At 44.8% G+C, this 278,744-nt stretch overlaps 1 protein-coding gene across 5 annotated transcripts; it reads left to right on the forward strand.

Annotated features, from left to right (window-relative positions):
• Nucleotides 1-31,360: 31,360 nt before the first annotated feature.
• On the forward strand, nt 31,361-238,716 carry LOC124300045 (zinc finger homeobox protein 3). Of its 5 annotated transcripts, XM_046753667.1 has the most exons (9): nt 70,249-70,948; nt 89,413-89,458; nt 113,573-113,617; nt 162,730-166,236; nt 168,148-171,062; nt 171,174-173,930; nt 174,001-174,469; nt 219,972-220,042; nt 235,503-235,609. In XM_046753667.1, exons 4-9 carry the CDS (start codon nt 163,005-163,007, stop codon nt 235,503-235,505), a joined length of 9,447 nt encoding a protein of 3,148 aa, XP_046609623.1. In that variant the 5' UTR covers nt 70,249-70,948; nt 89,413-89,458; nt 113,573-113,617; nt 162,730-163,004; the 3' UTR covers nt 235,506-235,609. The 5 variants fall into 5 exon arrangements, with proteins under 5 accessions (XP_046609622.1, XP_046609620.1, XP_046609619.1 ...); XM_046753666.1 differs by lacking the exons at nt 70,249-70,948; nt 219,972-220,042 and adding an exon at nt 31,361-31,864 and having other exon boundaries at nt 235,503-238,716; XM_046753663.1 differs by lacking the exon at nt 219,972-220,042 and having other exon boundaries at nt 70,248-70,948; nt 235,503-238,716.
• Nucleotides 238,717-278,744: the final 40,028 nt, after the last annotated feature.

Here is a 278,744-nt window from a genome sequence, read left to right on the forward strand (position 1 = left end):
GGTATTTTCAAGACTTTGATAAATACTTGACGAGGGGCAATCGCGAGCTTTGGTAATTATCAACACGGTCGTGTCTGCTCCGATCTTGCCTACCAATGCTCGTTGCTCTTTGGGGGAGCGACCGAATCCCGAGCAACAGATGGCGACGAAAGAGCTCCTCGTAAAGGGGTGAGATAATCCTACAATGATAATCACCGGCGCTCACCCTCCGCTGTTTCTGATCCGTCAACTAGCGCGTAACTAGTTGTACAATCGCACTTACATGCGGGTGCTAACAGGCCGGAAGGGTTGACATTATAGTTTCGCATCGCTAGGCTTCTGAGTATCACAATTTTCAACGGTTTTCCCTAGCCATTGGGGTGAAGTATGTTTTTGGCACACGAATCGATCGTCCGTTCTCATAACCATTCGGCAGTCGATCAAGGTCAGTTGAAGTCTAGTTCCGTTTTGGGATTGATAATCCCGGTCACGGTGGTACTTTAGGTCGACAAAAATCACTTGATCTTACGCAAGTAGGTGAAGCAATTTTTACTGGCTGTACAGCACAAGCTGTCCTCGACACTGTGTCAAGTGGAATAAACATTGTAGTCAAAAAAATGTTCTCCAATGGCATGTCACGTTATATACTTTTATTCCTTATGCACTCAATCTGATTTTCGCACAATTACTGAACTACTGCGCAGGAATTTGTGCTAGGATACCAATTTTCCAGATCCTGACGTAAGAATACACTTGAAACTAAATTCAGGTGTATAAGTTACAGAAACCACTCGTTCTTCAATTCTACAGATATTGTTGCCGATCTCGATGAAAATGAACCGCAGTATAAACAATATGCTGAACATTTCCAATACCTATGACGAATGGATCGCCAATCGCTTTCAAAAATTGGCGAAAGTCTTCACGCCGTGATGCTTGGTAAGTGGTAACTTTTTCGGGATATTGTTGCCAGTATTTGCATGATTAATATAGCGAGTTCGAGACCTCTGGGCATGACAATATCTGCTCGTGAGCGTTAACGTCTGGCGAAGGAGGATAAAGAAGGACGCAGTGATTCCGGGGCCATTTGAACTCGTTTTCCGAGGATCCAACTACGGGCTACAGAGTCCCGTGCACGTGGTGGAGTACAGCCGAGGATACGCCGTGCATGTTGGTATACCTGTAACGGCGGACGAGGAGCACAGGGTGTTATATATGGAGAACAACATAAACTCTGCTCATAACTACGCTTGCTATATAGAGATTTCTTTGCTTCGCTCTCTGGCACTCACTCCGTCTCACTTTCTCCTCTCGTCCTCCTCCACCCCGCGCGTACGGACGGGCGGACAGACGCGTGCACGAGTCTTGTTGCACCGCGGTTCCGTCGTGTCGACGAGAAGAGGACGCCGTTCGAGCATGAAAGCGAGAGACGGTAGAAAGGAAGAGAGAAGGAGAGTTGGCGAGTTTTACAGGATCCTCCGACACCTCTCGGCCGTTAAGCCGGAGCCCGTCTCTCGTCTTTCCTTTTACTCTTTTCACTGAATTTCTTTTTTGCCGTTCCTCGGGCTCGGTTAATTAGATTTTGATGGCCGGCGCAAGGATTTGCATCCTTTATTTGGTCCCGGGTCGCGGCCGTGCCGTACAAGCGTCCCGAGGTGAGGAAGCCGAGCGTTCCGCAGTCAACGTGGGCACACGTCGCTCCTCTGGATTGATCTGACGATTTAGCGCTGCAGAGGCCAGGTGTCAACGAGCCGGTCCGGCTGCCAAACGAGCATAACACGCGGCTCGTTGTAGACTCTAACCTTGCAACGACGTCGAGCGGATTGCACCGTGCATTATTACCCCCAGAGCCGAACGCCGCGGAACGACCGTTCCCGGTAGAGACAGAGATTCACGGGAAGATGCCGGGCCGCATTGCACTCAACGCGGTGTTGCACCGCGCTCGTTCATCTCGAATCTGGTAATCGGTTCTCCTCATTCGTCTGTACAAGCGGAGTGCAGCAGCCCAACGCTGAGCCGCAGAGCTCTAAACGGTTGACTGAAATTCCGTCGCGGCGGGGGCGATCGCCGATGGCGGACGGCGATGCGGAGAGTGGAAAGGGGCAGGGGGGGGGGAGGGGGGGAGGGGGGGAGGGCGGCCTGGTACCTGCGTGAGGGCAGACGTCAAAACACACTTCATCCATATTATACTTGGGCAGGTTGGTGGCCGAGGCATAGTTCGAACACCAGGACTTACGAGATGCCTACGGAGCAGGGAATGACGAGAATGACTTGCACTCGACGTCGACTGCGTTCTCTCTTCATCTCCTTCCCTCTCTCTTTCTCTCTCTCTCTCTCATTCTCTGTTGCCTCGTCTCGTCGAACGGAGGAGAGGGCAGGCTTAATTTAATTAATTCCATGCGCCATCTTGACAAGTGTATGGTATAATATATATATTTATATATGTACATATATATATACACCACGCATACGCTCAAGGGATTGGACAGAGCCGAGTGTACGTGTGTGCATTGTTAATCGTGCGGGCCACTATGCGGAATCATTTTTATAGCGATCCGAGGGATCCTGGTCAGCCGTTACGTCCACGTCTCGAGTCACAAGCTTTGGAAATGGATGCTTCACTGGAGAGTTTGCCGCAATCGGTGCCATTTCGCTTGGCATTATTTGCGAAGTGAAAATTGGTAAATGAGTTATGAGGAGGTATCGCTGGTGTAACAACTGAGCTGAGTGAATCGGTAGGTGCCGTTCGTTCCTATCGGTGCGTTCACGCACCTAGTGCATCCCCGGGGAGAGATCCTCAATCGGATAAACTAAAATCAACATGGATATTGGATACGGGGTTATGCGCATGTGATGCGTACACGGAGGATTGACGGATATAGATGTGTTTCCTCGTGTACCGCTTACAGGCATACGAGGGTTCGTGTATGTATTGTGCATTGTGTAGAGCTTGCGCCGTGCGGGACGGACGCTACTATAGGAATCCACGAAAGATTAGGATCTTTATTGGGACGTGTCGTGGCCTCGGGGGATATTTAGTCCCTAATTTCCGATCAATCAAATTTCGAAAAATAAAATAAATCAACGTCTCCCGGTACGGCGGGGCCCCGCCGCCCAAGTTTTGTGGGCGGTCAGAGCGATCCGAACCGAGGCGCGCTAACTAGGGGCACAATGCTAGCATTAGAGATTTTTTTGATTCCTTTTCTCGTTTTCCCCCTTTCTTTCTTTTTCTATTCCGCGTTCGATTTTTTCCTTCCTTATTACCTTTTTTTCTTTTCTTTTTTCCTCTCTCTCTCTCTCTTATTCAAGAATATAGCCGCAACGTCCGTCAGGGGGCGACGAGACGGGGAGGCAAAGAAGCGCAGCTAGGCTCAGGGAGACGTAATGGAGGAAGAACGGTGCGCGCACACAATCGCACACGCATATCTGTAAATCCACACGGTCGGGCGTGCGTGTAGCCGCACACGTGCGTACAATACCGAGGAGAAACGGAACGGTGAGATGAGAGATAACCTCTCTTCATTGGGAGAGAGGAGAAATAGAAAAAGAAGAATGGTCCGGGGCGTCGGCGGGGGGTGGGGAGGAGATGCCAGCCGTCGATAACTAACTCGGCGTGATCATTGAAAAATGACTGTCAAACATTCTTGTCCTTTTAACTCGCGCGAGGAGGATTTCCCCCCATCATCCCCCCCTTCCCACCCACCCGGGGACCGACTGCCCTTCTCCCCGCGGAGACTAATGGTCCAGAAACGTGTCAGCCGACTCCCGCTGAAGGGCTGGACTGCTAATTTTTCGTGCCCCGGTCTCACCGGGCCGGAAACAAGGTCTGGAAAGTGCGGGAAGATCCGCCGTTTCTTTACGCCGAATTCACCGGCTGAAAACGATTTTAGGAAATTTCGTGCCGATGAGAGGGTTGCGCGTATATTTCAACCGATGAGTGGAGGACGGGGGAATTTTTTACCCCGAAAGAGGGCGGTCCTGATACTCGAGGGTCACGAATCCCGGTTCTTCTCGGCTTCAATTGTTTTCCGCTTTCCCGTGAAACGGACTCACTCCTCTTCTCCCTCCTTCCCTCCCTCTCTCGCAAGGCAGCGGGGCGAAGTTCACGCACGTATCCACAGCAAACCCACCCCCGTTTCTCGGATAGGCGGACCGGGCGGTTGACGGAAAACGCTCCGCAGGGCTACCCACCCCCGCTAAACCCCCTTCAGTTAAAGTCAACGGCAGCCAACGGGCGGATTATGGACGAGCGAACATTAGAGGAGGAATTGCCACCGCGCGAGGCTTGCCTCGCCCGTATTTATTTACTCTCCTTTATGCTTTATTTTTATTTATTTTTCCTATTCGCTTTTTACACCGTCCTCCCTTAACGACCGATATAAATTTTCCTACGGCGCCCCTTCTTCGCCATGTCGCGCATCCCTGCCACCCCGGTTCTCCGCTCCCGGGGATCCCGCGGCCGGCCATTCAATAAACAATTTTCACTATCCAGCGAAAGACCCGCGGCGTTACACCCACTTCGGGAAGATCGACTGCCCGGGGTCGCGATATCGCATTACGGGCCTTTCGCGACGAATCAATCAACATCGGCGCGGGTGCAGCGCGCTCTGACCGTAAGGCGGGTTCGCCGCGTTCCCCGAGATGAAGCGGAACGCGATGAACTGGGAACGGGGAACGAAGAACCGGGAACGGGAGAGCGAAGAACGAGGGAGACGCGTGTTGCCCGGGGGTGCCAAGCGCAGGATAATAATTTTATAATTGGGGGAATTACTCCGGCTCGCCGGGTACAGTCTTACCCCTTGGGGAGCGTGGGAGGCCGGAACACCGTTGTCTCTGGAGCGCGGTTCTGGAGGCCGCTTTCTAACCGGTATGTACCGCCGACGAAGCCGTGGGTGAGATATGGCCGCATAATCATCGAATCATTATCTCGAATACCTCGAGTCTAACCCATACTCGCGAGCGAGACGTCGCGGGCAGACAGACAGCCAGGTAGGCGGGTAGGTGCGGGGCACGCCATGCCGAATTATGAAATTACCCGTACTCGTTAGAGCGTTATGACCACTTTATCAAAAAGTTAATACTTACTTCGGGATCTATTATATATCTACCGGCGATCTAACTCCCTCCGGGCTTTCTTCGTTCCGCGATTCACCGCCCTCGACGCAGCTTTTGGTACTATACCCTTAGATTTGCGTCACGAAGCAATCCTGATCCGATAAGATGTTACAACTGCGGCTCTTCAACCCAGGTTCGTTTTCGAAATGAAACACCAAGTACTTTCGAATGTCTTCGAAGTCATCGTAGAGTCTCAAAGTTCTACTTCGATCGGTGCATCGATGCTTGTTCTGTGTCCAAATTCGGATTTTCCCGGAATACTCACAGTCACGAAACTTGGAAACTCCGTCCTACAACTGAATACCAAAATCCAGGAATGTAACTGGTATAGAGGCTAAATTTTTTCTCGTTGCAAAAAGGGAAACTTTTCCTATCGTTGGCAAATATTCTCGAGGCAAAAGAGTACGCAGGGTTCCGACTACTGATGCAAAATGTCCTATGAACGTCGTTTTATAGCTGTGGAAATGCTGAACTAACGCAAAAAAGATATATTCCGTACGGTTTTTTTGTCCTAATCCTGCGCTTACTACTGCGTTTCCATATTTTCTACCGAACAGAGTTTGACCTAACACGGGATCGAAATTACCCGAATTCGTAAATAATTTGAAGATGAAAGTGGTTCGTATAGCGTGAATCCGTTGGCTAGTGCTGATCGTTCTTTTTTTTAAAAAACTTTCAGTTTGAAAGCAGTTTGTCGCTGCAAACGTAAAATCTACCGAAGCCCCATCACGATCAGCGATCGAGGTGGGGTGAGAATATTGAATCCTCTGAGGCAGCAGCCGTCAAAAGCCTGCGTAATTATGTTCGGAACGAGCCCTTTGGCCTGTTTGGTCCGTTGATTGGTCAGCATTTATAGTTAAAATTGCCTCTATTTCGTTTAATACTCGGGATATTTTCACGGAACGGACTATAGCAGTCGTTATCCCAAATAATTACCCGCAACCTTCGAACCTCGCGGTTGTGTCCATATATTGGAACAAAGAGCCAAAGAGACCATCGGCAGTTATTCACCTTCGAGAACTCATCCATCCTGCCTTCGCGGTAACTCTGCATCGGCTCCGCGCATTCCGGCACCCATGCAAAGCATCGAAATTCGCCGAGGTTCTCGATTCTACGGATTCAACACGATGACCGTCTAATTCCATCTAATTCTGGAAGCTCGGATGCTCGGCTGGTACTACGTGCACATTCCCCGCATGATTGCTTTCGGAGGAATATCGCGTACCTGCCTTTCCATGCCTACCTGCCCGTGGCGTTATTGTTGAAAACGCTCAATCGTCGCGGCTGATTGAATAAGATGGAAAAATTGTGAAATTTGATCGGGAATCGAATCGCATCCTCGAGTCTTCGAGAGTGCAATTAACCTCCGCGGCTACCTCAGAGTCCTCGAAACTCTCACTTGACTGCGGTCGAACGTAGCCGGTGTCAGATATTCCGCCACACAAAGGAAAACCATCTTGAAGATATTTGGAGGCCCTGGTGCAGTCGGTCCTGAGCCGCGTGTAAGCCGGCCTAAGGTCATTGGCTAGCCGGCCGTTGAAACGAAACCAACAAGGCGACGTCCGTCTCAGCGGGGCACAGTCATTGGATCACGTGCTTTTGCGGTCGCAATCATTTCCTATTATTATTGATCACTCTACCTTCCAATATTATGACTTACAATAAAGTTACACTCCGTTTCGACTAACTCCAACACTCGCTCACGTATCCGGGCACAGCACATGCGGTAAGACGTTTCATCCCTCTTCAATAATTCGTTGCAAAACAGTCAGAGTGTCGCTTAGAGCACGGAAAACCCTTCGAACCAGCACAGAGAGAAATATAGGATCGGAAAAAATGATCTACACTAAAGTACCAGGGGTGCCATAAATGGACACTGTAAAAAGTATGCATGGTGCTAAAATTGGCCGTAGTGGACTACCATAGAACAATTGTTTTGATCAATGAGGGAATTTCTCATCAAATGGCGTTGGAGTGACACTGCACAGTGTTAAATTGACGTCAGATAGTGTAGAATTGGCAGCGAATCATACTCCACATAGAAGTGAACCGCGACATGTTTCTTACGGAGTTGATTCGGGGCTGATTTTATAATTGCGAGGGTGCAGATGTAAGGTCTTCGGTATTGGAATTTGTAAATCAGTACCTCGAATCTGATCCCCGTTTTCCCGTGCTTTTGATTTCACCCCAGAACCCGGGTAAGACTACAGCAGCTTATCGTACACCGCGGAAGTTAACAAGAAAGTTTAGAAGTGCTCTTGGCCGCCCTGTTTTCGGGTTATTAGCAAAGTTGCTTTTCCCCCCGTCCAATGTTACCGCGGTATCCTCTAATTACAAGTTTCCCATCTCGTCTCTCTTGCCCGACGCATTTCCCCTCCCTCTCTCGATCCTCGTACACCATCCTCCGGCTCGACGCGCAAGATGTGCTTTTCTTACAGCCGGAGACACTCCTGCAAACCGATCCACTATCGTCTGTCCATTAGTCACTCCAGCGACCCCCCTCGATTCTCTCGTAAAGAACTTGAAAAGCAGAGCAATTTCACCGGAAGCTATCGAAACGGAAGGTGAAAGACGTGAAAGACAACAAAGGAGGAAAATTTCGACGCCAAACATCACAGAAATTTTACATTTAAGACCGATGGCGGGTGGGCGGACAATTCAATTAGTAATTTGGAATTCTCGCGAGTATCGCGATTTCTTTCCGTATCTACTTTCAACGGTCGTTAAAAATACTTGTTTGTTGATTTCACCGGACACTTTGTTCGTTGGTTCTCTCCGTATAATTTGCCCATTGACCGAGGAGCCAGGCGTAGCAAAGCCGCAACCGCAGCGCGGATCGAGCCAGCTTACGTCACCGAGGTAGAAATCGTTTGTCACCGACACGGAAAGAATCTCAGTTCTCAAGTTGACCTTTAAGACATTTTGGTCACGGTTCCGTGCCGCCCGCGTCGCGAGGATGCACACGCGCAAAGGTACGGATCCACACTTGGGCCTCTTTCTTTATCTTTAATTAATATAAATATTCATGACCAGTCGTATCGAGGAGCCGGTCGGCTTGTATCGATCAGCCGTTAGAACGTTCCATAAAATATTCGTTACATTCTTTCCTCCTGGTTACGTAATACGACTCTTTCACGTTATGACTGTTGAATTATCTTTCCGTGTCTTAAGGATCCCGACGTAAGCTCCGGACGGCTCTTGGTGATAAAATTAAATCCACAAGAAAGAAATAGAGGAAGATGAGAAGAAAAAAAGGAAAAGAAATAGACCGAAACAAAGATCCACGTGATTTGAACGTCGCACAGATAAATCAGTCAAGCGACCGCGGGGATTAGCCTCGTGAACGATTCCAGCCGAATATGTATACGGCTGTGAATCACCCGGTCGATTTCAGGCCGGCTGCTCGATCTCCTGCCGGCAGGTAGGTACCATCCGATTCTTCTTTCTTTCTTTGTGAAATTTTAATATTTCGTGCCGGACGGACGTTTCGACGGATGCTGATTCCGAATTCGACGACTTCACCATCCGCGGTACGCCCCAATTATGCGAAATATCAGCCAGCAGCGGGGCGATCATCGCATCTGCATTTTCCGTTACACGATAGGGACTAATTGCGAGCCGAGGTGGCTGGCTGCTGCGCAAAGCGCCGAAATCTCGACAGTTGTTCGAGGCCTCGGAGCAACTGGCGGGTCTGAAATCCCCGATAATCCGTCGATTCCCTTGTCATAATTAGCGTAATAAGTAGTTTTTTATTCCCTTGTATAATATAAAGCGGGGTACCTGGGCGGGTTCGCAGCCAGGCGGCGGCCTAAGTAGCGTAGGTACCGCAGCGGTGAGCACGGAGCCGAGAGATGAAAAGAAAGTGATAGTTGAAGGCAGCTAATTTCGTACCGGCTAACAAAGAACAAAGAGGGAAGAACAAAGGTACGAGGATATGCATGCGGAGAACGGCAAAGCATTGCGACGCTGCGGGCACATCCTCCCCCATTCAACTCTTTGAGCCGCGGCATTCAATGCGCGGGCACCCCTTTGCTTTGGACTTTGGAACGTTTTTGCCGGCTTTTATACGCACGTACACACCGACGCCGCACGCACAGGGCTCGATGGGTGCCCCACCGACAAAAGGGGCACCCGCCTCGACCCGGGCCCCCAGCCATCCTACTCGGCCTCATCTCAGAAACGATTTAATTACGGTGTTTAACAGGTAATTAGCTGTCCACCGGGCGCCCATTTACATGCTTACTCCGACAGGCGGTCCTTACTTCCGTGCTCGTGTTCACCTCCCTTTAAAATTTTCCCTCCCCTTTGACTCCACGGCATGTTTGTGTTTTTATTTGTATTCAGATTTCTCTATTCTCTCTTTCTCTCTCTTACTTTTTTTCTTGCGACTCGTAAGCGCGTGATTTTGTCAAAATTGCTCCCACAAACTGGTACAGAAATTACACCTCGACTCGTTTTACGTTCAGAACTTTATAGTGTCATCGTAGCGCGATTGCTGTACAAATTGCATCACTTGGTGTCAAATTTTGGTAGACCGTCGACAGATTTTTACTATCAAACGGAGCAGTCGCGGTCCTTCTTCCGAAGCTGTTGATATCAAAGTTGATAAAAATATAGCAGAAACAATTTACCATTTTAGCTATACCATTCAGGATTTCAGATAAAGCATAACGATTTGTACCGTAAAATAATACTCGGTTGTCACGGTGTCGTCGGCCGCAGTTATTATTTGACGTCTCTCTTCCGTGGTACCCGCTTTGTTAGACCGATGGCTGTACCGAAGTAATTTACCGGGTTATTCGCGTATTATTTAGGATCGTATAGAATTATTCCTCTCCAACGGTGCACGAGAGTACTTTTCCCCGATGCACATGCCGCGGCACGCCGAAGGCGTTGCCGGTTGGTCCGAAGACCAAAACGAGAATAAGACACCTCGCGTGTCCCTCGCCGTGGCAAAAGAATGAGATATGGAAAAGGGGCAACTTTAGGATACGAATCCGTCGATAATTATCCGGCATATCTCGTATGACGCGAGTGCCAGTGCGTGCGTCGATCCCGAGTTTATTTCACCGTTGCAGAACTAATCGGGCACTCTTCGCCTTCGCGTCGATATTCACGTCATACGCCCGATGATGCGGTGTGCGAGCGTGTTTCAGGTACCCCATACACGTTGCCGCGAACGACGCCGGGGTGATCGGACCCGTTGTTTCTGTCTCTCTCCCAGTCCCTCCGCCGCATCCGCGATGCAACTCGCCTGTGCGAGTGCTGCAACCCACACACGCACACAAACACACGCATCGGAGGCTGAGAGCAGCACCGTTGCGGCCGAGTTCCTCTGGCTACCCGAAGGTGCAGATGTAGTCTTTGTAATGCTAATGTATAGTTGCGTATATAGTTCGCGCAACGCGTCTCTCCGAGGGGGCGTTCGGGGGTAGAATGAATTCCTGGTGGACCCAGATGCCGCTGGTCCCGAATTTACACGCGTCGAGTTCATTCGGTCTGCACTGCAGGACACATCAGAAGTGTACCGATGTCCGGTTCCCCGAGACACACACTCTCGTGATTCCGAGTCCGGAGAACACGGTATAACACGTTGTACCCGTGGAGGAGAGCCAGGTGTGCGCGAATCAACGCCAGGGTATAACTCGCTAACGACTTCTGTGCCCGGGCTGGATGGAAAGGGGGCTGCGGCAGGGTTAAGCTCGGGCTTAAATATCAATCAGTGGTAGCGCGGGCGGCGGTGGAGTCGAGTGGAATGGTGTGGTGCAGGTTTCGCCTGGCGGGTGTTTAATTAGCAGCTCGAGAACCAGCGGACTGCTGGCACTCTGCTACTCAGAACTCAATCAGATCCCTTCATAAGAGTCGCGTACACCGCATACCTGCCTGCATCTTGGGCTTACCTGCCGGGATGTATCTGGGATGGAGTGAGAGAGAGAGAGAGAAAGCGAGGACTGGCCCGGACTCGGACCGCTCAGGGCCGAGACTGGGCCCCCGCGAATCGGGGCCCGGCCGGACTGCGAGGCATAGACCGTAAATTGGACCTCCCTGTCGGAGCTACCGGGTATACGTATGTGTAAACGGGTGAAAACGATCGCCAACGACGCTCGGGAGTAACGCCGTCATTGTCGTTGTGGTCGCCTTATTGAGAAGGCGGGGCAGGGGACGAGCAACGTTTGGTTGTTTCCACCGCAATTCGGTATGCGCGAGTGGTGTACGCCTTACTAGGGATTTCGGAATACCGAAGCAAACCGCGATACGAATAACTATCGACCAATTAAACGTCCACTCGAAGCTCTAAGGCCCAAGGCGAGATGGCGAAACGAAGAGCGAAACTACCATTGTTTTCAAGGCGAGAGATCAAATCATCGCATTGTACCCTCGCACGCGTCTTAAAAGACCTCGTTTTATTCCCGCCGATATAAACCGACAATTCGCATTGTGTTCGAACGCCTGTTTCTACCACCGACACCCTATTTCCAGCGCTGCAGACGAAAGGAACATTCGCCTCGGGTGTTCTATTTATATTTTGTTCAAGTGAATCAGTTCCTTATGACGAAACGAATACTTTTTCATATTCAGTTATCGAAATACTAAGAATATCTAACGCTCGATTCAACCTTTCCCGATTGACGATCGGTTTGCGCGATATTATTGGTTGGAAAACGTACTTGCAGAAGGATAAAATTTCTCATGCCGATTAGTTGCCTTGGGGAATAATGGCCTGGCAAAATGTACACGTATAATGGAAGACGAATTGCCGATGCGTGCCCGGATCTTCAATTACGTATACGAAAGGCACTGTAACATCGGATTGTACCAATGTATACGAGAAGCAGCGGAGCGGTTCGTTCTAAATCGTCGGGATTTGGTTAGTTCTGTTTTTTTTTCTTTTTTTTATTTTTTATCTCATTTGTTTTCTCATTTTTTATCTATTCGATGTCCCGTTCGCCGTGGTAAATATGCCGATACACCGTGAGGATGATGTTATTAGCTGAGCGTGAAGTATATCCACAGTGGATAGATGACATAAAGCGAGATAAGCAGGAAATGCAAAGGTCAATGGGAAACACTTATCAGTGAGCATTAAACAGGGTGTCCAGCTGAATCGGTTATCGAGATCGGTCGTCTCAAGACGCAATTACCATTTCAAATGCTCACCTCGGAGCCCGTGACTCCAGAGACGGGGGACCCCTTGGCCCCGTGGCGAGAGGAGAGATGAGAGGAGAAAAGAGGAGAGGAGAGGAGAGGAGAGAGTCCGGGCCGCAGTCCTCTCCACGGACTCTTTATTTCGTGCGTTCCTCCGGGTGGTCCGCACCGGTGCAGTGGGAGGGGTTATTATTTAGTTTGCCCACTTCTATCTCCCATCTCTTCTCGCCTCGTCTCCCTCCCGAGCTCTCTTTTCCTCTCCGGTTCTTCCCTGTCGGTCGCGCATGCATTCACACCCACGCCTATTCTCATTCTAATCAGCTCCACCACCTTACGGTTCTCGATCCTCGTGGAAGCATCGCGCTGCAGCGGCCCGTCGCGCCGAGAGGAAACCCCGAGGCCCCTTCTTCGAGAGGCATTATTATTTTAGTGCCCTCTTCTCGCCGGCGAGTGTATGGGGCGCGGGTCGTTTCTTAATACGCCAACCGCAGTCTATCGCCCCCGTTCGCCTCCTGCGAGAGCGTTCGTCTGGCAAAGAGGAGTAGATGAACAGAAGTAGACAAATATATGGACGTCGGGACGGGGGGAGAGGTCATGTTTATTGTACTCCGCGGCACAGCTCCAACTGGTTGTCGAGTCGAACGACGAGTATTTCGAATGAAATTCAGTATCGATATCATCATCGTTAAAGGACCGTCGATATCGTCGCGATAATCCTTCGCGACGCTTGCATCGAGGCAGACAATTCGCTTCTGCTTCTGACGCCGATGCTGCATATATGTGACAATGAACTTGCTGTTACCCACGATCGATGCCAGGCCTCAGCCTCAGCCTCATTTCCTCGCTGGCTATAGAGGCATTACCGCGTTCGATTATGGAAGCAGCGACTATAGATATAAATAATTGATTGAACTCTGCAGGCACGTCCAGGCAGCTTCTCGATGCAGATCGCAATCCGCGCCTCGACGACCGATCGACTCCCGGATAGATTCCCTCACAATTACTTTTCCGTTCGAGGCGATCATTTTCCGCCGTTTCCATCCGTCTGGCTGCGTCTATCGCATCACACCGCTGCCGATCTTCTCCATCCGTCCGCGGCGAGTGTTATTCAACAATGAAGTCGGTCTGCAGCGGTATGCGAACTATGCCGTGGCGGTTCAGCCAGACACACGTACTACCACTCGTACGAGGTGTTTATCAATTTCATTCTCGTCAATTTGTCATTCTTGCGCGTATCGCGAAGCATCGCTTGATTAGCATGCCGGCTGGCTCGATCAGATGCGCCGCAAACGGACAGCTCGCCCTCGTGCGGGGCAAATCGTGGAATCCGAGTAAGCTGCAAGGATGAAATATCAACACCCTCGACTTGCGACAGTGATTATTTTGCGAAATTCTAGCCTTGAGGCTACTCCGGGATCCGCAACTACGACGCCTCGAGATGACTGACGAGAAAACGCTCGACTCCGTTTAACCTCGGGGTGCCCTCAGCTCGGACGGAGCTTTTTCGTTCCCCAGGGTTGGCCGTGGCTTGCATCGGAGTCTTCTTTACACCTGACGTGGAAATAAACAAGGGAACGAACGGAGAGCTGCAACGGGACGGAAGATGGGGCAATAAATATGGCCGCGGTTATAGGTGGTGTGCGTGTATGGTGTGCCTTCGAGTTAATTACTCGCGTAGTAAATTATCGGTTAATGAGGTGCCGGGTGGCTTGCGTGGCCCCGGGCATCCCGGGAATCCTGGCCATCCCTGGCCTCGCAACCTAGGCACTAATAAATCCGCGAGAGAGAGGAAGAGAGAGGAGATATTGTTAGCTCCAAGGTAAATCATATAATGCGCGCTGAGCTCCTTGCGATGGCCCGGTGGAGCGAGAGGGACGGCTAAGCTCACTTTGCTGCCGCTGCTGCCTCGCCCTCCAAGTGAGACAAACGCCTCGACGACGGTGAAGGTGTTTTCGTTGGCGCAGGTTATCCTCGAGGACGTGGACGCGTGGGTCCGTCATTAGAAGCTCCGTATTTTCCCCCTCCGGGCCTCGTTTCTTCCTTATACGGGATAGTGTGCCCTCTTTGCGAGGAGAAAGAGAGAGAGAGAGAGAGAAGAGAGAAGAGAGACAGGCTCGTTTCAGATTTATGAATACATGCACGAGAGGCTCGGTTCCAACCATTCGCTATAACTTATCCCTGCATCGTACCGTCTTTCTCACCTTCGCGCCCGGCAATCGTTTCAAGATCACGAACAGAAAGATTTCCTCAATTTGAACCGCACTTTCGCTATTCTCTTTTACGAGCTTCACTCACCTCGTTCTCCGATTCCTAACAACGCAAATTTTCTCTTCCGCACACCAGCTGTACTCTTTTCACAGGGTTGTCAACACCCAGCGGTGTCTTGAACCATGTCGCATAATCAACCGCCCGCTCATAATTCACTCGCGGTTAAGTGTTCGGCCCATTTTACTCCGAAACTATCGCATCCAAAAACGAAGGTCGGAAAAACAAAATATTCGTGGATTCGAAAGATCGAGGCGTTGCCAAAGACGCAATTTGCTCGTTTTTGAGATACGATAGAAGCTACGTTCGGAATTGTATACAGACTGCACATCTAGAGTCGAGATCCATTCAGCAAACGAGACGAGTTCGGAAACTGTTTGGCTGATGATCCAAGCGTGTCTGTTTTTCAAATTCGCAAAGTGTCTCCGGTTGACAAGTTATAATTGGTTAAATCAATTCGCAGTCAACTTCACTCAAGAACAATAAATCATTTTCAAGCTACCATAATGGTGGAGTGGCTCGACGAAGAGTTTTATCGACTTTATATTGACTGGTACTCAACTCGGAGCACAATGCGTATTGTGCTGATATAGGTAGGCGCCTGTACACACTCGAAGAAGTGCTCAATACCGACTTGTACGAGTAGAGTAGTATACCCGGCACAGCTACTCGAGACAATGGAGGCAAGCGTTGTAATTGTCTCATTGTTGCGTGACAATACGGCAAAGGCGCTGCTCTACACCTATTATGCGATTGGTCGCCGTTGCGGGGCATTCCTTGGCACTGAATTTTCCGATCCTACGCTCGGATTTTTTCTCTTTTGCTATTGTAAGTCAGTCAGTCAGTCAGTCAGACGACGCTTCATTGTCAAGCTCATCAGCTGTCGATCGATAAACGAAAGGAACTTCTCTCAGGCGGCTACTTCGATTGGCCCAGAACGAAATCCTTGACCGAGTTCCCCGTGGCGTCCGTGCTACAGTTGAAACTGTTTTAAAAAACACGTGCCAGTGAGCCAAGCCTCTTCTTCGTCATCACGTAATCCTAATTAATCGTGGCTCGAAGCACGGAATTCCCATTCTCAGCGACCAAAATCGTTCATCGAGGATACTGCCGTACTTACGTAGAGAATTGGTATTCACGAAACGACGATTGGTGTAGCGAGCACGAAAAATGTATTGCGGGAAATCCAAAGAGCGGGGTGATGCATTGCGGGCGTAGCGGTAAAATTTAGAAAGCACGCAAGGTACGGTCACACCGTACTTTTCAGCCGATGATGCGGCCCTCGTTTTAAACTTGGCAAGGCTCCGCGATTATCTTTAATACCTGGCCCAATCCACCTCGGCCGAGTTCAGTCCCCCGTGAATATCTGCCTATAACGTTATGTTATAATGATTGCTAAGCTGGCAATTACCCAGGCTTTGAATGGTATCGTTGTCATTCAACACGTGTTCTTCGCTGCCCGCTGTTCGCCCGCGTCCATGACTGGAATATTGTATGATTCTTGTAATAAAACTACACCAGTCAACCAGCCACACACGCTTACCTGGCCCGGTGGGTGCCTACCTGTTTCTTGGGTGTATGCCCAACGGTCTCACGATACGGAGCCTGCCGCCTGTCGATGTCCACATCTTTTAAACGATCCCGGGGGTGTCACGGCCCTTCGGGCTCGGCGGACGTTATGATTTTCGTTTGTCATTTGAAATTTTATTTCATTATATTCTCCATTCATCCTGCTCGCAGGGACCCTGGGAATTACCGTAAAACTTGAGCCGTTCCCACCGTTGCGTTGATGGTAATCATCGGCATGGACGCTCTGCTCACTGATGGACAGAGACGCAGTCAGTCATACTGAAAAGGCGTAGGTGACTGACTGGACCCTCCATATTTTCAGTGGTTATGTTTGACAGGTTTTCCAGTTTCATGCACAACGCGTTTCACTCAATGCGGAGGGTAATCGTTATACTCCGTGGTTACGAATGGAGGCTTTGATCACTTGGAGGCATCGAATACATCAGGTATCAGGACTCGTACGCTTGATCAAGGTTCATGGCGTCTCGAGACTTTGTAAGTGGTATCAAGAAATTGTACTCCGCTTAGAGCACGCGAAGGTTTTGGAACATGATGAAATTCCGCAAAATTTTTTTAAGAACACGCTACAGTGCGAGGTTTGTCAAAAGTTGGAACGTGTTGTGGAACTTGTCTCGGTTCCGTTTAGTTCAAAGATTCCAAGAAAGGGGGTGCAAGAATTACTTTGAACCAAATTGACGACCAAGGTTGACCCGAGGTGAACCAGGACGTCGCAGTCCGCAATGGATTGACAATGACTTGTCATCGGAGTCGGAATATTGCACAATAACATCACGTAGCCACCCACAGGAAGAAGAAAGAACCCACCGCGATCCACGCGGCGTCGTAAATCGGTCGTATCTTGTTCTTGGATGGTTCGTGGCGTTGTTACCGTGAGTATCTCACCTCCTCGGAGGATAATTGCAGCCGGTAGAAAGATGATCGCAATAACCACGTCCGCGATAAAATTTGTAAAAAAATCCGGATTCCACGGTCGAAGTGGTGCTGGAGTGGAGTCCGGGTACCCGCAATAAGGGGCCGGCGAGGTCGGGGGGTCCAGGATGGCGAACCCAGTGGGTATCGCGGGACGCGGCAATATACATCCCGGTGCGTAGGCAAGGAGCTGCCGTTCGAGGCATTATCCACTTACAGGGAATTATTCGCCCGGCGTTATTCTAACGGTGGGTTTAAAAATCGCCGCGGAATGGCCGCGGAACTACGGCGGCTCTCGGCGGCACGGTATGCTGTGCCTGCTAGTGGTTGCCCGCAACGGCAACGTCCCAGAATATCCCGCCATTGTCTACTCCGCAGCCTCTCAACAAAGGGATCCAAGATTCAACGAGGTAAACGCTTCACGGCGCGGCACAAACCGCTCTGGCAACAGCTTAAACTCCGCTCTGTTTTACGGCCGAAATACCGCACCCGATACGTTTCGACCTCTCATACCGCACCGTCTTTCTCAACGCACTCCAGGCGCACCAAGATCTCGAGGATTCGTTTATTCTTCTCAGTCCAGAACGCATCTTCTTGAGAGCTGCTACCGACGCTGGGGTGGTCTGATACATACAGTCCTATATTTTCATAGACTGCATTCAAAGTGAACAGCCGTGAACTCTATTCTCGGTTCTAGAAGTGCACACTAGAGTTTCATCGCCATGCAAGTTTTCGGGTGCGAGTCAAAATTCTGAATCGTCAAAGTTCATACTGACGGTTACCATGGAGTGGTCAACCCTTTGAATGGTCAACATTTCAAATCGTCGAACATCGAATGGTCGAAACGTTAGGTGTGAAGTGTTCACCGCATATATTAATAACGTTCAGAGTTTTGACCTGCCGGAACTTGAATCTATTTGGAATTTTCACCGTTTGGGATTTCAACCATTCGGCATAACGGATTTTGTATACAGAGTAACGTGGATCAAGCCATCTATTTCGGAATATAAATTTTCTTTTGTCATACATATCGCGAGATAATCAAAGATTGATTCAATACAAGTAAAATTGAAGGATACCTACGGATAGATTTATATAAAATGAAAAAAGTACGTTCCGTACCTCACGTTACCCTCCACTTACTAATTCCGATGAAACGACCATTCGGATCTTTAACACTTCTGTATACGCAACATTCCGTAATTACATTCTATTCGGGAATTGGAAATGGAATTCGATACAGCGATCTGTCCGAACTTTGCCAATTACAAATTCTTACCCACAGCCCAGATTTCCTCAACAACCAGACGAAAACCTTCATCATCAAACCCTTCTCCGTGGTCTGGTCCACCCCAGGATGATGTACCCCGTTGATCGAGCGTAGCCGTCGCGATGCCTGAGCATGGACGTGGGTGGCTGTGTGCGGGGCAGGAAGGGAGGGGGGACCAGAGTATAAGGTATACCTAGACGGCGTGGGACACCGGGTATGCGGTACAAATGACTACACGTACTTCTGTGTAGTCTTTACCTCGGTCTCGGGGAACTCCGGGGGTATATACGCGCGCACGTTCGCGGTATACGGCTAGTCGAACGGCGGAATGACTGGATGTGCTTGTCGGTGTGCATCTATGGTCGGCATGAGCGTATGCACGCATGAGAGGTAAAGGCAGAGTACAAGCTGCGCGGATAAAGTTTATAAGTTAAGCAGTTCACGTACATCCAAGTAATTATGGATGCGTTTAAGCCGTGGCAGTTTGGGAAGCTAAATAAAATAACATACGTGCCTGGGCCTCTTTATTACCGAATTAAGTTTATTTCGACTCGACGCGGGGACATCTCACTATCCGTATCTCAATCTCAAGTACCAAAATAGCCCGCTCCGTACCACCGGGATACATGCACGCACGGGGCCGGTTGGTACACGGCGTTCTTTTTCATCACCTGTTCAGCTCGTGACAGACGCTTGATCATCTCTCGTTACTCCCGAGAAATCACTTCCATTGTTTTGACTTTTCAGTTTCGTTCTCCGGGGAATGGCTGCTCTGAACCGATCGACGCTGCAGCTGGTGGCAAGGGCCTTCTTCGTCTCGAGGCAAATCACTCGCCTGCGCAGGTCTTCGAACCGAGGTAATAACATTACCGACTTTTTCTATTCCCACTTTCAGGGGCGAGTGGAGGCCGCATACCACCGCGGAGAATTGAAAATGATGATCGACGGTGACCGGGGGATAAATAAGAAATCGAGAGAGGGGGATAAAGTGATGGAACGACGTTGCGCCGAATGGGAATAAAAAGATCAGGATCAAGGCGGAACGTTTCTGCGTGTTCCCATCCCTCCGATGTGTGCGTGGCGACGATTTTGTCCGTGCGTCCCTAGTACGAGTCCGTTCAGAGCGCGAATTAAGTCGATCGCAGTGCGTGCAACCACATCCTTCTAAAATCTCCCTCCCGCCCGCTTGCCGGTCTGCCTCCGGACTACCAACTCCTCGTGCCGCCTACTATTGCCGGCATCGTATACGTGGCAAGTGTACCGCGGCGATCCATCCGACGTTGTCGGCACACCACCGAAGCCGAGAGGACGTGCACCCTCCGTTCCTCTCTTTCACATGAGCGCAGGCGGTGCTTTCTTCTCCGTCCGTCTCGTTCCTCCCCCGCCCTTCCCGACCTGTTACACCGGCCGTTTCTTCATCATCGACACCACGGACGAGATCGCCTTTTGTTTTATGATAATTGCTGCGGTCAGGCGTCTCCTCGGCATCGGTTTTGGCGTGGCTGCCGTTGGGCTCGACGAGTCCCACAGGCCTCTCACAGCCGGCGGATCACTGTTTTGGTTGTAATTATTACCGGCTATTTTGTTACGCCGGGAACCGGGCGATCGCCCGAGCGTGGCGATACGCGAAAGAAACACAACGGTTTTAACGAGCCACACCAAATTGTCAGTCAACGGTCACTAATTCGAGCACCTTGAAGCTACGGATTAGCCATTGCGGACGGATCCGCGGTAGCCGCGTGGCCATCGGACCGTTCCGCGTCGATATCGACTGCAGTTCGACGACGAGGAGTGACGAAAAGCCTCCGCCTCCGCCTCCTCCCAGCCTCCCCCGATATCTGCATCGTCGCTACGTCACTCGGACGGTGGTTAGCGCGCTGGGCGACTCCGATCACGTACCTACACGAAGAACGTGTTTAATGTGGCCTACCTAGCCGCTCGACGGCGTGTAGGTGAAGGTGTGTATCGCGAGGAGAGAGACCGCTCTCTTCACTGGGTGTATTTACGACCGCCAAGGACAGAGACGGAAGACGATCAGTATGGACGTGGGGCCGTACGGATCCGGGCTGGGTCGTTCAACCAGAGACAAACCGCCGCCGACCTAGAACGACAGAACCAGTGCCTCCGAGCTCCTAAACACCGACTCGATTCCCGCGAACATGTGGGTGTCGGTCCGCGGAGCAGCACCCGCTTGGCTGGTAATCGTCTGCGGAAATCGACACATGTGCGAGGGTGTATCGCGGTGCACTTATTCGAGGCGTGGTTCTCGACCCCCGCCGTTCTCGTTCCGCGGGGAAATTCGAGTCTCACCCGCCTCGTCATCTTCGATATTCGCGTAATTCCGGTACCTCGATCGCAAACGTAGTCCCTGCTTCTCGTCGAGCGAACGTAGGTGGAAGGGAGAGAAAGGCCTCCCGGCATGCCGCGTTAGAGCTAAAAGTGTAACTATTTCGTGTCGTTCACCTTAACGTAACGTAACAACAGTTATTTCAACTAAGAGTATTATATCTTCAGCTATAAAAAGGTCAACCACTAAGTGTATACCTACCTACCTGCTTGCCTATCTGCCTACCCAGACGCATGCATAACTGTTCACCACCGGCACTTCGCTCTTCTTCGTGTTGTACACCATATCCCAGTCACTATCGGTATCATCGGTCTTCCGCACGTTCAAACCTTCCCCGCTGGAATACCATCCTCGAGTACATGGCCGCTATCCTCGAATGTACAAATCGTGATCTAGCAACTAGTTACGAGACCGGATATCCCTGCGCGCGGAGTCGCTTTCGTAAAGACTGTCTTGATTAAATCATCACAGACTATTGTTCTTATGATTCCTTCGTGCCCTCTTCGGACGTTTCGCTGTCAGAGCGAAGACCGCGTCGCGGTAGGAAATCATTTTTGATATCCGACAGCCTGCGAGGAGGATCATCGAGAGACGAGAGCGGCGGGATCGGACTCGTCCAATTCCTCCAGTGCCATTATTCGTTAGTGAATCGCGCGCTCCGCCGGTGCAGCCTAAGTGTCCGAGACAGCTGCACGAGAGCGTCAAGGCGACGCAAGACGCGGTCGCTCAGCTTTGTAATAGACAATAATGATCGTGATAAGTTTGTCGATCCGCCACCGTCAGCAACCCCCTCGCCGTCGCGATCACCCTTCCTCCTCTTCTCTTCCCATTCCGCACCTCTCTCTCGGTCTCTCTCGCTCGGAGTGGAACGAAATCGTGGCCCCCGGGCCCCCGGCCACCTCTTCTTCTTGTCTCACTGATTGTATAATTGGGAGGCCAGCAACGAGCTACGTGCGTCACTCCGATGATTTACCCGTCCCTCTCTCACCCGGCTTCGGTCAATCACGGCGTAATTACTTTTAATGCTGGACGACTCGACTGACTCGATATATAACCCAGCCTAACCCCGGCAGGCCTAACGCAGCGGCGATATAACGCGCGCTGGCTCAACCGGGCATCTCGCTGTAACTGCGCGCGGACGAGCCAGCCCCGCTGCATATTTCGCACGACCGAATTAATTGGTAATAGACCGCGAGGCGAGCTTACGGGGCAAATATTACAATTATTATTGATAGGGGCACTCAGCGTTCATTACCGGCGCGACGTTAGCCACGCCGATATACAAACTCAATAATATAACAAATCTCTTCTCCCCTCTCCTCGCCGCCCGTCCCTCGCTGATTAATGCCCGCGCGATCACTCGACCGCGTTACGCATCTTCATCCGTTCACGCTCTCAAATCCTTTTACAGTTTTCAAGTAAATTCGTTTCTTTCATCAAGTTTCCCTCAACTCACGATCTCGCCTGACGTGAAGGAAGAATCAATTACAATTACTGTATCTGCAAAATTGAATACGTACGAAATACGGAATTCGTAGAATAACAATTTTCAAGCGATTTCTCTGCGATAAGCACAGTGAAAAAAATCCAAAGGGGAATTCAAAAGAGGGAAAGGAAAAGCTGCTGATATTTCTTTTTTCCAACAGTGGCTGTAAATCTTCTCAAAACAATGTTAGGAAATCAGTCGTTGGATGAATTATATCTCTTTGTCTTCGACAATTAGTCGTGCACTGAATTTATTCCGAAAATTTTAACGAATCGAGGAAGCTCCGGATTTTGGCAAGAAGAATAATTGTCTCTCAGACTATCGCGTTTGCATACGAATCAATTACCCACGTCGAGTCAAATGCATTTACTTGACCCAGAGGAGGATCTACAGAGAAAATATTATTGAAGAACATCTGATTACGTTAATTTTACTTTATTCCGTCGTTCATGGACACACGCGTAATCCGAATCATCTTCTCCCCGTCCACATCTCGTGCATCGAATACTTCGACGATGACATTGGAAGCCCAATTACATCTATATCCACAAAATTATCAATTCCTCGCAACATCTGAGGCTGCATCGTATCGTGTTTGCGGCACGGTGGCGAGAGGCAAAATAATAAGGTTAACAGAGTAACCGGGGCACGTATAACGAACGAATTAGATTGTAACAGGTACGTCGGTGGATGGGAGGAGGTAGGCAAGCATACCTACATATAGGTGGGATAGGATAGGTACGGAGACAGGAAAACGAGATTTGTTTAAATTATTCAAATTAGATACGAAATTGAATGCGTGTCTGCTCGTGTGCAGGTAATGACGCCACTTGCATATAAATGGTAATTATTGTCATTATTGTCCTCGGCTCGTTGTGTGTCCTGGCTCAGGTTATACCCGGCTTTCCACGGTTTGCGTTGGTATAAGTAGGCGGGCCCAGGGTGTGGGTGCCCATGCCCATGCCCATGCCTCTTCGAATCTGTTGTGCTCGACGGGCACCTTGTGCAGCGCACCCACACGCGTATTGCCGGGGAGCGAGAGAGGGAATCGCAATCACTGTCGCGGCACTCTAATGTCGTGTGTTCCCATACACTAGTTGAGATAATTGTCAAAATTGTTTTATTGTCGGTATAATTGCGGGGGACATGCCATGTCCTCCGTTCTATCCTGCGTCGCGTCGTCTCTTTCTCGCCTTCGTAGCTCAGCTCGACGATAGCTGCTCGACTACTCGACGAATTTCAAAAGTTCCGAATTATTGGGTGGCGAAAGTTGAAGTGAAGAAATGAAACTCTGAAGAAACAACAAAAATTTGTACGGTCGGTAGCCCGATTACTCGAAGTTCCGAAATGTGAGATTTCGGAAATTCATTTCGTTTCTTCAACGAGTGGGTGTAAAAAATCAGAATAACCAGGATTCCGAACATGAAAATATCGAAAATTCGAAACCAAAAAGAATCAAAGTTGTGAAATTTCACCAAGCTAGAAATTCACCGAACTTAAAATCTTCGATCATTCGGAATTTCGATGGTTTGATTTTTTTAATTTTGCCCTTCCGGAACTTTGAGCGTCAGGTTTCGGACCATTCGAAACTTTGATGTTTCGTCAAGGTTTGATTTTTTTTTCTTTGAGCTTCGCCACAAAAAAATTCGAAATTTGGCGCTTTTGCAACTTTTCAAATTCGCAATTTCAACTCTGCCACGTAGAACTCGATTCGGGGCAGGCTCCCCGATAGTTTTGCAGAAAATTTATGAAATTCGTTGATACGCAAGCAACGCCATACAGCGAAGTAACGAAAGTGAAGTATCAAAGCAAAATTTTATGCTTTCTACCTTCACCATATATATTCTTGTATTTCCCGTAACGTACTTTATTTTTCTGCCTCTTTTCTTTCATTTCTCATTCTTCTCTTTCACCTTTTTAGTATTACGTCTCGCTTTTGTCGTTGAGAATGCGGGGGCGGAACGAAGGTTCTGCGCTCGTTAGAATTGTCGTGCGGTCATACCTTATACCGTTTCCAATTCCCTACGTTTTGCGGGAATAAAGACACCGCAAGATAATACAAGGTGCCGAAAGCCGCGATGAAAGACAGAGAGAAAGAGAAAGAAGGAGAGAGGGGGAGAGAGAGAGTAAGAAACTGAAAGAATGAGAGGGAGAAGGAGAAAGACGCGGTGAAGTAATATGAAAAGAAAAATGAAATAAAGAGAGATGAGACCGCGGGGTCGAGACTAGCTGAAGAAAGAGAGAGAGAAAGCGAGGAGGAGAGGTTTTAATTCGGCGCAAAGCTAATAATTCCCGCATTGTGCGATTCTCTTCTGGTTATTGTTTCGTTCTGGCTTCCTCCATCGCCCCGTTACTCGAATAAGTCCCTCTCTGTCGCCCTCGACACACAATGCGAAGAAAAAGATGAAGAAAAAAAGGAAAATAAAAGAAGGAGGAAACCCCTCCTTGGTCTTGCTGAAGAAAACGAGAGAAGGACTTCCACTTCTAGTCCGGTCGGTGTATTGTCACTTAATTATTGGCTTTATTATGATTTTCTCCGTCGAGCCAAGGATTGCCGCAACCTATCCGACAATGATCACTCTTCAGACGTGTCACGCTCGGTCCTATTGTCCTTTATATATTGGCTCATAGGGTCCATGCGGAGAATATTTTCAGCCGATGGAGCACGCTATTCGTGAAATCAGAAAACCAGCTGGCGTAAGGACCTTGCCTAATTCATATCTTATCTTCTATTCGCCAAGTGTCGTAGAAGCTTGAGAACCGATTCGCAAACTCGGTACAAATTATTTGTGGTCTGGCAGCACGCACGGTCAGGAAAAACTATCAAATCTTGTAACTTTCAGTAAGATCAGATTCATTGGCCGCAAGAAATCCTCGAGAAATTCCATTACTGCGGTTACGCAAAATCTTTCCTTTAACATTTTCAGGAAGAACAATGTCTCCGCGGTCAACCGAACCACCTTTAGTCGTGCGAGGAATTATTCCCACTTGTTGTAGAAAAACTGGTATTCAATGAATGTTTAATGTGAGGGTTTGGCTCGGATTAATCGTTTGAAGGACCAAACTGAGTCTGCGGGAAGAAAATAAATATTTGAAAATTAATTACCATAACTCAGGTAAGATGGGACAAGTAATTGGAATCGGACGAATAATCGTGGTGTTGTAACGTGAGTAGATGTGTATCGGAAGAATCTGAAAAGTAAACAAACAGAGTTAATTCGTTGTTGATTGAGGAGGTTTGTCCAGAGATGTAGGCACAATTTGGTTATTTTCAAACGTGAGTATACAACATATCCAGACTCAAAGGAAGCGATAAATGTAATGCGATCCGTGATTGTAAACGAACGAGTCGTTTGGATAAAATAGCGCGAACTAGGCGCTGCGGAAAATATTGGACGAACTAGGCGCAATCAAGTACAGCGCGTGAATTAAATGCTCTCAAGAAGGTTGCACGAACTCGGTGCGGTAAAGTAAACGAGGGTACTCATGGTCTACCTGTTATTCAACCAAGATACGGGGTCTTTCGATACTCGAGCCTGATGTCAACTCGGCGCTGGTCGGACTAGAAGTGAGCGTCGCTCCGCGGTGGCGCTTTCATAAGAAGTGGTTGCTCGTATCATCGGTGACGTCACTATTCTAGCAATAGCGACCGACAGATAATCTCCTCCCTTGCCGAATTACACTCTCAGGTGATCGTTCATTCGTTGTAGGCGGAAGTGAATTCGATAGCGTAAATTTGTACGTACGGAAATTTATTAATATAATCACAATAAAAGAAAACATACAACTGTAAGGTTACTAAACAACGAGACAAAAGTTTATATGCAATTATTAATGAATTGCGCAATTCAGCTGGAAAATTTATTTTTTTCTGTCAGGAAATCCGCGGGCTTAAGCTGACTTAATTACAATAAACGATCAGTGATTTTGTAAAATAATTGCTTTTTCTTTTTTTCTCATCATTTTAACTTTTTTTTTCTGCGAATACTATCTATACGATTTGCACAATTTGATAGTTAAACTCGTCATATTGCCAATTGATTGCCAATTAATTATTGCTCAAGTATCTAAAATTGTCATCAAACGAAGCGAATAAGCAAGGAGCTTTCCGGAGAAAACAAAGTTTTTACGTAATTTGAAGTATAATCCAGATCTTACCAAGAAAGAAAATACTTGTTTTCACCAACTTTACTGCCAGCTAAAATTTCGAAATTTCACCGACACGTCCCCTCCAGAAGTTACGCAAACTAATAAATAAAACAAGCCATTGTTACCGAGGGTTTGCGCACCACTGAGATGCACGGGCGAAGTTTGGATCGCGCATAAGAAGACGGGTGGTATACGCATATCGAGTGTCCGAGTTAAGTATCGCGAGGATCGCGAAATGATCTAACAACGCGGAGGGGTTGGGTAATAAATTTGAAAGGGGAACTGTTAAAAAGTCGATAAATATACCGAGTCTCTAACTCGCGGGATGCCTGGGCGGTAAAAACGCGGCGAAGGGACCGTCCTGAGGCACGCGTGATCGGCGGCCAAGCGGAGGCACCAAGGCGACGCCGGGCGTCGAAAGGCGTGTTGACGCGTCGCAATCGGTTCTTCTTCTCGCGCGTCTGCTCCTGGTAGCTCATCTCGGCTTTGAGACGGAGGCTTCTTTCCGCCGGCAGCCCGATGCCGCGGCAAAAACAGACCCATCCTCGGTTCAGAGAAACCCGAGAGTAGGGCCTCGCCGAAATTCATGCTCGAAATTCGCAAGGGGGCGAATCAGCGTTCAAATTCGCACCGGATCTCGAGCTATGCCCTGCAGGAAACGGAGGGGGGAAAAGGGACGAGAAATAAGTAAAAACGGAGGATAGAACGACCGGAATCCGGTACTTGAAAAACTTGAATGTATTACGAAATTAGTTGGGGGAGACCGTAACAAAATGGGGCAATTCAATGTTGAGAAATTATTTTCAAACTTTCCACTTTTTGAACGGTCATTGAAGAAATTTCGTGTTTCTTACCAAAGTAAGGTGGAACCCTAGGACACAACACACAAGTACCCCTGACCCCACATAATTCTTAGGTCCTGTTAAAATCATTTTTTTTACTTCGCTCAATCGAATTTTTCACCGTGAAAAATTCATATCACGCCTTTCTCGCGTATACTAATCTATTCTTCAGTGTTTCAGCTTTCGGATGAAAAAAACTAAATCCTTCTACGACAAACAGTCCGTTAGCAGCGTTGATTTGAAGTTCTGGGGCGCCCGTAAGCTCTGTGTAGGTTATATGTTTCGTACGGATAGTGCAGGGTACCAAGGATAAGCTCTTTAAAAGCGTGAAAGAGATTTTTTATCAATGCTTTGCACCCTTATTTTCGATTTTTCCTGTAAAATTAACTTATTTTCAAAGTTGAATTTACAAGTACACCGATTAGTCATTCTGTATTTCGAGTTCTTCCTCCAGTATTTAAATTCTAAAGTTTAAAAAATTAAAAAACTCCTAGTGCTGGTTATAATATCTTGTTCCGAATCGTGGTATTGTTATTTTCAAGAGGCCATTCGCTTAAAAATCGAATGTACAAGGATTTCTGTTCATCGATACAATTGATATCGTGTGATTCTTACTGATTTCCAATTCATCACGTCGTTCCCAATGATTTCCCAGTGTTCTAGATGATTCCATGTGATTTTGCGGTGAGATTAAAATCACATTAGAAAATTAAAATATGTTACTGGAAATCACTCGATAAAATGAAAAACAACGAAAGTATACAAGATCGGATATAAATCAATAGAAAATACTCGACATTGATGTTAATAAATAGGAATCATTCTGCAAATTTGCGGCAAAATTTACAACGATTTCCATGATTTCCAATACATACCATACGATTTTATGCGCTGGCCTATGATTTCAAGTAATTCGAAATGATTTCCGATATCTCGATTGATCTCTCGTGATTTCAAAGAACATTCAAGTCTTGAGTTCCATTGATCTACAATTTCATTTTCGTACCGATAAAAATTTCTACTTACGTGTGAAGAATACAACTTGAAAATGAGTTTTGTAGTTTTAATTAGAAAATTTAGTATACACGTGTGACCATGGTCACTCGGCTGAATTTTTTTGTAATTGATGTAATGTTAAGGTTTTATTAAAATAAATGAACGTAGTAAACTAAAAAACGAAAAATGTAATATCGACAACTATAATAACACTGAACAGCTGCTTGTAGCAAAATTTTTCAAATATTCAAAAGTATCATTAAAACGATACCCATTATTTTACGAGAATTTTCTATCAACTATGAGAAATGAAATTTTCGCTTCGTCAGTTCAACTGTTGAATTCATGACTTCCTTGGGTCATTCCGATTTTTATTTCTCGATAAATTCTTTCGCTCACCTATCGTCAAGCCCTTTCGATTTAGCCCACCGAAGAGAAGAAACCGAAGGCGATAGACAAAGGCGGTCGCGTATGAGGGGGGCAATTAGCCCCTCTAATGGGGCGTGAAGCAAAACAAAAGGCTGCCGTGCGAGTTCCGGTAGGAGAGGCAGACGCCCGTAGGAGCATTGTGCCGAAGTAAGTGAGTAAAGAACTGGAAACAACGACGCTGTCAGCGCCGCCTTTCCAGTAGTTGAGCTTTTCCTCTTTCCCAGCTTTTTGTCGGATCTCTATACGCGGTATCTTCGATCGGCGGAGAGCGGGATCCGTTGGAATCCGGGCAGCCAGAGCGAAACAAACGTCCCGGTTTTCGACAATTTCATATTCCATATCAGCCGAGATTTTAATTACGATCGAACAAAAACTTCGCCTTCTCATCCGAGCGCCCCGGGGCCCTGAAACGGGGACCCGCGAAGCCCGCAACACTCTCCGGGGCAACGGGCTCGATTTAATTAATGATTAGCTATTAATCGAAGGCGTCAGGAACCAGGAACAGACCACACCGAGATGGTGCAGGCCACCATCGGCGTACCGTATGCAACGTTGATACATTGATCGATCAAAAAAATTTCCCAACTAATTAATATCCAGACGAAAATAAGAAGACAGGGGAGAAGAAGCCCGGAATAAAGAGGAAGACTTGTTTATTGCTCGTTTGTTCGTACATATTTTTTCTTTATATACAACCAACGGGAATTATACGGACACGTTGCGCAAGCATTCCGTTATTTCTTACAAACTTCGTCGTCGAAAACACAAACACGATCAGACAGCTGTGCTCTGAGAGGAAAGTTTTCTATATTCAATAAAATTATTCAAAATCCAAATAACTTTTTCTGCGATATGTAATCTTCTTTGTTTAACCGAAATAAATATTTCTTTTCTTTCACGGTAGTACAATTCATTAATTATACATACATACATACATATATATACGTACATATTCTAACAAAGTCTTTGTCTTTAAGGATGATCTACTTATTGTTAGTTAAATCGAAAAAAATGTTATTTTCAATAAAATAAGCTGATTTCGTGCAATTTTCGAAATCCTAACAAAAACTTTATTTACTTTGAACACATTTTCGGCTCGGATTAAACGATGAAACGTAATGAATATTTCTTCTCTACATGTGTAAACTGTAAGCACTTGAGCAAACAGATTATTGGTCACCAAAAACGTTTCAATTGTACATGAAATTTGATTGTACCAATCGAGGTAAGGATCAGCTCCGATCACGCATGACAATCGCTCTTAAAAAAATATTGCAGAACATTGGGTCTTAGATCATGTCTACTTGGTTGTTCACCGCGTAAAGAACTCTGACTCATCGCACAGTTTGTTCGGTGTGTTGAACATACAGTCATTAAGGAAACTTTGCGAATGAATTACGAAGGTGGGTTTCTTTCTTGAAAATCGTGCAGCAACGATCCAATCCTCACAAGCGAGCAGGTGGATGGCGCGTTACGAAAGCTGGTTGAATGATCAATCGGGTACGAAGCGATACGTCGGAGAAAAGAGTCGAACAAGGGTAGTTTATAGCCGGTAGCCGAAGCGTAGCTGCAGAGGCACAGAGAGCATCGCGGCGTGTTCGCGTGTGTGTATTTCCCGTAGGAGGGGGATGTTTGTCGTGGACTTGGAATATCCCCGTCCCCCTCCCACTCCCTCGCCATCCTCGACTACGCCGGCGACGCCGACGCCGCCACCTCGACGTCCCGACGCCCGCGCGCACGTTGCACACGGACGGTCTAAAATAAGAGAACCGGCTACTAACCGACCGGGGCAACTAGCAGCTGGCGCCTCAAGTTCTTTAATTAAAACTGACCGCCGGCGCTTTTATTTTTCCTCCTGGCAATATAGAAATTTATTTCATAACACTTCGCTTCCCCTCTTCGTCGCACCGACCCCCAACATGATCTTTTCACTTCGCGCACTTCTGGGTTCAGTAATGAAGAATCGTACGGATATGGTCCGAAACTATTATCGCAGAAGTCTGTCTTGCCGAAAGCAAATTGCCAGAGAGACATGTTCGAACTCGATCAATCTACGCCCCGGGTGAAAAATCATTAAAGACGGTTTAAAAACGCTTCTGTCCTTTTCTGCTGCGGGGGTGAAGAACAGAACCGGGGTGATAATGGGCTGTTCTATAATCCTACGAAGCAGTGACAAGGAGAAACGAGGGTGAAACGGTGCGATGAAAGCCGGAGGGTGGAGCGGTGCCGCAGGTGGACGTCGAAATACGCGTAATTAAGGAAAACCTGTAAAATATGTAGAAAATATTGATCAGGGGTTTGCGCGTGCCGGGCGGGCAGCCATGTTCACCCCTGACTGACGAGAGCGTCGCGAGGCGGTAAGAGCGCAAACTAGGCCAGGGGCTCTCGTTACACCGATTCGACGCAGACGTGAAATCAGCCGAGAATCCGTCCGAGACTCTCGCATCCGCCGCGTTTCCAATGCCGAACGAGTTTCGTTTGCCGATGCACCGAGAACCGTTGGATCGGGAATCGAAACGGCCGACGACGAGGTTCGTCCGCGTCTGCGACGCGAGGCCGCTGAGAAACGGATGAGTTTTTTGAACGCAGGAAAGATTCGGGCAGGCGAAGACGAGCGTTCATTCTTCGAACGCGTTCGCGGCCGCGTTTGAATTTCGAACGCGAGTTGACGGCGGCGGTGTCAGAGCAGTCAGCTGTTCTGCGCGCAAACACGTGCGCGGGGGTAGCGTGCATGGGATGCGGGGGAGTGTGTGTTGGCGCGTGGTCGCGTGCGTGCTTCGGAAATGTGTGTGTGCGCGGTGAAACGAGGGAGGCAAGTCAGTAGTCGAGGCGCGGCGGAGTGGCGAGCAGCCATTTTCTCTTTTCCGCGTTCCCGAGGAAAACGGATTTAAGAACGCGGAGCGTCGAGGCTTCGGAAGACCGCGGGGGTTTCGTCGAGAGTGCGAGGAGTTCCGTGACCGCCGGAAGCCTAGGACCGGAAGTCGCGGGCCCGATCGTACGTCCGTGACAAAAAATAAGAAAGAAAACAAACACCGGACCACGGAGTGCGCGACGTAGTTTTGAAACGCTCGGAGTAGAATCGCGCGGCCAACTGTCAATCCCGTGTGATGCGAGCTTTTCGAAGGGCAAGCTCGCGCTGCGCTTTACGTGCGGTTTCGTCGCATGCTGTACCTACCCTCTACACGGTGTTTCGGTGCGGATAGCGCCGTGGCGCTCAACGGGTTTTACGTGTAACAAGTAAAATACCCCACGCTGCAGTGTTGTGCGCGTTGAGTCTCGCTGCGGGAAGAGGGAAAGGTGCGGGGGAGCGGAGAGGAGGATCGCAGCTCAACGAGCACGAGGTGAGGGCCGCACTCTGCGCAGGACCGCTCGAAATTCACCGCCCGCTTTGCATACCCGGCACATCCAACCCCTTGTCCAATCTCAAAATGGGTCCATCGCGCCTCCCAGAATCCAACCCCCGTCGCCGAATCGTCGCCCGGCAATTAGTCCGCGTATTTTCCTCGGGCTCGATTCGCGCCGCGGGGGAAAATCCGCGGCGCGTTTTGCGTTTGTACGCGCCGCAATGCCGCGAGGGGTCGAGTTGTTGGCTCGCAACCGGCGCATATCTTCGTTTATGACACCTAAATATAATCTTAATGACGCCCTTACGAGCGCCGGGCGCTGGTTACAAACGGATCACAAAATCCGGAGGTTACTTATATCCGTGCCGTGATGCACCTCGAGAGCCGAGGCGACCCTGCAACTCGCAGCGACTCGCAGCATCCCTTCGCGCTTTGATGTGGACCCGTTGACGCGATGTTCCAGTTTGTGTGTTTTCAGGCCATCAACCGAAACGGGTTCGACTCGAATCTGTTTCTTTTCTTTTCCCGCTGCGCCGACCGTTTGATCACGAACTTTACTAGCCGGTCGCGAGAGCCGCGACTGAGAATTGATGTATCAGAAGAATCGGAGCCGCGGAGGATCGGAGGCGTGCGGGGAGGCCGTAAAACTTATTAGCCCAACTTCCGAGGTGGTTCTAATTATTTATAGAGCTTTGTTTACAGCACGGAAAAAAAATCAAGACCGCCACCGAATTCTTTTAGGAAATAGTTACGCTCCTATCCCCGCGGTACCGGGTTGAAAAAGGAAACCCCCGAACACTCCGCGGCTATTTATATTTATGTAATACACTGGACCAGCGGCGTGGAATTCCGTTGATTTCAATTAGATACCTACACCAAGCCGCACGGCGCGTGGGATAATTTTTTTGCCAGAGAAAAATCATCTCTCCGTGAACGATCGTTGAAACGTTTCCCGATCTTTCAAGATTAACATTCGGACACTGAAATTCACCAGGAATTTTCCGGCCTGTGACGAACGCGTGCCGAGCTGCCAGATTGACGTCTCTGAATAGTCAGTCAGAGCGGATAGCGGGATGAGAGGATCCGTTTAACCTTGTAAAAACGTCAAAAGCGTCGTTGAGGGGGGGGGAGGGGGAAAAGCTTTGACGGTCCATCCACGGCACGCATGTGCGATGCGTGTCGTACGTATAGCCGTGCAGCTATTAACCCGAGATTACAAGGAATCCTCTCTCTCCTCGTAGTTTTTCGGCCCCCTTTCTCTTTCCCTTCGAGCAACATCTTCCTGGGCCAGCAACGTGCTTCGCTCGCTTGCCTCGCGAGGTGTTTGCCTCGCTGTTACACAAGAATACGGTTTTTCGGTGCCTTGCAGTGACATTTGCGTGCGGCAGACGCACGACGTGGACACGCCACACGCCACACAACAATTAACCCAACAAATCCCCCGACCCCTGCCCCTTCCCCCCCCCCCCCGTCGAAAGGTGGTCCGCGGTGGGGGGAGGGCTCCAGCCAGGGGTGTAAACCTGTCATTATCGTGATTATTATTCCTACGGCGCCTAATCACAAGCTGTCAGTCTTTTTCTCCTTTTATTATTATTTTTCTACGAATATTATCCCGCTCTCTCTCTCTCTCTCTCTCTCTCTCTCTCTCTCTCTTTATTCGTGTAAAGCTCCAGCCTTCTTTTTGTTCACCGCGACGTTGAACAAAGCGCCCAGCTTTAATCCCTCCACCCTCTCCTCTATTCCTGCACTCGTTCAGTCAAATTACACGAGGGCTCTCGATCGATCCAGGCTTCTGAATGATCGGCGAACCCGTGCAGGTGGGCGTCTATATATCATTCCCGTGTTCTCCTTCATTTCTGATCCCCGCGGACATTTTTTTTTTTTTTTTTTATTTTTCATCTTTCGTTCTCCGCTTTTCCACACCGTCAGAAAAATCTTTGCATTTCTTGTAATACAACGATTAAGTTCCGTTGCTGAAATTCTTCAGTAATTAAATGTAGCGATTTTTTTTCAGCCAAACTAGGGTCTCCTTTTTCAAGCTTACTCCCGATATCGTACCATGTGACGGTGAAAGGCGCCACAGTCATTCGATATAATTTCTCGACATATGCACGTTCACATATTCAGCGGACAGCAAGCTGACCGCAGTCCATGCTTCTTTCCGTGGTGAAATTGACGAGGGATTCGGAACAGTCTCATTGAATGTAGACGTTCGATTGAGAGTGGATTAAAACGTCTGCACTATAGATCCGTAGAGCTTGAAGGTTTACAGCCAGAGTCACAGCGAACGTTTGTAGCCGGTATAAAATCCGGACGAATGCGTACCTGTACATTTGTCATCCGACTATACCAGTCCCAAAGTTTAAAAAGAAAACGACTAATCATTGCGGTGCGGTATTATTTTAGATTCTAAAATTGAACCTACAAATCGAGTCAATCATAGAGACAGAAACACGCTTCAGCGTGGAGATAAAAACTCGTCTCGTTGAACCGAAATGAATTGTTTAAAGGAAACTATGATCTTACGGTATCTTTCCGTGCTATGTAGCGTGGATTTGTTTTTCTCCTTATTTTGACCGTATGTGATGCATATATAACGCGGCGCGTCGGGGGCGACGTGTTAGACGAGGAGGACCGAGTGTTCGGTTACAAATTGAGAGCAAAAGGGAGGAATGAAGCAGAAGCAGAAGCAGAAGGAGGGCGTGATGAGAAGGGAACGGGGGGGGTGGAGAGGTGAAATATAAAATAACGCCGTGCAGACTATATAGTCTAATTTTAGCCGATCTACACTCCGCTACCTCACATCGCTCCTTTCGCTCCCCTCGTCCAGGATTATAATTAGATACAGAAATACCCGCGGACTGGCATCCACCCACTCACGCCATCCGACTTGTAAGCTCTCTCGACCGCTCAAGAAGAGAAGAGAAGAGAAGAGAAGAGAGCGAGCCACGCAGTTAGTTAGCGCAGCAGCGCACTTTCCAGCATGCGTTATTATTCACGACTTTTCACCGACTTACGCTCCACTTTTCCTTCCACCCACGATTAATCCCTCGCTTTTACGGCGCACTCGTGTACTTTAAGGTAATTGCTTTCAGATCGGACCACGATCGTGATTTGCTTTTCTTTTGTTTTGATCGAACAATTCCCAATCATCGGTTTTTCCCCAGAAAAAAATCCTCCCGAAGCATAGGATCTTTCGCCGAAGTCTAACAGTGGCCACACCGAGTGACTTTTTTCCATTTAAACAGTACGTCATTGGGTATACTTATCCCAGTTTCTTCACGGAATTTTACAAAATAATTGCGTAGGTACTGCGATGCGTGCTTTGTTTTAATACAAATAATAATACGTTTGTTTTTGGAAACCTTGGAAGGTCAGCTTCAGGAATCCGCTGTTTTGAAAAAAAGTTACAAAAAGTCCGGATCTTGATAAGGGCTTCAGGCTGTTCGTACTCGAAAAAAAAAAATATGGCAAGATGTACAAGGTCGTACATATTCACGATTGTTTTACAAAAATTGCGCTCATTAAAATTTATCCAACCCGTTATTTGAGAGTAAAAAATTCTAGTAAACTTGAGACTTGGTGAGAATTTTTAAACGCAGCAGGACGCGTTACGTTCGGACCGTGTTCGAGATGAAAAAAGACGTTACCATGACGTGAAAAAGTCGTTTCCACATTGACTGAATCGCAGACAAGCGATGCGGCCGGCTATCGATCTACCCCGACTCCAAAAATATAATCCGACATTATTAACGGCGGCGCTGACGGTGCAGGATGAATATTTATTTCACGGCGTGGTTAAATAATTAATTAAGAAGGGCACCGCGACTGGGCAGCTGCTGCTGGCCTAGGCCGACTAGCTGGCTGGCTCGATCGCTCCCTGACGACGGGAATCGTCTAGTCTAATAGACCGGGGCGGGGTGGGGAGGAAGGGGGACCCTAATGTAGGAGAGGTAATTATTTTACGAACCCAATCGATACTTCGACGAGGAACTCGGTGGAAAAAACACACCAGAATTCTCCCCCTACCCCCGCGTGCAAACGGGGACCCACGTGTGTGGGCCCTGCACACCGGATTAGAACCGCATATTCCGTGCTCGCATAAACAGGGGGAAATTTCTCCCCTGCGTCGTTGGCGATGTTAAAAAATGTCTCCTTCGTTCCGTTCGCTTCATATATGATATTTTATCGAACGGCGAATTTTTGTCGCGAAAAATTTGACTTATTTTTAGAATTAATCGACAGAATATGCCATTGAAATAAGCATCGTTGCATCAACGGACTTGATGTTAACAATATCGTACGAAAATGTGATACGAGTTACTGTTTAAGGTAATCATAGTTGTCAATGCCATGTTTTTCCTGTCAAATAAGGACTTGACGTCAATTCATCCTCGTTCCAAAACATCGAATTATCCCAATGGTTACAATGAAATATAATGCTTGTGACTATAATCAAAAAGAATCGCAGCACGTAGGTATGAAATTTTTTGGTTACAGCTTAAAATGTCATTTTCATTTTGTATCCAGAACGATATTTTCTGTTACGATGGAAAATAACAGTATAAATTGAAGACTACTCTGCAATAACTACTGCTAAGAATTTATCTGTCTGTTCTTGGAATTAGGATTCAAAAATAGTTAACAAGGAGCTTCAAATTGGAAGGCAATGAAATATTCAAAACAGAAATATCATTGAATAAATGTTTTTCTCTTTTACGGCTGATCCGTCACAATTTCGAATCAGTCAATTTGAATATTGGTTACTTTCGTTGAATCAATCATCGTTTTTCAGTGGTGATGACTGATATTTATAAAATCATTAAATAAATTCTGTGATCGTTTTGTCTCCTCGTGTTTTTACATTGAAAGAATGTTAAATATGCAACAACCAGTCCTGGTGACTCAGGTTCTTGAAATTTCTAAGAATTTCATGCAACACCTGCTTGGCACTCGCTACTTTATCCTATTTTTCAGTGCCAGATCAGTATCGAATGAACTTTTTTTACAAACGAACACTTATTTTGTTTGTGGGCCAAGTTTTATTCTACCAAACTGTAATAAATTAGCTTTTTCTTAATAATTCAAACCATTCGATTTACCGACAATTGCCAAGTAACGCTCAAACTTGTTCGATGTAACCCGGAGGTTTGTGCTTTCGACAAGATTCATCGTTAAGAAATCATAAAATTGAATCTTTTCTGCCGTTAAGCTAAGGAGACATGGAAAAAATGTTATAAAACGTAATAATTATTCTGAATTATTGTCCGATCAAAGACCGCGTGTCTGTTTCTTGGTTTTCCCATATTTCTTGAATTATTATCGATGCTCGGCGCGTCGGGTGGTGAATTTTATAACAGCCGCCCGCGCTTTGAATTATACGGTCACGACTCATCGTCGAAGATCAGATTCGACCCGAGGCCGGAGAACAGCTTGCGAGTGGTTGCTGAGCGTGCAAACTATTAATAATAATGATAATTACGAATTATTTTTAAATGCTTCGGCTCAGGTTAAATTCGGTCTCTGACGATGAGCTCATTGCTCTTGCCACACCGCAGGCTCCTCCTCGAGGTATTATATCCGTTCCTGCCCGCTTTATAGGTGTAACGCATATTTATTTGGACGCAGTAGATTCGACATCGCGTATTTACGCTACACGCCGTACTTTGTACCTACCTAATCGGACTTGAGGTGTGAAAAATATATGGCAACCGACCGAAGTGAGGGGAGAAATAAGAAACGGAAGATCATTTTGATTATGTAATAATTTACGATCGCGATCCGATAACGGTTCACGAATCTAATTTTTTCACCTGCCAATTTTATTATTTCGATTTTAAACTTCGCATCTTGTTCGCTTGTTAATCGTTCGTTTCATTCGTCAAGTTTCATCTTGTTATTGCGTATTCAATACGGAATAGCAAGTCGAGAAGAAATTTGCAAGCATCTGACGGTGCGAGAGATAAATATAAACCAAGGTACAAAGCTTTATACTCGATCCAAAACTTATCTGTCACGAATAAGTTACAATTATTGAGACAATTTTTCTTGGATATTTGAAAAAAAATTCTCCTCGTATTCTAAATTCAAAGCCAACTAGTTCTGAAGACGATTATTGCCAGTTTAATTGAGATAACTGATCGAGAGTGCAGAATCTGAACAATGAATTATTGTTGTTAATACGTAGAATTTATCTATTCTCAAATGCTTCTGTCCGAGTATTAATAAATGATACTAGAAACATGGTTCTGAACCCACCAGCGAGAATCTAGCTACAAAGCTGTGTTACGAAATAAATTTAATCTAGGACAACGCACGATCTATAATACGGCGCTAAACTTTGATGAATAAAGAAATAGCGGGGCAAGGAAATTGGGGTAAAAGCGACTCGTAGCTTTACGCGCACGACGAATAAAGAGAAATAAAAAAAAAAAAAAAATGATCAAATAAAAAGAAAAACGTATTCGAACCGGTTCTTCAATATCCTGATAGCAAAGTACAGGTAGAGGGTATAACCGGGAAATGAATTCTCTTCCCAAAAGTCGACTCTATCCGAGATGGTACTTTGCATCCTAGGTCTTCATTTGTGAAAGTACCTACCTACGTACATACGTACGTACACCGCAGTCCCGAGAAAGAGACGCGGGGGCGAGGAGCGCAATGCGGAGCGAGAGAGAGTAAGAGAGAGAGAGAGAGAGGGAGAGGAATAGCAGCGAGCACCTTCTTCCCAGTCCCACAAGTAAGGCGAGTGATTGCCGGTTGAAAGATCAGCGAAGCGCGACGCCCGGTCTGCGGGTCTCTCGCTCCGTTCGCCCTGAAGACGGACCGGAGGAATCATGGTCTCTAATTTTTCCATGGCGCGTATATGCCTTCGCAACGTGTAGCTGGTCATTAACTTCGAGAATTAATCACAATCGTCTCTATTAACGGGGGTTAATTGCTGTTATCCGCGCGCGCGCCCGTCCAGTCGGACTGGACGAGGGAACGCGGGAACGGAACGGATGCGTCTGCAGGGGAACCCCGCATCCGGCCAAGGAAGAGAGACTGCCGGGCGTTTATCGACTGGCCGCAGCGCCGCCTCGCCGTCTTCGACGTCCCTTTCCTCCCGACTAAAGGACGACGGTTTCCTTCGCCCCGCAACGGATGGACGACGACCGGCGGCGGGCACCGGTCGGCATGGGAATTCCGGCTGAAACAAAGGGCAAAACCTGTTGTACAGCGTCGCCTCGCAAATATCGGCTCTCGCGGTCTCGCACCCCAGCGGATCCTCGTCCGCGTCCGCCCCTCGAACCCCTCGAGGACGAACAGTTGGACCGTTTTTTGCCCGTCAAACCACCCCATTGTCTGCGGGCGATCGCGCGCAGGGGATGCGAGTCGCCGATTTTGGGGCCTCTTTCACGCTTCTTCTGTCCGGGAGAGGAGGAGGACGCGGTGGATGGCAGGATACACGGGACCGCAGAGGACCGTTGGACGAGGCGTGATCAATTAATTAAGCAATTCCTCCACCGAGCCGCGACTCGGGAGGGGGACCGAGGCTGGGAACCAAATTCAGCCTCGTTTCAGGATGATTCGGCATCACCGTCCGAGTCAAAAGTTAGGAAAAGGGGGACGCAAAGTCGCCGGCAATCTTCGTCGCGCCAAGAACGGAGAACGCGAACGCGACTACATCCCTTGTACGTGACGGAAATCAGCTTGGCGATGAGCAGATTCGAATAAAAGAGGCTAAGACAATATAACAATTTTAGGTGATACTTGAGGGTAGGTAAAAATGATTAGACTCTCGTGCTTTTCATCCGATTCCGACGTTATCGAGCACGTTCTAACCACTGACCGGATTCCCACGAATTTCTTGAAATATGTTTACGGAATCTTGCATTCGTGGTACAGTTACGAGACGGAAATGCAATTGCTGACGAACATTTCTTGTACTGTATAATCTACACTAAATTATTTTTAACCCATTCTGGTGATAACTATGAGTGAAATTTTATCTTCGTGGTTATTTGCGAAAAGCTTAGAATTTGATAGTAAAAACCCTAGAGTTTAATCATTTTTAAAGTATTAACCATAAAACCTCTGCTCAAATTACTCGCGAGTAACGTCGCTCGAGATTTTCAAAACAGTTTCGTTTTTTTTTTTTTTTGAAGTTTTCATTCAGACGGTGGGACTCATTCATCTTCAAGCTTGGCGGGATCGTACAATCCAAGCCCTGCAGCGGCATCATTGACCGTGTATAATTACCTAATGAGACAATAATCGCTGTCCGTCTTGCACGACACGACGCTAGTGCACTCTGGACGCATGACGAATGGTTCCGGTTCAGAAAAAAAACGTCCTGAAGCTGATGAAGAAAACAAAAAAAAAAACTATCACAAAGCAACATCGCCCCAATTGGCAAATGCTTTCGTCCGAATACTTACAAGCCTCAATAATAATGATACTTCACAAAAGAGTTTTTTCTAACACATGCGTGGACATTTAAATGTCGAAGCCTGCGTAGCGTGCATAAATTGCCACGTTTCTGAACAGTGCGGTAATACGACTGTTGCGCATGTGCTCGGTTCAGCTTTTCAATTTTACACACTAAGGCTTTCTTGGCGCATGCGCACCTTCGATAACCTAATTTCACGCATCGCAAGTGACGTCGCTGGTCTGAGTTCAACCCGAAGCTTGCGCGTTTAGGTTAGGTTTCACAAAGCCTGTGCCTCTGTAGCTCTTGAATACCCTTGACTCTACTTCTTTCAAATTATTATCCCATATTCGCTTGCTTCTAAAATCAAACTCTCCTTCACAGATGTCGGACAATATATACCAACTCTTGCGTCTACAGCGCCCGCCTTAGCTCACGCCGCAAACTCCTCACTAGTCGGAAATCACCAACTTTCCGCACTTGTAAAACAATACAGGTGCCATTCCCCAACGAACCGCCGCAGCTTTGCAGTTCGCCACCCAAAGTCGAGGCTCTGAATAATAGAGAGATCACGCGTTTCGCAGACATGTACACTGCCTCTCGGACACTGAGACGTAGGACACAGCTGGTGCACGATTCGAAGACTGACCGCGTTGCGACGATACTCGCCACATGCATGCCGGCTTGTGGAAGAAAGTATACGCTGACATATAGCTGCGGTATCGACCGGCTAGCTGTGCAGGCTCTATGTGATTACATAGATTGGGTCACGCAATGAACGTACGCGCCTCCACCTCCACCTCCACCCCCCGCCCCCGGGCACACCGAGATCCTCCGTTCTTCTGATTATTTTACCGCCCTGATTATGTGCGTGTGTATTTTTCGGTCGGGACGCGGAGGTAAGAAGAGATTCGCCATCGCCCCCCTTTCCTGATTATAATTAAAAGGTTATCCCCGTTGTTATTACCCGCTTCCACTTATTTTCACATTCAGCCTTATCGCGGCCGACTTCTTTCCGCTGTTTTTCTCTCTCTTTTGCGTGCCGCAGATTCAACCCCCCTCCCCCTCATAACGAGGAGAGTCGGATCGCCAGAGCTAACGGAGGGGGGGAAAAAAGCTTAGAAACGAATTCAATCGAAAGCGGGAATTATAATAACGGTTGTAGTTTGGCTGTCGTGTTAGCGGTCATTTGCCCCGTTCCCCCTCGCCCCTCGCCGCTCTCCTTATACGCTGGCTCCTTCTCTCGCCCCCCAGACATATGATTACCAAACGCACAACGACAATTCATTGTGCTTCCTGACAGCGTGTAATTTACCCCCGTGACGGACGCCGGTACACGGCTTCGAATAATTCATTTTCTTTAAGAAATTATCCAATTTTGCATTCGCTGATCGTGATACCTGCTACGTCTTGCCCACCTCGCGTTGACCGAAAATGTTTTTGTTGCCTTTATAATGCGTATGTAAATCGGCTGCGGGAACCTTAACAACGAACGAGACAAAATTCGACGTTTAGATCGGTAGGGTTGTTGCAAAATTCTTCTCGTCTTGCCTATCCCTCCGAACAATTCGTTCCGCATCTTGACATTGAACACAACTCGAAATCCGCCGGCCTTGAGGGCAAAGTTTTTAATGATACGTTCGAATAAACTCGTCATGTTTCTCTTTCGACTTATTCTCCTTAGCTTGTCTCCAACTTTGAGGATGAAAAATGAAAAGGTCAAACGTGGAAACGATCAAAAGCAATGATAAGACGTTCGCAACCGAGGATCTCAAGATATTGAGAAAGTTTGCGACAATGACGAATTTCTTAAGAAACTGTAAAACGAAAGTTTGACATATTTCCGAGCTGATATAATAATCAGATACATGGACCGATCTATCAACTTTCGACCAGCCTTTTGGTGCAGAAATTTCTCGTTGGCTGCGAATTGAATTTACGTTGATGGTCTACATCATGATACGAAAATCATACAATTTTTATACCCTTTGATCTGAACGTTTGCACTAAACGCGTTAATCGATCTTAACACGCTTCTGGTTTAAACCTCTGTCTTGAAATTCTTAGGCCTTCCTGATATTAGAGTCAATAATTGCCTAATGTGTTTTTGTGTAAAAATGCCTGATCCTTCCGAATACCAAATTCTTTTTAAGATATATCCTCAAGAAAACGTTCTTTTTTTACATTTTCACTCCGGTATACGCGAAGACCAAGTAAAATTCCAAATCCCTGGAATGCTCGTACAGATTTAATTACGCTTATATTTTCATCCCTATCGCACGAAAAGCAAAAAAAGACAAATAATTTCTTGGTCTTTTGCACGTACAGAACGGCAAGTGTTGAAAGAACGTGTTTTTTTTTCGCAGTTCCTAAGATTCTACCTTAGAATGAATTTCATGTTAAGAAGTACCAAGCTCTGTTCTTTGTAAAAATTCGACTGTAGAGGTTCGATTCGAAAACGTCATCAAATTGAAGAACAAATTTTTGATAAATCGTAAGATCCAACGAACTGGAAACGAGAGGATCTTCGTATCGCAGTTCAAACTATAACAACTATCTCCAATTTCGAGTCGAATCGAAATTTGTAGCTTAAAAAATTTGCCGAAGGTTGAGGATACAATGTAATGAGAAAAAAAAAAACTTTCCAGACCGAAAGGTACAGAGGCGATGAGAGAGAGAGAGAGAGAAAGAGAGGAGGAAAGTGGATAGTAGGTACGTATCTACACATAACGAAGGACCAGGGGGGGGATAGCGAGGAGACGTGATAGTTACTCCGGCGGTCAGTGCGGAAGAAAGGAATTAGCTAGACGGAGCCCGCGTCTCATCTAGGTCACGACGACGCCGCTGGTTGTGGGGGTGTTTCATCGACGAACGCATACGCGGAACCACCCTCATTACTGGCGGCAGCCGGGCAGCGGCCGGGGGTTGAGCGGGGCTGAACGGGGGCTGCAGCAAAAGAGGCGGGCGTTAATTAAGAACAGACTCGCCACCAACGCGGCCCCGGCAGAGCCGGGCTGGTAAGGAGCACTGACCACCGTGCCCAGCCGGACCTGGAGGAGCGGGACTTTCCTCCCGAGGAGGAAGCGAGAGGGCGAACCGGGCGAGACGAGGACGCCGCCGGAATATCAGCTAAGCCCTGCGTATTATGCTATATTGGACCGGATCCCGGGATCCTTCGTCAGGGTGTCAGGGCTTGCCCTCGACGCCCGGATTTCAACGCTAAAATGACGGAAGACACCCGGATTACGTAATTGGCGCCGTACTCCCGGCGCTTTGTGTCCCAGGAACCCCTTCATCTCGGTCTTCGTCGAGGGTTGAGCGCCGCTGCTCGAACGACGGGGAGGAGATGCGGAGCCTCGGATGAATCCGCAAATTAAACAAACACCTTATTGACGCGGTGATCCCGCTTCGCGCGCCGCGACGTATCCGCCGACAAATAAGTCGGCTCCGAGACTTAACGAATATTGCCATCGATATCCGGACCCAGAAGTCACCCTTCCGAACGGGGGGGGAGGGGGAGTCCGGGATCGGGGATCTGTAATTGTGATGAAGACTCGGTCTGAAAGACGCTCTTCCTCCCACCCCCGACCCCTGCCTCTCCGACGGCCTCCAAGTTCAGAGATTTTTTACACCCGTCGATAGCATCGGTGCAAAGCGGAAAACCCGCGACGCGAAGTGTCCACAGCGGTTCTCGTCGTTGTAAGCCATCCCATGCTGCAAGCTCTGGTGGGGAATCTCTTAACCCCCAGGGGCGGCGGCGGTGGCGGCGGCGGCGGCGGTGGCCGCGGCGGAGGATGAGGCCAGACTGCAGAGGCGTACGACAGGGTAGATAAATTAGTGCGGGTAATGAAGACTGAGCTCTGCGCCTGATTAAACAAACACAGGGAAACACAAATAAGCGAGAAGGAAAGGAGGAATTGCTGGTATAACGAAACCGACGGAGAAAGAGTGCGAGGAGAGGGTGAAAGGGGGAGGGAAGGAGAGCAGTCGTCGGAAAGCGGGGGAGGCGAGGGGCACTTCGTAATTCTTCTCTGGACACACACACACACACACGCGCGCACACACACGTTCCATCCTCTCTCTGCTCTGCCTTCGTCTCTAATTAACTGAGCCAGGTTTAGTTGCACATAGACCAACGTTCCACCTTATCTCTCTCTCTCTCTCTCTCTCTTTTACTTTCTTACGTACCCCCGATCCTCCTTCCGACGATTCAAATTTTAAGTAATATTATACTCACACTCTCACTGTCGGGGAATCGTCCGCGGCTATATAATGATCTGAACTTGGAATTGAAGCTTTCGGTTTTTAAAACCAGCGTGGATCCCCGGTGACCGAAAGGGTACTTTCGAGTCTGAGAAAGCTAATGTTTGAGTCATTTTTTCACTCTCGGTGTCGAACGACGAAGAATCGTTCGCTAATTGGATGAGCTTAACTTAGACAAGCCGTTGATCGAAGTTTGATTATCGCAGTTTTCCGGTACCTTTTGATTGAACTGAATTATCTGGCTCCTCGGATCAGTGTAATACCCAGCGATCAAAGAGGTGTCGTCGAATCGAAAATCTTTGAGAAATGGTCCGACCGATCCATTTTGGTACTCCGGCTAGTGAACCCGTGCGAGATTAAGTGTATAACGTATAATAACGTAAGAGGTACAAGCGACTGAAATACCTTCGGTGTGACTTTCGATCTGGGTTAAAGGATTCTAAATACAGTAAGTGGTTACAGTTCGATGTCACTAGAGTAGCTGGTGTAAAGAGCCGACGGTGAGTCAAGGCGTTGATTCCTGCAACCGCTGGAATGCCACGGTATTATGTTCCCGTTCATCGTTGCGGTGTCTTACGCCTGCCTACAGAGATCAGGTAGAGGAACACGACTCGCGTAGGTGTGAATTAATTTCTTCTTGGCGACGAAGTGAATAGACCCGATCGTTGCATAGAGTGTACGGACCACTGTCCGGGGGCCGTGTATTTTTATTTATAAATTTGTTTTTAAGAACACGGGCTGACAATGAATTAGTAGCAGCGCACAGCGGACATCGGACGAGGTTCGGGCCGACTGTAGAGAGAGAGAAAGAGAGAGAGAGAGAGAGAAGATCGGGGGGGAGAGGGGCGATCGACTTTGCAAGGGTACGAGACCGAGTGAAAAAATACATTCGGTAATAATTATTATTGGTAAATCCTCGGACGTCTTGCCTGGTAACCCGGGGATAAAGGCGAACTTGCGTGCTCGATCACCTGCGACTTAGAACCATCCGATCGCCTCTGTATATTATAGAGATCTTCGCCGCGGCGTCGCGACGCTCGAGAGAGAGAGATAGAGAGAGAGAGAGAATTGCAACTTTCTCGTCGTTGGGCACATTACACGTATATACGTATAATCGGTCGCAGCAAGGACGCTCAAGTTTAAATAAAAATAAGAATCTTCTTATACGCGCACCATCACTAATTATAGAAACGTGGCGCAACGCGAACCCACCGTGTATTTAGGCGGAAAAGAGAGAAGGGGAGAGGCGTAATGTACGTGACTCTTACTGATCTCGCATTCGTCCGTGCATACAGTCGCAGCCGTTATTCCAATTACTCACGAAACTCGGACGCAATTACAATGTAGCTAATACGTATTCGTGTAATTGTATACCGCTGACGATCCAACGACCACCCGTACAATTAGAAAGAGAAAAATTTCTGGTTGTTGTTACTACGCGGTGTTACTTGAGTATAATCATTTTCAACCGTCGCCGAACAATGTGATTCTGGGTAAAAAATAGAAACCAGTTTTGTCACTAGATTAACCAGAAAATCTGGTTGATAGATGTGTGCGATTACACTATTCTTTTCTATTATGCTTACTTGTAGTGCATTTTACAATTTACAATTATTGCGATATTTTGCTGTCAGTAGAGCAAAATAACGATGTTGAAAAATGTAATGAATCAAACAGGTGGACTTAATGTTACAATAACCGGAAAAGGTAGGGAAGGCAACTGTAATCGCACCGAATACTTACTTTGTGCTACATTTCATCGTAATTCTAACAATATGTAAACCGTTACTGTAATTATTCCGATTTTACTAGAATTTTTTTAACAACTGTAACGAATGAAATTTTCCATTTGCTGTACAGCCTTACTCTGTCTGCTGCTTTTACACCGAGTGCCGCTGGCGAGGAGCGGGGGCGAGGGCAAGTTAATCTTGTACGAATTTTCACTTAATCTTATTCTGTTTTGTTTACTCGTTCCTTCTCCCAGACATGTAAAATTTCTGCAATATTTATTGACAGCATGAATCAACCGGTATATGTGTCAAATATAATATTACTGAAAATTCTTGATCCTCAAATGTATTGAAAAAAAAAATTTTCACAGTACGATATTTATTATTCACCGAAAAAAAAGGAGAAGTTAACACAGGTAGAGAAGGAAACTTGAAAATATTCAATTCATGTCGAACAAGGTTAATCTTTGAATCGTATACTGCTTTTGCATTTTATTTGAAAAAATATTCGCGACTCGCCCTCCAGTCTTGAACCTTTTACTTTTCAAGGAGCAGCTGACTTTGCTCAGATTTATCGCTAGACTATCTCCATGTATTGGAATTTTTGTTTTTATACATTTTTGTATCAGGCTCTCAAGTACAAAAATTCAAGCGGTCTCAGTTGCGTCTTCAAACGCTTTTCAGCGTCTGTTCGCCGAACGATTAAAAAGCAGTTTGCTCTTATTCTCGAGAATAATAATTCAGATAAAGTCCTACTTTCAGTTTTACCCATAATACATTTATTCCTTGACACGGAATCACAAGAATGACATATAATTATAGTGCAGTCAGTCGAGCAAGATTTACTTAACTTCAATCGTATAACGATTATCTGTTGCGTCGAGCTCGAATTTCCTTATAATAGCGTATACGTTGTTAGTCTGTTACACAACCACAAAGTGAAGAGAGTTGCAATCGTAATACTCAGAGTGAATGATTTTGACGACTTCATTTTTAAAGCCCGTCTATTTGTTGCCTCGCTCCGTTTCTTATCTCGATTTCACCTCACTTCACATCCCTATGAATAAAAGAATCCGTTGTAACCATAGCGTATCAAATATCAATTCTCATAAAAAGTCCGTTCAAAAACCATGCAGTGGAGGGAAACCGTCGACGAAGCAGGCATGCGTCGCCGTTGGGGGTTGGTCTCCGTCGAGATTAGCATATCGACGTAAAAGAATGATTGAAATACAAACGGGCGGGATCGGAATCAATTAATCAGCGAGAGCGGAGCGAGGAGGGGAGCACGTGGGATCGATTGAAAGGTCGACACGCGTCGCCGTCCTAGTAGAAGGTACACAGCTGGCCGAAGCCTACGGACATGATCGTGAGTAGGTACAAATCCGGAGGCAGGAAGGAAGGAAGGAAGGAAGGAAGGAAGGAAGTGACGTAACGGGTCAGCACATCAGCGGCAGCTGCGTCGCGTTCCGCGTTGCGGTGAAAACCGCGATTAGCGATTCGATTGATCGGCCGTTTGAGTCAATGCATGGTGGAATGCAGGTCGATGGGCGCCGCCGCATGCAGAGAGAGCGTAATTATTCCGCATGGGAACCGGACTAATTACCGATCACGATACACCGAGTGCATTGTCGTTCCATCGTCGCTACCTCGTCAGCGGCGTCAACGTCGATACGTACGCTGAGAAAAATTTCATTTGTTAGGGTAACTAGAAAAATTCAGTAAAACAGGTATCGTTAAAAAAAACTGTTCGAACATCGTTGGGATTGCGAAAAACGAGGTACGCGTAAACATTTTGCGCTATCGTCGATCCTTTTTTGGTTATTGCAACGCAAAATCAGTTTCTGGGGTCTACTCTACTTCTTTAGTTAAACAAGGCTTTAACGTCAATTTATTCTTGCACAAGTATTAAATTTTCGCTACAGTTGCAAGAAAATATAGCAACAGTGATCGTAATGAGAAAGAATAGTAACGGATACCAGATTTTCTAGTAACAGCTAAAAGACTAATTTTCATTTTTTACCTAGAACTATATTTTTCTATTGTGGTAAAAAATGAAAATAGTTGAGGACCGAGCGGTAACCGGAACTAAAAATTTCTATCGGTGTAGGCGCACAGTTTCTGCAGCACCTGCACACGCGTGTCGATCGACACACGCACGCTGCGGGGCAGGAGCGACGTGGGTCGTTTCGTGGGTGTTGGTACAATGGACCCGATTCCGTCCCTCTTAAATCCCGGTCGATTTCTACCGCCGCCGTAACCGGACTCTCTGCCATGCAGCCGACTTTTGTCTCGATAAATCAATTTCATCTATTTCATAACGACGCCTGCGATCGCCGTATTGCCCGCCTGTTCTCACCTATAAAACGCCCCGATCTTACACCAGATTGAATGACTTTTGGTAGAGGTAATGCGGATGAAATGAACGTGGCTCTTAGAGGATACATACGTTACGGAATTCGACACCTTGTTGAAATTTATCGGGAGATTCTTTGAAATCCAGCTTCGCTTCGGACCGTGGAAAATCGTGTACGTTGTCAGAAAAATCACTACGAAAACCGCCTGATGACAATTTAACACTATCTCGTGTCCGTCTCACTGTCATCCGATGTCAATCCAATACCATAATCTGGTACCAATCTAAGTCTACAATCGCTCTCGAATCAAGGGGTTCATAAATACCTGGAAATTAACTTTTGTAAAAAGAGAAATAATTCTTTCTACGGATTTTTACCAATTTTCATTTTGTTAAATTTCTGGTTAAATTCAACGAGGGTACGATTCCCATATACTTTGGTGCCATGTCTTTTATAACACACAGAAAAAGTTCGATTTCTTTAGCTGTAAAAATAAAATTGTGATGAAACGAATATTGTTACAATAGCCGCAAGAAAATTTAGAACAAATAGTGATCATGTTTACTGTGATTATAGTTGTCAATAAAATATTTCCTGATTATTACAGCTTTAAATAGATTCGTTTATCTACATTTGTTCGGTGAAGTAAGGCCCTAACATCAGTTTAATATTACACCAATATCAAATTATCGCAATAGTTACAAAAATATATAGTACGAGTGACCACATTCAAAATAAATGTAGTTTTACTGGATAACACAAATTATTGTTTTGACCACTACTTTGTTGAATCAAATAACATTTCCTTCGCCACAGTTTATAAATTTAAATCATTGTAAATATCCGTCTAATCACCCAGCCTCGCTAGAATTAAGGGAATACAATGTTGAAAAACAAACACAGACACACCCGAGTCGGAAGACGATAAGAACATAATATATACATTCATGCACAACACACTTTCTGAACCATAATAGTCTAGAGACCCTACGGACAAGAAAATTAAATATAAATATAAAAAAAAAAAACCAAATTTCCGAAACTACATTCTCCAGTTACGATAAAAAACGCAGATATTCAAGGACTACGTATATTAATCACAACTTGTTTAAGACAAGGGTTTGGCTCGGATTAATCGTTTGAAGGACCAAACTGAGTCTGCGGGAAGAAAATAAATATTTGAAAATTAATTACCATAACTCAGGTAAGATGGGACAAGTAATTGGAATCGGACGAATAATCGTGGTGTTGTAACGTGAGTAGTTCTGTATCGGAAGAATCTGAAAAGTAAACAAACAGTGTTAATTCGTTGTTGATTGAGGAGGTTTGTCCAGAGATGTAGGCACAATTTGGTTATTTTCAAACGTGAGTATACAACATATCCAGACTCAAAGGAAGCGGTAAATGTAATGCGATCCGTGATTGTAAACGAACGAGTCGTTTGGATAAAATAGCGCGAACTAGGCGCTGCGGAAAATATTGGACGAACCAGGCGCAATCAAGTACAGTGCGTGAATTAAATGCTCTCAAGAAGGTTGCACGAACTCGGTGCGGTAAAGTAAACAAGGGTACTCATGGTCTACCTGTTATTCAACCAAGATACGGGGGTCTTTCGATACTCGGCCTGATGTCAACTCGGCGGTGGTCGGACTAGAAGTGAGCGTCGCTCCGCGGTGGCGCTTTCATAAGAAGTGGTTGCTCGTGTTATCGGTGACGTCACTATTCTAGCAATAGCGACCGACAGATAATCTCATCCCTTGCCGAATTACACTCTCAGCTGATCGTTCATTCCTTGTAGGCGGAAGTGAATTCGATAGCGTAAATTTGTACGTACGGAAATTTATTAGTTTAATCACAATAAAAGAAAACATATAACTGTAAGGTTACTAAACAAGTTGTCAATAAAACATTTCTTGATTATCACAACCTTAAATAGATTTGTTTATCTACATTTGTTCAGTGAAGTATTAAGGCCCTAACATCAATTTAATGTTGCATCAATATCAAATTATCGCAACAGTTACAAGAATGTATAGTACGAGTGACCACATCTAAAATAATAGTCTCCCATGAAGTTTTAAAAAATTGTTAAATTTACCAAATATGGTGAAAGAAACGTTTTGTTAGTTCAAATAAATGTAGTTTCACTATATAACACAAATTATTGTGTTGACCACTAGTTTGTTGAATCAAATAATATTTCCTTGGCCATATTTTATAAATTTAAATCATTGTAAATATCCGTCTAATCACCCAGTCTCGCTAGAATTAAGGGAATACAATGTTGAAAAACAAACACAGACACACCCAAGTCGGAAGACGATAAGAACATAATATATACATTCATGCACGACACACTTTCTGAACCATAATAGCCTAGAGACCCTACGGACAAGAAAATTAAATATAAATACAAAAAAAAAAAGAAACGAAATTCCCGAAACTACATTCTCCAGTTACGATAAAAAAACGCAGGTATTCAAGGACTACGTATATTAATCACAACTGATAATTCGTCTCAGTGTATAAAAAAGCACTAGCGTGATAACGATGGCAAGGTACTTTTCATCGAGTTAAAAACATTTGCATATTATTGTTAAACTCAATCCCCGGTAAAATTCTGACTATTGCTAACACGCGGCGCGTTGCACCCACGCCGTGATCGTTTCCGTGCGCAAAATTAGTGTGAAGGCGAGGGGGGGAAATGAAACGGTGCAGAGTCCATGGCGAGGGCCCAGAGGCGACGCGAAATCACTCAGAGTCCTCGGATTTGCTTTATTTTTGCCCCGCTGGAAAGTAAGTCCCTGTCCTGGCGCGCAGCACTCTCGAGGTACTCACTGCGGGCATTTCGATGCATACTAAACGACCGTTTAAAGTTCCCTAACACTGACCGAGGAGAGCAGTGCGTATAACTTGGATGTAACAGACCTCGGGCCAGCCGAGACTCGCACCTCTGACATTGAGTTAGTTACTTTTACTTATATTTATTCATCTATTTGTTTGCTTATTTTTCGTTCAAGTCATTTACGCGTTACCTTTCCCCGTTTTCGACTTCTCCCCCCGTCTCCTTACGGGGAGTGATTAGATTCGCTGAACAAACACGCGCACGGTTGGTTCGGTATGGCTGATTCCGCAGTCGCTTCTTTGGTCGAGTTTCAATTTATCGTCGCCAATCAATGGAATTCAATTTTTCACGTTTGCCAAAAAGTCTGTCCGCAAAAATTTTTTCGATTTACGCCAGAGGAGCTTCTTTACGATTCTTGAAGGAGGTTACAGACCGAAACGATTGAGATGAGACCGACGATAATCGTGTCGAGTACTTGGCTTAACCAGTTCGTAAGAAGCGGCGCACAAAGCTTGTTGATATTAGAAAAATGAACCGAGAAGAGCGGGTATCGGGAAAGAAATGGCTGTCGAAAAAGCGTGGATATGTATATCTGCTGCAGATGTCAAACGGATGCGGCGAAAAAAGCTGGTGCTATAGCCGGTGATTAATAGTTGATACAAATACCCAGCGATTTAAATATTCTGTGTCTCTTAAATTAAACACTTTGGCTTTGATCTCCGTGTAGCCGATGCCACAGCCGCACATCTTGATTTACACGAAACTATCTCTCGTCTCGTCGGTTGTTTGTTTCTCTCAGAGCGAACGGAGCGAGATTGTTTGTTAAGCTAATGTGTAACACTTGCTCTGCAACTCACCCTGACAAATTTTTCCCCCAATTATAAAAATTGATACGCATTTCTCCATGTAAAACCGTAAATGGAAACGGTTTTAGAGGGTGGAAATTTTCGAAGGGATGCACTACCGTCAATTATCGAGGCAGTAGACCGGCCGGGGTAAAATAGAAGTGCAACGGTATCGATAATCGGAGGTTCAGGCCCATCTCGCGGTGTCAACGCGGATGCATTGATGGCTCCCGTTTATAGCGTAATTATTGGCGCATTGTCTAGGGGACAATGCATCGGGCGGAATTGGCATGCAAAAATTGTCGAGCGAAGCGAAGCGCATTCGCTACCAAAACAAGAACACCGACCGAACTCACACGCGTGTAAAATAAAATACTCACACACGGAATAAACGGCAATTCCGCCAAGACTGATACGAAAGATCTTACAATTCTGCAATTCCGATTGCAAAAATTCTCATCGGGTCTTGACGCTGAAACGGAAATTTTCGCGAGTGACGAATGGTGAAAATTATCACATATACGTATAGAATTGGTGTGAATTAGGATTTCCCAATAATTTTATTGCGATTCGCGTTGGTTGCAGTTATACTTGTATGTTTCATACAACGCTCGATTCAAAAGATACATACTTATCATGTTTTAACATGAAATTATTGTATAAACTTTGAAAAAAGTTGCGTTCCATGTTCATTTGATTGATTTGAAGAATGCGTGCGTGTAAAATTAAATCGTGTAATTGAAATGACTCTATTGAAATTACTTTTTAATTTTGACAATCTTTTGGCTTCGATTTTTAAACGAGTCGGTTCTCGAAGAACCGATCCGAGATGGGCCCAGGAATTGACTCTTTCGGAGTAATTGAACATCCCCAACCTGAAAGAGGAAGGAAATGGGACGCGGAGAGCGAAAAGTCGGGCCTAAGGACCGCAACCTATGAATTTGGGGGGTTATTAGTTATTAGATGGCGGCGCGGCTGTTTCGGACTAGGCTCGAGTCGGCCAGAGCCGAGAGTAGGTAATACACTCTATACGCTGCACCGTCTCGAGGATCCAACGAAACCTTTCCCGAGGTTTTTGTTGCCAGATTGGCGGCCATTATGACTGAAATTGGGGCTTAATTGTGCCAGCCGTAATGAGTCGGGTTGCTCTAATGCATCGCCACCACCCCTCGATCCCCGCCTCGCCCCACGCAACACACGTCACGACGTTAAGGCGGGTATATTTCCTTCCCGAAGTGCGTCGAGATGTATACCGGGTGTGTGTGTGCGTTCGTCCACCTTTTCTTACCCGCAATTTCATTTCGCGAAAGTAAACACTTTTTTTTTGCATCTACCAGCCAAGTCTGCAAAAATAATACAAGTTTCGCAAATTATTCCACCGCGAGAAGAAAGGGATCCGTTTCCACTTGTCGCGGTGATGCTCGTTTCGGCTGATCCATCGAGGAGGCTGGTTGACCAAAAATCGATACTTGAAATTATTTTTTTTTTTCGTACGTGATAGTCGTATGTTTGGTACCTGTCGAGCTAATATCTTTGTGAGCTAGGATGTTTTCTCTGAGAATATATAAATAGAAAATGTAAAGAAAAGCTTGGTGGAGATCAGAAGATTCGTTTCTTTTTTCTTTCAGTTGTTGATTCCAAAAAACCTGCCAGATTGTCGACTACTTCAAAGTAATTTTTCGAACGATTTTCATGTGAAGAATTTAATAATCCAAGAAATACACGATGCTCGATTATGTCGCAATAAAATTGATACGAATTGTCGATTTTATTGTCAGTATAACCAAGTTCCTTGTCGGAAGATAAACTTTCAATCCATGCCAGATGACCAAGATCAGAATTACAAATTATCTTGATTACAATTATTAGAATTTGCTGTCAGCGTCGATCCTCTTTATTAGCTCTAACCTAACTCAACTTCAGGAAAGTTTCCGAAGTAGGAATGAATTTTGAACCCCCTGAAAAATCCCGCGATAAAAGCTCTCCGGCGTTTGTTCATGGTTTGCAAAGTCCGGGCGCGCAAAGTTCCACCGTAACGATTTGCAGCCCACGTATAATCGATCCCGATACATTTTGCTACTTATCGGCAAGGGCGAGAAGGGAAATCGGGCCGAATCGACTGCGTGTTCGGTACATCCGCGTCTGTCGCGTCCGCCCACGCTTCAAGGAGTTTCACATATTATTTTTATCGATTCGAGCCAACGGCGACTCGTACGTTAAACGTGAATACGACTGATACACGTATACGTGTAACGCGAGCGAGCGATTGGAAATTGTTCCGAGAACATTCCAATCATCGGTTCTTTATTCCGGGGTCGCGGAGGAAAGAGGAAAGAAAAAAATAAAATAAAATACCAGGGTAAAAATAGACTCGTTCTTTGTATTCGGAACGGTTGAATGTTTCACCGACCACCCTGTACATCGGACGGTGACGACGACTAGGACGACGGTGCTGCAAGCACTCGCTACTATGTGGCGACGTTGTATTATTTAATTGCTGTTCCACAGTTGTTTTTTCGTCGCCAGATAATTTGTGTACCTGCTCTCCGGGGTCTCTAGCTTCTCTATCTCCTTTTCCCAAAGCCAGCCAGCCAGCTCTCTAGCCGCAGCTCGCCCTCTTCCTCTCTCTCTCTCTCTCTTTCTCTCCAATTTGTACCGCATACACCATATAGTTTTACTCCTTCCTAATTGCGCGTAATTACCTATGGGGGCCAATTAGCTAGGATTGGCTCCGCGAGCTGCCCGGCGGAACTTACCGAAGGAAGAGAGAAAAGAGAAGATCAAGGAGAAGAAGAGCAGCCGCGAGTTTTCGTCCCTTAATTAAGCTCTGCCTCCGTATACCTTTTTCCTTTATTTACTTATTATGGTACTTCTTCTCTATCCCATGTTCGCAGCACCGCTCGCAGTTTCCCTTCCCTCTCTCGTTTTTCACAACTTCGCAAAATTTCGCAAAATTTCGCGATATCGTCCTTACAGCGTAACGCGGCGGTGCCCGCACAGCGAAAACAGAATTAACGACGTGCGGAATTCTCGGCGCGATTTGGCGTTGAGAAAATTGTCGCTAGCCGGCAAGACGCAGCCTGTGCGCTCATGTGCCGCGCGATGTTTTTCGTGTCATCGAGGCTCGGGTGTTGTACAGGGGAGGGTGAAAAAGGAGAAGTGTGTTAAGAGTGATTAATCACTCGTTGTAATTTTTTGTGCCCGCGACGTGCCCGCCGGTCGTTTTAATATTAAAGTAGCCAGTTGCCAGGTGGATTAATTTGCTTTTTGCAACCTTCCGCCGGTGCATCAGCATCGGACGGAGCGACGCGACGGCAGCGGCGCAAACAAACGGGGCTAATTCCTTACGGAGGGCTAAAAATATGCGCGTAGGAAGGAAGGCGCAGGGTGTACTCGAGGGATTCGAGAAATATGGAGGCCTCGCTGCAGCTCGCCGCTTTTGTTGGGCTCGTTGCGGCAGCAGCTCGCAAATAACCGATTCCCGCGTGCAGATTGTACCGGCAATGCTTTCCGCGAGCGATCTCGATATCTCACTCCCACGCCGGCTGCCGAGCGAGATGGAGAGAATAAGGAGCGTTAAGGAGAGGATAAGGAGGAGGAGTGCCTTCGGCGAGAGTGAAAGAGGTCAACGAGCCCGCGGTATTCCCCACCCGAAAGAATCGCGCCTGTAATACCCGTAATGTCGGTAAGCCAAGAGTCGGGGAAAATCGGTTCGAGAACTAATTTCGCGATGCGAGGAGAACGGCCGCCTCTTATATGCATAAGTGTATGCTCAAGGTACTTTTGGCGAGAATAATGGTGTCCCTGTATGTTGTTGCTGGAGAGAAGTCCGCTTGCAATAAAGCGCAAGCGTCTTCCATTGTCCGACACCCACGATGCCTGCTGCCGGGACTCGGCCGGGATTCTACTTCGCGAGTAGGTAGACGAGGTGGTACAAGAGGCCGGGATGCAAGAGCAGAGAGGACCGAATGCCCGGAGGAGGGACAGGAGCGCGGGACTCTTACAATGTGTCCGGGAGGATCGGGACAATCCGTCATTAGTAAACAAATAGTTTAGCAACCGCCATGCCAGCGGGTCAGCCCTGTGTAAACTAAACAACAATAAACTCTGAGAAAAAGAAATACCACCCTCGGAAATACCAAAAGGCACACCTGGCCGAAAACTACACGTAGGCGAGGTATACCTGATCCTCTCTCCTGCACGCAGGCCTGACCCAACGCGAATTAGCCCCTCGACTGGTCCACGGATGCGGGGGAATGGGAAAAATTTATTTCGAAATTTCATCGTCGCCTCGACGCGCCACTCGCACAATGGAATATTAAATACGCCACGGCGTTCGAGGCTTGCGGAATTCGAGCCGAGGGACTTTGCTGCGCGTACGATTGTACGGGTGAAAAACCGAGTCCTTGAAAAACCGAGTATCTTTATTCTAGAGGCGTATCTCCGGATCGATAACAGTGGATCGGAATATTCCAGGGTAAGATTGAAAGGCTTTCACCCTCGGGTGTCACTGTCTCTGGAAATAGATACGGCCCTGCTCCGAGGGCAAGGTGGTTGAGGAAAATCGACGCTTCTCCCCGGAGCAAGGCTTCAACGACGAAGCGAGACCGGATCGGTTAAAGAATTTCTCGGATTCGTTCAGTCGGTCGGTTCAATTCGAACGCGATTCGATTCATCCGGGAGACATTCGGTTATTTGTAATTCAGCCCCGTGCAGCATGTGGACGAAGAAGAATGTAAGAAGTCGGCGAAGGAGGTGGAGAAAAGAAGGAGACCAGAGGTCCTCGTGGAGTTGGAAGAAGGCGTTAATTGTGAGAAATTTAATGGAGAAGTCTCGTCCCCGATCCATATCCTTCGGGATTTTTGATCCCCTCGTTGAAAACCGGCTTCGGGAAACACGTGGCCCCGTATCGGCCGGAACGGGGATCCGGACGAACTTTCGGTCCCATCGTCGCGGATGGGGATGAAGGGGATTCCGCGAGAGGAGAGATAACGGACGGACGGACGCAGGAACGCGTTATGAAATAAAATGGGTCCGCAACTCAAGGAGGACCGGTCCCGTTCCCCGTTCCTCGTTCCTCCCTTTGTCCCCAGGTCCGCGCGCTAGACCAGGAGGGCGAAGAAGGTCTCGGCGATATTAGCATGACAATGTACTTACCGACCACTCGTTATTACTGGCCATCCCGCGGAGCGTTGGACCCCTCGCCTCGTTCCCCCGAATACGAAGATGAAGAAGCACGGCGAAGAGATAGGTGCCATGCGTATTCCCCTGAACCGAAGCCGAGAGAGCTGCAGAGGCGAGGAGCGGCGTGTTATGGCTTTGTAAAACAGATTCCTAACCAGCAAGAAATAAGGAGAGAAGGGGGGAGAGAGAGAGAGAGAGGAATCTTTACGACTCGACGATGAACGTTGTTACATGCGGTGGCTCTCCTTTCCCGATTAAAACCACTTTTCTCTCCGCAGCGCCGTTTGCCTCGAGCGTCCTGGTGAACCTATTTGACTGTAGGACTCGCTCCCTCGGGCTCCGGGCTCATTCTTTTCGTGAATGAACGCCAAAGATGGATACCTTTTGGCATTGTCCTGTCCTCGTTCTTTGTTGGCCCCGCGTTGAGTCCTGGAATTTCTACGAATCTAACCATTTTACGAGCCCACCGGCTCACAATGGGATCACTCCGTTGCACCGGTACCAGCTTCCCGCACCCAAGGCAGTGCCGAAATCAAGCAATTCCCGAGGGAATCGGTGTTTTTCTTAAATTCGCCGCTGCTTATGGACGCCGACGGCCGCGCTCCTCTTTCGATTAATCCCCGAGGAGCGGTAACCCGGATGTGGAGGGTCAGGGAAAGGCGACACCGGCGTCGGGATCGGGAAAATGGTTCTCGCTAATCGCGGGATGACCGAAGGCCTACCTGGACTCCGCTGACCTATGGAATCCATCCGTGCACCGGCCACGCCGTGCGCTGCACCGTGAGAAACAGTATTTCACCTGGGCGCAACAACGAGTCGGATAGGACGACCATGCGACCAGCCGAATAATGGAAGGGCCCACCTTGCAACCCCCTTTTGTCTCCCCTGACGCCTGTCCATCCCTTCCCAGCAACGGTGCGGAGAGAATTAACCAGAGGTGGCCTCTGTGTGTAACGAAAAAAAGGTCTTTCTTTAGAAGAAGCAGTCGCGCATGTGACCCGAGCCCCGTTCACGTGGCGTACCTGGTGCCCGGCATCATCGGACCATTGGAACGGACCCATTGATATTATTGGTAAATGGTGCCGGGTGGGGAGGGAGCGAGGCAGCAAGTCATTAGACAAGAAAATTTCTCTGAAATCGTAAAATTTCCCTCGAGGAACGATCGCCGTACGAGGAAGTGCGTTGTAAACAGGACGCCTCGAGTGATCGTGTGAAAATCGACGCCGATCCGTCTTCGTTTCTGTTATTGAGAAAAGAAGAGAGCGAGAGAGAGGAAAAAAATTAACGATCGACACCTTTCGAAAGCTTTTCTTGGAGCAAAGAACGCATTATGCGCAAGACAAGTCAGCTCGATGCAAGCACGCATACCCGCATAGACCAAGGGAATAATGAAATCCCGCGGCAACTTTCACGCTTCGTTACAATTCTTTCCGATGATCGATATTTTTCGTACCCACACGAAATGGATCCAATCGCGTCGAGGACGGCGAATCGGGCAAAGACCTTCCGCGGCTCCGCGGTACGAGCGGCTCGGGCACAAAGCGTTGACCAATTAACACGCTCCGAGCCGAAGAAAAAGACAGACAAAACGGAACAATCACTCTTTGGTATAACTAGACGGATGGAAGCGGCCCGGCTCATCGAGCGGGATGACTAACTCGGCGGTGTCAAAGGTCGCCCGCACCGTACGGTGATCCCGACGCCGACGCGGTGAGAAATTGAAAAGAACCGCGATGCGCGAGAGTTAGCGGTAAACAAAGAGAGACGGGAGTACGCGGAGGTGAAATCGTGGGCAAAACAAAAGCCGGGCTTTGTTTTCATAATTTTCATGCCCCGAACCCGACGACCAACTCCGGGATGCGGCCAGGAACGGTCGGGGAAACAAGATATGGGAAAGGCGAAGAAGAAGTAACAGCGGCAGCACCCGCCGGTAGTATTTTCACGCTCGATTAAGCCCGTGCCTCCTTCTCATCGTCCTGCCGTCCTCTTTGTCCCGCGTTACCAAAAAGGAGAGAGGATGAGGGTAGAAAAAAAAAATAAAAAAATAAAAAGAACAACAACGCCGTCCGAAAACTGAAGAAAACAAAAGAAACCGAGGATAGAGAAGAAAACAACACGAGTAAATAAGACAACAGATCTAAGCCGAGATAAGGTTGTCAGGTACGAAATTTTCGGCGTCACGCTCCCGTATTAACAGGACGCAACCCCGTGCGCTTAATATACCCGTACACAGGCCGTGGCGCGGTGTGCAACTTCGTTCAATCCAGTTTGAAAAACGTGCAAACATTTTCTCGTCTCTCCGTTGGCACGCAATAAGCATTCAGCAGTGTCCATCGGGGACAGTCGGCAGGATCGCGAGGCTATGTACGATCCTCGCACGGCATCAAGACAAAGGATTCTGGCTTTCACACGGGGAGGCCGCCCCAGCCATCCTCGGTCCAAGGGTTCCTACCCCCCTTGGCATTATGCGATCATCACCCGACCCGACCGGTCATCACCTGGCGAAAGGAGTGCGCAAAGTTCGTTACCGAATGAATTAATTTATGCATCGACGAGCCGGGAGCGTGGCGTCCGGCGAACCTCGGCTCTGATCCTGTCGAAGAACAATCCGGAAGCCCGGGGCGCAGCTGATGCCGGATCCCCAGCCGATATCGCGATCCGGAACAGAGCGCGCCCGGGGGGAAACACTGTCGAATAAGTTTGGCTGCGCCAATTCGACTCCCCGCCTTAATTGGGCCTTCGTACTTGTCTTCCTCTAATCAGGCCTGTGCGAACGGTCCCCTGCGCACTCGGCGAGTGCAGTCAGCCGTTGCACGCGTCAAGTCCTTGAGATTTTTCCACCCCCCTGCCAACCCTCCGCGAGTCGAGGGATGCGGATGTCGCTCGGGTTTCACGGATACCGCGGGAAGATTCTCCGCTCCATCCGACCATTCATGCCGGGTGGTCGACGGGCGATGGAAAGCCACTTGCCCACGCAGCCACGAGGTTTCGTCCTCCTGGGGCAGCGAGGCTGGACGCGGGGGCGGAGAAGCCACGTGCGTGCGTGTTGGGACAGGCAATAAGGCCAGTTGTAAAACTTGGCTTAAGATCGAGCTCCGGCGTTCCGAGTCAGTGGGTCACGACGAGTCGGTTGACATTGACTTTGTTTGGTCTAATTCCTACGGATCGCGTCGGCCGAAGTATCCGTGGACGAAGCGGTCCGGCACGGGCGTACGATCGCTGAGTGGATGTGTACAGCGGTATGTGGCATCCGGCCGAGAGGCGGAAAGATAAAGGGAGGACGGGGCCGATGGAGCGGGACATTAAAAGGGACATTAAGAACGGCCACAGATCACGCGCAAGGAGATCTCGGGGCACGTATGAGCCAGTGCCGGTCGGGACCTCATAACTCCTTATAATGTCCTCTTCTGCGGGATGCCTGCCGTGCACCAGCCACCCCCGCCACCCTCCGACGAGGGGGAGGCCACGGGGTCGAAGGCGCTGCGACGCCATAATCTCGCGGTAGGGCCCGGCACGGACCCTGCAGGGCTACGGAGTTGTGTGTATATGGGACTGCCAGCCAGCGCCCTGCCCCCACCCACCCTCCCTCCATCCCACCCTTTCTCCCCCGCTCCGCATAAGAGAGTTAATCTTGATATAATGGCTGCTCGACTGTCGCAGCCCGCAAGACAATGCGCGGAGAGAAATATATCGCCGGGTACCGCCGCTCTCTGCCCTGCCTGCCAGCCTGACTACCTACCGCCATTATAAACCATCTTAAACCATTCCGAACGGCTTAAGCCGCCTCTCGAACCTTCGTCCGCAACTCGAGCAACACCTTATCCGCCCCTCTCGACACCGTGGAAACTCAACACTGTCTCTACCACGGTGTGATTCAGCCCTGTCCCCTTCACCGGCGGTCCATCCTTGGGATTTTTGCGATCTCGTTGGCGCTCCGGCTTCTCCTACCCAGCAACGTTTGTTCCTCATTTTTACAGCCAATCCTAACTTTGCCGCTTTTTATCGGCGAAAACGCAACATGGATACGACGTTGATCTGGTTTTTTATTCAAAAGAGTTGGGATTGAATTGACGAGATGATATTATTTGGAACACTGCTCACGGATCATCTGCAAGAATGACGCACAGTGGCACGGAACTCGGGACATTCTTCAGACCCTATCGACTTCTTTTGCGTTATTTGACAAAATGTTTTGTTCAGCTTCGTCAGAAATTGGCCACGACTGGGACCACAAATTTTGGTCGTACGGGTCGAGTCTTGATAAATTGACATTTCTTGGGCGACATCCAGTTCTTTATATGCTCGTGATATACTCGAAGTACTGTTTCGGCGTACTGCGAAGAAAACGAACATTTACCAGAGCAGAATTACTCGGTAATTGCGAACCTTCGAGATAATCATCGGTCGTATTTCAATTGCTTAAGGTTCCTGAATTTTCAAGTTGCACGGTAAATTACGATAAGAATTGTTTCAGCGATAATATTTCAATCAATTCAGTGGTGAAAACTTTTCCACAGAGCAACTATTTATCACGCTGGTTTGAAAATTGCAATGCACTTACTTCAAAAATCTGTTCAACTGTTTTTCCATTCGGCGAACCTCTCGGCAATCAAGTATAGTTGTTGCATATTAGGGTGTTTCAGAAAAAATAATTTACAATTTTCCTTCGTGGCACCCCCTAAGAAGTTTGTTTATGCTAAAAGAAAGATTCTATGAAAAAATAAGCGTTCTGCGTTATGAGGAAGATCACGCTCATTTGATTCTGCATTTACTTTTATTTTCTGTTTTTTGAATCTATGAAGCATTACGTTTTAGCATTTGAATTGTTATTTCTTTCCTGACATTTATATTCAACCCAAAGATCACGATTTTTCACTCTCCTAAATTATAACTGTCTTATAAGATTGAATAAATAATGAAAAAGTTGTCAGATACACTTCTCAAACATCAACCAGAGACTCAGTATTACAAGAGGTTGATCTTTTTGTGACTTAAATTGATATTATGGTCGACGTAAGCGATAAAAAAAATTTGTATCCGGAATTCTCTGTAAATTCGAACAAGTGTTCTAATAAAATTCAAAAACTTAGCCCAACCGAACCTGAACAAACTTCTCAGAGAGTGCCATTGTAAAAAATCGCTAATTAGTTCTTTCTGCAACACCCTAACGTATAAGTATAATACCGAAGAGCAGTTGTTCACGAATTTTCGCGTGACTAATATAAATATGAAGTGGTTATTGAAACCAGAATGAGTTTAAAAAGCCTGAACCTCAATCCATACCTTAATTTTTTTCAACATCCCATGCAAAAAACTGTATTCTTGTCTACATTCACCCAAATTAACGGTACATGTAACTTCATCGTAAGTATTCGTAGTTCGTGCAGCTGCAGCCGAACGACGGATCGTACAATTCGCAATTCGCGATTGCCAAATCCCGGATACCGAGGCACGACTGGTCCCAAGGCGCTCGGGGCATTTGAATCTTCACAGACTCATAATCTGATCTCATATTAACCGTCGCCCTCCCCCGCCACAATTTTTATGCAGATCAGGGTAGAGAGCCTGTAGATCAAGAGCGCCCCGGGTGGGAAGCTGGTCAGTATAAACGCATTATAATATCCTCTCGCTCCCCGCACTCTCATCCGTGCCTCACGGCTCTTCCAGCTTCGCCTTTCCTCGTCCTCTTCCTCCTCCCCACCCAAGAGCAGCTGGACCACCGATCTCAGGGTCGTCGCGCAATTCCTTCGTCCAACCACCGCCATGCGATGCAGCCTCCAATGACGATCAGGGTTGGCCTCGATCGATAATTAGCCGTTAGTGGTTACGCCGGTAACAAAATGAATAAAAAATAAATGAGTAAAGAGAGAAAAAAAAAAAAAAGAAAAACGAATACGATTCGCAAAGGTCCTGAAAGAAAACCAATTCCCGGGGTTCGTATCGCCTGCAGGGCAACATTTCAGATCAGCAATATATTCCGAACGGATTCAGTTTGAACGTTTTCGGAGCTATGCATCCGTTTTAAGACGCTCAGAATTAGAAAAAAAAGAAACGGTATATAATGCTATAAATATACTGGAGAAAAATAATTGTGTAAAAAATTTAAAATGGATAGATTGATAACAATTAATGTGACCGTGGCGATGTTTGTCAAATTTATAGCCCTACAAGAAAGTTGATATAAGATACTAAAAATAGGCAAATTACAATGAAATAGAAACAGAAAAAGCAAATGGATGTACAGAATTTTGCATGAAGAATAGATGTAGTAAATAAATGAGGTGAAATTGAAGTAAATTCCCGTGAAGCGTATAAAAAGATGAACTTGAGACTAAGGATGATATAAAATAAAATCGAGAGATTGCTCCATATACTTTTCTGGTAATGTATAATAAAAATATGCAGCTGCGTATAGAAATAATTGTGCGAGGAGTGTTATTTTTTCAATACATTTGTCCTGCTCGGAAAAAACTGATCCCTTTTGTGGAATTTTCAGGATCCAATTCCGGATATTTATTGGAAACCTTTCCAACTATTGGTTCCTTTTTAGCAACGTAGAAATAAGATTGAAGGTCCTCGTGTCTAGCAAAAAATTTCCTCCAATTCATTGGAAAACCATTTGGGACTTAAACGATATGTTACATATGCGCGAATCGAATCACTCAGAATTGAATCGGTGGGAATTAATACCAGTCGAAATCTTTAATTGCTATAGACTTCGAATTATCGGGAACTCCGATGAATCGTTCATTCGATTGATCGATTAATCGACCTTTACGATCATCTTTTTCAGATCGATCGATGAAAACTCCTCCGTGTATCTTTTGAAATCCTTGAATACTATAAAAAATTTTGAAATCCCATCTTTGCATTATTCTAAAATCTTGTGAACTCTGAAATCTGTTGAAATCCTGAAACGTTAGAATCAGGTGTACACCAAAATTGACGAGTGATTAACCTTTCTAATACAATATACAATTTTGACCATGGGGAATTTTGACGCGCACCCCCAAAGCCGCTGCTTGCTTACCCAGCTCGAACTCGACGTACACATAAAGGGGGTGAGTGGGGGATGTTTTTGCGCTCGAGCAAATGATCTCCCCGAGCGTAAAATCGAGCGATAGATTGTCGGGGGTTTGCCGGGTCTTCCCTGGCGAAGCGCGGCGCGGCGATAACGCCTGGATTCCAGGGGTCCTTCATCCCCTTTCACCCCGCGCCGAACTAGAGTAGTAAGACTATTTCACGAGGAGGAGGTATAAGAGAGTCGGGCGAGCAGCCAGCGTCTCACACACGCGAGGATACCGCTTCTCCTACGGAATCTCCAAGGGGTAGTTGCCACGGCCATTAATTCATCTGCTCGTTGATTGCCTCTCCCTCCCTCTCGCTCCTTCTCTCTCGGCACTCTCCTCTAATTAATTTCTAACTTCGATCCGCGCCACGCGAGCTTGTACGATATGAGAGTAATTCCCGCTATTTTTGTTATCCGCGGTATTTTCCACCCCGCGGATTCCGCGAGGGATTTCCAATGCACTTCCAGCAATTCGAACGCCGCCGCGCGCTTCGTAATTAGTGCGCAATAAACCCCGGGCCGGATAGCAGAGTGCCTGCGCAAACTGGAGACGGATGATCTCGACTCTGTTCCAACAAGATCGATACGAGGGATCTGGGATATCGATCTTTCGAATCGATTCTTAACTATTTCAATTTTGCATTATTTGATATTTCTTGATACCTTCTTGATTCTAACAAATTCTAAACGACTTCCAGTTCGGCAGTTCTCACTTTCTATTCGCAAACTATAAACGAGTTTGGACGCAGGAACTGAAATTTTCGCGAGTGATCCATGCTGCAAATTATTAGTTATACGTGCGTAGAATTAGTCTGCACGGTAGAATTACTGTTTGACATGCATTGGTTTTGGTACGTGTATATTTAACCTCATATACCCTGCAATTAAGAATCTATATTTCAATTGTACTTTTACACTTTAAGATGAAATTGCATATCATTAGTATTCGCAAAAACAAACGATCGTTTCATTTTTGTAGGAACTTGTAAAAAATGAAATACTCATCGTTTAAAAGAAAAAACCGTTTAAAAAATAATTCATGATTTTTCACTATTACGATTTTTCATCGACCGATTCGGAAAATCGGTTATTTTGTCAGCATCGAAATTCGGCGAAATTGCGAGTTTCAGGTACCCGCGCAGGGCACGTTCGTGTGCGCAATAATTACGCGCTTATGCGTTCGTGAACGCGACCCGAAACGGGACGGCGAATAAACGAACGAACGAACGAACGGTCGGTCGGTCGGATGGATGGATGGACGGACGGACGGACGGACATATGGTCGACTGCCTCGGCCGATTAGACACATTTGCATCACAATACTATACTCGGCCCGCCATCCACCACCACCACCACCACCACCACCGCCGCCGACCGCTTTATTGCACGTCTGTGCCGGGTATTAAACGTAGTATGCGCCTCTTATTTCGACAGTGTGGTGCCCGGTGATGATTATGATGATGGTGTACGGGAGGATCGAGCTGTGTGTTGGTTACTCCCGGCATGTACGGGGTGGCGGGTTTTATTTCCAAACACGCGATCTTTCGCCATGCGTAAAGTAGGTATATACTCCTCACGTCGATACCTCGTGAACGTTCCGAAGGTATCAATCGTCGCCCACAGCGAGTAAGCGATCCGCGAGATTCGACCGACTTGTAGAATCCATTAAGGCTGCGACCGCATCCGCGTTTATCGTAGCAAAATGAAAATTCTACTCAGATAAAACGAACTTACTCGCAGTTGGGAACATTCGGATTAAGATTCGTGGTATCTGACCTATCCTAACTCGACCCAACCCAACCTAATACAGTTGATAATATTTTAATATTTTGAGATCGATGTTGCCTCAATCATTAATATCTTCAAAACCATTTATCTGGTTGTAATGACAGAATACAAAATAATTAACATCGGTTCAGTAGTTCTTGAGTTATGAGCGAATATACGTCAGAAAGACTTTGAGTCTTACACGTGATGTATACAGTATGCAAAGATTCATGATTTATCCCAAATATCGTTATATAGTATACACTTTTGTTGGCAAATTTATAATCCATTATATCCTCTAATCGGTGTTTATCTGAAACAAATCGTTGCGTAACATATTTGCAGGAGTCAATTGTTTTCTCGGCTTATGTAGACAATTTTCGAGTACTTTATTCGACTATCGAGGAGGATTGAAAAAATATTTTCGGAAATTCCTGAATTTTCCAACTTCTTTCAGTGACCTCGAACGATTTTTTGTTTTTTTTTTTTGCTCGACAGTAATAAAAAGATCGTTAAAGTTATATCAAAATAGCCTCGAAAAGGAATAATAACCGCATAATCTTTATATTACAATTAGGCTTTACTTTTTTCACACATCTGTATTTAAATATTCGAGTGTTATTCTACAAGATTGGACTTTGATTGGATGAAAATTTGTGTGTTAGTAAAAACATGACAGACATATTTTTTCATTAATAGATGAATACGTGAGTTGCGTTTTTTCTTCATTCTCCACGCAAAACTCCGTGATCCACAACCCGTCGACGAGCAAAGGGCACGACGAAGAATTCCAACGAAAGATACCACAAATTTCCACGATAGCTGCAGATCCTTGCTTTTTGGGACACCCTGTGCATGCGTAAACGTGTGTGACCGGCATGCTCTGCGCCTAAGCCCGAGCTAACCCAACCCAGCAGAGGCTCGAACCAGGCTAAACAACACGCGAACCATATAATAGCACTTAACTCGGCAAAAAACGTCGCAGCTTTCGGAAGTGCCTTTGTTTACGCAATCCAAGTGGCGTTGCCACGTATGGTGCATGCGAACGCGTGCTCAGGGTGTTCGGAGCGAAGTAGCCGAGCCAGATTCGCCGTCACGTTCAAACCTTGCCTCGCGGTCAATGTCGGGTACACGTGGAGGAAAAGGGGCTTTTCTTCCACCTGCATCGCAATTTGCCTATTTTGGCCGAGAAACATCGAGGCTTTGCGGTCCGGGCACAGCAGTAGTGAAGCCGGTTTCTCGTCAGACTTGAGAACCGCTCTTATACTCTCTTGGAGTAGGTAATTATATCTCGCGGTTTATCAGGCTTTAGATACAGACCATTGGACTCGTTTCAATCTTCGCGGTAATTTATATACCAAAGATACAGTGGGGTAAAAAGGAGAAGAAGAAGAAGAAGAAGAAGAAGAGGAAAAATAATATGGGAAGAAAAGTTTCGCTTCGTCGAATGTATTTGAGAATTGATCAATTCTTTCTTCATCGTTGATCAATTAGTCGGATTTTCGGAAGATACGTTTGAAAGAAAGTTGTTTGGGTATAAAAGGTACAACAATGTTCCTCGATTCGCGTGTTCAAATTTCAGTCCGTTTTCATCCGAATACATATATATATATCAGACATTGCACAGTTTCGAATACTTTTTACAGCTCATAAATAGCGAATCGTAACAATTAATTACTTGTCGAGCGTAAAATAGTTTATTCCTTGTTTTTCAAAGGGCAAGCTTCGGCCGAGGTCGTCGTCCTCGATATCGGATATAATACCGCATAAAGTACAGAAAGTTATAACTATACTTGCTGACGCACACATACGCATACATACATACGTACGTATGTGCATAAGTAGAGGCAGAATCACGTATTACTTTGTTGTTCGCGCGATTGTTTGAAAATAATTATAGACCGTGTTCGGCCAACAATAATTATATTTGTCGTAAAATGAAGCCGCGCGAGTAATTGTCGAGGCTACGCGCTTTGATTGCGTCGTTGGCACACACTCGCAACAACACCCAGGTTATACCCACTACTTAGCACATATGTTACAACCATCCCGTAATAGCCACGCGGCTACAATTGCTCCGATTCAATTTTATTGTCGAAATTCAAACGCGACATGGAGGAAAAAAGTTGCAAACTCTTCGTATTTAATTTATTTTCTCGGCACGTATCAATTTTGCTTATTCTCTCACTCTTCAATTATAATAATCGATATTATATGAACGAATTTTCGGCCGCTGAGATCCACTGGACGTGTGATTAACGTTCTACGATTCTCAGATTCTTACGACAGTTCCGAAGTGTCGAAAGAAATTAGCCGTATACCAGAATACAGCAAAAGAATTTGGAATATTAAAATTCACTGATTTAGCTAAAATTGATTTGTGACTTGAGAAAAAAATGCTTATGTCAAAGAAGACAATTTTAGTTATAACAATTGTTGCCCGTTATGGCTGACATTTAGCTTCGCCAAGTCACATTTATCGGGATTGAATAAATTTGATTGAAAAATATTTTAAACGTCACGAAAACAGTGAATTTACTACTGCGGATTCATTAAATATTTTTTCTCAATTAGGTATCAATGTATTTTTCATAGAACGATATTCGTGCCGCGGGGTACTTAAATCGCGACAAATACTACGACATGCCATCGCGTCAAGCGAAGAGCGAGTGTGTCCGAATTGTTGTGGATAGAATCGAACGAGGTCGATTAGTGCTGAATTGACACCGAACAACATCGTAGTGCTTTAATTATTTCTTATTATCGTTGTTACTTATATTTCGCTTCTCCGCTCTAAGACACGTATTGAAAAAAGCGTCTAGTCAAATAAGAGATGTACATGCTGCATAAACGTAACTCAATCTATAATTTATGACGAATAACTAAAAGAAACGGTGACATTTAGCAGGCTAAACGATCGACTGCGCGTGCGCAAAATAATCGAATTCGATTGGTCGGCAAGATGCTACCGCGCAATATTTACGTCTGCAAAACAGGGTAAGTAACGTACTCGAAACTAGTCACGAGATGTCAAACTCTCTCGCGTTAAGTGGTGAATTGTAACAACGTCGCTACGATGACTCGTAGCAGTCATCGACCTTCGGTCAACCGACAATAAAGGTTTACCAAGTTCACCCAAATTGCTGCACGAATTGTTCGACATCTGTTTAGCCTAAGAAAACAAAAAATTGGCACCACCGACATAAGCTCTAAACAAGCCGCGTTTGACGGCTGAAGATTGAGGTGGCTGGCCTGCGCGAAGATCCGCCACAGCTCGCGCATGCGCAGCCGCGCACTAGATCTGTCAAGTTTCACAATTTCCTCCCGTGTAACAGTTCAAAAATCGTCGACGCCATCGCTCGACACAGAATTTCGCGAGCCTCCAAGAAACCTCCGATTCGAATTGAGGGGACCTTCCGGCCCTTAACTGGAAATACAGGTCCGCTAAGGCCCCACACAATGGGCTAACGAGGATCGGGGGCCGCGAGGTGGCAGGCAGGTACCCTCGTATGAAAATTGTACACCTCGCGAGGTGACGTCACGACTCCGAGGCGTTTGTTTAACGAGTGTGTCCAGGCGGCGGCGGGCGGCGTGTGGGGGGGGGGGGGGGGGCAGACGGCAGGCGGCGGCGGGGGAAACGGCTAGAGGGGGACAAGAGAGAGAGAGGGGGCGTAGTAGTATCGTGTCGGACGCTGGACGAGGCGCACGCTGCCCGCGCGGACCACGCGGCTAATTGCGAACGGGAATCTCCGCGATTACTCGCCCTCTTCATCCCTCCCGATCCGCCCTTCCGCCTACCCCCCCACCCACCCCCCCCCCCTGCCACGCGAGGCGAAAACCGCGAGTGACGCGCGAACACCCCTTTCAGAGAATTAGTAAGAGAGGCGGGAGGGGGAGAAGAGACTTGTGTCGAGAGGGGGAAACGGCGCGGCCACCCAACCTTGCGTCCATCCACCCGCCTACCTCCGATTCCTCGCGTTAAACGACCACGTGACGGACCCTGCTACCGGCAGTACGCCGTCGATCTTCCCTTCCTCTCGACGCGATCAGCCAGCCACGAGCATTACCCGGCAATGTCCTACGTTATCCTCGGAGTCAAGTTCAACCGGTGTATGTGCAACGACTCGTCCGACAGCGTAAAAACACAACGGGTCTAATCTCTTTGTTGCACGAGACTCGGTTCGAGAAAGGAAAAAGGGAAACGGTCGGCAATCCTTTCGAGTGAAGTTTTTTTCGGGCTCACCTCGGCCACGTGTGCCGCGTGTTTCGGGTGAGCACGTGTTCGCCGGCCTAGGCCAACGTGCCTTCCGACCTCTGACGAAGGGCTTCTGTTTACAAAGCCGAGTTTCTACTATCCTCGGAGAATCGTGCGTATGCCTGGTTTGTGCGTCGCGCAGGCTCGAAACGAGCATGATCGAATGACGATCGTACCGGTATCGAAAACCGAACGGACCCTGCAGTTTACTTCGATCTACGTACGCGGATGTTTCTACGCGCAGGTGTGAGTGGTGAGTGCAGGGCGACGTTGGAAATGTGTGAGAGTGCGTTCGAGACTATTTGCCATTTGTGCAAATACCCGGCGCAGAGTTAATCACTAGCAGTGGACGAAACGAGGTGGGTATTCGTTATTGTGAGAAGGCCGGTCGCGCTGTGCGTATATCTTGGAACGAACGGATCGAGGGACCGAATTCCTTAATTCCCGTAATTACGTCTCCGTTGTAATTAGCGCGGGGTGCAGGAGACAGCCGGATGTCTGCAAGGTGCCGGGCAACTGGCCGCGCGGCTTGGCAATTAATAATTAATAGCCGGAGGGGCGTTAATTAATCGGGCATACGCGTCGCCTCTCCGAGTTTATGCCCGAGCCGCTCTGTGCCCGTGTGTTATACCGGACGGCCGTCAAGACGACTGTTGTACTAATTACAATTTATAATTAACTAACTTTTAAACTACGCAAGGTCCCGCGGCGCTACATTGCTCGACACGCTCTTGCCTCTCACCGCGTCTTTAGTTATTCAGGGTGATTCTCTCGCAGTTTTGGCCGAAGGGGTTAATCAATCGCTTGCTCCCAAGGGAGGTCGAACTATCTTTTCAATTTTATAGGGTGCAGCTACGGTTCGAAGCAGAGTTCTTTACTTTTCGAAAATGGAAAACTTTCCTCGCATTCAAAAATTTTAGAAACATCCAATAACGACGAATTAACGGTTGGATACGATGTCTATTCAATCGTCGTAACTCGCACCGCTGAAGTTAGTAACGTCACCGTATCGAAACGTTGAAACAAGAATTACTATTTTGCACCGATAGAATAACTGTAAGAAGCTGTATTTACGAAATGTGAGTTTTTTTTCATGCTCTGTTAACGGTTTCGAAATAACGAGTTTTTCTAAAGATGGATCGTTACGGTATGGTTACAAACTTCGGATTGATAAGAATTCAACATTTCATATACTGTCGCATACCGCCTTGAGTAATCTAAAAACAATAAATTAATAGTTGGATCTAATATGCATTCAATCCTTCTAATTCACCATATTATATACTCGAATCGTGAACTTCGTTCGATTACCTTTTCGGAAAAAATCGGTATTGCACAAGCTTAAGAAAACCTAGTAGACAAGTATTCCTCTGTACAGTATCAGTTCGAATTTCGTTCGATTCCAATCTTACGATTCTGCTCGATAAGGAACGGATCGACCCGTATTCTTGATTTCTGTAAATATTTCAAAAAGAAATCTAAAGTCACCGATTCTCATTGTCAAAGGATTTGTTCGAGCCTGAATTGCCTTGTAAGTCGATCCCTTCACCTTTAGCAATCACCGAGTAATTACTTTTACGTGGGTACTTAGCAATCGTCGATCGATTATCTCTCAATTATTTTCAACTTCTTATTGCACCTAGGCGCTCATTGCCAACGCTCTAGTAAAATACAGCGGTGAAATCATCATTCTGAGACGGTGTATCGAACGTACACATCGTGAACTTGTTCAGTCGAGTACCGAGTTGCACAAAAAACTCCCGCGATTCTTCGATCTTTCAACTTTCTTCCGATACCATTTCACACGAGACTTCTACCTGATCCCAGCTTTACTCTCGGTTATAATTGTTATAAATTTGCTTTTCGTTTCAATTTTATTTTCAATCAAATTTTCACAGTGCGTGTAGCGAACTGTTCGGTCACGCGTTGGAAAAAAGTAAATAGAAAAAGAAGATTTTCACTCGACGCTCGCGTAACGAATACGTGTATCAGCCGTCGATCCATAAATTTTTAGTATGCAAGTATTACAGCTTCGTGTTCTTTGTTTTTGTTTAAAGAAAAAACCTCAGGCGTATGTACAAGATTGGTACATTATATACCCACACCTAGGTATATAATATCATCTCGAAATCGTTAAAGTTACATCAGTCTTGTGATAATTCACATGCATGATCATTACTGGGTCATTTCACCGTAGGTGAACATACCAGCCGCCGCAATGCCTTCTTCCGTCACTTTCCAGCATATCGTCATCTCCTTCTCCCCGTTTTACTCCCTCGTCGTAAGCGTATGCATGCGCACAGGCACGGTGTGAATATTACGGATATACACGCGCCTGCACTTATCCGCAGAATTATATAGTCCAGCCTATAAGCTATGCACCTGAATTAATTGCTCGTAATTGTTCAACGCGCCTTGTACCCACACACGTGTACCATTCGTATATATTTCTTAACACCGACGTGATCACGAGTCTCACATGCAACGTGATCGTAGACCCGTATATACGTATATATATATATATATATATATATGCTTGATAATTACACGTGTCAGCACTGGTTCAAATACAAATTTATGTTCTTTTTTTATCTCTTCTTGAATCTCTGCAATTGCTTTGCCGTGCAGTTTAATTAACGCTACAGGATAATTTTCTTTTATTTCGTTATTTTTTGCTCTTCTTTTTTTTTTCTTTTCGAGATTAATTTATTCGAAGCTAGCGATTCGTACAACGACAACATGAAAATAAAGGTTATGTGTATAATGGCAAAGCAGTTCCTACAGGCCGGATGACACGGGCCAGTCAATAATTGATTAGTTCCGTATCGATCGGTCTGGGATATTTGTTACAATCGGTATAAATACGGAAAAAAGATAGGACAGAGAGAGAGAGAGAGAGAGAGAGAGAGAGAGAGAGAGAGAGAGAGAGAGAGAGAGAGAAACTACCACCACCACCACCACCACCACGACTGCAGAGTGAGAGGGAATGAGGAAAAAAATATATATATATTCTATATTCCTCTGGAAATTACGGTCATTAGAAGAGGTCTATACTACCCGCAGGGACCAGACGTCGAGTAATCGAACAGAAAGGCCCGAGAGAGAGAGAGAGAGTGAGAGAGAGAGAGAGAGAGAGTTAGGGAGAGGGGGGCAAGGAGAGTGAGAAATGAAATGAAATGATAAATCGGCGCGAACTAACCCGCGCGTAAGACGTAGAAACACGCATTAGTGTGCAAATGAAGGAGTTCCACGCGCCCCGGCGAGTTCAGCCACCCTTAGCTTCGAGGGATGTCTAGCCATCGTCGGGGAAAAAAGTAATCTGCTCCTATTTTTTCCCCACCTTCTCTCCTTTCGCCGATATATCGCATATCAGAAATTGATTGTTCGATCGGTCGGATTCTCAGAGGCTGAGTTATTTAATTTTTCTGAAATTAGAAAAGAAAAAAGCAAAAAGCAAACCCATAATCGTAATTTTGAATTGTATGCAAATCTAACGAACATTTTTTTCAATGAGTTTTGATTCACGCGTTGTACCGAACTATATTCCGTAGTATGAAAATATATGGACGTAGAAGAATGAAATTCTATACACACGGTGGGAAAGGATTGTTTGAGTCAGGTGATATTCGTTTGATTCAATCAAATGCTACAGTCAAGTGCGGCGAGAGAGACGCAATACTTACTTAATTCAAAAATATGCTTTTGTTGGACGACGTATTTGTGTCAAGTTATAATGTAGAATTGAATCAAGCCGTTGAATGATCGTGCTGACTATCGATTTATTCAAGGTAATTCGGCGCGAGTTCCTTGAAGTAATTTAAATTTCGTATAATTATCAAGAAAATGTTTGATCGGAATGACTAAAAATTTGATCGAACGTACCTCGAATCATTTTCATTTAAAAATATGAATTCTTTTTATTAAAACAAATTGAGCTTGCTTTATTTCATGTTTTGTTGAGTCAAGAGTTCAATGATTGAAACAATTAATGAAAGTTGTTGCCACGAAAATCTTTTGCAATGACTCTACATCAGAGTTGTTCAAGCGCGGAAAATGTATTCTTCGAATGATATCATTTGTAATTCTAATGACTCAAACTTTGGACGGTTTTCCCCGATAATTGTTAGGTGAAACCCGAAAACTTATTGTCGCATATGTAAAAGTATAAATTGAACATGTGTCAATAGTTTTTGCTTATTTGTAGTCAATATCAATTTCTATAACTCGAAACTTGCTATTATGCTTTCTTCGTTTGCAGTAATATGTCTGATAACCAATTTATCTACCTACCTACTAGTACACTGATGTTTACGACGAATATATTCTCTAATTGTTTCCGTCGACGAATTTGCGACTTGAAGAAAGAATACTTAAAACTTCAAATGAATTGATATTTAGTCGACTCAGTTTGGAAAACGCATCAAAAAATTTCACGCGATCGCGACAAGAAAGGCTTTCGTTGAATCAAGGAATTCGCTTGACTAAATCACTTTGACAAACCAACTGAATAGAAATTGTCGAATTGACATTATCGTATTTGTAACTGATAAGGGATACTAGATCGAAGCGAATGGACTCCAACGAAATCTATACTCTTGGTACGAGAATTTCTTTCCCTCCGTGCAGCGGTCAATTGAAGACGTTCGATTATCTGTTAATAAGGGATTTCCGAATTTGGTGAATCTGCTGCGCAGCATCAAAATATAAGGTGAACGAAATAAGAAGGTGGGAAAAAAAGGCTGAAAACACGCACTGGCCAGGGGATGGAGGGTGTGAGTTGTGTGGGTGGGTATTGCGGGTGGGAAATACGTCCGTATATGTATATAGGTATACAGGTATACAGGTATATAAGTGTAACACAATACCGGGAACAGCGTAGTAGCGCAGCTTGGTGAATTCTATTTTTCTGAATCAATATCATTAATGTAATACAGCGAGGGTGCCCTGATGGAGCCCCGATTACACCCCACTGAAACCATCCCACCACCCCGGATCTCGAACACCCACGCGCTTATACTGATCAAGGAGAATATTAGGTATGAGCCGGTATATGCGAGGAAGAAGCGGGAAAAAAGCAGCTCATTTTTGCTTATCATTGTTATTATTATCATCATCATTTTTTCGATTTTTCTTTTTTTTTTTTTCGCACGAAGCCATCTCATTAGCGAAGAATACGAGGAATGGATAATTGACAAATCACCTTTGATGATTGCGCAATTACATCGGACAGTAATCGAAACGTTTATAGGAACCTTGATAAGGTTGGTTGGCCGGAAGTTGATACTCTTTAGTAATTTTATTACGAGGTAGTCGTGAATCGAGTATATATGAAATTATTGTATTCGTAAGGTGCAAAAAATCTCGGGGAAAAATGGGTGCAGAAGATACTGGAGTCGTAAATGCAAGCTTAGATATCTATGCTTTGTTTCAGATCCATAAAAAATTGTCAAACATTTAGTAAATTCTACTAATAACTGTGCAGTGGGACGGTGACAGGAATTAATTATAGCGAATAATTATTTTAACAACGTAACGGAGTATATAGAATTAACGAATTGATAACGAAATCGATTTGCGTCACACGGATTTCATGTTGATAGATGAAAAAATTGATCTCATTCATACATACGTACACACACATACGTTCATCAGAAAATAATTGGAGGTGATTTTCCAAACTTCAAAACGTTTAGATCTAGTGAAAACTCAACTTTTCATTTTTGGGGTTATTCCAATAACTTCCTTATTCCTCTGAAACCAGAGAAACGAGACGTTGATTCTAATTGGTCACATTTCAGTAGAATCGCATACCGGTCACACAGAGTAAAATTCGACCCAGCTCTAAAAAAGTGACATCCGGCTTCAACAATGATTTCTAAAAATCTAAAAAAAAACTATCTACATATTATTCAAGAATCGCCGAAAAAGCTCTCTCAATTTTCCTAACCAAAATTGATTCTTTACACATTGTAAGTCATCGTCAAAGTTGAGTCACTAATAGATACTGTACGAGGAGTTTGAAAAATTTGCGGGTTGATATTCACCCCGAGCGGGCAATTGGGGTTGAAATATTGGCCCGTGCTTTCTCACCTCCTAAATTCGAACTGCCGCAGTGCCCGGATTGTATTTCGACCTATCACGGGGGTGAAAGCTGAAGTTATACCGCGTCAGATACGCTGCACGGACAAAGGGGGGATGGAGTTAGCCCTGCACGGCCGGCCAGTGTGCTCGATGTTTTTAATAAGCGGCCTGACCTGTGGCACGTAGCAGATATTACGACGAGACCTTCCCCGACCCCTTCTAGGCGCCGTGCACTACGTATACTCGGTCTAATTAACTCACACCCCCATGTCGCGTATAAGACGGTGTCGTGTCCTCGATGGCACCGCGTAGTTCAACCCCCTCGTGCACCCCGGGGAAGCGGAGGAGGATAGGAGAGATACGAGAGCCGGTCAAGCCGGAAAAGTCAAACCCTAATAATCCGGCGAAAGAATTTCATTATCTTTACCGGAGATGATAATTTACCGACGTCATTCGTCAATGTTTGCTTTCTTTTTTTATTTATTTATTTATTTTTTTTTTCACTTCTTGACACGTTATGTTAGACTTTTTTTTAATCACTTCCGGTTTACCGCATAATCATGTCGGATTCGTACCGCGATTCATTCGTTTATTCGTATCTGAGGCCCAATGGTGAATAAAATCGTCGACAATAGGACAAGATGTGTAATAATATGTACTTGCATGGTTATTATTATTATTATTGCACAGGTGCTAATCGATATTCTTTGGTGAATGTGTTTTTGAAGTAGCGTATAAATAATTCTTGAAACGATGAGATATCTAAGGCTGTGAAATTGCACGAAACGCGTGTGAAAAGTTGTGCAGAAATCGTTTCGAATCGGTACATAGGTTATAACGTCACGATTCGGACAACTGTTTTCTTTGGAACTGCGTTTGGATACCGTGAGCTACAGAGCTGAAATTGTTTCTTTACGGACTTCTTTTCATCCATGTTGATGATAAATTTGTTGATGCGTTGCGCGGAATCTGATTCCCGAATCTTTCCAGTGACAAACGTAACATCAATTTTTTAAACACTCCCCTTCGCACGCGTATTCACTCACGTTCATTGCGGAACAGTAGGACTAAATATTGAATCTCCAATTCTATTCGAGAACAATTCGGATCGAACTTGAATTCTGGTTCAATGTCCAAACGTTACTTTCGTTTCATGAAAAAAAATAAAGTCCAGGGAAATCGAGAATTTTTCACGTGTTCGTCGAAGTGGTTTCCTGGCATGGGTTTCTCCCGAGGCCCGGCTGCGGGTGTCGAGAAAACGGTCGACAGACACGAGGGCGAGGGTGAAGACGGAGAAGAGTCACCCTAAAGACGTAGTGTCATCGGCCGCAATTAGGTCGAGCCGCAGGGACGACGTTTGGTCATTAACACGTGTATATAGCCGAGCAAAACCGCGAGCACGTAACGATGCGCCTCTTCTCCAAGATATCTACCTACACCCCCGACGCACATACCGTCCTCTCCTTATTTATTGACTCGTATTACGGTGCCGGGATATTTCCGGCCTCGTAAACTCATCGGCGGATTCGGCCTCTCCGTAAGGGTTGCGAAATATAGATCTCAACGTTTGTTTTCATCGACTACTAGCAACCCGCATCCGAGTTTAGTGTAACAAAATGATAATTTTATTTTAATAAAACAATCTAGCTTAAAGTTGAGAACATTTGAACGAAGATTGATAATCACTGACCTAACTTGTAACCTAATCTATAACCTAACCTAACCTAACCTCTACCTGTAGAAGTTTGAAATCCCGTTCCGACTCGGCTTACAAATATCGTTGTATCCCTAAAATTATAAAAACCATTGGTCTGGTTGTAACGAAATATAGCCTAAACGCGGCCGTACTTTTTAGCTGTCTGCAGAAAAATAGAGATTCCAAATCGGTTCGGTAATTCTGGAGTTTTAAGCGAACATACGAACAGGTTTCTTTGAAGTTCGATTTCTCGACGTCAAGTTTCGCCATCAAATAATTCCGAATCAAGAATTTTCGAAAATTTTCAAATTCGGAACTTCAACCCCGCCCCAAAAAGACCTACCACCATTTCCAGACAATTCAAAAATCTGCCCGATCACATATATATATACATAAAACCCTAACCATGATTATTCGAAATAACACCTCAAAGAAACCGGAATGCACGTGCCTTTTTGCACCTTTTTTACAACTAAAAAAAAGTCGCACGCCGCCGCGAGGCGCTCGTCTCGCAGATTTCAACCAAAAATCCTACACATTTACGAGAGAATTTTTTCTAGGGTAAGAAGTTACGTTCGTAGCGTCTTCGGGCATGAAAAAAGGGCAGAAATAGTGCCCTAATTTGACGGAATCTAATGTGTACTATATGTGTCAACGGTGGGGGGTGAACGCCTCGGGGGTGACGGACGGCGCCGGCGTTATGAATACATTAGAGAGGCACAGGTTAGGCGGTGTGGATGCTGGATCATGCGCGGGGCATCCGGCTCCACCCTTGTCCCCGTCCTCCGTCTCCCGGACTAATTATACATGCGCTATCGCCGCGAAACCAACCCTCTCCTCTCTCTCTCTCTCTCTCTCGTTTTCCCTCTCGCCACGGAGGAGGAGGAGCTCTTTCCATCTCGCGATTTCCCCCGCAGGCCTTCCCTCATTTTAATTACTCGTAGGCGTCAACTTGCCCGAGTCGAAACCACCCTTCCTCTGCACTCGGAAGCTGGAACGCCGGCCAATTGAAATCGACCAATCATGTGCCGCGGTCCTTCCACCCCTCACGTTTAATTTTCGACAAAAATGTCATGTTTCTACAGCACGGTAAAATTCGGAGGGCACGTAACGCTGATTTACTCGCACGAAGGCAAATGAAATTTAGATTTTACGTCTGTGTGGTGAATATGTGGACAGCACTTTTTTGGAGTCAAGACTACATCAATTTTGGTTGATCTACTCGAGCATGTTGTAACTCTTATTATAGGATTTGTAAATCTTGCTACAATTGCTGTATATTTAACTCCAATAAAATGCTGTTCATATATTCACCACCGGAGATGCAAAACCAACAATATTCTTTTTTCCGCGCACTTTTTAGCAAAATATCGTTCGCATTACAAATCAAAAGCCAGACTTCGGAAGAAAACTTCTTTCTTCCTTTTCGATTTAGTATATAGTAGATAGTTCGAAAATTTGTCGCTAATTTGTACAATACGCATGTTGCACCAAATGCACTAAATTCTTTTGATATCTCACCGTTTCGTATTATATTCGAGCGCCAAATTTCATGCAAAATTGAAACCAACGTCCCAAAAATTGCACACATGTTTGATCTCAGAAATAACGTTGCGAGCTTTTTCACCATCGGTCGATTTTTTACGTTCTATCACTTTTCTTTTTTATTGATAATAATTTATTCTCACCTTTGACTTGAGAATCGTTGATCAATGATTGATATATTGTAGGCAGAAAGCTAATCGAAAGATGAAAAATGCTTTATGAAAATATCCGGACTATCTAATAAGTTGATTTGAAAAAGATGAGATCGTACAATCTTTTTTCTCTCTATTTATCCTTGCCTTCTTCCTCACCCATAACGCGTTAATTAATCTTCGACATTTCTCCCCCTCCCCCAGAGGAAGTATTTATATAACACAACAAGTGCCAGTATTTTAACCCTCGACAAATCGAAACGCGTCTTGTACTCGATTTTACTGCCGCTGCAGGCGTCGGTGGGCGATGGGAGGTGGAAGGACGCGGGCGTCGCGAGGAGCAGAGAAGAAGGAAGAGTAAAAAAAAGCAAGAGAGAGGGTGGAAAAAAGAGAAAGAGAGAGAGAGAGAGAGGAGCGTCGCGGCGCAGGCCCTATGCAAAATAGGGAAATGGTGGGAGGCCGGCGCGGAAGAGCTTTCCGGGCTTACGGTGAAACAGCCCTCGCTTTCTGGCTCTAGTTCTGTCGTAGCGACCGCCGACGCCCCCTCCACGTCGTCCCGACGCGTTTCGTCGACGTACAAGCCCCGTCGCGTCTTTCAAGTGCAGACGACGGCCAGTGTGTGTGCCCTCAAAACTACCCCCATCCTCCACCTCCTCTTCCTCCTCCTCCACCTCCTCCTCTTCCTTCTCCATCCTTCATCCAAGCCTCGCATGCCTCGTCATACGCGTCCTCTGCGTTTGCGTTACACGTCTCCATCGTTGCGTCATAGGTAGATATTTTGATAATTATCACCCCCTCGCCGCCTCCTTCAACAATTGTAGCGCGAGAACATTCACGTCTTTCGCTTAGATGCAGACGGATGAGAATTTTTTTTTTTTTTTTTTTTCTTAAATCGTTTTGTTCGTGCAAGTGAAACATTTGATTCGTGTTATTTTTCGATGGTTATAAATTATAATCCGCTATTTTGCGGATACGATACAATTCTTGTATATAGATATTCGTTTTCAAAATGATGAAAATTTTTTTATTTTATATATACAGACACTTATATACTTGTATGTGCATGCATTAGTGTTGAATGTATTACGCAGATTTCGTTCAATTTGAAATCCGTTGTACTGGAAAGGTCAAATCTTACTCGAGCTTGGAAAAAATTTATACGAATTTTAATCTGAATAAGACAAATTTTCACCGACTACTCTACGCAATTTGATGTGAAATTTTTCACTAACTCGCGAATCAGAAAACGAGAAACAATTGCTATAATACTATATCTGTCGTGGAAATTTTCAGGAGACGAAATAAATATTGGTAAAATTTTTATCCGAAAAGCAGATTGAATACAATTTGTGTATTTTTTTCTCAATCTTTACTCCGGCTACAAATTTGTCTATTTGTGATAACGGAGGCGAAAGTTTATCGAGATTGCAAAATGTTACACGAACAGATACGATAAATTATATGTATATCAAACACGTACTCAACGCTGCGTACGAGAGAAAAAAAAAAGCGTTGTCAAAGACAAACGAAACCCATGAGTCAGTATTGTAAAAAATTCACTATTCACAAACGGGCCGGTGAATTTTTTTTTCCCAGTCGAAAAGAAGAGGAACGTGATTGTTTTGTCTAATATTAAATTTATTTTCAAATTCCTCTTCCCGTAGTTCTCTACCTCTTTTGTTTTCTATCACCAGCAAAAATTTGCATTCGTAATTATCCCTCTGGTAATGCGTTGTACGTGCGCCTCAGACGGCATATAACTATATACCTAACTATAGTGAGTCAGTCTGTTTGTTATTAATGACTAATTAACGAATAGCGCGAGATTAACGCGCCCGTCCGTGACGCAATGCAAAGACTCGCGTCCCACGATCACGTATTGCGTATATAATGCTTCTGAGCCGTGTGTGTATTCGTACGTGTACGTGTTCGACGTACCTGTACCTGACGTGTACAAAATTTCGTAGTGGCATTTTTTCGGTCAATAATTAATTATCGTTAAAAATTTCGTTCGTTGTTGTTTTTTTTTTTCTTTTCTTTTCTTTTCTTTTCTTTTTTTTTTTTCATCGCTTCTCGACAAAGTTCGTATTTTTTGTTTTCCTTGCCTCACCGAATCGGCTCATATTTAAATACGGCGATGAGATGCTGCGGCGACGTAATTAGTCGATGAGAGACCGATGTATGTTATACCTACCATTGTGAGTTTACCAATCATCCGAGTTGCGCGGTTCGTGCCTTTATTCACGTTGATTACTTTACGCAACCGTTTAATTAATAATTATACAAATCATCCTGAGCCTGACTGCAGTTCTTTGAATTTGACGTACACTGATTGAAATTAACGTGCGGATGTGTAACCCGCTGTACGTATACACATTACACATGCGCATGTACGTGATGAACGTAGAACGACAAAGCGTGATTAACGCAAAGACAAAATCAACGTGAGAAAATTATGATGTATAAATCACGCGAAGATACAATAATACGCTTATTCATAGTTATGTAAATCCTCTTTTCCTCTTTCTTACGATTAGATTCTCTTCTTCTTCCTCCACATCCTCATTGTAAGTAAGATCACAAAATTTAAGTAAACGCGCACAGCTGTACAGGATCGTAATTCCATCTGATAGGTGATATCGGCTGTCTATAATAATATAATATAACCATGGTTAAACTTACACATAAACATAAACAAATACGGCATTAAACCCACTCGTCGTGTAACGCTGCCGAATGTTTATCGCTACGTATAGTTGATGTTTTTTACGTGCCTTCAATTCTAGTGTGTGTCAAACGTGTGGTACGGTTGGTACGTGTATATTACAGATATAACACACACATGCAATAGTTATCCGTACGATTTCCTAATGACTTTGTCCCAAAGTTCCATTCGATTATATTATACGCCTACGTAAACGGCGCATGAACGCGAGTCTTCGCGGCTATAGGTTATACGTTATATATCTCTTATACCATCCTCGGATTCGAAGTGCTAATTAATTAATTGCTCGACGACTCCTTGTCAGCTCGGACTACGGAGATAGATATAATACACAGAAACTTCGAGGCCACACGTGTAATTTTTTTCGTCTCTTGTTTTCTTTCCTTCGGGTTTTTTTTTTTTCCTATTTTTTACACACATGTATTCTCATCATATTATTTCTTGAAACGCGAGCATGTGTTACGCGTTTTTCCATGCGTCTTTTCCGTGCGCAAGGTACCCGTTTCTGTGACGCTCGAGCGAGGCTGCGAATGCGCATGCGCGGTGTACTGAAAAGACCGATTTCAAGTTGCGCGCATGCGCAGTCGCGAAGAAATCTGACATTACGCGAGCCCTTAGCCTCAATTTCCTGCTTCGTGACAAAACGCGTAACTCTTGTTACGTAAGGAATCGTGTGCAACAAGGAGGCAATGGTTTTTTCGTTTCGCGTATTTGCAATATTCGTCTTTAGCTCACCTACTACTGATATTGCAAACTGTCGCTCAGTCCGAAAAGACCGAGTTTGGCTCCTTGTTACACAACATAACTATTTCTCCCCATTTTCTCACCACTCTTTCATCGTCAATATTTTGTCGACGAAACGCGCATGGAGATATTGAATCGACAAGGAATAAAGAAGGAAAAATTAAAGAAAATAACAATTGCGATAAGAAACGGAGAGGAGTGATGAGAATTTTTCGATCTTGAAATACAATTCTCTGTCACTGCAATGTACAGGTTTTTTATTTCGCAATCCTTCTTTTCCTTATTTTTCTGATTTGATTGCTCTTTTTCAAACCAAGGACGAAGAATAAAGAGAGAAACAAGGCTGCATTCGTCGAGTTTTATACAAAAGTAATTAATGCATTTACCTGTCGCTGCGATCGCGTCGAATGAAAATTTCTCCGTGACATATACACGCATATTATTATATGCATGGACGTATAATTAATCAGCGAATAATTAATTCATTGTTAGCATAACAATGCGTGCATGCATTCGTCGTGTTATATCCGTGTATGAGTAGAGGAGGGAGCGTGATACGGAGGCCTCTCGGGCCTTCATAAATTTACATCTCTTAGCCCGTGCCAGAATCATTTTCTACAACGGCTATACGGAGCGAGATAGAAATAAGACTAAATGAAATAAAAGAGACTGCAGCATGTCAAAATAAGAGAAAGAGAAAAAGTGTGCCTGTAGACCTGGAGATGCAGCTGGAGAACGAAAAGCTCGCTCAACTCGAAGCTCATTTCGTTTCACACATTTCCAATTTGGACAGGGGAAATCGGGGAAGTGTTGGGGAATTTAAATTTCATACGGTCAAAAAACTGTGCGGGTGATCGAAATATCGGTTTTCTTCTTTTCATTGCTGCGATTCCATCGATAATGATGAGGATGAAGTTAGTTACGTTGCCGTAACGAACCATTGGGGAAAAAATCACTATTTTCTTAATTCTACAATAATTTTAAAGAAACTAATATTTCGAAATCTGAGCTTGTCCTGTTTTATTACGGCTTATTGCATTTCAGACAGTTCCTCAGCATGAATCGTTTCGATAATAGATCGATATTTCCGTATTTCAGGCATATATAGACGAACGATATTGTAGATTCTCTCATAAGACTTTTTACTCTGATCCCGTAATGCTGATTCTAGTTAATCATACGAGTTTGAAGTTGACTACGTTAACGTAACGAAACATAGAAAAAAGTGACATTAAATAAGTTTATTCTTTAAAATATTGATTTAAAAGTAAAATGTTTCGCTACCACTGAATTTCGGACAGCTCTGAAGTTGCGAAATAACGATATATCCTAAAAATGCATCGTTAAATCAACGTCACGATCTTCAACCTCATTCAACTGGCTACACTCGAGTATCTGGAACTAATTACTCCAACCACTGTAAATTTTTCGCACTTTCGTTTCACCTATAACATTCCACTTCTCTGCGTCACGAGAGTCGTGAAGTAATTTTTCATGTTTTCCATCTCTTCGCGAGACAAAATTGGTGTCGAGGGTCCGAACCGGCTAAATTTCAGTAGAGGATGTTACACCTACGGAACACAATACCTGAGTATATAAACCGCGTGTGTGTTCCTGAATGCCCAAACGTGTTACAGGTAGGCGGTGCAGTTAGAAGAGGAGAGAAATATCAGAAGCATTCTTGAGAGAAAGAAAGACGGACCGAGAGAGAGAGAGAGTGGGGGAGAGAGAGAAAGAGAGGGAAAGAGAGATTGAGATTTTTCTTTTTTTCGTTTCTGTTTCTTACGGAGAAAAATAGAGAAAGAGAGAAAGTACGAAGAATGGGGAAGGAGGGGGTGGCAGCGCGTGGGCGCGGAGTAAAACCGAAGGTTCGAAGACACGGTTGTCTCTCGCGCCTCGCCTTGCCAGGAATTAATAAACAGCAACAAATGACTGCCCCCCGTCGCTGTCGTGCCTTCGGGGTCCGGGCATCCTGTCCCCGGTCTGGAAAAGACCGTAAGGCGAGGTCCCCACTTTCGTAATCCCCCCCCCCCCCCCCCCCCACTCCCCCGCCCGCCCCCTTCATCTCCCTTGGTTTAACTGATTTCGTCGCGCTGCTATTCAATTTATAACATGGAATATTTTCAATCGACCACCAACGGACGATGCGATCATGATCCGGACTTCACGCCTTCCCTCGGCATTATCCTTCTTACCTCTTTCTCTCTCTCTCTCTCTCTCTCTCTCTCTCTCTCTCTCTCTCTCTCTTCTCAAATCGGTTTGCATCGTTGGTCATACATATTTTTTTCATTGTTCTTTTCGCCCTTTTTTGTCTCGCTGCTTTTCTTGATTCTGTACTTTACTGTTCACCATACTTTGTTGTTCTACACGTCATACGGTGAAACGGTTTTTTTTTCATTCCCGGTTTTTATTATTATTATTATCATTATTATTGCAGGATAGCTGTATATATGATTAACAATTTCTTGAATTGCCAAAATGTTTATTCACTCACTGATAGTTTGATAATAATCGATTAGAATTGATTTCGAACGGTTTGAAAATTATTCCGAGTTATTTCGAACGAAGTTTAAAAAGTTTTCAATGATCTCAAGTGGTTTTAAAATGATTGAAAATGATTTGAAACTGATTTTGAAAGGTTCAAAATAGTTGCAAAATTATATTCAGTGGTTTTAAGACTTCTTCAAAATATTTTAAACAGTTTGAAATGAGTTCTAAGAGGTTTCAAGTGGTTTCAAGCAGGTCCTAAGCGATAACAAACGGTTTTGTTGAAATTAATTTCAAACAGTTTGAAACTATTCTAAAGTTGTTTTGAGCAATCCAAGCGATTTAAAACTAATTTCAACCAGTTTTTGAGCGATTGTTAACAAAATCGAATTGCGATTTCAACGAGCTCCTCGATTTGTACGTTTGCTTATTCTTGAAAAATCACTCTGTCTAAGATGGTACGAAATTTTAGCTGGTGAATTTTATCACGCGTATCGTCGTCAGAATATTTTATCAGTAAACAAGAATGAAGATTTATACATGGTTTTTTGTTAATTCATGAAAATATTGAAATCATTATACTCTGCTTTTTAATCATATCTTATCACAAAATCGACAAATTTTCGTAAAGCCGTACAGAATATCGTAAAGCAAAAATTCCTCACCGCAGTACGACATATAATGGTATTTCGATACAACAGTCACAAAATTACTTAAATACTCTCGTAACTGAGTTTAAACACTTATTAGGTACCTACAACGGATAAAAGTTCAATAACTTTAGCAGTCATACGTTTTTTACGCCGTACATTAACGTATCGGCATGAATTATTTTTCCGCCTTTGGCAAAACAGCAATAAACACGAGGCTTCTCTGCGTGCAGTATAAACGAAGGAATATTTTTCTTTCTTCCGCGCGAAGGTGCTTCTTTATTTTTCATCCTTTATTTTAACGGGAATATTTCCGAGTTGTTCTGCATATTACACGCGGATAAATTTGCGGATGTCAAAATCAGCGGATCGGTAGGTAACCAGCTAAACTCGAATCGCGGTTTATCCGTACGTGCCGAGTATCGTCACAGGTAATTATACCCGCCTTCCTATCGAGCCACCCACCCGTTGCAGTAACGGTATGAAGTAGGTAAGACGGGACCGTTCGTTCGTTCGTTCGTTCGTTCGTTCTCTGCGGCAGCAGCAAGGACCTCGCGGTGTAATATAATAGGACAATTAATCACGGCTTGTCCATCGGTCCCAAGGAAAACGAGACGAGTGACGAGAGACGAGAGACGAGAAACGAGAGAAGAGAGACGAGAGACGAGAGACGAGAGGCGAGAGACGAGGCGAGGCAAGGTCAAAGTCTGGGCACTTCGATTTGCATTTTTAACCGAGCGACGAACTCTCGAGTTGACGTTGGCTCACCGGATGAAATCTCTTCCACTGTACCTACATGCAAACATACTCTATTCGTGTAATTCTCTACTATGCTTACCCGTGTGATTCGACTGTCAATTCCCAGCCGACGCGAGCTTAGAGTCTCGACGCTGCGTCGTCGAACGGTTCTTACACGCGATTAATACAGATCTTCGTGTATTTTTGCACTCCATTAAGAGGTCGCGTGGGTTTGGAAGGCGGGAAGAGAGAGTATATTTTGTAGAATTTTTTTGTCGGTGATATGATAAAGGGATTCGTTTATTCGTACTGTTCTGCGTGTAAAAGAACAACGTTTGAACGATATTTGGTGAAATTTTCATTGAAAATTTTTGAAAATTCAGGATAGTATCCTAGCGGTGGCCACGATTACTCGTGACAGCTTCGTACGAAATGAAAAAACCAGATATTTTGTGTTGGTAGATGAGCATAGCTTGTGATTGAACGAAGGATTTTTTTTTTCAATTGAAATATGAATTTTTGGCAGAGTTGTGTACAAAAAAGTACGATTTTCGGTAAAACTTACATCACGTATTGCTTTGTAAAATAAGTTGTGATCGAGGAAAAGAAAATCCACAGTTCAATTACTAGGCAATACTATTTGGAAGGAGAGTGTAAAGTTTCAATAAGATCGGCGCGTTCGTTTTTGAGAAATCGTGACCACCCACTTCAAAGATATAGTTTTTGAAGTCGATCGAGCTTAATAAGAGGAATTTCCAAAGGCGTTCTCTCCTAGGCTTTCACTCCAATTGGTCTGAAACATTGGGAAAATATTCTTGATATCTTGTACTATTAGACGAAAAAAAATATGTAAAAATGGATTTTTGGAACTTCGAAACACACGTAATCTGAAATTTGAATCTGAACGATTTCTTTCTTTCTCGTTTCAACTTGGATCGCATCGCTAATCAGTTTTACCATGGTTAATACGAGAAGCTATCTTACTTGACTGAAGTCCTGTCTTCTTTTACGCGTCGTAAAGTTGGACATTCTAAGCAATATTTATAGTATGAACGAGGACCATCTAGATCTGAAAAATGTGTATTTAAATTCGTGCATATGTATTTCTGATTTTAGTCGATTATAGGACATTTATTATTTTCGACCATTAAATGACAGCCGATTTAAATGGTTTTTTAAACCCATCCAAATACACTGTCTGGCCCACGCAATATCAGGTTATCCTGTTAAATGATCGATTGGCCGGATAAAAACCGTAATAAAGATTCGATCAACTCAGAAAATTTAGGTCATTTGCATAATCCTGATTAGTCGTTTAGTTTGTCGAACAAAATATTTAATTAAATTAAATCTCGGTAATGCTTTGATTGAAATAAATTTATTAGACACGATAAAAAACCTGATTTCGATCAAACGAATCCTGTTTTATGCTTAATAAAATGTGGCTAATAGGTGAATCGAGTATATGGAATTTCTCGTTTTCGTGAATGAAGTTCTTATTGAATTACGTTTTTTTTTTTTATTTTATCAAAATCAGTGAGGATGTTTTTTGGTGAGTCTATAAAAAATCGGATCTTGTTTTTTCTTTTCTTTTTGCATAGTTTCATTAATCCTGTCCAAGTTAAAAAAATGTCGCACGTCAAGTATTTGTACATTCCTTCCGTTCTCCGTTTTCCCGATATTCTAATTTTTATCAATTTTTATCGTTCAAACTAAGCCTGACGAACTTTCCTCCTCGTCGCTCGTAATTACCGATAGCCGCACGCTTATTAAGATTCATTCTAGCGTGAGTAAACTAATGAATTCTCCACGACTAGTTGGACCCGTCCTGCGTTCTTGGATAAATCATTTTTCCAGTCATGAAGTATGCCCTGCCCAATTTATTCACACGCGTTCGAGCCAGTCTGTAAAAGTTTACCCATAACGAATATAGCTGTAATACAAATATAAACCTTGTCACTTGTCACACCGATTCTCGTCTCCTAAATCTTTTCGTATGTTTCAGGTCGTAGGAAAGGAGTAGACCTAGTCGTCTGCCGTTTTCCCTATCGGTGAGTAACTAAATTACATACACATCTGATATTATACGGCTGAAAATTGAGGTCTAAACATTTGTTTTTACCGTTCGAGAAATCCTCACGAATTACAGAAATATTACGTAAAGTTTAACGTATGCCTCGTTCCATGTGACTTTTTCTCATTCGGATCACATTTAAGAAATCTTATTCACTCAAGTTTCTTCGCAGAATTTTTATAAGTAATTTTAAATACGACGTCATTCGGATATAATTCTGTGGATAGTTAATTTATCTTTAAACGTAACGATTGTTTATTCTTACGACGGAGCAGCCAGAAGTGAAATATCAGGAAGAATTATAACTTTTTGTAACTTTTGAAAAAAATTACGGACTGAAATCAATCTTTCAAGATCCAAGAAATCGAACACGTTATTATTGATATTTATTGTGAAATTTCACCAAGAAATTGGACCGAGTATACTTTTTTACTCGTTATTTGAATAGTAAAGATTGACATGGAGTAATGACGCCCTTTTCTAAATTGAACCAAAACTCCAATACTTCAAGAGAATTTTTACTTGGGCGAAGAACTAACGTTTAGACTTTGACGAGAAGAAAAAAAAAAAAAAAAGGAAAAAAATATATGCTCAAATCTGAAACAGTCTAATTTATACCCAAAGTTTCTATTCTCATATCCCATACTTTTTGAATCAAGACGAGGCTGATTCTAGCGAGAATTTATTTCGTTTTCCCTGTGCAGCTGAGCTCGATCACGAGGGCTAAAAAATGAACGCCTTAATTTTTAGTTTTCTTGTTGTTGTTTGTTTTTTTCTTTCCTCAAAGTCCACTTTTTTGCTTTTCTCATTCGAGGGCCGCCGCGCCCGACCTTTAACGACGATGATCCTGATCGTTTACGACTTTAATAATTTAGGCGCGCGAGGCGGAGGCGACGCCCGGTCCGTTTCAGCTCGTAAACCGCGTGACTAAATCCGTATTTATGGGTAAAAGAAGTCAGTCCCCGTTGTCCCCGTATCTGCTTCGTATGTGGTGAATTCTCTCCACGTACGTGTACATATATATGTATATATGTATATGTATGTATATACATATATGTATATACATATGCACACCTGTACGTCATCCTTCCATGCCCTAAGAATCCTCCCCCTCCTTCCCTCGCCGCACTTCTACACCCACGCGAGGAGAGTCGCATGCTTTCCTTAATTCTTTTTCGAATCTTGAAATTAAGGACGAATGTAAAATCCGTGAAGAAAGACAGCAAAGGGAGAAGTAAAATCGAATAGGTGAACACGACAGACTCTGCCTAACTTCCTGTCTCGGAAATCCTCAAAGCGGAGGGAACTTTATCAGGAATAGAAATGTTTGAAAGAGGTTGAAAGATCGATTGATCGACTAACTGATGGGTATATATATGCCATGGTTCAAACGCAAAGAGGCAAAGGGAAAAAAGAAATGTATAGAAATGATGTAATCGTAGCAGATAAAATGTAGCACACGTTGTGATTAAGCAAATCATGATAATAAAACAAACCTTGTAATATAATTAAATCAATTCCGAACGGTAGAATGATTTAAAGTAAGGTACAAAATAATAACGAATAAAATAGAAAATTTTGAAAATAAAATATTTTGCGTAAGCCAAAGTCAGAAAATAAAATAAATGTAATTAGTTTACATCGCTATCAAGAGCAACGGGATAAGGATCTAAGCGGTTTTCAAATATTAGCAGAGTTAGTGACGAAGCGGCATGGATAAGTAGAGAACGCTAGAAATAAATATCGGAAATGGAAAACGAATGTACGACATGTTGAGGTACGATTAGAGGGAATAAAAAAGAGAAAGAGAATCGTTGAGGATTGAAATGAATTTCAAAGAACGTTATAATTAGGTGTAATTTAATCCGTTGCAAGATACAAGAAGAAGAGGAAGAATACGAACCAGAAGATAGAAAAATAAAAGTTGAAAGTTGAAATTAAACAATCACGTTCTCGTGTAACAGGATGCGCGCGATTGCAGCGGAAATGAACAAATATTGATGCGACGAATTCGGTGGCGGGAGGATAAGTTGGGGCGAGCGAAGAGCCGAGTTATGATGTACAGAATGAAGAATTAGAGACGAAGGGAAACGGAAAGAAAATAATGAACGAAACAAGAGGAGGGGGACGGGAGAAGGGCGCGAAGAAAAAAATCTTTTTCGTTTTCCACCCTTGCCTCCGCCAGCTTCTTCTTCTTCCTCTTCTTTCTTCACTCCTTCTTCTTCGCGAACAAAAAGTTTCTTCGTGGAAAGCGGAGGAGAGGAGAGGAGAGGACAGAGAGCCCAGAGCAACCGGCGACGCCGTTGCCTCGACTAATGCCACCCCTTATGCATCCCCATGCCCTATATATACATATATATGTATATGTATGTATATACACCGCATCCACCCCGCGCTTTCAGGCAGCCAGCGTCTTCTTCTCTAACTCACCCCTATGCCGATATTTCCCTATCGATTGATTCGAAACCCCTCGGGAATAGGCAAGCCCCAATCCTCTGCCCCCTTCATTCCCCTGCCTGCACCTCCGTAACGGCGTATACGTGTATGTATCCTACATCCTCGTTTCTTCGTGCTTCGGTGTGTCGGTACACCCCCTGAAAGTAAATTTCTTCTTCGTATAACGTGTGCATGTAACACATCGCTACCTGTAGACATGCCGGTATGTAACGGTTTTCCCGTACGGAGGAGGGAAAAAATAATAATTATAACAGCAAGGGGAAATATTTATTACGTACCCTGCACAATGGGAAAAATTTCATTTCTTATGGTTAAGCAGTCGGAAATTACAGTACGATATGTATTGTTACAATAACGGCTTACACACTGTTCGAATTACGAGAGAATTTACAAATATAATTATTTAGTGTGATTATGATTGTCGATACCGCGTAGTCTGAATCATTCAAAAAAATACCCTCGTTCGTTGTTTTTTTTTTTTTTAATTATTATTAACGGTGATAAAATCTACTAGTCGAAATATCGATATGGATATTTTAAACCCTGAAATTATCGCACTAAACTGTAACAGATGCCCTTATAATATGATTCATCCATCGAAACGTAAGAGAAACTCTGAAAGACAAGACGCTCGGCAAGAATAAAGAGATGAGAGGAGAATTCAAGCTGATCGATACAAGTTTGCTGCATGTAGACAAGAATCGCAGAGTATTTGAAAATTATATTAAAAGAATCATAAAAAAAAAAAGAAAAGTAACAAAACATCGTGCCTGAAACGCGATTCAAGGCAATTTGAGAACTGCAATGTCCTGCGCGGTATAATAATAGTCAGGATGCAAGCTCCTGACGAATTAATGATCGTGCAGAGAGTTTGGAAGGGAACGATTCAGGCCCTAAAGGGAAACCCGTGATTTCTTGAACTGATTTTCTATCGACTATACGTATACGTGCGAGCGGATTCAATCGAAGCACCCATACATTAATATTTTTCTTCTTTCTCGCACACCTACTATACGTGTCCTTTTTTCTTCTTGGCTTCTTTTTCTTTCCATTTAATAATATCCTCTCGTCCTCGACGCTACGCGACGGTGAGAACCTAACACCGCCCTGCAAAGGAGGAACGAAAGGTTCCTTTAACGGCTTCTCTTTTCCTCCCTCTCCCCCAATATCTCTCTTCTTCTCCTCTACATCCCAGATACATACGTAATGGAGCCTCCGTTCCTCCCTTCTTTACTTCCTTTCTTCCTTACTTACTTCTTTCCGTCGTTGAAACTTTCATACGCCTGTGTATCCCCTGTATGCATACAGACATACATATATGGATACATCTTATTTTTTACATTTCACTTCGCGCGTTGCACTTTCCACAATCGATTTTATTCACCCGCCTCAGTTCCGTGGGTGTACCTTCCACCCCTATAATATATACGCACACCTCCGTTCCATTCGCGTTTCCCCCTTGCGCTCTTTCACCTTTGACAACGTCGAGGACAAAAAGTTTTCCCAAATTTTACAAGTGCCTGGAGCAGCAGCAGCAGCGGCAGGCTCATTCTTGTACGTATATACGAGATCAGGAACTTGAAAGAAAAATTTGGGGAAAACGAACAATCTTCTTAATTTTATGAAACAGAATAAATTTATTGTTCCTTCCAATTTACCCTCTTCGTTAGACATTTCATTCGTGGTTATTACCGAACGTACGTGACAAAGAGAAAACAAAAATGTTTTCAAACTGTCAATTTTTAGAATTACGTAAATCCGTAGAATCGCTTCCTCGTTCCTCGTTCAATTCACATAAATCAGCTTTCAATTTTCACAATTCTGCGGAAAAACATTCTCCAATTTTGAAAAATCAAAGTACCGTAAGCAGTTATCCGAACAGCGACGGACTTCGAAATATCGAAGCATGGAATTTAAATAAAAATCGGGAAAAATGCAAATCCGTCTCGCGGCGAGGGTTCTTCCCGCAGGGCGTAAAGAATCACTATCGGGATCCCGAGTCTGCCGCGGGGGCGGTTTGTGCCGGCAAGAGTCGCTGGCTCGGTGTAATTATGCCGGGCTGTGATTGGCGTGGTTCGTGGAACAGAGGGTTGTAGCAAGCGGCTAAGCACGGGTGTCGGGGGTTGGGGGCCGGGGTTTTTAGCTCGAATTCATTAGAAGTAAAAATCAATAGGCGACGCTCTGTGCCACCGCACCGGCACCGCTGCCACGCCACCACCCGCCCCCTCACCCACCCCCCGGCAGCAGCCATGTATAAGATTACGAACGCGTGGCTGAGCGCACAAACACGCGCGCACACCTTCGGGGAAAAAAGAGGTAGAAGACCCGACACCGCCGCTCCGCTCCACTCCACCTTTTTTCCTCCCTCCCTCCCACCCTCAAACCACCCCACCGCCCCCCTTCTACCTACTCAACGGCATAGGTTTTACCGCCGCCGCCGGTTGTCGGTTCCCGATATCGATACACGAGGTGCACAAGACAAACGCTGTGTATCCTAATACTTCTGCTCGATCCACCACCACCACCCCGTTCGGGGTGGGGGGTTGGCTATCGATCGTTCTAATCGGTGCCTCAATCGTTTTCAGTGAATCGAAACCCGACAAGTATTGCGCAAGGGGGTTTGAAAAAAGACGCGAGGATCGAAAGAAGCTCTTGCCGACGATTAACCCTAGAACGGTATAGTTATTTTTTTGCACTTATAACGGTAACCGAGGGTGGAAACACGCCCCGATCTTGCAAATTCCATCTCTCGGGTACGTCGTATCGTTGAGGGTCATATAGGGCCTCATTTTTTTCGGCTTTTGATAAAACATCGCGTGGGTCAGAACACTTTTTACGTAAGTTTGTAAAAAAGTGGTAAAAAAATTTGCTTTTTCTCGAGTCGAAAACGTAAGTTGTTCTCTTGCGGCGTGAAATTTAAATTCACGTGGGGCATTTTTCAACCCCCCCTGAAGGGCTAACCGAAGAAGCTTTGAACGGTTTTCGTTGATGGGGTCAGGGTTGAAAAATAAAACTGCCAAATGAGGAAAGGGTTGTAAAGAAATTTATAAAAACCTGAACACCTGGTTAGCGTGAAATAAGTATATTGAAATTCTGATGATTCTATATTTTGGCTATGTAACTTTTTAGCCTTCTACATTTTGAAATCGCGTCAATTAAATTTTCTCGCCTTTGAGCATGCTATATTTTCATTTAATCCTTGTGTGGCTATTCTACCTTTCGTCTTCCACCGCTTTTTCGTGTGTTTTTCTTTTTTTATTCAAATATTCATTTTCTCATCTGAGCACCTCAATTTAGAGTCGGAGCTTGTTACTGTTTTTCACTCGTTCGGTGTAGTTCGTACATGTTGGAAAACAGATTTGTATTACCTATCGATTGCACAATAAAAGTAAAAAAAAATGAATCAAACATTGCGATAAGAGAAACGAAGGTGGAAGAATATTAACTTCTATATAATTTTTCAAGCATTCACAAAATGTAAATCAAAAAACCGACAACAAACACAAGAAATACAGAATGAAAAACTAACCAGGATGATTTAATATCCATTCATTTTAAGACCAGGATAAATAAGGCAGGTTGTACGAATAACATCCTTGAAAAGGTTTTGCAAAGAAGATACTTTTTCCCCTGTGTATAAAGCATAATACACAGACACAGATGTTCTTAGCCGGCGTGTGCTGGTACAAAATACTGAGAAATTTGCGCATCGTAGCTTTATGTGTATTCGGAAACGGTTGGAAAGAAACGCAATTGCCGGTAGAAAACCCCAAAAGAAAGGGAGTCGAGGGCGATGAGGGTCGAGGCAAATTAACGGTAATCACCCGCGGACGATCATTAGGCAAAACTTCTTTCCTTACCGGCGAAAGGAAGCAAAGCGAAGAAAAAATGGGACGTTAAAATATTGGCGGAAAAAAGTCGCACAACAATTATCGCGAATCACCGTCGAAAATACAAATTATCGCTTGATGTATGCAATACAGCGATAATTCATTAAATTTGAATTGTATACAATATACAACAGTGCAGGATTCGATGTTTTTTGTTTTTTTACGTTTCATCACCTTCGGTGGAATGAGAAAAGTATTGGTTTCGGTCGAAAATCACTTTTTCTAATTTCCACGAATCTTTACACTTTCGAATCTCTGGAATCCGGAAAACAGATTTGTAGAAAAAAAATCGGTCTGTCCGAGAAACTCTCTTGATGATCTTGGAAATGACTTGATGAAAAAATCTAAAACTTACAGGATTTTACAACGAAATGATGGGCATGAAGAATTGCCATGTCCTGTTTGATTTGAACTTCCGGTTCTACCGGAAATAAACCAGTTTCCAATGTTTTACCGACAAAATTACATATACGTTTTTCCTCCTTGTTACTTTTTCTAAATAAGCGATTATGTTTTTCCCGGTTTATACATTCGTTATTTTTTTTTTTTAAATTATAAATTTTTTATTTGTCAGAATGTTGTTTTCCAATTTTTCTCTCAAAACTTTCCATATTTCGCTGCCGATTCTTATCAGTTTCACATTTTTTCTCTCGGTCGTTTTCAAGATCATCAGAATCTTCCCTTTTCGTGCTGATGAAAAAACTGTTTTTTCGGCTTGTTCTACTTAGAGTTGAACAACGCGTTGAACGGAGCGAAAAAAATAAAGCCTTACATAAACGCGAAGAGAGGACACTTCGTAAATATTGGCGAGAATTCGCGCGTGCAAAAATACGCGTCATCTCGGCGCGTTTCTGACTCTTGCGGGTGGGCATTATATACGCGTGCATATATAATACAGCAACTTTCGTTTTAATAGCCGATTATTAATAACGGCGAGCATGCCTCTCCGCGGAGAACGAACCGAGTGTTTACTGGTAATTACGTGTTTGCGTCGAGCGAACTCGCCTGCAGATCGACCCGACCGCATGCCTGGGATAATTAGAGAGAAAGGGAAAGAGAGGGCGAAGGGATGCGGAGGGGGAGGGAGGGAGAGTCGCTTCGGTTCGCAGGCGGCGCCAGATAAAACTTATAATATTTGATCGCCGGCGGAAAAACCGCCCCCACCTCCCTTCAGCTCCCTCCGTCTTCATGCCGACTTGGTACAACGCGATGAACGCGCGATTCCTCCGCATATCGATTTTCATTCCCCAAAACATCCCCCACCCCCTGAATCGGGGGGCTGAGGTGGTGGACTCGCAATCTTCGTACCAATGCTGGGAGAAAACGAGAGAGATAAATAAATTAAGACTGCGGTGAAATTATGCATAGTTCGGTTTGGTAGAATATATTTTTATTTTTTTTGAACAACTAGATTTTTTTTTGAAACGATCGACGAGTTCAATTCAATATTTTCATGGTTTTTTAGTGACTATCCGAAATTTAGTGAAAATTTTAAAGACTTTGAATCGGTGCGAATTCTGTCGAGACGTATTATTCTATGAGGAGATTGTATATCCTTGTGAAAATCACTGGATCGCAAAACCTTGGTGAAAAGAAAATTCATAGCCTTCATTCTGACGAAGATTGATCGTAAAAATCCAAAAAGTTTTCGGAATCGGGATAGATATAAGAAAATTATTTTGAAAAATTCATGAAAAAATCATATCGCAGACTTACGGATTCATCAGGTTTGATGATGTTGACGTTGCACGAGAATAATACTTGAAACGATCCTGCAGGAGGACGGAAATTCGAAGAATGAGAAACCGAGTCCCGATACGAAGCGCGTGAATCAGCTGATAAGTATCGACGCCAACCATTCCATGCATACGTTTTTCCTTACATGCGATTCACTTGAAATTTTTCATTCATGGGTATTTGTGGTAGCTGATTACGAATCTGAATTCAAAATTTTTAAATTCAAACTAGCGGATCCAATATGACGGACGTAAATTCAAAAAATTATTTGATTTTGATAAAACTTTACGCTAAATGGTCTTTGAAGTCACTGATTATGAGTCTGAACTCGAAATTGAAAATTTTATAACGGCGGATCCAACATGATGGATCAACAACAATAAGAAGAAAAATTTCGAAAAAATTCTGTAAAACTTTTTGGTGTAAATTAAATTTGTGTGAAAATTTGCATTCGGATTTTCATGGTAGATTGGTCAAAGAGCTTTCTTCGTGGAAAAGTACAAGTTTCGATCAATTGTTTAGATGTGCGTTTTTGCAATAAATAAGTTTTATATTTTTTCTAGACTTGGAACTATTTCAGGGACCATGTGGAACCAAAAAACTCGGTAGTTGTTGTCATAAAAGTAGTTTAATAAATAAAAAGCTGCAAAAAACGGCGGAACGCTGAGCGTCCCAGCGTGAATCGAAGGATGAAGCTCTGCATTCGTTCCGCGAAGCTGGAGCCATTAACCCCTCATCGGCCATGCAAAAGTCCTCAAAGCTGAAGGAGAGTCGAGGCGGCGATTGAGCCTCGGAGAGCTCCTTGAATGTACGGGAATCGATTAAGCTCCGGTCAACTCGTGCAACTCGCGTTCCTCCCGCGAGTGTGTAATTACAAGCAGTTGGCACGCGACGGGGAAAACGCTGCGGCCTGTGAACTCCCTCCCTCGCAGACGTTCTATTAAGCCCTGGAATATTATTTTTACCAAGACGTGTTCAGGATGAATCCGTGGCTGGACTGTCCGAATGAAATTTCGGAAGAAAAAAAGCGTCCTAAAAATCACCGGCAATGTCGTTTGCGCTAATGATTACTAAACCGCTTGTGAAATTTTTTTTAAATCATCTCTAGGAAGTTTTTACGGTGAATAAAATACGCTAGAGTTTAGTCATTATCAACGTTCTTATTACAAAACCTTTTCAGAAATAGTCGATACAGCTTAGTTTGGGTTATTCTAAATCGCTCTTTTTTATTTCTATCACACAGAAAAGGGATGTTGTGAAATTTTTTTTCCACCATCACTGGAACAAATAACACAGCTGGATATTATTTGATCCGGTTTTTATCATAATTAAATACAAAGCCGGTACATTTGTGGGTGTTCCATATTTCTTAGTTGAGTAAAGTTGCACGCAAATTACAATCGAGCCCTTTTTTCGATCTTACAGTAATTTAGACCGTTCACTGTAACAGTCGATCCGAATTCTGGTCATTCTCTCCGATTTTCATCAGCACACGCGACTTTCGACGAATATGACGCAGGATCGACGAATCCAGGGGCGTGCATATGAATTTAGATCCCGTGTACGCAGGGGATTTACAGCTCGTGACGGTATCGAGAGAAAAGGAAAAGATAGAGAAGCAGAAGAGGAGCGAAGAGGGGAGGAGAGTATGTGCATCCAGACCGTGTTAGACCCGACCCGACCTGACCCCCGGGGTGTCGTGCATCCAGGTATAGCAGTTCCCCGTGCACGGCTATCGCACGGTTCTTACCTTGTAAGAAAATCGAGCCGACTCGCCTGTGTGATCATGTGCGTAACGTAAACTCGCGCAGTTATCGCGGGCTTTGAAACAAACGTCGGTTTCTTACGCTCAGTGTAAGAAAATTTAAACACATCGTTAATTCGGGGTCACGGTGTGATGTTGTTTTATACGAACACCGGCAGATTCAATGAAATGGAATGAAAATTCTAGTCGGACAAAATAATCACGGTTGCGGTTGAAAATATCCGAATAAAGATTGATAGTGTCTGACCTAACCTAACCTAACCTAACCTAATCTCTGAGGTGTAATGACCCTTACTATAAATATCGTTAAATCTCCGAAAGTATTTACCTTGTTGTGTCGGAATAAAGCTTAAAATCTGGCTAGAGCTTGTAGCTATTTAGGGAAAAATAGAGAGTCGAAATCAGTTGTGTAATTTTGGAGTTACACGCGACATACGGACGGAAAGACAGAGAGACGTTGAGTTTTATATATGTAAAAAAGAGACGGCTGAGCAATGTGGTTGTTGATATTTTTGAATAAAAAAGTACACGGTTCAGACGATGATTTACTGATTCGAAGAAACATCTCTGTTCGATGCAATGGAAATTATATGGCATTGTTTTGAAGTATAATTTCATTACCGAAGAATGCTTATAAAAATATTGCGAGCTTCTTTTCATAAAAAAAGAAAAAAAATTGCTAATCACGTGGCTCGACAGTGAAACATTCTTCTCGCGCAATCATCGAGGAAAAATAAATCAGTCGCAAAAGATTATCGCGTTCACGAACACACACAAGTCGGGTACGTACTGTAAATATGTTTAAGTACGATGTGCGGATGCATATCCTTGCGCAAAACTGTTGGACGGTGATGGAAAGAGAGACAGAGAGAGAGACGGGGAATCCGTGTGTATAATTTAAACGTGGAAGGTATTAATAACGGTGTAAATCACGCAATGAAAAACGTTAATATAGTACACTTTCACCGAGTGTGTCTATATGTGATTTACAACTTGTACGCACGCTTATACATGCCTATATAGGCACATAATATTCGTGCGTATACGGTATGTACTTATAGACGATCTGAGTCGACGGACGCACGCGATTTGTTACGCCGATGTTTCTTCGTTCGCGTTCTCATTTCTCTACTCAATATTGTCTCTGTCGCGGTGTCCGCGATATTTTTCTCCTCTAATTCGCCCAGTTTCTGCTCATTCAGTTTTTTTGGTCTAACTATTTTCTCAAACTACACTTGTACTAAATCTATCTTTGGAATTTTTTACCTTTTCGTAACAAGTTGAATGAAAAACAGTTTGATTGATCCGATTCCTGTCGCTTCAGGAAAAGTGAAACCATGCTTGGTAATGCCGTTTCAAAGGCAAAGAATATTCGGATCTTTGTGCGACTTCACGGTGATAATTTTAGTTCATCCTTTTTTTTTCGATCAATTATACATATCTAAAAAAAAAATTTCAAATTCACGATTTCTGCAACTCGGTTGTATTATACTTGTCCGAATATCGACTGTATAGATTCGCTAGGATTGAATTCTCCAGAGGATTAGGAAAGTGCGCGGTGAAGTTTGGCGGAATTCCATGCACTGAATATTCGACGAACACACATAACCGACGTTGAGTATAAGGGGCGGGTCGAATCGAAGCCCTCGAAGAAGCTGCTCAGAGCTGAATTTATACGCGCATCCTGACTCTCCGGGTCCTAAATTCTATTTGAAAAATCCAGACGCGTGCCGGTTGCCTTAATTTCCATCTGCCGGCCGGAATTTGAATATCTATTTTTTATATGAAAGGGATGATCACCGCTTGCGTTTTAAATTTGCATCCGTGCGCGCGGCACGCGCGTATGAATTTCACCTCGTTGATTCTGATTCTAATTCCAATTCTAATTCTAATTTCACCAATCTGAATATATACTCTGAAAGGTGAATCGTAACGTGTATCGTACACCGCGTATACTCGCTAAGCGTGCTGCAGGCTTGTATTACATTTGCGTGCGTGTTTGGCGCGCGACTCCATTCTTCAGGTACGAAGGCACCTTCGAATTCGGATATTGGTGCACACGTTCATCGCTTACCTCGTGCGGATATTTTATACTTGATGTCGTTACTTGAAAATTCTTTGGTAAGATGGGTTTCAATAACAGTTTAGGTAACCCTGGTCACCTACACCTATGGAAATTTCTACATTACTTACACGGGGTCACGCAGACCCCGGCCAACTTTGGAACGTTATTACATTACGTTACGCAGTTACGACTTGAACAACATTCTGAGACAAAATTTAGCAATTCAAAAATGGACATCGATGTTAGTTTTAGAAAAAAACCGACGAAAGTGAAAAAATACGTAATACATACACGGGGTTTTTCAGACCATAGAATTTTTTCAATCATCTTCATCGTACTTGCTCGAACAACCCTGATTCAAGCGCGCTGTCTTTAAAATTTTACGTTAAATGTAAGCGACTAGGGTTGAACAGCGACGATTCTGTCAAATCGATTTAACAATGCTTCTTGTTTTAATTGCAATTGTCAATTCTGAGACTGATTTGAATATTATTCAAATGCGTGCAGTATTCTCGGAATCTGAAATAATTTTCACATGGAAGGAAAGAAAAAAAAAATACTTCTCTCTCGCTGCAGAGAAATTTTCTGATAGGTCAGTACTGAACTATCTGTACGCAAACCGTTTTCGTAGATACAGATTATCCACTTGATTAAGCTGAATATTGTAAAAATCAAGTTATTGCAAAAAAGTTTCGCCGGGATTCGTAATGGATTCAAAGGTGAACCCCGTAAGAACCCCAGCAGGAGCAACAGACACGCGTCGAGATTCATCGGACGTTTACATCCGGCAGAAGTTATTCGTCCCTAAGCGAAAAACCCGGGGCCGACTAAAAAGATGCACACGCGACGCTCGCGAGCTCGTTGAATTTAAATTCGAATACAAATTTGGTTACGATTTGAATATTTATTGATGAAAAGGTGGCGATGTCGTTGGGTCGCCGGCAGACGAGCATCAGGCAGAGACACGAGCCGAGATCATTCAGAGAGTCGGTTCAGGCATCGGCGGAACATTTTCACGGGCAAAATGTATGCGTGCAGCTTATATATTTGCATATACGTCGTCGGTAAAAATCGGGTGAGTGAATGGCTGTGCACTTGTCGTTGAAAGGAGGGACGTGACTCTAGCTTACGAAGAGTTACGGTACATTCGATACACAATATTATACGGGGGGGAAAAAAACAACTAACAAGGCGTAAAAGCTGGACGGAAAATTGGTCTCGAGACGAATTTCGGAACGATATAATTTAATTACGTTCAGCTCGGGAAAAGTGATTTGAAAATTGGAGACGACGGTTGGGGTTTGTAATTTCGAGAATCGAGCGGTCTCGCAACTCGAACCAACCCCTGAGGCTCGCCGCTGCGTGCCTGCAGCCGCATTATTCGAACTGGTGTCAGACGGCGATGAGGAGAAGATCCATCCTTCTTCTGTGGGAATCGTTTCGCAGCTCTATCGCATGCCGCATGCTCCAAATATACCGAAATATGCCCGGGTTGTGTGAGTATTTTTGTTAGATTCCTTTTCCAAAATTCCCACCACCTCATGCGCTCAGCCCTAATTCCCCTCATTGTCCTCGACCGCCGAACGAGAGCCTTTGCCTATGGCTTCGTTCCTCTTTATCCCTCTCTCTCTCTCATTCTCTCTCATTCCGATCCCTCCCCGGGCGTATAAGTGTCATTTCGGCTTCTCCTTTCGCCCCCGGCACGACACGTTGTACATTATACCTGCAGGCAGATACCTGCAGCGCTACGTCGGATGGCGTATGACGAGTTTATGGGTGCGTGTGTGCGGCGGTAGTAACAATGATTATGATGATAATAATAACAATAATGACGGCAACAGAGAGAGAGGGGCAGGAGGGGTGTGAGTCTAGATCAACCCTTCGTCGTCGGTGAATGAAAGAGAGCATAAAACGCGTGCGTGTACGATCTGAAGTGTGTGTGCGTGTGTGTGTGTACGTGTATGGGTGTGGGGTATATATATTTATGAAAGGAAGCTGTTGCAAAGGGGTTAAAGGGGCCAATAATAGAAACAGTGGATACGAACCCCTTGTGCGCGACCCAAATACCCAAATGCCGAAACACCTAAGTACACGATAGAGCCCCGAGACGAGAAAGAGAGACGGAAAGTGGAGGACAATAAAGTGGTAAGGGGACACAGGGAGAAAGAGAGGTAAAAAAAAAAATACCGCTCTGATACAATTAAAATATACGTTGCGCTGGTTAGGGAAGCTTGACGATCTCTAATCTTTCGGGTTATATATAGAGAGAAGGAGAAGAACCTGGCGAAATAATGTGTATAATAAAGAAGGGGGAAAGTTGATCTTGGCGCTCCTGGGATGGTGTAGAAGAAAAAAAAAAAAAAAAGAAATAAATAAAAAATAAGAAGGGAGAATAAAAGGACGATCGATTTACGATGGGTACTAGAATCGTATCCCGCAATAGGCTAGGAGAGAAAAAGTATAGAAATAATTTTTCCAACCGCTTTATCCGCTATGCCGCTCTACTCGGAAACTCGACTTTGTAAGGCACCGGATAAGATCGCCCGGGAGGAGTAGCCACGTTGTCGGGGGTTGCTTGGCGCAGCACGCACACCAGCGCATGCCTACGTGCCTTGTAAATGCATATTTCGTTGGGGGGGCGAAGAGGGCCAGGCGATGTAATGCCAGGTATTTCGCGCGCGCGGCCCGCGCGCTTATCCTATGCGCCAGAACGGTCACGTGACGACTACCTTTTCCGGTCTATGGCTACAAGCCGAGGCTCCCGTGCTCCCACGGAATTCACGTGCAAATGCGCACTCTGTGCATGTGTTCCCTGGAGCGGCTCGCTTTCAACGCCATGTATTTATCGATTCAGAAGACACAGTAGGTCAACTGTTGCCTTTCAGCCTTTTCATCGTTACGAGTCGGACGGAGTATCCGAACGAAAACAACGCTGTAGATATCCGATATCCGTTAAAATACGAGAAATTAAATTAATCGTCGCGTCGGATATTCGCCGGTTTATACCACTCGTCTCGTAGCTCTTCGCAAGACGAATTCGACGAGCCCTAGCACGTTGATTTCGTATTATCCGATCGCGAGATATCACGGTTTGAACATCGTCGCTCGCTAACTCGCGCAGCGTCACTCGCGCGTGTCGCGGCGCTAGCGCCGCTGTAAATCGCGATATCTCGCGACTGGATTATGCGAAATCGATGATCCAAAGCTCGTTCGATTCGTCTCGATCCAATGATATTTTCAATGTTATTCAATAAATGATTGATTCCTTTTTTCGTATTTTTGTATCGCTCGAGCCGATTCCTGTTTCGTTAACGTGGTTACAATTTTCGTGAAAAACTGTGAAAAATCGTCGAAAAAATCAGGCATGTGCATCTATCGAAACAAGGCGGAAACAGCTTCGTCAAATGCTCCGTGCAGCTAGACGGTCGGTGAATAAATTCCAGATTCAAATTCATCCGGCACGATCCCTCGCCGCCTGCGAAGAAGCGTTGCTGTTCGATATCGCTAGCTAACGATCGAGGAATATCTGACCAGCCTGCATGGAGGTGCATAACCGCAGCGGGTCGCTCCATCGTTACTCGACAACTGCATCACTGCTTTTGTCAGCCAAAATCAACACCGACTGAATCGGAAATAGCTGTTTTGACACAGTTTAACGTTACTTATACGGAGCGCATGGTTGCCCGGCGCGACTTTATTCCTGTGCGCTTTATACGCAGATGAGACGATCACCGATGATACGTCTTTGTGCTCGAAGCTGAACGGTACAACTCGAGTATATACTCGCTGAGTATACGCACATTATCACGTTCTGCGGCAGATGATGAGACGGAGGAAGAGGAGGAGTGTATTTTTGCGCTGTCAGCGGCGATTTTTCTAGGTGTAGCATCCTGTGACGTCACAATTAGTGTAATTACAATTACAACACAGAGCCAAGGCAGCAGCAGCAGAAGCTTGTAACCGCGGGAGGAATTAGCTGCGGAGTGAACGGACGAACTGACAAGCGAGATAATTAGACGGGACGAGACAGGACGTGCGCATTAATTAATTAGCCCAATCTAAGCCCACTCCGCTCGTTCTAGGTACATATCATCAACGGCTACCCAACTTGGTCCGAGGCTCGCGACCTCGAAACCTCAAATCTGAATCGGAAATCGGACGATCCAACGCCTGCGAACGGCGATTATCGATTTTTCGATCTCTCAGTCCGTGAAAGAGAAGAAGAACCTTCCGGAACGATTGACTGCTGATTTATTTCATTCTTCTTGATTTGTTTGTCTCCGCTTCCGACGGTTGGAAGCAAACTTCTCGACGCAGGTCCGGATCTCGGTTCCATTCATCGCACGGAGTGTAAGTACAAGTTGAGGAAGGGACCCGTTTAGAAATAGGTTATTCGGAGCGAGCGAGGATGCACCTACTGTATCAGGTTCGCAACGGCTGGAAGAGTCCGTTGTGTTTGTACCTGATTCCGATCGAACGTCGGAGATTGGGAGACCTTCGGTGCTTCGAATGGGAGGAAGGATGAAAGTGTTGAAAAGGTACGCAGGTACCTCGAGCAGCGAGTACCTACCCAGTCGATTAAACAGAACCGAAGGCGCTCATTAAAATGCTAGACAACAAATAACCGATCGGCTCTACGTGCCCGCGCACCCGTCATATACGCGGCTGATTAATTGTCCGATTTCCTGTTCCTTTTCCCCCCTTTTTCTCTACCTTTCGATTCGATAATCAATCAGTCGCAGGCGAGGGCGACTAACGAACCCGAGTCCCGTGCAACGGAAAACGTCGCAGCTCGCCTGGATGCCCAGAGTTCGCACCATTGAGTCTCCAAGTGCCCGTAGTCACCTCGACTCCTGGTGAAGCAGGCTGGTCCTTGGCCGTCCCCCGAATCCCCGTTCTTCGCCCTCGAGTCCCTTTGTCCACTACCGCGGGACCCCGATCTCACGTGGGGGGCCCCGATGCAGGAACGCGAGTCCCAACAATGGTCCTGCTCGCCCCGAGAGCTACAGTTTCGAATATTTTAAGAGCCTTCCAGAAGGATGGCCGCGTCTTTAATTTCTTTTCTCGAGAATGAAGAGAGAGAGAGAGTGAGAGAGAGAGAGAGAGAGATAGATAAAGAAAGAATCGGGACGGTGGAGAGAGAGAAAAAAAATTAAGCCGAATTCAGAACCAGCCGTGCGAAGGTAACTCATCGACAATGCCATCCTTGGCCTCCCCCTATCCCTCCCTCCATCCCTCTTAGCTAGCATCCTAGAGCTCTGCACTCTCAAAGAACACACAACCGGGCACACACGACTACCATGAATTTTTTTATCTGTACGTGTATCTGTGTGTCCATGATAGATGAACCGGTAATTCAATCCATATGCATGCCAACGTACAACGTGCATTCGTATAATGTCGATACGTATCGATTCGAGTAACGATTTTCGGATCGTACCGAACGTTCGCGCGTAGAACACCAGATCCTTGTCTTGATCTCAGACTTGATCCGATTCTTCTCTGACCGTGGATTCGTAATTTAAATCTTGCGGGGATTTCTTTTTTAACGCATTGACTGAGTGAATTTTGGTATTAAACACGAATTTATTACAATACGCTATGTGCAATTATTACGTTCGAAGTCCAATCGTTATTTGTGACGCGAAATGAAGGATGTACCGAATAAAAGTAATCAAAATTCGTGGGAGTGGATGACTGGAGACCAAGTTTTGAGATGATTTCACGAATCAAATATAGTCGATTACAGAAAACTGTGGAAATGAATCAGCAATGGACTGATTTGAATTAGAATTTATCAGCTGCCTGTGACCATTTCTCGAACTACTTTTAACGTTTATCGTTTTCATTAGCTTGTTCATCATTCGCAGGAAACATCATCCCGTCTAACTTATTTCACAAAATTTCAATCCGCAGTTTCACCACACGTGTATATATAAAGGCTTTGCTAGCCTGCAGAAATTCAATGTCTGAACTTTTTCGATCTGGTTCCACATCCCGAATAAGGAAGCTACAATTCAAGTTCTGATCATAAAACGGTCGCTTGTCAGCTGCCGGTTCGAGATACGATTAAGCGGTTACAATTAACCACATAACGAACGCATTCAGAAAACGGTACTCACGAATTCATCCAGTAATCTTGGCCAGCCAATTGTTCCGAGAGGAACGGAGATCGTCGTCGATGCGGCAGAGCAATTAATTATCCAGATGAACGAAGGTGCGTTTTGGAGGCTGCCGGAGAACCCCCGCAGATCACGGCTGGGGTGCACAGATTTCGTGGAAGCCGATTGCCTATTAATTTCTTAACTTTATCTCGAAATTTTTTCATGTCCTTCGCCTTCCTCTGCCGTTATCAAAATCGTCGTCGTCTTCGTCATCCGTCCGACTCCCTTCTTCATCCGCTCATTTTTATTCCCTAATGTATGGAGATGCATGCGAACCGGTGTCACTCGGGCAGGAGCCGGACTCCCGGACCAGTAAATCTACACTAAATCTCCGCTATATGCGTGCCATCCTCACAGAGACAGACAGACGCTGGGTCCTCCATCCCTCTCACGGACTCTCCGCCTTACCTGAAGAATACCGGACTCCAACTGTGCCCAGGCATTTAAACAGGGTGCCTCATCGTTCTTCCGTGCGTACAAGACGAAACGCGCGTTTTCTCGCATAATTACAACGCGTCTCTACTACGGTCGAAATCAACGAACCGCGGAGTAACTTGGAAAAAAATGAAATAAAATAAAAAAATACAAGCCGAGAGAGTAAACGTGTCGAAAATCGAGCTAAAAGAAACGGATCGCACTCTGAATTATTCCATATGAGGAGAAAAAAATCGTTCGATTTATGGCTTTCCATAAGCGACCCGACGCCTGGCGCACCCTGCGTGAACGGCCACCTGGACAGTGTGAGGACCGGTCGACTGGTGTTGGTAATTTCGGTAAAGGAGCCCGAGAATCGACGGGGACACAATTTCTGTATACCTGCAGGGGGGGACGAGGCGATGATCCTGATGCAGGGCAGTCGCATCCCGAGGGAGAGGAAGGGGCCTGTTTGAGTTGACCAACGTTTTAGTGAAAATATAAAACCTCGGGATGAGTTTCTCAGCGAGAAGGGACTGCCGGTGTCCTGGTAGCCGGGACAAGACAGCCGACAACGCCTTCTATTTATGTACCCGTATCAATGCCGCAGTGCGCGCTTCGGATGTAAGATCTCGCGGTGAGCTGGTCAGTATTCCGCTGTGATTGTCCGGCCGTTGATCATAGGCTTGTGTTATTATTTTTTTCACTCCTTCTTCATCGCGCAGCGTCGATCCGGACATTCCAGGAATGTATTCTTATTCCCCACGTACATACGCTTGAATCCACAGAGATAAAACGGCTATCCGTTATCGGCTATAACCGAGAAGAGCAAACAGCCCGACTGACGGGGAGAGATATCTAGTCGGGAGCATCGAGGGCTAGTTCAAGGTGTCGCGACGTCTTCGGTGCAAAAGTACAGGGGGAAAGGTGAGAGAGAGGCGTGACAGGAATTATCTGGTGTTTAACCTCTTATCTACGGGTACGCTTATCCAGCTCATACGCGGCTCTCGATATCGTTAACCGATAATTTAAGGCCCTGCCGAGATAAGGCCCCGGTTTCCGAGAGCCCCGGAACTAACAAAGTCTCCTCTCGCGGCGTTTTGAGGAGAGAGACCGCTTGTTGGGCCGAAGCTTATTCCGAATCGCCGTGTATTAGAGACATCATCGTTCAGGTAAACGTGAGCTACGGACTCTCTGTACACGCCTTTGCCTCATCGACGTTCGTGTCTTTTGTTTGGCCAGTTGTATTTGACTAGGAAAACCTGATATCGATACTCTCTTTCTCATTCTCTTTCTTCGTTGCCTCTCGTTTGTACCGACACATCGCGCCACGATCCAATTCTTCAACGCACATGAACGACCGAATGACGTATTCTTTAACTTTAATAATTAGTTTGCCCCTTTTTTTTTAACGCGTTCCTTCCGCAGCTTTGTTATTTTCATATGAAAGAGGTCGAATTCGACTGATATCGGTACAAGATTAAAGCGACTGATCAGAATATGGGGAACGGTGTGAAGAAATGAGACAGAGATCGTGAATTAGAATTACTGTAGTATCGAGTTTTGATTATGATGCACAAATCTGAGTCATACGATTTTTTAATTTAGAGATTCTGAGAACGAAACCTAATTCTCATATCAGACAATTGGAGATAAAGAGTAGGAGAATTTTGACGTTGATGATCTAGGATCTTTGTAATATCTATCTATACTCCTGTTATAATTTAAAATGAAGCGTACGTTTGCCGAAACAATGAAAAGTAGAAAAGGTGAAAATAAAGAAAGTGGAAACGTATAGAATTTTCGACATTTCTGTATTATTCTGCACTTCTATATTTACTTCGACCTTTGTACATCATTACTAGAGCGAGTAAAATATTTATCATTTCTAAATCAATCAATTTCACTGTTCTACGTTTCGACGATTCTACACGCAGGTGTATCATACGATTTCTGAATTTTTTAATTCGTCGAACGATGCGTTCGCATTATTAAAAATTCGACTAACGATTCCACTTTTTTTCTCTCTACGAGGGTAAAAAGAGAGGATTGATGAAACTGCATGAAATATTCGATGCGCGGTCGGAAAGTTTGCCACGTGGGCGTGATCTGTTCGTGTAGCTACACACAGGGGGTGTAAGGTTCGAGGAAGTTCGAAAGGGAGCTGAGGAAAGGGCGGCTCACGTTGCGGCAACAAGTGACCAAGCAGGACGGCGACGACGTGCTGGTTTCTAGCGTGTGTCGCGCGTCTCGCAGGAGTTTCACCGCAAGAAAACTCTCAACCGCGCCCTCCGAGTCGCCTCGAGTCTCGTCGCGTCGCGACGCTTCGTCCCCCCAAAAGTCTGGTCGACGACCGCCACCCCCGGACGCCTCCCAGACCAGCCGACGACAAACAATCGATATATCGATCTCTGGTGAACCCGGAGAGCCCTCGGCGAGGCGAAAACAGCGAAGAGTCGAGCCACGCTCGCCGCCCAACCGCGTTTCTTGGGGTAGGCCATGGACATCCGCGATTCCTAGCTCGCTACACCGCGATGGGGTGAATGGGGGTGAACTGCCGGCTGGACGCTGTTCGCACGCCCGGAAAAACGTCTAGTTTAAGCTCCAGCGTCGAGGATGAATGAGCATCGCTTGTCCGAATCGAAGGTTCGGAGGAGGGAAAGTAAGGGTTGAAAATATCTTCAAAAATGTTATTTGCGACAATGACGGTGAACACTAGGATCACCGTTGTTGGACGAAAGTTAATTCGAGGAAATATGAATAACGTAAGACAAGGTATAGACTGTTTGGGGAAAAGGTTTTGTGGTTGAAACGATAAAAATTATTTCATTCCGGTGTTTCGTTTCCGATTATCATGTTTTTTCGATCAATTTTGATTACCGCTAATATATCCGGTTATCGCCGGTAAGATAAATTTACAAATTATACTCAGAATAGGAGAGGATAAAAGTTGATTTTTGACAGTTTAATTAGAGTAGAATTTCTTGAATGTTTTTCACACGATTTGTCGAAGATCAGTCAGCGAGCAAAATAAACCCAACGTCACGATAGTTCGATCTTATTAAACGTTCCAGTTATGAAACCTTTTTCAAACTGTTGGTTTGTGTTATTTGAACTTACTCAGATTCATTTCCGTTGCATAACAGGAATGTTGTTTCATTCGTATTAACTGTAATTGACGCAAATTACGTCGACGAAGAATTTTTAAACGGTTTTCCCTCTTTTCCAAACCTTTAATCTACACGATGGAGTTTAAATATCCTTAGCCATACATTCAGTTTATATAACATCACCGAAAAAAGTCTGCTTAAACGAGAGTCGTAACACTGCTGTCGATTACACTGAATTTTTATTTTTACTTTGCACGTAACTCCAACAATATCTGTTTTACAATATACAACCTCCTCGTTAAATCGTGCAAACAAAATGAAATCGTACAATTTTATTAAGGAACCGAGGGCGTTTCTTGAAATCAGTTTTCCCAATTTTGAACCGTGTTTACGGAGTTCAACACGCCCCCCTCCTCCCCCCGACAATCCTCACCGTATAAGCAAGCCGTGTTCTTGGCTGAGGGAAACTGTTTGAAAGTTATTGATCCGTGAGACGGGGGATGACGGGAGTTGGTAGTCGCGAGTCTTTGCACAGAGTACTCGAACTATGGGTATAAGTGCACTGATAAAGGCGAGCAAAGATATAATTAGAACGACAAAACAAAGACGAGAAAATGAAATGGAAATATGAAAGCCGGGTAAAAGTAAAGTGGCGAGGAAGGAGAGAGCGATGAGGACGAGGGGAGGGAGGGGGGGGGGGCTGGACTGTGGCACTTACTTGGTCGTAATCATCCCCTCCCTTCCCCCCCGGCTGATAGTGCCACCCTTTCATACAGCACCACTTCGTTTGTACTTATACCTATGGGGATAATTGTGCACATGTGTATGGATACGCAAGGGTCACCGCACACCCATCTGTTGGTACGGCTGTGTTAACTCAACGGCTTGCACCTGTTTTCGAGAATACAGGGCGTGTTATACTTGTGCAGGGAATAAGTAATTCAAGTAAATACGGAAATAGGGAGGAATAATGATACCGATGTCGATAATAGGATATGTCGAGTTTTGTTGGTAGTGATCAGTGAAAATGACGATCTGTTGTTTATGAAAGTTGTGTTTGATCTATGAATTAATAAGTTTGCAATTGAACATCGACATTTTTTCAATTCGATAGAATCAATTTTCAATGAGTAGGCGAAGCTTGAGGGGAGCGTGAAAAGTTTCTTTTACACTTTTGGAATGTTATGAAATTTAATGGGAACTGACTCTAATTCTTGACTTTCTTGTATTAAGGAGTATCGAAGTAAGAAGTTTTATTTTTCTCTGACCATATGTTGCGTACACGTAAACTCTCTTACAACGCAGTCGTGAAGTCAGTCCATAAATTTGTTTTCACTCTTAAATTGACATTTTGAACATAAATAAAGTCCGCTATCGTCTGAACGGAAGTAATCTATTCAAGTGGTGTTCATTAAAAAGAAAAATTGAATCTACCATCGGAATGCAAAAGTTTTACTGATCTGGAAGAGGAAAATAACTCAGTTAAGAGATGAGCTCGTAACGTGGCTCAAAAACTGTTCTCCTCTCCTCTGATCCTCGTAAATTAAATAAAAACTTGGCGATTGGACGAACATAGACATCTTCGGCCAGTTCGGGGAGGTAAAAAATATGACGCGAGGACGGATTCTCGATGAAGGAGCGCGTGTACACGCGAAAGGCAAAATGGAAAGGATGTCCCGAGTATCGTGTACCGTTCCTACCCTGCATGCGATAGGACGGTTGGAGGTTTCGTGGCGGAGGACGGGAAACGTGTTATTTGTGATTTTTCCCGGGGGTAATTTTCGCGGAGAAGCGAGTCCGGCATGTCAGTACATCTACCCGGGGACGATATTTGTACACCCGCAGCTTATGGCAGCGCTGGACGTGGTTGGGGGAAAAAAGCACAAGCCTCGACCATCCTACTTGCGCTCTTGCTATTGGCGACTCGACACGTATGCACAGCAATAAGCAGAATCGATACGGATGGCCCGCCAACGACACCCTTCACTCGGCGCACACAAGTCCACCCCCCCCCCCCCCCCCCTCATGCCCCCCTGAATAATTGTACCCCATTTACTGAAATTATCCGAAGAGCTTCCGCGTCCCGAGCCGGCCAAAGTAAAACATAATCATACACCACGCTGTCCTCGGCCCCGTATAACCACCGCTGGGTTTCACCTATCCACGCAACGGTTTGTACAACTCTTCTTTTCCAAACAGACATAGACGCGTGCAAACACCTCGGGGACGCAAATTTTACCCCGTATGTAACAATTGTCGTTCTGCATCGCGGTATCGCGTTGATGGAAAGCGTTTTTCGTCAGTTTACTTTGCAGACGCGAGCGATGGTGTTGCAATGGAATTTGTAGAAGTGAAGAGTTGCGTGCAACTTTTTGACGCGATTTTGTCAACCGCTGTGTTTCGATGTCGGGAAACGGGAGTCTCGGAATTGGCGCTGAATTTTCAATGTTTTATCTTAACCATTTTCTTCTCTCGATTCTTTGTTGCAGAAAGACACCAAATCGTTAATTCCTCTATGCCGGCGCTGCTCCACGGTAAGTTTACCCTCCGAGATCGGTATCTTTACTTACTTTAAGTCGACGAGCTTGGAAGAAGATTGAATATACCGTACCTGACTACCTACGCAAACACGTGCATTCCGTTATCACTTGTCCGCGATAAGAACGCGCGCCCTCCGTCCAAAGTAAACGTTTGTCGATCGGGACGTAGGAGAAAAGGTACCGTAAAATCGACCGCAGATTAACGGGAGAGAGAGAAGCTGCGTCGTATTTTTAATTTGAACCACTCACCGACGGAAATATCATCCTGGCTCGTAGACCGAATTTCATTGCAACGTTAATACGTGTTTGCACATGCATATTGTTACACGGACAGAAGCGTACAGCGACGAAGAAGAAAAGTTGACTTCGTCATGAAATTACGGCGGATCTATCATAGCGCGGGGCAATTCCGATGCATTGTTTCACTGGCGGAAGTCGCTCTCGCGTTATGAGGCATTTCCTGTTTCATCGTTAGCACGGTGCGCCGACTCACGCACTCTCACGCACGCTCGTGTATACTTGTCGGTACCGTGTACCTACCTTATACCTCAGCGATGCCATTACACGCGTAAAGCGTGACCCACACATTAGACGGAATCCAGTGTGACACGTATCTGGCTTTATTACACCAATACCGAGTCATTAGTCGACCGGCGTTAATTCGTCAACAAAAACTCATGTGTACACGTCATGTAAAACTCGTGAAACACTGTTTTCCGTGCAATGCTCACCTACCGCCAACCTCGATCGACGGCAACAACAATAGCCTGGCAATTATCCTATAATTTCACTCACCGCAAAATACTCTTCCATTATTATAATAGTATAGTTATATAAAATAGAACCCATGGCAAACGACTCTCCGATCGTCATTATCGTCTTCTGTGTCGCCATTGTCACAGTGACGTGTCATTATCACTTTCATCGTCTCCCGGTGATTGTTATTAAATACAGGTATATGAATATCGTTATTATTATTGTCGAGAAATAGCAACTGATGGAATAGATAACGAGTGGATACTTTCCGAGATACCGATGAAACAATTCGTATTATTATAGATGGGTATCCGTGTTTCAAGCGATTGGCAATGTCATCGCACGAAATTGACATACGTGTGTTATTAATTAACAGATAATTCATGAGGTAATAATCGTTATTACAACTATCACCCGCTAAAAGCTTCTGTAACCGTCATTGTTGTATGACATCGTTATCGCTTGTTACACCTAGTAATGATAATCAATCAAACATGTATCAAAACAAGCCGGGACTAATACACAGAGTATCAGAAACAAGAAGAAGAATTGGTAACGAAGACGGAGAATAATAAACGAGTATGAAGAAACGGAAGTAACGCTCCTGTGCGCCCCCGTTTTACGCGACGGATTAATCACTCCGCGTAGACAACAAATGCACTCGGTTACACTACCCGCGAGATAAAACTCGGTGAACGGGGGTTGAAGGGGTTGGAGCGAAAGAATAAAAAAAGGGGATGGGTGTGGGTTGTACTTTACCTGTTTACCTCTTCGCGAGGTATATCATCCGCGCCCGAACGGCTAACTAGACCTCGCGTTATAAGTTTTTTTAGAGGAGGGGTGTATCCGGAGAAAATTAACCCCCACCCCAAGTATATACGCGACACTTTTGGCCGCTAGATTATATCTCAGTATAGCTTTCACTCTATATAAGAGTCGAGGGCGAGCTTTTCTGTGGTTAATTAAACGCACAGATCACCGGGCTGTAATTTACCCCCTTCCCTTCCCGATCCATTTATTAACCATCCACATTTCCCCCATTTTTTGATCTCGCTTAAGAAGGGGAAAAGTTGCGCGATGGTCGGCGTGTTCTTATACGATATTTAAACGCTTTTTACATATTCCACTATCAGCTGAACTGTGGGGATGGAAAATACTGATACGAACAACACGGACAGTAGCGTGCCAAGAGATGAACGGATTGAACGCGACAATAACGGGGTGATGTTATTGATTGAAAAGTTTCAACGAGAAAAAACGACAATTGAAAAATCACTTTGTACACAACAGCCGGATTGAGCGTTGAGTACGCAGACTGGTATTTAATAAATTTGAAACCACATTGTAGTAATTGGTGTTTGGAATTGACAGATTTTTAGTGTTTCGATGTTTAATGAGTGTCTGAATTCAATTGGAAATATCATAGAAAATGTGTAAAGTATATTATTTCGTGATGTGTTTGCCGTGGATAATCGATGTCAACATGATACTAGTTTGGTTCCAACTGACTCTAGATTTTTTCAAATACGTGGCACGCAGGCCCTGCTTACGGACACAAAGAGACACGAGAGAGAGTAATTCTTACTCTTATTGGTTCGCCTTTTTTCTGGGGGAAATAAACTTATCTCCCTTGCATAAAGAGCATTCAATTTTCGTTCCTAGAAGTTTCTACCTAGCTTAGCGAGGACTGCAGAGTCCTCTTTTCTTAAACATCATAAATCGCCGATGTATGGTTCTCTGCACTGTCTCAAGTCACGCGCTTCTTTTTCCACTCAGAGGTCGAAACCTGAAGCCCTTGGGCCCTCGAGGCCCCAGTCGGTCCGAAAAAATGTCGTATAACGTTATTTCTAATATCTGTTTTTTTTTTCTTTTTTTCTGCTAGCAGGTACGTAGGTGCATGTTTTAATTGCGCAATAAGAGTGAAAAAATGTATAATTAATACAAATTTCGCGCGTACTGTTCTCGACAGAAAAGGCAAAAACCAAACCAAGGGCGGAGTTAACAAAAAAAACGAGACGAAAAAATTATAATATCGCGGGGCGGGAGGGGGGTGGAATCGTTGAATACGAGATCTCGAGACGGTCAGGTGGATGCGGCACTGCGGGAGGGCCCCAACCCCTCGAGAGAATAGCCAGCCGAGCTAAGGATATTCTTATGAATCGATGAAAGAACAGCGGGCATGCGCGCAAGAATCTTAATAACTCATGCGAAGGAGAGAAAACCCGGAGCTTCTGACTCCCCCTCACCCCCATCTACCGCTCGCCTTCTCCGGCAACCACCCAACTCCACCCCGTTATTGCTATCTTGCGGAGTGAACGTGGATAACGAATCGCTCAACGATACGCGCGATTTCGTAATTTGCACCTTTCCACCGCGTTTGCACCATCCCGAAAAGAAAGGACGAGTAAAAGGATTCACCGACTTTAGAGTAGATTTTCAGGGTAAGGATTTTTTTTTTTTTTTTTTTTTTTTAGGGGTTTAACCGACTGCAATTTGGATGCTGTGGTTATGTTGCAGTGTAGAGGTATACGAAGATTTTTGATTCAAACCTTTGCCTCCAAATTTTAATCACCTCCAATCAGCGGAGAAGATGTCTGATGTATTTTTTGTGTGAAAAAGTACGAGCTTTCAGAATATCAAATTAATTTTTAATTACGTATTCAGGGATTTAAAAAAAAAAAATATATCCTTGTCGACGTTTTTGGTACCGTTATCAAGTATATGCAAAGTATTTAACAATTGTTTTAAGTCTTGTGTGTTAAAAAGTATATATTTTCAAGCTTATCCAGAGATTTCTAGCATCGGTTGGAATTAGGTTCATAATCAATTTGGTATAAATATTTCAGAAATATCGAATTTTCGAAATATGTATTCTATATTCCTGAAATATTTAATCCGATTTAATTACGATCTTATTTTAACCCGACTCTAAACATTATGACAATGTATTTTTATATCTACGTTTTCACACGGACAAAATGAAAACAATCAATTCTCATCCCTTTCACGTCTAAAGAACCGAACGTATAGAAAAAAACGCACAAGAGTGTTATTTTCTTTTTTTTTTCCTTTTTTGCAGTTACCAAAAATTTACCCAGGAACAGATTTCACGTTCAGCCAGAGCAAACAATGTTAAAAATATCAAAGCTATTCTCGTAAACGGTAACGCACGAGGGCTTAAAAATTGGCGGAATTTAATATCTTATCGTACACTACGACGTACGCTGATCGGAGCCAAATCGAAATTTTTATTCCAAGAGGCTGGCCGAGTGCTGAAATAATCCGTGTTCACATTTTGAAAATTCTTTACGCTTTATTCGAAACTTTCCGACCGACGGAAGATCCTTGCAGGTATTTAGCAAACTTAGGCAGAGCTGTAGACATCTGCTTTCGCTGAGTGGTTTGGACCGGGGGACGGGGGAAGAGGATAAGAGGAGGGGGTGTAGTTAAGAGTCTGGTTCGACTGGTGTTAAACAGGATCGAGTATTTATACCGCGGGCAACTGACACCTTTTTCTTGTCGTCGTTGTCGCCGTGATCCCGTCCCCTCCCCGCCCTTCCCTTCCCTCCCTTTTCTCCTCCTCTTCTTCTTTCCTCGCCACTTTGGGACACGCTATCTTCTTGATTACCCAGTCCTAATTAATTCCTCCGCGTTCGCGTCGTCCTTTTTTTTTTTTTATTTTATTTCGCCTCGTCGTTATATTATCATCGCATCTTTATTTAATTCCTGTTGTTTTTCTTTTCATTTTTCTTTTTACAGCTCGTTTCCTTTTTCAACAAAACTGAGGATCGAAACGTAAAAAAGAAACCCAGAGAGCTGCAGGTCGTAGATTTATATGGTCACAATTATTGTCAGCATCGCTGAGTCTTTTCTGAAGGGATCTTCCGGATTTTCATTGTGTGCAAACTGGGCAAAAGATTGGATACAGATTCTTCTGTAAAAATGTTTTACGTAATGATACTGAAAACCGAGACGGTTGTGTTTTCAACATTATGAAAAAAAAAAAAAATTCGTACGTGGCTCAAAGCACTTTTAGAGAATAAATTTCTCGTCAAAGTTGTCTCTGACTTCGATGTTGTTTCCTTGTGAATAACTACCAGTAATATAACAACAATACGGCAAATATCCTTGATTTTTAGCAAAGACTGCAACCTCTTTAAACTTTCAACATATCTTTTCACTACATTCCAAAAAATATCCTAATTTTGAGCTTGACCCAATCGCTTTTTTCTACACTATAGCGTACGATCTTGATCTGCCATTTTTTATGATTTTCTCCATATATCACATGCGTGTCAAATAATTGCCAAGTACATGAAACAGGGGTAAAACTTTCTATTTGTTTTGTAGAATTATTCTCACATTGCGAGAAAAACGCTAATCTTGAAAAAAAAAAAACTCAACATCTTAAACATGTCCAAAAAGTGTTTCTTCAATCAAATAAAGGCATTTTGAGTAATCGTTTTCATTTTAAAGTGAACGGGTTAAGTCGTCCTCATTCTCTTATCTCACCGGAAACGCGAATTGCGGATACGTCTACGCACGAACCAACCCCATACACATTCACCACGCATTCATCCTTAAAACGGGCGATTCGTTTCACGGCGATCGTCCCTTGGAGCGAAGTAAAAAGCTCTCGTTCTCGCATAGAGCACATAGCGATGACGTCAGGCAAGAGGTAGGTCACGGTCAGACCTGAACTCGTTCTTCTCGTCGGCCACGGACGGATAGGACAGCCATCCTCCCACCCCTCCTTTCCCTCCTCCTACGGCATACGTCCTCCGGCTCCCACACACGAGGAGATCGAGCCTCTCTCTCCTCGTGCGAACGGTGCCAACGAACCCGAAAGGCTGACACGGCGACCCGAATCGAACGATTTTTGCGGCCGTGCATCGATGGTCGTTTTATTTATTTTTTTTTATTTTTGGGAGGGATGGAGCTTTTGTTTCTTTCTCTTTTTTTTAATGGCTTTTTTTTTTTAAGGAAATAAAAAATACCGCGAGGGACGCCCGGAGCTTTTCGCCAAGGGAATCTCGCGCTTCGGCCGCCGGATTTGTTCTCCTCGTTTTCTCCCTTCGTCGATTAATTGTGTCTGTTGATTCGCCCGATCGTGCCTTGGATCTCAAACACCCCGCAGGACACGGACCGACGCTTTTCACTGGTTTCTTCTATTCGCGGACAGTTGGGGGTGGGGAAAACCAACTGGCGAGAAACGGGGAGCTGTTTTACTGCTGAGGGTTGTCGCGTGCGATGCGGAATCAAGGGGGTGGTCATCCTTTTTGCGATTTTGTTTCAAGTCAGGTTGTAACAGGTGATATTCGTGCGAGACGATTCGCTAAGAAAAAACGATTGCTTCTTCGTAAGGTAGTAATTTTAGCTTCGTCTTACAAGCTTTCATGTTTTAAAAATAATCTGTAATTACTGTTTAAGTTATCACAATTTCAGCAGACATTCTCGACGAGCCTGAAATTCACGTCATTATGACCCTGTCCGTTATGTCCCTAAACATGTATTCTCACATTGAAAACATTCTTATTGTTAGCTGCCTTGGTGCTTTCTGTTTTTCAGTACGTGTTTCATGATTTTATCGAACTTCAGCATTTCTTTAATTAGGTTTTTTTTTATAACCATGATCGATTCTAATGGATACCAAATTTCCGAAGAATCTTGAAGACCATTTCAAAGTCACCGTATCGAAAGCAAATTTCAGCGATTAGAGACCACTTTTCAAATCTCAAGGCTTAAACACAAAAATTACGCTATCGTTTGTCATTTGCGAACCTTGCCAGGTGAAAAGCAGTTATTCGAAGCTAACCTAAAAAAATCAACCTGCTCTCGTAGGTGTAAAAAAGTTAGGTGCCTGCTCGTAAAAGTTTATTCATTGATTTCGAGTACTCGCCATATTCTCATACGTCAAGGTTGGGTTATCAATAAATTTCGTAGCGAAGAATTTTTAGCCGAAGAATGTGCATCGAGGATACGTTACGTTCTTTTTTCTTCACTTCACATCCCTCTCATTGCGTCGGCCGTTTTACGTCTGCAATAATTCCGCCCCTCACCGAGGGTGAATCTCTGCCCGTTCAATGCTAAACCCTTTCGTGTCAGCGCTCCCCTTCTGATAATATTTAAGGGATGTTTTAACCGTAATTAAATAGCGAGGGTCCCGGGACGTCGAACGCCCCCGTCAACGCAAATTATCGCGCTTAAGACCAGCTCCTCGTTAATTTACTTTTCATTAGCTTTCACCCCTTTTGAAGGAAAGAGAAGGAGAGGGCTGATTTTAACCTCGCATATTTATCGCGCCTGCAACCCCTTCGCTGTCGCTTTCCACAATCTACTCCTTTCGCAAACGACAATCAACAGGTCTCGACCCCTGGTCCCGATTTCTGAAATGATCCTCTCTTTATGGAATTATCGAATCTTCGATAATTTATTGCACAAATAACCGCATACCTGTATAAGACACTCGTTGAAATATTGTTGATTTTTTAAATTAAGTAATGCAGCTTGTGAAATTTTTAGCTTGTAAACGATTTATTTATTTACTGCGGAGTATATTCTTCTTTAAATAGACTATATCGCCAAAAAAAAAAATTTTCAAAGACAGGCTGATAGATTTTGAAACATAACGTCTCAATATTTTGTACAAGCAAATTGAAAATCAACCTTTTCAGAATCTTGGATCGAATTCATTTTTAATTCTAGCCCCTATGAGTAACGATCTGACAACGAATTAAAAAACTGAGTTTTTTGAATTTTGTATACGTTGATCATTTTACAGATCTCAAATTTAAAAAATTCGGAAACTGAGCTGGAACAATCGTAGAGTATACAAAACTTTGAACAGCTTTGATTAGATGTTTTGAAAATATAATAGCGATCATCGAATAATACGAGTGTCAATAAAACAGCATAAAAAATTCTAAGTGATCCGAAAGAAGCAATCAGCCGACCATCTCATCATGCAATATGCTACACTGAGAGAAATTTTTACTTCCGGTTACCGCTCAATCCTTAACTATTTTCATTCGTTACCACAATCGAAAAATATAGTTCTAGGTAGAAAATGAAAGTTACTTTTCTAGCCGTTACCAGAAAGTCTAGTACCCGTTACTATTCTTTCTCATTACGATCGCGGTTACTAGATTTTCTTGCAACTGTTGCGAAGATTTAAACTCAATTTTTCTAGTTACCGTGACAAATGAAATTTTTCTCAGCGTCGTCAAATTCTTCCGCGTTAATCGTCTATCCACCGATTCTCCTATGCCAGACGTAATTACTCATCCAGCTAGTTGTTATTCTCGATGTAATATGCATGTACGACGTGTCGAGTGGCAGGGACGGGGGCTGTACGTCCCGGGGATCGAAATAACCCTTGCTTTGCATCTCACCTGTTGCTTTCCGAGTCCCGCACCCTCGATCCCTCGCGCCGACAGCACTTGGTGGCTAATTAAAGACTGAGACAGTGGCTGGTTGGCGGTGTTTAATACCTCTTTGCCCTCGCCGACTGTTATCACCCTCCGGTAGTCACAACCAGCCAAATCCGACCCATCCTCCCCCTTCTTTCAGTTTCACAACCTCCGCCACGGAGGAATTAATTAACGGCTGCTGGCCGAGGGATCCAGCGACTCATTTAGGGGATGTTTATTTTAATTTTACTCCTCGACCCCCACGGAAGTCGGTATCTCACCTCCCTTTTCTCTCCGGTGATTTTTTATTGCTTAATTAACTTCTTCTACTTACAAGAATTCATGTAATTAGATTCTTGTTAATTTCATCCCCCCCCCCCAACGCCTCGCGGTCCGTGGCTTAATAAACCCTGCAGCGTATTATTACGACTCTCGATATCGATACACAATTTGAATTCTCTTTCTCTTTGTTGATAACCAAGCCAAATTAGAGAGAGAATCTTCTCCCCCGGCATTCAATGGGGAAGTGAGGAGGAGGAAGAGGCGGGTAAGAATAAATATAATAATTAAGATTTTTTCTCATCCGGTGTGCTGCGGGCCGACGGTTATTTTTCTTTTTCCTTTTCTCATCTCCCTTTTTGTATTTAGGATAATATTAACGCGTTAATTACGGTGGCTGAAAGTTGGTACAGCGGGCGGAGGCAGCGGCGGTTCTTTGTTGCGGATAAAATATTATTATTATTATTACTCTCATTCGGCCTTTTGCAGCGAGACGTTGAAGAGGGGTATTTCTCTGCGGTGAAAAGAGGAGCTACGTCCGCGAGATTACCCGGGGTAAAGATAATTGTTAAGAAACGAAAAGAATGAGGGTCGCCGCTGGTCCACCCCTACGTTCGAGCTCTCTCCGGCATCCGCGAAACGTCGGACAAAAGACAATGAGCAAAACGAGGGGGCCTCAATGGTTCGTTTACAAACACCCGGTTAATTGCCGGCAAATATTATCCCGCGGCATTGCAAACTCCCGCGAAACAGAGACCGAGAGAGAGAGAGAGAGAGAGAAGAGCGGTTATTATATGAAAGGGGGAAAATACAGGGAGGAACTGATCTTCAACCCTTCGTAAAGCGTACAACTGTTTGAAAAGATGATCATTTGTAAGCTTGATTATTATGCGCCAGCTGCTTCTCAGCAATCTTTCCACGCTCGCAGAACCATTTTACGATTAGCTGCCGGGGGTTAATTGTGCGAGACAATTAATGACCGAATCCTTTTAAAAACATTGCGGGGCGCGATTAATTATGCGCCTATAGATAAGCCGCTTTTGCATCATCCGTGGCTTTTTAACACTCACCCTCTCGGGTTGAGAACTTATACCTAATATTAAAGCCACATCGAAAAAGAGTTTCAATTTCTTAACGGGGGTTGATTTACGAGGTAGTGAACGTTTCTTCTTGATTTCGCGATGAGGATTCGTTAAAATTTTAATGAATGATGTGACGGTAAATTTTTTATTTCAAACTTAACACGAGTACGAAATACTTTAGCCTAAACTATTCTGCTAAACGCTGTAAGCTGTATAATCTGTTGTGGCTGTTTGGACAACTTTGATTTGCACGCAATATTCTTGTCTTAACTTCAACACCAGCGAAAGAAACGATTTTTTTTTTTTTTTTTTGCGATATTTTGACATACGTTTTTCTCAAAGACATCGATGAAATTTAATGAATTTTCGTATACTTGCTAGCCAATTGTTCTTAATGCTCTAATCAACATTTTGGAAAAGAAAAATAAGTGAAGTATATAATGTGAAGAAAGAATATTTCTACATGTTTTCTTCTTAAGGATCTATTTCTTATTTTGAACAAGCAAGCAAGAAAATTGTACTTGTATAAAACGACCACAAATATTACAATATTATCAATGATGAGGAAGTTTCATGAAGATGAAAGTTCTACGCTTCCCACGTGCGTGAAGTAAAAATCTTTAAAACAAAACAGTTCCTATTTTTCATTCCGATGAAAAACAGCGTAATTGCAAAAATTACATATGTCACAGCTTTTCACGTACAGCTTATACAAATGTACTTTGGTTTTTCCGATTTTTTACACAACTAAGCTGTGTGAGTATATTGTAATTTTCGGAATTTTGCTCTATCGTAACTTGAATTTCGCATCCTTGAGCCATCGGGTTTCGGACGATTCGAAACTTGGCTGTTTCTCAAAAATTCGATTTCTTTCCTTCAATTTTCGCCACCAAATAATTTGCAATTAGTTGTTATCGGAACTTTTCAAATTCGGAGCTTCAACACCGCCCTCAAAAATTCGTATGGAACGGCAGAAAACTTGACAGTGATTGCGGAATCTTCCGCGTGTGTTACAATGACCGAGGGGCTTACGAATGCAGACGCATAACGGAGCGAGGCGAGGTAGCCAAGCGGGCGTGACTGCGTTAAGTCAAGTTAACTTGAGGTTAACTCCTTTAATTACTCAGATTTAATCAGAGCCCGACTGCAAGCGCGCGAGTATCGCCTCGCCTCACCTCCTCCGTTATATTCTCACGTATCAGCGTCAATGTGTAATCCATGCACACTCGCGCTTAAAGCGAGACGGCCTTACCGCTTACTTACTTACTTACTTACTTAACGAAGATTAATTACGCTCAAACCAACCGCGCAGGAACACGGAGACCGCGGATCGCGCTGACTTTGGCGCGTAAACGCCGCGGTTATTTACGTACCTTGCGGTTTGCACGCGAGCGAATCTCTATCCCGAGGGTTAGCGAAACGCCCGCATGCATTAGCGAATCTACCGGCGTGCTCGTCTTCGTTTCTCGATTTACAATCAACGGGAATTGCGCGTGATAGAAAAATTATTCGGTCGACCAGAAAATTTTAGGGCTAATTAGCATCTAAACTTCGTTTTATAAAGTTAGAATTTTATTCAATAAAACGATCTTGCTCAGACTTAAGGGAGGACTCTGGTAAAATTTTGATAATATCGAGTTTTCTGTTTTTGAAACGATTGAAAACGATTTGATCAAAAATTCCTCTCAACAAAGTTTAGATTACGGTGTTACGCGTCTTGAGAAAAAACCTTAATCTTCTATGATGAAAACGTATGCGCAAGGCACCGCGCTGCAAAAAATTGAAAAATTGAAAACGAATTCAAATCTTCAAGATAAAATCTCACGTCAATCTACTCATTTTCTGGCTGGATAAATGAGCTTATTTCTGAACCACAGAGCCCCAACACTGCGAAAACAATATTTGTTAATTTTGGTCCTCGTTCGGGGCCGAAAAAAAATCGCGGATATGGGGCAAGATTCGGAGAATCGTTCCGGGAATAAGACGAATTGAGCGTATTTCACGAAGCAGCACAGCGAGACCAGCAACTCCTCAGCTATTGAAAAGTAGTCCCTCTTCCTCCCTCTCTCTCTCCCTCTCTCTTCCTCTCTCGGTCTCCCCGTTGAGGTAGGTCCATGGTCGATGGTCCGTCGGTCGGTGACTGCCTATACAGACGAGACCCACAGCTGATCTGATACACAGTGCCAAAAGACATGGTTGCGCGCAACACGTGCACGCACCACACACTCTTTTCCCCTTCTCTTTCTCTCTCTTTCTCTCTTCCTTCCTTCCCTTCTCTCTCGAGCTATCATCACCGCCGAGGTGTGTGCAACTATTCGGTGGACACGACACGGCTCGTCGATCATTCAAAATTTTAGAGAAAAAAAACGAAATGGAGAAAATTTCTCAATCATCCGTTGACGATTCAGTTCCTTTTTTTTTTTTTTTATCTAGTTTCTTTTTCGCCGATTTTTTCTCCATCATATTAGTGAGAATTTTTTAATTATACTACCGGTCTGAATTATGACATTATATATGACAATTGAACACTAACGTTGAAGGAAAACATCGATGAAGTTTTATATCCTTTTGATTTACGTGAAATTTGAACTTTCGATGCAGTATTTCAAACCAATGTATATGTTCAATTTCTGAAATATTTTAGACAATATATTCTGACGTGTTTATTATATTTTTCGTCATCATTTAATTTTTTTATTTTTTTTTTTTTTACGGCAATAAGCGGCATCATTTGTTAATTGATTATCAGACTGCAAATTAGATTCCGAATTGCGTTATTAGGAAACCTGTAGAATTTGACCAAGAGAGAAAATTTCAGCAAAAAACTTTTGTGAGGAACTTTTCGCAGAACACCAATTTAACACGTTATTTGCATCAATATCTATGAACCGACCGAACGTAATCAATCCAAACAGGCAGGAATTCCGTGATCGTCAAGAAAGTTTGGATTTTCACTGACGAGTCCCTTTAATTTAAAAACCGTCAAACAAAAAATCACCGTTGACTAGCTTCGGAACAACTTCAGAGTTAAATTTACGAAAAACGATTTAGTTAATGTTGTATGACACGGTCTGTTTGATTTTAAAAAACTAGAAGGTTGCGAATTAACTGGTTTCCCTAAAAATGCATCGTTACATAAACATTGAGAAATCCCACCTCATAAACTGTAAATTAGTCTCTAATTTTTCTCAATTATCTACGATTCTCTTTAGCAAACAAATTGAAATGTTCTAGTTTCGGAAAAGAGAAATTCATAACTAATCGCTACTAATTCCTATTGCGTATAATCGGATCATTGTTCGTTTCTACTTTCTACTATTTATTCTCAATCTTGTTGCGAAAATATCCGCTCGCCCCTTTGATCGTCCTGCAGGCGGTCGCGGTTGAGAGCGGATTGGTTCGGTTTGGGATGCTAATTGCAGGCGCGCGTGGGTGAGAATATATGGTTTATAGTTTGGTACAAAGCTGGCCCCTGGCCAGCTGAAACTGACGTCACGCTACAGAAATATCCCCAGCTAATTAGGTGCCCCCGGTGTTTTCTATGTGTCCGTGCGTATTAACAGAGTTTCAGCGCAAGTCTCCGCTGCGTTACGTAGCAAATCGCGAAAATTCACCCACTCCAGTCACATATGATCGAACTTCGCTAAACTCGGAAAAATATACTCGGTGAATTCCCCTCCTCCTATTTCCTTCGGCATTTGAGGGGAAAAATTAATGCATCGAGATGGAGATGTTGCATTTTATTTTTTCGATCGTTTTCGATGTTATTTGTCACGGCTTATTTCAGAATCAAAGATTTTAATCGTCCGCTTATGCTTGTACGTAAGAGATAATCATCCGCGATGTTTCGGAGGAAAGGAGCGAAGCTAAAAGGAAGAGACAGAAAACAGAGAAAAAATCGGCGAGAACTTAATCGTAATTTGTCACTACCAGTATTCGTTCGTGCTAATTTTGTGTTTAATGGTCAGTGTTCGTTTTTTTTTTTTTTTTTCACTTTTTGTTCTGAGAAGTCCCGCATTGACGAAACGACAAAAACCGTAAACACGTCAAGAAATGTACAGTAATTGAATAATATAATTTTTACCTTGCAGTTATTAATCACTCGAGACGAGACTAAAAAAAGAAAAAAACGTCCCTGATCATAAATTACTTAAATACCTACACGATTCAACCGCGATTCTAGTTTTCTTTCCTTTCATTTTTATTATTTTACTTACGCTTCGTTGACTAATACCGCTAATTCAGGAGGAATTCGTGCAGAGCATGTAACGTTATTATATATTCATTCCACGAAATTCTGACAATTTTGGCAGCGTGGAATCCACCAATATCTGCATCAGTCGAAGCGGAGCCAAGAAAAATGAGACACGATTTTAGTTACATGTGCCATTGAATTTGAGTTATTAATTATTATTTACCCGCGCGGACTCTCACTTCCTGCACTCTCTTGGGGAGGGTGCAATAAATACACGCACACGGACGCGTAATAATCTGCGGTGCAAGCAAATCTTCGTCAAACATCCGGCGTTAGTGGCGGGGAAAATAGCGTCCGCAATAAGGAGCTGCGGCATGCTTTTTACTTAAAAGATAAGCCTTATGTTTTAAAAGCGAACCGACGCTGCCATAGGACCATAAACTTCTCGAGGGGAATTTTAGGGCTCGAATGCTCGGAGGCGGGGGCGACAGACTGTAGGAACCGCGGAGTCTGTGCAATGCCCTGAGAAAAATTTCATTTCTTATAATTATACTGAAAAATTCTTGTAAAATCGGTGTCGTTTCGGTAGCGGTGTTTAAATGTGGTCAGGATTTGAAGAAAATTTTATACAAGCAACTGTTTTAACCGGAATTGAATATCGCTACGAATATTAATTTCATGCTAGATTTTTGGATCGTGCCTACAAAACTCGTTTTCATTTTTCACGTATAACTGTACAGTTTTTTGGTTGCCTTAAAATATTGGAACAGTATCTGGGAAGGACTGTTTACAAAGTAACCGAAGCCAAGAAATATGTCTCAGTGGTAAGCACGTGAGGAAAACTGATGAGAAAAAAAAAACCAATCAAAATTTGAAAAAATTATTTTAACAAAACGATACGGAGGAATCATTGTCGATATTTTCTGCGGTCGAAACGTGACGCGAACGTATCGCAATCCAACGTTGGCTGTTGGCTGGCTAAGGCTGGTTGGCTGGGACGGAAGTCGGTATTGATTCAGATTCAGCTAGTTAGCTATGCTCGAAGCTCAGCTCGAGCGGGGCTCTTTGTCCTCCTCGAAGAGGAGCCGGAGTTCCCGTCTTGCGAGAGAGACGAACGAGGAGGCGGAGGAACTGGAGGAAGAGGAGGAGATGACACCTTCTCTACCTTTAACCAACGTCCTATATACATACACATTTCTCCTCCTTTATATTCCCATGACAACGGAGTTCCACCATGGAGAGGAATCGTGTCTCAAACTCAACTCCGAATACCCGCCAAAAATACCGAGGAGAAAAACCACTCCGCGGTTTAAAATATACGGGAAAAATTGTCAAGGAAAACTTTTTCTCGCTGCAGGGTCAATTTGGTTGGAACGTCTGTTTTAAATCTTTCGTGAATCGAATATTTTTCTCCGTGTTTTTACCACTTAAATTTCACTTATATACGGCTTTTCATGCAACGGTTCAGTGAAAAATTTTCATCAAAATAATTGCCATGCAAGTTCGCGTGGTTTTTGCACAAGTAGCTTGATACCTGATGTGGATACGTAAAAATACCTGCAATTGATTTCATTGTGTTCATAATGACAAGAACAGAGCTATAAAAATAAATTCGCGTTTATTTACACTATGCATTACATAAGATTACAATTCAACATCATTCCAAAAAGGTTCACAGGATCGATGTTTCAAAGATGCGAAAATCCATTTCACGCAGAGTATCAGAATGTAGAAAGTCTGAGAATGGAAAAGTCATAACGTATTGAGGTAGAATATAGAATAATCGCTAAGATTGGTTGAACTTGATATATTATAAATTATTCTGATGAGTCTACATTTTGGCTTCCTATACTTGAAAATTCTAAGAATTAGGTCTTCGGTTCTTCCAAAAGTCGATACTTGACTCTTCACTCACGTGTCGATAGCAGTTTTTGATTCTCACCCGGCTGAAGTTAGTCCGGTTCCTGACCGTCTGAAACACATTTGTTCGTAGGATTACAGAAAATCTTTTATCTCACGATTTTTAGTTTCAAGAAAGTCGCATTCTGACACGATTTTGCTCGAAATTCATGTCCTCCCTATCCAATCGAGTGTCAGTGATTTTCCATGAACCAATAAAAGGGTTAATACAAAATCCAGGGAAGCGTAGGCGGGGGTTAAGTTCGAGGTTAGCAGAGGGTAACGCTGGATCGCTGGGTCGAGAAGAAGTTAGCGTTGGTCTGGTTTGACAAATCGGCGAATAAAATCCGAGGTTTATCCTACCTACGAGTGAGCCGAAGGAGCGCACGACTCGAGGCGTCGTCGTACTCTCCGACTCGGGGTGGCCGAGGCGTCGAAGCGTCGCGACGCCGAGTACCGGCCGAGCCGAGGGCGGCAGCCTGCGTCGCCGGCTCGTTTCTTTCGCGCCTTCTTGCCGCTGGCACTCGGAAATCGTGGGTGTAACGGCCAAGTCCCCATCTCGCGGATTTTTCTCAAACTAAGAGCGTCGCGACGCCGGCCGTCCGTCCGTCCGTCCGTCCACCCCCTCCTCCCCTCACCGCGCTAACAAACGCGAATTCCCGCCTCGAGTCCCCGACGCGACGCGACGCGACGTCGGATTAAATCGGGCCGGGCGCGATGACACGAAAAAACTTCTGCTTTTGAAACACTTGTGGAAACACCGAGACCCGGGAGACGGGCCCTGAGTGCCATCGGGGGTGGCATTGAATATTGACAAAATCTTATCCGCGGAAGGGAAGGAAGGCGGGGGTCGAGGTTTATTGAAACATACCGGAGTTGCGAATTTTTATTGATCTGTTGTTGCCTCTCGGCCAAATACCGCGCTGCATAACTGCCCCCCTTTCCACTCGCCGATATGTGAACAATATTATCTCTTTTCTCGTAACGCGAGGCAGATTTCAAGACGTAAAAATCCGCAGCACGCCACCGGCTGTCGCATCGAATCTACAAACCACGCTGTTCAAATCATATTCCGAGGGACCATTCGCTTGCGGATCAAGCGAGAAACAAGTTCGAACGGATTTAAAGTTACGTCGAACGGCTTCAAGCGGTTTCAAAATTATTACAAGTGGCTGGTTCAAACAATTTCAGCGTGGTTTCAAGCGATTCCAAACTGATTTGAAGAAATTTCAAGCGACTTCTAAATGGTTTTAAGTGATTTCAAGTCCTTACAAAACGATTAAAAGAAATAGTTTCAAACGATTTTGAAGTGGCTTCAACCGCTGCCAAGCATTTTGTACTTAATTTCAAGCTATTTCCAGGTGATACCAAACGATTTCATGCGATTTCTAAGCGGTAATTGTAATAAAAATTGGCTTGCCGTTTAACCGAGTACCTATCTCCGCGTCGTTTTCACTTTCCCTGGCTGTGTCGTTATGAATTCCAGATGCCTCAACTTGATTCCATCCTCATTTTGTGCCACTTATTTTGAAGCTGTAGGTCCGACGTCGCGACGGCTAATTTCGCACCTGGTCCCCGCACTGTATGGGCAACGCGGCGCCTCTGCGGACGTTATTTTCTGGCGCCGCATCAATGGGAAGAACGGTACACAACCCGCCTCCTGTAATTTTTTAATTATCGCCCGATGCCTCGGGTCTCGCTGGCTCCCGGGACCCTCGGCTCGGATCGTGAGTCGACAGAGCTACTCCTCAACCCCTCGAGTGTCGAAGCTCAGACTCCGTGACTTTGCACAAGTTTCATCCGACTATGGATTATTCGAAATAATTATACTTGACTTTCGGAAGCCATGCTTACAGGAAAAAAAAACAACAACAATTTTGAAACCGAATAATGATTTAGAAAAATTTACTCAAACCACGAAAACATGTCGACGCTGTTTACGATTGCAACTGTGCAACCCGAGTATTCGCGTATCGTTTGAAAATAGTAATTTCTGAGTCTCGAATGATTGAATAATTGAGAATGACGGTTCATTAAATAAATTGGGCCAACCGTAGCTCTATACTTGTAATTTGTATATACTGAACTTTTCCCATCTACTCCAGCCACAGACGTTGTAAATGTGAGCCGAAATTGTAAATAGATGATCGAGATTAAACGGACGGTGTGGGGGTGGGAGAGGAAAAACGGGTGGAGACAAAATTAGAGTTGAATCATTGATACGGACCTGCTTCAGCGTTAAACTGTAAGGTAAACCGGGGTTAGGGTCGAGCACTGTTTTGTAATGTACACGCGTGTGGTTATTGCCGGGGATATACCGAAAGGTTCTTTTGAAAAGACTTGCTCGTAGCCCGCGCGATTCAATTTCCTTAATTTTCATTGGCTGATATCCGTTCTCGCAGTCTAAAGCAAACCTTCACCGACAAGAACAAAGTCCCTAGAATCGATTGGCAGACAAGTGACTGATAAACCGTAACTTCCAGAGTATTAAAAATTGCCCGGTCACTCTGCCCACCATGCTAGTAACTTTTTTTTTTACCAAGTTGGTTACGCGTGTGAACTAGACGAGTTGCAATCGTCGATCAGGTCCTTTCAAGAGAGCCTCTCGTTACAAAAGCCAACGTCTCTCTATGTCTGTCTAACCGTATGTTTGGTTATAACACTAGAACTACCGAACCGATTTTTATTTTTATCTTTTCTGCATATAGCTGCAACGTCTGGTCAAATCTTAGGCTAAATTTTTATTAGTTATAGTTTTGGACGTATAAGGTATAAGGAAGAAGCCAAATCGGAACGAGATCACACACTCGAGAAAAGTTGCGTCGACGAGTTTTCAAGGTCACTATAAGTTCCGCAGAAAATTTCCCGATAACAGTTTTGCCATAAAAAAGATTTGAAAATATTCACGGGTGGAGCCGCAACGTGCTGCAATTATTTATACGATTACTATATAACAGCTTGGGTAATATAATCACACTTAATGACAGACGTGATAGTGCACGGAACCTGTAACAACAATATTGCATGAGATAGGAGAAGATAACGGTCTTGTTTTAACTCGTGTTATATCAAACGAACTCGTGCCGCCCGCAGACGGATGGCAGCGTTCATCACTGCACTTATACGTACGCGTTACACCGCAGTCCGGGGCCCGATCGGGGCCGGGGGTTCGTGATGCAGGGGTCCTTTAGCTCCTCGACGTCGCCTCTGGGGCCGACGTCGACGACGCGAGCAACGAGACAACACACAGCGTGTGTTGACGCCACCGATGCAATATGCAGCGTGGAAATCCCGCAGGTATGGAGGTATCGACCTTGCTGAAAACGTGCAGGTGACGACGAGTCGTACGCTGTCAACCGGTCGGCATGGCGTCAACGGTAATTACCTTATCGATCTAATCACCACCCACCACGACACGTGTATAACTCGGTCTATCTACGCCGATCCCGCGCTGACACGCGACTCTTATTTATTCACACACACACCCGCCCAGTCTTAATTTATTCACTCGGTTATCCGGCCACGGCGCGAGGAATCTCCGTGAGTTTTTTTTTTTCAAACACCCGTCGCGCGCAGACGATGGGGTGATTTTTGACGAGTTTTACGCTACGATAATTGCAGCTTTTCCCAAACCTCGGAATCCTTGATCGTGTGCTTCATTCGAGTTGTCGGTCATGCCATCGGCGATCGAAATCTCGCGGAAGAAGAAGTAAGCTATCGAGTTACCGCGCCTAAGTACACGCGTGTTTTTTATCTACAGTCCTATTATACCTCCGGGAATTTCATTCCGACTGCCAGAGCAGTGTGTCGATGAACTTTTGCGCATCGTGCAATACGTGGTCCAAGATCTCCTGATTCAGTGACGTCACTGGTCACGCATCCGACCTTCGTGGTTGAAATAAGGGCACACCTATCGTGTTGGTACTAATTATTCAGAGTTTCTGTGGCATTTAAATTATGTCATACGATCTGGGGTATTCGAGATGATCCGCGCTTTAATCATTCGCGCGACTTTACGCACGGGCAGCTGATATTCGTTGCTTACGATTATGGAAATTTCACTAACCGTGCCGTGTGCCGCCTGTAATGAATATGCTAATCGGATGGAGTTTTATCATCATTTCGAAGTGACTGAAACTTGACTCTTCCGAGTAACCATGTGCAGACGTTGTAGTAGGTGAAAACGTCTCGGAGGAGGATATTACAGACACTCGAGGAGTGTGTGATCTTCGGGTGTTCATTTCCCTCTCGATTCCAGTATCGGCGAAAGAAGTATACACCTAGATAACATTTTTCTCTTGTTCCATAAATTTCATTTATCATCGCCAATTTTCGTATTCTCACACTCACCTAATTTCACCTCATCGAAGACTCGTCAGCCTGACCATTTCGGGCTTCTCTCCCCCCCTCACACGTGGTTCTCGTCATTTATGGGATATACGGCAATACCGGGTGACTAACGCGTCTCAGATTTCTGGGAGTGACCGATGTACCCATCTCAGCAAGCTGGTTCGGTGAGTGCATTCCCCTCTCACTCGCTCCAAAGGTGACAATGTCCGACAGGCGGGTCCAGCGGCTGCAGGGAGGCGAGGAATGCGATTTCGAGATGCGGATTGCGCCGGGTCTGGTTTAATTGGACGTTTGTCAGTCGCGGTGCGTTCTTACACGCGGATATAACAGCGGGCTGCAGCAAATTGTAAACAAAGAGTTGTAAATAACTCTCCTGGTCTTCGACGTCATCCTGCTTACACAGTGACATAGGTAGCTCCGAAAGGGCTTGCCGTAAACGGATCGTACACAAGAACCGGCCTGCTGTTCGGGAATCGGAACGGATTACGGCGTGAAACTTGGAGGCGGAAGGGAGGCGGGAATCTGACCTTTGACACCTAGCCCACGACGGATAACAATGACCGGCTGGTGGCGGGTGTTTCATTGCCGACCTCGACCCCCATCCAACCCCCGCTGGTGCACTCGGACCCTCCGAAAAGCTGGAACCTGCTCTTGCGGCAATTGGTCAAAATCGGTGAAAGTTCATCCATCTCATCGCCAACTCGCTTCGAAAAGCATTCTTCCCGTTTCCTCACCTAACGGATATCCGGCAAGCCTCGAGCCTCGACGAGGATCGAAACGATATGATCCCTCTTCGCGTTGATCTTCGACGAATGAAAACACGCGAGCGTCGAATGCACGGCGAGTGAGGATCGAGATGATTCAAATTTTAGGAGCGAATGTGACAACGCTTCGCAGCTACCTCGCTTCTAGGTCGACGCGGTAGTGAAAAAATTGATGCGAACGTTGGATCGGGGTAATTGAATGGTACGGTTCGCGAGAGAACGCCGGTTACGACAACCAAGCCTACCATCGAGCTTGAGCTTCGCGGAGGAATCAGGCAGCGTGAGTGTATATGGGAATACTGGACGCGGTGCGGACCCGCGGGAGTATAAACCTTGTTTAAAGTCTAGACACAAAGTTTGAGACCTGGAATTATAGCGGTATAAGAATAAGAGAAGAGGACGCTGGGCCGGTAATTAACAAAATTAGCCGTAATTAGAGTGCTCTCGGTCGGCCGGTTCCAGCCGAGACGAGGCGAGGCGCGGTGTGTCCCTTCTTCGGCGATGGTCCCGACGAGGACGGAGGTCGTCGACGGGCCTGGTTCAGGGTGCGAGGAGAGGACGCCGCTAATGCGTGTGTTTACGTGTGGCGGCGGGGGCCGCCTAATCACCGACCCCGCACGGGAACTCGCGCTACGGAATTCCGTCTATACTGCCAAATACAGGATATAATATTATTATGGGCAGCGGGAATACTTTCTTGCCGCCGCTTAAGACGTGTAAATGTGTAACCGGTATCCATACCTGCGCACCTTGTAGTCGAAACCAGAAACTACGCGACGTCGATATGCCGAAGGTATCTCATTTCCGAGAAGGTATTAGCAAAACAAAGTTAAAAAGGCGGCCAAGATTTAAGGGAACCAGAAATATGCGAGAATATACCGGCATTCCACGCCCGTATATCCTCGAACTCTTCCTCAACGGAATATCAATACCTAAATCCTCCCGGTGCTCGGTATACCTTGTGTTTCGTGAAACGTGTAGCCGAAGGTAAATATCTTCGCGTTACACTCGTAGCGTTGTATGCGGAATCGTTAAAATGAACTTGTTTACGAGTATTTTATCGAACTTGAGGAAAAAACTGGGTCTTTATATTTTTTACGCTGCGAGTTACGTACTTTTTTACAATTTTTTTTATCCTAATTGTAACGGATCGAAACGATGTGAAAATATGCGGAAGAACTCGCGAAACTTTTGGTAATTTGTGGAAATATCTTGACGAGTAACCTCGTATCACGGCTTAACAACGGCTGTCGAAGAGTTCCTGAAAGAGAGAAAACAAATGAGTTTTGTTAATTAACCATAACGGGCATAGCTAGAAACGAATTCTTACATTATGGTATATCTTTTACCGAATAATCAGTTCAATCTCTATCCTAATTGGCCGGTGAGAGTCCTCGTTAATAAATAACAAACGATACGGAACATGGCATTCGCGAAAGCGTTCGACTGGTATACCGCATTCACTTTCTACACTCCTACCACATACGGCTGTTGAGGATTAAAACGGCATCGTGTAGCAGTCACGATCTTCACAGAGAATCGTGTGCGGTTTTTAACTCTGAAAAGTCTTCCAATCGGATCGACGCTCGCGATGATCTTCGACCGAAAAGGCGCGGTGCGTTTGTTTGCCTGTTGCCGAAAGTGCGTCACCGGTATTAAGGATTGTTTTCACACTGCGATCGTCGATGAAACAACCTGGACACGGACTTCACGGATGAACATCCGAGCATTCGTCAACCGGTCCAAACATCCGTTAGTTTATTTTCCCCGCCGCGCGCCGGTGTGACGATCTTCAAGTGGAACGGCTTGCCCACCCTGTGAGCCTTTGCCAGGGGGTACACAAGTGGGTTCGGGGTTGTTGTATGGATGTCGGTGTCCGTCGGGGGTAGTCGAAGGCGCCCAACTGTCTGGTCCCTCCGTCCGTGTTACAACCCGCGGTCAAGTTTGAAAGTTACGTCGTCGGCTGACCGTGTCGGCTCCCCTCGCAGCCCCCGAAAGCAGCGCTTAGCATCCCCTCGGATTCCTTTATGCCTACCTGATCGTTGAGCTCCGCCATTCACGCGTATTATTTTATTTATTTTTTATTTCCAACCCACACCGTCGCGCAACAATCCCACCGAATTTAACATCTGTACTCGCATTCCTCGACGTCCATTTTGCCACTCTCTTCCTATCGTTACAACGCAACGTATCGACCGTTCTCCGTGGTTTTATCGCCGGCTGATCATCCGGGATTAGGTCTCGATACCGTAAACGTGTTTCCCGGGCGTCTAGACATCCCGGTCAAGTCCGGGGGTGTTCGACTCGCGCTCCCGTCTCCCTCGCTTTTCAGCCTCTACCTGCCCCGCACCTTGGCCCGAACCGAAAACTCCATTCACCTGGCTGTCCGGTCGGATATTTTCACCCATTTCCCCCCTTCCCGTCCCGCCGACGTCTCTCGCCTCGTCGTTTTTTTCTCACCGAAGAACTCGCGATCCTCGTAACTCGCAGGCATTCCGAGCGTTTAGTCTGACGCGACCGTTCCGGGACCCCGTGGGGCCCGGTCACGTTTTTACGCGACTTCTTCCCCGTCTTCTTCTTCCTCGTCGTACCCAGCCAGCTTCCCGCGCGGCTACCGGATCGTCACAGTTTAACTCCCGTTTGCAATATCCCCGGATGTCCAGCGTAGTTTAACGCTGCGCACCTACTGCGGCCACTGTATTCCCAGATGGGAGCAGAGGCGGGATGCTCGAGCGTTCGAGGACATACCAATCCCACCGCTTGTGCATCCATTCGCATCTTGGATACACGTAGGTATAGACCTTATACGCCTCGCGCATACCAAGGAATCACGGAGCGTTTTGATGCCCTCGTAAAAGTGAAGCCGAGCTTCTGACGTACTTCTGCAACAGCACAGTTGCCATCCGCACATCTCCTTCTTATCCTTCACATCCTCTTTCTACTCGTCGTCGTCGTCGTCGTCGAGCTCGGCTCGCGCGCGTTTACACGCCGTACAGACCAGTTCAGGTATAACACGTACGCGGTTGTGCATCCGTGGATGCATGTGCGCGCATACACGGGAGTAGCAATTCGAACAAAGGTTTCAACTGGTACTTCGGTCGCCTGTGCCCTACCCTGGCCTCCTAGGATTTCACAAAGTTGTTTATGCACCTACAGTCCGGTACAAGGTGCTGCATTCTGCAGTATTCCCGGTTTAATGTAGGCATGCGAACAATAAGAAAAGAACAGGCCGAGAGCCCGGCCCCTGTTGTACGATATTGCCCGGTAACTGCACCCGGCAATCTTTGTTAGTACGTGATGATTGCGGGAGGCTGGACTGTCGGACTGATCAGCCGCATCTCGCCTCGTCGAGGATTATACTATCCGGGAACAATGCTGTTTCTTCAACCGATTTCACCGTATGTACACACATGCGATAGTTCGTTGCCGTTAGTTCGTCGTACAGCGTCGCGAGTCTCGTGGCACTTTCTTTGTTCAAAGGTTATCAACGAGTGTTCAAAAACTGCAATGCTACGAGATTTAAACCGATAAATCTCTGCTGAGAATACGATCGTTTCGATCGAACACAACTTGTACACTCACTAAACTAAACGGTACTCGAGCAATAATCACAGTGCGAGGATCCACAAAGTTGGTGAATCAGCGTTACAGCGAGTGAAAATTGACAATCCAGCACCCGCTTCAGGTGGTTCGAAGCGTTGGAACGGCAAAGATGCTAGACTACCCAAGTCTACGAACTCTCACAGGATAGACCCAGTCGAGTTGGTGTCTCGCTTTCTTTTTCTCTCTCTCTCTCGGTCGGTCGGGTAGCCGCCGTGGTGGCTGGGTCAGCCGCGTAAGGGTGGGCCAAGTCACGTGGTAGGTTGAGTTTGTGAATGGATAGGCCATGCAGGGAGAGGATCGTTCACTTTTCTTCCCGCTGGTGCTCGCCCTCCGCCCTCTCCTTTCCTTCTTCGCGGGACTCTTCTAGGCGGCAGAGAGAAAACAGTATAGCTCCATCCGTACGCAAGCTGCTTCACGGTCTCGACCTCCGGATAATGCTCCCTTCTCGGCGTCTTTTACACCCTCGAAATATCATCGGTTATTGTTGCCGCGTTTCGTGCGTTCTCAAAAATTCCGCCGCATCGAAGAGCGGTAGAAACTTTTTCCAGAATTGTTGGGAGCTACGTTTCGCGCTTTCGTTATTCACGCGTTCCATTTCCGCACTTGGTACAGTTGAATTCACCTTGCAACAGGCATCCCGAACAGCCCGCTGATCACAGCGTTACTCTACGCGTACCTCTAAGTAAAGGGGTAATTTCTATCCTCGTTCCGAGTCCGTTAACTCGACGATCTTGTTATGTTATTTTCGTACACGTAACCACCGGTATTACACTCGCTGTGCACCGGTATTTTTGAACACGTTCAAAAAGGCATATTTGCCTGTACGTACAACCTACCGCATTACCGGATGTCAAAATTTCATACAATTTACTCTGGGACCTAGCCTTAACACGCGTCACGACCGTTCGGAACTCATCGGTTCTCAACCCCGGTAAGAAAGATTGGACTGCTCGCGGTATTCCGCGAAACAATTATTCACCACAACTATAAACGGAGATCGTTGACTCGCAGCGATTCCGTCCCAAGTTCGCGTTGTACGTGACGTCGGGAATGATCGCGGAATCCGGAACAACGTTCATTCTCTGCCGTCATTTTCGTTTCCCTCGCTGCAATCTTCTTCGTATTTTTCATTCTCTTCCATTTTCCCACATCAAAGACGTCGAGCGAAAGTGTGTGTAACGCGTTGCCGAACTGTTGAAAATAGTCGCAAGGTGTATGAAATTGTATACGTTGCAACAGCTTAGGGCGAATGGCCGGTTTCAGGAGCGTACGTATACACGTATACCACATATGTATATATATACATATATATATTATGCGTCGGCATTTATATATTCCTGCGCAAGGGGGGTTGGTTTGAGTTTCTAGTGCGGGCTCGTTGTCGGCGGGGGTTCAAGGCAGCCTCCGAGGTCCGTGGACGATTCGGACGCGGGTAGGGGGAGCTTATTAAAAAAGGACTTAAGCCCCGGAGAACTCGCTCGTCTTTCCTCTGGAGACCGAGTGTGTCTCCTGGCCTCCCCCACACCCGCACACATACGCGTTATCCACGTCGTGTGGGGATGGGGGTGGAGTAGCGGGGGGGGGGGGCAAGGATCCCGCGCGCCTTCGAGATATTCCTCCCCCTACAGTGCTACTCAACGCTTGTTCTCTTTTTTTCCTTCATTTTTCTTTCGCTCTCTCTCTTTCTTTCTCTCTTTCTTGGAGCAGCGACGAGAAGAAGAAGACGAAGAAGAAGAAGAAGAGGCGGCGGTGGAGGAGATGGAATACGTGGGGGAGGGTGCGCGCGTTCAGTCCTCCTCCTCCTCCTCTTCCTCCCCCCGCGGCCCTTCCTCGTACTTCTTTAAGCGACAGAGGGAGAGTTACGCCGCGCGGATTCTCGTAGGTGGTTTAGACGAGGCGGTAGCGGAGGTGGCGGAGGTGGAGGTGGATGAGGAGGAGGGGTTGAACGCGGCCGCGGGCGACAGAGTTCGGTTGTGGGGGGGAGGGGGGGGGGGGAGGGAGAGGTTTCGTCCGCGGAGTTACGGATCGAGCCTCGGCGTCGTCGGCGACGCCCCGCGTCGGCGGAGCCCCGCCTCGTCCCCACTCTCGGGCCGAGCGCGGCGTAGAGCCGCAGGTTTTGTCTCGGGGTGGGGATCGCGCCGAGAACGGAGGGGAGGAAGGTACCGGCGGAGGGGCGGGGAGCGAGGCAGTTCGGCAGCGCGACCCGACCTGGGCACATCGCTGTCCGGCCTTTTCTCTTCATTAAAATAATATCACATATATTTCTCTATCCACGTAACACGACGACGGCGGCAAAAACAACAACAACGACGACAGCAACAAATATAACGGCAATTGTATAAAAGACGGAAACAAAAATTAAAAAAATATATAAAATCATACGGGCACGTACGTGTGTATATTTAAAACAAAGAACAACAACAATAAACATACAAAACACACGAGTGTATATATATATATATATATATTTGTGCACATATATATATATATACATATATATATATATATGTATATATATTCATACATACATATATACATACATACATACATATATATATATATATATATACAGACGGAGCAGTTATTAAAAACAAAGTTTGAATCGTGGTTAAAGAGGGACACCCTCGAGGTCTTGTGTATAATATGTACGGTACAACAATCGTTGTTGTCAACAATCGAGGAGAGTAAAACTAAAAGTTCGTCGTTGACGTTTGTGCTGTAATACAATCGAGACGTTTCAATCGTTCAACTCTTGACTGTAATTCAGCATTGTTGTTGTCATCGTGACGCGCCGTACGGTGTACGCGGTATACGCGGATTTGTTGTATTACGCGTGTGTGTGTGAGATAAATCTTTGGTGAACTACTGTACGTGCTGTACGCGTAACGTAGAGGAGAAAGGATAATAGTAATATCGCATCTGTTATACGGATACGTTCCGGGGTGACGGAGGAAAGGAGATTAATGGAAAGAAACTGAAAGATAAAGAAAGAAAAATATCAAATACCCAACTATCCCAACGACAAGTAATATAAAGGTACACACACGTATACCTGCATTATGTAAACAAGAGACTAACGCATACCCATATATCAATATATGCGGGAAGTGTGGACGCGGTCGTTATTTTCATTCAACGTTGTTTCGGATTCTGGTGTTTAGTTTGCACGTCTCGGATCGTTTCCCAGTTCACTTATTTCCCTCGAAAGTTCACCTTGTACAACAAACTGATCTTAACTCAATCGCGGGTGTATCTACGCCGTGTTTATGACGTGCGATACGCCTACGTGAACTTGTCCTGCTGATAAAACTTCACACCGATCGTTGAAATGTAACACGTTGTACGATATTATTAAATACACCGTGACGTTGACCAATCAATCGTTCGACAGGCAGTGGATACCATGATAAACGCGAGTGTGAGCAGCGGTATGATGTGAAAGAAGAAGACGGGGAAGATAACTTCGTTATCAAGTGCTATAAAACACGAACAGACGTTATTTTTCATCGTTTCGTTATATACCTTTTTTTCTTTTTTTTTTTTATATACAATTTCTTCTCATTCTACCTTGATTTCGGTAAATTTTTATTTATTTTTATTCTTTTTTTTTCATCCACCCATTCTTCGCCTCAGTTCTCGTTCCCTTATAGTCGGTGACGACTTTCCCGGATGTTTCTTTCTCTACATGAAACTTTCCTTCACTGATACGATAATATGTGTAACGCGGTGCGGTCTGTGAAACACCGTTTGTGAAAATAACGAATGAAATAGAAACACATGAAAAAGAAAGAAATATATAAGGCGAGAATCGGTAAAGTTCCTATACATCTACCTACTTGATTAGTTGCTGTTAAGTAGTGCCAGCGTATGTGCAGTGCGCGTGTAAAATTTGAGCAACCCGCAGACTCCTGACGAAATTCATTTTATCGAATAAATCATCGAACGTAAGCTAAATCACGACGAAAGGATTACACGAAAACTACAGCGGAAGAGTGTTTATATGATCGACGTTGTGTTCAAAAGTAAATCGGCAAAAACGAAAGGTCTGCAAAGTATCGAAATATAATAACGGAGATCGGTAGAGAAGATTTAAAAAAAAAAATAAATAAATAAAAATAAATAAAACACCAGTATCATATATATGTATGTATATATATATATATATATATTTAAAAACAAGGAGCTAAAATTAAATTTGTGAATTTATAACTGATTCCTTGCATACATGAAAAAAGTGACAGTGCGTTACTACTTCTAATCGGACGTTCTCAGGATATGAACCCAGGTATGTGCACAAGTCCAAACCCCTTGAGAGTTGTAACGAAAGCATTGCAACCCCTATGCGATTAACGATACAATATCACGAGACAAATTCGCGGGCGAATCGTTGCAACGTTGTGTATTTTCGCTTGAAATCGCGCGCTTAACGTCGAACGAAATCGAAGAAGACGCGCGTCCCACGTGCCGAAATTCGTTCAAACCCGTTGGAAAATTCGCAAAAAACCTCGATCCGCGATTGCCCGTTAAGCGTAAAGTAAAATACGGCGATTCGCTCACGTAGCGCTGCGGCATTCCGACGGACAGCGGGCGACGTGCATTAAAATCTCCGGAGTCGGACGGCGCTGATTGCCAGGCGATACAGGACGGGAAAATATTTACGGAAATTTAACGAGAGGCGAAATTCGACGAAGGCTGAGCAGGCTAGCCGTTTACGCGTACGTAACGTGATGTGCGGATCGTCGTGCACGCCTGGATGACTTCCAGTATTGTAGTCCTAGAGGAGACGAAGGTGAGAGCGGGAAATGGAAAAGGCAAGTGCGGCACGAGCGCAAACCTAATTTACATCGGATAGCCCGCCAGGCAACCGGATGCAAAATGATGTTGCGGGGTTGACGTTTAGGGACAAAAAGATTGGAACACTTGCTCGTTTCATAGGGTGGCAGTGAATTCGGTAACACAATCGCGGTTCTGGTTCAACCGTCTTGTGAGTTTCGAGACGTCTGCTCGCGGCGTTCTTCAATGCCGCATACCTAGGCCGCCTTTAAACGTGCAGCGGGAAACGAGGACCTTGCATCCCAGACACAATGAGTCGTATTATCATAATCCACTATCCTAGCTACGCGCTACCTGTCACTCACTTCTGGAATCTTAATGTTATTACACTTTGCTACAACAGGTGACCGGAGGCTCGTCTTCTCGCATTTTTCAAATCGTCCGCGTGTAAGTTTGTCCACGGAAGTATTCGTGAGACAAGCGAGGTCCGTTATTGAACGCGATTTCTCCTCCGCTATGCTTACACGTATATTATTCATCTTGTTAACCGAAACCGTCGAAAAATTTCGACAGTTTCAGACACGTAACGAGTACCGATTTGCTGTAAATACACTTAAAAAAGTGTCGAATTTACCGAAATGCGATCAGGGCTAGTTACTCGGTTCGATTCGCAGACCCTTCACTCTTGATTCCTAATTCACCGGATGAGTTTACTCGCCTCGAATCGACTTCCGGCTAGCGATGCGGGTGTCAATTCGAATCCTAGACCGGGCTAGGTTCCGGGTTTTTAACGCGAGAGTCGATCTTGCGCTTATCGCTCATTAGCCGATTACGGTTTGGTACCGATATTCGACTTTGACACTGAAAAGGAAGGCACGCGCGATATCTCGAGGCATTTGTACTTGTCCAGGGAGTGCAGATCGAGATATCACGGGCCGGTTATAATAATATCTCGATTGGAATTAACAAACGAACGTCCCACACGTACGTTGTACTTTATTATACATATTATACATCTGGAAGTAGCTTGTACTACGCTTCACTAGGTACGTATGGCTTCTCCGCGGACGAAATCCGGTTCGGATTATCTCATCACCGCTCCGGATCTGTTCTCCTCTCTTCTGCTCTCTCTTCCCTCTCGCAATCTCTCCGTCTCTCCTTGTCACGCTCTTTGTATCTATCCGTATCCCTCTGATTTAACGACGCGGGCATATCGGCCAGGGTTCGCGGCGCTTCGGGACGGATAACGCTGTCCGACACTGACTAATTATATTAAGCCCTGTGGTTCCCCGGTCGAGCGGTCTGTTACCGTGTCACAACACCGGGACACGGGATGCGAGACACACGAGACCAGAAACAGTTGTACGGACAGAAAAGTAGCCTAATATTCGGCGTCTTTTTTCACCTTGTAACTTGTTGTCCGCAGTCTTCCTCCTGTGACGTGATACTAATTTTTTGATCCACAAAATCTGTTACGAGTTTGGTTGTCCTGCGGTCTAAGGTTACCGGGAGGTGAAACAATTTGAGAGTACGCGTCGATAATTATTGGAGGATTGAAACACTAAGTGGAAAAGGTTAAACAAACTCGTTAACGATGAAATTGAAGAAAAAATCTCACGGCTAATCGCGACTCAGATTATCTTCCGACGCTTTTAATGTATGAAAATTTTTCCATTCGTAGATCCGATGTCAGGAATCCAAATTATTTCTCCAGTATTTGAAATAGGTACAGAATCCGAATCTCGTCCAAAGTGCGTCGTTTCTCATTGTCAGTTCAATCTGTGCCACGACACAATAAAATAGGTACTGTAACAAGAAGGAAAACTTCCTACGCAAATCCTTTAAGCTGCATTCAACGCGCAGTCGGACAGGGAGATATTGCAAATGGTTCGGCATGTTGGACAAACAAAAAATACGCGTGTGGCTGTAAAGTTGTAGGCGAATGGCGACCATTGACGTGGTGAAACAGTCGGAACGAAATTGTTCTAATTCATGATCGCGTTGTCTATTCTGTCGGTCAGATATCACAGCTCTGGTAATCGCGATTGCGAATATCTTCCACAATAATGCTATGTCTCTTTTAATTGAAGATTAAATCGCGGCTACACATACCAGTGTAATGATATGCCTACGTAGAAACGATATTTAACTTACATTAATCGAAAAGCCGTTCCAGTCGGATATAGTTCGTGAAACTTGGCCGGACGATATAGAAAAATTCTTTTCAAAAAATTGATCGCGCGTCCGAAATTAGGTACCCATCATCTTCAAACGACACCATTGTTCTACGCACTGATCTTCTCACGCGTTCTCCTGTATTATACTTCCGGTAATTCCTAGTCGAAATCCTTGGGAAATTTAACCGTCTGTGTCCAAGATTTCCTCCTCTTCGTTTGTTATCCGTGATCAAATCGTCTCGGAAGTTATCCTGAATTTCATATCTCTGAAGCATGCATGGTAATAACAGGGTTCGTACGCACAAAGAAAACCGGGAAAACTCAGGGAGTTTCTTACAGCAGGGAAAAGTCAGGAAATTTCGAAAATAAGACTGGAATTTTATATTTCTTGAAGAAATAAACTCCTTCTTATACGTACGTTACTCGATATCAAACCTCCTTTTGTTTTTTTTTTATTACTGAAAATCGCTGGCTGTTGTTTGTAAATTAGTAGTCGGACACTAAATTAATTACTAGGTAATATTTAAGGTATTAGTATTAACATGCAAAAAAATTGTCATTAATCAGCGGCATATTTCTTGGGAGGTTACTGAAAAAAATCCTATTTTCAGGCTGGAACACCTGGAAAAGTCAGGAAATTTCGGGTTCCAAAAAGCGTACGAACCCTGAATAAGTTTTATGCAGAGGGAATAATCTTTCAAATTTCGCCCTGTGCACGCGACGCGTTAATCCTGAATAACCAGGAACCATTATCGATACTCTGATGAATCGGGACGCCCGTTCAGTCCGCTCTTCTCCGCGGAAAGGCTCCGAGATTCGGATGGAATGAGCGGCCGGATTATGACAGAGAGATTAAAATCGCCAGTAGGGTACGTAATGATAGTTCATTGAAAAAAATTTCATTTGTTACATTAACTAGAAAAATTCAGTAAAACAGGTATTGTTAAAAAAAAACTGTCTGAATATCGTTTGGATTGCGAAAAACGAGGTACGCGTAACCATTTTGCGCTATCGTCGATCCTTCTTTGGTAATTGCAACGCAAAATCAGTTTTTTCGGTCAACTCTACTTTTTTAGTTAAACAAGGCTTTAACGTCAATTTATCGTCGCACTAGCGTTAAATTTTCGCAACAGTTGGAAGAAAATATAGCAACAGCGATCGTAATGAGAAAGAACAGTAACGGATACTAGACTTTCCGGTAACGGCTGTAAAACTAATTTTCATTTTGTACCTAGAACTATATTTTTCGATCGTGGTAAAAAATGTAAATAGTCAAGGACTGAGCGGTAACCGGAACTAAAAATTTCTCTCAGTGTAGAAATGGTGAATATCGCAGAGTGCGGTTGGCCCGATCGAGGCGAGGATCCAAGGATTCTTGGGGAGTCCGGAGCCTCCGAGACTCGGCTCGAGGGAATATTCAAATCAGTCGATTCGTTAGCTCGTCGGATTAATTTGCTCCGACACTATCGGACTGTGCCGGCGCATTCGTTAGCCGGCTTGTGTAGTCATAGCTGCGGATCCCCCGCCTCATAACGCAGCTAGCTTCTGCTCCTGAGCTGCACCTCGGAGAACCGGCGATATTAGTAGGTACCCCAAGTCCACTCATCCGCTCCAACTGCCTCACGCTCGGACTGTAACCTATAACTTCTCGGATGTCTACGGACCACACTTTTATCGGTTCGTGTGTGTGAGTGAATATAACGTGCTTCGTGCGTTGAAACGGCATTATTTTAAGCGCAACGGCTACCGTTCGCAGTTTCCGTCTCCTTTACTTATGTCAGCTAAAAATGATGAGACTCGTTACCATCTGCACGGAGTGGATACAAGAGTCAATTTTTATAAAAACTGCGGTAAAATAGGTCTTTTGGTGAAATATACTTTGTTAAATGCAGTATTTACTCTGGAAATAGTGAAAATCACTGTGGGCAAAGTAAAATCACTTACACTTATAGTCGTTAATATAGTTGATATGGGTATTTTTTTACCAAAAACATTTACGCGTGCCTCTTTTATTGCAGTTTTGAATAAGATCTTTGAGAGAATAGATGGGATATAAGTTCCGGGACGCGTTTCTTTATCGGTATCCTTAAAATCAATGACATCTTGCAGGGTGTCATTTAAGATGGACGATAAACTGGTTTACCAATGACTCAATTCGTAAATCACTTCACAGTATCTACTTCATACAATCCAAATTCTGGTTATTTCGTCGATATCCAGAAGTGGATGGAAGTTTATCGCTTGTCAAGTTCAGGATATATGAAATTCCAATTCGAAAATATATTTTGCTTCACTGTTTCTTCGTCGCAGTGGATTAAAACGATCGAGTAAGTGATCGTATTCAAACGGATGTTTAGAACGAGAAAATAAGCGATGGAATTCCCACGTTTTACCTTTAACGCGTCATGTTAAAAATCCACACATTACGCATGCAAAGTTTGTCTAGAAACAGGGAAAAGCAATTTTTTTTTCTTGCTAGCCTCCAATAATAGGGTACGTATTACAAGTTAACTTGACTTCTTGTTACTTTCCCCTCAATCTTAATTTACTTTTTTCTCTTCGTTCTCTCGTGTTTCTACCATTCCAACTGATAGCAGGGGTCGGATTGTAGTATATCGGGGAATCTAAATAACAGGAGCTAATTGACTGCGATCAGTGTATAATCTATCGAGTGTCTCTTGAGATTTGAGCATTGCGCAGAACGGAGATTGAAGGCCCTGTAACATGTAGCGTGAGACGTCGCCGAGCACGATTATCGTTGTATTATACGTACATCAAATGGGCACACATGTCGAGTGAACGAAACTCTGTGCATGTAGAGGCGCGTGTGATACCGGTATCTATTGTTACCGACGTAAAATATTGTCTGTATGCCGCTCACGCGTTACGCTTAAACGAGACACGATTAATATACTGTGACCGAAGCATGCAGGCTTCGACGACGACGACGACGACGACGATGTCGGCAACATATATCGAGGTCTATTAATAGTGGTGAATTCAAATTCTTCCACATACGTTTACATACGAACCTCGCCTCCGAAACTCTTCGATGCCCTGCAGGACCCTCGGGAGGGATTCGCTCTCGCGTCTCGTTTCATCTCATCTCATCTCGTCTCATCTCATCTCACCTTCTCCTCGATGCCGACGCCTTTATGTACCTACACATATCGTTTCCAGAATTATTCACAATTCGTAGTAAAACTCTGACCGTCGTCGTCGTCTTCCAGCGCGGCTCGTTTGAATTCCACTAATTTAGCGGAGAGAGAAAAGAACGAATGGATTCGTGGTTCGCAGATTGGGGAGAAAAGGATGGATGACCGACTCTCTGTCCTTTTCTACCGTTCTCCGGAAGGTGTAAGGACGATCGCAGCACCGGAGTGCGACTATCTGGCAGTTGGACACATCTTATCGGGGATCGTATCGCGCCCTTTTTCTACCCTTCGGGTAGGGGGGGGCATAAAAAGAACAGTACTATGCCCGCTGCGTATCAACGGGCAGGTTTAGTGTCGAAGAGAGAGAGAGAGAGAGAGAGAGAGAGAGAGAGGGAGAGAGAAACAGACAGAGAGAGAAATAGGCGGTGCAGGAAGCGGATGAGAAACAGATTCGAAAGCGAGGGTTGCCAGATTTTTTTCTTATCATGATTCTCCTTCGGTGGGGACTCAAACGCGTCGCGTCACCTGGTGGAATTTTTCTATTTGTAACAGAAACAAAAAGATCCCGATCGTATTGACGCGTAAATAATTATAGAAATTGGTACTCTAATCTGGATCATTTTTACCCGTCATCGTTGCGCGGCGTCATTGTCACTGTACATTGTTTCAGTCCGCAGTTTTATAAGTGTTCAGTCATCAGACCACCCAAGCTTGGCGTTAATTTACTCACCCGGAAAAAAAAAAAACAGAAAACCGTGTAGGTTTTTCTGGGTTTTATCGATCCCGGTTGAAAAAGTTGATCTGTTATATGCATAGTGAGTTTTTTTTTCGTTCCCCCCATTTTCTCGATTTATTTCGGCACCGATGCTTGTGGCCTTCTCTTAAAATCTTCTCCCAGCGACGCGCAATACAGTATATAAATTATACAGTACTCGGCTTGAGCGATTTTTATACAAAAAGCGATTGTGTTTTTCTGAAAAAAGTTATTATACACGTCGACATTATGATACGAGTAACGTATTGTTTTCAGTTTAATTCAGGAATTCTGATGCTGGGCTTGTGTCGTCCTCTGGTAAAAAGTGTTGTTTTTTCGGAAGCGACAAACCCAGACGCATCAGTCATATTAACATATACGTCTCTGATGTCAAGGCGACAAACAATGACAGAATTATATGCGGAAAAAAAATTGCTGAACACGTTTCGCTGTCTCTAGGTCAGAAGTATACGGACAAATGCTTCATTGCGCGATTGCAAGAACTTTGTATCGAGGAAGCTGGTTGGTACTTAATTCATCCGATCAGCATTTATTACCCACAAAAAATATTTATCAAAGTTAATATGTTTAATTTTAATAATAAAGTTAATATTTATCAAAATTAATATGTTTGTAAGCTGTGACATTTTCTCTGAAAATACGAAAATAGAAAATATCCGTGTTACAAATAGATGCTTGTTAGATATCTAGGTATGCTTTGTTTCAAGGCGCTCTAAATTTCTTGATAATCTCATAAATTCGTTTTATTTCACTCTACGGTGATTTGTTTAACTCATAATGCGTTTTTTTTTTTTTTTTTATTTTTTACAAATAAACTAAAACGCTTTTGCTTATCGTAACGGTATCGTCTTTCATCAATATTCAATCTCACAGAATTTGAGAATGACGATCCGTCGTCGCAGTGACTTTATCCCGAGTGAATTGCTAACGAATAAATTCTTGAATGCGCATTCGCTAAAATTCGCGAGCGACAGAAGTTGTTTTATCAGGGTGACCATCATTTTTGAGGTTACATACATCGCGACGACCCGTCATCTGAATTTACGAATATCGTTCGCACTGACAAAACAACCATTCTTGCTCTCAACTTTTAGCGTATGCCCATTAACGATACCTCAACTTTTTTTTTCTGTAAATCTAGCATTTTGTATTTTTTAACAGATCTTATTAAATGCCAGTCAATCCGATCGACGATCCAGATACGAATCCCGTGCAATTTTTCCTCGGCGATGTTCACGATCGTGATAACCATAGCGTACGCGTCGGGTCGGGTCGGGTCCAAGGCCCAGATGCGAGAGGAGAGCCACTCCCTCGCATATCTTAGGCGTGATGTCGTTGTTGCATAGGTTCAATACACCGAATGAATTAAAAACTCGAAACCGTGAATGGGCGCCCACGGCGTATATAACCTACGTTACCAGACCGGACTCTCTCGGACACGTTGTGTACACACACCGCGTGTGTGTGACGGGAGCGAGAAGCGGCTGTATTAACCGAGTCCCAGTGTTTTTCGGTGTTATTTATCGCCCGTTACCACCTCCGTCATATCCCATCCTTCGGCCGACCGCCTCTTCGCGCCTCTTCCTTTATTTCCTCTCAAATCTCTGCTTATTATCTCTCTTTACCTCGGTCGTATCGTGAAAATATCCAACGGACGATCGAAACGTGCATACCTGCAATACCGTATATATATATACATATATCCTGGTGGTCCTTATTCAGGGTGTTGACGAATTTTTGCCAGACCATCCCCCAAATCAACTTCAAATAATTCGAAAACAATCGCCTAATTTTTTCAGATTTTTACATCGACTCTAAGATGGTCCGCATTGTGATCGAGTTTTCTTGTGGAAATTAACATGGGTAAAGCTTTTTTTCTCAGTATATATTTTATTGCAAGAGTAATAATGTTCCGAATAATCTGTAACCGCGAGGTTTTGGTGAGAATTAGTGCTACTATCTAGGAAAAAATACACATCATCGTACCAGGCAATCTAGACGAAATGCACAAGCTAGAAACCTGACTTTTTTTTTGTATTTAGAGGAAGTGCAGTTCGTCTAGATTGCCTTGTACGATGATGTGTATTTTTTTTTCATACAGCATCACTAATGCCGACTAAAACATCGCGGTTACAGATTTTTTGGAACATTATTATTTTCACGATAAAATATGTAGTGCGAAAAAACGTTTTTCCCATGTCATTTCCATAAGAAACTTCGATCACAATGCAGGAAATCTCAGACTTGCTGTAAGAATCTGAAAAAATTTGGCGACTCTTTAAATGATTTGAAATTGATTTCAGTGATGGGGCGGCAAAAATTCCACAACACCCTAAACAAGGACCACCCTAATATACATACATATATATATATGTATTTTTGCAGGAGTCGGCCAATCGTGAACAACGAAACAAATGTCGATCGGTTTAACGTACTCTCTGTTGCCGTGACGTAAACGTAATTTCGTAAAATGTATCAGAAATTGTATAAATTCGGGCGGATATTCACGCTGTACTTATCGAATCGCGAATGTGGAAATATTTCCGCGAAATAACCTGTTGAAATTTATGTATAAATTTGTAACTAGTGTCACGCACCGCATGCAGAGGATCCACGCGTGTGTGGCCGCTGCACAGAATCGTTGGGATAGATCAATGCCTCCGCAGCATCCCCGTGTTCTCTCTCTCTCTTTGTCTCTTTCTCTCCTGTGTGCCTGTGTGTAGGTCAGGTAAATCTTTCCTCTTTTTTTTTTCCTTTTTCTTTTTCTTTTTTTTTACGACTCCTACCGTCGTTCCCTCGCCGCTTCACGGTGTCGAAACTTGCGTATGGCAGGCGTGCAGGTAGGTATAACACGCGGCACACACGGCACGGACGTATAAACCGAACCATTCGATCGTCCTTCCACCGGGTCTATATATAGGAGCGGCTAGACTAAATCGGGTTCAGTTTTTGCCGAAGCTATACACACGCACGCACACAGAGGCAAGCTTACTGCTAGTTTGTGGATTTGATTTTGTGCACATTTCCTCCTTCGACCTTGAATTTGCTAGATCAATTTTTATTTTTTCTATTCCATTCTGTTTTCTTCGATTTCTTTTTCTTTTCATCTCTTTTCGGACAACCGTATCTACCGATAACGTGTATAAGCTGAACTTGCGGCGTTGACAGGAGAGATCGTGACAACACCCCGAAGTACACCTTCTGTAGCATTTTACACAGAGAGAAACAAATTTAGGTATACGCATGATGATATATTCCGCGTCAATTCCCTGTTCGTTACCCGATCTTGGACAGATATGTTATATACATATACCTATGTATGAGACAGTTTATGACGAACTTGATTTTTCGACGACAAATTCTAGGTGATGATCGTGCGATTGATTTTGGTCCGCTAGATGTCTAACCGTTATTATTCCCATTACTATTTATTTTTGCTCTTCTCTCTAAAAACGCTTGAAGTTTATAAATTAACCTGATAAAATGTTCCTTTGATTCTTCGTAAAGATAGAAATTAAATTTCACAATTGCTTGAAGATTGACTGGCAGATTTAATTACCTTTGAAGGAAAGCTTGATTTTCGCGGCTCGTTTTACTTGAAATAAAAGGAGAAAAATACACTCTGACTAAAACGCTTGTCTGATTACTCGACTATATACGCGTATCCATAATCACGTTAATTACCGTATACGTGATCGTTATTTTATACAAAGCAGTAATTAACTAACCGAGTTAATTAGATTTGCACAAGTGAAACGAATCAACGGAATTATGCCAACGTGACTGCACAGTGATACTAGTCAAAAAATACGTTTTCATAAACCGAATCGCAACGTAGGCGATTTTATACATAATTTCCCTTTTCTTTTTTTTTTCTTTTAATACATCAAGTCTTACCTACACCTTGTATGACTGCGTATACCGCGTGTACGATATATTATTTAGGCACCCGTAAAATCGTTTCTCGCTGAAGACTAATTGCTCGGTATAGCCGATGCAGCCGGGTCTTTTACCGGCACCTACCTGACGTGGATCAAACGAAACGATCACGATCGTGTAACGCACACACAAATAATGGCTTTCACTTATTAAAGGGATACATACGCGGCACACACTCGCCGGGCATTAGATTCACAATGTGTATAGATAGAAGAAGCAAAAACAGCTGTGCATACGCACATGCCTGGAACAAATAGGGAGGAAAAATAAAAAAAAAAAAAATGGAAACAGAGAAAAGGGGGAAAAACGAGACACGTATCGTTTGACGTGGGAATATATACAATACATAAGGAAAAGGAAAATGATACACGTGCGTTAAATGAAAGACGAGGAGAGGATAAGAGAAGAAGGGTAATTTCATAGCGGACGAGGTGTAATTACCCGGAGAGCGATGGACGGCGGGGGGGGGGGGGGGGGGCAAGGGATAAAAAGCGAAAAAAAGGGATGGAAATGAGGAAAAAAGGGAAAAGGAAGTAGGACGAAAGTACGGAGCCAGCGTGACACGGAGGGCCGCTTCTTCGTGGGCAACTATCAATAACGCGATTCTCTCTATACCGCGGTAAACGATCGAAGTGACTCAGATGTTGAATGATTAATTGAATAATACTCTGACATTAGTGAGCTGCACTGAACCGCAGCGCCTACATATGTATACCTGTATTATGTAGGATACCTACACGGTATAACTACGCACGTTACGCCTGTAACCCGCAACGAAGAGGCGGCGACGCCCGTCCACAGGCTCCTTTGCTGGGGGCGATCTGTAAGACCTTTTTTTTCCCCAATCAAGCTACGCGCCACATTCGATTTTAACCGAAATCGTACGAAATCATAGCCGATCACTTGCAAATCACACGATAGCGTGGAAGAAATCGCGCGGCAAGCGTTGCTAATGGACGCGAAATGTTGTTGCGGTAATTAACGCCACGTAGTTTCAGTTCATTAACACTCTCTTACAAATAGTCTCCGTCTTGTCATGGTATGCCGTTGGTTTTCAGTTTACCAAGTCATCTTCATCGATTTTCAATTATTTCCCACCGTTCTAGATGCTTCACAGTGATTTCTTGCTGTTTCCTTTGATTCTGACCAATCTGCAAAACACTGAAAATCCCCTAGAACGCTCGGTAATCATTGTAAATTAATGGAAAACAATCAAAAATCACACAATGTGGAAGAAATCACTAAAAATCAATCTAAGTGAGTTAAAATTATTCACTTTATTTCCAGTTTACTAAGTGATTTCCATTGATTTTTTAACAATTTCGGTGTTTTTATCCAATGCGGAAATCACCGAAAATGCAATGAAAATCATTTGATACATTAGAAATTAAGGAAATTCACACGATGAGTAAGAAATCGATAGAAATAGATAAAAATCACTGGACATCAATCAAGCGAATAGGGCCCCTCGGCCACGTTTTTATCGCCCATTTTCGTTACGGGTTTTGGTGATCCAGGGAAGGCAAAGATCGGCACGACGTGTACCTTCTACCTTTTGCGACAAAAGATGCAGCGTGCCGGCATTGCAACCAATCGAAGGGAGCATAACGGGCCTCTTACCAAAGGCCCAAGTTTACTACCGAGCCGCTTAAACCAAGGACAAAGAAAAATTGCTGCGATGTACAGGGTGGTGGTAGTGTTCTTAACTCTTACAAGTTGCAGGCAAACAGCTTTTGCTAATTACGAAGACGAGGTACGCACATGTTGGGTGAAATATGAGTACGGGATTCTTCTATATGCGGCATTGTCCAAGGCAAATTACTGTTCGGTTCGGATGGATGCAAATTGACTGGGATGGGATGTAATGGCAATGCAACGCTTTCTCATATTATATACTCTTCCGAGAATTTAACTGCAATACTTGTCATAAATTTGTTTATGAATTGTCTAAGGTTCTACAGGTATCCTGGTCATCTGCCTAGTTTTCGAGTAGTTGTTCTTGAGCTGACCCAAACGGCGAAAGTAAATATTTTCAAATTATTTCGTACCCGTTACGTAACTCGACACATTGGAAATCATACTCCATTTTACTCGAATCAGACCGGAGATCGTGATAATTTATTGGGAACTGGCAGAAAGGATTGAATTTTTCTTTGCCATTCCGACTTTCTACGTTTCGAAATTCTACGAAATGCATGTCTCGCGCCTTTGAAACGTCGATATTCCGACCCATCCATCTTCCGATTTATCTACATTTTTACCCTCCACTCGATCTGACAAACTATTTTCACGAAGAACGTAGAGAAATTAGGTTTACAGGTATAACGAGATACCGGAAACAGGGAAAAAACAATCCAACTCCGATTCCCGGATTTGGGGGTAGCTGGATGCATCGTGAGGGCTGCACGGGCATACTCGGGGATAAATAAAACGTTGGCATTTCCTGTAACAGAAGTCCCTTCTCGCCTAGAGGCCGGTGGGCAGCAGGGTGGCCAAGGTCTTGTTTGACTTTATCCGAGGGCGAATCAGCCCGCCGTTTAGTATCGTTTCGACCGTCTCTATTTGCCGGGTCTCCCTTGCCGTTCCGAAAGGGCGCTAAATCGACGCTAAAATCGTTGGTGAACGACGCTTTGGGGGGTGCGAAACACTCGGGTCTGATCCATCGGTCACGAGGTGCATTGAAAGAAATTAAAAATTTGGTTGAAAAAAAAAATAAATTATATATATATACATATATATACGCGAAGAAGTCCCGGACCGGCACAAAGACCAGACTGCTGGGCACCCTTGGGATGGATGCTGCACCCAAGGTGAAGAATAGAGGAATTCCTGATCCTCCCGAGATCTCCCGCTGCCGGTAGAGGAGAGCGAGGATCCCACGCGAGAGGACAATGAGAATTATGCAGCTCTCTTTCCGGGAATCCTCTTGCAGCGGTATTGGTGCAGGTTACTAACCGACGCTTTCCGCCGTCGTCGTCGTTTGCCTCCTTATTGTCCATCGAAAAGTTGAAAAATAGCCTTTTTTTTTTCCTCTCGGCAAAGAGAAGCGCATAACGCTTATGAAAAACGGTGTTCGAGCCCGGGGTGGGGCTGGTTTTCGAAGAGGGGCCGCCGACGGGGTGGGTAGTTAGCAGAGGCGACAACAATGTGACCAGCTAAGGGTTTTATGGGGGTGATGAAGGGGAGGAAAGGGACAGGCACGAAACGTGCACCTGGACGAGGAAAAGCAGTCGAAGCATCAACGTCGACCGAAACGCGACCTGCGCCCAGGTCACCTGCTTCCAGGAAAGCCCGAAAAGCCCATTGAGGCCCAAGATCGAGCCTTTTCTTTATTCAGGATTCCTCTACGCCGGTTCGCAATTATCATTGTTGTCTCCTGATCCTCGTCGCGGTGCAGCGCTGGATAGTTTCTCATTTCTACAAAAACGGCGAACCGAAGAAAGAACCTGCACCACCACCACCACCACCACCACCACCACCTTGCCTGCAATGCGGCCCGCTACGACACTCGCCCCGAGTATTTAATGCTAATCGAATGGTGATTGCCGATTCGTATGGTGATTGCGAGGGCAAGAAGGATAAGAAACGAAACGCCTGATGCTGGATGCAGGGGGGACGCGGAGACACTTGTGCGAAAACCCATGCCGAGTGCAATTACCGCACGTCGGCCGACGGTTATTAGCGGCAATATGATCCCATGCACCGGACAATGCGCCCGCATACGTTATACCAGTCGAGTTCATAGACCGATTCCGTTTCAATCCCAATCGCCTCGTGACTAATGCATCTTTTACGTTATCCTTCTACGCAACGTACGCGTCTTCTTTTTTCACCCCAAGATTGATAACCAGTTGCGTCTCGACGATGCTGATCGTAAAACAGTCTCTTTTAAACAGTGTTAAAGTATCAACGTTCCGTCGGACTTTTTTTTCTTCCTCTTCTTCTTATTGCATCGATTAACTCGTTATCAGATTCATGCTAACTTGGACGCATACCGGACATTGATTAGCGCTGATCACGTACCGACGGAATCGTTTGGTCAGGGTGACTGTATTTCGAACGATGATTGGTCGACGTAATTAGAACGGTTAACTCACTCGGTGTAAGCGAAAGACCACTTGCAATGTAACGTCGCCGTACTCATGTTCATAAGAATTTTCGTGACTCCTATAACAAGCTAATTTTAAGAAGAAAACGTCGGTCAAGTAAAAGGATCAAGCGTCTTCCGAACACTTCGAGCTTGACCGTTGACGCGGGTTCTGAATGACATCACCATTAGTACAGAAATTAAGCCCCCCCCCCCCCCCCCCCCTCTACTTTGGTAACTGACTTATTCTGTCGAAAATTGGTTTAACCCTGTCTTGTTTCTCACTTTTGATTAATTGCCAAGCTATTAAGGGTGGGCGGAGTGGGTTTCACGCGCGTTGAAACTAGGGTCGGTATGTGACGAGACACGTACCTTGCCTAGTCTTCGGAACGTTGGCTGTCGTAAAACAAGGACTGTTTGCCAAGTATCGAGCTAATGAGCCTGTCTAACTGCACTCGCGGTGCAGAACTTGCACTCGGCGAAACGCCCTCGGCACTTACCTGCTGTCCACATCGAGTTGTTTCCTCAGGTGAACGCGACCCCGGGTATCGATCCGATTAAGAAATGTTTTTACAATAATTCTCGGCTCGGCCACCCCGTGACTTCGCCCACGCCGTATGCGCCACTCGTGGCCATCGTTGGACGGACGTTGGGGTGGAGGCGGTTAGCCGCCATTTCTAATTATGTCGCATTGATTTTGTCATTAGGTACCCTCCAACCCACTCGCTGCTAACCCCCGTGAAGCTAGAACTATCTCGAATGGTTTAGCTAGCCGCTTGGTTGGAAAAAAAAGTATAGAAGAAGGGGAAAAAAACAGGCCGAAAAAGGGACGTGAGAAAGGGGAACAACGACGTAATGGACACAAATGAAGCCCGGAGTGCCTGTTTCTTTTTTCTTTAATCCCAAACGTAAGGTGTGTGCCTCGGGACCAAATCTTTTATCACCGAATCGTGAATGATTTTTCGAAAAATTTTAGCAAGATGAAAAATTAGACGTTCGTTAGTGTTTTTTTTTTTTTGGGAGATTAATTGCGGAGACTCGGTATCCTACGAATGTGAACGACCTATCGGCGCGTTACTGGCCGCAGCGTAACGATCTTCGAACGCGAGGGCTCCTCTCCGATGGACCAAAGTAATTATTATTAATTAACGGTCGGTTAACGCGCCGCGACGAACAGGGTACATGTGTAAATCGTTAAAGGCGGTGGAAGTGAATTGGTATGAAAAAAATATATGGTACAAACAGCGGTCATTATATACCGAACGGCATGAGCGCTCCAAATTACCCGATCCCTGATTCACGGGAATGATTAAGCGCGCGACAAATCACCTCTACGATTTTTATTCATTATACCGTGCCCACTACAGTGTTGACGAAGAGAAGTGACGCGACTAACTTCGAGTAGTAAGAAAGAGAAGAAAGTTCAGGGGAAGGGAGGGAAACGCCGAATGTGTATCCTAGTCAGACTCGGAGCAAACCCGTTTTTTATGTACCTTACAACCTGCCTACGCTCTTCTTTTATACAGTTCAGAACCTCACGGGCAAGTGTTATGTATGCCGGTGAGTGAGCTTGAAGAAATGTTTAGTCACAATTATTTTGTATTGATTTAACTGAAAAGTATATACCTGGCGAGATTTGTACACACTGCGGAAAAAAAAACTCTGTGGGTTTATATTGTACTCGGTATAACAGACGGTGCGGGTAATGAGGAAGTTTTATGGAACATAAACGCATTTAGCTAATGATTCGAAACACTTGATCAGTTACGGTTACTGTCATCTATCGCTTCTATATTTATGATACAGTAGATTTTACAGCAAATAATAAGCAAAGTATCATCGAGATATATCTAGTGCAGTAGGCATTCAATTTATTACTGAAATGACAGTAAATGTAGAAACGAACGATGGTTGGGCGGTCGTACTTTGATATTACTACAATTTTAAACCGACAAAGTCCGGCTAACCTTTGCTCATTTGCGTATACTCCTCCCCCATAACTGCTTCGCGAAGAGAAATCCCAAAGCGCAGTTGACTACGGAACAACCTGCACGCGCATGCAGACATACGCGGACCGCAGCTATCAACTTTATAACTAGTATCGCGTTCACCGTATTGCCGTAGGGCGGGGTACTAAATACTTACAGCCGGTCTAGCATGTCCTCGTCATTACCGGTAAATTGCCATCCCGGGACCAATGACGAAGTACTCCGTGACTCGCGGTCACACCGCGGCGGGGACGCGGGTATTTCGACGTAGGTGGAAAGCCGACTGCGAGTATCTCTTTTGCGGGTATTCGCTTCCCTCCCTCCCTCCCGCCACCACCGTCGTCGCCCCCCTTATCATCCTTACGTACACGCACGCGGTACTCTCCGCGCAAAGTCGCTAAGTAATTAACGTAACGTGTGCTGCTGCCTCGACAAAAGGTACGAAGGCAGCCTGGCAGGTAGGCATATCCTCAAGGCGAGGCGTTTAACCCGAGAGAGCGAGTGATTACGACGTTATAGGTTCGGTGGACTTGAAGCATGGCGCTGCAGCGGCCTGCCAGAGGCTCTACGAGAGGAACTCGCCTGGCCCTCTTTGTGATATCAATTAAGTATGATTTCTGCCTCCCCCCCTCCCCCTGCCCCCCCTTTGCCCTCCGAGCCGCCGCACCTCAGAGCCGCTCCTCGCGGCGAGCATTCCCCCCCTCCCTCGCTCCTTCCCCTCCTCTTGGCTCTTCGGACCAAGTTTAACTCATTCCCTTATAATTTCATCCCAATGCACCGTGAGAAAGGCTCATCTCGCACACGCATGCCTCTCATATTTATCCCCCCGCGCATCGTTTTCTTTCTCCTTCTTCTTCTTCATCTTCTTCTATGTATCGGTATTCTTTATTCTTGACCATCCGCGCACGGTCCGTTCGTAACATGCCTACAATGTATACTAACAAATGATCCAAGGATCAATACCGCAATCTATCAAATTCACACCGTTGATCAACAATCTTCGAACCTCGAGTATATGATCGTAAAGTGGATTTATGTATACCGATCTTTAAGATATCGATATTTGATTAAAGATATCAGAATTTAAACTATCTCTCTGTCTTTACTGACGATCAGTGTAATTGATGCGATAATTGTGTGCGCTACCTAACAAATTACTGCCGTCATTGCCCGTCGAAAATTAAGAACGTCATCCGATTTCGAATACTTGTCAACGAGATAGTCTCGGTGTCTCGACGTTATTTGAGAATCCGCAAAACCTTATCGATCGATCCGTCAAATTCAAATCACCCGGGTATAAAACCCCCTTCGCGGAGTTCTAACGCAGTTGAAGGACTAATTAGTTTGACCCGCGGTGGCGGGAAGTCTGCCGCAGACCGTGCGTTAGCGCGTGTGCGCAAGTTGCCCCGGGGGGCGTGCATTGTAGGTATTATAGTAGGTTGGTAGAGTCGAAGGCTCAAAGCCGGCGTGGTTGTAACGAAGGGAACGGGCGGCGGTCAAGGTGTGGATAGCCGTGGATAGCCGTGTATATTAAGTAGAAAGCCGTCGAGAGGTGTAACGGCAACAATGATAATAACAACGGCAGCAATAACAATAATAGCCGTGCCACGTTGCGCACGAAGAGTTACGAGGCGGCAAACAAGCGCCCCGTACCGCTGGACCAACTGCGGAGCGCCGGTCTTTCACATAGCCTGACACGAGTGCAGAGATCATCGCGGCCCTTATTTCCCGCATTTCGGGATTGCGTGCGCCGAAATTTTTAACGACGAGTTCGAGTAATGGAATGGAATTTGGCCGCGTGCGAGGTGGAACATCGAAGGCGAAGAAGATCGGTTTCCGGTCAGGCTGTATGCCGCGGACAATGGGACCACGCGGAAAGAGGAGGGCCTTATTATACCCTTCGTTTCGTTACTTTTCGTTTTTCTCAACCCATTCGAGAGTGGATGTAATCACTCGTTGCGCCAATGCGCGCCGGAACATCTCCCTTTATTTCCGAACTTCCGCGTAACGTCAAACACCTGCGTATTTTACAGGCTCGCGTCGCACTTTCGATACTTTTCGTTACAACGCTGCGTTGCATTGTTGTCGTCGGATCGGTACTTCCTTTTGGGCGCAAGTGAAAGCTCGAATTGTGCTCTGTGTACGCAGTACGTGTACGATATATTCCTTCCGAGTTGTTGGAAATCCCTTTTTTGCAAAGAATTTTACCTTCGCCAAGTCGGCGTGGTGGCAGCTGTTACCTCCGGCTGATCACGGCTGCGTCAGAAACGCAAACATCAAATTGGAACGCCGCGGTCTAGCAATTAAGATCTTATCTCTTAATTGCCGTCCCTCACACCTCCGCAGCCTTTCCAAGTTGCGGGTGTAAGTCTAGGCGTAATGAAATATCAAGATCCATTGAAACGCTCTTACGGACGTACATCGCACGCGAATCGAGAAAGAAAACGTTTTCAACACTCGTCAGTGCGGATCACAGAGATCCAGGTATAATAAATTGTTGCCAGAAATGCGAAAGCCGAGACTTTTCGATGCAGCTTCGTCGTCTCGTCGGCCAGGTGGGCCTTCGCTCCGAGGCCCGTAGGGCCCCGGGTGGTCGGGTCCAGGGATACTCGGCAGATGTCCCGCTCGTAGCGTCGTTCGACGCCCAGACAAACATCGAAAATACGCCTGCAGCCCCGCGTATTATTATAACACGGTGTTCCAACGAAACCCGGGTATCGCAATATACCGAGATTTTTCAGGATTTTCTTTGTGTCCGCGTTTCGGCCAAGTCCGTCCGCAGTTTTCGTCTTGATCGTCTTCGTCGTTGTTGCGACGCCTACGGTTGTTACGAGGAATTAGCATGCGAAACGTCAGTTTTGCGGAGAATAAGGAGCCGAGGAGCTCGGCTCTGTTCGCTCGCTTCGTTGAAACGGGGCATTATAAAGTGGGTATAATCTGGCGTAGATGGAGGTAGGATAGCTCGGGGTCCGGATTACGGGGACCGGCCGCGTAGGGATAGGCAGAGATAGCGGAGCGCACAAGCTATAAACCGCGGAGAATCTCTCTCGAGGCAGTTCTAGGGTCTCCTCGGTTGGCGGGCGGTAATGCACTCGGTTGCACGACGGTGCAGGAGGGATACCTACATCGGGACGGGGTGGAGCGGGAAACGGGGCCCGGGCCCCGGGCCGTCACGGCGTCGTCCTCCCCCATGTATTTATCCCCGCACGCCCGTTAGATTCCTCGCGTTCCTCGGGCCCCGGGATCGCGGTTAATGCACGTCCCGGGAAACGTACCGGGCAGCGTGCATAATTGAGAGAAGGCGGGCAATTATGAAATCATCGCGGATCGACGCGGACTGGAATCCCCCCGGGACCCGGCGTCAAATTGAAAATCGAATCGGGATACATACGCGGTTTCCGATCGGACGGAGAACAGGACGCGCATTGTGGAGTTGCCACAACCGCGCGTTTCGTGTACACGTGGATTCGTAATGGTTTAGTATCGCCTCTATTTTGCTTTCGCGCCGACACGAGGAGGATACAGCCAATCGATAGATAAGTCTGGTTGATGGGCCGCAAACAGAGCCGGGTGCTCGCCTGGCTCGGGTTGTAACGGCTTTTCGTAACCCGGGTGCCCGGGACAGTGGAAACCTTGTTCCTCTTCGATCGCGACGACGACGACGTCGGGTCACCGCGTGAGTGTACGCAGCTTGCGGTCTCTTGGCGTTATCTCTATTTGCCCCAGATTACAAACCCTTTTGATCCTTGTTCCCGCGTCCCGATGACGAATTTTCGTATCGTTACTCGTTCCGTATTAACGGCGTGTAGAGGAGACAGGTGGCCGGCAGGAGGATCTAGAATCAGTAAGGAATCGGTGTTTTTCGACTGTTTCAGGTGAGACCTGGGGTTGTGTCGGGGTAGCAGCAGTCGCAGCAACAGAAGCAGCGTCGTCGAGCGAAGGCGGGGGCAGGACGAGAATTAGAGGCGACGAGGAGGCGAGGAGGACCGCCGGGGAAGAGGACGGGCGTCGGACGAGTGGAAGCGCAGGCGGCGGTCGCAGCGGCGCTAACGAATCGAGAGTAGTGATACCCTGCGAAGGATCTACGCCGAGGAGGGCGCAGGCGCAGAGGCCGCGGGTGATGTGAGGCTGGCGCGCGCCGCTCGGGGTGATGCCCTCCAGTGAGCCCCATCCTCCCCAGTACCACCTTCAACACCACAACATTCCTCCCTCCCAGCTCCAGCAACAGCAGCCGCAGCCGCACTCCTCCTCGCCCGGCGTTATCGGCCAGCATCAGCAGCTCTACCAGCAGCTGGTTGCAGCCCAGCATCAGCACCACTTGCAGGGGGTGACCGGCGCCGGTGGCGCCTTTCAAAATTCCTCCTACGCGCAGGAGAAGCCGGAGATGAGCCCTGAGGAGGAGGGCGGCCGTGGGGGCGGGTCCCCTCCGGCGGCGGGGGCCGCTCTCCACCAGCCCCACCACCCCAGGACGGCGAGTCCGCCGTCGGGGACGGAGCCCTGCAACCGCGACGCGATACCGACGCCGACGCCGATCGTCGTTGACACGAGCGCCACGAGCGCGATGACGACGACCGCGATCACCGGCCAGCAGCAGCAGCAGCAACAACAACAACAACAGCAATCGCAGTCGCAGCAGGGCCCCAGTCCCAGTCCAAGTCCGACGGGGGGTGACGTAGAAAAGTTTGACGGTAAAATCGTCTACAACCCCGACGGATCGGCCTACATTATCGAGGGTGAGAGCGAGCTCAGCGAGGATGACTCGCATTCTCTACCCGACGGTTGCATAGTCGACGGACGCGGTGTGTCGGTGCCGCATTCCCTGGTATTTCCGCAGATAGCCAGCGCCTACTACGTGTCCCGACTTTACGCGCACCAGGCCTACCAGCAGCAGCAACATCAGCAGCAGCAGCAACAGCAGCGATCATCGTCGCTGCAACAGCAGCAGAACCCCGATCTCCCGGTCATGCACAGCTACAGGGTAATCAGCTACCGGAGCGCCGAGGGCGGCAAGCAACCTCCGCCCCCAATCGCGGCGCCCCCTTCTCCCGCCGCTTCGGTCCCCGTCAAGCCGATCCTCATGTGTTTCATCTGCAAGCTCAGCTTCGGATACGCGAAGAGCTTCGTCGCGCACGCTCAGGGCGAGCATCAGCTAACTCTGATGGAGGACGAGCGGCAGGTGCTTTCGCACTCGACGGCCTCGGCCATCATCCAAGGGGTCGGTCGCGGCAAGCAGCCGCTCGTCAGCTTCCTCGAGCCCGTAACGAACTCCACGTGCTCGTCTCAGTCGTCGCCCAATCAGTCTCAGGGCCAGCAGCAGCCGCGCGTCGACTCGGCGAACGAGCACGAACCACCGACGACGACCAGCACGCCAGCCACCACGCCCGGGGTGCCCAGCAGCCCCCAGCAACCCCAGCAGCAGAGGCCGTCGCCGAGTACCCCCACGACACCTACCTCCCACACGAGTCACCCCCTCGTCTACAACCATCAGCAAAGTCAGCAGCAGACCTCACAGACCCAGGGCCAGCACCCCCAGTGGAGCGGAGCCCAGGTGAGCGCGGCTGCGTGGGCGAAGAACGCCGATCCGACGAACGCCCTCCATTACGCGTCGCCCCCGCCGAGTACGAAGGGCTCGCCGTCGTCGTACGCGGCCCTGACCCAGCAGCCCCCGAACTTTCTTACCGGAACGACGATCGGCGTATGTCCGGAGCACATGCAGGGACGACCGAGCGGCGTTGAGTGCCCGAAATGTGAGCTTATTTTAGCAAGTAGTCGCCTGGCCGGACCCGGCGGTCCCCTCGCTGGAATTCACAGTCGTAATTCGTGCAAGACGCTGAAATGCCCGAAGTGCAATTGGCACTACAAGTACCAGGAGACGCTCGAGATTCACATGAAGGAGAAACACCCGGAGAGCGAGACCTCCTGCATATACTGCATCGCCGGCCAGCCTCATCCACGGTTAGCACGCGGTGAGACCTACACCTGCGGCTACAAGCCGTACAGGTGCGAGGTGTGCAACTATTCGACGACGACGAAGGGAAATCTGAGCATTCACATGCAGAGCGACAAACACCTCAACAATATGCAGGAGCTTCAGCAGGGCGGCGGTGGATCTAGCACCAGCAACCCTTCGTCCTCTCAGGATGCACCGATGCCCACGCGGAGTCCCCATCATCAGCAAAATCACAGTCCTCACCTAACAAGCCAGACCAGTCAGCAGGGAAAGCCTAAGCCGACCTTTCGCTGCGACGTTTGCAATTACGAGACAAACGTAGCAAGGAATCTCCGGATACACATGACGAGCGAAAAGCACACGCACAACATGCTGGTACTGCAGCAAAACGTTAAGCACATGCAAACCCTGTCGGCGCTTCAGTCGCACCATCAGCAACAAGCACAGCAGCACCACCATCAGCAGCAACAACAGCAACACCAGCAGCAGCTCGAGCAGCTTCTGCATCTCGGGGGACTCGACAAACCCCAACATGCCGAGGCGGCTCTGGCTGACATGGCCTACAACCAGGCTCTTCTTATACAGATGATGACCGGGGGCCAACTTCCGCCCCAGCTTCCGCCCGACCTCATGGGTGGTATGACCGGGATGGGAGCGATGGGCAACTTGGCCAGTGACGTCGGCCTCTCACCAGACAGCATGGAGCCGCCGCCGGAGCCCGCAGACCCCGACCCGGCCCACCTCTACCACTGTTGCGTCTGTAACAGCTTCGCAACCGACTCGCTCGAGGCCCTGGGTCATCACCTTGCCGCTGACAGAACGCGGACCAGAGAGGGCGAGATCCTGGCATTGGTAGCCGGGCATTTCGTCTGCAAACTATGTTCCTACAAGACAAATCTCAAAGCGAACTTCCAGCTGCACTGCAAGACCGACAAGCATCTTCAGCGGCTGCAGCACGTGAACCACGTGAAAGAGGGCGGACCCAGAAACGAGTGGAAACTGAAGTACGGAATGGCTTCGCCGACCGGTGCTGCTCAGCTCCGGTGTCACGCCTGCGATTATTACACGAACAGTGCCCACAAACTCGCCCTTCACGCCGCGTCTCCGAGGCACGAGGCAGCGGTTCTTCTTCTTCGACACCTCATTGACGCCAGCGCCAACACCCCGTCACCCGGTAAGCTGTATCACTGCGCTCTCTGCGGGTTCAGCGCCAGGCATCGACTGCCGCTTCTTCAGCACGTCAGGTCGCTCAGGCATCTTCAGATGGAACAGCTCCACCAGCTTCACAGGAGGAGCGGCGTTCAGGGATCCGAAGCACCGCACACCGACATCGGCGACGTATTCCAGGTCGTGCCTGACCCGGATGTACCCCCGGCACAACAGCCCAGTCCCACCGCACCGTCGACACCGACAGCTCCAAACGCTACTAACGGTGAGTCCTTGTAAATGATGAGAAAATACACTTCCGTCAATCATGAGGAGCTTACGAACGAACGGGCGAAAAAAAACTCTCTTGTCCGAAGAATTAAATTCGACTTCGAAAAAAATCCGCCTCTTTCGACGATTACAATCCCTGTATTTATTCATCTAGGGAATAACCAGCTTTTGCATACGTGGCATATCATGCGCTAACTTTGCCGTATGCCTATAGTATGTGTATATATATTCGCTGGTGTAGAGTTAATTATTATTTGTACATGGAATTTAAACCTTCGCCATTTAGAAAATATATTTTTTTTTCTTCTCTATCTATCCATCTATCCGTCAGCTGCCGTATCTCTCTCTCTCTCTCTCTCTCTCTCGGTGTTAGCTGGCTGGCCTTGTAAACGACACGCACTTGCGAGAAACTTTCAGCGTGTACCCAGTAATTAGCAACAATCATTAGCGTAATTAGCGGTACCCGTTCGGTTTGGTTAAAATCAGCGCATGTCGCTCGTTTTATAGGTAGGTGTACAGCAACGTCGCGACGAGCATTCCCGTTCTCTCTCTGTAACTCCACGCGGCTTCTGAGAGATAAATGTCGAATACTCTGATCGATTATCTCGCAATTATCTCGGAATGATAGTAATTTCGTGACATATGGTGCCCACTCTCACCGGGGTTCTACAATCTACGCCTGTCGAGTCTCTCTTCACTTCGTGAGCGCACACGCCACCTGTACGAGCCCATGGCTAAGGGGGTTGCATGTGTGCGACAGAGGCAGGGGGGGAGCTGCGTGCCGAAACTGTGCGTGTACATATGCACACTGCATGCATGTGTACGCACGCCACCGAAACCGAACGATACGCACGCGCTCGCGACTCTGAGCAACTGACGCTGCCCGATGGGATGCGGTTTCGGACAATGCGTAAACGCCGCGCCGCGAGTCGAAATTTTTTCACGGAAATGGTCATTAGTTATTTTTTGTATCATTGATCTATAATTTAACTTTTATTATTGGCACTTTGGACCCGCGGTTTACCGTGCATCCATCTGCGCGCCACGCCGGCCGGCCGACTGGCTGCCTCCGGCTCAATTTTCAATTCTCTTTAATTCCATACTTTCACCCCGAACTTTGTAATACCTGTGACCAGTTAACGTCCTGTGGAATAACTTATCGGTCGTGTTACTCCATAGAAATTTATTAATCGTATATAGCCCGTGGCCCATCCGCTCGTCTCGGGTGCTTGGCGCAGCACCCGGCGCGGCGCGGCGGCGTACGTATCATGCACAAGTTTTAAACGCACGCCTACAACACATGCGTCCAACGCGTTGTTTGTAGGCCTTTATGATCCATGGTACCGTATATTCCGCACGTACGCACACGAAAACACACACACGCGCAGGGATCGCCGATCACGGGAATCGGTTATTCCTAAAAACAAAATAAGAAAACAATTGATAGAGAATGTAATATAGAAGAAGAACCGAAAAGTAATTACAATTTTCATCAATTAAGGCGATCAAAATTCAGGCGTAATAACGATCGTAAAAAAGAAACCGGATTTCCCCACTGGGAAGAGAGGCACATACCTGCACACACAGACAGGCGCACGTTAGTTTTGCGTCACCGATTTGGTATATTATAACCGCGGTCCAGCACCTATTGATTTTCTTTTTAATTAAAACGGGAGCATAATTAAACGAAACGCTTCTTTAGAAATCCATAGTAACGGGGCCGGTATCAATAACCGTGACCTGGACCGTCTCCAGCGAAATAACCGAGCTACCAACACCCGTAGGCGATCGAGAATATCCGTGCTCATTCACTCACGGAAACACAAACACATACAGACAGAATCACTCGCATCCGTCCCAGATATAACGTAGCATCACGAGCAAAATGTGTATCTTATTGTTGCAGAGCGGCGAGAGGAGGGCAGTGACTGCGGGAGCGAAGTGAAGCAGGAACCGGACGTAGACCAGGACGCCGATCAGGAGGCGGACACCGAGCAGGAGGAAATCTGCTGCCCTTACTGCACGTACCAACCGACCTCAAGGGACGAACTGAGGCAGCACCTCCAAGTGGCCCACGTTCAAGACTCCGAAGAGAAGTCGGACGGCGTGAAGGAAGAGTCCGTTCAAGATTTGCTTTGTCCCCTTTGCCAAGATGGCTTCAAAGAGCGATCAGCGCTCGAGAGACACGTGATGCAGATACACTCGGTGAACGCCGACGGCCTTCAGAGGCTTCTGCTCTTAGTGGACCAGAGTCACTGGTTGAACAACAATCCAAGAAGCACGTCGACTCCCGCGGCGACGCCGACGTCACCGACTACCGTGACTAGACTGCAGCAACCGCACCAGCAGCCGGAAGAGGAAGTTGGCGAACGCGGCGGTGGCGACGAGGTCGAGGAAATCGCGAGGTGCAACGTGTGCGGAAGGATCTGCCGCTCTCTGGAAGAGCTGCAGCAACATCACCGGGAAGCTCACCCCGCCACAACGCCGACTCTAGCTGTGAGCGAGAAACACGTGTACAAGTACAGGTGCGGGCAGTGCAGTCTCGCGTTTAAAACCCTAGAAAAACTCCAGCAGCATTCGCAGTACCACGCGATACGAGACGCGACCAAGTGCGCCTTGTGCGGGCGTTCGTTTCGATCGGTTCAGGCGCTTCAGCGTCACCTCGAAGCCGCTCATGCTGACCTTCACGAGGACGAGCTTGCCCAGTACAAACAGAGCCTGCTGCACGCTCACCCTCTGCTTCAGGCACTGACTGAGGAGGCGCTTAAGAGACAAGCCATTATGGGCGAGCAAACCGGCGACGAAGACTGCGTTAGAGGTGACGAGGAGGAGAGCGATGCTAGCGACTCATCGCCGCTTCACAAGGAGCAGAGACTTCTGGAGGATTATTTGAACAGCCAGCCCGTTGCTGAAGACTCGTATCACGATCCCGGACGTAAGTTCAAGTGCCATCGGTGCAAAGTAGCATTCACACGCCAAAGTTATCTCACAGGCCATAACAAGACCCTGCTTCACAGAAAAGGAGAAAAAATGTCATACCCGATGGAGAAGTACCTTGATCCTAACAGACCCTACAAGTGTGACGTGTGTAAGGAGAGTTTCACGCAAAAAAACATTCTCCTAGTTCATTACAACAGCGTAAGTCATCTTCACAAACTGAAACGCGCCATGCAGGAACAAGGCAATAACAACACCCTGATATCCGTCGTGCCACCCGCCAGTCCCACCGAGTCCCCGGAATTGCAGCAGGACCAGGATAAGAAACCCTACAAGTGCAACATCTGCAAAGTCGCCTACTCCCAGGGAAGTACCCTCGACATTCACATGAGGAGCGTTCTTCATCAGACCAGAGCCAGCAAGCTTCCCGATCTCGCGGCTAGCGGTCAGCTTGATCTCGGACGACCGTTGATCGAGCAACCGTCTCCCACGAGTCCCAACAGCCCGCCGTGCAACACTGGAAATTTGACGGCGAACGCCAACAGTAATAGCAATAACGGGAACATGCTGTCCTGCCCACGGTGTAGCGCGTTGTTCGTTAGTCAGGAACAACTCGCCACCCACCAGCAGCTCTACTGCATATTCAATAATCCTCTGGCGCTGTTTCAACAGCTGGCCGCCTCCCAGCAAATCGTTTCATCCGGTAGCGCGAAATCACCACCACCGATAACGACGACCCCGGGCCCGCAGCACGTGCAACAACAGCAGCAACCCCAACAATCTGTGGCACCAATCGCTCAAGACATTTTATCCCAACCGAGACACAAGACTTCACAAATGTACAAACATCTACTAGAAAGCTTCGGCTTCGACCTCGTGATGCAGTTCAACGAAAATCACCAAAGACGCCAACGAAAGGAAGAGGAGGCGGCGGCCGCGCTTCAGGCTCAACAGGAGCAACAGAAACAGGAACAGCAAAAGCAGGCCTTGGCTGCGCAAGCTGCTCAGGAGCGGGAAGAGGAAGGCGAGGAACCGGGTGACGAGGAACCGATACCCGAGTTGACTCGCAGCACATGCCAGCACTGCAATAAAGAGTTCAGTAGCGTCTGGGTCCTGAAGGCTCACTGCGAAGAGGTTCACAGAGACCTTGTACCCCGTGAATTCCTTGAAAAATACGCGCAGCAGTTCAAATGCGAGTACGAGAAGAAGTCCGTTGTCGTCACCGCCGCCACTTCATCCTCGACCACGACGGCGCCCCGGAGCTCGACGCCTGCGTCAAGTCTTCCGCAAGATCTTAGTCCAGACAAAGATCACCGTGGCGACAAGGAGAAGGACGAAATTATTGAGAGTAAAGAGTCCACCAGCAGAACTCCCGAGGCGTCGTCGACAACACCTGCGTCAACACCGGCCCTCAGTAACACGCCAGTTTCCAGTACCGACTCGACGACCCCGACTGCTCCCGCCGCTAATCAAATCCACGCACAGCAGCAGCAACAGCAACAGCAACAGCAACAGCAACATCAGCAACAACAACAGCAACAGCAGCAGCAGCAGCAGCAACAACAACAACAACAGCAGCAACATGCTCAAATGACGCTTGCTCAACAAATGTCGGAAATGCAAGCGGCCCTCAATGCTATGGCCGCGTCCCAACTTCAGCAACAACTTCAACAGTATCCCGGACTCATGATGGGCATGATGGGTCTTCCTTTGGGCTTGAACGTTCCGGCTCTCGCGGCCATGAATCTTCAGCCCCCGCTAGTTCCTATTATGCTTCCTCCGCCACCGTACGAGGGGGCTTCCAGCGGTTATCCGCCGATCAATGCTCAGGCAGATATTTTAGCAAAGCAACACTTGGCATTGCAACAACAGCAGGCTGCTGCGGTGAGTTTACCACTCAGAGTCAGTTTGAAATGATTTTTCTTTTTCAACCCCTCAATTGCCGACTTGACTTGAAACATTTCCGTGTTTTTTTTTTTTTATTCTTTGTTACAGGCAAACGCCGCCGCGTCACAGAAGCGGGCAAGGACCCGGATAACGGACGAACAGTTGAAAATTCTTCGAGCTCACTTCGACATAAACAACTCGCCAGGGGAGGAGCAGATCCTTGACATGGCAGCGCAGAGCGGTTTGCCACCGAAAGTTATAAAGCACTGGTTCAGAAACACTCTGTTCAAAGAACGACAGCGAAACAAGGACAGTCCATACAACTTCAACAACCCACCAAGTACGACACTGAATCTTGAGGAATACGAGAAAACCGGCGAGGCTAAGGTCACGCCGTTGAACTCGAGCGTCTCCGGCAGCAGTTCAGCCGACGATAAGAGTCCGAACAAGCAGGCTTCGCCGTCACCTGCGCCCTCCTCTGGCATTACGACATCCCAGCTACCCGAGGTCAAGCAGGAAATACCTGAACCATCGCCTCACTGCCAACAACAACAGCCAACATTGACTCCATCCCACGTCCAGCATCCGGACGAACCGCAGCATCATTCGCCCGGCAGCTCAGGAGGCCAACACTCTCGACCACATTCGCCTGCCCTCAGCATGAGCTCGGTGTTCTCCGGCCTTCACCACGATCTCTCGAGCCTAGCGCCGACGACCACGACTAACATCCCCAGCACACCGATGCTCCCGCCGAAACTGGCTCCCCAGAATTTCGCCAGCCCAACACCAGGCGCCGGTGGAGTTGTTCCCGCGGCGATGGCTGCGATGGCGTTAACGCCGCAGAGGTCGTTGAGTCCGGGAAGAGGTCCGGCGGATTACTCGTTCGGCGGTAACAGCAACGGCAGCAATTCGTCGGGCGGTAGTTCAGGGAAGAGGGCGAATCGCACGAGATTCACGGACTACCAGATAAAGGTGCTTCAAGAGTTCTTCGAGAACAACGCCTACCCCAAAGACGATGATCTCGAGTACCTCAGCAAGCTCCTTACTCTCAGTCCGCGTGTGATTGTCGTGTGGTTTCAGAACGCTAGGCAGAAGGCACGCAAGGTTTACGAAAACCAACCGGCCGCTGAGCCCGTCACCCCAGGTGGCAGGGACGGAGACGACGGCGCTGGCCGCTTCCAGAGAACGCCTGGGCTTAACTATCAGTGCAACAAGTGCTTGCTCGTGTTTCAACGGTACTACGAGCTCATCCGACACCAGAAGACCCATTGCTTCAAAGAGGAGGACGCCAAACGCAGCGCTCAGGCCCAGGCCGCCGCGGCCCAGGTCGCGGCCGTTCTCAGCTCGGAGGACAGCAACAGCAGCTCGACCACCACTACCAACGCGACCCCCGCGAATCCACCCAACGCTCCAGCCCTCGCGGAACAACTTCAACAGCCTCTCGCAGCTACCACCACGCCACCCCATCATCAGGCCCAACAGATTCCGCAGCAAATTCCGCAACAGACTCAGTCCCAGCCGATTCAGCAGCCGCAGCAACAGCAACCGCAGATCGCGCAGGGCGAGTCGAAGGAGGGGAGCTTCCAGTGCGACAAGTGCAACTTGATGTTTGGGAGGTTCGAATTGTGGCGAGAACATCAGCTCGTTCACATAATGAACCCTTCACTCTTTCCGCCTGCCTATCCGCCCGACTCACCCTTCGGAATTTTACAGCAGCAGGCGCTGAACGCAACGAGCGGCGTGACCACGGAAACGCCGCATCCCCTGATAGCCATGATGCAAGACCGGAAGAGAAAATTCGATGACTTTGAGGAGGGTACCGGATCTGAAGGTCGCGCGACTTCCGAGCACTCCGAACAGCCCAAAGATAAACGACTGAGAACTACGATTCTGCCGGAGCAGCTGGACTATCTCTACCAGAAGTACCAGGTAGAGTCCAACCCCTCGAGAAAAATGCTCGAGACGATAGCCCGGGAGGTCGGACTGAAGAAGCGTGTCGTTCAGGTCTGGTTCCAGAACACGCGAGCTCGCGAGAGAAAGGGCCAGTTCCGGGCGCACAGTCAGGTCATCAATAAGCGATGTCCCTTCTGTCCGGCCCTCTTCAAGGTCAAATCTGCCCTCGAGTCCCACCTGAGCAGCAAGCACGCCGATCAGGTGGCGCGCGGCGAGGTCAACATCGACAACATACCGGACGAGGAACTATCTATGGAATCGGCCCCTTCAAATCCAAGCACGCCGAACATGATGCCGCCGCTTTTTCCACCCTTCAACACCGAGATGGAAGCTTCCCTGAAGAAGTACTACGAGGAGTCGATGAAACGGTACATTAGCGAGCTTCAGGCCCACACCAGTAACGGAAAACAAGAGACCGGCAGCCAGCAGACTACCAGCACCGGTGAGTCGCCCCTCGACCTTAGCAAACCAGTCGACCTTAGCAGGCCTGTAAAACTGAGTCTTGGGGGACTAAGCGGGCTCCTCGACGAGCACCACGGGAGTCATCTAAGAAGCGGCAGCGACTGCGGACCCCTGACCGACCTCTCGGAGCGCAGCATGTGCGACGAGGACAGCATGAGCGAGACCACGGAATTCCTGGACGACGAAAGCGGCCCCGCGAGTCCCGCTTCCAGCACCCAGAGCTCGAGGCACGGGGTGGCTGGGGGCGGCGGTGGCGGAGGTCAAATGGGGGGTGGCAACATCGGGGGCAGTCAGAGCGGTGGCGGTGGCGGTGGAAAACGGTACAGGACCCAGATGTCGGCGACCCAGGTGAAGGTGATGAAGTCATTGTTTTCCGATTACAAGACGCCGACGATGGCCGAGTGCGAGATGCTCGGGCGCGAGATCGGTCTGCCGAAGCGCGTCGTCCAGGTGAGCAGCATCCCCATTCCCCATCTTGCAGCGGAGGAAAGATCAGCGAGTTAATGAAGCCGAGTTGCAGGTATGGTTCCAGAACGCGAGGGCCAAGGAAAAGAAGGCTCGCTTGGCGGCAGGTCTGCCAGCCGAGGGTTCGGCCGTGCCGCCGCATCGGGGACCCACGGGGCCCGACGAGTGCCGGCTCTGCGGGGTCCGGTACTCGCCCAAGTCCCCCCTCCAGGAGCACGTCTTCTCCAGGCGACACATCGAGTCGGTGAGGGTCGCCGTCGAAGACGGCACCCTCGTGCCACCGACACCCGGTGCTCCCATCCTCCCGGCCAGCGTCGCTGCCGCGAACGCCAATTCGGCTGTTACCGGCACGACGCCCACCGGCCACCATCAGCAGCAGCAGCAGCAGCAACAACAGCAACAGCAGTCCGACGAGAACATGATGTACGGATCCTTGTTTCTTCATCCAACTGCGATGTTTCCGCCCCAGCAACAGCAGCACGCTAGTGGCGCCGTGCAGGCTACACCGGCCACCACTACCGCCGGTGAGTGTCTGGCCGACCTCTTAGACTCTTAAGTTACGCGGCTCGGCCGTTGGAACGTCGACGAGAACGCGCCGAATCGCTATTTTTCCATGGTGTTTCTCTAAGACTTTTCAATCCTCCGCCTTTCACACTTTGAATATACGCAGAGTTTCATCGTTACGTTCTCATCGATGTCGCGACGGCAAGCTTTTGTATAAATTATACGTATATGTATTATTGCGTCTACTTGTTGCTGTTGTCGTTGTCGTATGTGTGCGTTTATTTTACCCGTGCATATTCATTTATGTATAGTACACACGGCTCGGAAAAATCATTTTATTCTTTGTTTTTCATTTTAAAAAATTTTTTTGCCGATCAAAGAAAGGGGAAGATGTCACGCCGTACGAGTTCGTACCTCCTCCCCCTACCACTTTCGCCTATATCGCTATTAAAACTATATATATACATATGTATATTATGGGCCCGTGTGATAATCTAGGGGGCCCGTTATTTATCATTTATCGTTTAACCCCCCTTATCATTATTTCTATACATATACAGCACCCAATCCCTCTTGCCGTCGAAAAAACAAAAAAAGTAAAAAAAGAACCCCCCGCCGTTCCTATTCGTCTCCTCGAAATCGTCATACTTCGCGATACTTTATACATAATATTGAATCTGTAACTTTCTATCTATCTATGATCTTTATGTAATGTAGTAGTATGTAGTAAATAATATATCCAGAGCTAGGCAATACTGAAAGTTCCTATCAGATGACTATTCTAGGCGTTAAGTGAGCACGGATAGAGAAAGAGAGGAAAGGAAAAGAGGCACGATGAAAGAGATGCGGTTTTCAAGACAGAATAAATATGGTAGATTTGTCGAGATTTAGGTACGTAAACAGATAATATACACGAGGATAGAAAAAGTGCAGCTAGAGAAGAAACGTTTAAGTTTTTTTTTCCAACACCCTGGTTAACCTAGAAATTAGTCTGTTACCTACCTAGGTACATAGAACGAGTTACGTAATACCGAGGACGAGCCATCGTCGGTGATTCTTTTTAAACGCGTAGAAAAATAGTAATAATAAGAAACGACGACAATTAAAGGTAAAGTTAAGTAATGACATGAGGAACAATTAGATATATTCGATGAAGACGGAAGAAGCGATAGTAGACACAGAACGATGGTAGATCATGTTATACCTATGTATAGTAAAAACTATGTTAGAATTTATATCCACATACGATCGATTCTATTATTATTATTATTATTATTATTATTATATTTTTCAATTTAGCATATACAGATATATCCTACGTCGTTTTAATACTGACTCAATTATGATAAACGATTAATATTATGATTTAGAATAATATTATTATTACGGATATACATATATATATATAATAGGATGAGAGAATCGTAATGGAAAAAGAAAAGAAAAAGGATGAAGATGAAAATGAAAAAAGGAAAAAAAAAGTATACCGTTTAGTTCATCATAGTATAGCCAGGAACGGAGGACAGACTATATCGGCTTTAATTCCTACTTAGGATATATATATAGGAGAAAACTATCCCTATCCCGTCGCCCTTGCCCTTGAATCGTTATCTATCATTCCCTTAATCGTATAAAAGAATATTTAAAAAAAAAGCAAATGCATTAGAACAAAATATCGAGTACCTATTTTTTTATTTTTAGTGTTACGAGTTTTACTGTTTTTTTTTTTTTCGTGTTATTTCAATTCTCGCCTCGATCTTTGCCCTGAGAACACGCGCGAATAAAAATCCGGTTCATAGAGCTATCCCCTTGTAAGTAATATACAATGCGCATTATTAAAAATGATATAATGTAATAATTACGAATATGCTCTAGAGATGAATATTACACAGGTATATATATGTATGTATATTTATATATTATGTGTCCGGACTCAAAGCTTTCCTACGAGGCCAGATTAGGGTCCTCTTGTTGACGATAGGTCCCAATTCTGGAAACCTGGAGAGCGCCTATATAGTTTCCGGCTGCTATAAATGCAGAATGTTGATCGGCGGGGGGAGGAAGAGCATAACCTTGGTAGTTCCCTACTTAACTCCTGTATACAGACACCTAATTATCGCAGTAGTAAATGAAATTTTCACCGAATAACTTCATTGATTTTAAAGAGAAATTGTTGGAGGAAGAATCGCGTGGAATAGATTTCTCTTGACAATTCTCTCTCGTAACTTTTCGCACGCGGAAAAGAATGACGTACAGGCATGTAGGTCGAAATCGTGCCAGGTCAGTGAAAATTATACGAACTGTTATCACTTTTTTTTTTTAACCATACCGCAATGTTTTTACGTATAATCTTTTACGATTTTACATTGATTCTTATGGGAAACTGTAAGGCTCAATGTAAAATCACGAAACATTGAAAGTAACCGTAGCTCCGGTATGGAACAGACAATAGCTTTCAAATTTTTTCACAGGCGTTTAAAATGAAATTGAGAACAATTTGTATAATCTTCATTAACCCGGCACGATTTCGTCCTACACACCTGAACATCCTACGGGAGATTGGAATTCCCGTATGAATCGTGCTCACTCTCTCTTTTTCTCTCCCTCCCCCTCCACTCGACGAAACTCCGCTTCCGACATTCAGCACCGGTCACCAGCTTGCAATAGCATACTACACACACACACACACACGCACTAAGTGATGACTACGAATTCTCCCCGATCATCCATATTACGACCAGACTATGCATATATATGTACACCTATGCGTATACCTTGGTACGATTCGCTATCGTTATCAGTACGGTATCCTTTGACGTTTACAATCAGCATATTCATCATCATCATCATTATCATTATTATTCTTATTATTATCATTATTATTTTTATTATTATGATTATTATGATTAGTATTACTGTATGTAATATTATTGTCATTATGTCGATTTTTATTTTTATTTTTATCATCGATTTTATTAGTGTAACCATTATTATCATCATCATCATCATCAGCAGCGTCATCATCATCATCATTATTATTGCTATTATTATTATTATTATTATTATTATTATTATTATTATTATTGTTATTGTTGTTTGAGGCGTTAGTTATTTATGATTCTTCTCTGAATTTTTACTGTCACGATTTATATGCCATTATTCTTATTATAGTAATTTTCTCTCTCTCTCTCTCTCTCTTTCTCCTTTTTTGTGACTGCCCTCTGTCCTCGCCTTGATGCGAACGTATTACACATGAGAAAAATCAATCAATCATAACAGCGGGAATATATATAAAATGAGAATTAGGTCGCATGCATAAAATAAAACCGTAACATCTGGAATGGTATGTTTTGGAACAAGGATGCAGGTTTTTCGGGCTGCGCGTAAGTTTGAAATGTGAGTCGTAGACGATTCGAAGACGAATGTTGCAAATACGCGAGGCAACGGTTCGATTCCTTGTTGCGCACGATTCTTTGTACAATAAGAGTATGTTACGCGTTTTTTCACGAAGCAGGATATCGCCGTCAGCGTCGCGTATTGTCAGATTTTTGCCACGTTCCGGCGAGGGTATGGCCCCTTTTTTTTGCAAATCCTTGAAAATTTTTACACTCACAACACCCCCTGTCACCCAACCCTAAATGCAAAACAATGCTAGTATGTATGTTCAACCCCATTCTTTTGTGTAAATAATTTATCATGATTATTACTATTATTACTATTATTATTACTATTATTATTATTATTATTATTATTATTATTTTATATTATTAATATTATTATATTATTTTCTTCCGTTCTAGTCTAAAATAAAGCTATACTATCACAAGATTACTTTATCGTTTCGTTTTTATTACTTGTTTCTTGGTATTTTCTTTCAGTCGTTCGTTTTTTTTTGTATACCTACCATTCGCTTATCCAAAAATTTCATTCATCCCATTTCCCATCACTCAGGAAATGTCCTTATGCATCCGATGACTATCTGTGAATATTGTCCAATGATTATTCTGTACAGTAGGTATTTTCAATTGGTGATTATGCTTTACGTTACCATTGTATTTTACTTCTTTTTGTTGTATTTCGAGGAAAGCGCAACAATTAGAATGGCAGATCTCAGCAATCGAAACTCGATATACTTTCCAAACCCAATCACTGGGGGATAAAGGGAGTAATCAGGAAGAAAAAAAAAGTCTAAAAGTTAAATATTAATGACAATGAAAATATTTCGTAGATCGTTTGGAGTGTAGATTACGACTAATGAGCTTCGATGCTTTTATATACCTATAATCACGCATACGTCGATATTACATTGCAATATTCGAGGACGTTTATAACGTATAATAATTGGAAACGAATCAATGGGTAAAATTCTGTTTGAGAAATAGTTTTGCATCAAATCCGTCGTCTCAGCTTCTAAAATAAACACAATTCCTGGTGTATAGCAGAATTTAATAATGGAGTAATACACGTTCGCTTAATTCGATTACGTCACAAATGAGTCTTTAAAATAGTCAGATATACTCTTGGAAGTTTGTCGAACACTTGACTACGGAGTGTGAAATATTTGGAGCTGTAAACGTGAAGTAAGAATGTGTAATTAGGAGTATGCGGGCATCAACTCTGGACAACGACGCGTCGTGTCAAAGTTAGCTCGAGAAGACCGCACCCTATCCTGGACACGTTATATTGAAACCGACAGGGAAGCACTGCCGGTGTAGTTTAGCAGCAGGGATTAATCCTTCGGTGGAAATTAATGGAATTAAGGGAATTAGCGCGTGTATTCTAGACCGCAAGGCCGTATGTTCAGGTTTGCCTCTTCTAATACACATGAAAAGTAAGAAGAAATTACATTTATTTTGACGATTTGAATTTTTATGCATACCCGAGAACACCGAAATTCAATTCGAATTCAATTTCAAATTGCCAGTTCATTATATTTTTGTAACAAAGCCTAGAGCCTTATCAAAATAATTCGTGTTCGTTAATTTATCCAACAGCGAAATAATCCTCTGCTAAACGATCCTTAACATGCCATGAAAAACAAAAGGTTGTTTCACGGAATTGATAAAAACCAATTTAAATTTTGAAGATTGTACAATTATATTGTTTCATCGTAAATGGAAGTAACAACGGGACTAACCTCGGTTTATTTTAAATTTAATTTCGTCAATATTTCATTTTTCTTACACCTACTTTTATGCTTTACTCTTTTTTCCTGATTTTTTCATTTCAATCGATGAGAAGGAAAGGGGAAGGCCGGTCATTTTTATCCCAACAAAAGGGATCAGTTTGGGAAGAATTCTTAGGACCTCCGATTGACGCCGAGACGGTCATCGTGAGGTCCATTGTGCGATAGCAGTCATGATCCGATACGCGGAGATCGAACGAGCGATCGACTTGCTCCGGTGTAAAGATGGGTTATAAACGCTAGACTATTTTTCTCCGGCCATGGGTTACGCATAGCGCAGTCTAGTATTCGTGTAAACAGCGCATCCCTCCGGACAATCGGTCGTTTATAAAGAGTGATGGGTGAGAGAGAGAGAGAGAGAGAGAGAGAGAGAGAGAGAGAGAGAAAGAGGGAGGGAGGGAGGGAAGGATATGAAGAAAAAAATTCAAAAAAGTGTAAATAAAAAAAAAAAAACAACGAAGGGACTGCAGAGAGTGCCGTAGAAAAAATGAGGAAAGAGGGGGAAAAAATAAGAAGAGAAAAAAAAGCTAAGAGAACTGACGACAAAAAAGCTTCAGGGGATAAGAATGGTGGGTGTAAAAAGTAAAGAAAGCCGGAATATTCGCTGGAAAAATTGATTTCCTATAGTTTATACCCTACGCCTAGAAAGAGCGGCGCGTTTGAACCTTCGACAGGCGTGGAACACCCTCAACGGCTGGGGAAGATCGGTGTGATGAGGGCGCAAAAGGGACTCGATAAAACTATTATTTAAAAGTATAGTGAATGCAACACGGGGGTAACAAAGTTCAAAGAAAGGGGGAGAGGCGGGAAATCTTTGGTCCAAAGAATGAATCGGAGAACTGGGCGCGTGCTGAAATCTAAATTTCATTTGAATTTGAATTTGAATTCGGATTCGTGTCATTGGGGGTGAGAAATTATGCATGTATACACGACGGCGCGTGACCATATACGTGATTTTGTATGTACCCATGTACGAATCTACTTCTCGGTCGGTGAACCGAGTTACAGAATCGACGAGAGGACATGCATGCAAAACTATTCAGTGCCGGCCCCTTTTTCCTGCCGGTGCAGGGCTCGAGCCGATGTCTGTACTTCGGCTTCTGCACTCCGCTTCAACGAAATGCATATTATGTACATTCGCATGAAAGAAGAAGCGCACCGCGTATAATAAATCAGCGCTCAGGTATTATACGACTCGAGATGATCCTCCAATGGATGCCTGCAGGTGATTTCTTCTACCTCGGATTTTCGAAAGGGGTTGCAACACGCGTCGCGGATTTATTCCTCTGCATGAAAATATGCGCCACGCGTTTTATGAACCGCATCGTGGTTCCGTCCCTCGTTGAGGCAGTATGGAAATCGGAAAGCAGACGGTTCCGTTTTTATTTTCTTACCTCTTAGCGAAAGAAGAACGGTTTCTCTTTTCTTTTCTACATTACACCTGGACAACCTCTTCGCAAAAAAAAAACATTTTTTTTTTTCAAGTACGAGTACTTTGTAATATTATGTTCTTCGTCAGTTGGAGCGAATCGCGACTGTTTTGAAAAATATTTCGAACCAAATTAATTGCAAAGCTTATCAAATGTTTCCGTAATCCTTTGATCCAAAGTATACAAGTGCCAGTTGGAAAAGAAAACAAAATGAGCTTAAATAATACATCAGTTTTCAAATGGAGAGAAAAATGGTGAAAAAGTCGTGCGTTGAATCTGTAAAAACGGAATCGAGTGTAATTTTTTTATTCTCGACAATATTCAATGAAATATTCCTCTAAAACCCAAAAACCGAGAAAAAAAACACTGTAGAAAAATTCGAAAGGGTGTATGAAAGGTTATCGAAAATTTTAGCTTCATTCAATCGGTATTTAATCGGTTCGATGGTATCGAAAATTGGCGATGATTCAAATCTGGTAACATTATACATACCGATGCGTAAATCCGCAGACTGGTTATAGTTTTCATGGTGGTGGTAGTCGCGCATCGCAACAGTTTCTCCGGCCATATGTCACCCGATACTTTGACGCTATTAATTATATCGATCTACAATATTCAGGCTGCGGAACGCGACCCGGCGACGGCGGAACAGAGGAATATAAAGGCGAGAGAAAAGCCGCCTCTTCCTCCGTTCTGCAATCGGTCTATTGGGGTGAGAGAGGAGAAGGACCCTCCTTCCGTCTCTCTCCCTAAAAAAAAGGCTAAAACAGCGATAAAGGGAAGAGGAGAGAAGAAATAAAATGGAGAGAAAAATATTTTTTACCTATACGCACGCAACCTCGCATCCGTCTCTACGTGTGTCGTGTGTGTGTATATATATATATATATATATATAATGCGTGGAGGAAAAAAGCCGCGTGCAGCAGGAACGAGGGGCGAACTATAAACCTAACTCGAGTCGAGTATAAATCATTATATACCTACGCGTTGCATTACTGCAGTTCTGCAGCTATTATAGGTGGATATATTTCGTGCGTGAGTCACTGCATGGTCGCAGTTACGCCACCCCGAATTATTGCCGATGTGTACGATTAGGGGGGCAGCTATTTTTTCGGGGTGAAAATAAAAGAATGATGAAAAAACTTTTTTTCGCGGAGAATCGCGCCTGCGGTCCAACTCCGTGACTTACGTATGGCCTGAAAATACGCCGTTAGAAGAGCTTCTCGGTTACCCTGAAAGGATTGACACGTCACGTGAATATTCGTGGCGATTGCGAATTTTTCTGATAATTGGCAAGTTCGATGTTATATTTTTTTTTTATTATACATCAATGTCGGTGAACGCGAATTTTATAATTACAGTAGAAATAAATTTGGGTAACTTTGCTGTCACACGTTTCACCATTGAATTTACTCGTCTATCTTTTCCAATATAGGTGCATAAATTTGAACGCATACCCATCAGTAGGTACAATTGTTGAGAAAATTAAAATTTATACCAAGTCTTGTTTGAACTTCTAATAATTTCCAAAAATAAAGCTCGGGTTAAAAAGAAGTCTAGAACCGTTACCCAAATCTATCCGCAAGACGAAATCTGATTCTAATTTGATTTCTAAAAGGCAGAAACTGAGGCTGCGCGATTAATCGCAGACTGTGACTAATTGTTTTTCAAATTAATTGAATAATCGATTAAAAAAAAAGAAAAAAACAGTAGAGAGGACCGATTATTCGATCAATCGAACAAACAATTGAGTGCACAGCTCCAGTAGAAAGACACAAAGAATCGCTTAAAATACGCCTGTATTCGTGAATTCGATGAAATCGTGGCCTGTCTGCGAGGGATCGGGGAATCGAAATTACGTGATTTAATTGATCAAACGGCCGCGATTGAAAGAAAGAGCCTGAATCTAGGCTATCGTATCTGGGCGGTGGTCACGTAGAGGCTTAGCGTAGGTGGGAAGGGTTAAATTGGACAAAACGCACCCGGAGAGTAAAGAATAGTAACAATCGCCATTGTCCTCTGCGATCGTTCAGAGAGGGACGATACGGGCCCTGTCCTGTCGTGTAAATACAGACTGACAAACCAGCCGCACGCGACCGCGACGCCCAATCCTCAGTCTCGGGTCCTCTTTGTTTCAATTTTTGTTTTTTCCTCTCTCCGTCATTCGACCCGTATTTTCCGTGCTTTTTCCTCGTTTGTTTGCTTTCTCGCTTGTTGTTGTTGTTGTTGTTGTTTGTTGCCTCGAAGCACACGCGCACAGATCCACGATTGTTACCCGAAACTGGGGAAGAAACAGCTTTTGAACGTGACACGCTCACTTCAGTGCGTATCGTCGTTTTTACTTCCTTCGCTTTCTTCAACTTCTGACTTGACATCGTGCCCAATAATTATCTCTCGAGATAGGGAAATTTCACAATGCTGTAAGATGTACCCTTCGATACTAGAACACCATCTGCATGATTTTGTGGAGGCTAAAATGATTTTTCCCGAAAAATTAATTCCGATCCTCCGGGCCGAACAATTATCTAAAGCAAGTATTTCTGGAATCCTCTTATCGTTATGCTTTCAAGAAGGATCGAGATCCCGTTTACGAAATATTTAACACTCTTTGCTGCGCATTGATGGACAAACATGAAAACTCTACGGTGATCATATTGAATCGCGATTTCACGATTTGTCGAAAATTGAACAGCATCACGATTCGATTGGTAAAAGCTCTTGAGATTAAATTCTCTATTCGCTCTTTAAAAATGTACGTGATTGAAGTTAGTAACGTTATCGTAACGAAACACTGGGAAAAAAATCTCTATTTTCTTATTTTTACAATGACCGAAGGAAAGAAGATTCCAAAATATGAGTACGTTTCATTTTGTACGGTTCACCGAATTTCAAACAATTCCAAAATCACAAAGTAACGGTTTTTCCTCATCACGAATGGTTACTAACTTCCAACGTGGTAAAAATGAAGTGACGGAAGATTCCGAGACGAATCGTCGGAGAGAAATACTCACTTCTCTCCCGACCATTGAGAATATAAAGTACAGATAAGAGCATTGATAATAAAAAGTAGTAAACGGCAGAGCTAGGTCGGGCTTAATTCAAACGAGTTTGAGAATGGCAAGGTTTAAATTTGCGGTCGAAGAAAGATGAAGCGGAGAGCTGAGTGATGGATCGATGGCCGTATTTAGAAGGCATCGAGTATCGAGAAAGTATTCGATGAAACGGCGCGCACAGGACAAGGTGTGAGTGCGCAGCGTGCGGCTCGAGGTTCTAAAATTACAAAACTCGTGAGTGAAGCGAGTGAACGACGACGTCGCTCCTCTTCTTCTTCGTCTTCCTTCCCCTCGTGTTTGTTGAAGGCGCTACAGGAATCCGGCAAAAAACTGACCAGTCGGCTACCGGCCACTCTAATACCCTGCTATAATGTGCTACATTATTCTCTATACCGTGTCCGAACTAACTCGGTTCCCGGCTGCCACTTGGCTGTCCTCGTCGAGGACTCCGGGTGCATGCCTTCAAGGAATTCCGTATGTGAGGAGAGAAACGAGCCGGGAAAGACGGCGTAAGGAGGCACACGTACCCGGAGACTCGAACCTCCTACCCGCCCCGAAGACGGAGGCTGCGGAGGAGCCGCGTCGACCGCAACCGTCCGTCGCGCCGATCTCCTCGCGGACGCGGCTCGAGAGTTGTTGTCTCAAATTATACTCTGATTATACTTCCCCGCGTACTTGCCGGCTATGATTAAACATTAAACAACGTCATTACTATCCGGTAGGCATTACGCTCATCCTCGCTCCGCCGCTTCGCCACCGACCCGACAACCGCGCTCGCTCGTGTCCTCGTCCTCCTCCTCCGCATCAGCGAGGAATCCTCATCAGCTACCAGATACCCGGAGGATTAGAACTCCGGGAACGGGCAAGAGACGCGAACGCCACCGCGGATTCTAATTAACTCGACTTTGACTCTTTGCTACACTCAAAAATTTCAATCTGCTTAACTCGACGTTTCAACATTTGGTTTTTACACCTTTTGCCTTTACACTATTTCTAAGTGATTCTAGGCTTTCGAGAAATGGTGAGAAATTCACAGTTTCTTCGCATAGTGTCAGATGTATTATCCAAAATCGGCAGATTCAAAAGTTTGAATGTTTTGTTCATCAAAATTGATTTTCAGAAAATGACTGTTCCATAAAAAATTCGCTGTTCGTACGGAGGTTTTGACAAAATAGTTGGTTCAACAGCGTCGTTCGTGTTCAATCCGCATTTTGCCAACAAAAATTTTACGTGTTTGAAATGTTTGGTTGGTTAGACAAAATATTTTTATGACTCGACCGGGATACTTTTTCGCTTCCTTCTCATTCTAAAATAAATCGTTGTTTGATATTCTCGATCAAATACTTTGGGGCAACCGTTAAAGTATCTGACTTGTGATGCAAACAATCTGGATTCAAATTTCAGTGAAACCTGTACAGAAGTGACAAAAAAAAAAATAATAATATCAAACAGTTTTAGCTGCGCTGGAATAATCGATTTCTTGGATTTTTTAAAACTCTTTTCCACGCAAAAATCTAAATTTTTATTCGAAGCATATCAATGATAAGATTCGAAACGTTTCTTCTAATCTAGAGATCATTTTTAGTCAATTGTGTGGCAGTATAGAAAATCTGTCTGATTCAAACAAATTTTATTTAATTTGATTAAATTTTTCTCTGTGTGTATAGTCAGAATAACTATTTATTCACATACTAATTTTTCATTCAACGCTGCACGATGAGTCAAGAATTATATTTTAAGGTTTTTACCAAAGTTTTATTTCGAATAAATAAATTTACACAACCCGAATTGATGAGAGAAAAAAATATCAGTTTTCGCATTGGAATGTGTTAAATTTTATACACCGAGTTTTAAAACATTTTAACAGTGTACAGCTGTATCGAATTTATAATTCGATCCAAAGAAACTATTTAATAATTGATTAATCTTTCAACGTAATAAATTCATTTTTCTGGAGATATCTAATTACACTCATATTTTTCACGGCATTTGCAAAATAAAATTTCACAATCTTATAAAAAAAAAAAAAAACAACCTGGGTGAATTTGATGTCGTGAAAAAAATATCAGTCTTTATGGAGATTGGCGAGCGCTTCTCAGGGGCAGGCGGTGAGAGGGGTAAACCTACGCTTATACACGGGTCTGACTGATGGTTCTCAACGTCGTTCTCAACTAATAAAATTTATGAAAAAATTTCAATTTAAAGGTTTACGACTAATCACTAATGGAGTACGCATCGTTTGTCATCTAATCACTTTTCTCAAATGAACTGAATTGTATCTCGCTAATATACAATTCCGAAAAATTATTATACGAGCATTCGCTCAAGAATTATGTGTGAAACCTCATGCAAAATACTTCATATTTTTTACTGTTATTCGAAAACGATACAGAGAAAGATCTTCGTACTTTACGAACATCTTCTTAAGAGTACCATTTACCGTTTAGGTAGTTTTTCATTGAGATGCCTACATTTTTTGTCTGTGATTTTGACGGTTAGCGGCATTTTGCCGCATACCCATCACGTACCGCCATAAACGGTACAATTAATTACCAAGAATCTATGTAGACCATTGGTTTGAGGTTTTGCATTGCGAAATAATTGATACCAATCAACATTAGGTAAAAGCTTGAGTCACATGACTACGTTTTAATTTTCGTCACTAACCTTCGTCATGAACAGGAATAGAGATTGATATTTCGGCACACTTGGAGACCTTATCGCAGTAATTAAAAATGTAACATCAGTCGAGTAATTTTGTTTATTCATTCAATTACAGTGAAGTAATGTTTTCATCAATTTGTTATACGCAATGTTAACAAAGCATAACATTACCGATTTGTTATAATCTACATAAATTCTTGCAGTTCTTCAGCAAAATCAACTTGGTACCAAACACGACGATGCGTAATTTCTCTGAATATTTCCAATCGTTTTTTCTCCCTGTTTTTGTCGCAAATCGGATGAAATCACTCAGGCACCCTAAAATACAAAAAATAATACCGTCAAAGAAAAGTTTTCAAAAACCATGGAACCGAGATCCACGAGCATGAAAGTTCGCTTCGCACCAAGAATGCAGCACGTATCTCTTTCGATCTCTTCTAAAACCTTGGAAGAAGCTGCTTAGCGGTTACCGATCCGAAATCAGCTGCTCTTCGTGATGATCTCGAGAATCGACGACGCTCAGTTCCTGCGGCAGACATGCTTCGTGTGGCCTAAAAATATTGTTAGTCACACCAGCAGATTCACGCTGCGTGACTGAGCCACGAAAATTACCAAACAGCCATCGGTAGAAAATAAGGCATCCCGCACAAAGGGCAGTGGATCACGGAGCCGCGGTTATAATTGCACGAGTTAATTACCTCAGTGAAAGCAAAGGTGAATTCTCTCCATCGCGTTGTAAGATCGTCCAGATCATCGTTACACTTCTTCTTCGTCAGCTCCGCAGTAGTTTTGCCCCCTTAACTCGGTTATAATAACTGTTTGAGACAGTAGCAGGCAGGCATGGCAGTCAGGTATAATGACGCGATTCTTCGCGGACGATTATTGTTTCTGCGGCGAGAGAGGAGTAGGAATGAAAATAAGAGAGCGAGAACCTCGGGCAAGGAGGAGAGGAGAGAAGAATAGAGTAGCGAAGAGGAGAAGAGAGGAGAGGAGAGGAGCCCGTCTCCCTCCCCCCGCCCTCCGCGTCTGTAATTATTCGGCTAATTTGCTTGTGCCCGATTATACCCGGCTCAAAGAGGATAGCTAGCTAGCTATAGTCAGGTTAGCTTAGCTGCGGGCTATGCGTATTACATAGCTAGGTACCTATATACATAATCCACGCGTTTCCCCCGCAGATGAAATTGCTACGTCGCTTCGCATTGCCGTATTTTCATCCCGCAAAAATACCATTAAAACGAGGTTCCGTCAGCGAGCGCGTTACTTCTCTGTTGTGCCTGTATAATTGTCTCTGCCGCACGTTATAACCGACCGACGATCTTTTTTACACAACGCTTATGTGTATGAAATTATACATGTCCAAGTTTTGTACATTATAATGTATATGGTGTATGCTTTCCTGCCTGTCATGCACCCAGTGATAAAAGGAAAGAAAGAATGGTGAGAGAATAAATGAATGAGGAAAGGGCATAGGAGGGGAAATGCGATCGACATTTTTTTAATGCGCTACACTTTCATTATCCCTCCCTCTTTGATCGACGCTTTTTACACCGATTATACATTATCCGAGGACGCGTTTGTAATCGAGAGGGTATTAGGTATGCCCATCCGCACCCTTCAATTCGTTCAATCGCTTCAACGCTCTATCGATCCTCCCGTACCAAGAAAACCAAAAGCTTATCGTTCCGGATACGAGGCTTTCGTCTGTTTGACTCGTGTATTTTACTTCGTGCCTTCGGGGCTTCCACGACGTCGATAAAGGCGAAAGTGAATTCAAACACCCAAATGGCATCGATTATTCATCCACTATATGTGTAGATCGCTTTTCTTCTAACAACGTCTTGAGCTCCAGTAGCGACGAGCGGCGACAGATATTCTTCGCGGAATCTCAACTCCTCTTCTCTGTAAAACACGAAAATCGCAGCATTTACCGTATAATCACGCACAAAAAACAAAACTACGTCATCACGTCTTTTTTTTTTATATATAGTTTAACATCGCGAACTTTGAATACCGTTCAAAGAGTTTTTGACGGTTTTTCCTCCCAACTGTAGACCAAGAAAAAAGAAAACTATTAATAATCAGAAACGGAGATACTTTAACATTTTCTTGCATAAAATTATATGTATTTTCGTGGATAAATATCAAGCTCATAATTTGTACCGTTTATTTTCGCTCACGTCGGGATGTGTCGTCTCTTACAACTGCAGATTTGCAACAATCTTGGCACCCGTTAAAACAGCTTTCCTCTCATTTGTGCACTTTAAATTACCCGTGGATGATAAGTTGCATAAATCCGGGTCTACGGAACACATTTGCCTCGTCTTTGTACGCACTTCTGTAAAGTAAGGAAATTAAAGTAAAGATATCTCTCTGATTGCCGTTGGATAACGGCCAAGATCTTGGTCCACGTCTGGTGGATGAGACAGTCAGGGGATGAGGGTACAAGAGGAAAAGGGATGGAGCGTATAACAGAAGCGCGTTACCGAGTTTTTCCAGCGTTCGAGACGCGGCTGTGTATTAGGAATTCATATCTCGGGGGTTGCGGAGGAGGGCGGGAGGGATGAGGGACTCGAGAAGTGGTGGAGGCTTCTCAAGTGTGATCAATACAGACTCATTCTTACGTCGGTTAAACCCAGCGATACTCAACCCTGCCCTCGAATCCATGTTTCCGACAAATCACGAATTATATATATATATTAATGCAGATCGACTCTATACGTATAATGCTCGTTATTCTTAAGCCGCCTAAAAGCTCGACAATCGGATAATATTTTGAACAAAGATCAACTTTCGATATGCGCGTGCGTGATTTTTTTTATCTAACGTAAAGCATTCGAATTATTCGATCGTTTTTTTAAAATTCTGCATCCTTGGCGAGAGTTCGCAAATCTTCTTGAGCGGGTGAATGAGACAAAATTTAAGAGTCTTTCCCAAACCCAATCGGACCCAATTTGTAAAGATAGAAAAAGAACAAAACACAGGTGAAAAAACTCGATACACAAAGCGATGAAATTTTTCGTCTGAGATACCGTTTCCCGAAGGAAGTTAAATAGAAATACACTGTAGAAAGTTTCACATCATCTCTTACTAGTCATATTTTTATTACCCGGCACATAGTACGTACACCCATAATAATCGATAAGTACGATTTCATTGTCATGTCATAGAACATTTTGAAAAATTAATAATCGGTTTATAAAACAACCGATTTCGATTCGCTTCTACTCGATCTTTAGCTAAGTATAAAAAAATATAAAACGGAACGAATTTATTTGTGAAAATCAATTGCACGTGCGTCAGAAATGAAACAAAAGTCAAAGAACAATTAAAATGATTGGGTAGTGGGAGCTTTTTTAAGACTCTTACTTTTTCCCACCCTCAAAGAAAGGAATATCAGACTGGTTTGAGCACCGCGAACGAATATGCTGGATAGGTTTTCGCGTAATTTCAGATTTTCCGCGCTTCTTGGCAAGGCATCGACTGCTTTCGGGGATGGGGGGGCGAGTTTTTGGGAAGGAAAACGGGTGCCGGCGAGGATCGGGGTTAAGGGATGAGGGGGAAGCAGACGTACATTAATAACCAGGAGATACGTATCTCTCGCGCGGATGTGTTCTATACAGGGATACGTGGGTGCGGACACGGATTCGGTACAGCATCCCCTGCGCGGTTATATCGTCTATATAAATGTATGACTAACCAGCGAAGAGATCGCCTCTCGCCCCTCCACACGCGTATAACGCACTTGGCCCAACTTATTAAGAATAAATGAGAAATCCTGCCTCCTATACTGTTACGCTGCCATTCTTTATGCGCCATCGAGAATGCTTAACGCGATCCCGCGGCGCGGCATTATGCATATGTATTATTCATCGTCCCGGCGCGATCTTGGAATAACGCGGACTTCGTATCGACGGTACGGATTGCTGGCAATACGCGCTAGATTCACAGGAACCCTAATTATTTAGTATACGTCGATGAATGTTTATATACCTGTAAACGCGTTAAAACCCGTATACGCGATCGGTATCTGCCTGCATCCACTGAAATTCCTCTTCGATTCACAATTCATCACCTGCTTTCGTCCTCCCTGCATAAATGTATCGCTTACCGAGTTCGCGGCGTCCATAGTCAATGATCAATCATTCGATCTTTAACGTTAACGTTAGAATAATCACTACGCGCAAGGCTGCGAGACAATTTGAAGCTGTCGAGTTTTCATAATAAGCAACGAAATAACGTGATTCACTTTACGCGTTGTAACATAGTCATCGGTTTATTGAGGCCGTTGGTTGGATGTAAAAAAAAATTACTTCCACGTGACGAGAAGAGACTCGTTGATATTGCAACAAAGCGTCTCGTGTGCGAAAAAAGTTGCCGACTAAATAGTCTCGCACTTTACGTCAATCTACATATATCGTATAGCACCGAGTCAGCATTGCAACAATTTGCAAAGTTCGCGTCATCGTGAATTTTCCAAGCTAAAAATTTCGATTGAAACTGGTTAAAATCTGCTCAAAGAAATCGATCATGGAACCTAGAACATCCGAGAGCAGTAGCGGGCCCTTTATATCGGATCGTGGAATATCAGGGGGCAACGACAAGGCCCCGCAACGATACCCGGAGAGGACTGATCGTGAGAGCTGTAATCCCGATGATTACCTACAGAGAAAGAATAGAATAAACACGAGGCCGTGAGGGTAAAAATCGGGGGCCCCTGGCGAATCCCTAATAGCATTAACCGGCAAGACTGAAAATCCGCGGCAGGAGGTAGAGTATAATACGCGGAGGGGGGACGGGGTTAGGAGGAACGGGGGGAGAGAAAAGGGGGCGAAGACATTCGTCGGTGAGACCCGTCGGCACTAAATCTTGCTCGCGTCACCGCGGAATAGGCGTCCTCGAAGATCGTCCCTGGCATTGTGCGGCCACGGGTCGGAGGCGGCAGCAGCCCCCCGTGTAACGTGTGGGGCACCCACACTGTGAGGCCCCTCGCCGATCCCCCTCGGTCCCCCCCGAGGACAGCGGAGGCGTCGTCGCGCGGCCCGGAGTTGGAGGAGGAGGCAGCCGCAGCCGTCTTCGAAGACGAGTCCCATCCGCCGATTGGCTGGCTCGCGTTCTCCGGGGCCCGCAAGGCCTCGGCGTCGGGGCACGGGCCCCGTTTCCCCCCCACCGCCCCGCCCTCGCTTCGCGGCTACCATCCTCCGCGTCGCGTCCTCTTCGTCCCGCTCTCTCCTGATTCGACGCCGGACGCCGGAGACGCTCGGATCCGCGGAGGAAAATCTCGACTAGCCGCGGGTACCCCTGACCTACGACATCGGCCCTTGCAAATCTACCGATCGAACGCCGGTACCGAACTCTGAATAACTTCTTGCTTGCATGCTGAATTCACGCTCGGAACTATGACTCGTAACTCGCGTTGCTACTGTTACGTATCAATATGGGTTTCACACGGCTGTGCCAATCGATTCGCGAACTAGGACGCTGTCTGACTTACCGATTTCATACGTCAAAGCACCACCACCACCGGACCCCCTAGAGCAGGAAGTTATAGAGAGTGTCTGTCGTGTTGGGATACAATATTCAAGAATCATAAGGATACCGGAAATCAATGCTCGTTAACCGTTGGACTTCACTGATTCTTTTAAACTGTCAAGGGAAAAAGGTGTTGCACACGCGAGAATTTCAGGCTCGAGTATCGCTTGCTGGCACTCACTCCTCGCCCCTGTGCCTCTGTATCAACGAAAGATATGACTGTAGGCTGATATAGCAGCTCCGGAAGTCTATGGCGTACCTGTGCTCGACAATCTACTGCGAATATTGACGCACGTGAAGGTTGAAGGGGAGAAGCGGGGAGAAAGAGAGGAAAGGAGTGATTACAGGGATACGGAGAGGTAGACAGTGGTCCTATTCTACGTGGCCCGGTACGTCATCAGTGAAACCGTCTTCGCGATCCATTATAAAAATGAAAGAAATTCACTCACGGGCTTAAAACGCCGGTGATCGACGATGCGGCATAACGTATGCTTGACGACGCTCCTTTCTTTCTGCTGTTCATTGATATGTGAGGCACACAAGACGCGATATCTTCGCTCTGATGAGACGCGGTTAGGCAGCTATTGGATTTAACTTGAACAAGAGAAGCCGAACAATCTTCGTCACGAAATTTCTGGTTGACGAGTATCTCGGATGGAAGCTCCTCTAGTGTTCTTGAAAAGAAACTCCTCGTTGACGGTCAATCCATTTCAGTTCGTGGTTCTAGAGACTAGTGACTACTGAATTCACATTCTTCTCGATGATTAGGAGAAAGTATCAGAACACTACTGAATGCCTTTCATGAGGATGCGTGAAATCACCGAAACAGTCAGCTGCTGGTGCAATCAATCCGTTCGGCTGTCTCTAGACCTTGACAAGGAATCTGTACGCAGATGATAATTGTCGGTGAGCAGGAAGCGCGCGCGAAATAAGAAGCGGAAGCCTGTATGCCGCGTTGGAAAGGATCTTGGGAGAATCTTGGGAGAAAGAAGAGGGTGGGCGTAGGAAGAAAGGGGGCTACTAGGTGTGGGTACAGGACGGGTGTGATTCGAGGCAATATAAAAGGTGATTCGTATATACAGACGGGGAGAGGAATAGAAACACGAAAGTTATCAGACACCGGGTCGTTCTCTCTGTCTCTCTTCTCGAGCGCCGCCACCGGGTCTATGGAATAAAATTCTTTTCTCCCGTGTAATTTAACTCGTAAACTCGAGGCCTGACGGGGACCCCGGTCCCCGATCCCGGGCCCTCCAGCAGCCAGGTAATCTCAGAATCGAAATTCTTTGTCATTTCGGGAGAGAAACTGCTTTGTCATTTATGTTTCCGTTTGGTTATGGGCAGCCGGAGGGAGAGGGCAGCCGGGGTGCCCCTTTCGAGCGTCCCAAGCACACAGAACTCTGCGTTCTTTCCTCCTCATATTCTCCCTCTTTCAAAAATATACACTCACAGATATACCAAACGAGCTCTTCGCCCGCCCGTGCACACACCTTCCGTGGTCCACCGTCCTCCACGATCCGGCCTAATGCCGCCCCGGAGAACCAGGTGTGTGCCCATCCAGCCGGGGATTTTTCCTCCAGATCCTTAGAATACCGTTGAACAATGTTCACCTTGTTCCGAAAGATCTGGAGCGCTCCTTGCGTCAGGGATCTCGGTAACTCTCCGGGAAACGAATCCTTCTGTAAAATTTCAATCTATCCGCTTGTATGGTACATCAAGAGAAAATACAACAACAACAACTGGTTCATCTCCGCGTAAGGTGCAATGAATGTCCCGGCTCGTTATCCTTTGAATCGATACTGGACCTCCGTCAAACACCGTGTTTTACAATTCTTATACTTTTTCCGTGCAACGAAACGAACGTGTCGAACACGCAAAGTATACTCAATACATCGAACGTCCGAATTCGTGATCATTCAAAGACAATTTATCGGATGTCTCAGAGCCCACAGTCGAAAAATTGTTTCACAAAGTACTCCGACGCGCGTCATTCTCGTTGGTGCTTCGCGACCTAATATCTACGAGGGATAGGTAGATGATCAGAAATTGGAAGGACTGCCTTAAAATTGAGCATCACACCCAGACCGCGTTGTAGAACGAAGCGAATTGTAATTGAGACGGGATTAAAAGTTTGTCCTCATTATGCCTGGGGCATGGTCTGGAAGAGCGAGGCGGCGTGTATGTTAGGATCCAGTTTTTACGGGCCCCCCGTCGTGCGCGAGTTGGGCCGTCGCGCGGCCCCGCCGAGGAGTCAACCGTCAGCCCAATCTTGATGTATCTCCACTCCATGGGTGCCGTGGGCTTTTCATTACATTTCATTTCATTCCATTTAGTTTGGGTTTAGGTTTAGGTTTAGGATCGTTTCATTCTACGCTGCTATGCCTGCCTGTAACCCCCCTTCCGACTCCCAGCCCTTCATCTCGGTCCCAATCGCGCCTCTGACCTGTCGATGGACTCCACCAACCTCGGTCCCTCCGGGTCATCTGAGATCACCTGGATTTTCTCTTGTTACGTTTTTTTTACGTACGTGTGGTATTTTCCTCTGATTTTTATTTCATTTCACGCTCCTCGTCCGCTCCGTATTCACAGGCAGTGGAAATATTTTCTAAACAAGTTCTCGGATAGTTCCGTTCATCAAAAATTTTCATTCCTGAAGTACATAACGTTCTGTACTGTATGCAAGATCCTGAATCGAGTTAAAGTAATTCTATGACATTTTTACGATGGTTGGATTTTCCTCGTGAGATCCGGTAACGAGCCTTGCGAAGTATGAGGAATTATTTGCAAGCTTGTCGGTAGAGAAAACGTATTGAAATCGTTTACCGCGAAACAAGATTTCTGTGGAATACAGGCAGGCATTCATAAAGCTTCAAAAATTCACCAGCTATCGTATTATAAGCCCGATGCAGCTTGCATGATCGAATCCTTGTGAAACTCCGGTCTGAAAAAGTTTCTTAGAAAAGAAACAAACCCCCAGTTTCAGAGAGAAAAGAAAGAAGTAGGATATAACAAAAAAATCTCTGATGCAGCATGGTCGGTGGAAATTCTTAAACGTAGACAATAGCTGAGCGCGTTGCTAATCTGAAAGGAGCCGAGAGGCTTAGGCTGGCGAAGCCTCTGGCCCATCGTACGATTATCGTATATAGCATAGCGTTCGGTTCGATGGATGAAGATTTTTTTGACCCGCTTCCTCTCGCTTCCCGCAGTTCGTTGCCGCAAGGTGCCCATAATAAGAGTTGGTATAATAATGAAGAACAACGACGACGTCGACGGTGGTGGCTGCTAAAAAGTAAATAATTATCGTCGACATCCGGCGCGGGTGCAGCAGGCATTATCAATTTAGTTCGCATTATTTCTCACTCCTATTTTTATACCTTGTACAGTATACCTATATACACATGCTCTTCGGGTCATTTTGACATCCTGTCGGCGAGTCTCCCTATATACCTGCGGGCCAGAAACGGCCTCACAGATGGCCCGACGAACGAATGGCTCGCTCTATTATCTTCTAGTTAGTCCCTTAAACTCATTTGTCACCGCGTCGCGAGGCCCGATCGCAGGGCTTATTACAATCTTACCTGGCTAAAAAATGGGACCGATGAATGAGAATATCGCGGACCCTGATTCGGGAGCAGGAAGAATTAAGGAGAAAATTATCGCATACCGGATGTAAGACCTTTTTTTATATTCTTATATCGCGACTGTTGTAAAAAAAAAAAAAAAAAAAAAAAAAAAGTAACGTAACAACAATAATGAGAATAATGAGAGTGGCAACAGCGAATAATTACAAACACTAATTTTGAAAGGCATGTTTCGGCGCTATTTTCACGTCGATAACTTACAGTGTAAAACGGACTTGTGTTTAACGAAATTCGAACAACGAGCGTGAACGGCGCCCACTAGAATCGAATCGGTGAAGCGAAACGCAACGCCGTTGTCTAGATACGGTGGGTGATTGTTCTTCTTTTTACAATCTCTCTCGATATCAAGCTGGCATTCGTTATATTCGACGAGGTCACGCCTCGCGCGTGCAGGTGATCCGTGATTACAGAAGATTTTTTTGTTTTTAATATTCATTAATTTCAAATAAGAATGTGAAAAAAGATGAAAAGAAAAAAATTATTGGAAGCAATTAATAACTCGTCGAAAGACTATGGAAGGATTGCGAGAGGTGAAGAAGAAGAAAAAAAAAATAAGAAATATAAATTAGACAAAAAGACAATGGAGCTGCGTGGTGCAGACATACGTGTATGTAGATGTGTACACATTTTTTATGTATATACACCCTGAGCCTACTTCGGGACTAATTATTTTGATTTACGCGGTGTTTATCTTGAAACTTGTATTTCGAACGTTTAGTACACACTCCCCGTGATCTATGCCTCTTATTAACTCAACTGAGTCTTGTTAGTCCCTCGGACTCTCATCCCTTCCCGAGGGCCCGGGGGCCTCTTCCCGTCCTCCCTCTTCCTCGCCTCTTCGCCGCGCTCTCGCTCCGGACTAAGGCAGCACGACCTGACCCTTCATAAACTAGAGCCCAACTGTGCTATATTTTAAATGCATATAGACGTAGGCGTGTTTGCAGTTAAAATAAATACAATAAACAGCGCATGGTCGAGCGAGCGGAGCGAAGAATCAGCAGCAACAGCAGCAGCAGCGGCAGCGAAGAGGAAGGTAAGAAGAGAACCGCGAACCCCGCGCAAACGGCGCGAGTTAAAAAATAAAGGAACCGAAGCATCTCCAGCTCGTAACTTTTCATTGCCCTCGACCCCGCGTATGGAGCTGCGAACGAGGGGCGCCTGCGTCCCCTCGAGTCCTGAGCCTTAAGCTCGGAGGCTCCTTTCTTCTTCGTCATCTCCTTCTCCTTCACCTTCTTCTTTTTCTTCTTCTTCCTCGGGGAGCCTCGGTGCCCCACCGAAGGGGGTCGACCCCAAGCTGTCTGCGGTGCCTCGAAGAATCCCGAAGAAGGACGCTCGCCGCCGCCTGGAGCAACAGGAAAGCGAAAGATCGGAAAAAGCGAGCAAAGCGACGAGATTCTTTCGGCCAGTGGGTTTTTTCACCCGATCAGGGATTCCGCTCTAGTTAGCGACGGTGCGAGTCTTCGTCGTCCAGTTTTTGCCAAACGATGATCCGGACGAATCCGCATCACGACACCAGCGCGATCTGCATGTGCTGAAAATGTGAGAGCCGTGTAAGGCTGCGGGATTATTCACCTCTGCCTATAGAAAGTTGAAGATTATTCGACTGGCTTGATTGGTTGACGTACCGAATTGTCGAGAAAAATTAACAGCAAGTCGACGCGCTGCTTCCTGATGGATTTCCAGCGATTGAGATGGTACCGGAAAATGGACCACGAGTCGAAGTTAAGTCAACGTTGGGTTCACGAACGACCTCTACAATGTCAAACTAGCAAACCAGAAAGCAACTGTAATTCATGCAGTGGTCATGTTGGTTTAGTAACTCACGATAAGTCGACTGAATGTTCCCGTATGTAATAAGTTGACGATCAGTCGATAGTAACGTGCTACCTGGTCATCCACACGTCAGCATTTTTTAAATAGCTACAGGAAGAAGCTGCATGCATTCCTTCGACCAGCGACCTAGTCGTCTAGCCGTGACTAGGGTCCCAGAAACTAGGTCAAAGTCTCGGGTGGCGGCCGGGGTGGCGTTGAGCTAAACTCAGTCTGGGGGGCCGCATAGAGCTGGACGATTTTCCCCCGGCATTTGCAGGACGAAAGGTGTGACTCCCGGTTGCGAGCGCCTTGGTTCTCGGTCGGCGGAGACCGTGAATTTCTTAACGCACACTACAAGACGCGCAAGTCGGCTACCCACACGTGGACAAGGAGTCGAGGTGCTGGCCTCGGCGGACGAGCAGCGGGACAGACGGACTGGACGGACAGACACTATTAAAGCCGTTCCTCGGCCGGGTTAACGCGTCGAGAAGTCGGCTCTCGAGAGGCGAGGGCTGTAAATTATATTCTTCCACCGCGTGGAGTCGAACCCTGGACTCGCAACGGCCGGGGTGCGGGGCGCGGGAGGAGCGTAACCTCAACTCGTAAAAATATACTTCCAGGGACCCTCTTGGTCCCAGCTACGGCTCGGCCCGATCACTCGCAATAAGTCGGGAGGAGTTATTGGCCCCCAGAATGATCCTGAACTACCTCCAGGGGGCTTCTCTCCCTCGCTAAGTCAAATTCGAACCTCTCAGGCATCGGCTGTTTGCAAACCAAGAAAACAGACGTACGTGGAGCAAAAGCGCGGGCAAATTCTCAAAGTTCTCCGATCATCGTACGTCTAATCGAACAGCTGTAACGGGCTAGATATGAATGCCCGATATCGTTCAGTATTAAAAAGTGATGAACGCGATATCTTGGATAACTAAGAATGATGGTTTGCTTGACTCCAAATAAAAATTTCTGACTTCACTATTGCTACAGTATTATGTTTTGGCTGTTATAGTAAACGTGAAATTCTCTCCTACGAAGAAGGATTGAACGTCCATTTGACCTGACAATGAGACGTCGTAAAAATTACTTTTGGACAGTTCGGATGAGGTCAACAGGAGCGAACAACGGGATTGTTCGGTGATAACCGACAGAGAATAAGACCAGCTTCAACCTCTTTCTTAACAACTTCTCTTACACACCTATAACAGAGTACTATTACGCTTTGTCGAGTAGCAACAAGCAGTGTTCAACGTTGGATATCGGGGACCACCGAGGATTGAAGTAGCATTGGCTTGACACGGAGAATTTTTTACAGAGTAGAATAATTAACCGAATTTCACAGATCTGGCGTAACCGAATCCGTGACAGAATGGAACCTGGCCTGAATCTCGTCGGAATAGTGATCTCCGATTTAAATAGGAGATGATGAAGTAAGCCAAGCAGTGGGTTTGATCACCCATGTGAAACTACGAAAAGGAGTTCATCGTCTTCGTGACCTCTGGAAGTAAATGGTCGACACTAATTGCTTAGTCCAGTGCAATTTTTTTTCACCTATTCGGAACGACTCAAGTTGGATACATCGAGTGTGATTTGGAATATAGTGGGTTCTCAGCCTCGCCTTGAAAGTGCTAAAAATAGTTGAGATTCCGCTATTCCGTACTACTAATAAGTGACGGCATTGCCAATTTAGTGTTCACCCACAGATTATACTCGTACATAACATGTATGCGCAAGGCAAATATGAATGAAGCGAGCTGCTAGAAAAAATCCAAAGTGAGTACTGGACTTGATACGACTATGTTCGTCTAATGATCAATTTCGCCTCAGTGACCATTCAGCTTATGATGCGAAAGTACCATCTCAACATTCAAGGACGAATTTATTATCAGACTTATAAGTACAGCGTCAAAATGAAAGGCCAAATCGATCGAATCAGCTGTTTGTCATTGACGCCAATGAGTCGCCAGAGCATGGGCTGAATGCAAATACTGATACACAAGATGAACGTGAAGGAACTACGTTGACACGATACAAGCGCTGTCGTCGAAGGTGAAAATCCTGAGATCTTCCTTTGGCTTCCAAAACCCGGAATCCAAACCGGACCCAACGAGATTAGCCCCAGTTGAGAATGTGCGCGACTATCAAGTACAAGTATCGTGACACCGGCGGCTGGATGATCCGGGTGCTCCGACTCGAATTAAGACCACGGGGATGAGCGGGTAATAAAGACGTTACCCCGTAGGAGCGGGATAAATTTAGTGGTCTCGGCGCGTTCTGTAGCCGAGAATCGGTATCGGTCGCACTGGTTAAATACGGCCGGGCCCCGGCCGAAGCCGGTGGGATGGGCGGCTGGTAGGTGTTGGACACACAGCAGGGCGTGGGTATACGGGGTGTCCGCGATGTTCGAGCGGCGGAAACGACCCGGGCTCAGATTCGGAGGCGTCTGATCGGGCACCCACACGCCGCGTACCCCGGCTCCACACCGTCCCATAACAATAAATAACAGCTTCCACGTGTTACCCAGCGAGATATTCTTCGGCTTTACTGACCGCGCCCTCTTCTCCTTAATCGAGGCTATGCGCCAAGTTAAGACGTAGACGGATTGTGCGATGAGAGGATTCTTGCGGCGATTTTGAGCAGGTGAAAGTAGAGCACTTACACTCATAGCGATTCGGCCAAGTTGCATTTTTCGAAAGGATACAGTGTTAGAGATGGTACTGTTGAAATTAATGAAAATTCACTGGTGCGATCTGCTATAGAAGCATTTGTGTGATCAATTAGATCAATTCAACAGCGGATGGTATCGGATTAATAACAAATCATACTTTGTAGAAGTTCTTACCGTAATTTTTCTCACAGTGTAGCTCATGGGATTAGAATTTCGAACAACTGAAAAGTGCTTCGAGGCATTACAAGGTTCGATTTGTACACGGTCAAAATATCGAAAATCGCGACATCGCTGTTGAACATTTATTCTTTTGTTATTGATAATTCTGTACGTTGACTATTCTACTTTTACTTTATTTTCCTTCTAATCGTAGTGCTAATTTTTTATATTTTCATTCTTCTGATGCTATACTTCCGTACTTCATCCTAATTTGACTTTATGTCAAATATCTAATATATGAAACGAAGTATTATCTCCAATTTTCTGACTGTCCAAAATTTCAATTACTTTTGAATTGTGCATTTTTTAGCATTTCGATTCGCACCGTTCGAACTATTCTAATATTTAGTTAATATAAAAAACAACTTCTGAATTCTTATGTCCTAATTACCGGAACATGGATTCTATGGACCGTTACTGTACGTGCTAATTCTGCTACTTCTGCTACTTCGGAATTTTTCATCACTCTCTAATTCGGATCATTGATCCTCGTATTCAGCTATCTCTCTAGATCTTGTCTCCCATCCTCTGTAATCGGTTCTTACGTAAACGGGTTCTCTATGGTCAGCGATCACACCCTCCGGGTGGCTTACGCCAAAAGAGAAGAACCAAGGAGGACTCGATCACCCCAAGCACCGTCATTAACAGATTCGCGGGCACGCTGAGGATTTAGAAACCATCCGGCACTCCGGAATCAGTTTTTCCTCAGGAGAGTGGTGGGCGTTCGAGATCACCCGTGGCTTAGCCTGACAAATTGAGGATCCGGGAACACGCGTCATCCGTGTTTTGCGAGCGGAATTTGCATCTCGCCAACTTGAGGTCGAATCGTTGCAGCCGCTTTGAAAATGTCGGAGTGAGCTAATCGTGCAGTAAATTATGCCAAATTATTAATATATGATGCAATTGTATTTTCCTCTTCGTTTTTTCACTCCAACCTCACATCACTCTATACTTGACCCTGAAAATATCAGTAACAACCGTTTTGCACAGCGTCGCCCACTTCTTAAAGTCTCATTATCGGTATTCTTTCGAGTGCTCAAACCGAGGTCCGACTTACCCCACTTCGTGAAACTAGCATTTTCAGAGGTCGATGAACCCCTGAAACCAGTCTTCCCGCCGAGTTTAGCAAACTCACATGCAGCACGTCTATCGCTGCAATACATTGCATATCGACAAGGCATTCGTTCGAGTGATGGGTAAGTGCGACGCACTTCTGCACCGCGTATCGCGATCCATTCGCCCCTGCCGGCCTCGATCGGTAGGCTTCTTTGTGCAACGGAACTACAACGCGCATACCTACGTGAAAGTGCCGGAATACGTTTAACGAAACATGCAACTCTCCGAGGCTTCCATAGTGCGCCACTGTTCGGATGCATCCTACATCTATCGTCTATCCGATTGCCACGGAGACGAACCGCCTTCAGGTGTTGATGACTTTGGGTAATATCATATGAATGGGATGAGAATGAGAGAGGATTGAGAGTCTTGCAAGTACGGTATCGGCCAGTTTGGCGTGGTGTATAACTCGTCACGAATAATTAATAAACAAGAAGCTACGGAATAAATTAACGGTTCGTTAAACGGCAGGGTAAATATCCCCGTATCGTTCGGAAGAGGTTCTAATTGAGACGCGCCCTAGAAGAAGAAGAGGAAGGAGAAGAAGAAGAAGAAGAGAACAGTCCTCGCCGCCTTCCCGCTAACGCTCGGTGTCAACAATCAGCGCTCTTAATTATGCACGCCTCTAATTACAGGGGAGCCGTACGGGGGTTGGGGTGGGGTGGGGGACGCTTTCGGGACCACTTAACGTTTCTTACACACCCGTTCACCCGTTCGTTCCTTCCTTCCTTGCCTCGATCCTCGTCTCGCAACCAGCGCCGTTCGCACCGCGAGGCCAGCTCGCAAGTTTGTCCTTAATTTATTTAACTAATCACGACTGGCGTTAATCGCTTAATTACACAACGCTATACGGCTAATGGCTCCGCCACGTACCACGCACCACGCATCTTCCTTCTTACCCAGGCACCCGCGTATCCGTTTACGGCGTCGAGACGATAATTGTCGTTCGGTAAGTGTGAATCCGATCTTAGTAATTGCTCCTTGCGCTCAAGTTTAATTTTTTATTTTATTTTTATTTATTTTTTCTTCCCCGTCCTTCTCTTTCACTTCTTCGAACCTGTGTAACCATGCTCTTGCCTTACACCTCTAACCCGCGAGAAAGTTACGGCATGGTGAAATAGTCTCCCGCGAGTTAACGTCTCTTCCATCGTTCTCGGTAAGCCCAAGAGAACCTAGCTCATCAATTCGACCAGTAGGATTTCAAAATTCTACAACCATTCGAAAACTTGACCGGTCTCGGATGCAGATCACTCTCCTCTCCTCGTACATTACGCATGTGGCGTACATGCGCGCAGTTTCTTGCCGGTGATTTGGGGGTCACGTATAGGCCGGAATTTTCCTCATTAGATACACTTGCACGCGCGACCCGCCGCTCGTCCCATGTGGCCAATCCGACCGCGTGTCGAGAAGGTCCGGGTACTCGAGGATTCCGCGATGGCAGGTCGTCCGAGTTCGCGTTCGCGTGCTGGGGTCGGAGACAATCAAGTAATGCCTGCTCGGTATGCCTCTCGTCCTCGGTGTCCCGTGCGCCCGGCGCCTCCTGGGTCCACTAGGCGTCCCGACGCCGCGGTACCCGCTTTTTTATTTCACCCGAGGCCTGAATTCTTCATTGGCACAGAAGCTGCACAGCGGATGCGGCGGGTGCCGCGTCAATACCTGCTCGAGCTTTATCATCGGCGGTGAGACGTTTTTACCTTCTCGATACCACCGTGCGTGCGCTGGCTCAAGGGGTGTATTAGCAGGCTCTGGGCGAGAGGGGTGGGGGGGGTTAATGGTTACGGCTAAAAATAGGGGGTATCACCGCGAGGTATTGATTGCTAATCGGAACGCCCAGCCCCCGGGCAAATTATCATTACTAATGCGAAGGCAGGAAATTCTGAGTCATATCGGTCGGGCGCGGCATGCCGAACGATTTCCCCCGAGTTTTTCTCTACCTGATTAGGTACGTCCTCGTTATCGAGTATGCCGTATAAACGACTACGCTTGAAGGGAATCGAGAGTTTTTACGAAAATTAACGGGGCGCCGATCTGCGTACGGCGACTAATCGGTAGTCGCGTGTATAACGGGGCTGCAAGGGTGGACAGCGGAATCCGCTCTTGTTCGCTGTCGCGTGTAATACCCCTTTCAACAAACCCTTTCAGCATTCTCGGCTATATTTAGATGCCTGGTATACAGCGGTATGAAAAAGCGTTACAAAGCAAACGTAAAACGGGAGAGAAGACTCGGCCACACTTTACGAGTCTTCCACGGTCGTAGAATGTATGCAGCTATGTGTTTGCGAGTGAGAAAGAGAGTGGCAGAGGGGGGGAGGGAAGAGAGAGAGAAGGAGGACCTTGTAAGCAGGAGTTAGCGACGAGCTCCGTTCCCTGAATACTGAACCGAGCCGAGGAGAGAGAGAATCTCCGGAGACGGACGTCTGCTGGATGGATGGACGTAGGCATGGACAGTGGGACCGACGAGTCGTCCACCAAACTGACCGAATAGCATGCCGGCCGCCCACCCCCGAGAACCAACCGGAGGCCACATGCACAAGGATAAATAATTTCACACAGCCACCGTTCGCCGCGTCCGCGGAGCGCCCGAGTCCGGTTTACATTTCAAATCAGTCCGCGCTTATACCGCCGCGGCCTTATACGTATGCATGATCGGCCGCGAGCAGGGAACGCAGTCAAAATAACCGCCGCGAAGATCAGTCGATTCCTCGGAGCCGCCGGGCGATCCAGATTTTTTTACGCACACCGGGGGCGGGTAACTAGCTCTCCAAGGGTTGATCGAACGGCGCGCGCGGGACGAGGCTTCGGGGAGCCCTTCTCCTATGACAATTCGGCGACGGGGGTGAACGGGGGTGAACGGGAGCGGTTCGATTCCGAGCCGATTGTTGACATAAATTAAACGCGCGGGGTCGAATACACTCCGACACTCGGGTCGACTGGGGGCGGGGAACTCGGGGCTTCGAACCTACGGAAAGAAGGACGTACCCGGGATCCCCGGGTCGAGTCGGGTCGCTGTGTGCCCAGGACACGGGTGTGCGCTACTATGCGAGAAAAAACGCTCGGGGATTTGAATACGTCGGTGGCGATCGATTCCCTATAAATAAGGATTCCGGTGATAATGGTGTTTCTTTGCCGGGGAGAGAAGAAGGCGCGGGCCGGAGGGAGACACCCCATCCTTCCTATTCTCCTCCGTCTCCGTCTCCGTCTCGGCCCAAGGGGCGGAGAAAGAGGGTTGGGGGTTGGGAGCGCCTATCTCGGAGAGATAACGAGACGGCGCGAGGTTACGGGTTGGGTCGTAAGGGCGCGGTCGACCCGACTGCAGTCGTACGCCAAGGTCGCGGGGTTGGAAAAAATTACGAAACTGATCGAGAATCGAGGAGCGTCTACTTTCACTCCGAGTCTCCGTCGGCGGAGATCCTCCGCGATATTGAGTCCCGCAACCCGCGGCGAACGGGGAAACCGGAGTCTCGGTAACGGCGACCACATGCCGTCCAAGCCGGGCATCGGACGCTGGCGTAATGCGGTAATAATTGAAGTTTTTGTAAGCCTAGCCGGCGAACGACGACTCCGGCCACACCGAGGCCCCGGCAATTATCTAGCAAATGTCCTGTCGGGTTCGTGTATTATACACGTAGATACGTGTACGCGCGTACCGCACCGTCGGGGAAACAATTATTATGTAGGTATCATTTCAAGCCGGTCCTCCGTTTTTTCCTACCCGCGGCGTAACGATCGAGAGTTTTGACGGCACGCAGTCGACACTTTGCCTCGCCTCTCGTTCTATTTCGTCGAAGCGACAGCCCCCGATCCGTCTTATAGCGGCACCGACTGCGGAGCAGCCGTTCCTTCCACCTAGGACTGGAATAAGAAGAGAGGCCGACGAGGTGAGCGGAATAAAAAATGAAGAACGGCGCTCCCGCCCCATCTTTGCCCGGAGTCTGCAGGGGTGGAAAGAAGAACACTCGACTGACTCACACACGGCCCGAGCGCGATGCGAGATATTATTTAAAGGGGGCTGAGAGGGGCGGCTCTAAAGATACGGCAGGGAGAGAAAATTGACTAAGGCAACTCGCCTCGCCCCGGAGAAAAAGAGCGAGAACGAGAGAGGGAAAAGAGAGAGAGAGAGAGAGAAAGCGAAAGCGAGCGCCGCAGTTCGTGTGTAAACTTTTCTGAATTTCCTTAGGCAAATATTGCGTAGTGCGCCTTCGTTGGGGGCGGCCCGCGGGGCCCTCGGGGCAAAGAAAATGAGATTTTTTCTCCAGCGTGCGGGCGGGGTGCGAGAATGAATTTGAAATTAGCTCATACAGGCCGTCCGCCCGCAGAGCCCTGGCTCCGGTTACAGGCAGCGTGTCGTTATACTTTCTGGGTGTTCGGGGTTTCCACCCTTGATCGCTCCAAGATCCGCGGCCTAGATTCCGCGCCAAGATAGCCAACTTCCCGCCTCTTCTCCCCTGCCTCTATTCTCACTCCATTTCGGTACTCTCTCTCTCTCTCTCGGCAAACCCGGCAGCTCCATACGAGCCGCGGCAATCATCCCTTATATTTGGACCTTGACGAGTTTTCCTTCCTATTTTCCTTTTATTCCAGGCGTATTTTAAAAACTGCCGTTTGACATGCAAGACTTTCTTTCACTTCCTTCCGTCCGTTTTCCCTCCGACAGATCTCTCTCTTGCTTCTTTCTTTCAACCGTGCTTCGATCCTCCCACCATTCTCCCCTGGCCGTTAGATTTATTTCGATTACTTTTTCACCCCCATTTTCATCCCCGTCGCCCCGGACGCCGACCCCAATCAAACTCGTTGTCTCGAACTTTTTTTGGGAAAATACCTTATACTATACCCCCCCCAATCTCATTATATTGGCTTTGTTCAATTATCCATGTATTTTCAATGTCGCCTGCGAGTCCCTTGGCACCCCTTCGATCGATCCTGAAGGGGGCCGAACGAAAGTCGGAAAATGTCACCAACCTAACAGCCTAGATCAGCACCCTACACTTGAAAAAAAAAAATATTCCCTTTATGGCGAAAGAAATATATTGTTAATTCAAACAAATATGGTTTTACTCAATAGCATTAATTAATGTTCTGATCACTCTTTTGTTGATTCAAAACGTCACATATTCGGTAAAATCAACACAAATCCTTTCTCCGTGTATACGTATAGAACCTAAAACTCGACGGTTTCTCCAATTACATAAGTTTCGGCAAAAATTCTGGCGGCAACGTCATTCCTTCAACCCCTGCAGAGTCGTGGCGAAGGGTCCGCGATCAATTTAATCGCATCGGTAGGTAAGAGAAGGCTCACATGTTCAAGATCTGTGAAACTCGATGGAACGGCGCAGCCTTGCGGGGTAGAAAATTATTTTTCGCCTTGATTGGGATCTCCGGGGAATATGCAGTCGGCGGTGGGGGGAAAAAAAGGGGGGGGGGGAGAGTCTAGATGTACCTACGATGGTTTCTAGACCCAGAGGGAGCAGCCGGCGGTTGTCCGCGTTTACGCGCCCGGTCTTCGAGCCATGAAATATCAATAGCTTATTACTAATATAATCTTTTCCCCTCAATGCTCGCTGATTGCCGGGTACACATGTGCGGACGGCATGCAGGCGGCCCTTTCCTCCGCGTAAAATATATATAAGAAGGACAGCGCGATGTTTCCGAACCCCTTCGCCGAGTTGGCGTTCTTCCCTTTACTCCTCTTATTTTCCCTTTATTGTTACCAGCCGCTTCCTTTTCCCTGTACACGGCGACCTTAATTAAGCGTTTAACATTTGAGGCGACTCATCTTCCTCCCGGCGCATACTTGCCGATGATCAATCCTCCGAGCTCATGCTTTCTTAATCGGTCGTTCGGCCGTTTATGTACAGAGCGAATTCCTAACGACTGCACAGTACGTTGTTTGCTAAAATTCGACGCGCACGCGCTGCAGTCCGAGAGCAATTGTTTTCCATCCAAAAATTTAGACAATTGTCAATTGGGCGTGACTGCCACAGAAAACTGCACATATCTTTGAGGCCAGAGACAGCTGGTCGCCCTGGTGAACAGCCGCTTTTGGATCGTAGCACGCGCGCGTTAAATCTTAACAGACGACGGACCGTGCAGTCGTTAGGAATTCACTCTGTTCAAACGGATCGGCGTATAACGTCGGCGATCGCAGGCTAAATTTCATTCGATGCGAAAAAACGGGGCGATCGAAGACCGCGTATCGGCCCGGCCTCCCGCCTCTCCTTATCGAGAAGAACAACTCGCGCGTTTCAGCCACCGCGGCAAACGGTCGATCACCGCCTCCGAGCAGCCCGCTATGGCGGGCGATAAAGAGACGCGGGTCAACGGGAGAGGATATGTTCAAGAATCGCGGAACAACGGCCACAACTCGGGCCTGATCTCTCTCTTTCTCCCGATTATAAAGACGAGGAGGAACGGGGGCTACATACTGTTTCGAGAAGAGATGACCGGGGTTTATCGCATCCTCCGAACCGAACTCAAGGGGAGGGCGGAGCAAAAAGTTGAAACAATCGGTAGGCTGATCCGGACCCGAGGAATTAATTTCTCGACGACTGTTGCAACGGCGGCTAGCCGTGAGGCCCCTGCTGGCCCCGGCATTTCGTCACACCTCCGCACCTCGGTTCCCGTTCCTTTGTTTTAGCCGCGGTTAGCCTCTGTTTCGTCGCGGTTTTTCGGCCCCTTTTTTGCCCGCACGTTTCGCCACTTAACCCGAAGAGAGTGTCACGTCATCGCACCGTGTGCCCTCCTCTCGGGCCCTCAGGCCCCGCTTCTTCCCGGACGGTATGCGCGCTCCGGGTCCCGACGACTCGACTGCCACGAATTTGACGGATCATCGGGCAATATCCACAATCATCATTGGCGCGGCTGATCTCAGGATCACCTTATAATTGTTTTCGATCCTCGTTCCGTTTTTCTCCACCGGGTTGACCGAGAAGGTGTAGGTGTGCGGTGATCGTTATTTATTTATTTTCTCCTTTTCCGTTACGGTCCGATTGCCGCGTCGGAGACTCGGAGTTCGAATCGGAGAAACAGAAATCAGGGACAATTAAGTCGGATGCGTTCTTCCTCCTCCTTCTCTTCTCGGTCTTCCCCCCTCGTCAATTCCTGCATACAGAACATGTCGGACAACCCGGGTAGAGCATGGCCGGCTGAATGGGCTCTGGAATGCGCCACCCTTCACCCCGCGGTAACCCACCCCCTTCTATACACAAACCTTATACACGTGTGGTCCACCTCTGCCCGTTCCACCTACCCACCCACGCCGTGTGTACCTACACCTATAACCTACCCGTAAAACTTTACTAGGGAAGTATCGAAGTCGCACGCAAACCCGCCGTCTTACGTAGTTACACCTGATCGCTCCTCCACCTTCACCCTGAAACCTAAGCGCCGAACTGTGTTCTTCTGGCCTCCGTTGTTTCGTTGTTGGATTTATTGAGCACGCTGTTGGGCACGTGTAACCGTTTTTAATCAAAGGGGCCAGAACGCCGAACGCTGCCTAGTTGGAACAATGAGGAATTGTACTTAAATCGGTCAAGACATGTACGCACAAACGTGATCTTGTTCGATGTCGATTCGTCATCTCATCCTTGCCGTTGTATCTTGAGGCAAAACAAAAACCGGAACCAACGTGTTGTACCCCAAGATTCGTCGGTCTATTCCACACAAAGTGAGAAAACTACTTTTTAGTAACAGTCATTGCGCATTATCGGTACAAAAAGTGTCTATTAGTGCGGGTCAACCATTTTCAGTAATAACGTAGTGGATACATGTCATCGTTAATTTGTCAAAACATAATTCGTAGTCGTTTCGATGCTTTCTGTATCTTGATAAAAATTGAACACTCTCTACATTAATTTATAAAGTACTTTTCCATCACGAGTACGTAACTCAAATTCTTGTCTGAACTTTTGCCACACTGATCTCATCCACTGCCGATTCATTTGGCGAAGTTCGGGCAAGTCAGTTTCCACCTTGATCGGATTCAATGGCAGCTTGAAGCCGTCAGTGGTCGGTCCTCGAAGCCAGAGCTTGTCGCTTGCTCACGGTCTACCTGCCTCTAATCTCCATTAACGACGACTTTGCGCCGCGTCATTCGCCAGCCTGGCGCGTATAGCGTCGTGGCTCGATTAACGATATTAATTAGCGCCTTACGCGAAGCGGCGAGGCGTCGGGACCGACACCTCGAGTCGCTCGGTTCTTCGGGAGCCGCGACGTCCTTCCTTCGGGAGTTTCGCGAGTCACGCGAATCGCTGTTCAACTTCCGGGATCGCTTCCGGAAATGTAAGGGATGCCAATTATTCAGAGACACCGTTATCGACGCAGTTTTCGCGACGGGAGATTATTTCTTATTCATAAGCGTGAGCTCACGAACGCGACAGAAACTTATCGGACAAATTAAAAGTTCGGGATTCGGGCATAGCACGAGTATACGGATAGCAGCGGGTTGCGAGCTTTTATCGAAAAAGAAATACCCAAGTGAAATCCAATATTCATATACGCATGCAGAGCTCGACACGCGAGAATATGATCCGACACAAAGAGCCGCACGAGTCTCTGGGTACGGGAACTTCACCGATGGTCTTACCGGATTGCAGGAGTTGAGCTTTCGAGGTAAAAGCCGCCAGGCTATTAAAGGCTTCGTTTGTAAATTTGCGTAAACTCTCGTGGCGGTAGAAGTATCAAAGTTGAGCATATTTCAATTGCTGACGTGGTTTCAGTTTTCGAGTTAAAGATGCCGCGGTTATTTTTCTCCAAAAATTAATCCGAACAAGCCTGGAATTCCGTAAGAAATTTTGGTAGAAAAATGCGGCTCGTTCTTTAACTCATCCGAAACTACGGGAACCGGTGAGATTCCAAGAGGGATGAAAGGTTTCGTCGCGGTGTTCGCGAGTGGTTTTGATCTCGGATGAGGATCCAGCAGCTCGCTAGGACCGTGACAAAAAACTTGGTCGCGGATGCGAGGTGGAGGTTTCGATGCGCGGATGAAGTGGATCGCAAGAAAGTCTCTCGGACGGGCTAAGTGAGTTATTTACAGGGTCGTAAGGATTTAGCAATGCGCGCGCCTCGCCCGGACTATAAAAATCTTATCGGGAGATCTCACCGGCTGCTCGGCTCTCCGCAGTCATGCGGAGTGCATCGGGAAGAAACATTTAATATTAATGCTCCGCAGCCCGGCCGCATCGCCCTTCTTCGCCTCGCTCAGGACTCGCTGCAACTGCAACAACGCCATCCTCGAGTCTCTCGGCTCGCACCTCGCGAGGTGTTTAATTGCCCGTAATTCGATGCCGGGAGGGTAACGCTAGCCGTCGTTACTCCTCGCCGAATGCAGATCCCGATCTTACCGACGGCGTTGCCTCGGTAGCGATCACGGAGTCATCGACCACCCTGCGCCTTGAATAACGTAATAGAAATCTGACTGACAATTAATCTATACATCTGATTCAAGGCTAGATTCAACGAAGGTTAAATTTCTTCAACTACGTTCCACAAACTAACTTTTGTAAGGTAGCAGTCTTCTCACTCGTATATGTATGACACATGATTCAAAGATAGAAAACTTTTGTGGTTTTTGATTTGTGACAAGGAAACCAAGAAGTGGAAGCCGAATTTTCTGCAATAACAGAAAATTTCAATTCACAGATCGATTATCTGGTCCAAGCGATTGAAGTATCAAAGCTCTTTTCATTCATTCGTAGCTTTGTTCGTAGTAGATTCGATTCTTAATTCGACCGTTTCGGCAATTTCGATGCGATTTTTCAAATACGTTATAATCGTCGGTTACGTAACGCTTAGACCATTTTACCCGTACCTTCTGACACTGTAAACGCGAAACTAGCGCGAGGCTTCGGGTTGGAATTCAGTCCGTGCTCTAGAGTCAATCGAAAATGGAAAGAGAGAAGGAGAGGGAGAGAGGAGAGAAGCAGAGGGTGAAAATGGAAGTGAGGGTCCTGGCGCACGCATAGCGAGAGAGCGCGGAGGGTGAGGCTAAGCTCTAATGTATTCACAAATCTTAGTTCGCCGTTATCATTCCTGGAGCACTCGAGGCCCGATCCGAACATCGGGCGTCGCCCTCGCCCTCTTCCTTCTCCTCCTTCTCCTCCTGATCCTCCTCATCCTCATCCTCCACGTGGGCGTTCTTCGCTTTGGGAGGAATTCATTTCGCAGACCACCGCGCCCGTCTGCCACTATCCGATTGCTTCGATTATCCACTTTATTTCTTCTTCCCTCGATTTCCATTCCAGAACACTCTTCTTCTTTCTCTCCTCTCTCTCTCTCTCTCTCTCTCTTTCTCCGCGTTAGAGAGCCTCTGTATTTTTCTCCCCGCTGATGCCGGCTTAGGACCCAGTTACGTAGCCCAAACGGAGTGCTTATCGCTCGCGAAGAGCGCGCACTCTCTATACCTCTATATTTTCCATGCGTCTGCAGGGGATGAAACCGACAGAGTCATTCCGGAATATGAGATTTCTCGAGGGATGCGAGAGCGCGATGCGCCGCGGAGCGCACGTAGAGCCGCGTGTATGCGCACCGTATTCTACGAGTGGAATGAGCGAGCACCGAGTCGGACAGATGGATGGACGGACGGACGGATGGATGGATGGATGGATGGATGGATGGATGGATGGACGGACGGACGGACGGGTGTGTGGGTGCGTGTATGGAGACGAGAGGACATTATTGGATTCTGAGCATTCCCGGAGTTATTAAAATTCGAAGCCAGACATGGGGAGAGCGAGCGAGAGAAACGGGGGTCGGGAGGTGAGGAGAGAAGAGAAGAGAAGAGACGCTCACGAGAATATTAAAGCGTCCCGCGACTTCTTCCTTCTTTTAAGATTAGTCTCCTGCACTGTCAGAGAGGCGGGGGAAAGAAGGCCTGTCGTTTGAATTTCGTCCGCGAAGAGATGAAGACGAAAGCAGAGCAAGCAGCGAGCCGGCTAGGGGAAAAGGAAAAAAGAAAATTGAGTTTGCGGATAACAAATGGCGCTTTTAAGGAGACGAGACTCCGGGGGACCCGCGACTCTCTCCCCCTCTCTCTCTCTCTCTCTCTCTCTCTCTCTTTTCTTCCCTTTCTCTTTCTTTCATCCGAGGGGCGAAAAGTGCCATCGGAAATCTCGAGATATTAAAACGGCGCGGTGCGGCTTCCGGAATTACAAGCACCTTATAAAATATCGGTGCAATTAAAACCTCAATATCAGACGGAATTTAACATCCGCCCCCGCAGCGTACCAATTGTGTACACTTAGAATCAGCAGCTCACTCGATCGAACGCCGGTCTCACTTGGGCAAACACGGAAATCTGCCTTTAATCTTTTCGCCGAGGGGGGCGGCGGCACAACGGCACCTCTATGCCCCTCGAAAAACGCGACGCGTGACGATCCTACGGCACACATCCATCGATCAAATTTTCAACAATAAACTATGCGGCATTTACCGAAAAAGCACACAAAATCCAGGCGATGTATCAGTGTGAGATATTCCGCTCTCTGGGGACAAACAGCCCCCCTTATACCCGAATTCGTGTGTTATATAAACCATTATGAGGCGCATATATGGATTGCAAACCCATCCCGTTTCCGAATCGCTTGATCGATGAGGCATTACTCGTTAGGAGGGTATAACCGATGATTCTTACGGGGTTTCGCAATTTTCCATTTTATGTTTTTTTTCACTTTATTAAAGAATTTGTTTATCAAGCGATTGGATTGCAAGTAGTTTCTTTTACACCGACTGCATTCCGATATTTGTCGTTCTATTTCGAATCGACAAAAAAAAATTGCAACTTATTTCCAACCCTAAAATTTGCCATTAAAATCGGAGTAGCGGCGTAACGGTTTTGATGTCGGTATAACGTATCGGGTATTGAAAAGAGTTCTTTCAATCGAGGCTGTCTGTAGGTATCGATCTGAAATCACCGTTCGGCGAACTCTGAGTCATCCGAAGTCGCATAAATCTTCGTGTTTCCTCGAAGGGGGTCGGGGGGATAGGACAATAATTAGGGCAGGCACCCCTTGCCTCGTAAATTTAAAATCACCTTAGTTACCCGACGCTCTCTCACATGTAGGTATCGTGTATTGGAAACGATCGAAGGGGTCTGATCCGGCGGGACTAATTCACGCCATTCTTTCCGATACCCTTTTTGCGATCGGCTTTCCCCCGCGCCGCCCATTTCTATTTTTCTACATTTGCAACACGCCGCGCGTTCTCCCCGTCCTCCGGGAAGCCCGGCTTTTTCACCCTCGCCAACTCTTGCGGCGCGGGGGCCGCTCGGAAGGCTCTCTAGTTTGATTTTTGGTTTGCATTGCTGCCCGTCGGCTCGGAAAAGCCTTTAGAGAGTTTTTTCCACATCGAAAAATCCCCGAAATATTCCACCGTCGTTCGCCCTCTTGATGCACACCGACACACCCCCACAGTCGACCCTCGGTTGTCCCGTTCCTCGTGAAAAACTCTTTCATTTCCCGATTGCTATTTTAAATAATTGCCCCCCAACCTCCCGTTGGGAAACTAATAACGATAACAGCAAACGAAAATTCAATCGGATATTCGAAAATTCATTTTCTTTGCAAGAATAAAAATGTATCTTGGTCAAATTTTCAATCTCATCGAAATATGTTCAACATAGTACGTCTACGTTCCAACAAAATTCATCAATTTTTTCAACAAAACTATACGCATCTACGTGTTGAAGAAAGTTGCGGGCCTGTATTTTTTTTTTTCTTACGCTTCTGAACTGTTACATTACTTCTCGTCGCTTTTAATTTTCAACAGACTCCTCACTTGCGGGTACAGAAGTAATAAAAAGGTTATATTTATCTGTTTGATATCCGGAAATGATTAGGCGCTACCTCGTACCATTCGCTAAAGCGACGCGTGATGTATTTTTAGATTTTTCTGGATTCATATATTTTTTTCCTTCTCTCTATCCTACGCTCTCTACCTCTCTCTCGTCCCTCTTCTATTTCACCGAGACATGCAACTCCTCCACCTACTACGTGTATCGCGCCCCCCTTTTTTATAAGAGCGAAGCGCGGATGCCGTGTATATTTTTTCCTATTTTTTCTTTTTTTTTCTTTCCATCGTATTCCCGTTCCTCTCCCCATATCTTCATGTCGAGAAGCCCCGGTCTCGAGTGATATAATGTAAAATAACGTGATAAAGTGGGAATCGTTATACGACGGTACACTCGCGTCCGTGCGAGCACACGAGTTGTACACACTGCAATACCGCACGTCTAACAATAGGCCAAGCTCTACACCTATTACACTACAATCGCATGATATCCGACACTCGGGGAGGCCGTCGCGTCGCTCAACTCTTCGCTGATTTATACCGTCTTCCCCTGCATTTTCGGGGATGTTTTATATGCCCCTTACGTCGCGGTGTAGCGATCGCTTTCTCGAGGGGTGGTAAGGAGAATGGGGAGCGTAAAAACGTGGGGAGGTTAAACCTCGGGGAAATTATTCAGCAGGGAAAACGGAGCTTTCGAAATTGTCCAAGAAGAGAAAAACGGTACCCAAGCAGTTTCTCGGATGATTAGAGGATGGTGGGGGGGGGCGGGGGGGGTGGGGGCGGGGGGTCGCGGGATTTTTCGTCCGTCGCCTGGATCACCTCTTAGTCTTCCAGCCCACGGAAAAAGGGTGTTATTGGGCTTTGGAAGTGTCGAGCTTGCGGTATTGGATATTTTTTAACAAGGTACGAGGGAGAAATATCATATTTCTGTAAAGCCCTCCGCCCGGTTCCAGGCAATCCCCCGCATCCCGTCCCCGTCTCCGACTCGAAGGGATCGATCGCCTTAAACCACCACCCCTAGCCATTGTTTCCGACTTCCCGTGGCACGGGGAAAAAATGAAAAGGGAATCCGGGGGCGGGGGGGGGGGGGGGGGCGAGGAAAACACACCGGTGTCGGTTCGGGCGCAAGCATCTCTGGGGATTTTATTAAAATTTAAATTTTATTAAATCCAAAGGAGAACCCACGATATTTTTTCGCGGCCACCCGTGCACGAAGAAATTCGGAGGGTTCGACCGAGCTATTCAACTTCCAACAAGTGACTTCTTACTCTGATTGAAACATCGGCTTACAGGCGAGATGATGAATAATTTCCTTAGTTTCGACCGATTCGATGCAACGTGAGCTGTCCGAATCGTTTGAGTCGAAAATTATTCAAAAAAATTAAAAAATTTTCCCCCAAGTTGTTCCAATTCGAAATTCACACCTTCGAACACTTTTTGACTGTGAAACTGCATTTCGACGTGGACTGCCTCATCTCATCTACTAAAGAAAGTGTAAAGGTGACGAACAAAGAGAGCATATGACGAAACTTTATCGAAAATAACCCAAGATCACGCAGGGAAGATAAATCGCGATCGCTCATCTTTGGCAGCCCATGCAGCCAACTTTCATCCTGATATAAAACTCATCTCATTCAGTGCAACGGAACACGTGTTGTGTGCATCATCGAACGTCCTCGGACCGATGATTCTGTGCGAGAAACTTGCATTCAGTGTGTTTAGGCTCATTGCGACGTGGGTGAATTTCTGGCCTTGGTCCAACTGACACAGAGATGAAACGCGACTCGGATTTGATGTGCTCATTACGCTGATGGCAAAAAGGTCTCTGATTTATCAATGGAAAGTGTATTTTTTTATTTTTTCTTATTATATACATAGAATCGTGGATGAGTCAGTCCGATACTGTGGAACGGAGTTAGTCTACGAAATCAGATTTCCGGTCTCTGGTCTGCGAGTGATTGCAGGGACACAACCGGTACAATGAACATTTGAATCTAAAAATCAAGATTTCTTGCACTTATTTCAAAATATGTCGTACAAAAAACTTTTTACTTAACTAATAGCAACTTCAATGAAATACGTCCATTTACGATACGTTCAAACGAATTTTCTCCACATACTAACCGAGTTTAATGGCTCCAGCCGTCAGTTCAATAAATACCCTGTAACCATTCTCCAATTAATCGATGATTATCCGTACCTATAGTCAATGTATCGGTGTCTTTGGACGATTTTTGGGGGAACGTCTGGTAGAGGCACCAAGGTGTACGAGGGTTTACCGGAACGAACAGTGTACGTTACAAAAACTATGCGCTGGTACATTTCGGTACCTATACCTACCTGCAGTCACTCGTCAAGAAACTCAACTCCCAACCATGTGAAGAGCGGAAGAACGTTTCGTTCGGGAAGAATGTTTGTAAACAACATCAGTCGGTATATCCGATTCACCTGACGATCGACGACACTAGCAAATACCTGAAAACCGACCAGTTCCTCGTTGGAAGGCGACCCTCGCGCAACACCTCCTCGGCTCCAGGCAAGGTATTTTCCTGCTAACGGGTCGCGTTTCGTGCCAATTATCAATCGCGTTCTTGCCATCGGAATCGGCGAGGAGGATCGTCGATGCTCGACGACGAGGATCGGGGGTCAAGAGGAGAGCGGAATGGAAGGGAGGCAGGTAAGGCAGGGGCACCCGGGGGTGGGGCTGGAAGTTATCTCTGCTCGTTATTTATCGCTTTCCGTTGTAGCCCTGTCGGGTCGGCGGGCGAGCCAATCAGAATTCAGTGTCCCCGTGCCAGTCTGCGCCATCCGCATACATTATCGTGGCGAAGCGCGCGTTCGGCCATTGTCTTTCCACCGTTGTAAATCACATTTTATTCCCTCGTTTTCGTTTCATTTTATTTTATTTATATATGTACACCGCGCGGAAACGCCGCCCAGGTTATATACTTGGATACCGAAGCAGTGCCCGCAACCTTACTTATAACTCCGTCATCTCTTACGTGCGTGAATGCGTTCCTTATAGACGCCCGCGGTATCTCGTCAGGAACAGAAATCAGCTACTGGTCAGTTTCCGATTTTTGGAATCATCGTTTTTATGAAACTGAACACTCAAGTCTGCCTGCATCGGGTCATGTTACTTTACATTTGTAGATTCAATTATTCCGCACCGAGTTTCTCGTCTGCTTGTCAGATTGAACGAACCAGTTGCGGCCACATATTGACTGCCAAAATTCGCAGGCGTCTTGAGGTTGCAATGTGTTGAGAATTTGAGATGGCCAGAATGTGACGGATCTGCTATTTATTGACATCTTGTATCAGGGCCCGACGAGATAGAGTTAATTGGCCAGCCCGCAGTCTGTACAAGTATCCGAACATAGGTGTTCAGTTTCCTGAGACTATCACCAAATAGTGGAGTACTCCTGTATGATGAAAAAAACTATTCGAAAATCTCTAGAGAACGTATCTAGAGTCCAGTATCTGGTGCAATTGATATGACAAAAACTAATACAGTGTAACTCTAATTTATCGAATTGAATTTCATCGATGATCTCTTCAAATTACGGAATCGAAATAATTCGAAATCCTAATTAAAGAAAAAAAAAAAAAAAAACGAAACAGTTTGAATATTGTCGTACTTTTAGAAAGATTGTATTATTCTTCCATATTTTCAACGCCAAGAGTCGTAAAGTGTTAATCGAATTTTGATAGCTCCGGGCTATAATTTCGTTTATACGCAGATGAATTCTCTCACTTAATTACCTGAAGTAAATGCCTAAGCATATTAATTCTACCATTAGACAGCACAAGTTCATTAATTATAACCTAGTGTGAGATTCCGTACTGAGAATCAATGCTCGATGTATTCTCAAGCTTCTGGATTATCCGGAATAAATGACAGAGACTTTTTTGACAGCGTTCGAACGGCCTTCTGACCTCGCGTGACGTCAGATGTCTCAATCCAACCGAGGCGCGTGACATCATGCACCACGCCTTGGAGGCGCGAAATTCAATTGTCAATTCGTATCACGCCGAAGGGAATTCGGTGTAGCGTGAAAAATCTCATCTTTCATAAAATAATTATTTTTATAAATGCCATTGCCGATTCCTGCGACGGACTCGGTGCGCTTGATCGTTGGTGAACGGTGGTCCACGGTTGACTCGAGAGAAGCGCCGGGTCACATTCCACGAATCAGTTGAGGCGACCGATCTTTATCTCCGTCTTCCCCGTCCTCTTCTTCTTCTTCTTCTTCTTCTTCTGCTTCTTCGTCTCATCCTCCTCTTCCTCCTTCTTCGTCTTCCTCTTTTTATTCTTCTGGTTTTTGAGCAGTGTAGAGTTTTTTGTTGGTCCAACACGCTCGACACCGTGCCGCGGTTATGTATCGAACAGCTGCACTCGTGAGAATTATAGCATATTTCTATTGTTCGACGATCCGCTACGTCCTGCCATCGCGTTACCCGCGATTCGATACGACGGCATTATGGCTGTACAAATGTACGCCTTTAATACCTATCACGTGCACCACAATGGGTACGTTAAGATCTGTCTGTGTCTACTCGACGCCGTTGTCTGCGTGTCCTCTGATGTAATACTGATAATTTTTATTTTATTTTCATTTATTTATTAATTTTTTTTTTTTTTTTACCTAATTGTTTCGCTGGATTATAAAATTTTCTTTCAGGATATAACTCGCTTTACGTACGAACGCACATTATACACGCGTACGTGTGTGCGCGTGTGCGTGCGCCCGTCTTACCCCGATCTGTGTGTATAATGGATGTTTTTTTGTTTGGTCGAATAGTATTATATACAAATATAATATTGTATGGTATATGCTGCTCGAATCGTTGAGTAAAAGAAGTTCTCAACGCAATTTTGTTATTGAAGGCGCCAACTAGAGCGTGAGAGTCTGGCCTGTTTTGGTCTCAAAGACGTGTATTACTTGTCTCCCATTTCATACGCCTTTACCTGTACTGCGAGATACGTACACGTATAAATGATATTTTTATTTCATTCTCATTCTCATGTTTTTCTTGGCACTGGACGTGCAATGTAGATTACGCGAAAGTTTCACGTTGTTCTCGTTGTCGGTATCCGCGAATTTAAATTCTATACCACATGCCTTGTACGTTATAATTTTAATCATAAACGATCAAACTTGCCACAAAATTTGTACACGATTAGAATCAAATTGCCCGTGCAGTGATTTTGGTGCGTAATGCGTGTCGTAATTCGTTGTGCAGGGAGTGGAAATGGACGTAGAGAATATTGCAAAACCAAACAATTAAACAAACAAAAAAGAAAAATAAATAAATAAAAATATCCATATTTAAAAAAAAAAAAAACACAAAATTTTACTTCTGTATAGTAGTAGATGTTTCCACCTCGAATTAAACCTTTCTCGGACGGAATAAAAAGAAATGCTTGTCATAGTTTCAGCAGTCCAAGTAGACCAAGCAGGCCTCGCTCTCACCAAGACTCAGTCACGCGCTGGCCGACAGCAGGTCAGTAACATTCATCAATTATTGCTAACGCCTACGTGTCGTCTTACGTTTATTATACCTGTACTTGAGTGTGTGTCTCTGCTTAAGTTAATGCGATACTAAATATCCTTATCGATGCGTGGACGACTACCCGGAAAAATTGACCCTTGAAAACTTGGCAAGTGGCAAAAAGAAACCGTAAATCAATGGAATTAAATTTAAGTGAAATGAAAATAAATTTGAAAATACTGCAGGGTATCATTTTTCTTGGGCGTCGTTTGCGTGGATTTTTAATCAATGTGTCGAATGACGCGATAATTCGGTAGTTCTTTAATTTACCTACAACTAAACGCCTGATTGTGATCGAAGTAAGTATATTATTTGACGTAACTGTCCATTCAACGTACGTGCGTACTGTAATATATTACACATTCACGACATACTTACCTACCATGCTGAATTTATGCGTATTACGTATACGCATACGTGATAGAAAAGTAGTTTCAACGTAGCGTAGGAAAATGTAATAGACCGTATACGAATTATTGCAGGATATTTCGCTTTTACGATCAATTTTCATGCCTATCCACGCACATATAGATGTGCAATTTCACTTGATTGAAAATTCTGTCCAAGGTTCTCAGAAAATATCTAAGATTAATTGTGCTCAGTTTTATCCCGTAGTGAAAAATTTCTAATACAAATTAATTTCCGCTAGTTTTCAAGCATGCGCAAGATTTTGCGCTCTAATCGATTCCGTAATGCCATTACACATTCTGCCGCTACTCGGATCAGTGATTCTCCACCAAAGTCAGGACCCAAGCCTCAAGAAACAAAAGATGTTGGTTAATTACGTAAATCTCGGCTAATTTGAAACGTTGCAAAGCTCAGGGTAATTCGAGGGATTAAGTCGAGTCAGTCTTGTCAGAGGGGTGAAAACGAGGTCGGAAGCATCAGCGACCATGAAGAGGGAAGGGAAAGAAAATTAAAGTCGCAACCGAAATGTACCTGCAGAGAAAGAAAGAGAGAGAGAGTCGAAGAGCATAAAACATAAGGAACAAGCACAAGCGCGAAACGTGATCGCTGGTTAGTTAGGATTGTAATTTGCTTCGCACCCCGCTTTTATGACGCTGAGATTATTATATGCACCCCGCCACTTGTAATTATGTACACACGCTGCATCCTTCGACGATGAAGTGCATAAACTGCATACCGAACTTGTAAACTCAACCCTCTTGTGAGACCTTTTTTTTTCGAACCAAATTTTTTTTCCCCGCATGCCGAACTAGCCCCCACCACAAATTAGATCGGATAAACCTGAACTCGTAATTCGACACCGGTCGGTGTTCTTTCGTTCGTTCTTTTTGTGTTCTACGTCGCGTCGCGCTCAATCATCGACGCATTATTTGAGACACCCCGGTAAACGTGGTACGAAGAAGAAAAAAATAAAGTAGATGAGCAAATCTCGACGACGAAGAACGGAGGGGGAGAATTGACGGTATTGTTTCCACCGAAGAGACGTAATTCAGCCGGGTTATAAGGGTATCGGTGAAAGGCGGGTGGCCGTGTTTACCCAAACAGTTGGACATGTAATATGCATTCTCGCATTATGCCGACTACACGACGCCCCTGTATAGAGACGCGCTCCTAACCTCGGCGTGCCGGTGGATATACAAAGAACTCGTCACGCGCCGACTGCCTGTTCATATGTGCCTAAAAATCTACATGACAACTAGGCGGCGTTCGCTCTCTCTGACGGGGGCTAAACCGGGTGACAAGGTCGCGCCCCGTGTTCAAATGACGTACACGAGCCTCGCGCGGTGCTGCCGACTCCTTCTTCTTCTTCTTCTTCTTCTTCTTCTTCTTCTTCTTCTTCTTCGTCTTGGTCGTATTCTTATTGCAGAAGATGAGCGAGCGCGCAGGTAGCAGGGTGAAATTTCGTTTTTCCTTTCCCTTTTTTTCTCGGTGTGCGAATATATTAAAATTCGAGGGGGATGATTTTTCGGGGTAATGCGTACGTGCGTGTCCCGTTATGGAAAGCAAGATGGATGGACCGGCATAGTGCGCTTTGAGGGTAGGTGAGTGTAAAAAAAAAAAAGGAAGAGCCGAGCGAAGAAGAAAAGAAAAAAACGCCGCTGCAACCCCCGTGGAAGCTTTTTTTACACACGGACGTGTATACGGCTGCAGGGATGTGTTGTTATTATTATATTTTATTTTTTTCGCCGTCCCCTTGCCGCTGTACTGTAGCATCGCACCCCAAATTCGGGTGTTAGCATTTCTCACCCCTCGATGAGCGTCGCGTACGTCTCGTGCCATTATTAAAAAAACGGCATTAATGTCCCGTCATAAATATAACGCGGTACCCTCTCGCGTGCGGAATAGCTTTTCCGTATACCTTTGCCCGACTCGCACCAAGGGCAGATCCGCAAGGCTTCCCTGCTTCATCCCCCGTCCAAACGAACAACCGGCGTGGCTAACGAAGTTAATAATCCACGACGCGCGTTACCGGCCGCTGATTGGATCTTAGAAACCGAAAATTTTTACCCCGTTTTCGATTTTAACCGACTCTTCCTCCCTCGGTCCGTTCGCTTCTTTTTCTTTTCTTTCTTCCGCGCTGGCCGCCAGCTCTTCTTCGTTTTACGCGCTCGGTTACGCGGCCGTCGACGGGGCGTAATAAAAAATAACCAAGATATACACCGCGGGCTACCCGTCTTTCCCCCGCGGGAATATAACTCTGCTAATGTACCCCCGTGAAACCCCCTACCTCCGAACCGAGCTACGGCTCTCTAACCATAAGGGAAACAAACCCCCTGCATTAAGATCTATACGCGTTCTGGGAAGAAATACGCTACGATTTTTGTTCCCTCTCTTACCGCCTTTTTTCTCTCTTCGCGAACTTCTATTTTATCCTGGACTTATTTTTATCTCGGGATTCCTTTTTTTACTCCAGAAAAGAGGACGCGGCTTAACAAATATTACGCGATTCCGCACCACTCCATACCCTGTTGCAATTTTACGTGTGTTTTAAACAAAGCTGCAAGCGTGAAAATAAATTTATAAAAGTACTACGATCACGGTATTTTTTTCTTTATTTAAGCTTGTTTAAAATGTATAATATATTTAAAGAATTCACACCCGGTACGAAAGTTTGTGGCCATCAGCCGATCAGGTACATAAAATTATAGCGACCGTCGCACAAGCTTCCTTTTTGTGACGTGAAATTCGTGTCCTTAAACCTTAACCCGAAGGAGGAATTTCTTCTCAGAATTATGATACATTAGCGATGTAGAAGTTGAAAATAAGCCCGAGACTCGAACAATCGCAAGTCGTACAAGCGGTTAATTAACGAGGGTTATAGATCAACGGCTCTGAATGAATATGGAAAGGGGTTTCTCCCGGACTCCCCTGAACGTATAAGGTAATATATGTGGAAGCGTACCATCGAGGAGCAGAGAGATGCATACGGCGTGGGGCTCTTTTATCACATGAAAGAGAACCTGAAGAATGAGAAGAAGAGGATAAGGAGGAGTGGAAGGAAAATAAATGAATAAATGAAAAAATACGGTTTTGCAAGCAAAAGTTCGTTTAGCGAGTGGCAGCCGTATCGGGGGCGGAAGGCTCGGAGAGATAGCCATATAGAAGAGAGATGGTCAGCGGATGAAAATGGCCGGGAGAGGCAGAGGTGCCGGCGGTGGGGGATGATTTAGTAATGAAGATATTAACGTGGCGAGAGAGCACGCCACGGAATACTGAGATTCAACTATCTAACTGCTAACATAACTCACGTTTATGCCTTCGTCCGGAGGCCGGCCGGCCAGCCAGCCAGCCAGCCAGCCAGCCACCCTCTCCCAACCGCTTCGGACTCACGGCCGCCGGATTTTTCCGTCTCTCTCCAATCCGCCACCTCGCCTTCCCCAAGAGAAAAAGGACCCGGACTCCTGTAAATTCTAATTACAATTTAATCCCGCGAAAGCCTTGACGATAACTATCAAGCGACTCCGTCGCGGCGATAAAAGGAACCGGTGACAGCGGTAGGATGTTGAGAAATTTGCGATTCTTCGCAAAAGAACGATCATCGTTTCTTGTCTTGGGCTCCTCCACTCTCCGAATGTAACACTCACTGACGTTGATTCATATTTGCAGAGCGCACGATCCTCTCCGGCGTTTAACTCTGCGGCTGCAAAGCTTGGCGATAATTGTCCGCCGGAATCTGGTCTCTCCCCTTTAACTCGACATGCAAATACCCCGGGGTAGTTAGCTAATGGGGTTGAGAAGGTCGGTGGAGTGGGCCGCGAGGCTGGAGCGAGTTCATTCATTAAGGGTTGATGGGTTAATTGCCGGCTCACAGCATCAGCGCCGAGCCCCTCGAAACTCTTCCGCCCTCGGCCTCTCATCCTACGATGAAGCAACAGGTTGCGCAGTCCTCCCGTTGTCAACTTCCCGCGGTGTCGGTTCCCCGGACCTGCAGCTGGCCTAATTAATTACACCCTCGTTTCCGTCTGTCTTTTCTTTCTAACGGGTTAATTACGGGATCCTCCTGCTCCGGGGCATTAGAGGCTCAAGGGACGATCAATTCTCCGGCGTTACCACCTGAAACGTGTCCCGGTCCCCAGATAAAAAAACCAGACCGACTAATTGAACAGAGTGACACGATATCCGGCCTAGAATTAGACCAAGGTGGTAACCACTCTGAATTTCAAGTTCTGTGATGTCAGTTTAAATCACTTTAAGTCACGTGAAGCCTTCTGAACTCGTATGAACGCATCCGAAGTCATTGAAAGTATTTTAAAGTCACGAGAGTCATTCCGAAGTCCTAAGGTCCTGAAGTTGGGCTTACACCGAAGTTCAGGAGTGATTGCCCCCTCGAATGAGCCTTTGCTACTCACGTCGCTCTTCGACACCTTGACCAAACGGCACGCGAGCGATCCCGGATCCTCAGCGCGTTGTGGGATCGCGATAACGATAACTCGAGGCCCCAACTCCACCCGACTGCCTAGCAGGCTGTAAATCCACCGACAACTATCTGCACCAGGTGCGAGCGCCACCCTGACAAGACCGCCTTGGTTGGGCCGATCATACGGCAGATAAACGGACCTCGGCTAACCGGCCAACACGGAAAAACCTTCTTTGACCACCGTGACGTTGACACTAAACGGGCCCTCGGTGAAGACCTCGCGATATAGGGCACCTGGTGTGCACTCGACTTTGACAAGTTCCGGAAATACAGTGATGCATGCACAGATTTGGTCAGTTTGTGATATTCATTTTAGTCGGGCTTATGATTCTTGTGTAGAAATGAAACTATAACGGTAGTGGTGATAAAATCTTTGATCAGGGGGAATCCATGAAAAGGACAACAGATATTGAGACAGCACAATTTTATTGAACAATTAATCTGTTGTCACAAAGTTCACAGCAAAACAATTCTTCTAATTCCAATTTTTATCACCTTTTCATTTTTCAGAAACGGGACTACTTTGTAATATAATAGATGTTTTGTTTGAAATTGCCGTGATCAAATTTAATGTTGAAGATCAAAATGGTCGTCACTCATGTTGTAAATCCCCTGTAATTACCAACAATCAGAAAACACTGCTCGTTTCGTATTTGGATTGACGAAACAACTGAATGTAAAAAAAACTGACAAGCAGATTTTCGTTTATTTTGAAGTTACGATACGCTACTGATATCTGAATCCCTGCTTGTTTATCATATCGTTACTGTTAATATACATATCGTTATAATAACATATCGTTGTTGAATATATATTTCGGTGCCGCCTGGAAAGTAAATCTAATTCGTAATGACAGGTCATTGTCCCGCGTCCTGGACCTCCTCGAGTTCGATGATTAACTCATTACCCAAGACGGTGTTTGCCTCGACAGCAGTATCCGGCCGTCCTTCAGGGGGTGTGATTCGGGGCTGTCCGGCAGCTAGAGGAAGGTTCTCCGTGACACGGAGGTCGGGACTTCCGGCGGGCGGCTTCAATTCGGTCAATCCGGGGTGTCAATCTCTCATTGTGAGTCCGTAGGTGTCGGTCGTGAGAGAGAAAGAGGACGCGATTCGAGTCGAGGCGTCGTAGCCGGCCGGTGGCCGTCGATGAATCTCAATTACGGGAGACGGCTGATAATTGTAGGGCTTCTTAATCCGTCTGCCGACACTAACGCCCTACTTTCCATCCCCCTCTGACTAATTACCGCGCCGTTTCCCCTGTAGCCGAACGCCGGTTGGCCGGCACCCGGGAAACTCGCGCCTGAAGGCAACCCCCGAGCCAAGAAGACCCAGAGGTGCGACACCCCGCGTCTCCCTAGAACTGTCTGCGCTAATTTGCATCTGAAACCCGGCGGAGTTTCGAGAGAGGTAGAAATTTTGCTCTATATTCTCCGATTTTTTTTCCTCGCTTATTTATCTCACTGCATCTTCACCGTATTTCGCGCCGGAGCGAATTATACCGAACGGGCGGTCGGAACGCTGACAACGCTGTGAATATTAATGGCGCATGCCTATATATATCTGGCTACATAACTTTGGCAAAGAAAAATATTTGAATAATAATTACCGAGCCTGGCCCCTTCTTCTCGCGGAGTCGAGACTGCGACGACGATGACGACCGAAACCAAGACCAACAACCCCCTTGTTACACGGTATAAAAAGGTTAGCTTTACGCAGGAAGAAGGGTCGCCGAGAATTTTCTAATTAGACGACCTCACCGCACCGCCCAAGGGGCGCAAACAATGCTTGACAAATAAAAAGTAAGAAGTGAAAAAAGAAAGAAAGACGTCGAGGGGCGGAAGGGGAGAGGGGAAAGGGAACGAGAGGAGGCACTTCTGCCGAGCACGCTTCACCGCAACCTGCAGCAGGATTTTAATATATCTCAGACTCTCGTTCACCCCGCAGGGAAAGCGGGGGCAGGGTTGTAAAAATAGGGCTGAGGGATATTAAAAAGCACAAAACGTGAACGAAAAAAAGAAAAATAAGAAATGCAGACAATGGAAATAATAAGAGGGATGCCGAGACAATCTTAAGGAACGAAATCCCGAGTAACGCCACCGAGTAATCAGAGTATAAAAAAAACGAAATAAAAATAAAAGCTTCTCGCTGTAAAAACGAAGATGAAAGAATTCGACAAACACGACATTTTTTTTGAATTTTTCATCGATATTGCACTTCGCACGGTATCCTTCCGTCTATCCACTTTTTCAAGCAGCGTAACGATCATTCCCTGGAAGAGTATTTGCCGAGAGAAAACCAGGGGATGGGGGTTAGAATTTGATTCGTAGCGAGTTGGCTTGGCTTGGCTTTCTCTCTCGCCGCGGATCTGCCTAACAAGCAGCTACCTACTCGAGAAGTTCTCTTGTTCGATCGCGCCGACCCGGCCTGACCCCTTATCCACCCCTGGGGGCCGCCCGCCCCCGTCGCTGTTCAAACCAACCACCCCTGCAGCCGGTCGCCTAACGATGTGCCAACAAATACAAGCCGAAGATAAAGAAGGCCTTGGCGAGGAGCGTAAGCAGATTGAGAAGTAGGGGGTGTACCTAAGGGGTGGCTACACCGGCTTTCACATGAAACGTATTTTTTCTTTATTCTCCCACTACTTCTTCTTCCTTCTTCTTCTTCTTCTTCTTCTTCTCATCGTCATTCTTCTTTTTCTTCTCCTTCTCTTTTACCAAAGGGGTTCCTTACCCTCGACCGTCGCCACCCCTTAATTATATCCCGACTGACAATTATTTTTAACGACCAGCCGATACCTTAACGACTCTTAATTCACCATGACACGCGCTGTTCCGTACGACAGTCTGTGTGTCTGTGTGTGTTATATTATCCTCGATCGAGAGACAAGAATGAGAGAAATACGAAGCCCGGAACGATCGTTCTCGTTTATTACAACTCGTACAGTATGATACACTTCGGTTTACAGCTATTATTATTCGTTTCAACTATTTCTGCATATTTCTTTCCCACTTCCTGCGTGGCGCCGCGCTGCGAAATCACAGCGTACAACAGCGTTTCCCAAGAGCGTATAATCGGCCTCTCGGTGCTGAGGGAACGACCGGGTGTTGATCGTCTCCGACGTCGTCGTCCTCGTCGTCGTCGTCGGCGTCGGAATCGTCCCCCAGCTACCCGGCTTATGGCTGGCAGTCGGTGTAGAGCAGCATTTAAATAATTAAAGATCCGGACGGACAGCCTTCTATTAATTGGATAATCGCGAGGCCGTAGACGGGGGACGGTGGACGGGGGTGGGTGGGGGGTGATAATGATTTTATCGTTAACAACCGCCCGCTTCAAAAGGAGCACGGGGGAGGCGAGGGGTGATGAGGGGGTCGGAGGGGGTGGGTGAGAGACAATTGCAGAGATAATACACGGCTTCCTGCCTGACACCCGGTGATACCAGCCGCCAATCAACCCGATGCGTTACGTGTGTACGTCATGCATATACGCTTCTATAACAAATCACCACACCGCTGCGTCTCTCTTCTTCCCTCTCTCTCTCTCTCCCTCTCTCGAACAACACTGTATACCGTATATCGCGGTGTTACGACGATGTGTGCACACATGTTTACGCTTAGCCCACCTAGCTTGCCGCGGCGTTCGCTGTACCTCGATCAAATTTTGATTTTAATATTCCGTACCACGACTTTTTACATTTCAATACTCTAAAGCGGATATTTGCGTTTTTGAACATTCGTTGCTTTAACTTTCTACTTTGGAAGATTTCAACATTTTTATCCCATCCTTTCCCTTCCGCTTAACTACCGTGCTTGTGTCATTTCAAGTTTCGTTTTTTCCCCGTACTTTGTTCGCGATAGAAATCCAGAGTTTTGATCGATCTTCGAAGAAACTCGATCTGTGTGGAATGTCTGATTGAGATATCGCGATTAAAATTCAGTCAATTGTAATTAACGAAAACGATTGCAGACCGTAGCAGTAAATAAATCTGAATCGTTGGTTATGTACGATGATTGTGAGCTAATTTCAGACGCTGGACGTTCATTCGCATTTATTTTGAACCTATCTCCCGTGATAAAGTACACCTATCCTGATAATTGGTACTTATGTCATGTCAGATAGGAATGAGTAAGAAGTAGGAAAGTACGTACAAGCCACGCATAGAAAAATTTCTAATCGATATAACTGATATATCATAATGTTCTACATTTCTCACGGGAACCATAAATATTTTGTACACCTAGTTAGAATCACTGTGAGAAATAGATACCGTTCAGGCTAAGCTCTTTAGGCTTGATTTTTCTCTCTTGTGGTAGACACACATCCATGCTCAATGCAAATTTCTTTTTACATCGGGAAGTGGTATAAGGTAGGTAACTCTTGAATGATAACGAAGAACAAAGAAAACAAGTATAAAATTGTGAGAAAATAAAAGAAAAGGTTGGATAATAAAATATCTCCGGTTAACGACTTTATTCGAGTGATAAATTGAGAAGAAGTTGTGTGCCGGGTCGGTTATCCCCCTCCCATCCACCCTCCTTAACTGCGACGTGTTTGCCGCGTGTGAACACGCGTGTATATCACGTTATTCCCGGTGGTTGGATTAAGGCCCGAGGAGCCGATTGATAGGGCGACAATTAGCCGTACCGGAGTTTATTTTTAAACATCCCACGACATCCTGGAGGACGATAGAGAGAGAGAGAGGAAAAGGAAGGGGGCGAGGGGGTAGAGAGGGAGAAAGAGCGAGAGGCGCACGAATACGAGCTTGTCGTCCGTGCGGTGCACGGGCATCCTCGAAAGGGGCACGTAGGCGGGTGCGTCGCGGGTATCTAGGCCCCCTTTTATTTACGAGTCTTGGAGCGATAAAGTCACTAAGGGACTGCAGCGTCGTCTCGGATCGGTCGGGGGCCGGGGGCCGGTCCCTAACACGTTCACGACCCGTTTGCATAGAAATGCCGGCATTTGTTGCCCGGCTATCGAATTCGAGTGATTCTAATTTGTCCGACGGCGCTGCGATAACGGGGCCCCTGGGCCCCCTGAACCCCTCCCAGAAGGTCGCCGACATCCCGGTCGCGCGGTTAATTAATACGCAGAGGTGATTCCTTGCCACGCATCGTGCCGACCCTGGAATTAACAAGGGATTTTTTACGAGCTATCAAAATCTAGCCACGGTCCGGAACCTCGCAATGGATGCAAATGCATCTTAATTCCGAAGCCCTTTCTCCGCTCCCCCACTCCCCCTCCCCCCGTTCTTCATCCTCTCAATGAAGATGTTCAAATCCATTAACAGGAGATTCCTTATACGCCTCTTTCGAGGATCGATCTTTCCCGCTATCACGGAAAATCCCCTTGTCTTTCGGTTTATTTTATTTTTTTCTTTTCTTTTCATCTTGTATGCAACGCTCGTGTGTGCAGGTTCAGACTTTTTTTTCTACTCTGTTTCTTCGTTTTTCTCACACTAACCGAATTCGCGATACTCGAAAGATTCTCTTTTTGATCTGATCATTTCCAGCGTGATTCAAAAGTTTTTTTTTTTTTTTCGGAATTTTTGTTACGAGTACCAATCTTGGTATCAACTCGAAAGAATATAACCGATGGCCATTTGGAGGAAACTTTGCATATTAAAAAAGTTTGCATTATTTATTGCATGAAAAGGTAGGGTGCATTGAACTTCTATCGAAACGTCATGTTTTGAGTTGCGTCACTTTTGACGTCAAGAATCGATAAATAAAAAATGAATGTACGTATAGATATATACAGGTATGCAAATATAGAAAAATAGAAAATCCGGATAGCGATTCCGAAATAATTAAAGACCCCGAAAACCTTTAACTCGGTTCAACAGCTGGCAGCAACTTCGGGAAACTTTGATGTTTGTCGATACGGCTCAGAACTTGTAGCATTTCATAGAAACTCGATATGATCAGAATGCAACTGTTAACGAGAGTGAATACTTGCATGATCCGAGAGGTTGAATATTTTTAACCGGGAACATTGACGGGCCCCGATCTCGTTGCGATTCCGGGACCGTATATAGCGAGCTCTCGCGGTGCGAGATGCGAGGAACACGGCATGTTTAACCGATCCCCCCGCCCTAATGGACGGCGAGAAGTCGAGTCAACGAGTCAACGTCTTCTCTGGATTGTGATTGCAGTATAAGTATATTGCAGTCCGCACATCCATGCGCGGAGCACCTACTACTAGAGGCGAGCGGCGCACGCCGTCCGCGCAAAGTACTGCGACGGCGCATTCCTCGCGCGAACGGGCCCCGACCGGGCCCAGAGCGAAGGGGGGCGAAGGCTCCGGCGCATGCACACAAATGTAGAAAGACGGAGAGAGGCGTGGGCGAGAGAGCATTCCACTCGCCGCTGCGCTGTCTCTCGCTCATCGGGCCCCGAGAGGCCCAATCGTCCTTTTCCTTGCGGGGCCCAAGCGTCGGGTGTTTCACACCTCCACTCGGCCGGGAATTAGGAAATAAATTAGTGCGGGGCTAATTCTGTTATCTGGTCGACGGGCGACGGGCGAGAGTCGAGGAGACCTCGGAGAGCCGAGCCGATGCCGATGCTGCCGCTCTCGCTGCACGCCGGCCCGAGATCTCAGTCGTTAGAGCGATACCTTCACGAGCACGCGTGAATTTATTGATTGCTAATTAAAATTTACACCGTCCATCCCGGGACTCGGCTGCGCATGCAGCTGAAAAACAATTTCAACCCCGTACCGAGATCCTTGCTTTGTGCATATCGGGCCGCGCTACGCGGACCTCTCCTTCTTCCAGCAATTAACGGCCCGGCTTCGATCCGACTAACCTCTCGGATTTCGGACTATTCGAAACATCCTTTTCCAATTAATTCACGAGTTAGCACCTCTCAACTTCCGCGGAATCGCCGAAAGATCCGAGTCTCGGTTTTTGTACGGCTTATGCAAATCGCGTCTGCAGGAAAGTTTTCATACTTTCTAGCGGATATGTTTCTGAGTACTGCTCGTAACTCGTGCTTATATTTTCTTCAAGTTAGAATATTCATTGAAACTTTCGATTATTGACGATAAGCAAAATTAAACTCTGATTAGAAAATGTGACACATTTCGACTCGCGATCTACACACCTGATATCTATATTTGACTGAATTCGCATTTGAATAAATGTGTCTTTTAGGCAATAGGGTGAACATGTGAATATGTGAAATCTCTATATCCTTTTCGCAAAACTTTTGGGAGTCAACCAATGCATAGCAAATTTTTCTACCTTGAGTTCATTCGTGATTTATTCGAGAAATCTGTCTTTACACTTTCAATCGATGTTTCTTCAAATGCAGGAAAACCGTTTCGAAAAGACTACAAATTGACGCAAGTATAGCGTACCTACCATTGATTTACATTGGATATAGACGGCTCATTTTCATGTTACACGGTGATGACTGTGCGGTACGTGCAACTCCTGCAAATCTCTTCGTCATCGTGAATCCAAAAATTTCACCATCGCATATGGAATTCCAAGCAAGCGTTTACCCGTAATTATACATGCACGGCAGTGAACCCCTCGATCTTACTCGACACCGTGATACGAGGAAAAAAGTTTATACGTATCATAGACAGTTGGCACGGCCGATCACAAAAAGTCGTAATCCCTACTTCCACCGTAGGTTAATAGTCGACGAGAACGAGAGCGAGGAGTTCCACACTCGTTCGAATTAGTTGGGCCTTATTGTCAGAGTATCTTAGAGTGAGGATCTATATTCGCTCTTGTAGTGTTTGGTATTGGGCCCATGCATGGAGGAACCAGATCATAAATTCCAGGGGAACAAATTTCCAGCATATGTAGCCGGCGCGCAATCTCTCGTAGAGCGGATCTCAGCGGGACGAACTAAATCCGCGTTTCTTCCGCGGCCTGTTTGGCCGATCGAGACGAAGAGGATTGAAATTATGAGAAAGAAAAAGTTGAGAACCGCTGCGCGTGGGAGCAGCCTGCAAGACAATCATCAGAGTCCGTCTCGTACTCGGTGTCTCACACATATTTGGACACATTTTAACGGAAACGTTCCGCGGTTCGGCAAGTGGCGGTCCTTACTTCCTCCCCACCTCCTCTTATTCCCCTCAAGATTGAGCTTGGGATACGACGGAGCCGGCCTGGGGGAATCAGGGCCACTCAAAGAAATAACCAGCAGTCATTAACCGTAATAACCGACGCCTCGATCGGTACGTTTGTTTCAAGAGCAGCGGCGGTCCGCAGGCTCTTCTTCCATCGGTCTCATCCCGAAGTCATGAGATCCCGCAACGATTAACCGAGTCATACCAACTTGTCCCACAGACAAACAGACTGCGAACTATTAGGAATGGTTCAGTGCGCTTGGATTTGACTGACGTCGAACATGAGTGTCACTTGAGTCTGGACTCAAGAAAATCACCATTAGCCAAGTTCAGGCTTACATTCCAATTTGGTATCCTCGACACGGGTAACCGTCAGGTGACCATCTCCAATCACAAACAAATTGCAAACTCTAAGGAATGGGTTGACTGACTTAGAACTCGAGTGTCGCCTGGCAATGGCTTGGACCCGGATTCAAACAGCTCGTGGAATGACGTTTAACTGGCTGAATCGTGGCGAAAAATCACCACGAATCAAATTCAGATTTACGTTTGACTATCATATCCATACCTGACTTTGAGTGACTGAATATTATGAGCACATGTGACTTTGAAGGACTTAACGCGGGTTCAGGCGACCGTCACCAATTGACACGGAGTTGAATTAGAGAGCAGGAAAGAGTTCAAATGGTGACAAGCGCCGAAGTTGACGAGAGTAACGTTACACGGTCTTGTTGATATTTCCGTCTTAGGATCAGTGCAGGACTCCATATCGGGCTGCAACGAGTCGCTCGGCCTAACAGGTCTCAAATCGTTTCCCACTACTATTAAGCGCGCCCGTAACACTCTAAAGTGGCCCTCAGCCCAGCAAGACATGTGTTAGTGAGTTATTATTCGGTTAGTGTACACACCATCAGCAGCTGGGAAGTTTCGAGTGTAACGCTGTGTACGGTGCCTACGCTTCTCTCCATTTGCATGCAATTTAAACCGTCGTAGCCGTTTTATGAGTTGATTAACCCCCAAATTTTCACACCTTTCGCCTTATCGCGTCCCCGTGGATTAACACCCTGGTGTTTTTTGTCCGCAGCCTCGCCCTCGCCTCCCCCCCTTCATATACCTCCCTCGATTCACCCATCTGTCCTTCTCATCTTTGATACTACTCGCTCCCTCCGGTGTCTCCCTACCGTTGATAATTACAGTAGAGCGACCGAGACGGGCTGAGTGAATGAGCAGGGCTATCATTAACGCTTCCTGCCTCATAACTGCTCATCACTCACTCATCTGGACCAACCCTCACCCACCGAGGACGACCGCCTCTCGATAATTCCTCCTCGATTCATCCCGGACCGCGGATCGAGCTTGGTTCGATTTTGTTATTCCTGAAAAAATGATTTTTCTTTGGTTTTGTAGTTGGAAAATTTATTTGTAAATGTTGCGTTCGTCTGAACCAATTTAAATACAGCTAAGTACCTACTTGTCGTTTTGTTTCTGCCGATTGATCAATTACGAAATTAACGCTTATGCTTGTTCCTCCGAGAAATTATTAATCGCGATGCTTTGAGGGAAGCATTGACAAGGCTCGGGCCTCCATCGGTCCCTCGGGAGTATAAATAATTTAATCGAAAACGTTGAGTGTACGTATACATGATTGTGTGCCGAGGAATTATCCTGTCAATGCGATTCTGCCCGCGGCTCGCTAATAACTGACAATTTACTTGTCCCCTATCTAAACAGGTTTCTGAATACGTTTTCACGCCGAAGTTAGTTAGCCGCAAGTACGTAGGTTATGGTGAAGGAACGTGGAAACAAGAAATTTAGATAAATCGTATCACGGTAATTAATTTCTCGTAAAATCAGTCTGCAATTATTTACTTCCTTGTCGCTGCGAGGCGAGACAAATTTTTGGACCTTCGAAGTTGTCGCATTTAACTACGATAGCTGAGTGTAGATGCAAGAACTTTGATTCGGGATTTGGAAAGAAGAGTCAGAAGTAATTGATAAAATTCAGAAACGTGTGAATCACTGTCGGATTTTCATTGAAACTACACAATCCAACTTTAATCCATCTTTATTCAATCGTATATACATATATGTAAATATAATTTTTGCCACAACAGACCTGAATCTAATGCGTATAAAATTGTATTATATCATGGATAATCCGACTCACAATCAGTAAAATTTTAGCGAACGCTCGAATGTACTATAATCCCAAACACTTGCTAGTCGCAATTTTAAAAAACATTCTGATGCAATAACGATGCCTTTAAATTCTTCTCGGTATACTCTGTTGCTAAGTTCAATCAATCAGGTGAACCGTTAACGCTGTTCAGAATCCAGACCATTCGACATGTATCCAACTACCCAACACCGAAAGAACGCCGAGACGACTCTTCCGCTCGAACCCCGAGCCTTATAACTCAACCCAGGCCTTCTTCTTCTCTGATTCCAGTAGCGACCCAAAGTCAATCTATCAGCCAAGGCTCCGGAGGGCCGTTGATGTCGCTGCAGGTGGAGGGCGGAACGCAGGTCCAGGTGCCGCGGGCATTGATGCAGGCATTCCTGCAGCAGGACCCGAACCACCCTGGTCTCGAGACGGTGCGTTTGCCGGGTGGTGATGCGGGGGCGGCGATGCCGTCGCATTGCAGGGAGGTGGAGGCGGAGCTGTGCCTGGTGTGCAGACGTTGCGGCCGGGCTTATCCGTCGGAATCGTCGCTTCTGGCGCACCAGCGTTCGTGCTACCTGGGCCACCAGCAGCGTCGAGGAGCACTGCGGCTGGTGCAACAGCGATTCGCGTGCACCCTGTGCGGTGACAAGACGAGCGCGTCATCGTCCTTGCCCTCCGCGTCGACGTACCAGACACTCGCGGACTGGCGACGGCACGCGGAATCGCCGCAGCACCGTGGACACCTCGAAACTGGAGTGCGTTTCAGTCCCGGGATTCAGATTCAGGGTGTGAATCCGCTTCCGGGTGAGGAGGTCAACCCGCTGACGGACGAGATGGAGGACGTGGTGAACCAGATAACGCTGCTTGCGGCGCGGGCGGCCGCCGAGAGCACTACAACCACCGGAAGCGGCCAGGGCGGCAATCAGGACAACAACAACGGACCGGAAGCTAAGCGGCAGAAGCTGATGCAAGAGGTCGCCGCATTGGCCGGAGCGCGCTAAGGCGCCGTCTGGCGAACGGAGGTGTTTCCACTGATCACCAACGACGCCGCGCCCCGTTGCAGCCTCGTTGCGAACCTGTGAGGTAAAGAAAGACACACGTGTACGTATCTATCACCCTTCCAGCCACCGATGGCGTTTGCCTAGTTCAATGCGACGCGTCGAGGGGCGGGGAGGGTTGGCTAATCGTCAGCCGTTTGCCCTCCCCTCCGGCCTCCGCATATACAAAAACTTGACTTGTCTGACGGGAAATATCCTTTTGCCGTTTTCACGCTGTATACCACCCGCAGGTTTACATCTACCACTGACTGTATCAATGTTGCGTTATACATAGACAGTCTATGTATATATTATACATACGTACGGTGTGGAAGAGAAAAGAGGAGAGGAACGGGACATAACAAAAAAATAAATAAATAAACGACAGCCTCAACTTGTGTACTTTAACAAAACACTGCACCCTGTGTAATCTTATAAAATTCAACTATATTATACGGTAACGTGATAATTGTCTGTTATTTTTGTAATGGTTAATTCGTTCTTCGTACCGCACTCAAGAATGTTCGACGCCAGCGTACACGCATATATATATATATACATATATCTATATATATATATATATATATATATATATATATACATATATGAAACGATTAATTAATGTGAATCTCCTACACGCCACGGTTGGGGTTGATTACAGTAATAATATTATTACGACTAATAATAATAACAACCGCAACAACAACAACAACAACAACAACAACAACAATAACAATAATAATAATAATAATAATAATAATAATAATAATAGATATCGATAATGATAACGTAGTAATAATAATGATATTTATAATAATGATGTAATAATGATGACGAGAAACGAAAACGAAAACGAAAACAATGATTGGACCGAGCTTGAAAGCAAAGGGGGGATGAAATGTGTAATCGGATCCTGAAGCTAGATGCAAAGAACGAAAAGTTAATGAAAGAAGAAACTGAAAAGCGAGGCCGGGCAGACAAACGTTCCTATGTAAAGTAATAAATGATGTTGTACTACTATTACTACTTACTAATAATACTAATAGTAATCCTAATACTGCTACACTATACTATTACCACTATAAACTAACTATTAAATGCTAAATCGTAAAACAACAACAACAACAACTACTACTACTACTATTCCTACTAATATAATAATTACTACCACTGTACTACTTGTAACATTACGTGAATTACTATTTATTTGCCTACGCCTATAAATGCGAATAGAGATTCGGCAAAATATTTGCGGTAGGTTATACGTGTCTGTGTATGTATGTATGTGATTGTATATGCATATATGTATGTAAGTTGAGACGCGACTGTAGGAGCAACTATTACCAAGAAAATGAAAAAAAAATACAAACGAATCTGTGGTTCGGAATCGTTGATCACGAAACCATATTATAATAGAATCATTCATTATATTAGCAATCGAGCCTCCGAGCCCGGTTTATTAGCGATCGCAAATTCGGCGAATCAAATATGTGTATGTATAGTGTGTGTTTAGAGATTACAAGACGACGAAGATAGAGCGAGTTGGAGAATCAACGCGAGGCGACGCGGAAACCTGATTAAGAGAGGGAAGGTTCTCTTTAGCTGGGAGGGAACCGAGCAACGTATATAATCTTAAATCAAAAATCAAGTCGAGATTTTCATATAAATTACCCACACGACTTATAATCGCGAGCGTACTGTCTAATTTGTGTCAACAAAACGCGGAAGTCGGGCGCCGCGCATTCCGACGGTCACGATACGCGGGAAAATTCAAACGTTGGGTTTCTCGAGAGGAAAAGGCTCTCGATAGAAGGTGGCAAAGAGACGCTACACTTATTTTGACACGGGATAAAAACGAAATCAAAGGAAGACGACACACAAGCGCACGCGCACACACACACACAGGCGCACGAAACCTGTGACACACAACACGGACACAAGCCTCCGCACACACAAAACCCAGCAACATGGTTCCTATATTTAATATATAATAATATAAAAAATATATATTTAATAATAATAATAATAATAATAATAATAATAATAATAATAATAATAATGATATTAATAATATTATTAATAACGGTAATGATAATGTTTAAATAATAATTAAAAATGAGTATTTAAATGATAAAACTATATCTCTAACTGAAATAATAACTACGTGTACGTATATACATATATATATATATATATATATAAATCACTATTTCGTGAGCGAAAAACAGTTATGAATTTTCACAGAGACACAATATACATTATACCGTACACACCACTCACAATTCACTCGCTATTTATTATGTTAAATAATACACACGCGAATGTATGCACGCATATGTATACATATATATACATGTATGTATGTGTGCGTGTGTGTATGCGTGAATATAAATTGTGGAGAAAGGAGTTTACCTATTAACTACTACTAATAGCAACAACTATAACACTTATACTACTACTACTCCTACTATTATTAATAATAATAATAATAATAATAATAATAATAATAATAATAATAATAATAACAATAACAACAACATGCTAAATACAACTATTACAATTAATGCAACTACTACTACTATTACTACTAACCGGTAAGTGACGTGCGTCTTAAATGTAGATTAAAAGTAAATTAAATTTAACGATAGCTCCGGTACTATGATTGATAGAAACATAATACACGTAACTATGCCGGCGGGTATATAGGTAGGCATACATACGTGTATACATATATATATATATATATATATACACATACTCACTGTACACATATATGTACACATATGCATATATATATACATATGTATATATGTATACGTATGAAATACACACATGCAACACAAGCGCGTACAAGCAACAAACAAGAGATTTAAATTTAAAAAATATAAATATATATATATATATATATATATATACACACATATATGCATAGGTATATATGTATAATATGAGATGTTGTAACGTTATACTAGGATCCTCGCGGTACTGACCGGAAGTATGCAACGAATCATATTTCTGGGAGTACGTATACCTACCTGCTGCTGCGTTAGCGACGGCACAGAACAGTGACGTCGAATCTGACGCCACGTGGTCACTAATCACTAGGATATTCTATAACAATAATAATAATAATAATAATAACAACAACAACAACAATAATAATGATGATGATGATGATGACTGTAGTAGTTATTATTATTATGAATTACTAATTTTAATTGTAATGCAAGTAATTCAAGGGTTAAGGAGGAAGCGAGATTTGAGAACGAAAGTAAATCGCGAAAGCAACAACAAGGGAAATTAAGTGAAGAAATCGAAAACCTATTAATATTAATACTGAACTGCAAAGGCATGAAAAAAAGTTGACAAGTAATAATTTCTAAGCTAAGCAACTCGAGGTTCCTGTCACAAATGCTTTCCTACGTCTACTTATATATATACATATATATATATACATATGTATGTATGTATGTACACATACATTGGATTATACACATATATATATTATATGTAATAACGTTGGTGATGACTATTATTATTAATATTACATTTAAATTATGAATATTATTAAAATTACGATTACAGAAAATGGAAACAAAAATATATTACTAGTATAATATTATATATATTCACATGTATGTGCAGTCACGTAATGATTATATATATATATAGATATATTTATAAACATATTTATATATATATATATATATATATATATATATATATAAACATGCGTGTGAACATTATTATACCATTAAATATATATGTATATGCATCATGCATACATATTCACTTAAATGCGAACACTCGACACACACACATGCATACATAAACACAGGCACCGAAAAAAAAACACGACAGTGTATAATGTACTGGACGTTTTTTATCAATTAACGTTATACACATATACATGTATATATGTATACGTATGTATATTTATATATCTACCCGCGCGAATTGGATATTCTATCCACGGATCATTGATAGTAGAGAGGGGGGTAAGATTTAAATAATTCCCAAGAGATGACGAGCTGAAACAAGATATATAAAACAAAAATTAAAGAAAGATATAATAATAATAATAGTAATAATAGTAGCGACGCTTTCTTAATATATGCGAGCGGGCCGTGTTCGACAAGAGTCAAAGAAATCAAACGCTTTTGAATTATATATTTATTAACCACAGAAGTCGGAGTCTTGATTTTCTTTTCTTACTTTGATTTTTTTCAATTTATACAAATATATACATGTATACTTATACGAATATGTATATGTATATATATTTATATATACTTACGTTACCACATATACATACATATATGCTATACGAGAGAGAGATTAAGCGATTAGTGATTAACAATGCAACGCCGGGCCGCGCGTCTCTGTAACCCATACCTCGCAGGAAGGGCAATTAACGTAAAATAAAGTTAAAGAAAAAAGCAAACTTAATTAATTAAATAAGACAAAACGAAGAAGGCAAGGGAAAGAAAAATGATAATTGACGGTCCTAGGACTAAAAACTACCTAACTAATGTAATGTGTAATTAGCGTGTATACAAACACAAATAAAAGCGTAAAGTTCCGAAGAAGTAGGGAAAAACTCGACGGAAAAAAAAGAACGAGAAGAAGGAATAGAAAGACGATAATTATCGCAAGCTTTATTCGGTCAAGATTTTCAATCACGATTATTGCCTCGCAATTCTTATACGATCAAAAATGGAAAAAACAAAAAAAAAAAAAAACATGCAAAAGAAACATCAACACCACAACACTATCCACGACCTACTATGGTGTACTTTTGTACACGGATACCTTACGGTGTTTGCCAAAAATATTACCCGCCATTTCGTCAACTTTTAGCGATTTTCCGCCTTCAGCGCCGCCTAGCGACGGCGTCCTGCGGTAGGTAACGTGACCGTTGCTCGCGGTGAAACGTGATTGGTCGAAATTGGGACTAGCGATAATTCCACGATCTTTTCGCTGATGGATAAACGTCGCAGTTTTCCGCGGAGATAAATTTAGCCGCCGAAAGCATAAGACGTGGGCGGTGACTCCGATAAATTCCGTGTAACGACGCGTCTGATTGATCGTTGGAAGTGATTCGATTAATTTCTCTTGGATTTCTCGTTGACCGGTCGTCGTTTGACTGTCTATAAAAAATACGAGAGACTCAAAAACGCGCGCGACCTTGTCGATTTTATTATAATTATCACGGATCGACGAGAAGTCCCGATTCACGCAAGCTCACACGCGTTCAAAGTATACGTAATACGCGAGCAAGTCAGCGGGTAAAATACGAGGATAATTAATTATTAGAGGGGAAAAACGAAGAAGAGAATCTTAGCAGAACAAAAGCACAAGATAAAAACAAATTGTTAAGGGATGGATAAAGATGAAATATATACGGGCGGAAGGAGAGGCACGTCACACATACCACAATATATATGTGTGTATAATATATGTGTATATATATATATATATATATATAATTGTATATGTATATATATAATACCTATAAATACTAATATATTTGAAAGAAGAGAAAGAGAGAAAGAAACAGAATTTTAAAAAAAAGATAAGATTACGAGAAGGAGAATAAAAAAAAAGAATAAGATACACGATTGAATTGAGTTGTCTTTATACATATATATATATAAATAACTTTTATTATGGTATTCGTATACCCGTATAATATTGTATATGACCGCGTACGATCATCATCGTGCATAAAACTATACATATATAGGCGCGGTAGAAAATTTGCGTTCTAAGTTTTTGAGAAAGAAAGATTGAGTGATAGAGTAACCGAACCTCGCTACTAGCTGTTCCTAAATCAATGAATGAGTGATAAAGCGTGCAGAGATAAACGAATGATGACTATGATATTATGTGTTGTAATTTGCTCAGGCGTCACCGTACCTCGAAGCGCTCAAAAATTCTCTATTTTCTCCTGTTTTTTTTTTTTTTTTTTTTTTTTTAAATTTTATTTCTGCTTTCTATTCTCGCAAAAAACGAAATGAAGAACGAAATTATGGGTGAGAGAGGGAGGGGAAGAATCCTGAAACGTGTCATATCAATGAATAAAACGAGGAATGTGTGAGTTCGAGTAAAACAGGGTAAAATCGAACAAGTGAAAGGATTTCTGTGTGAATTTTTCTTACACCGAAGAAGAAAAATTGACAAAATAGCACAGAGTCTGATTTAATTAATTCCAAGTCAGGGTTACCTGGCTCAAATGTCACTTGATTGTACCATAAACTATACGTATGTTATATATCTAATATATATATATATATATATATATATATATATATATATATATATATATATATATAATATATAATATATGTATATATATATATGTATTATTGACTTGGAAGATAATTATTATACTTTACTCGAGTAACATCATCCCTTCATCAGCAACGCCGCGACGGCGACGACTCGTAATTGGCAATTAATCACGTAGGACATCGAACTTTCTCTCTCTTTAGATTGAAAAAAAAAAAAAAAAAAAAAAAAACAATAGGAGATATCGGGAACAACGAGCATAAGATTAAAAAACGAGGATACACCTCGTAAGTATGTAGTATGTGCAAGCTGAGAACAAAGGGTGACGTCTGGGTGTGAGTAAAAAAAAAAAAAAATTAAAATTAAAATTAATATTAAAATTAACATTAAAGAAAAAAAAAACGACAAAAAAAACAAATTAATAAGTTTTCATTTTTCAATGATCGTTGAGTTTCAATGTGTTACACACTATTTACTATTAATAATTATTGATTGCTTATTATTGCTGATTGCAATTGATTATTATTATTATTATTATTATTATTATTATTGCTATTATTATTATGACCATTCTTATTATTATCACTATTATTATTATCATTGACGACAGTGATTATTACTGATTGAATTGTGAATTTGATTGATTAATTAATTAATTAATGGATATAATAATTATAACGATAGTGATTAATTATTGTGAGAGGTTGCCATGTGTATATCTATGTACTCGCTATGGGGCCCTGGATCTCGTTGGGCCGAAAATTGTGCCGGGCTCTGGGGTGCCCGCACGCCGGTCCCCCCGTCGAGGTTGATACGCTCGCGTTTTCTTGGCGAAAACGACACGATCCGGGAATGAAAGAGGAATTTTTTTTTTCTTTTCTTCAGTCAAAAAAAGCAACTTGTTTTATTGATTAGTAGTCGAAATACGCAAGACGGCAACTCGACTGCGACGAATCACTGATGGGAAATATTGAGAAATTAAAGTGGCTGCAGGAATATGACGAAATTAAAAAAAAATAAATTCACCGAAAGAGAAACAAATCACCGACCGACTGTCCGAAAATTATAAGCAAGCATTGATTGCGGACCGTATGAGAAATTTTGAAATTTTTTTTTTTCTTCTTGTCAACGTGGCTTTGAAAGACACGAAAAATGGAGTACGGGAAAATGTGAAGAATAAACGTATCCGCTGCCAAGACGCCAAGACGCGGTCGACGTACAACTGAGCGGGCGCAGGATCGGCGCAATCATGTTCCTACTAGGTTTCATATCTAAGCAAGTAAACTAATATTATATACTACTAAATATAATAATAATAATATGATGATACGATGATATTATATATATTATTGGATATATATATATATACACCCACACACATATATATATATATATACATTATAACGATATGACTAGCTGTAGCCTGTATAACACTGCAACGTAATGTCCTACCCCCCCTTGTACCTCCATCCGGACCTGCACCAAATCAAACAAACCCCCCCCCCCCCCCCCTCCTCGCATCCTGTAACGAGAAACAACAAAAAAAAAAAAGAAACCAAAAAAACACACCCCGAACCCATCCGTCACATACTAAGACACAAAATGCACCCGATCCCCTTCCCATCAGTCGCAAAATCACTTTATATATATAATATATATAATATTATATTACATAGAAATTTGTCCCGAAAAACCTTGAATCCTGTCCGGCGTACTGTACGGTTGATCATCGCGACGTAAATTTAAATAAGTAAATTCGAATTCGAAATCTTATAAAAATGAGACAAAAACAAAAGAAAAACTTTGGTTCCTATGATATACATATATATATGTAATAAATAAAAGAAATTTGATGATGAAAGAAAAAAAAAATGAAAAAAATGGAAAAAAAAAAAACAAACAAACAAATGAATGAAAACGAATGATGAATAAAAAATTATAAAACAAATACAACCAGAGAGAGAGAAAAATAATGTATAACATTGATGGGTATTGTGATGTAGCGCTAAAACATCGTTCGCCCGTTGGACGACGATCGTTCGCTGTAATGATAATGATGATATGGTAATCACGCGTTATTGTCGATCATCCGGACGACTTTACCACCACCACCACCACCACCACCACTATCACCACAACCACCAACCTCTCGGTTACAGGGATGCGATTGTCGAGATACGAAAGAAAAAACGATCCGAACGCCATTTCATGATATGTGCATGCATATTTAGTATATATGAGCACATATACTGTTCGTATCTGCGTACATATTTACACACACGTGCATCCGCACCGCGTTTATTTGTTCCGAAAAAAAATCCTAAATCTTAACGTCTATGTATTGCAACACACCGATGCAAATCATTGCCACGTTTTGAATATTCCCTTACTGTTTGGACACTTAAATCCAGCGCTGTGTACACATTTTTTTTATTTCTTTTATTTATTTATTTTTTTTTTACTTTGATCCGTAAATTTTGTCATACAGATTCTCCTCCCAAAAGTCAACTTATTTTTATAATGATTAAATTCTCACAAGTTAATTCCTCGACTAAAAGTATGGCCGATGAACGAATTTTGGCTTTGATTTAGCTTTATCGAATTTTATCCTTCGCATTCTTACACTTCAAAATTGAACAAAATTATAGTGAAAACTGATTACAATTAAAACAAAGAAAAGAACGAACGAAGTAATGGAGAAGTAAAATTGAGACGCGATTAAAGCCGCCGAAGCTCGTGTAAAAACCTTGTTGAAATATTTCGGGATGTGAACGTGGATGCGAATACATAAAATACAATCAGGGACGAGGTCGACGCCATAATACTCCGCGGACCGAATCATCCCGTTCGATTATATCGAACCTCGTTTTATTTCCGGTCGCCACGCGTCCCATTTCCGTTCCCGAATATTAGCTGCTACATACTACGAAATTTACATTACCCGGGTTAGATTTATCGGATTACCCATCCGCCTATGCATCCATGAAATGGATACGCGTTTCCGTATATATAAACCTTGATTTCACAGCCTCACATTTTCTGCGCACTTCTAATTCTGGCATTCATTTCGGCATCCTTCTTTTTTTCAAAAAATTCTCCCGTTCATTTTTATCAGATAGTATTCCAGGGAGATGGAGGAAAGTTTTTTCGAAGCATTTATACCGCACGTTACGCACAGACCTGTATAGAGAAATACAATATCGTCGGAATGAAAATGAGATAACGTGTGAACGCCACACATTACAGTTTGATATTTTTCATTGAAAAGCGAAGGAAGAGGATCCATGTCGAAAAGAGAGAACGAAAGAACAAAGACCACACTTTACCCCCAATATCCCAAACCCATCCCCTCCTCCTACCCTCATCCCGATCCAATGTACACACTGTATCTGAAGTCGTCTGGTTTTTTGAAACTCAACTAAAAACTAAACTGTACTTAAACATCAACGTATTCTATTAAACGCTAGTTTATCAGAAAATTACATGTCTGAGTTGTTATTTTCGCATTACTATGCAATTTAAATTTATTTTCTCACTTCTTTCATTTCACTGAGAAAAAAAGAGACATTTTTTCTTTCTGTTCCTTGTGTACGTCCGTTGCGACAATATAACGCCGACCCTTTATACGTAATAGGCGATCTTGAAACGTGAGAGACTAGAAAGACCGTTGTGTAAATCATCGATGCATGCGAAGGAATTCGCGGTTATATAATATACGTGTACACGTGTGTACAATGATTTAAATAACGGACTCAAAGCTTCGCCTGCAATGCTCGCCGCTGAGAATAACGCCGAGTATAACGACTTCATTTAATTTTATTGCCCGCATTGAGTACCGGTATCACTGCAGTTACCTACGAGACTTCACGGTTCTACAGACATTTATTCCGTCTCTGATCTTTCCTGCAATGTTACACGATAGCCGGAATTTTCAGCCAGCATATATCCGACATATTTTCTGCAATATTTATTAAACTACTTCGACGACGTCCGAATCAGATTCCCGCGGAGCAAGCATTTTTTTTTTTCCAACACATTTACCCAGTCTGGTAAAAAATTTTTTTCGTCAACCTGCGTTTTTATCCCGACAGAATCGTAGCCGACGTCGAGACGAATCCATCGATATACGACAAAGCTATATTTACGTTAAGGAAATTCGAGATATCGCGAGTTTGATGACAAAGCCGAACGCGACAGGCTCTCCTCAGTCCGACCACTAACGGACTTTACCTACTGTAGCGCCTTTGAGTGACGATATCTCAACGTTTCTCAGTCGAAATATAGCCGCGTTACAGGTATGTCGTTGGACTCGTCTCCATATCGACTATATTCCCGGGAGTGAATAAGTGACGATCATTTATTACCCCTAAGTTTTGTTATTTTTGTGGCTGTGCGGACACAGCGTTCAATCTCTGAGGGCGGAGGACTCACGGTCGTCGGTCAGCTGCGTCTTTTTCTACGGTTGACGGTAAGTGATGATGGAATTTTACTATTCGTTAAACGAGTTCCAAGCTGCTGATCTGTGCATTATCGAACCCAGTTGAGTTTCGAATAAACCCGTTTTTGCATTCGATGCACGGCGTGTCTCCGCGAACAGAGCCAGAAATTCTGTTTCTCTTTTCATCGCGATAATACGCGAAGCCTGCGTAGGGAGGCACAGCTCGAGAAATATCCTCCAACTGCGATTTAAGAACGAGTTTGACTCGTTGTCGTGCGTCGCAACGTCTCGTTAGACAATGCCCCGTTTGGAAAAGGGATCTTAAAACCAGTATAAGCATATACACAAGCATGGATAGTAGGCACCATCTACAGCCTGTCAGCGATTTAAAAAATTACGACCTTTCGTTCACGCCTCTCCGCGCTGCTCCTCCAACATACGTGTATACTCGCCTCGCCATTCGATTTTAAACTCCATGAGGGTTCCGCTTTAAACGACGTGCAAAAACGATCATCTCTCATTTTCCTTTTACTTTCAAATTACGAGGCGGTGCTCGGTGCTCTGCCAATTCTCGCTTTTACGACAATAATTTAACGGTTCTTCACCTCGTCGTATTTTTATCGTAGGTATCTACTCGATTATTACATACATTCGCAAACTCATTAATTGCACAGTGTTGCGTTTGCACTAAATCCAGGGGCAGTGATATGTGTAGAATCAAAAAAAAATTATGAATTGTAAAAATTAAGTCGTATCAATTTTTATTTTGCTGATGATATGTACTACCTAGGAGAAATTCTTGGAGAAGATTATTCGTTTTTATTGTGTTATCTAAATGAAGAACCGAACAGCATAGGATTTTTAATAAAATCAAGACATATCAATCAAAAACGTATCGACGCAATCGAAGGGTATTGTTTCCGCTGTACAAATGATTCGCGATCAATTAGATATTGCTCTCATGTAGCTGATCTTTTATGCCACCCAATTTACTTATTAGTTAGTACTTATCGTAAAATAGTGAATACTAATCGCCGTTAGTAACATATTCCGTAACGATATGCAGTCACGAACGACTTTCGTACAAGAATCTTTCAATCCCATACATTATTGTCATAATTATCACCAGTATTGTATTTTATTCACAAAATCTGACTTAGACTTGTCGATGAATAATGAAAAGGTCATATTTAGCCCTGAAATGCGACATTTCATCAACTCAATGCTCTCATATACAGAGTGGCCGTGCTGAATGTTGGGTGTAGTAATATTCAAAAATCGAATATCGATATTCTATAGCTATTCAGACAACTTTTTTAACAAAGCCTGGTCAAAATAGTAAAAGAATCGCAAAAAAACGTGCGAAACTCGTAATTTTCGACGTGGTGCACCGCTCACAAAAATTTGAAATAATCGAATCTTTGGATAAACAATCGAATCATAATTTTTCACCCCCCCCCCCCCCCTCCCCCCCCCGAGAGAGTGGAGAGTTTTATTGAGTTACAAACCGCCGAGGACATGCTTTTCTGATCTAAGAAACATTCCCGAACAGATAAATTGAAAATCTCCAAACAGGGACATTCGGCCTCTCTTTATCAGGGACACCCTTTTTTGACAGTGTAAAGTTTAGCAAACTTTGAAGTACACGAAGTACACAAATCTTTTCTAAACATCTGTTAGAGAAAAAAGAAGAGTTTTTCACCTTGTCCTGCTGAGTGGCATGCCTAGTTTATTTTTGAATCAATCCTGAAATAGCACTAGACGACATTAAGTGTCCACTGTACAGGTATACTTCTGCACATAAACTGCGCTAAGAGCGATGAGGAGCGGGGTCAACAATGATGAAGCACACCTATTAACTTATAAGATTGCCATACAGACAACTACGACATCGCCGGGCGTAAACATAACAGCACGCACGTTTCTACGCCAGCATAACATAACCTACTACGCGTCGGCTCTGAGGTCTCCGGACTACCCATGAAAGTAACAGACTACGACTATTATATACCCCGCATGATTTATCGCGCGACGTTTTCGCGGGCTGGATTAACGTCTACGCCTCTATCTCTGAAAGTAAAAAATTAATAAAAATAAATAATACCGGTTAAACTGGTGAAGAATAAAAATCACAGAGCCTCATCGTCACGGAAGAATATTCACCCCTGCGTGCAGTCACATGGTGAGTGACAGACATGTATTTGTATTATATTTATTGCGCATTGGAATCACGAAATGCGACGGTTATATACGAAACGTCAAAAACCTGGAAAATCTGTAACCAGAATTTATTAGTTTCGCGATGGAAACAGCGTCTAGAATCGAGTCAACCTACCAATGGAGGATGACACGCGCCTAAATTTAGCCAGCTGAATTTTGATTTGTCGAAATTTGCGCAACGATTGAAATAGCAACAAGCTATTCTTGCCATTATTTTGCGCAGTACGAAGTGTCACTCGACAGTCAATAAATACTGGAAATAATCTTAGAGCTGAAAAAAAATCTCAGCTCCTCGATTCAAGTATTTCACGTAACATTTTCCTTCATGATTCGCAATTTCAAGATCCCAACGAATGTTGACTGATTCGAACCATGTATTATTTCCTCTCTCAATTTTTTTTTTTTATTTTTTATTTTCGTTTCCTTCTTCGTTGCCGCGGTCCTCGGAAGTGGGATGATGGGGCGGGGTTCAGCTATCGACATTCGTCGATGAATTCTCGTGGGAGCAGAGCGTCGGGGCGCCGGCTTTTTCGTCAAGTGCCATCTGACTGCGCCGCACCACCCGCGACCCCCCATCATCTTTACATAATGTATTGCCGGGTTTGCATACGCTCTCGCAGAACCTTTCCTCATCCGCTATAGGCAGTTCTGTACGCCTGTGTAGGTGTGTGTATATTCCCATCTACCACACACATTTACGTCCACATGTACCCGGCACGTAGAACATGTACCTACGCGCATCTCGTCGTGCTAGTGTAAAATAATTCCGATAAAGCTTAGGGCACTCACCTTGGATCTGTAATCTTGCCAAATATCCCTTCGCTTTAGGTAGGCAAGTTTCAAAATATCGGGAATTACACACACGATATAACGGATTTCAAATATGGAAAAGTCAATAAATAAAATCGGTGAAATAATTTGGAAATAAGATTTTCTGTTTGCTTATTTTTTTTTTTTATTTGGGTAAATTTGTTAATATTTTTAAAATCACAATCACATTCATCCGTCATCATTCATTCAGCAATAATTATTAATGTCAGAGTGTAAATATTATACATAAATAAAATCAGGGTGTAAAGATTGATGATTAAAGATATATACAAGTATAAATTTGATAGTTGAAACTTAGCTTTTATAAAAATTTATGTCAATTATTTCTGGTTCTCTTTGTCCTCAGGTCACACAGCTCAATTTATTCTTCTAGCTTTCCGTTGAATGTAAATTACTTTAAATGTAAACGGGATCGTCAATTGTGTCTTTAACAATTTATTAATATTACAGGTTACGTAGTCTAAACTTTTTTCTTGATATTAAATATTTAATTTATAGAAAAACAATGAAGCTAGAAGACTTTTGAGGGTGTCGAATGATAGATCTATCGATTTGCGTGTTAGTTGACCAGACTTTGACAATCGACGAACCTTACAAATAAGCGTTAGTTTATACAACTTTGGAATATATAGCGCCAAGTTTGAATTTCATTGTCTATAGTCTATTGCCTGTTACAACGAATAGTGACTTTCAAGATTCTTAGCAAAATTTTTTGTTACCCTCTCTACGTTTCGGCAGTCACATTCGTGTTAATATAACAATCATATAATTGACCGTTACCGACTGCTGCAGTAGCAAACAGAAGAGAACGAATAAGCTAGAGATAAAAAATAACGAAAAAAAAAAACCGCTGATATACGAAGGATAAAAATTGCGGAATCAATCCCAACTCTTACGATACATGTAATACGAATGTTATACGTAGGTATATCTCTCGTCGACGTCGTTCGTAATGACGCAAAAGACATTCTTTGGGATTGGCAGTCGATTTACGTCGAGCGATTGCGTGCGACGGTGGCGATTGAGTCAACCGGGGTGTGAGAATTATGAGGTGAAAGATACGTAGGTGTGAGGTGCACCTATATGCGGCAGTAAGAATTCGAGCTTCGGCCGTGTTTGGTTCGCGTTAAATATTGCAATAAGCTCGAGAAGCTCCTCCGCAACCCCTTGCGACACCCCGTGCGTCAAACACCCTCGCCTTCCCGCCCCCGTCTTCCCTCGCCCCCTCTGCCGCCGTCACGTAGAGGTGCGCGTGTTTGTACGAAGAGATCGTGTGTGCGTGTAAAATATCCGAGCGATACATCAGGAGTATTCCCCCCGGATCCACCACCCCCCCCGATCCCCGATCCGTCGGGAACGCGAAAACGCGAAGCGCAGCCCCGCGTGGATGCGCCGCTCCGAGTGTTTGCCGGCGAGATGGAAGGCAAATTAGGTTTCGACGGGGATCGAACCTCTGCCGGTATCGAAATAAAGGCGGCACGTAAAATATACGCCTCCGTACCTCGCCCCCACACCTTCCTCCTTCCATTTACCGCGACCTCGCGAACGGATCGCCCGTTCAGGCTGCCTTTGGGGCGCAGCCCCTTCACCCCTTTCCTCACCTACATCTAACGCGCGAAACGTCGGCACACGGATGCCCAGCCACTCGTCTGTCCGACGCCCTCACCTTCGAATATTCGGAAATTTCGCCACCTCGGTATGAATTCGAATAAAAAGGAATGGTGAAAAATGAATGAAATTATCGATTTCAAGTTTCGATTTTTATCCTTCGGTCGATTCTGGTATCGATGATTCGTACGAGGATAGTATCGGTTCGAAATGATCGATGATTCTGCTACGCGGAAACGAAAAATTAGTCTGTTTCACAGGAACCGGAGAGAGGAAAAATTAGCATAAACAGCGGATTGAGAAATTGATATTTTTCGCGAGGCGTTCGCACAATTTTTGGCTTATTTGTTTCTTTGCTCCGTTTCTCATAAGTTGATATTTAATCAATTCGTCGTGAAAAAGAATGGATTTTTAACTATTTATTTAATCTTCTCACTTCTTGATTTCTTGGTACAAGAGTTTCTTTTCAGAATTGTTTATTACATTATTAATAATTATAAAAATGGAAAAAAATATTCAGGAAATTATTATTTCTGTTGAAATCACGTCTTCACCGCTTTGTTTCATTGTTGATTATTACATCGCCGTCTAAAACAGAGTTTCGAAAATCGCCGATAAAAATTGTATCCATGTAGAAAAATTCGACGAGCAAAAGTCGAGAAGCTAGAAACATTTGAACGTGTGGAAATTTTTTAAGCGCCCGATTAGTTAGTTGTGCCCATAACTAAGAAAAATCGACATCTCGGGAGAAAGGAGAGGAAAAAATACTGCGATAAAAAAAGACGTGCAATGGCTTCGATGACGCTTGCGCGACAAAGATCGACGTAATTGTAGCCACCGGAGGGTGAGTAAAAAGAGGAGTCATATCTTCTCGTTAGCTCCGGGCAATGACGTAGACGCTACATATATGGGTTGCGGCAAAGTCACGTTTTTAATTTCTACCATCCCCTGAACACGTTATGTCCACCCCTCCGAATCATCCCTGTCGACCTCACTCCGAGACGCGGTTTAGGTGTAGCTATGTACGTAGCTATACGGTTGCCAAGAGAAAATAGTACGGATTTATTTTCTCGTTGTTGTTAAATGCTTCGTCATAACTTGCAACTGATTTCTAGTTTCCACGAAGAAGAATCTCTGTAGCCTCGCGATTTTTGCAGTCGAACGAGGAATCTTTGAATCTTTGAATTAGGTCTGCAATTGAAACTACAAACTTTTTCTATTAACATAAAATTTTACTTTACAACGCAAGTATTTTCATGTATTTGCAGAATTCGGTAATATCCTAGATATTTGTACAAATAACGTAAAAAATTGCACTTATTTTTATAATCTTCTTGCGTCTCATTTTTTCTTGTAACAATTTAATATAATATCAATACCATCGAAACAGCTATCTTGGTAGCATAGAGAAGAGAATTTGGTGTATCCAATTTGCAATCTGACGATTACTTGTTTCATAAAACTTAGTTGATAATTAAAATTTCACGTATATCGAAAAAGTTTGGAGTTGTACCGACGTATCCCCTTAACGATGATAAAATAAAGTAAAAGATATTTGTATACGAATTTGAACTCGAAGATCCGGCCGCACATCCTCAAGTTCCAGGAGTTGGGAGAGTTTTTCCAATTAAATACCAGAAGAATCAGTCAAACATTTTACGGGAAAATCAAAATTTCTCCTCGCAAATAGCTGAATTGTTTTCACAGTACTTTTTTCAATCGAATATCGAACCACGTGCTTGCATTGCAGTAGAATAAAAAATAATGTGGTAATTTCTATTCTTTCATCATTCGAACCGAAGTGCAAACAAGTTATCTGTACGTTGATAAAAGTACTATGCGAGGTCATCGCATCCGGGTGCTAAAGTACATCTAGTAAGTATAATATAGTGTGAATTGTTAACGAAAGAATCCTCTGTTGTCTGATATAGTTTATTGCGCATGCGCTACAATCTGAGTGCAGTTGTTTGCCAGGATGACCAACTGTCGTGAACGTAACACCGACAGCTGTCAAACTTTTTGCAGTGACATACATCGCGACGAAGTGTCGTGTAACTTTACGACGGTTGGTCACCCTGGCAAACAACTGCTCTCGGATTGTAGCGCATGCGCATTGAACTGATTGAACTATATCGGACGACGGACGATTCTGTCGTTAGCGATTCATACTGTCTCTAAAAAACAGCGACATTCAATGATGTATAACTCTATTGCAATTATATTCTCGTTCGGATATTTCTATTGAAACGAGCAAATCGTATCAGGGAAAATGTATTTCGCGAGAATGCGACAATTCAGAGAACTAGTCAGCAGCGAATCCCACCCTCTTGTATACATCCGCCTCATCATCGACCTGTAAGAATTTGCAAAAATGGCGGTACGCAGACTGCTGGGTACAAGGTGGGTGCCGCGATTCGTCGGCAAAGGAACGGAGAAGGTAGCTGCTGGGAGTCTGAGGATAGAAAAGAAACGGGGTGGCCTTCCCCTCGTCGCTGTAAGAATTCGCGTATCCTTATATCCCTCGTTCACGTTCACATTCGCCTAGAGCACCCCCATTGCACACACGAAGGAAGGCGCGCGGCGAGAAAAAGAGCCGGGCGAAACTCGAGGGGGTGGTGCTCCTCTCTCCTTACTTAGCATGCATGTGTTTGCCTTTAATATATTTTTCGCTCGTGTTGACCAAGCCGCGCCCCCCGCCCTGTCCGCGCTTATACGTGACGGTGGATAGATGCCCGTTCACCTACAACGCCCGGCGAGATGGGAGATAGAAGATAGATGGAAGGAAAACAGGGCTCGCAGGGAAAACAAAAAAGTGGAATCACACAAGAAAGGGGGGTTGCACGGAAAGTTTTATTACAATTATAAAATGAATACATCGCGTTAAATGTATAACCGTTCGAATATTTTTGAAATTATAAACAAATTACGCATAAAGTATGATTTCTTACCCGATGTTTCCAGTTAAATAGAACCTTAAAATCAATTCATTGTTTCACCATCATCGGATTGTCGCAATAGTTAACGAATAATGACGCGAAATATATTTTCTTCAGGTTATAAATAGAAAAGTCATTTTCATTTCTTCTCCAAAACTGTAGTTTTTTTCTTATGGTGACAAATAAGAATTGTTTGGGACACGTGAGTATCGTTTTGAGATATTCACTGTCACAGGAGGGAAATATCCATTCCTTGTATAGTATGATAATGAAGGATTTTTTGAACTCTTCACATTCCTCTAAGCGAGATTCTTCGAATTCCGCTTTTTCTTGGCCTCCGCTAACACATCAGCTTATACTCCGATTTTCAAACATCTTGAGACTGCAAGCTTCGCGTCCTTTCGTAGAACTGTACGTTTCACTTGTATAAAAGCTTCTTGGAATTGAAACGGATTGGGCTGCGTACCGTTCGAGATGGCTGATAAAAAAACGCAAATATTCCCTGAAAAGCGGCGACTCACGATTTCCTGAATGAAAACAGTATAGAATATACAATGTACTCCAAAAATGACAGTAACTTAAACATTATCGATGGTTTTGAAAGGAAATACGTAATGAAAACGGTTTTACCGTTTCGCTCAGTTCGGTGAATTTTAAGCTGTGCTTCTACTTGTAAAAATCGAGAATCCGAGGTTCTGTCGTAAAGGAATGTTCCGATTAGCTCCAAGATATCACAGTTTTGCTGATGAATTTGAAGCTTCGGAAAATGCTGGAATTTCTAAATATCTGAAATGTAAGGATTTAATATTCAAAATTTAGGAGACATCAAAGGCATAGCATGGAATTTCATCGATGAAAACATTATTCCTTTTTTCCTTACCTGAGTTTAATTAAATGTTACTCAAGTTGAAAGCAACACAGACGGTAAAAATAAACAATAATGTAAAAATCTCCGAAATCTTTAATACATTGAATATTTTCATCAAATTTTACAATAATTCACATTATATTCCGATTACAAAATAGTCAGACCACGAATTGCAACACTGTCTTTGGTGTCCTGGAAAAGTCGGAAAATTTTTTATTCCAGTTGTTGTGCCCACTGTAAGTTCACAAGAGTGTTTTTGTTTTATGGTTTTTGTACGTTGTATCAACCTTTTGTGTTTGCGTTTGGCACCGCCGACGACTTCCGTATGATCAGTATGGAGCAATCCATACTTGATGGCGTCCAATCGATTCGTGCAAGAAAAATTGATTCCAGCATTATTCAAAATCATGAAAAAATTCTCACTTTTAGCCTTAGTTTTTTCAACAGAAGATTTCCCGATCAGAATCGATTTGTACGATCCTTTCCCAACTAATTGTACCCCCAGGAACGCAGAAAAAAAAACACTAAAGAACCGTAAGATATTACGAAGCAAATCTTTCGTTCATCGGCTGCAACTCTTGTTCCGTTGCTTGCGGCATCTTCGGATTGCGCCCAATTGATTCCTCGCGCAAAATTACGCCGATAGATGTATAAACGAAGTTGATATCATTTGAAAGTGCAAAGACGTAACGTCAATCAAAACACCATGCAACTGTGACAGAGTAAATGAACAAATCCCTTTCCTTCCTACTTCTATAACGAACTCCATACCTGAAAAAATCACAAGTCCCCGGCCATGGTGTTCGGTGCTTTTATTACCTATGCGGTAAGGAATCATCTGCGAGTATTTCGCCCTCGGTGTGTCCTGACAAACGGTGTTTACACGCGAGTACTCGACGCCCTTACCGATGTTGATGCGTGAATACCAAGCGACGGAGGTTTCGTTTTGAGAGAGAAATTTACGTCCTAGCTGCGGATCGCGAGTCTAGAGAGAGCCCGTTTCTCTGGGCTCGTTCCCCTCTCCCTTCCCTTCGCTTCTCTCTTCATGCAGTCCTTTACCCCCGCACAGACGTCATTTATTCCGTATAATTGGACAGGAAGAAGTGGAGAGGAGATTTTCGCTCGTTTCTCCGTCTCCGCCGAACCCCGCGTTTACCTTCAACCTATGAAACCAAGTCCGAGACTGGCGAAGGTACAAAGAGAGCCAGGCTTCTCTTTAACGATGCCACGTGACTTCGAGATCCTGCATACTTGCGCAGGTTAACGAGAACGGTCTCAGGTAGCTATGAAAATTAGGCATGTAAGACAAGTTCAACTTTCATATTTTTGCATAAACTAACAGTTGAATACAAGAATAGTCGAGTTACAGAAGGAAGCGAAATTAACTGAATAACAAAAGAGTTTGTGCAGAAACTCGAGATGTTATCGAAAATTGACGAAATATTTATACTACAACACCGTTTCGAGCTTCCGAATTAAATAAAAACTTTCGAATTATCACTTCTACAAGCCGTTTACGCACCAACAATTACGTTTAACGGTAAAATTACGTCGGTCTGTAGATTTCGACGCCAGAATGTTAGAAATAATTGCTAGAGATTTTTTAAACGTATGTTTTTGTTCTTGTTTCAACTTTGATGCAGATGATCCGACCGATTCATTTTTACTTGATAAATTTCAGGCTTCGAATACCATGACAACTTGATTCCAGTCATTTTAATTTTATTTGCTTTCTACTCGTCTGATTTTGGTTTTATAAGTATTGACCAAATGTTTTTAACACTCTGAGTTGTCTTTTTTTCAGCCATTACGTGATGCAAATTTTCAGATGTCAATTCCTGTATATTTTGCAATTTGATAAAACTTTACACAGACTCAAGCTGTACATGTATTCGAAATTCCCTTAATCCATAGTTGTCCGATCTTTATAAACTAACATTGTTAAGAAAAAAATCCCGGCTGTCTCCGCTTCTCGAATTCTGCTTACACATCAAAAACACAATAGCGATTCGTTACTCCACAACGACAGCTATAGACATACTTAAAACAGTATCCAAGCTCAACTTTCTCATTAAAAATTTTCCTCAGCCAAAATTTTTCTCTACCATTCACCACGATGATATTTCAATATAATCTGAGCCCGAATCCTGCGTCGATGTGAAGCATGCAGCAATTCTCCGCATTGGGTTGAAAAGCACAGTGCAATATATACCCAACCCCGTAGTGAAATCCTTCCTCCCTGTTCCTCGTTCTTCCCAGCATGCATACATGCATATAACCTGCAAACGAGTTCCCCTGCAACATTCCCCCATACACAACTAGACCTTAAGGAAGGAAATAGGGAACCGAATGATAGGACAGAAGCGTCTTCCCTCGGAAAAGCCAGTATACCCAAACCTAAATCCCTGTTTCTCTTTCTATTTCGCCTCATTCCTCCCGTTCTTCCTCTCCTCCAGGACTACGGAACAGCCAAATGTTTGTCCAAGAGGAACCGAAGAAGTGTAGAGAGATGGAGAGGCGACTGTGAATGTGGGAAGGGCGGGAGTGCGGTGTGGGGTGTGCGACGAGGGGCGAGGGGCGGAGGGGTGGAAGGGGGAAGGGGGGGGCGGGGGGGGTCGCGAATCCCTGGATGGGTCTCCGCGGTCTCGGCGACTGAGGAAGGGGGGTAGAAGGGGGGCCAGCTCCTCTTAGCGCATTTCAATATATGGCGAAGAAGGCCTTTGAGGTTGAGGGAAGGAGGGCGCTATTGATTCCTCTTTTAATCTCGTCGTGCAGGCCCGTCTTGCCCCGCACCTCCCAGCCCCACCCCCAACCCCCGATCCCGGCGACGGGATCCGGGGTGAGAGGGGTTACTTATTTGAATGTGTCGTCGCGCGCGCCCCGAGACAAAAACGAGAGAGAATCCGTGAAATCGATGTGCCGCCCCCGACCCCCGACCCGCCGCCTCAAACTTCGGCACCCCCGACTATGCTGTGCTGGGCGAAAGAAATCCAGCGCCCGTCTCTTTATACCGTAATGTGTTATACGCTGCACACGCACGCACTCACACCTTCAGACGTATTATAAAATACGTAAATGCTATCTTCCTCTCATTCTTTCGCGCTGTCTTTCTATTTCACTCTTGTCGAGGGGTTGGTGTGCGTGCAGGTTGCGGGCTCGGGGCGTAAGATATTGATTGACTACGATATGGGAGACTCGAAGACGTCGATGTGCACGATGGGCATTTCCGATTCAGAATAAACAACGTATACGTATATTGTACACTTGGTGCAGTTCGGATTTTTTATACCCTGATAACCCCCCAACTGTGGGAGAGAAGTTCGGGACTCGAGTTCGTCTCGGTGTAACTACAATATATATTTTTTTTTTTTTTTGTTTCATCCTTTCGTTATTCTTAACAACGGGGTGATCGCTTTTGCACCGTTGATTTTTTATTCAATGTTTGAAAGCCGATACTGATGCGGAAAGGTTCGCGAAATAGCCGAAGATCGTATCGCGGACTGATACTAGTTTTATCTTTATTTTAAACTTTGAGATTTCATCGTCGGGCACGAATTGTTCTAGTTCCGGCGTGAAATTCATATCAGAATAGCATTTGCATAAAATTTCATCGATTCGCCTCGCGTGAAGTGTTCAAAGTCGGTTTTTTTACACTAAAACGAAGTGTGAAGATAAACAACTCACGACAATTTTTCAAAATTGAAGATATCCAGAGTGATTGAGCCAATGCATTGATCAACGCTAATGTCGGTCATCGTTTCTATGGGTTTCGGGTTATCGATGACGGGATCAATTGCAATATAGCCTTTCACGTCAGATTTTTGGTACATGTGAGTGAAAAGTGATATGAAGGGCTGTACGAAGAAAACGAATTGTATAATCTGCACTCTCTCGAAATTCTTACACTTCACGGGAAAATTATTTGCAATGATCCGTCTACGTTTTCAAACGTTTTGAATATATGTAGATATAGAATATACATAGATAAACAGCTTATTGTTTGAACGCTCGTAAAGAGCAGACACTTTATACCCACCTCAATCGAGCGAATTTATTTAAGTGTCCTGAAAACTAATGTTATTTTGTGGGAGGTAATTAGACGCATCATTCGACCATTTTTTTAACGCAAATATAGTTTTGCCAGATAAATTATATAAATTCAAGCTTAGTTTATACAGTTGATTATCATCAGTCAAGAACAAACCAATTTCAATTTTGACTTCTCTTTCGTTTCATTTTAAAGCGTAAGCGGGCACGATAGAAGTGAAAATGGTAATTGTAAATAAAATTATAACAACAATCAGTATTGAATATATGCTGCATTTTTGTTTTTTTTTTCTATTTTGCAAAGGACACAAACTACAATAATATACTTAAGCCCTAAAATTAAGCTAAACATGCGGTTAATTTAAACACTCACAAATTTACTGTTGCCAGTTTTTTTTTGGCCTCGGAATCGTAGAGCACGTGTTTGAGATTCACCCTTTATAGTATCGTAAAAAACGCGCCCTCAAAAACCGAGCGACAGCGTCGTACAGGTGTGGCAATTGTGTCCGTGATTTTCTCTCGGACAGCAGAGATGATATTAGAAAAAAAAAAAGAAAACAAAAACGGTAAAGAGATAAGGAAAAAAAAAAAAAAGCAACTGCGAAGCGGAATATCAGCCGGGAGCATCGGAGCCGGCGGGTGAAAATGAGTAGCGGGGGGGTGGGTGGGGTTGGGCTCTGGGTTAGGGTGGCGATGACGCCGAGCTCAGGGAGTTCCGGGACGGTCGAGGCGGTCGAGGGAGTCGCCCTATTTTTTTGAACCGAGGTTGCGTGGGGTAAGATATTGATTTTTTTATTTTATAATTAGGGGTGCGCACCCCTTGGCTGCCAGAAAAACACGTCACCCAGATGGGAGAGACCCGTCCCCTGGCCTTGCACCCCTCGCCCCTCAACGACGCCCTCGAACGATACACACGCGTGCAGTGCGTGAGTGCAACGCAGGAGTTACAGCCGTTGCGAACCGGCCGGGAGGCTAAGCGTCGGTCACCCCCTAACCCCACCGTCCCCATTTTATCTGACTCGATGCTTTCTTCGGCAGCGAGGTTTTTACTATCTTCGCGATCAGGGGGAACCGGGGAACTGCTTATATATTCTTTCGAGAGCGACCGACGGATTTGAACGACTTTTTTCGACAACCACCCAGCGGCTGTCTTTACTTATCGCTATTTGAACACATTTATCTACCCATTTCTCTTTACGAATCTGTTCTATACCAACGATGTGTGGAATTGTCATTTTTAATAGTGGACGATGTTATTGATACATGTGACCGATAGAAGACTTGCATGTACGTTTGCACACGCACACACACAAGTAAAGATTTGAAAAAATTTTACTGGCGCCGATGGAGGTGTTAATTTTATTCGAAAATTATAATTTATATGCGTCAAGATGCCGATTGAGAAAATTGTTACCGAAGCAAAATTAACTGTTGTTATTTACAAATTAAATTCGCATTTAATTATAACCTTATTACAAAATTCCAGTCACTTGTGCATTGTGTTTTAGTTTGTCCTTATTACAAAATACAATTGTAACTTGTATTATCTGACTCCAATTGGAAGACAATTTCCTGTTTTAATTAATTACAAAATTTAAGTGTCATTTATTTATCAATTACACGCGTAATTTATTACCAATACCCATGTAGCTCTTTCCGATATCGTTCTAAACTTGACGATGATTACGCCCGTGGTTTATTCGTTTCTGCTTGATTTACTGTGAAGAATCAAATGAGAATTTGAATATGACACAGAAAAATAGAGAAGCAATTAATTTATAAATTTTTGCTTAATTTAGAATCGTAATCAGAATTCTATACTTTAAAAGCTATTGATTAGTAGATACAGGATTTTTTCTCAGCTGTTCTATAGCTGCAGGTGTTAAATACAAATTCTTCCAAATATACGCTTCTGTGATATTTTCTGTTTATTATTTTGTATAAAAGTAATTTTTTGAAATTCCTGGCAATTCATTAATCTAGTAAAGTCAACAATTTAAAACACACGTATTTCGTGAGCATTGCACAAAAAGATGTCTCTTGGAAAAAGATGAGAATTTCACATTGGAGCGAAAATGAAGTAAATCAATTTTTCAATAAGAACGACGATTATCAGATGGTCGTAAAATTGTACTGACGTGCAAAGAAAAGTGGAGAAAAAATCACTTTGGCATAATAATCAATTCTATTATAATAAATACTGTGAATTTTTGGTCAGTATATGAAAGCTTCAAAAACTCTTTAATGATTGCCCTGATCATTTCAAAGTTATGAAAGTGTAAAAATTACCGTAAGATATTCTGATGGTAAATAATCTTTTCTTTCTACTTACGATACTTTTCTCTCTTTCAAAGGGAGAAACTTCAAATTTCGAATAAGTCGTACAGCTGTGCAGAATCGACGAGAGAGGCGAAATATGAATCGAGGAAACTGGAAATTCTGTACATTTTCCATCGTTCCCGGGGACAGCGCTTTTTTTTTACTTCTTCTTTTCACCCTCCCTGCACCCTGGTTCTCTTCCGATTTTCGCACCCCTCGGCATATATTCGGGGACGTTTTTCCTCCCTCCCGTCAGACTAACGTCCGGAGTAATTGGCACCGCGAACAGCGCGTTTCGCACGGACTTAGGCCCTCGAAAAGACGAATTAGAAAAGAAAGAAAAAGCGAAAGAGTAAATCACCGGCCGGGCAATCGCGTTCCAGCTAGATTTTCACCTACGTTTAATTCGCACTGGCGAAGAAGAAGCGTCGCGAATCTCGCGAGCGAGGCGGTAATTTATTCGCCGTTTGAAATGGCATCGAGATTACGTCGGCGTCGAGAGCCACAAAGGTTGGGGCACCCCGATAGCGGGCCCTCAATTAGCTCAGGAGTTTTCGGACAGCGTCCAGGGTCCGCCACCCGACCCGTAACGAGGCAATTAAAAATCCGCGATATTCGCTCACAGCACCGCCACCACCTCTCCTCTCATTCGAGTGCATTTCGTTGGCCTGGTTCTGTGTGTAATTTCGTTTCGAGTCCCACATGGTTCGACGAGAAAAGCGCCGCAATGTTTTCCCGATAGCTTGAAGCCAAATACATCCAAAAACCCGCGTATTGTATTCAGGCACGATGAAAAATTTCATGATTGGGGTAAATTTTTGGCAGAAATCTACTGATAACCTAATACCAACATATTTCGGTACAGTCAACTTGATTCTAGTTGCACCAGAACACGTTTCGATATATTTTTTATTCTGATATCGTGAACGCATTTAACGAAAAAAATCCTTGTAAGTTAGCAAATCTTTGTATAGCCGAGTTGATCCGATGTTCAATTAGTATAGAATAATTCTCAGTAGAAAGATTTAACGAAGTCTCAGCTTATTTCTTTACTACGATTCTAAAACTTGTGATAATCCAATCGTTCTTTACAAGAACCATTTCATTAACTTGCTATATCTTATTTAGCAAGTTACCAAATTAGATGATTATCAATTTCCCTTATAAGTTCATTCATAAATGCCTCAATGTTCATTCATCTCTTAAGGGGTTATTGTCAGCCCTCAATGATGGCAATGAGATGAGTTTTCACACGAAAGAAAATTTCCATTTGTGGTTATACTACACTGCAGTCCTTAACCCTAGGTATATTGTCTTGTAACTATTACGATTTTTTTATACCAGTGAAATAATAACTTGATCTCATGATTTTATTTAACTGAAGAAACGTAGTAAACCAATCACCAAGAAATGTTGTATCGGTAACTTTAATCACACTAAACGTAGTTACTGCTACAACATTGTTTCAACATAATTTCAAATATTCAAATTATGATTGTAACGATAGGCATCTTACCAAAATTTTCCTGATAACTGCAACAAATGAATTTTATCTCAACACAACAACGCGACGAAGCTTAATGAACAGAAATTTCAGGAACGTGCAGAATCCACCCGGTCCCAGAACTGAGTCAACCTGTACAAACTTGAAGCGTATACCGCGACTCGTATTCGGGGAACAATTATCGACAACCCTTGTTTCCACCATCCACCTGTGCCCCGCTGGCCAAGGTCTCGAATTGGCCATCGCCATCCTTTGACGTTCATTACAGACGCGACCTGGCAGAGGTACATTCGCGGAATTCGCTCCTCCTTATATCTCTGTCCTCGTTGTCTTCTTCTTCATCGTCTCGACTCCAATTCTTCTGCCTGAGATCCCGCATCCCACATACACGCGTCAATTTAGGCGAGGTTCGCACACCGCAACGCCGAGTACCAACCTACCTATCCAGTATAGGGTATGGTTCGCTTGTCACATACAGAGTATAATATGCAAAGTCCCGCCCCCGCGTTGCCAGGGCGACCGAGCGCTCCGCGAGAGCCGGTGCCCCCGGTGAGGTGCCGGAGGATGAGGATGGGGGAGGGGGAGGGCAGACACTCTTCGAAATTTGTATAACTACCCCCGGGGGCGGTGGGAGGCGGTGGGGCGCCGCATCGATCCGCGACCCCCGGCCCCCCTGAACGAGGAGTGGGGCACCGTCGTCATCTCGCAAGGCGGGCAGGCAGGAAGGAAGGAATGGAGGAGAGAAAGAAAGGGGATACCACCCTTTGCCCATTACACGCGTTGATCCGGCGGGTCAAGATGTTGGAAAAGCGAAAATGCATACGGGCACCTGGGCGCCGTTGCTTTTCCAGGTTCGGATACCATGGTAATGCACCTGTATCGACAGGAAACGGTGAAATTTTCAAGATTTAGCTTCCGACTGCGCATGCGCGAACTTTGTCGGATTTTCATGCAGGCCGGCCACCTCAAGCTTGCCTGGCTTGTCAAACAAGATTTATCGAGGTTACGTAGGCGATTTTTTTTTTTTTTTTTGCTGAATGCGATTCGGAAAGGCTAAGAGAACCTTTCGTTAATAACTGACAATGAGTGATAAACCGACCACGGTTACGAGTCATCACGACCAAGGCCGGCGAGTTTTGGTTGTTGGTGCGATGACGGCAGGATTAAAAAATGTCCATACGTAGGAAAACAAGAGACGGGATTCGACTCTTTTAGCAAAGATTTGGCGAATTTTAACGAAAATTAAACTATTCATTGCAGACATCTCGGTTGAACAGTTTCACGCATTAGAAAAATAGGCACAAAATGGTTATTTCAAAAATTGTCAATAGCAGACGTCCAAGACACCGCTCGTACAATAGTATCGCAATTTTACGCGCCTGCTGAGAAACGAATCAGATCTTACAATTAGAAAGAAAAATGCTCGTTGATAAATTCACATCAGAAAATATCCCAAGATCGAGATATGCGTTCGAATGAATCGAATATGTTTAAAAATTGTTTCGAGTAAGTTGGCTCCCCTGTCTTGCAGACGTAAATATTGCCGCGATAGGACCTCGCCAACCAATAGAGTTCAATCATTTTGCGCATGCGCGGTCGGTCGCTTATCCCGCTGCAGTTTCACCGTTCATCCCTCTGTGCATTTCGATTGCTCGTGTATCGGGAGGATCAGTGCGTCCGCGTTCCCTACCTCTCGATACCGCCCACGACTTTTGCCTTGCAATTTCTGCACCGTTCCCGGTACATACACGTGACTGAGTGTATGCGTCGTGGATTCGCGGTTGTAGAACCACAGCGTCTTGTGTGTAGGTATGCCTTATAAACGCACAAGTATTGCCTCGGGGTATCGCGCTCTCGCACCTGCCCTTTTATTCTGCTGCACCTCTAACTCTTTCGCTCTGTTTTGCTCTTTTTTATTTTCCGTACACACGCGTACGGACCTAATATATAATACCTACCAAATTCGCAAAACGAGGGTGAAGATTGAGGTAAGAAGTAGAGAGCAGGAGGGAGACAGTTCATCCATTGTTGTATTGTGTGCTGCATTTTAAGATAAAAATTTCTCAGAAGTTGCACACTCGGTAATTGGATAATTTATAAACAAGCACAATTTTCAGAAATGCTTTCATTTTTTATGCTACGCGGCTTCTTTTTCGTTTTGTCTGATTGTGTGTTACATGTACGTATGTTATGTTGGATCGTATTAAAAATATCTACTACTTTTTTTGTTTTCAAAATTCGAGTCGAAATCATTCTTTAAACCGACGAAAAAAATGACGCCCTCCAAGTTTCAGCTCTGAACAATAATACTTATAGGCGCCTCATCGCGATTTACTATTTCGTTTGTTGACCTTTGATCTTGAATAACTTTTGAAAGAGTAGATGTATCATAAAATGATAACAGACCTGTTTTGTACAGGGTTCACTGCCCTACAAAAATGCATTCTGGTCTTATCGGTACATTAATGCGTTGACGATTCATAAAATACGAAAGTTAAAACAAAAATTTCCAATTTTATTCAAATGAGAAATAGATAATCGCGATGAGGCACCTCTGAATATTAATATTCAGAGCTGAAACATGGACTGCATCTTTTTTTTCGTCATTTCGAACAATATGTTCGACTTCAATTTAGAGAAAATAAATATTCGATTTTTTTGATACAGTCGAATGTATATACTTATATGCACAGGTATTAGGTTATATGTAAGACAGGAAATTATTCGTGAAATTGTTGAACACTTCTGTATCCATACAGTCCAATATGTATTATCATTATATCATATACACACGTTATAATGCATATTCCGCTAACACAATTGTTCGGAATTCTGTTGAAACAAAAAGTCATTCATATTCAAAACGTTGCGAAGAAGTTGAAGATGAATTGAAAACAAGTGTTGAACTATACCCCGTTCAGTCTCTCGCAATCCGTGTAAGCTATGTATAATAACCAGACAAGGAATAATAACATAATTTAGCCAGAAATCAGAATTATGATAAATTCATGCATCATTTCTTTCGTTGAATTTCACGGATTACTCATCATCCGTCATTTCTTCTCCAGTATAATAAACGACACTCGTAACCATATGCTGGTAAATATGAAGAATCGGGTCTGTACAAGCTTTTCATATTTTCATTTAACGATCGATTTAAACGGCATAACGAAGGAAAAAAATCAGATAAATAAAAAAGGACAATAATAAAAATAAAATCTTTTTAAGGTCCGTTACTCGTTGCGGATACCGCGCATATTCACATCTCTTTTCTGCAGCGTGGTGCGTTCGAGAGTGAGTGAAGTCATCATGCTTCGCAGGTCCGCGAATATAACAGCTCTCGGTAATTACACGATAAATGTAGATAGGTGAGGGCTGTGAGCCTGCGTCCAAGCTTGCGCTGGCCAGCTGCGGCCGAGCTGATTCAATGCTTGGCTAATTATCCTCGTAACCATCAAGTTAATTGCTACCACTGCAGCCGAACCCGGTCTCTTACTCGTTCTATTGGCTCTTTGAGCGATTCTTCTTCCTCGCTGTTCCCCGCCACCACTCTTCAATTCTCATTAGCTTTCTCTCTTTATCCCACTATTTTAGGAGTGATTTTTAGAGCGGCGAGAGAGCAGGTATAACCAAATGGAAAATCGATCGGTCGAACAGCTTGATAAGATCGGTATATACGTAGATGTAATAAAATCAGTTGGAAGCCGTTGAGAATCAATCTTAAAACGCTCAAAATCACGTTAACTCGCCTCAGCTTGAGAAACCTCGAAATCGTGATTATACAAATCGTTGTAAATTTTACAAAATCGGTGCGGAATCAAATGGCACTTACTATTTACTCGGAGCCGGTCAAACGAGATTATCAGATGATATTGTTTCGTAAAAAATTCAAAACCTCTCTTTTGGTATATTTGTAGATAGCAATTAGATTGCCACACTAGCCAGAGAAATTTAGTCCTGATCGAACGCTACGTTGAAATTTTTCTTATACTTTTACTCACGATGAATCTCTGTTATATGTAGGTATACTATTTATCCTTATATCGAAATTAAAAGTAGAGAAATCATTTACGCTTTATCATCTAATTTTTGACACGATAAACATAGTAAGATGAGTAAAATTTCTCCTTCGTGAAATTAGCGTCGCGGTCGAAGTTTCCTCGTGAAGTTGTCCGTGTTTTCTCGCTGCTGAAAAGGAATGACGAATCACTTTTCCGGAAGGCATTCCATCGATATTCCAATTGGCGATAATTTTTCTATTTCCTCAGCCGCTTCATATTTATCGATGTACGCGAATACTGCTTCGCTATTAATTGCAACCACAAATGCTGATTACGAAGCGTAAGACAAGTTGTCTACACTTAGCCGTATAGCACAGTGGATTTCGGTGAATTGAATTATCTTCTGAGTTAAAATCTCGTGTAAATTTGTAGTAATATCGAGAAATTCAAAATGCAATACCATTGCCTGCATATATTACAATTGTGATTACGGAAAGTAAGAAGAATTGTGTCATAAACGTGAAAATTGTGAAAATTGACAAGCCTAATCCGCTTTATTTTGAAAAATAATAAATTGCTGGAAATTGATTTTCCTTTCAGAAAGAATACAGAGAGATAACTTGAGAAATTTTGTTCATAATCTGATCATACGAAGGAAATCAAACCACAACCTAGCCGAAATATTAAAAACTCGAAATTGAGAAGAGAAAGGAAAGACATCGTAAAGAGAAAGAGTTGATGGTAAAAGAGAAAGCAACGACTTTGTTTCTACTGCACTCTCCGATCTCGTCTTATCTTCGAAATGCATAAATCGCTTTGATAATTCTAAAAAACGGCGGGCCACCCTCAATATATTCGAAAGCTTGACGTAACTGTATTTTAGTTCTCGACGATTCCAACGTCAAACTCAAACCACCGGTACATCTCAAGTCTTGACCTTAATTTTCTCACCCCCTCGCAAGTAAGTAATTAATATCAAGAACAGTCGAATTCATTAATGACTCGCCCTCGCGCTTGTCGAACAAAGATATTTGGCGCGCTCGGTCTCGGTCAATGCCTGCGCGTAGAAGATGAAGAAAAAAAAAAAATAATATGATACGTACGTAGTTACGCACATACCGATACACAGACGCGGGGTAGGCAAAGTGGTACAGAGGATGTAAAATCGTCGATCTGGAAGGGTATGGCTGTGTGGCGTGGGTGGTGCCGCGGCGTGGACCCCGGGGGCAGAATTATCATACCAACACAGAGGCGGAGGCAGGTCTGATCTAATCACACTCCCATATACATAAAATAACCGCTCTACGCTACGGGCCCCGCGCTAAGGCCCTGGGCCGGGGCCCATCGCACGGCTCTTCGCCTTCGAAGAGGCTAAGAGGCGGATTGTTTTCAGCTGGGACTCTCCGAGTATAAATTGGCCAATTATTCGGAAATAAGGTAATTATATAAGAGGGAGGTGATCTCGGATATGGCAGGGAAGGGAGGAGGGGCGGGGGGAGGGGAGATCGAAGAGAGAAATCAAAGGCGATTACCTGCCTATGAGAGGCTCGAAATCAGAGACCATGCCTGGCACCGCGGGGCCCGAGCTCCCCCGATCACCTGAGGACCAAGAATTTCTCGCTTCTTTCCGCCCCGAGGGGGGTGGAGCGGGATTCCTACTCCTGCATGTACCCGACCGACAGACAACCATCCTTGACCACATCGGCAGATGTTCCTTACGTAAATTGCCTCGAATTAGGCCCCGATAAATAATAACGGAACGAGCTCCGCGCAATCCTTTTTACGATATAAATTAAACTAAAACACTTGTCTTATTTTTCTTTGCTTCGTTGTGCTGTTGCTTTTGTTTCCTTTTTTTTTTATTTATTTTTTTTTTTTTTTTTTACCTCCTTCTTCTTCTCCGCTTTATTCATGCCAATTGTTGATCTTTTGCCGCGATATTAAACCTAATTTTCACACGTTCGTTCTTACGTTGGTCAACCTTTGTATTGTCTATTATCTCTCTCTTTAGTACGTACCGAGAATCAGTAACGATGTAAAAAGGGTATTAATATATACTAACAATAGTATATAATTCAAATTATCGTCATAATAATAGTGTCATAATTGCGAAGTTACGTCAGTTGCGCGTGAATTGATTTTATATTACAGTTAGGATATCTACTCGAAAATTTTATAATTGTATCGATAATTTTTTGAATGATGAGCGGACAAAAATATCTTACAATCAGTCGCTCATCCCTTATTCTTGCACCATACTTTATTTCGTTTCATTTTATACTTTATTCTTTCACCGTGTTCAGTCTGGAAAGTTTAGAGATCTGGGATTTGGAGTCCACGACAAACTCAGCGAGGAGTTGAGTGGACTGGGATTGGAATATTTATTATTTTTGGAACGTAATTTCAAGTACGAAATAATTTTATTTTGCAAGACCACAATTTTCTACCGAGGTAGCTTCTGATGGAAAAATCAGCTTTCTAGACGTTCTCTTATCAATGATAAATCTCTCATACCTTGACTTCAAATCACACCAACCAAAATCATATTAAATCGAAACAATTGGTAACTTGGGAGAAATAGCAATCAGACTTTCTAGTCAAGAGTTCCATGGAAAAATCTAGATTTTATACATAAAGTTTTACGAAAAACGTCTACCCTCATTATTTAATCACTAAACACGTAATAAGGTAAATGTAGGTTATGACTATACACATATTTTCTGTAATGTAGATTGATATTCTCTACTGTTTATGATAAAAAATTATTTCAACTTGAACATATTCCAATAAATTTTCGTTCCGAGGAAGGCCCCCACTCCGACCGAACCGTAAAGAAATACGTTTTATATTTATAACGTTTAAAAACCGCTTGTGGAAACGTGTATGCGCTATAAAATTTGATAAAATCCGTCCATTCGAAACTTCATCATACGTTCAAAAAGTAACGTGTACATATTTAAGAAATTGAAATGATGACAAGTTTTCAAAAATCGTTGTACATATTTGTGTTTCATAACACAACAAGAAAAAATCTCAATTGCGCCGGATTAAGTGAAAACGACCGCTACTGGGTCGGACAAGATTCTATGCGAGTACCGTCTAATTGTAAATGAATAATGCAGTTTTGAAAAAAATCCGTGCCACACAGATGGCGACAAAATAAATTGCGCATACCCTGAATTAGCGTTAAACCCGTAAAATACAACGGCAAAGAAGCTTCAAGTTTATCCCGCGAAGCCGCAATTGTACTGGGAGCTTTTTCCCAGCAGGCTCAGCTTATCTTCCGCCGAGCCGTTGAAAGCTGGAATGAGGTAAGTGAGAGATATGTAGGCATATAATAAAAACGTCGATGTAAATACAAATAGGGGGCAAGCGGGTGGATGTGGGGGGGTAAGGAGACGGGGGCTGGGGAGGATTCGCCGCGGATATAATCGCGTGAATCGCGAGGGCACGCGCTTGGGTGGCGGGGTTCGCGTCACGGGCGATGGTTATCGGATCCGGGACTGCATATAATTATAATTAAAAGTGATCAAGCCGATACGACGCACGGCGAGTCGGTCGAGCCTTTCCTCGGCTATGGTTAAGCTCGAGGTAAGGAGCGAAGAGGAGAGGCGAGAGAGCGAGAAGGGGGTGGGGGGGTGGAGAGGAAAGGGGAGGAGAGGATCGAGGCATTATAGAGGAAGGCACGGAATGGTGGCATAATACCAGCTCCGACTTAAGCTATATATTCCGGCTGAGGATAGCGGAGCTCGGCGCAGCTCGTGTGGAGGTGGAGCTCGTCCGAGGGTATGCTAATTCCGGCCCGGGGCCACCACGCAGCCCTTAATAGCTCAGCGCCCGAGACTTTCCGAGCTTAACCGACCGCTTCTTAAGCACGCCTGTGTGCCACGTACGGCGGTTCTTTACCTACAACCTACACCGTCTTACTATTGCTCTGGTATCGGCCGAGCGAAGCACGCCGGTGATTTTTCAAATTCCGTTTTTCACCCCGTCTGCCGAATTATTCATTCCGTTTTTTTCCACCTGACATATCGAGCGGGGATAATTTCCTCGCGATTAATTCTAGTCTCTGCGTACCGAGAGTTTCCCTTGAAAGGGGACATACGCTCGTAGCGCGCGCTATTCAATTTGCTTAATTTTTATTGGCTCGTATCCGTGCTCGCTGCCTGAAGCAAACCTTTGCTGACGAGAACAAATTCCCTAGGATCGATCGGTTGACAAGTGACGGTCAACCGTAACCTTTCGCCTTTTTAGAAACCACTACGTATAGGTCACTCTGCTTACCATTCTGGTGAGATTTTTACGAAGTTGGCTACCTCTGTAAACTAGGCGAGTTGCAATTTTCGACCGGGTCCTTTTGAGAAAAACTCACCGTATAATGGTATTGTTGGTTGTTCTGGTTATACAACTCTGATTTATTCTACCTCGAAAAAAAAAGGTCGCTCCTTGATTCAACCCTGCTCGATCCACCTCCAGTTTCTGATTAATTGACGATAATCAGTCGTAACCGTTACTCTTTAACCCTGATAAATAGGAATCTTTATTTCATTAGATTTCTATGATCACTTAAATTATTCATCTTTTAATAAGCACGAGTTTGTCATTCTTCACTTTTTCTCGTCATTATCGTGTAGTCATTTTCTAATACGTTTATCCAAATTCTGATAATAAAATACCAACTGTATAATGTTATTCTCTAAACGTGAGATATTTATAATAGCAGAAAAATTAACAATTCTAGATAGAAAATTCGTTTGCGACGATTGGATTGAGAACATAATTATGGTTAATCGAACGAGATTTTTTATTTCTGATCACTTCTAAACAACGGAAATATTTTATTTTTCAAGCTGCCAATAGGTTACAATTGGTCAAATAAAAGTGACACTCTTCACTAAATTTTTCGTTCGTCTCGTTCTGCCCCAACTCTCTCGCATGGTAAACTTTATTTTCATTAAATGTAGAAAATGTTTCAAAGTTTGAAAGACAATGTGTAATGAAACTTGTGAATTTTTTCATCTACCGTAAACAAGTGATTTTATTTCCATACTGAGGAACTTTTTCCTTGTTATTCCGCAAACTATTTACTTGAAATTTGTCATAGTTTACGGACATTTTTACTCGTGCGTGGAATATGCGTAAATACGGGTACACTGAAAAAAATCCATTAGATCAGAATAAACTATCACTTAAGCATACTTATGTTACAACTATTACTTGGATCAGGAAGTCAGCATGTAAATGGATTAAGTATCATTTACTTTGGTTATTAATCAATGAGGAATTTTTTGATCCTAAAAATGATTTAGCATGAAATGTAGTAAGTTTTTTTTTCCCCAGTGTGTGCACCGCTGACGTATGACGCATGGGGCGTTACAAGACTCTGAGCATAACCTACAAAGGCCGTAATTAATACAATGTAGGGTTGCCGCGAGACGGTGAATTTTTTTTACGAGTCCATGCGCAGGTTTTATCACCAATTAAGTTGGAGGAGAAAAGCGGGGCCGTTTTAACGCTCCGCGGATGGATCGGGCCCTTTTCAGGGTGGGGGGCAAGCTTCGCCCCAGGAATGCACGCTGCTACAGAACCGACACCTCCGACGACCCGAAGCGAACACCTCTTAAACCTGATTTTTCACCGCCAGTCGCCCAAGCCGAGAGGAAATGGTAAAAACTCAACAACTAAATCTGTTTCTGATAGGCTATCACCAACTTGATATCTGTTAGTTTAACTCCGGGAATCGTAGCGCTCGTATCGGTTTTTGGACCTTCTGATCGATACAAGCTGCCGTGTTCTGGAAGCATAGGAGTCAGCTATCCAATTAATATAGAGATGAGCGATCCTATCCTACATTTGAAGCAATTGTCTTATCTGTAAAGATAAAATATACCGGAGACGGCATACTGTGACTTAATCTTGTACGGAGCAAGGTTTTAATTTTTATTACACATTGCAGAAAAGAATTTTTCAATTCCTCGTGATACAATTCAAAACTTTTCTATCGCTAGTCTAAAAACTGTTGTATTCCGATTTGCGAAAGTCGTTGCGCGTAAACGAAACCGATTAAACGTGCAACAGGAACCCTGCGACGTAACTAAGAAACGAATCGATGACAATAATTGTAACGAACAATAACACAGGGGGACCGGAACACAAGAAGACACTAAAAGTACCGTGTTCGTCGTATTTATCGCACCTTTTCATTGTAGGGTAATTACAGTTAATTTCTGTCAACCGACACGGCAAAGGATGAGTCGAGTCCTCGTCCAGCAACTCGGGTAGCAATTAAGAGCGGGTGGCATAAGGGGGAGCGGAGAAAAGGAACGAAAAGGATGCGAATAATAAAAGAAGGGCCATTGGAGGAGGAGAGAGGAGGAGAGGAGAAAAGGGCGGGTAAACTGCTGCCCGCGAAAGTAAGGAAGTGACGGGTTGTAATGGGTCTTTGAGAGCTCTCCGAGCTAGCAAGTGCGCGTCGCGCATGCACATTTACAGAGTTGCATACACTCCGGTTTGTACACGTAGGCGTTTCGCATGTGCGATTTCCCGCACACGTCTATCGCACCGCTGATGCCGGTCGAAGGCATTGGCAGCCGGTTGAAATACACTCGACTGAATTATGAACCGTAAAAAACTCATGCTGGCAGCTTACGGTCTTTTACTGTACAGTAACTACACCGGGCAACCCACCCCTCCTTCGTTATTGCTCCACCGCGCTCGCTGCAACATTGTGCAAGGCGAGTAGCGATTTGCAGATCACTTCGCGATCACCGTGCCACCATCTCTCTGCGCCGAATGGCCACGCCAGGGCACCGTTCCTGTATGGATGAAAAAAAAAAAATAAAATAAAAATTAGTATCCTTAACCAAGCAAATGGGTAAACACCACTCCAGACATCCTTTTTTCCTCGCGGCAGTAAAGAAAATCGATACGCGGTAAATCTGCCCGATGGTTAGTACAACAGAACTTTTATTCTGTTTGTTTGAATGTCACGGTGTGTATGTGAACCTGTACATACACGCACGCCACGGTGCATCAATATTTTCTTGGACTGAAACAAAATTTCATCGATAAAATAGACGAATGTTGTCGGTTAATTCGAGTTACGTAAATTGAGAGTAGAGAAAAAAAAATCAGACCTAATCGTTCGCGGTGAAAAAAATCTTTTCGTATAACTATTGCAGCGAACAAGATCGCACCTTTTTTACCATCTGTATCAAGGTTTGAGCTCTTTTCGTGCAAAGGGTCTCATTCTCACAACTTTTACACCGTTTGATTAAATCTGCCGAAAGTGAAAGTTCAACTCTGCATCAAGGTTCGAGCACAGATGGAATAGTAATGATAAGCAAAAAAATTAAAATAAAAATAATATCGAGAGTTGTGATTGCGGAAGGTATGGATGGGTAATAGATATATCGGAGTGAGCGAGGGCTGCTAATGGACCGGAGTCGTGGTCACGTCCGGAGGTAATGATATAGAACAAATGTTTCGAAAATGCACTGCCATTTGAGATGTACGTATATGTATACACCCAACGCTCCATATATAATTCGTGAGTAGATTAATATACCAGTAAGACTGATCGAATTTGACCTAGTGAACATAAACTTGACGTTAGAAGGGTGGATCACAGGTAAAAATAGGCACGTAGCCCTCCTTTAGCCTCAAGGAAAGCGACTTTACGCTTCTTTGACCTTCGTTCAACGAACATTCGGCAAAGAATGAAACGAAGAAGTCTGAAAACTCCTCAAGTATTATAGCCTCTCGAATCGACCAAACCTCTTCCATCCGTGCACAATAGGCAAGTTCGATTCCCTGGATTGACACACAAAAATAGTAAGCACAACTTCCTTGTACGTGAATGTTCATTATGAATGTATAGAATATGGTATTGAAGAATATGAGTTGGAAAAATAACGTTAGTTATGTATCTTTTTTCTTCTGACGGTTCGTGTTTTTCTAACGATTACCGCGTTATTCCAACTCCCAGACTGCACAGCTGGGAATGAGGCATCTGTGTATATATGTACGCTTGGGCACTTGGGCACTTCATATACCTGGTCAACGATTAGCACCGCGTCGCATACGAGGCATCCAAGATGACTAGGCGCATACCGGTCTGGATATGGTTCGTTCTTTCGCCGGAATGGCGTTGGCCAGATACACACGGCTCGTAACACGCGTGTTATTACGCGGAATAATATAACGACGATAACAATAATGGTGGTAAGAAAAAGAAGATGTATATATATATATATATGTATATGTATGTATGTATGTATGTATGTATGTATGTATGTATGTATAATAACGATCGATCGCTCACTCATTCGCGCAGGAATTACGTGGCAACCGTGCCGCTGACATATCGGAGAGGAAGATGATGAAACAAGAGGAAGAGGGCGCATAAAGGAAGCGACATCGGTATAAGGCGAACGAGGGTATAATGGGAAATAAGAATTGCAGTGCGAGCCGTGAGGATCGGCGTCGCTCAGGGTCCGTTCATCGATAATATCGAGTTCAGGAGGAGAGGAAGCTGAAGAGGAGACGAGGCATCGCGGTGCACGGACCACGTGAGATAATAAGGAGACGCGGAGCGTGGGGCTCGGGATGGAAACCGCAGGCGGCATTATTCAAATTGAATCCGGTAAGAATGATTATTGCCGAAGAGGCTCCGGAGAGAGACGAGGAGGCGAGGAGGCGAGGGCGAAGACGTACGGGGACAAGGACCGGAGGAAGAAGTCGAGGAACGACGCGGGAAGAATGGGAGGAAGTCTTGCACCGGCCGCGACCTCCGCCACGGTGGATAACCCGCCTGCCCATACCTGATCACCGATCGCCCTGTCATTATTACGCCACTCTCGATGTCATTACGTTATTACTCCTCCGCAGCTAACTCGGATCAGAGATATTACCAGCTGCCGCCTCTGGAGGAGGCCCGAACTAGACCAACCAGAGTCGTCCCTCTCTCCCTTTGCATCTTCACGTTCTTGATATACACTGGAAACCCATTTCAACATTCAGCGCCGACTCTCGTCGCCCTTTAATTTCATTTACCAAACTCGTGGAGAGGTCCGTGTGTGCGCGTGTCTGATGGTCCTCTGCCGCTACGCTGGGAAAAATTACGTACCTATACACGATCGATTGTATACTCATCGACTTGTGGATAACTTGCCAAGTCGAGGAATGGATCCTCGAGTTTAATGTGGTAAGTTATATACAATTTATTTCTCAACTGTTGGTAGATTTTTTAATACGATTTCCGCAAATTTTCAAAGACCTAGGGAGTAGAACTTTGAAGATTTCATTCTATATTTTGCGTCTTGGTTAAAAAGTTCTACACCTATAGGTGCAATGGTAAGACCAAAGTCCCAGGTTTTCACAAGTTTTGTGTATCCCAGCATTGAAATTGAAATGAACAACTTTGAACTCCTATACGGACATTTTCAATCGCTATGAATTCAAGGATTCCGAAATATTGGAAAAGACTGATGTTGCGTACAGCAATGGTACCAAGATTATCACAGGATTTCGAGGATTGTAAGAGTGGTTCGACAAGATTTCCGTGACTAATGTAGTGTCGACCGGGATAACAACGTGAAATTTGTTCACGATTCGATGCAAGTTCTTCCTCGTCCTCGAGCTGATCCTGTTGCGTTTATACCGTGGATGAAAATGTAAGAAAAGGGAGACAGCTACGGCGCGGAACGAAGAGGAGCGGAGATCCGAAGGAAGCGAGAAGATAGGCAGGAACAGCAGCGAGCAGAGAAGATTCCTGGTGGGATGATTGAGTTAGGCAGTGGCTTCAGAGTTTGAGGTTTGAGGTCAGGCGTGATCATTACGTAGCTGGTTGCATCGCTGTCTGCGGCTACGCGCGGTTCCTCTGCAGCGGTGTTATGAGAGGCAGCCAAGTGAAGAGGAACAAGAAGAGGTATGAAGGATGAGAGCGGCAGAGAAACGAGATGGGAGGAATGAGCGGCGGCGGCGGCGGGGCGAGGGCCGAGGGGCGGGGGATGAATGGGGCAGAATGGACAAAAACGAGACATTAGCGGCGACAGGCTACCGTGCTGCGCTGTCCGCTCGGCCGCGCCGAGTTAACGCGTCCCGCATCACCGACCGACGCCGTCCCCGGACCGTCGGTTGCATTTTTACTTATCAAATTAGCATTATTACCCCCGTGCTGCCCGCCGCGCAAACGCGCCAAAAATCTAATCAACGTTAATCCATTCGTGCGACGGGTGAGAGATTTTTTTAAAGAAACCAGCCGAAGGATCAAGAAGAATAAGAGACATTGAAAAGGACTCGAGGAAAAGGGGGTCGAAAGTAATCGGAAACGCGTTGACGATAACGACCCTCGATCAGCGATGCATCAGCATTCCACTCTCATCTGCTGTATGTACGATACCCAGCAGTCGAAATCTCGACAGTCTCTGCATGGATACTTGCGATATTTTTAACGCGTCTTTTTGAACACTAATGCGGTGTTCTCTGAAATTTTTACAATCAATGCAGTTGATCCATTTGAGTTGTTGATTAAAGGAAAATTGGAAAAAACTAAAAAGGACCGAGAAGAATAAGCAAAACTAATGGAAAGGAAAAGGACAAGGAGACAGCAATCCAACCACTCTCGATCAACGATTTGTATCCACATTCTCAAGTGGATCAAGTGGCTGGAGCGCAGGTCACAACAATTTGAAACAAAATTCAGCGGCTCAATAATTGTACGATTTCGGATTCCTGGACCTGTTCGACATTGTGCATGCAACATATTATTATGTTCGTGCAACTCTCGGGCAGTTTCATTACGAGGTCTCATCATCACCAACACCGAAGCCTCGGGCAGCAGAACGGCGGTAATTATGATGATTGAAAATTGTGTGTACCTGTTCTCCTCTTGCTTTCAATGTTTGCGTGCCGGATGACTCGCCGATCTTTGTGCATGAAAGAAATTTCCCACCTAGCGCAGCGTGCCAGACATTTAGAAATGGTTTACTATTGTGGAATTCGAGGCTGTAACGACCATCGACGCGACTGCATAATCGAGCCTGTGTAGTCGGAGGAAGCCGGACCCGAGACTGTGTTTGGTCTTAGGGTTTCGAAGCTAGCCGAAACACATCACGAGGCCGAGGATCCGAAGCAGGCACACATCGCCTAATACAATGCGCGCGTTGATCTCGATTTCGAGTGCCGCGGTACCGAGTGAAAAACGCAGGTGATATTTCTGCCGGGCGTTTATGCATTCAAGATTCGCGACTAAAAACGAAGAAGACTTTCATATACCTGTATGTATACATATATACCTACGTTAGGCCGATCGAGGTGTCAGCAGCGGTGAAAAATTCACCAATTAAAAAAAAAATCTCATTTCTCGCGGTAACGAGAGGGAGAAAAATTGGGCGGAGGCGGCGGGGGACGACTGGCAATTAACGT

The sequence above is a fragment of the Neodiprion virginianus genome, chromosome 3 (genome assembly GCF_021901495.1).
Source record: "Neodiprion virginianus isolate iyNeoVirg1 chromosome 3, iyNeoVirg1.1, whole genome shotgun sequence".
In the NCBI taxonomy this organism is placed as follows: Eukaryota; Metazoa; Arthropoda; class Insecta; order Hymenoptera; family Diprionidae; genus Neodiprion; species Neodiprion virginianus.

Coding starts and splice junctions, on each gene's coding strand:
- LOC124300045 (XM_046753666.1), top strand. CDS start 163,005: ATGCCCTCCAGTGAGCCCCATCCTCCCCAGTACCACCTTCAACACCAC. Junction 166,237..168,147: donor AGCTCCAAACGCTACTAACG/GTGAGTCCTTGT, acceptor TTATTGTTGCAG/AGCGGCGAGAGGAGGGCAGT. Junction 171,063..171,173: donor AACAACAGCAGGCTGCTGCG/GTGAGTTTACCA, acceptor TCTTTGTTACAG/GCAAACGCCGCCGCGTCACA.